The 274,291-nt window shown below is 39.9% G+C and overlaps 4 protein-coding genes across 15 annotated transcripts; 1 reads left to right on the plus strand and 3 right to left on the minus strand.

Moving 5' to 3' along the window:
- Positions 1-629: 629 nt before the first annotated feature.
- On the plus strand, positions 630-4,246 carry TMEM252 (transmembrane protein 252). The gene is made up of 2 exons (XM_069472119.1): positions 630-907; positions 3,958-4,246. The coding sequence occupies exons 1-2, from the start codon at positions 630-632 to the stop codon at positions 4,244-4,246; spliced, it is 567 nt and encodes a 188-aa protein (XP_069328220.1).
- Positions 4,247-9,768: 5,522 nt separating this feature from the next.
- PGM5 (phosphoglucomutase 5) lies at positions 9,769-169,717 on the minus strand. Its single transcript, XM_069474146.1, has 11 exons — positions 169,301-169,717; positions 150,598-150,760; positions 145,011-145,157; positions 141,900-142,025; positions 137,748-137,938; positions 136,990-137,144; positions 75,021-75,136; positions 59,532-59,667; positions 55,818-56,001; positions 40,561-40,695; positions 9,769-11,221 (listed from the first exon to the last, which is right to left on the minus strand). The coding sequence occupies exons 1-11, from the start codon at positions 169,559-169,561 to the stop codon at positions 11,132-11,134; spliced, it is 1,704 nt and encodes a 567-aa protein (XP_069330247.1). The 5' UTR covers positions 169,562-169,717; the 3' UTR covers positions 9,769-11,131.
- Positions 169,718-213,364: 43,647 nt separating this feature from the next.
- Positions 213,365-214,702, minus strand: FOXD4L3 (forkhead box D4 like 3). The gene has a single exon (XM_069474147.1). The coding sequence runs from the start codon at positions 214,700-214,702 to the stop codon at positions 213,365-213,367; it is 1,338 nt and encodes a 445-aa protein (XP_069330248.1).
- Positions 214,703-222,250: 7,548 nt separating this feature from the next.
- LOC138387229 (zinc-regulated GTPase metalloprotein activator 1B) lies at positions 222,251-266,839 on the minus strand. Of its 12 annotated transcripts, none has more exons than XM_069474148.1 (15): positions 266,630-266,839; positions 263,277-263,363; positions 261,486-261,582; positions 260,269-260,360; positions 252,062-252,121; positions 250,840-250,877; positions 244,585-244,631; positions 242,764-242,850; positions 240,075-240,119; positions 235,113-235,169; positions 231,222-231,273; positions 225,030-225,098; positions 224,861-224,926; positions 223,212-223,341; positions 222,251-222,821 (listed from the first exon to the last, which is right to left on the minus strand). In XM_069474148.1, the coding sequence occupies exons 1-15, from the start codon at positions 266,781-266,783 to the stop codon at positions 222,715-222,717; spliced, it is 1,188 nt and encodes a 395-aa protein (XP_069330249.1). In that variant the 5' UTR covers positions 266,784-266,839; the 3' UTR covers positions 222,251-222,714. The 12 variants fall into 12 exon arrangements, with proteins under 12 accessions (XP_069330249.1, XP_069330252.1, XP_069330251.1 ...); XM_069474149.1 differs by having other exon boundaries at positions 222,651-222,817; positions 223,208-223,341; XM_069474151.1 differs by lacking the exon at positions 252,062-252,121.
- Between the last annotated feature and the right edge of the window lie 7,452 nt (positions 266,840-274,291).

A 274,291-nucleotide genomic window follows, 5' to 3' on the forward strand; every position in this document is an offset into this window, starting at 1 on the left:
ATGATACCATCCTTCTCTCCAGCACTCTCCTTCCCCTCCTGCTAAAGCTCATCATCTTGTCAACAGAGCAGGAATCAGGGAGTTCCCCTTCTGAACTTTTGTCTTGGGATTTTTCCAATATCGTAGTGTGAGGGACACTAAGGAGAGATTCGTTGAGGGAGTCAAGACAAACATGTTAAGAACGTTGAAGAAATGCCTTTTTAGTACAAAGAAAGAAAGAAGGATTCAGGAAAGGATTCCTTGCCAAACCACAGAGAAGATAGTTCTTCAAGGAATGCTAATTCCTCTAGTTTTTAGTGTGGAATTACCCTCTGTGGGGATTAAGAGACCAGGGGGGGTAATCAAAGGATGAGGGACATACGCTCAAACAACTGCGAACAGCCAAGTGTCATACCCAGCTCCAAGGTGCCACTCCTTCCTGCAATACACAAGGCTATGTTTTTAGGTTAATCCGCCAAGGATATTACAGTTACTTTCAATGGTTAATGAATAGCTTCTAAGTGCCTGGTTCATTTAATTGTCCAAAGGCCAGTTGGTCCCAGAGCGTATAAAGCTGCAAGCTAGCTAATGAGCTCATTCTCCTGGAGCAGAGTGGCAGGGTCAGGGGGCTGGGTTCCTAAGGAGCAAGGATGCAGAACAGAACTGGCCTAATTCTCTGTGTTCTCGCCCTCCTGACGGGCTTCCTGATGGTCTGCCTGGGGGCCGCCTTCCTTTCCTCTGTCTCCATATCGAACTGTCGGGGCAGCCTCATCGTGGCCTATGTGCTTCTGTCTCTGGGGTTTGTGATCCTTGTGAGTGGAATTTTCTGGAGCACCTACTGCCAGGCGAGTGAAAGCAAAAGGGTGTTCAGCCATGCGCTCAGACAACACCTTGCTCAGGGGGCCATGTCCCTGGCCACGGTGGACAGGTATGTATGACAGCCAGGGGGACTGAGAAGAGCTGAGATGGGTTGAGTGGTGTAAAAGTGGAATAATTTCTAATCCTACTGTGCAGCAATTTACATGTCCCATGAGCTGTATGAAGCTTTATTGTTGGGGAATTTATCTGGGGTTAGTCATTAGGAAGAGTGGTGCCATCTTTGGGGAAAACCATGACGTAGGGAGAATTTAGCTTAGAGAAACACTACCACCAACGCCACCACTCCCCCTACCCCAGTGAAAACCCACTTAAGCCAATTTAAGAACTCTTAGGTTCTTTTGTTATAGCATGGGAGCTGCCATTAGTTAGAGGCAGGTGATGGTTATTTACTCCCCATAATCTGGCTACCCAGTTATAAGGAAAGCAAATCCCAGACCAAATTCTGCCATACAAGTGAGCAAGGAGGCATGAAATCAGATCTGTAAACTTTGTGAGCTCAGGGAACTCCTAGCTTACTGTCTTTTTAGGTGTTGTGATAAAAAGATTCATTCAAGGCAAGGTGACAACATTCTAAAGCTAAGATTCAGTTAACCTTACCACCTCACGCATTAGGATAGCTATTATCAAAAAACAAAACAAGACAGCAAGCTTTCTTGAGGATGTCAAGAAGTTGGAACCCTGTGCATTGCTGGTGGGAATGTAAAATGGTGCAACCTCTGTGGAAAACAGAATGGAGGTTCATCGAAATATTAAATACAGAATTACCATTTGATCCAGCAATTCTATAGTCTATATCTAATTCTGAGTATACACATGAAAGAATTGAATTCAGGGACTCAAACAGATGTTCATTCACCAATGTCCATAGCAATATTATTGATGATAGCTAAAAGGTAGAAACAACCCAAATATCCATTAGTGGATGCATGGATAAACAAAATGTGATGTATACATACAACGGAATATCAGTCAGCCTTAAAAAGGAAAGAAATCCTGACACATGCTACAACTTGGATGAACCTTGAAAACATTATGCTAAGTGAAATAAGTCAGTCATAAAGGGAAAATATTGTATAATTCCACTTATATGAGTATCTAGAGTATTCAAATTCATGGACACAGCACATAGGAACATGGGTACTGGGGTTAGGGGAGGAGAGATTGGGGAGTTACTGTGTAATGAGTAGAGAGTTTCAGTTTGGGATGATGGAAAGTTCTGACAATGGTTGAACAACAATATGAGTGTACTTAATGCCACTTAACTGTGTACTTAAAAACAGTAAATTTTATGTTATATACATTTTACCACAAGAAAAAAAAAAGATTCAGTTAAGCTTAGGGTCTGATTCAGGCAACCAGGAACCTCCTAATTCTTGGCCAAACACAGGACCATTTAGGGATAAAACCTCAGGTAATGTTTTTAAGACACAGGCTGCAGGAGTCTATAAATTCTTTTCCCCTCTTCATGCAAGGGTAAGGGAGTATCTAAAATATTTTAGCTACTCCATGTGTCTTGAATACAAGCAATCTTACCCATGATGGTTCATTTTTGACATCTTTTTATGCTAATCAATAAGATACTAATTACAACAACTAAAACTCATTTTCAATGTTTATTATACTAACCAGCAAGTTTTCTGAGTTTCATGAAAATTAAGATAAATGAAGTGATTGTAGAGGATGTTTCTAGAGAGATGCTTTTTGGGTTTTGCATAGTCGTTAGATGACTAGCTCTAGAGTGTGAATTCCTGATAAATATAACTGATTGCCTTTAGGAAGTAGTTTAAATTTACTAACACATGCATAATATTATATTGTCTGGGTTAAAATATTTGAAAGTAAATTACGGACATCATAACACCCCAATTTTACTGCCTCTAATTAATTGTTCAGCCCACTTGGAATGGCCAGTAAGTCAGACTGAGAAGTTCTATTTCTCAGGAGCCCTTGCATTCAAAAGGGGTCCCCAGGGTGAGGTATCAAAGCGAATGAGTCTGGAGTGGTGGAATTCAGGGCATTGGGAATGTACATGGCAGTGGGAGAGGTGTTGGGATTTGGGGACAGGCGGCAGTCATCACAGAGCCTCTCAAATCACTCCAGGGAACAGCTCACCTATCTGTGTAAAATGCCTTTACACACGTGCCCCGTGACTCAGCCTTGGCTGTTCTGGGTGAAGGCTGAGATTTATGCCGTACAGTAGATAGCTCCTGCAGCTATTTGGCTTTGGGCCTGGCAACATTTGGAGTGGAGCTGTGGCTACAAATGGCAGTCCCTGTTCTGTTGTGGTTACACACCATAAACACGCTGAAGGACTTGCTCTATAAATACACAACTCAACCAAGCTCACCCATCTCTCTTCCTCCCCTTCCATCCCAGCCCCCATCCCATTCATGATGGAGGAGCCAGGAGGGTTTAGCAATTAGCAACATTGGGCAAGATTACCAATGAGCGCATCAGCCCTGGCCTGAATGGCCCCTTTACCGTTGGCCCATTGGCACAGAAAGAGCTACAGCTGAAATCTGCATAAAGTTGTCTGTTGAAATAGTTTGAGAAGTGAGTACGTTCATATGTTTTCTTTAAAACTAGCTGCTGAAGCTTGAAGGAGTGTTAGGAAAAAGAGAAGCATCTGGTATAGTTCAGGGATCTGCACATAGCTGGTTTTCCTTCAGTATTTTATTGGCTGTGAGGATCCAAGCTAGTGAGTGCGATAGAGTAGAAGACACTGTGTGGGGCTGGGAACGAGGATGTGAGTGGACTAAAGACCGGGGAGGGAGAAGTCCGCTACCTCTGCTGGGAATCTCACACTGAATGGCCCTATTTCCATGAATGAATGAGCAAGGGAGAAGGAACAGCTTGGAATAACCTGCTGGAAAAAATGGAGCTAGAGGCACACATCGTATGGTTGATAAAAAGGTTCTTCTGGAAGATCAGCACATTTTTAAAAAAACTGATGATGCCAGGGGAGAAGTACATCTGTTTCAAAAATCACTGTTTCTTAACAGTTTAACTTCTCACAATGTGAGTTGAGAGAGGCAGCCATATGCCTCTTTGGCACTAACGCCCAAATGATGCATGTGTGTGTGATGTTTTGTCCCCCAGGCCAGACTTTTACCCTCCAGCTTATGAAGAGAGCCTCGGTGCGGAGAAACAGACCTGCCCTGCAGAGGAAGAGGCCTCTGACGTTCCTCCCCCTCCATATACCGAGCCGGGCTTGGAATTTCAGGATGAAAATGAAGCCCAGCCTGAGGCCCCGCCGTCCTACGCAGAGTCCACAGCTAACCTGGCAGCTGCAGTGACATCAGAGGATGCTGAGAGGCAAAGCCGAGAGTGCCGAAGGCAGGCGAGCTCTCCAGCACTCGTGGCGCACCCCGTGGGAACCGGCTGCTAATCACAAGGCGGGCAAGGGACTGTGGGAGGAAAAGCCACATCAGGGACCCTGCAGAAGAGCTCGTGGAGGGGCTGCTGTGTGTGACAGCCGCACAATTCCACAGACTTGCTCAGCCACGCAAGGCCAGGGTGGGGGCCCGGGAAGGGTGTGGCCACACCAAGCAGACATTTCAGGGGACTAATCCCAACTGGCTAAGCCCAACCTAGGCAAGCATCAGGACTGCAGTGAGAGCTCCGCTCACAGAGAGCCTTTCTGCTCTCGCTCAACTCCCCTCCCATCGCCCCAGACAGGGAGGAATAGATGCTGCTTGCCCGGACAGCCACGTGCCTTCGTGTACTGCGTTACCAATAGTCACAGAGACAGTTTGTTTCCTATGGAGGTTGCTCAGCATTGCTTTAGCTGGTTTTATAGTTGCCCCTACTGACCACACTGCCAGAGTGACACAGTACTTCACATCGTGGAAGATATGCCCTTGGAACTCATGAATGTTATTTTTTGTATTATTTTATTTTAATTATGTGTACTTTTTTCTATGTGAAAGCAAAGTGATTATAATATTCACTCTCAAAATGGTTCAAACACAAAATGTTAAATGAGCTATTTTTTAAGAGAGGTTCTCATAGGAACAGATATGATGTCTTACAGATGCACATTGAATAGACAGAACACATAATTCATAATACACAGAATTCAGAGGGGAAAAGAGTTTGTACTAGCCATAGATGGCATTAATATACAATTTGATATAAATCTTGTAAAGTTTTAAAAGTATTTTATATGTAATTCAAAAACTGTCCCTGTAAATCTCTAAAATTTGAAAGACAAAAGACACTAATGATGTACTTTCTTCATTAACCGGAAATTCTTTACGTCTCAAGATACAGATCTTGACTTTTAGACTTGGGACATTTATTTTAAAACCCCATGATTCCTCCTTAGCTTTGTTATATTTTGTTGCATTAATATTTTCAATACAAGAAGACAAGTCAGGTGGCAGGGTGGTGGAAAGAGATGCAGCCTGATGCTTCTGCACTTGGACAAGAATCCTCTCTCTGGGCCTCAGTTTCCTCCTGTCAAGTGAGGCATTTGTGCTGGGGTTAGTATCTTACAGTTACGGAATGCCTTTTGTTAATATATGGAGGCTCTGTGCCGTGAACTTTTCATGCGTGTTATTTAGCCCTCGTGCACATTCAATATTTAAGAAGAGAGGTGCTATGATTATTCCCATTTTACAGATGCATAAAACTGAGACTTTGAGAAGTTAAAAAAACTTGTCCAATAAAATAACATGCAGTGCCTCCCAGGAGGGTGAAGAAGGGTCCCTAGAGAGACCTGGGAGGACCTATTTACTTGATACTTTTGTGCTAAGCTAGCCTTGCCTCGCTTCCTTCCTTCCAGGAAGCAATGTGGATTTCTCTTTCTTTTCAGAAAATGAGCTCTAACAGAAAATGGAGCCCCAAAGTTGCTGTAATATCTTAAAACCCTTGGAGCAGCAGAGGTGGTTGCTTTAGGGTTAACTGTTTAAAGTGTAAATAAGCCCTCCATGTTTTCTGCTAGGAGCTGGGCCCTCGCTTCATGGTGTAGTTTCTCTTCAACTGATCATTATACAGGTGGTAAGTATGATTCCTAACGGATGACAGGCCCTTGATGAATGGACACAGGAAGGGCTTTGGACAGTCGCAGGGATGGATGTGGCTCTTTCAAGGGGGAAGGGGGTGAAAAAAATGGGATGGGGCCTCCTCCTTGGCCTCCTCTTCCCCATCACTGCTGAGTGTGCAGATTAAGTATATTCTGACAAATACACAGGGAGCCATGTAAAAGGAAATCCTGATCCACAAAGCATGAATTTGGGGGTCTGTGATTTGAATCCTTGACATCAAGGGTGTGAGTGGATATGAAGGTTACTCAGTTGTCCAGGTAGGAAGTGATCATTTAATTACTAATGCAGTATATCACCCCTTTCTTGTCATCTCTTTCCATCCCTCTCCTAAGACAGTTACCCTGAAAGTTTCCCCGGTGGTCTGAGCACATTCACTGATCTGAACAAGCGATATCATTAGGCTTTCTTCCAGAGTTTGTGTTAGTAATAGATAGTTTTTCCAACCACTATTAATGGTAGTCAGGTAAAACAAATGTTAATTTTGGTTTACATAAGAAATGGTTTTAATCTCTTTACTGTAATAAATTTTGTACTTAAACTTTCTCTTTTGCCATTTTTTTGTATCAGAAAAAAAATCAATAGAAAACCTTAAGTCAATGTATTCTTCATCATGTGAAACCAACAGAGTGTCAAGATAAGCTCATCTTTCTGCAAACCCAAACATTACTGAACACCAAATGTTGATTCAGATGATAATCTAAGTGTGTCTTTTTGAAAAAAAGATACTAAAAGGCACTTAAAGATTTTTTTTAACATATGTACTCTGAATCAAGCATCAAGAACATAGGTGTAACCCAAAACAAACCCTCCATTTGAGATGTTCAGCAGTGAAATTCACTGCGCAAGTCAAAGTGTCCTTTTGTGGTTGATAATAATAATACATTAGTCATGCCTGGAGGATTCACTCAGGGGAAATAGATATTACATATTCTCTTTCTTCTCTTTATGATAAAAGTAATGGTGATGGATTGGGAACCATAATTCCTAATTCCATAAATGGTGGGGAGGGCTCTTAGAATATGGGAAAGTGGAAAGAGGAAAATACCCACTACAGACAGCCTTTGCTCATTTCCTCCTCTCACATGTGAATAATAAGTTCATGTGTCAATGGGGATGGGAATTCCCAGGGTTGATGGCCCTCCAGTATTGTTATTTCATAATGTCCCTTTGAGCAGCAAATTTAAATAAGCACTACCACCATCCCAGAAGATGAGGATGACAAGGTCAATTATAGAATAAATAATGCTTCGTCTTCTGCATATGTGAGATGTACTGTGTTCATTTTCAACCCTTCCATAAAAAAAAACTCACCAGCGCTTTTACTGACACTCCTATCCATCCTTCAAGATTCTCCTTAAATGTATCGTCTTTGCTGAGGCATTGCTCCGGCTCACCTACATCACAGGGTACACACTAGGTGCTAACAGACGTGGAAAGATGATAATGACAAGGATTTATAATTCACATCTTCACTGTGTTCCATAAAGTTCCATGACAACCTAGGCTGACTCTCATACCAAGTGTGCTGGCAACTGCATGAGCTATTTCTACTGATAAGGACTGCGGCAGGTTGGAGTGGAACAGGCATTCTGCTAAGCTCTGCTGCCTCAGATAGTCTCTTGCTGTTTGGAACTGCTGGAGGGCCAAAGACTGATTTACGGGTGGTTACATCATTTCCAAAGGCACACAGTTTCTCAGGAATGGAAATCTCCTCAAGGCAGGTGTCTGAGATGTCAGTGTCCACATGTTTTGAGAACATCCAGTGCGTGATCCAGCAATGGAATGGAGTCACCCTGTTACGGCACGACCGGTTCCTGCAGGTGCTTTTTAAATTCCCCACACCTGCCGTGGCTGATGGATTGGCCATCAAAGTAAATTCCATGCCTTACACTGACCCACAGGTGGCCCATCAAAAGTCCCCAGATCATTAGCCCTGTCATGCTTAGAGCAGCCAACTCAGCCCGATGCGCCGCCATGGGACTGCACATCCGTCTGAGGCTCCCTGTTCAGAAAGCCTTGCTGTCACGTCAAGCCCTTCAGTCTATAATGTCATGCAACACTTTGTCCACAAACACTGTGGGCATGTGCTGCACTTGGATTAGTAAGATTTGATAAATGATCTCATTTTAATAATGGCTGCCTACCCATTTTCAGGACACTCAATCAATTCAAGGATCCTGGCTGAGGCAAAACAACTTTTTATTCTGGGAGTCTGGCTGACACCTGGCAGGATACGGATCATCCGTGGTCCCTCCCACTAAATGCCTCTCCCTGGCACATACACACACATATTTTCAAACACCCCTTGGGGAGGTGGCAGTACTGTCCTGGCAAGAACCACAACATTCTGTATAGTGCTGCTCGCCATTTTTCTGTAGGCTCACGGTGTCGTAAGTGAACCTGTCGGGAACAGCAGATCCCAGAGTGGCCCCGCCAGCTACCACACTCTAGCCATGGTTTCCTCTATGGTTTTCACAAAATTCTTGGACCTCTCATGTCATTTACTGTTAAAAACCAGTGACTGGAGCTCCATCCTTAAGAACATAAAGAACATCATGTGGGAAAGAGTGATTTCTTGCCTTTCACCTCTCCTGAGAATCAGGCAAGAGTCTATGCATATATAGTTCAGCAAGAGAAGCTTGGACTTCGTGTACGGCAGAAATAATACCTTGACAATGTGAGTGAGAGCAGGTTCCAGAGGGAGGCTGTGCACTAGAGCTACGGGAGGACGTTTCCCTTTGCGACGTAGCTGAGAAGCAGCTGTGTGACTATGGGTAGCTGTGCACCTGCTGCTTTCTGTGGCGGGGCCCACGCCTTTGCTCTGCCAGATAGTCACAGCCCTGTGTCTGCTTCAACCCCACCCATCCACATGAGACCCTAAACCAGCCTCCTCTCCAGCCGTGCTAGCTCTCAACTCCTAGTCTTCATGTTTCATTCACCCCTGGTGAAACTGTATAAATAGTTACAAATCCCAAGAAACTCTACTTTTGGGAAGATCCCTTTTGTACCTAGTGTCCCACCATCTCTGATTTAATTGTTCCATTGCATTGTTTGTGCCTCTACTGTACCATTTATGTCTACCTGAATATTTGTGTATGTTTGTCATAGTCTCCTGCTCCCAAATTATAAACTCATAAGAGCAGCAATATCATTTTATCCATTTCCCTGCCACATCTAATGCAGAACTCTGCCTAGATTAGTTGCTCAACCAATGTTTGCTGAATGAATGAATGAATGAATTGATGGATAAATGGGTAAATATTTGAGCTACTGAACACACATGACTCCATATTGAAATAAATAAAATTTTTAAGTGAGGACTAATTTACATTTGAACCTAAAAGTTAGACATGATTAAAAGTTCAGAAACTTCAGAAAAAAAAAAACATTTTCTTACCTACAACTGACATGCCTAAGAATGCATCTGATTATCCTAACCTATACATCCACGATTAATGAATGGCTGGCTGGTCGTCATGGCCCCTCACTTAAGAGATGGTGAGTACCAAAGCTATATGGCAAATTTTATTCCACTGGTGAAAAATTTCATAAGTGGTTCTTTAGAAACTCGGCTGAAAGCCACCTTGCTATTATTCTGAAATGAAGACAGTTACAATGGAAGACAAGGTGCCATTTTAGTTTCTGCTGACTCCCAAAGGCAGTTCTCAGCAACCCACCTGTTCTGTTCCATTTACTGAATAAATTTACTAGGTCATAATAGTGAAATATAGTCCTCGCAAGCGCTCTGCAAGGCAGATTTATCAGGATAGGTGACCACTACTGAGGTTTCTCAGATGGTGAGACAAGTGAATACGCAAAGACCCACAATCCTTGGATAAGGTTGAAATAAGGAATTTTTTTTTATTGGCTACTAAATGTCCTAGCAAGTTTGTGACAGAAGCATAGACAGAAAATGGAAACAAATACCTTACTGGGAATGTTTCCTTGCTTGCACTACCCTTGACTACAGCAATAATGCATTGCTTAACAGTCAAAGTGCACCAGGTCATCTCCACAAATGGCAGGGTAAGTGAGTGTGCCGTTCCCAAGGAAGCAAAACAGATGCAAACAGGTCCCACGCACCACGTGTCCTGGCTGAGTACAGATGAGGCTGCTACAGCTGCAATATCCTTTTCCCAAGCGAAGAAAGCCAGCTGTGACCCTCTGCTTTCCAGCAGGGGTCCCCACCCTCCCCTCTATCTCATCAGGCATATACCACCAGCAATATTTTCTTCCAGCACCCACTTCACTTCCTACTGTTACAGCAACTCATTTTCTCCTTTGAGAGCCATTACAAGTAAGATCAGAACTATGTCCAAACAAGTGCATTCAAATAGGTCCTTACTAAAAAAGTCAGAGAGATCTCAGACATGGTAGTATTTTTGTCCACTCAGGAGGAATTTGTATAACCCATGTCTCAACTTACAAGATAATCAAGGAAGGGCCCCCAAAATTTAAATCATTCATTTGCAGAGTCTTATCAAGAAACTTCTTCCCGCCTGCACAATGAATGGCTGGATTTGAAGGAAGCCAGTTTAATAGCTAAAATAATAGTATTTATAAAATAAGAGAGAAAAACATCCTTTGATATGTTTTGTTGGAAGCATGCCATAGTGATGTGTAGAAAGCTTTAGAAGATGTGAGAGAAGGTGATACAGGGATGTTGGGCAGGAGATGGGGGAAGGTGGGCAGTCAGGTGGTTGGTGGGAGTGAGGTGGGCTATCAGAGTTCTAAAACCTTCCCTCATTGGAGACCTGACCTAGGAGAAGAGCTAAATCCTCCTCCATGCTGAGGAGTGTCTTCTTCTGCCCGCCCAGGGGTACCTGTGGCTCAGGGTCAGTTTAATTCTGGCACTGCTCTCTCTTTCATTATCTCAGAAGCTTTTCTCACGTGGCACCAATGATGCACAGATGCTGTGATTAACAGTTTCCTAGCCCACTTATTCTTTCTCAAAAGGGGAGGGTCCTTTGTGTGATAAAATATAGTTATCAAATGATAAGTGCAGCTTTAACAGACCATTAAAGTCCCTGTTGCATTTGGAGGAACTGGGCAAAACCAAAACAAAACAGATTTTTTTTCCTACCCACCCCCCTGCCCCTCAAAAGCAAAATATCTTTTGTTTTTTTTTCCAAAGTCATAAGAGGCACAAACAGGTAGCAAGAAGGCATTGGTGAAGCATGTCCCGCTGAGCGCTCTTTGGCCCTGGTGAGTGATCTTTCCTCCATTCAGGTGATGACAGTAGGTCCCCTCCGGCCAGTTCTCTCATGAATCTGGGATATTTTCAGTGCGATGGCTATGAGAGGGCTCAGCACTGCCTGGAAGGAGAGAAAGAAAGTGTGTGAACAACTCAATGGAGTCACAGGATGGGGCCTTGTGATGGATGTCTATTATCTGCATCTGAATTCAAATTCCAGTTTGCTGCTTACAGACAGAGTCATCATGGGCAGGACATCTGTCGTCTCTCAACCTCTTTCCTCCGTTATCAAAGGAGATTGGAATAGGCAGTGCAGGGGAGGAGGGGGAGAGAAGATGATCTCCAAAGTCTTAACCAGCTGCAAAAGAAATTTATCTAAAATAGGAAAATGCACAATCCAACTACCAGAGCATTCAAGCATTTTACGAAAAGAGCACTGTAAATTAAGGAAGTTCAGAAAACCCCTAGTCTTCCTCTGCTGTACCCTTGTCCCCAGTTACACCCCCCAACACACACACATATGCAACTTGAGGATCAGACCTCATTCACCATCCTAAGACCATCGGTCTAAAGAACATATAAACACAGCTAGAGAGAAATAGTTCTAATGTTTGAGAGCAGACTAGCGGACTATATTTAGCTACATTATTATGTATATCTCAAAGCAACTAGAAGGGAGGCCTTGAAATGATGCCAACAGACAAAAATGATAAACACTCAAGATGATGGATACCCCAAATACCCTGACTCAATCATTTCACATTTTATGCATGTAACGAACAGTCACTTGTAGCCCATAAATACGTAAATTATTATGTATCCATAAAAGAGAAAAAGAGAACTCCAATCCTGATGCTCCCGAGATGACAGGCCGATCCATTGGCTAGTGCTGCAGCAATAACAGATTATTTCTCCCCACCACATAACACTGGGGCCCAGGAGGCACCTCAGTGGTCCCTAGAAGGAGGCGGGGGTACTTTAGAAGCCTAAGACATAGATTCTTGGAAACGTGATGGATGTGAAGAGAAGAAGAATCACTTCTTGCTTACTGTTTCATAGGAGCAAAACATTGTTTTCTAAAGTGTGGAGCACCCACCAGTCACTGTGATTTTCGATGGCGTGTGAACATGGTATTACTTATAAGACAGTGAGAAAGTCATTCTATTTCCCATATTCTTCAAGCCTTCTGATTTCATGAAGGAGAAATTCTGCTTGCTGCCAATCTTTAACACACTTTAGCCAAGACAGCACATGTCTCAGTCAAGTTATCTAGCTAGAAAGTAAGGTCACTGCATGTTTTTATTGGATTCATGTCTATGGTGCTTCAAGTTAAGCTCCCATTTATATGGATAATAAAGTAATGCAATTTTTCTTCCTTGAGTGTATAAATACAGTCATGCATCACCTGGCGATGGGGATACTTTCTGAGAAATGTGTCATTAGGCAATTTGATCATTGTGAGAACATCATAGAGTGTACTTACACAAACCTAGATGACATACATCTATTTTTTGGTGGGGGGGAGGGAGGACAGGGTCTTACTCTGTCATCCAGTCTCAAGTGTAGTGGTGAGATCATAGCTCACTGATCCTCTCACTTCAGCCTCCCAAGTAGCTAGGACTACAGGCATATGCCACCACATTTGGCCAATTTTTCTTATTTTCTTTTATAAAGATGGGCATCTCTCTTTGTTTTCTGGGCTGGTCTCAAACCCCTGGCCTCAAGTGATCCTCTTGCCTTGGCCTCCCAAAGTGCTGGGATTATAGGTGTAAGCCACCATGACCAGCCAATATATTTTTATTAATATATATTTTTTCATATGGAAAAGCAAATGATCTGGCAATATTACTGAATATCAATCATTTCCGGTACTTGATTTGTGATGCCAATATCAAGTGCCATATTTCAGGTTTCTATATATGCGCCATCATAATCTTATAGGACCACTATCGAATATGTGGTCCTATTGTTGATTGAAATATCATTATGTGGTTCATGCCTGGTCACACCATGAGGGCAGGAACTTTGTCCTATTCAGGGCTGAGAAAAGTGCTTCCTGCATAGGAAACATTCAAGAAATATTTCTGGAATAAATGAATATATCAGTTTGATGGAAAGATGAGACAGAGACTTCTATGGACATTCATGAAGGGCATCCTGGCCATGTGGAAGGGGCAGCAGTGCTGGATTTTTACTGTCATGTTTTTCTTGAACTTGAGCTGGAAGCACAGAGTTTGAAAAGCAGAGAGGAATGTGGGATGATCTAGTTTCACGCCACAGTCAAGGACACTGAAGCCCAGGGGAGACGTGATTGCCCCAGGGTCACACATCTGCTTAGTGGCTGAGCTGGGATAAGAACATAAGGTTGTCTCCTCTACTGCTCTTCCCATCATACGATTCTGAATATAAGACCCGTGAGTGACAAGGACAAATAGAGAAGACAAATGAGCCTTGGGGATAGGGGAGAAATCATGGGATGGTCATCCCACTAGACCAGACAAGTCCTGTATCAGATGAGGGGTTGGGGAGGACTGATCAGCCATCCTTATCGATCAAAAGCAGGTGGACGGTGGGGAGAAGAGGTGTTCCTAGCTATGTGGGTTGTGTGGCTGTACTGGAAGCTCCAAATGACTCCTTATGAACAAAGCAAGTAAATAATAGAGACTTCAATCATTTATGTTAGGAATATAGCATCTTTTTTCTAATTCCAGTGCTTCTTAGAGGGCTTGGCATAGTTTTTCCATAGTCAAGAGTAGGAAATAGTGAATGCTTATCTTGCTCCAAACCAAATGGACAGCATATCCATTCAATAGCACTCACCATGTGGCTCCAGTGTCTTCCTCCACCTTTCAGGGCTTGGTGGATGCTTGCTGTCCACCAATGTGAATGGGCTACAGAGGGAATCAAATCCTGTCTCTAGTTCAAATTTTGAAACTTTGTTTATCATGGATTTTTTGCATTGATTCTGATTTTTAAAAATATTGCATTAAAACATTTTTCTTGATTACTATTTTAGTACCCTCTTAAATTTTGAACCCAGCTAACCTCACCCTAATCCTGGTCCTCTATTAAGTTTTAACATGCTCATACACCCTGGAAAGACAAAGAAGGTTTCTCCTTTTACTCTCCTTCCCATCTTCTCTCTTGCTTTTTGTTGTTGTAATCCACGTTCATATAGATTAGGTCCATTAAGAAAAAAAAAAAAAAAAACCTAACAAACTGAACTTCTTACCCTGGCTGGTAATAGACAGGTGTAAATGACCTGAATGTCACAAGACTCAAAGTAAATAGTTAACTAATTTTTTGGAAGAAAACAAACCCTAACCGGAAATATAATCACTTATTAAGCAAGATTTGTCAAAATTTGCGGAGGGAACCCAGCGCTAGTCTGGTCTCTATAAGGAATGTGCATTCTCAGGGTCAGGGAAGGAGTAGGGTGGGAGATGGGGGTGGGGGTTGGAGAGTGAACAGCTACTTACCACAGCTCATCTTTTGGGGCAGCCAATACAACCCAGAGAAATCAGATCATCCAACAACAGAAAACACTGAAATTCTGCATCCATAAAATAGGGATTTATAACAAATGCCACCCTCTCCTCATCCCTAGGATCAACTAACATTCACATTCCCACTTTGTTTAAAACCTGCTGAACCTGGAGTGCCAGACTCTCTCTCATGATTTCATTCAAACATTTGTTTTTGGTCAATGTACAGTTTTCTTAGTCTAAGGCAGTGGTTCTCAAATTTAATATGCACCAGGATCACCAGGAGGGTGGTTAGAATGCAGATGGCTGGGCTCTTCCTCCTGTGTTTCTGATTCAAGAAGCCTGGGGAAGGGCCCAAGAACTGGCATCTCTAATAAGTTCCCAGGATGCTGTTGTTCCAAGGACCACACTTTGAGGACCACTGCTCTAAGGTACGCTGTGCTTCACTCCAGCTAAAGGCTAGGTGGCCTCCTTTGTGTCACATGATCCCACCCCTGGCTGTAGCTGACTGGACCAGGAGTGACTCTCATACCTACAGGCAGCCAATCCGCAGCCTGGCTAGCAACCTACCCTACAGCCGGGGACAAAACTTCGCCTACTGTTTGGATTTTTTCCCTCAGGGATTTGAACTGGTAAGTAAAGAAAAAACAGGTCATTAGCAGTGGGAACTAACCCATGAGGTATAATTAACTATGAAGGCATAATACTCATAGTAATCCAGGGTTATGAGAAAGCAGAGACTCTGAAAAAGATAAGAAAAGCAGAATGAAACCAGGAGAAGAATTAAGGAGAGCAGAAGGAAATACTAAAACAGTCGGTAGAGAGAAAAGAATGGCATGAATCCCAAGGACCTGAGTTGGTAACTTTGCTGCTCCTGGTCCATCTCTGAGGCTTGGCCCTAAGACAGACTCCACTCTTGGATTTCTTGGACTAACCTTGGTCTCTTTGGGTATTAAAGTAAATTAAAATTTTAAAACAAATTAAAGTTAAATCACATTAATAAGATAAACACCCAAAGTATGTTTTTCTTGGATCATTTCAAGGAACTATCATTGTCCAGCTTTCTACTACAAATGAAAAAAACTTTTTTTCCTTCTAAAACTAAGCCTGTTGCCAACCAAAATGAACTTTCTCACCATGCCAGTTCACGGTGCCAACGTCCCCTTCCTGCTAGAGCAGGTCCCACCAAGCTCGCCCTCAGCTGGGACAGAAGTACGCTTTGGTGAGTCTGTCTCCCTTTTCCGCACTTCCCCGCGGTTGCCAAACCCTCTGACTGCAGTCAGTCCCTCAGTGGCTCTGCACCCACTCTCTCCTTCTCATCCCCACTGTTCCTTAACACAGTCCCCCACTGCCCCTGGCTCACAGGACTCTGCTATCTGTCCTCAGCCTCACCAGAGTGGGCTTCTTTTTGAAAGAGACTTGTTTACGTGATCCCCGATACAAAAGTCTTGGGTGGCTTCTCCAAGGTTATGGTCAGCCACTCTTAGCCAGCCTGGCTGTCAGGCTGAGACATTTGGGTTCTACCCTCTATGGTAGGCAGAATAATGGTCTCCCAAAAGAGGTCAGGTCCTGATCCCTGGAACCTGTGAATGTTACCTTATTTGGAAAAAAAGGTGGTGGGGAGGGAGGTGTAGATGTGATTAAGGATCTTGCAAGGAGGAAATTATGCTGGATTATTCTGGCGGGCCCTAAATGCCATCACAATTATCCTAATAAGAGGGAGATCAGATCGTATACACACAGAGAGAGGAGAAGGTCATGTGAAGGTGGACGCAGAGTTGGGGGTGATGTGGCCACAAGCCAAGGAATGCCGGCAGCCACCAGAAAGAAGCTAGAAGAGGCAAGGAAGGGATCCTGTCCTAGGGCCACCAAAGGGAATGTAGCTCAGACAATACATTTCTGTTGTTTTAAGCCACCAGGTTGTGGTAACTTGTTACAGTCATAAGAAATGAATATACCCTTCCTTTCCACTCTTCCTCCCCACTCCCCTGCCTCTCCCTCCCTCACCCCCTGCACCCCTTAAGCTGTAATATCTCAGCCTAGGCAGCCCCACACTCTCTCCCTCCTGCACATTTATATACATCGTGTTTTCTGCTTAAAACGCTTTTAAAACCCCACCCTCCCTCAAGGCCTCCATCATGAAATCTCTCTGTTACCCCTGCACTACCTAAGTAGGATCTCTCCCTTCCCTGAACCCCTCACTTGTTTCTCCGTTAATTCCTATGTTTTGTCTTGAATTTCAGGAATTTGTGGGGGAGCTCTTCTCTCTCCCCACCACAGTTCAACTAAACTCTAAGCTACTGGAAGGCAAAAGTTTTCTTAAAAGTCTTTGTTTCCTTCATAATTTGTGTCTTGCCCATAGGAAATGCTCAAAGGAATCATTGGTGGGTCTGGAATATTATGTTACAGGCTGAATTATCAAGTGTTTAAGGCAGTGGGGTGATCTACTGAGGAACCACCTTGCGCTTTGCACCCCCTTCATCCAGAAGATTCATCTGGATTCATCAGGGGGAGGTGAAGCTATCCATCTATTCCGCCACTTGCCTCCCTCTCAACCTAAGTGAGAGTTCAGGCCTTTGTGTCTCTTAAGGCCAGGACCCTCTTTATCTGCCTGGGAAGGCTTAGTAGGCACTTGGTGGTTCTGGTTGAGCCACTAAGTGCTAACGTAGAGAAGGGGCTGGGTGATGCTTTCATAATTCCAGACTTGAAGGAAGAAGAAAGCTGTCCAATCCAGGAATGCAATAAAGGGGAAAGGACCGTGAGTTCCGGGAATGGTGGGAACCCAAGACCCCTTGGATACAGTGCCGCCAAGGATGGCCTGCGGGCAGTGGCGAGGACCACTGCGGAAAAGCCCCTGTGCTCCTGCCCAGAGCAGCACAGCAGACAGGTGGTCAGAGGCAGCATTGCAGAGCAGCAAGGACCAGCAGCACGATGGCAACCACAGAGACCTCCACTCTTCCCCGGCACAGCGTGAGCCCTCCCCTCGCCTCCTACCCGCTCGCTGGACTGTCTTAGATGATCTGCAAGAAGAGAGAAAGCCCCAAATGACCGCTACTGAGTCTCCTGCCAATTCAGATGGGGGTGGCTGAGCTAGAGGCTGCTTGATTCATACAATACAGAAATGTGACGTTTCTTACATCCCAAAAGTAATGGAGTAATTCAGACCTGTTATAATTATAAACCTGGAGTCATCCTCTGGCTTCATTTCTAATACATCTCAGTGTTGGAGACAGTTTCTGATTACACTGCCCTTCAGATCCTGAACACTCATGCAATGTAACAGAGAGAGCCAAGTACGAGGATCTGTAACCGACGGGGCCACTTTATAAGGCCCCCACCCAATGGGGTGAGGGAGTATGGGAACCCATCCCGAGCTCCTCTCGCCAAGCAGGAGGACTGGAAGGGGCTGCCTCTTCCCAGAGGAAGGGCGTGTGCCTTCGCTCTTGCAAAGACGCTGTCCACCAGCCTCCTTGTCCCTTGCTTTCCTGCTGAGGGTGCCTTTTCCTGATTTGTACGAAAGTACCCTATTGGCTAGACGCTGCCAGTTTACAGTAGTCCAGATTCTAGCTAGGTCCATATTGGCAATGGGTGCCTGGCTTAGCTGTTTTAAATCCATTTGGGAAACTTATAGAAGAGAAAGATCACTCAAAACAAAATCGAATATGTTTTTGCTAATAAAAATTAAATTAAAATGCTAAACACTGCAGACGTGTTGATTTTCATCACAGGACATACAACTGCAGTCCTAACTTTAATCCCCTTTTCATTTCATAGATCTACATATCTCTCTTGATCCCAAATGGACCCAAAATGAACCAAAAGAGACAACGTGAAAAATGACTATAGATAAATCTGGACTTAGAGCCCAACGCTGAGAGAATCCATCTGTCTTGTCAATATCAGAAAAATAAGCCTTCACGAAAGCTCTCTTCTGAGAAGGAAAAAAGCTATTCAAAGACAGAAATAGATGAAATACTCCCAAAGAGGTTCATCAAAGCAAAACTAAGCTAGCATTTGGGAGTGCAGTGACCTGCCTAACAGAAACCAGATCGGCCAGGCAGGCTCGGCCTCCTGCCCCACTGCCAGCCCCACTTTTGCAGTTGATTTGGGACTTTAGGAGTTGGAGGGTGGCATTTAGTTTGGGAATCCAAAATAAAATAGAACAGTCATGAAGCCAATCTTCCTATTTATTCAACTGGGAGCTCCAATTGGCTCCACACCGTGTGGGGATGGAAAGGGGAGAGCAGGCCCTCTGGCCGGTATCTGTGCAGCTGAAAGGCATTAGGCAGAATCTCTGAGCCCCTTCTCTGTCCTGTCCCAAGCTACAAACCAGCCTGCGAGAGCTGACAGTTTAAACTGCATGGAACTGCTTCCCTGGTCATGGTTTCCCTTTTCCTCTCTTCTCTCTTTCTCTCCCCTTCCCTCTCCCCACCTTCTACCACAAAAACACTGCAAAAGGTTGGGGAATTCCTAACTGGTTCAGATCCCCATCCCCCCGGAAACGTCCCTCTCCTGTCTTCATATTTGTCTTCACTGGGTATAGCCATAGCAGACTTCAAAGGTTTCTTTCACGTGGAATACACTTGCTACTTTAAAGGGAAACTGGTATCCTCTGCTCTTACAAAATTGCTAGCAGAAATGTAACTGCGAGATTGAAACCAGAGGTTAAAAAATCAAAAGCAGCACTGCCTCTCCAGTGTGTGTTATTCAAAGGACTCTCTCTCTCTCTCTCCATTTGCCTCCCTGTCCCCTGCTTTGTTCCCCAAAAGATTTTGGAAGCCAAGATCTAGGTGATCAGTCCTCATCGTCTCTTTTTAAAAACTGGGTTCCTTCGGTAAGAACAATGATGTGATTCAGCGTGGCTTTCTGTCTATGGATCCTGGGAAGCCCTGCTCCTTAGAGATGAATTTAAAGGAGCAACAGAAGTCTCCCAAAGATTGCTCAGCAGACCAGAGGCCAAGGAAGAACCACCAAACAGGGAATGTGCAGCTGACAAGCTCTCAAACGGATTCTGATGCAAACTCGGGTTTGGGAACCACTCTCATAAAGTGTTGTGTTCCTTACCCTGGCACAGGCAGGCAGGACAGGATAGTGGCTACATGTGTGGACTCTGACACTAAACTGTATGGGATCAAAGCCTGGCTCTGCCCCTTTTGAGTTGTGCAAGCTTGGGTAAGCTACCTAACCTCTCCAAGCATTAGTTTTCCTTATATGGACTAGGGAGACTTACCTCACAGAGCAGATGTGAAGATTAAATGAGCTATTGGATAGGAAACAGAACAGTGCCTGGCCCCAGGGGTGGGCGTATAAGCATTTTGCTATTATCATAGAAACCAGTGGTTGAATTCAGCTAACACTTGAACATCTTCAGTGCAACCCACAAGGTTCACTCAGGGCATGCAAACTGGCGGTACGAAGGCCACTGGATCCACTCTATGATCTTTTATTTTGGCTGGCACACAATTAATATATGTATTTTTAAATGTCAAGTTGAATGCCTTTCCATAGCACTCCAGTTCAAATCAACAGCCTTCTCTTGAAGTCCTGCCACCCTATTTACTTCAGCGAGTGACCAGCCTGTCGTTTCAATTTCTGACCCCCAGAGTTTGCCGGGGGGCACATGCCCCACAGTCACCCTGCCTCTTTGGAGGCTGGCCTCTGTTGTGCTGTGGTAGTGGAGGCGCTGTGTGTGGGGGTGGTGAACACCCACGGGCGCTCCTGAGAGGGTGTCACAGCGGGATATGTATCAGAAGGCTCCTGGCTGAGCTTCTAGGTATCCTCAAGCCAAATCTTACACCTCCTCGCCCTGGAAGAGCACCTGGGTTTTATGGCTACACAGCCCTAGACCCCATACAGAACCTATCCCAGGCCTATGGAGTATCCCTGAGGACCAGTGATTCTTAGACGTAGGTAGTCATAGCTTGCTCCTCAAGGCACATTCAAGGATCATAAAACCATAACTGGGGTGCCAGTCAGCCTCCCCCATATTTCCTCAAGTTGTTCTGTCTACTGGACTTTTGAATTTGGTTTGTGTAATAGAATCTGAACACCTTCACAGGCTAGTTCACATTCATCTCAACTAGCTCACCTTTGCACACTTCTGAAACATGAGTTACAAAGATTTAGGTGGGGCAAGAAATCAGGGGCTGAGTAACATGGGAGAGCATGTAGTATGTTGGTTGAATGCATGAATCAGTTAGGCCTGGGTTTAATTCCATCTCCAGCACTAACTAGTCAAGGTTCATTATCTCTCTGTACTTCATGTTTGAAACTGGGATGCTAATGTTAGTTTCTACCTCCCAGAGTTGTTGTAAACATGAAATGAGATAATACATGTGAGGCACTAAGCAAAGTGCCTGTCCCATAGCAAATGATCAATGTGTGGAATTAACAGTATTGTTATTAAATGTTCCCAGTCAGTTTTAAAACATGATCTTTCATTGCCTGATGGTTTACAGGCATCAAAGCAATTCTCAGACACAGATAATCTGTTTAGCTGGCTTTTTCCCCCTGTGCACCAGCAATTAGAATCCAGATCTGAAGGCCATACCCTGTCTACCCTTAAATTGCCACTAAGCCATATTTCAGGGCTGTTCTTACAAATTAGTGTTAATGAGCATAGAAGAAGAGATCTTTTTCATATCATCACATGGCAGGGGCTCCTCTTTCTCCACGCATTTCACAGCTGACAGAAGCTTTCGGAAACAGGCTCCCACAGTCGTTACGAGGCAGGCAGATGTCTGAATGGCACGGCCCTTAGCGTCACCCCGAGCCCTGCGTTCACCGGTCCGTCACTGAAGGCTGTCAGGAGGCCCCATCCTGGTGAATATGCAGCAAGTACATACGAACGTCAAATACATCCCACTCTTGCCTAAGCAGACTAGGGAGCCAAAAAATGCTATGTTTCCTGGCTGGGTTTAGGTCACAGGCAACACACTTGGCTCCACAGCAAGACAGAGAATGGATTTAAAGTGAGGAAACACTTTCTCTTGCCCTCATCTATAATTTGTGCCTTTGGTTCTGAAGTTTCGATTATTCTTTAGTGATTTTTAGTAGCTGACACTGAGTACCCACTATGTGTCAAGCACTATTCCAAATTCATGTATTGACTTAATCCTTATAGTAGTCTATAAAGTAGGTGGTATTATCCCCATTTGACAGAATCGGAAACTGAGGCTCAGAGGCATTACATAACTTCCTCCAAGTCACGTGGCAAATAAGTAGCAAGGCTGAGCTCTGAACCCAGTGGTCACTGATTTTAACTGCAAAGCTGGGCTGGATCACACCACCCTAGATTGCTCTTACACTGGGGGAAAAGTTTGCATTTTCTGTAAGTTTAAAAAAATTTTGTTTTAATGCCAAAGGTTTCTCTTTACTAAGTGCACTATTTGAAAACTAACTTTACTACCTTTTTAAAAATTGTCAAATATAACAATCACAGTGAACACTCAAGTTATACGTAAGACTGCTGCTTGTACTTCATTTGATTTCTAAATGAATCCATCAGTTGCCCCCCCCTTGTGAACAAAAAATAAAGTCATCCCATATAGCTTACGTACAAGATTTTCCTTTAACATGCTCTTTATAAGATTAAAGGGCGTTGCTTTGAGTCTTAAGTGCAGAGTTATTATCATGAATAAATATTGCATTTTATCAAATGCTTTTTTTGTGTCCATTTTGTTTTTACTCTCTAACTTAGTTGCCCTTGTGATAATACTCTGTTTTATTTCATTCCTCAGTATATAGTTAATTTTTATACATGTTCCCTGTAGCATGAAAAGAAGTTATGTATTGTTGTTTGGTGTAATATCTATACATGTCCCTTAAGTCAGTATGTTAACTATGTTGTTTAAATAGTCTATATTCTTACTAGTTGTTGTGTCTACTTATTCTAATAATTACTGAGAGGGGGTATTAAAATACTCCAGGATGATTGTGGATTTCTCTATTTTCCTCTTATATTTTTGTCATTTGTTTGCTTCATAAATTTAAACTTGTTATGTCTTCTGGGGGGAATTAACTCTTTTATCATTTTGAAGAGTTCCTCTTTATCTTTAGCAATATTTTCAACCTTAAAGTCTACTCTATATGAAAATAATAGAGCTATTTTTTTGGTTATTATTGTTAGATATCTTTTTAAATTTTTAACTTTCAAGCTTTCTGTATTTTTATGTTTAAGATATATCTTTATAGTGAGCTTATCGTTGTCTTTTATTGAAATCTAGACATCGTCTCTTTCCTGGAGCATTTAGTTCACTTATATTTAAAGTAATAACTAATAAATCTGAATTTAAATCTTCCATCTTATATGTTCTCTCCTTGTTCCACCTGTTTTTCTTTCTCTTCTTAGATTGATTTTTTTTAAAGTTTCTATGCCTTCCTTGAAGATAGGAAGTTATGTCATTTTTTTCTACTTTTTTTATGGTTACCTAGAAATTATAACAGGAATCCTTGACCTATCTAAGATTCATACCTTTACTTTCCTCCAATATTCAAAGATCTTAATTATAATTATTGTCATGGTACTTACACTTATTGTGGTTGTATATTTTAATTTTCCACAATATTAACTAGTATACATTATTTTCAGCACCACAAGACATTATTGTTGTCTTATACAGCCAATGTTCATTTATACCAACTCCTATTTTTAACATTTCTTTATTTTTATTCATTGCCACATTTTCTACCAGATATACACTGGAATAATTTTCCTCCTGCCTAAAGAATATCCTTGAGAATTTCTTTTTGTGTGGGTAGACTATTCTCTCAGCTTTTGTTTGTCTGAAGATGCCTTTATTTTGCTTGTGTTTTAGAAGGAAAGGTACACTAGATTGAGAATTCTAGGCTGTTATCCAGTTTCCTGATTTTTCAGTGTTGTTGAAAAATTAGTTGTCAATCAACTAATTATTTATTTGTCTTTGATTTTCTGCAATTTTAGTCTAATGTGTCTAGACATGAATTTATTTTTATATATCCTGCTTGGATTTCTAGAACCAGTGAATTGATCTCCTTCATCGGTTCTGGGAAATCCTCAGCCACTATCTCTTCAGTTTTTGCCTATACACAAGTCTGCCTCTCCTCTTCTTTTGAGACTCCCATTAAATTATGTTAGAGCTTTTCACTGTATCCTTTATGTCTCTTACCCTCTGTTATATATTTCTCACTTTTTATTTCTCCAGCTACATAGTTTCTTCTGACATATTTTAAGTTCACTAACACTCTTCAGCTGCTGTTAAACCCATTTATTATGTTATTAATTCTAGTTATCTTTTTAGTTCTTTAATTTCAACATCTTGATATCTTTTTATAGTTTCCAGTTATTTGATGATGTTATTATATTCAGTGTTTTATTTCCATGAACATAGTGAGAATAACTGTTTTACAGTTTGTATTGAATAAATTCCAGTATCTGTGGGTCTTTTTCTGGTATATATTGTTTCTCTTGATTCTGGTACATGTTGTTTTGTCTATCCAAATGGCTCAGAATCTTTGTTTGCCATTTTGTTTGAAAAATTGCTTATAGAAACAACCTGAGACCAAGGATGTTGTTAGTTTCCTTCATTTCATTGTATGAAACTTGTGAGGGAGCTAGTAGGTCAGAGCCATGGATTTATAACCCTCTGGATTACAGTCTGTATACTACTTTGAAGTGGTTCCCTTTGAGTTTAAAATCTAGAACCGGGGTTGTTATGCCATGATCTCTGCCTTTGGTAAGTACTTAACCTTCTTCCTTCAGGCATGTGAATCTGCCACACAGGTCTGCCTCTCAGCTGTCTCTTAGGTTAGTCCCCTGGGTAGCAGAGGCAGATTGTAATAGATCAGGTTCTCCACCTGGACCTGTGCAGTTCACCCAAAGCACTTGTTCTTTAGCTCCTCTCCTAGATAGGCAAATGCCCCAGGACAGAAAGAACTCTGGCTCACTTCCCTGAGCTCCAACCTTTTTTCTATTCGTGTTACTATCTTATTAGGTCATTGGTCATTGATGATTTTAATAAGATGCTTTTATATATTTCTTTCAGCCTTTTTCTGTTCAGAGAGAGGGTTAGTTTGAATCACCCGGTTCACCATTACTAGAAGCTAATTTAATGGGAGTCTCAAAAGAAGAGGAGAGGCAAACTTGGATGTAGGCAAAACTTGAAAAGATAGTGGCTAAGGATTTCCCAGAACCAAAACAAACAGGGTTTGTTTTGTTTTGTAATCATTTTCCTGCCAATATTTAAAAATCAAATTTCATATGAAAATCTAGATATCTTGCTTCTTTTAAAACCAAAAATCTGGCAACCTCCGGCTCACATATCACAAGAGCAGAGTGACATCAGAGTTCCCACCATGCTCTGTTGCCTTAAACTAGCCCCAATCTAGGATTCACTGCCTGTCTTGGTGGGCATCTGACTTTGCTACCACTGAACAAGCAATAATGGAGAAAGAGGTGCAATTATCTCAATATTAATGAATATGACTTTTACCTGGATAGTTACATATCCAGGAATCTAGGGCATTCTAATTTAAATTTTCTTTTTCTGAAATATGGATTCTCACTATGAGGGCTTGAAGACTGCTGGGGCATGCTGGCAGATTTGTATAAGGAGCCCAGAAATCTTTTGGGGAGTAAGGGGACTAAGATCCTCCCCAACCTCTATTCCCTGAGATGCAAACTCTCAGCATGGACTGAACTGGCCATGACCAAGGCAAAGAACTACATATAATCCAGGAACTGTTTCCACTCAATCCAGCCCTTGAGGGAGCACACCAGAGCAAAGAAGCTGTGCGAGAAAAGCTGCAAAGCACAGAGACTGAGACCCCATGCCCATTTTGGGAGGGGAACTGCTGGCAGAGTGGAGCCAAGAAAGTATAGGCTCTTTTCCCCTCCTACCTTAAGGAACTGCCAAGGCCTAGGCAGGGGCCTTCAGTGACCGGATGGTGGAGGCCCAGCCCTACAATCTCCTTTCAGGCCCACCCCAGGTGCTGATACTGCTTCTCTGGAAAAACAGTTAACAGTCTCTCTATACTTCTCACAACCACCACCCCACAGCCCACTTGATGTAACCAGTTACAAATAGCACGGTGGCATTCTCCAGCTTCCAGGGAGTATAGCCTTCTAAGAGAGAGCTGACCCTTTAGAAAGGATTTGAGGACATGAAAGGGAGTAGGAGATCTGAAAGACCAGACTTCCTACTGGTCTGGAATTGTGGGGCTTGAGGATTGCCTCTGAGACCACTCTTGGAAGATGGACTGGGGTCCACTAATTCTGTGCCAGATTGAAGATGGGCACCCTGGTTATTCCAATTTATTTTCCATAAGTGAGTGAGCATCCCTATATATTTTTTTATGGCACACAGAATAGTACCCTAGTTAAGACCATGGGCTCTGGAGTGAGAGTCTAGGTACAAATATCAGCTATACTACTTAGAAACAATAGGTTATTAAAATTCTCAGGACCAAAGTTTTCTCATTTGTAAAACATAGATGGATAGCACAAGTACCTATAGCATTAGATTGTGGAGAGAATGAGATATAGCACACACAAAACATGTAGCATTCCACCTAGCCCATATGCAGGCAAGCACCTGATACGTGCTAATGAACACTATCGTCATTATTGTTATTTGAAGCAGGAATCCTGGCTTGCTCACACAGTAGGGCAGAAGTGAGTGGACCAGCATTCCAGTCCCAACAGGCTGACCTTTGCTAGATAGACAACAACCCCTCTGGCTTCAGCTTCTTTGCCCATAAAACAAAGTTCACATTATTTTTTCTGAAGAAAGAGAACATAAAAAGAGATTAAGAATGTCAGACCCAGTGTTCTCTGCTCTTTAGAAGAAAGACACCCAAAGCCACTCACATTAGAGGCAACATCTCTGTGTGTCAATCAGACACTGTCAGCTCAGGAAAGCCAGCCTTCCTTTGTGTTTGTGTGCACTGCGGCCCCATATATCCAGCCAGAGGGGATACAATCAGATTGCAGTTGGATAAGACAATGCTAAAAACAGAAGGAATAGATGTCACTGCATTTGGAACACATTCCTTAAGGGTATATCAGTTTCTAAAGCAGTTAGCAAGGACTGCCACAGTGAGTACAGTTAGCAAGGATGGCTACATTGAGCAAGCTGAATAGCAGCCTTGAGTAGCAGAAGCAAATATAAGAGAACTTCTGCCGTGAAACCACCTGAGTCTTATGGAGGAAGCAGTACAGTAGGAGAGTCATTAACACCAGGTACTAAAAAGATGGAAATGAGCCCTCTACCCAAACACAGATTCATCCCCACACTATGAAGACTATTAGTGGAATTTATGGACAGTTAATACACATTTTATGAGTGCAGTTTTGAGAAAGGAACATGTTCTTTTATGGTCTTTGACTCAGCTGCCACATAACCTAACCCTTAAGTGCTTTAAATAATTGACCTTTTCCTAGTAATTGAGGTTTCACTAGACCGTCTACCCACAATTTTAACAAAGCTTCGTGTCTTGGCAAAATCAAATTAGAACTTTCTTTACTTCATCCATGGCTTATTTTGAATCTCTGAGCTCAACTATTATAACTGTGTGAAGAAAACAGTCTAACACGATTGAGTTGACATGGAGGGAGGATTTCTATAGAGACGCAAAATGAAACTGATTTGTTTGTTTCTTTTTTTGTTAATTGACCTGAGAAGCAGGGACAGGTCTTTAAGAATGGAACATTTTTTCTGGGTTATTTTCTGCATGTTTTGTAATTTTCAAAAAGGAAGGGGAATAGCAGAGGCCAGTTACCCTATAAATGCATCCTAGTTGGTTTGGCATTAAAGGGTGTTATCAGGTCTGGAGGAAAAATCAATCCTGTTAAGCAAAGGTGGACACGAGGATCCCAAAGGTCATCTGTGGTGATACTTCTCAAACTTTAACGTGCATGAAGATCGCCTGAGGAGCTTGTTAAAATGCAGAATCTAATTTAGTTGGTCTGGGTTGGGGCCTGAGAGTCTGCATTTCTAAGTAGCAACTGTGTGATGCAGATGCTGCTGGTCCAAGAACTGCCCTTTGGGTAGCAAAGGTATAAAGTGTTGTTAGCAACAATATAAAATATACCTGCTTTTAAACATTTTTTTTTTTTTTTTTTTTTGTAGAGATGGTGGAGAGGAGGATCTCGCTATGTTGCTCAGGCTGGTCTCGAACTCCTGGCCTCAAGCGATCCTCCTACTTCGGCCTCCCAAAGTGCTGGGATTATAGGCATGAGCCACTGTGCCTGGACTGCTTTTAAATTTTTTATTGAATCTTATCCATTAAGAGGAAAGTGAATTCATATGATTGCAATCTGAACAATGTTAGTATGAAACAGATAATGCTGAATCAGTGGCTTAATTCACCAATATAGAAATACATAGTCAAAGATGCTGTAAAATGTACAGCTAGGAAATCTTAATATATCATCAAGGAATCTTAGCTTTTTTGAATACCACACTGACCATCTTGTTCCCAAGGATGTAACTAAAGCAAACAAAGAACACAAAGCAACAGACTTGTTGCTTCCTAGAGGGTAGGGGGGTTCCTAGGAGAGTGGATTTGAGGATCACTGTGTTAAAGAGATAAAATGCAATAGTGCCTTGTTACCAGTTCCTGGAAGCCCTATTCACACCAGCATACAATGTCACAGCACTCCCCAGCTTGGGGCAACTGCCAAAATGGCACATGTTGGCTTCCCATGTGTTGTAAGTATTCACCAGAGCTCACTTTTATCATTTCTTTTTTCATCTCACTTATCCCTCACTTTTCCCCTTTTCTTCTGACATACTTATAGTGCTGCTCATCTGAAAATCATTTATAAGCAACTGCTTTAAATAAAAAAAAGGAGAAACCCTCCAACAAGAAACCAAAGACCTGGAAAAGGAGTTTAACTTCATGAATACAAACATATTGTAAAACATTTTCCTTTCATGTTTGGTTGCGATCAAAAGCAATGGAGTTCAATCTCAGAAGGCCAACGTTGGAGATTTCCGGAGCTATTTGGTGTTTTTTTCTAAAACTTTAAAATTCCTCCATATATACACACATGAATACAAATGTAATTTTGCCTTTTACAAAATGTATTGTTTAGCCAAACTCTTTTTGATGCAAGCTTCACTGAATGTAATCAGAAATTGTGCATAATGTATCATGTTCAAAAACCTGTAAGGCAGGGGTCAACCAATTACAGTCCTTGGGCCAAACCCAAGCTGCCACCTGGTTTTGGTACAGCCCATGAGCTAAGAATGGTTTTTATGTTTTTAAATGGTTGGAAAAAAATCAAAAGAACATTTTGTGACATGTTAAAATCATATAAAATTTAAATTTCAGTACCTATAAATATAGTTTTATTGAAATATAGTCTCACTAATTCATTTACGTATTATCTGTGGCTGCTTTTGTGCTACAATGGCAGTTGAGAAGTTGCAACACAGATCATACAACTTGTATTATGGATTGAATTGTGTCCCTTCAAATTCATATGTTGAAGTCCTAACTGCCAGTACCTCAGAATGTACCTTACGTAAACATAGGATCTTTACAGAGGTAATCAAGTCAAAATGAGGTCATTAGAGTGGGCTCTAATTCAGTAAGACAGGTGTTCTTATAAAAAGGAAAAATTTGGACACAGGGAAGATGTACACAGAGGGAGATGGGGTGAAAAGACATGGGGAGAAGATGGCCATGTACAAACCCAGGAGAGAGGCTTTGGAACACATCCTTCCCTCGCAGCCCCCAGAGGGAACAAACCCTGCTGGCACCTTGATCTCAGACTTTTAGCCTCCAGAACTGTGAGACAATAACTTTCTGTTATTTAACCAGCCCAGTCTGTGGCACTTTGTTACATCAGCCCCAGTAAAGTAACACAGCTAGCAAACCCTAGACAATTTACTATCTGGGCTTTTACAGAGAAAAGCTTACTGACCGATTTTTGTATTTAATACCTTGAAGCCAGCAAGCGTATGCCCCATGGTTAGCCATAGACACCAAGAATCCTTTCTTCCGTGAACCTGCCTTTCATCTCACACCCATTCTAGTGTTTTAAACCCTTTCTCCCTGGCAAGTGAGCTTGGAACAACCAACAGATTGCACATTATTTGGATACAACAGGATTGTTGAACAACCCCCAACTCAGTATCTCTTACTCCAAGCCAAGAGGGCAGCAAAAAAGTGACAGTGGTTTTATCTTTTCCTCTCTGGATTAAACATGTCTTTTGATTCCAAGGCTTTGTCATCTTGAGACCTTGCTGACACTGGAAGGGACTCCCCTCCTGGGGTTGGCTAATTCTTAGAGATAACAAACCGCCCACCCTGGAGCCTGCCTTGCATATGCAAACCAGCACTTCTTTTATCAGGCTCTAGCAGGACTCTCACACTTGGCCACCACTTCCCTGCCCTAACCACCCCCAAGGCCAGGTACCAGGCAATTGGGGAGAGTTCCTATGCCCCAGAGCCTGCTGAAATTATTCAAACTAGCCAATCCTAAACCTGCCTTGCCTTGCCCACAGAACCCCAATAAAGGCTTTTGCCCATGTTTTCCCCTTGCCCCTTCTGCCTCCTGACCCAGCCCAGTGCCTCCCCATATGACACTGTCCCTTCCTCTTGGGAACTGTGAGTAACAAACCATCTTTCAATGCCAGGCATCTCCTGGTCTGTGGGCCTCTTCCTAAATGAATAATAATGAAGCCTACATTTTAAGCCACTCTTCCTCATCTACCTTCCATCTCATCTCATGAAGTATGGAGTACACAGGCCCAGCCTAGCAAACAATGCCTCACGTGATGGTTTCTACCAATAAAAATGCTCAGAAATAAAACTCAGAAAAGGAACATACAATCAGAATTTTGCCAGTCTTTCATCGTTTTCCCTCCTGCCAAGACCTATGCATTCCAGTGCTGAAATGCTTCTCCCCTGGAGTTTTTCAGGCCTCCCAGCATCCTGGCAGGCAAGATCCAGGGACGGGGAGCTCCCTCACCTGCATCTTGAACAGGAGTTCTGATTCTGGGATTAGGACATCAAACCTAAAATCAGCCAAGAGTAGACAGGAGAGCTAAAACAGCTACATTCTCCCCTTGACAACCCAGATCTTGTCTTCCCCATGTAAATGAAGCACAACCGTGGTGGAAGGCCAGGCAATGTCTCCTCCAGATGCTGGCTGATTGCACATACTGGTCCAGAGCTTTCTTCTGAGGGCTACAACCAACCTCCAGGTTCATCGTCAGTATTCATTTGTTAAGATACACTCTCATTTATGAGTAAAGCAAATGATTTACTATGCACCACTTCAAAGAAAGCCTGAATTGCCACCGGTCCATGAGACTTGGGTGGCTTTCTGCTGAAAGGCACAGAAATGTGGCTGACGCTGGGAAAGTCAGATTGTGCTGGGCACAGCTTGTCAAACCCATTCATCTGGCAAGAGGAGTTATAGCCGGTGACCCTCTGTACTTGTGTGACCAGTGCAAATTCATTCATGCTGCCTTTTCAGGCTGAGTAAACAAGATCCAGCAAGACTCGGTGATTTGTGGACATAAACAGCACCGGGTTAACCAATAGCTGGTTAAGCATGTGCTTCAGACACAGCAAAGCAAAGGCAACAAAATGGGAAATAATTTGGTAACAAGTTGATATTTAATATTTCAGGGAACATTTGAATAGCATCTTAAGGAAAAAATTAAAATTTTGTTAGATTTTCTTCATTTATTTTTAAAGGTATAATAATTTTGTTTTTTTGTTTTTTTTTAATTACATAAGAGGAAGTGGGGAAGGGAAATATAATATTTTCAGGGTTTATGATTTCTAAACTATAACCCGAACTTGACCCAGAACCAGGATCAAGGCACAACTTTTAGCACAACAGTGTTCTGTTCTTTAGGCCACTAGTTTCTTGGGATAAGTTGGCAATGCCAAGATATTCTCACAAGATTTGTACTAAGTATCTCTTTTGTATCTATTACCAGAAAGGGAGATTTGAGATGGGCTGTCCGTGGGATGGACATGAATGGTCCGCAGTGACAGTCACATACTTTCCCACAAGTCCTAGACCAGGCATAGTGTGGGTGAACAGGGCCGTCACACACTCAGTATCTCGAAGGGAGATCGGATCACAATGGTCAGCTGAGAAAAAGGCTTGTCGTCAAAACTCTGAACAGCCCTGGTCTGCGATAGACACTAGCTCCCTGGGAGTCACGTGCCAAATTCCAAACCCACGGGAGTTTCTCGCATGCCATCAGATGACCCACCATCCCAGGAGTGCTCTCAGCTCCCAGGAAAACAGTGCATAGTAATAGCAGAGTGAGTCCATTTCAATATCTAAGGGAGAGAAATGAGGTCTGTTTGCCTCGGATTTTTTTTTTTCCTAGAAAACCTATACATCTTTGCTTCCTTCCAAGTGTCATTCCATTCCTAGTGACATCTAGGAAAACACAGCTGTACTAAATTCCTTTCTGCACCACTAGAGGGAAATCTAACCCACCTGACCAGAACTTGTTTCTTTCTTATTTCTTTTCTTTCTTTACAAAAAAAAAAAAAAATTATAATCACAGAAACACAATTTTAAGGCTGAAAAATACCTGGAGACATTACTTTGCTCAGTCCTTTCCACTCTTCCCCATATTTTAAAATTATCTGAATCTATGTGGTCAGAGAGACTTCTAGAAAAGCCCAAACCAGCCATCCTAATTGGGCCTTCACAATTGAGAAATTGTTCTAACAGTCAATCTGAATCCCTTCCAGTTCAGCTTGAGTTTATTTCCTCAAATTACATATTCATTAGTTATGGAGAACAGCTGGTCATCTTTCCTGCCTCTTATTATGCTTTAAATTCCTGAAGACCTCCAAGTCACGCCTCTCTTCTAAGCAAACCAAGCCAGCTCTTTAACTTGGTGCTAGAGTTTCTATCACAACCCTTTCACCACGTGTTTCTTTTCTAAACTCTCTCCACATCACTCCACCCTTCCCCCATGGTTCCAAATTGCAGCAATACAGACCCAATTCTGGGGGAAAAAAATAAAATGAAGTATTTCCTCATGTTTTTCCTTGCATATATGACTATTAATATATCCCTGTGAAGGTTTCTTTTAAAATAACAATATAATCTTTTTGATATATATTTATCTAGTATGATTCCAAAATCATGCTGCCACACATATACATAAATATACATATATATCAAAATTTTCATCTTGTCATGAAAATTGAGTGGCCAAGTGAATGCCCATTTATGTGTCACTTCAGGGCTCCATTCTGTTTCCAACTCTTTCACATCACATATATTATTTCAATTTCTAATTTCGTTCTCCAAGTTTCTGACCACTCACTCCAGATCCCCAACCAGTATGTATTTAGAACATTATTCTTTTAATAATGTTTTTAAAATCTCTTCATTGCTAATTCAAGTTAAGGGAGAGAAAACTGGTTATTTTTAAAGCACTAATTTATTCACTTTTATAAGTGTCACTAAAAGAAAAACTTTAGGCAAATTAAATTGAACAGAGCTTAACTGAGCAAAGAACGATTCTTGAATCAGGCAGCCAGCAGAGGTTCAGAAAGACTCTGGGCTGCCACACGGACAGATAACATTTATGGACAGAAAAATGAAAGTGACACACAGAAAACGGAAGTGAGGTACAGAAACAGCTGGATTGGTGACGGTTCAGCTTTGGCCTTATTTGAAGAACGGTTTGAACCGTTGGCCGCCGGGGACTGGCAGACACTTGGCTGCTGTGATTGGCTGAGACTCAGCTCCTTGTTACAGGACAAGGTTCCAGTCTGTTTCTGCATCCAGTTAGGTTACAGTTCACTACGTATGTTGAAACCTGTAGGCCGAACTTAAAATATGTAAGGAGGACGCTTTAGGCTAAACTTAACAGTGTGAAATACTAAAAAATGTATTTGGTCTTTGTCCCCAGTTTTCTGGCACAGAGCCTTAAAACCCTTGGCATTTCCTGAGTGATGGGAGTGTCTATTGTTATTCATATTTCAACCACATCAGACTTGATGCTAATGAGGTGACTCTTGTTGGGCCCCAAAGCAGTTTCAGGTTAGGGGCTGGCTGCCAGAGGAGCCAACCTGTGGTTAAAGGATTGGAACTTTCGCCCCACCCCCTGACCTCCAGGCCAATGGTTGAATCAATCATGCTTACATAACGAACCCTCCAAAGACCCCCTAAACAACAGGGCGTGGAGAGCTTCTGGGCAGGTGCACACACAGAGGTGCTAGAGGGTGGCTTGCCCAGAGAGGGTGTGGAAACTCTTGCCCTATGCACTTCCTCTATTTGACTGTTCCTGAGTTGTATCCTTTACAATAAACCAGTAATAGAAAATAAAGCGCTCTCCTGAGGTCTGTGACTCATTCTAGTGAATCACTGAACCCGAAGGAGGGTCATGGGAAAGCCTGAATTTGTAGTTGTCCAGGCTGAACGGTGGGTACCCTGGGCACCCCATGTGAGGCTGGCATCGGAAGCAGGGGCAGTCTTGAGGGACTGAGCCCTCAACCTGTGGGATCTGAGCCGACTCCAGAAAGTGTCAGAATTGAATTGAATTGAATTGTTGGGCACCTACTTGGTGTCTGAGAATCAAAGATTTGGTTGGTGTGTGGAAAAAATACTTCTCAATAATGCTGAACTGAGGCTCCAGTTGTAGCTTTGGACTTGAGCATAGGTAAGAAGAAATTCTGTCTCCTCTGGACCTCAAGTGTCAGCATGGACAACATGGGTTTTGTTACATGAAAAACCTAGTTTGAATCTTGAATCCAGAATTTACCTGCTCCATGGGTCTGAATTACTCCCCGACTCAGTTTCCTCACCTGCAAAAGCAGGATGATAATTCTGCCCTGGGCCCCATTGGAATGATGAATAAGATAATGGATATATCTAGAATGGAGCCTAGCACATTGTAGGGACCTTAAAAATGGGAACTTATTTTATTCAAACCTTCAATGATAAGATCCGATGGTAGTATCAAGGCTCACACTGAATACAGAATATTTCAGTTTCCTATGTGATATAATTGGTCTGAAATATTCCAAAGAAATTAATGCTCATTATTGCATTAATTTGGCCAAATTGTTTTGGACATTTACCATATACCAGGTGCTATTCTGTGCTTTGGGGATTCAAGGAACTAAACTGACACAGTTCTAGCCTCCTGGTGCTTTCATTTTACTGGGTGGAGAAAGACCATAAAATAAATTAATACATAAACAAGTAAATATGTACATGAGATAGGGATAAATGTCGTGGAGAAAAGTAGAGCAGTGTGGGGAGATAAGAAGTGCCTGCGTCTGAGGCTATTTTATAGCAGGTGGCCAGGGACACCCTCACTGAGAAGTGGGGAGGTAAGCCACGCAGTCAGAGGGAAAAGCATTCCAGACAGAGGGAACAGCCATTGTAAATGCCATGAGGCAGAGTGTTCTTGGCATGTTCACCGAACAGCAGCTGGAGTGGAGAAACAGGAAGAGAGGTAGGAGGCAAGGAGGAGCCAATTCCAGCAGGGCCTTCCAGGCCATGGTAAGGGTTTTGGCTCTTCTCTGAGTGAAGTAGCAGGGAGGCTTCTAGCAGAGCAATGAGACAGTCTAACATGTTTTAAAAGAATCACTCTGGTTGCTGTGCTAGAATAGGGTTGGGGGAGGAAATGGCCAAGTGTGGAGGGAAGGAGGCCAGTTAAGAGACTGAGTACTGCAATACTCTAGAGGAGAGAACCGGGGCTTGGCCCTGGGTGGAAATGGTGGAGGTGAGATGGGGTCAGAGTCTCCATGTGATTTGAAGGTCACATTGGTAGGATGTGCTCTTGAATAGGAAGTAGGATGTGACAGAGAGAGAAAAAGGAGTCAACGATGAATCCTAAGTTTCTCTTGCTGAACCATTTGGAACAATGGAACTGCCATTTATGAAATGAAGAAGACATTAAAAGAAGCAGGATGTTGGGGTTTGTTTGGGTGGGGAGGACAGAAGGCAGACAATTAAATTTCGCAGGTGTCAAGTTGGTGATGCCTAGAAAGACATTCAAGTAGAGACCAACAGGCAATGGAAATAGAAGTCTAGAAGACGGACCAATGTGTGTAAGGGCAGAAGGGCACTGAAAGCAGGTGTCATTCATTCTACAGGTGTAAAGAATTGAAGGTCTTGCTGTTAGGGCTTCCCAGTGCATCTAGCTTTGCTATTCAAAGTGTGGCTCAGGGACCAGCAGCACAGCACTGCCTGGTGGCTTGTTAGAAATGCAGACTCTCTGGCCTTCCTCACACCTGTGTCAGAATTAGCATTTCACCAAGATCTGCAGTTGATTAGCATGTAATCAAAGTTTGAGAAGCACTCATCTAATTAGCATCATCTGAGGAGCTTTTTTAAAAAGTACAAGTTCCTCCCTAGAACACTTAGAATCTCTAGGACGGGGGCCCAGGCATGGGTATTTTTACCCAGATCCCCAAGTGGTTTCCCTGTGCAGCTGGGCAGAGAACCACTGATCTGACTTTTCATCCTGGTATGTTTCCCCTTTGCTACCTGGTTTACATCGCCAGAGCTCCTGGAAAGGCATCTCTAAGGAGACGTGCAGTTCTAAGGTGGGATGAAGGCCTCTAACTAGAGCAATCATATCTCCTGGTTGATGAGGGTCAGTCTCAACATAATTATAATTATTATCTTTCACTCTCAAAGTACATATGGTCCCTGACTTATGACGGTTTGTCTTAATGATTTTTCAAGTTTACAATGGTGTGGAAAAGATATACATTCAGCAGAAACCACACTTCTGGTACCCATATAACCATTTTTTTCACTGTCAGTACAGTATTCAATACATTTCATGAGATATTCAACACTTTATTATAAAATAGGCTTTGTGTTAGATGATTTTGCCCAACTGCAGGCTAATGTAAGTGTTCTCAGCATGTTTAAGGTAGGCTTGGCTAAGCTATGATATTTGGCAGGTTAGGTGTATTATATGCATTTTTGACTTAATGATATTAATATTTCAAATTATGATGAGTTTATCCAGATACAACACTGCCATAAGTCTAGGAGCATCTGTATCCTGGTTTAGATGATAAATCATATGTTCTCCCTAGGTAAAACAAAATTGCTCTATATTTTATTTCTGGATTATAAAGCCATATTAAGAACAGGTAGAACAAAATGACAGATGTCCTTTGGGTTGACAGATGAATCAAATATAGAGGGCCTCCTGGTGCTTAGCTATTAGTCCTTAAAGTCTTCTAGGGACAGCTTATCTAAAACACATACATAAATTCCTCAATTTCCGGAAGGCTGGAGAAAATCAGGCTCCTCCCAAGAATTGGGGTGGGATGGCATGAGGAGGAGTGGCTATATTCTGCAATGAAAGTGCCAAAGCCAAGGGTTGATTAGCCACAAGCTGATTATCAGTCTGTGATTATCCTAGCCCTTAACAAAACTTCTCCTTCCTTTTCCTTTTGCTTTTCGTTTTGGATCTTCTATTGTTCATTAAGCTACCCCACCCATGGGCTAACAGGGTCAAGGGAAGAAGGTAAAAGAAAAAAAAAAAAAAGCTCATTTAGCAGCCCTGCTAATAAATTGAGTGGGAAAGAAGATAAAAACAATCGCACTGTTTCTGGTCACCTGTGAATTTAAATGCTTTTGGATCATTCCTTTTTCCAAATTATTACCAGCTGGTTTGAGGGCGCCTTGAAGGCCTACTGATTGCCGGTAAAATTAAAGTAATCTTGTATTTTTAAAACCATGTGATCTTCCAACAATAGGCCTTGGGAAGCCTGCCTTCCTGATTTACCAAGGACACAGAGTGGGGCAGGACAAGCGCCTTCTCCTCCCGTCAGGGCCCTTCCCATGTCCTTCCCCCTCTTAGCACCAAGTCACAGGCAAATATGGATAGAATTGTTTACAGGTATTTTTTTATGTTGGCAAGAAATTATTTGACATCAATTTAAAACCAATAGCATAATCGCTTTTATACGAAAGGATGCAAATGGAAAACCCTACATGCGGGAGTAGACATTCATTGCATATAGATTATATCGCAAGTTTTCCTAATTGCATCACTAGGGTAGTTATGAGTACTCCTGCGAGGCAACCAGTGTAAATGTTTAAAACATTCTCTATTCACATGTGTTTAAAATGTCTGGAAAAGAAACTACCCATGTGCAAAGTCAAATAGCCAGATGCTGCCAAGTTGAAGGGAACTCTCTGTCCTTTTGCAAAATAACTTGAATGTAGATGGCTATTGAGTTAGGGTGTAAAACGTTAAAAACTACCTGTTGAATTGGAATAAGATTACCAATGAAATCTCTGCAGATTAGAGAGGCACTTTAATGGGCGTCTGGGTGTGTGGGTGTAGGTGAGGTGAGGGTGGATATTTGTTTTCTGCTCTTTGGGCTGCAAATAAGAACAAGCTAAAAGGGTGGGAGAAGTTCTCTCTGCAGCTAAGAAGGCAATACAAGCTGGTCTTTCCCTGCCAGGCTCTGGATCAGTAATAACGCTGGCATTTTGAGGAGCCTGTCTTACCTTTGATCTTTGGTTAATGGTTAAACAAATGCTTTTCCTTCCAGAGCTCCTTGAAGGCAGAAGCCAGTGGTGCTGGAGAGCAACACTCTAAGGAGCCCCCAAAATGCTCCAACTTAAAGGCCTGGGTGAAGCTGAGCAGTAATTAAGGCAGGTAGGTCTGCTGAGAGAAGCTTCCTCCTTTCTTTAGGGTTTTTTTGTTTTTTGTTTTTTTTGAGACAGGGTATTATTCTGTTTCCCCAGCTAGAGTGCCATGGCCTCATCATAGCTCACTGCAACCTCAAACTCCTGGGCTCAAGTGATCCTCCCCTGCCTCAGCCTCCTGAGTAGCTCAGGCTACAGGCACGCACCACCAAGCCTGGCTAATTTTTCTATTTTTTGTAGAAACAGGGTCTCACTTTTGCTCAGGCTGGTCTCAAATTCCTGGCCTCAAGAGATCCTCCGACCTCGGCTGCCCAGAGTGCTAGGATTACAGGCATGAGCCACTGAGCGTGGTCCCTTTGTTTAGGTATTTAAATTTCTTTTAAAATCTTACTCTATATTATCTCTTGACTTAAATGTATGAGGGTTTAAGTTGATGAGTCAATGATGTAGGATATTTTAATAAGAAGTTCTATTTTAATATAAAATGTTTAGCTAGATCGTGTGCTAAATACTCTGAGGCCCACCTAGCCCGGTCCGGGAAGACCCTTGCTGATGGTCAGGAAGGGAGGGAGGATCTGCAATCAGAAGAGCAATGTCAGTGAAGGGATTCCCCAGCCTTTCACCCTGACAAACTCTTTAAACCAACAGGATGGAAAACGTGCAGTCCTGGGGACCAGAACAAATAGTATTTATTTTTTCTGTACCCACACAGTCTTCTAAGAGCAAGCCTATGGAGGTTTTCTGGCTTCCAAAGAAATGTTTAGAAAAAGCACCACTTGGCTTTTGTGGACCACCTAGGAGACAGGCTCATGTGTGTATAGGATTGTTTTCCTACTTGTCTAATGGTGTGGACTAAGTCCCATGTGGAAGGTAAATAAAAACAAGGAAAAACCATAACCACTTAGCCTGTGCAAATTAGGGAAAAGAATGTTGAGAAAAAATAGCCTAGAGTCAGAGTGAGTCAGAGTCGGTGAGGCCAGGAATATCATTCCTCACCCTGTACGTAGCTCTGGACTTTCAGGCCCCTGCTTTAATCTCCCTTCCTAACATGAGACGTAGAAGAGGGTTTTATTCGGAAAGAGAGGGTAAGCCTCCCATTCCTGCATGATTTGGTACTATCTTGGGTGAAATGTACTCACTAGCAAATTATTTTGGCAGCGCGTGGCCCATCCCCTGCATGGAAAGGCTGCGATCCTGAGAGGAAGAGCCAAGGGCTTTCTGCTGGCCACGTGCTCTGCCCACTCACCCTCCTGGTGACCCTGAGAACAGCTCTCAGCCTCCCCGGCCTCTACTTCCCCTTCTAGCATGATTTTACTCCAGACAGATCTTCTGATTACAGGGTCAGGAATAAGGATCTGTGGCACCATTGTCACCAAGTTCTTTGAGACTCTCCAAAGAAAGATCCCATGAAAACAATACTGAACTACTGACAAAAAAAGAAAACCCTTCTTGATTTCTTATTCCATCAGGGCAAATTATAGCTGGAAATTCTGAGCAACTCAAAAATGAATAGCAGTGAATATGTCTCTGTTTCTCTACTTTTCCACAAAAGTGTTGCAGGTAGAACCAATGTTTTCATCTCAAAAAATCATCTCATCAAGGACTCTGCTTCAGAGCCCAGGATGAAGTGAAGATCAAGAAGACAGGAGCAGCCAGCAGTGCAGCTCCGAGTACCCAACACTGGAGTGGGGCCTTTCTGGTATTAATTAGTGTTGCCCGGAGCGTTAATGAATGTGGGACTGGGGAGGCTTATGGCTGTCTATTTGTGATTTTCCCGAGTTCTTAATTAGCTCTATTGTTGAAAACATGAGCGGGCTTTGCCAAACACAGGCTGGCCTGGCCTCATGGATGTCTTCCCTTAACTTTAAAGGTCAGCCACAGCCCCTCCTCTCAGGGCAGACTACACAGCCATCTCAGAGACGACACCCAGGGTGACATCTGTATTGACACCTCAAGGTCATGGTCCAACCCAGAGTTATCCAAAAACTTGGAGATTCAAATTTTATATAAGCATAATCGAGGCTCTCAGTGGTTTAACCAGTTTGACTCTAACTCACAATTTCCTTACCTTATAGAGGTACCTTTGCTTAACTTCACCCCAATTAACAAACTGCCGGACAGTCAAGACAGATAAGTTGTTTGAGAAATGCTAGTCCAAACTTCTTAAAGATGCTAGAGAGCAATTTTTCTGTTTGAAACACTGTACTGCATGAGTTAAACTTGCTTGGAGTTGCACTAAGCTTGCCCTTCAGCTGAAGCAATCAACACGCCTTTCCAGAAAGTAAAACCACCCCCGCTAAAGGCACAGGGACACTCTTTAAATTTGCCAAAGCCATGAGGCACACAACAGTTCTGTTTTTGTACCTGTGGCTCCTGGTCGTGGCCGCTGGGATCCTTCTCATAGCTCTCTGCATACAGTCTGATGGTGGCCCGCACGCCACTGGAGGAGCTAAGCCGGAAGATGAGACGTGATGCGTCTGAGAAGATGATCCTCAGGCCCTGAGACCAAGAACATGCAGAATAGATCAGTGAACAAATGAACACACAGGTAAGAATAATTAATACCTACTACAGAAATCAGCATGTTTCTATGACCTAAACGCGGAGTCATGACAGTTGATAATTGGCGCTGGACAATCACCCAGGTAGGGCAGTGCATGAACCAACCATGGCTGGCCATTTGTCTCTTATTCTATTCCTGATGCTTTGTGGTTAATGCTGGGGGGAGAGTTAGGAACAAAACTGTGAACAGATGCTCAAGTTCTCTTGGTCTGGTGGTATGGAAATCAGAAAGAAGTGGGGTAACAAGGATGAAAGGATATTTAATAAATATCCCTGGGGCCAAAGTTGGTCCCTCGTAAATCTGCTGGATGCAATCAGAGTAGACGATTCATCAATTACAGTCAGACAAATTACCCATGTTAAAGTTAGCCACACCTTCACATGATGCTAGACTTCGCAGGGTCCTCTGTTCACAGTGGAACCCTATAACGAAGTGCTCGGGGCTGCAGCCTCAGCGGGGTCCTGAGGGTTGCTGGGCACATTGCCATCCTCTTGGCTCTCTCCATACCCACTAGTGCTGCCTCGTATTGATTGGGTTTTGGCTCAGAACATCCCCACTCTCTATGCATCTCTTCTCAGTAGAGGCAGAGATATTTTTAAATTACGACCGTAAGATCAGACTGTGACTTCTGTTGAAGGAAATTTGTTCTCCTAAGACAACTGATAAAGCAATTGTTGTAAATAAGCATATTGGCAGGGGCCAGGGGAAGGAAGAGGAGGGAATAAAATAATATGTTTGGTGAACTTGTTACTTCTGAAAAAGTTGATGATTCAGGCGACATCCATATCAGACATTTTCCCTAAGCAATTTATCCTTGAAGCTTCTCTGGCCTCAAACCTTGCTTGTTAAGAATAAGCCGTTATTATTAAACATATATATACCTGCTGCATACATCTGATTGCCAGTTCTTTACCCCTACCCCAATCTGGTGACATCTGCTGGAGGCACTGTGATTCCATCTGAGTGGCTTTCTGCTTTTTAAGTTTTGTAGGCATAACTTGTCCCCATTCCCAAACTAGAAGATTTAGTTTCTTTCTGGAGTAGTTCAAAGTCTGCCACAATTTGTGTAATGAAAGGGAGCCATCTTCCTTACCGGCAACCTCTCACTCACTCCACAACGCTGGCTGTGCAAACAGGATGATATCATTCAGGACTCATTCACTGGGCAAACATTTTAGAGTGGCCGTTGTGGCTTAGGTACTGGGCTGAATCCTGGGTATACGAAGATAAAATCACAGTACTTGCCTGGAGTAGTTTATTACAATGAACAGAAGCCATTTTCTTAACCACCTGATACCCCTGAAGAGGTCAATAGTTACAGAATTCCAAATGGAGCAAATGAACAAATCAGCTGCTATCCAGAAAGCACTGTATACCCAATTACATTCAAACTGACAATAAAGCCCCGAAGGTTTCACAGTTGTGTTCTCAGGCGTGCTTTTACAAACTCTTTCGAAGCTCTTACTTATGTTTAAGCCCACATTCCCATCGTCAATGTGCGTGGGTCACATGAGTAACTTTTTCTCAGGACTATGGCTTATCCACAAATTGGTTAAAGCAATATCCAAGGCTGAGGTCCTAACCCACCTGTCGTTGCAGATTCCAAGACACTTGGAGCCAACTCTTCTGACCATCTCCCAGACTGAACCCTTTAAAGTAACTCCCATTACACAATTAACCTCTCAGATTAGTTGATGGCCGGTGGGAGGTATCTACTAATCAGGTCATAACAAACCGTCGACATGTGTTATCTGCTCATAACTAAGCCTTTTTACAATGAAATTACGTTACTTTTTTCCCTGAGGGTAGCTAAAATAACTTTGGCTGTACTACATGCTGCACTCATAGAAAATTGTTAGACTCTACATCTGGTAGCCTGGAATAAATTTTGCACTTGAAAAGATGATAAAGATGTGAATAGCACGCATCAGCCTACTGACAGAGACCCAACATCTTCTCTCTTTCCTAGGAGGCCAACCATGAGATCCTCACTGAGAATCCGTGTTGCTTTTCCAGGTGAGGAACACCACCATTCTCCTTCTCCACATGGAATGAAAGGTCATTTTAGAGCCAGCCTAGTTCTGTGCTGAGACATTCCCAGGCCCGCGTCTGCTGAGTGCCACTTTGATGTGTGAATAGTTGTCCTGTCTGCTTTGGGATCTGCATCCCAAAATGAACTTAATGAATTTGCAACTCAAACATGAGCCGTGTTCTTTCCATCACGTGTTGTCACCTACTATCAATTAAACCATGAGGCCAAAGTTACCACTGACGAAGACTTGCCAAGTTTCTAATCATTCCTGAATTTCAACAAGAGAGTACCCGTAATATACTTTGTTTTCATTTTTTAGGATATACCAGGGATTGGCAACATACAGCCTGTAGGTGAAATCTGACCTGCTACCTGTGTTTATAAATCAAGCTTTTTGGGGACACAGCCATACCCATTCACTTATATATTGTCTATGGCTGCTTTTGTGCTACAGTGGCAGAGACGAATAGTTGTGACAGATGTCATCTATCCCACAGACCTAAAATATTTAATATCTAGCCCTTTACAGAAGATGTTTGCTGACCCCTGGTATAAACCATTACATTATCTACAGCCTAGAATGCTTATCCTTCAGCACTACACCAGAAAATAGAAAATATAACCATCTGCCTTATCAAAAGCTCAGTAGAGAGAAACTACGTTTATTATGACTGTTAAAAGGTTGTACGATTCCTCCATTCCCCAGCTGTCCCAGCAGCTTCTCGCCATAGATTCATCTGGACTATATTTGGCCCAAATCAACTTACTTCTGACCACCTACTCCTGACAGAAATGGATTTACTGAACTGCATTTTAGTTTTACAGTCTCGCTTTTATTGCAGGGTGCTACAAGTCACAGTCTTATAACATCCGCTTTTGCAGTCACTACAGGAATATTGTTAGAGACTGTACGATGCTCCACATGAGACATTCCCTCAAGAGCCAAGTATTAGGAAAGCCTTTCCTTCCCTGAGGAACTGGTATTCTTTTTCTTTCGGACAATACGAACTTTGCAACTAACCATATTTCCCTTTTCAATATGGCTGCCAGGATACTTGATGCCAAATTTGAGGTTCAGCCCAAGTGGATCCTTATGACTTGCATAACTATAAATTTTTCTTCTTCTGTTCTTGACTCTCTGCTCTTATTTATGTATTCCCTAGGCTTGATTTCTGTTTCTTATTTATACTCTAACAACTTCATTATGTGCCTCTGCTGCCACAAATCCTCTTGAGAAACAAGGCCCAGTGAAAATGAGTAAAACAAGTTCCCGTCACAATGTTAACCCTAAAATTTTGGAACTGCTGAGTTACGTCTGTGGGTCCTTCATTAGGTAAAAAGCTCTGGGAAAGCAGAGCCTTATACCTTGTTCACCATTTTATCCTCATAGCCCCTAGGACACGCCTGGCACACAGTAGACCCTCCATAAACATTTGTTGAATGAATGTCACTGCATGTTCAACAACTAAAGTGAGCACCACTGGAGTCCCCACTGAGGCAGTCTCCGAAGGCCTCCCTCCACAGTTGGTGAGGACTCACAGGCCAAACGAAAATACACTCACGTTCTTCATGCTGAACTAGGGCTAATGTGTCCACCTTGAAGAGTAGTTCCAAAAGATAAATTAATAAGTAGAAATCACCCGGCATATCATTATGGCAGTTCCTCTACTGTGTCTGAAAACAAAGGAGTTGAACCATGGTGGGTTCCTGCCCCAAGTTGTGTGATCTTAGACAAATCATGATTACCCCATTAATTGCAAACTGCAGCACATCGGAATCAGTGGGAAGTCTTTAAAAAATGGTGGTCTCAGGCTCTCACCCGAGACATTGTGATTTAATTGTTATGGGATATCACTTGGGCATTGAGATTGTAAAAGCTTTCCAGGTGATTCTAATGTGCAGTTAAATGTGGGAACCACTGCAGTAACCTCTTTTCTCTGGGTCATCTGCGTCATCTATCAAGTGACTTGGCTGTGCTACATATCAGTGGTAGGAAGGTCCCTTTAGGCTTTAAAGTTTCATGCAGATGCTACCATAGGACTGGGATCTTAGGAGGACCATCACATAGCAGGGCTTGTAAAACAACATCATGCCACTGAGTCCTGAAATCTTCCTCTTAGGGCCTTGTCAGTGGCAGAACCATTAGAAGTACCTCTTCTTGAGCCATCTGACACTAACTGTTTTTAGCACAATCTTCTAAGATATTCCTGGAGCAACTGTGAAGGAATCCACTTTATCTCCCCACCAGCAGCAGCTATAGTAGCTGGCGTATCCAGGATGACACAACAGCCACAAGCTCAAAAAATGGAAAAAGATGCCCTCCTCCATTAGAAGACAATGTTAATTATGAGGAAGGGTATGGAGTGTCAAAAGAGCACTTCAGTTCCAGCCTAGCAGTTTTCTGCCTTTGGCCTGTGGATGTATGCTTCAATGACGACAGTGGAGTTTTGCCCACCTTAGCTTTGTCCCAGTGAAGAACGATTGTTAAAAGATTTCATCTCCCTTGTCCACATGCAGCTATTTCCACACAAAAATCCTCAAGTCTGCTTCCAGTTATCACTGTAGCTTCTCTTATCCCCCCCAGATTTGCCCTATCTTTGATTTACTGTTTATGGAGAGTCAGTTTGGAAATGATACAGGAATAGCGACTGGATAAACTCAGGGTAGAATTCTGGCTTGGCCACTCTTTAGCTGGTGGTCTTGAGTAAGCCACTTAAGCTCTCTAAGCCTTAGTTTCCTAAAAAGCAGATGAAAAATAATACAGCCTGGCTTATTGGGTTGTTGAAAGCATCATATCATAAAATATATGTGAAAAGTGCTTTGAAAATTATCAATCACTATATATTATTCTTATGCTAAACTTTTAATGAAAATGGTGCTATGCTCCAAGTTTTCCAACCTTCCAGATTTTACAAATGATTACTAAATAAAGCCTCCATGCTGATGGTCTGTGATGTAAAAATGCATACTTATATATTTTTAAATTAGGCAGAATGAAGATTAATGTTAAGAACTTTGCTATGCCCTCTCAAATCACCGCCAAAATCATGGATCTCTTACCATTTATCTTCTCTGTGCCTATTATTGAACTGGCTTCTTTAGCAATAAAAAACTCTTTCATGATTGGTCTATTTAGATCCTTAAGGTCCTGAAAGAAGGCCCTTAGAGTCATCCAGGCCACTCGCTAGAAGTTAAAAACTTGCTCCAGGTAACATATTTAGTAAATAGAGGAGCTAGGACTTCAGTCTAGGTCTTCTGACTACTGCAGGCTTATATTTGAGGTTGAACCACAGGAATCTATTGATATTCATACACTGTTTCTCATGGGAGATGTTTGAACAATATCTTATATGTTTTATATGGTTCCCAAATATGGCACAGAGCCTTATGTAGGGTAGGTATCTGATAAATGTTCGATAAATGAATGTTGGGGATTCTGTTGATTTTTTTTTTAAACCCATGTGTAAATCAATACAGGGAAGTCTTCAGTTGCTAAATCCACGCAGAGTTGCCAGATGTTAGTTTGGAGACTATAGAGCATGTTGCAGCCAGGCGGAGAAGGATGAATTGTACATTACCAACAGTTATTTGGCAGCATCTAACCTAGTCAAATACCGATTTCGGATGATTTCCAGGGGAAAACAGCATATGGCTCTGAAATCTGGTACAATGTCACACATACAGTAAGTTGGCCACACTAGGCATGCGAACCTGGAGACAAGACAGTCTTGGAAGAGAGAGACTCTGTGAGCCTAACTCAGATATTATCTCCCACAGGAAATCCCAGTGATTTATCTGGAAACTTCAAGTTGAAAATGTAGATTTGCAGCATCTGACCCACATTTTGTAGAAGCAAGCATGCAGCCTATAAAGCAGACTTGGATTGAACAGATATATCTCTCTACAGAAATAAAATTACCTAGAATTATCCATTTTTCTTCAAGTCACAGAGTTAGCTGTGAGCATGAGTTCAAAAGTGGTTGAACAAGGCAGCAGCTAGTCCATGGGGTGCCTTTGTATGAGTTACAAAAAGCTTCCCCCTCCACGTGGACAAATCACGGAAAAGCATCCTTCCTTTGTCTGCCTTGGACTTCGGCTTCTCCTCCCCCATTAGGCCGGGTGCCTTTGTGCAGTGCACTGACTGCACAGTCATACCTAGCTCCCCTCCCCTACTCTTGGGAAAAATTCTCTTTTTTTTTTTTTTTAAACAACCAACCAGCCCTCTTGGAGGCCAACAATTACAAAGAACTGCCTGGGGACATCAAGGTCAAATGATTCCTTGAATGCACTTTGAAAGCACCCACTTTGGCCAAAACCACATTAGAGGATGAGAGAGTTGCTTGGAGAGTAAAGACTTGAAAGCTACTCCTCATCCAGGTTCCAACTATCAAAATTGGAACAATGGAACTAGGTCACACACGTTCTGTTTCCCCATTTCTCTGGCTAAAATGACTGCTGATCCCTGTTCACACAACACCCGCCCAAGTTCTAGGATATTTTGGATTCAGACATACTTTGCCCAGACAATAGCATAACTTCCTCCCTTAGTTCCAGTGATAGTCGGCAGCTTTTCCCTTTCATAATTATGCTTCCTGGTGATGGTCACCCTCCTAACTACACAGAAACATTAGTATTTCAGTAGCAAGTAATTGCGATGCTATTCTAGAATGCTTAGATTCTTACTATACATCTTAGGGCAATTTTACTACTGACATTTTAGAAGATAGTTCTAAAGCAATCAACTTATGCCAGGGGAAGGTAATTCATTCTAATAAAACTTCAATTAATCAGATGCAGGAGAATGAGAACTTCCCAACTAACCAGAAACAGTGTCTTTCTCACTCTATTTTCAAATCAGCTAACAGGTCATTATAAAGCACTCAATATGTGTTTGGTCCTTGGAGGACACATAGGAAAATCACAGGAAAAGTGGCTATTAGAAATAATTTTTTTAATCCATGGTTTTTAAGATGTCTTACCAAGAGGCATATTTAGTGCCACATATAGCCCAATTGTCTTTATTTACTACAACTATAGTGTTGTAGAATGAGCACTGAAGTTCAGGATCATAATCATAGCTATTGTAACATCCATTGAGAATGCCTATAGAGAATCTTAGCTCTTTATCTGGAAAGCTAGACAACCATGTAACCACATCTGATTGAAGAAAAGCATGTCATCTGGTAAGATAGCTCCGCCTGGGCCGGCTCCTACTCTTTCTTCAGGGCACAGAGTAAATATTACCTCTTCATGGAGAGCTTTCCAGAGCCTTAGTCTAGATTAGTTCCTCCCCACTATGTATGTCCAAATAAATTCTTTCTCTGTAATACTGTTCAATAATCTGTACAGTAATTAGAAGTTTAATGTCAATTTGCCTTCCCTGCTAGACTGTAAGCAGAGGGCAAGAATCTCAAATGTCCTGCATGCTATGGTGTTCTCAACACTGGCGAGCTGGCTGGCATATTGTGGTGTTTGGTAAATGCTCACTGAATAGATAAAAACATGAATGAATCAAATTTCAAATACCTTCACCATCTTGTACTAAGTTAGGAAAGGAATGTATATTTATTAGAGGGATTTTTTTGTTCAACATCACAATTTGCAATAGTAAAGGAATTTTTGTATTCACATTTAATCACAATATACTATATGTAATACACCCCACTCTCCAAACATTGCTTCTACTCAACATAGAAGGACTATATGCTAACTTTCAGATTTAACTAAATATTATAGGTGGGCTAATCAGTGCAACTGAAATGATTTCTAAAGTTCTATTTCTAGATGAGCAAACCACACTCTAGCAAAAGGTACAATGGTAAATTGTTATTATTATAGTCTCTTAATTGGTTCATTGATTAAAATGTGACCAAAGTTGAAGTTGAAGGTTGACCAGTTAGCTCTGAAGACAGAAGCCCTCAGTCTTCAAGCTCCAGACTCTTTAGCTGACACCATTCCATTGCCTTTATACAGGGCTGTCTGTGGTGATGCCTGGGTAAGCTTCTCTACATCTGCTGACCAAGGGTTGGTAGCAGGTCCATTGTAAAGCACTGCATGCTGGAACTAAAATGTGATTTCAAGATTGCTAACTTACTTTATTATTTCTAAATACAGAAATCAAAAATGCACACACCATCCTGCACATTCAAATAACAACTCTAAAAGCCAACTGACTTCAGAATCAGTCTTCAAAGTGTGCTTTTCCTCTGAACTAATTTCAAATGGTTCTTTTTTTGTTTCCAGGTTGAGGACAACATCAAAATGTTTCCACACCACTGCATCACTTGAAGAGGTATTAATAAGGTCAGAGCTAGCCTGACATAAATTGGATTTGGTTTTCCACATCAGCTGACTGGTATGCATTTATTTACATCGGGTTTTTTAATGTCAGCTGAACTGTTACTTGCAAACAACTTTAGCATTGGTAGAATTTCCCAAGTTTTGAGTTTGGTAGATAGAAATAGAAGAGGAGTTGAATGAGTCATAAAGAGACTCAGTTGCTTAAATTTTGCTCCTGAAGTGTCCAAGTTTTTCATTTCCAAACTAATTTTCAAAATATAGGTCATAGTTCTGGATAGATGCCCACCGTCATGGCAATATGCTGTCTCTCAGCGTGGGCCCATTTCTGTCATATTGTCCTTCACTCACAACACCAGCATTGGACTAGTCCTTCTATCAGAGCTGGGGCATAACTATGGGCACTGATGTGGAGACTCCAGGACTTAGATCACAAGGAAGAGATGGGGAAGAGATGACGGCCAGAGACAATCTTGGTATTGATAATGTTCCTTGGGATATTGGTGGAGGCAAGAGAGAGAATGCCTAGCACAACAGAAACCCTCGACGTTTGCACAATAAATTTACCCTTGCAGAAAGAGTAGGCCACCCTTCAGACCATGTGGAGTCTCCTAACCTTCCCTCATCTTCCCCACCTCTTTACAAGGCATGAACTGGGAACTTAAACTAGTCAGCAATTTGATCAAACTGCTCCCCTACTCTCCTAGTAGCTACTGGCTAATTTTTCCCACCTACATTTAAGGAAACCAGCATCAGTCATTCATGTGACTAGATTTTACTTGAAAATAAACAGTGCCATTTCCCCATGGGAAGACAGAAGGAAGAACTGCAGTTGTTGAACCATGCCTCATTAAATTGCTATTTCTAAGCCAAACAGAGTCTCTCTTGGGCCCTGTTTAAGGGAAGGCACACATCAACTTTGCTCTTGGCACCCAAGGTCACAGATATATCAGACACTTGGAGGCAGTCACAGTAAGTCCCATGAAACCCAACGAGCCACGGTGAGGCCAGAGAGGTCTCTGGGATTTCATGTCAGGGGTTGAGAGCTTTGGGGCTTTCCTTCTTGCTCCTTGAATGACCTCGTGGGGTCTCACAGGCAGGAAAGGCTTCACTGAACATTTCCACGGCAGTGGAATTCACAGGGGTCAGGGTGTGGTTATCACCAGAACAGGATTCTAATTTCATTTTGGATAGAGAAGCATTTCTACTTTATCTCTAGGGATGTACAAAACAGATTTTTTTTTTTTCCGTCCCCATAGTCTGTTTCCTGACTCTGACCTCAAGTCAAGGACAGAAAGGAGACTGCGCTGCCTTTAGAAACCTTTTCCTTTCTGAAGCAGAGTGTGTGTGTGTTTTTTTGGGGGGGGGGGTGACTTGGAGGAGGCAGAGAAATGTGAATTTGAATCAGCTTACAGATGACTCAGAAACTGAAGAGGTCTTTTCATATCTCCACGGGACACCCTGCAAAGTTGCATTTATTTTTCTGCTTTTCTTATCATATGTGGCTCATTAAATGCCACGATCTGTCTTGCCCAAGGGTGCTCTTTTAGCATAACTGATTTTAGTTAACCATTTACTAGCATTCATTATGTGCCTGGACTTAACGTGTATTATCTTACTTAATTCTCCCAACGACTATATGAGGTAGCCACAATTATTGTTCCTATTTTCACAGATAAGAAAAAGCAGGCACAGAAAGGTTGAATAATTTGCCTAAGATAACTCAGCAAGGAGGTGGCAGAGTCGAGATGCAAACTCAAGATTCTGACTTCAAGTCTGTGCAACTTAAACATTGCTCACTGGCTTTGCAGTAGCACCAGGAGGCCTGGGGTGCTCTGGAGCAGAACATTGTGCTTAAGGATAATTTCTGGATAAAATAGGAATAGCAAAAAAAAAATGGGTTAAAAATTTTGTTGTTGAAAATCATTTCTGTTATCTACTTTTTTCCCTTAGTAAGTAGAATTTAAAGCAAACAAGAGATAGCTGGGAATTCCCCACTATCTTGAGATCATTAATCTGAACCTCAAATTTTACTGCAAAGTATTTTTACAATAGAATAAATAGAAGAATATTTTCTAACCCTAAGGGTGTACTGAAGATTATTTGTAAAAATATATACTTGGATTACACATGAGAGAGAGGGAGAATAAGAGATTTATCCATTCCTCAAATTGATACTCAGTCAAATAAAGGATTCTGGTAAGGGCTGGGGAGGGAACTGGTATTTCTTGAGCATCAGTTAGGTACCAGCCACTGTACCCGGGCTTTGTAGGACTTTCTCCTCAAACCTTCTGCATTACCCTATTCATGGTAAATATCACCAGCCCACTTCCCAGTTGAGGTTCAGGGAAGTTAAGTAACAAATCTAGGCAGTGACAAAACCAGCCTTCAAACCCTTGTCTGTGACTCCAACGAAATAGAATGCTGAGGAGGACCATAGCGACCTGCCTCCCATAGCAAGCAGAGATTTTACAGTATCATGGTTTCCTTGGGTTTTGTTAACAGAGAGACATACTGTTTCTCCTTATGGAGATTAAATATCCTTCTATATTAATTTAAAAATAACCCATATCATAGTAGGTTGTTTTAAAATAATAGTATGTCAAAATAAAGACACAGCATATTAGTTTGTTTTGCATTCCTATAAAGGAATGCCAGAGGCTGGGTAACTTATTATATAAAGAAAAGAGGTATATTCAGCCCACAGTTCTGCAGACTGGACAAGAAACATGGCACCAGCATGTGCTTCTGGTGAGGGCTTCAGGGAGCTTCCAATTGTGGTGAAAGGAGAAGGGGGAGCAGGCGCGTCACACAGTGAGAGAAGGAGCAAGAGAGAGCCCACTCTTTTAAACGACCACTCTCACACGAAAACTAACAGAGCAAGAATTCACTCATTATCACAAGAAGGGCACTAAGCCACTCATGAGGGATCTGCCGCCCTGACCAAAACAAATCCCACCAGGCCTCACCTCCAACAATGGGGATGGAACATCAAGATGAGCTTTGGAGGGCCAAGGATGCAAAATATATCACATGATAACAAGGGTTAATGAAGATGTGGAAAAACTGGAACCCTCACACACTGTTGGCAGGAATGTAAAATGGTAGGCAATTATTTCTGAAGACTATACGGCAGTTCCTTTAAGGGTTAAAGAGAGTTACCACTTGACCCAGCAATGCTACTCCTAGGTATGTACCCAAGAGAATTGAAAACCTATGTCCACCCAAAATCTTGTGCATGAATGTCTACGGAAGTGTTATTCATAATAACCAAAAAGTGGAAACAACCCAAATGTTCATCAACCGATGAATGGATAAACAAAATGTGGTATATCCACGCAATGGAATGTTATTTGGCAATAAAAGGAAGGAAGTACTGATACATGGTATAACACAGATGAACCCTGAAAACATTACACTAAGTGAAAGAAGCTAGTCACAATGGACCACATATTATGTGATTCCATTTATAGGAAAAATGTCCAGAGTAGGCAAATCCATAGAGACAGAAAGTAGATAGGGGCTTGCCAGGGGCTGGGGGTTGGAGAGATCTTAGAAGAAAGATGACCACCAAAGAGCACAAGGTTTCTTTTGAGAGGTGATGGAAAACATTCTGAAATTGATTGTGGTGATGACTGCACAACTCTGTAAATATACTAGAAACCACTGAAGTGTACATTTTAAATGGGTGAAATGTATGGTATGTGAATTATATCTCAATAATGCTGTTATATATTTATATAAAAAAACAAATTATGCATTTGGTATGCTCTCCATAAATATCCATTGAATGAATGCACCAATGTACTTTGACTATTTTAAAAATAATACTAGTTCATTTAAATTCAAATCTGTCTTTTTGGTATCTACAGTTTGAAAATTTATGCTTATTTTGCAAAATGTGACCTGAAGTGTGCCCCAGACTCAGCTATCCTGGAGCTGAATGCTGATCTCTGTTGACACCCCAAGAGTGCTGCCACAGCACACCACACCATGCAGGGATTCCCTCTCTACCGAACAAGACCAGCTGTGGCAAAAGAACCATCTGTGACTTGCTGACAACGAGGATGTCACTGGGTGTTAACTGCTCTCTCATCACACTCACTGAGCCAAACCCCAGACCTGCAGAAAAACGTTGGTGTGACTCAGGGCCACTAGCCAATGAAGATGTCACTTGGGCCCTGGAATCTGGGAAAATGAACAACAATCTTCTTTTCTTCTTCCCTAGAAAAACTCTCAAGAGCAGGTCCTGGTAGCACTTACCTACTTATAGCCACATCTAAGCTCAGATGGGAGAACATGGAAGGTGGGGGGAATCAATTCCAGATAAAAATGGCAGCCAATATGCAGGGTTGTAGAGGGGAAAGGGAAATGGAATAAATAGATGTCAGAACTAGAGATCCAGTGGAGGAATTAGCCTGATGTGAATGGTTAAATTAAAAAAAAAAAAGTATCCAAATGCTGAGTACATTGAGGAACATATGAGGTAGAATAATATTGAATAAACAGCAAAACAAATTAGCTCCACAGACAAGCCTCACAGGGGTGGGGAACCTGTGGCCTTGGGGCCACACGTGGCCTTCTGGATCCTTGAGTGTGGCCTTTTGACTGCATCCAAATTTTACAGAACAGATCCTTTTAATAAGGGTTCCCCACCCCTGCACGGGCCTCCACCAAATGGTGCCCAAGCCGTCCTCATCAGTGAACAAAAACCTCCCAAAGATACTTTAGGAAGCACTTTATGTCGCTTGAATTCTATACTAACAAAAATAAAATAAGCCTCATAATTAGGAAAAGTCTGTCCTGAGGGCTCTACGTAAAGTGGCAGTGGGAATGTGGTACAAAACTGGAACAGTCTTATCTGGGGCACAGGGGCTCAAAGATGCCTCCTGAGCTCCTGACTTCGTATCTGCCAGGACTGATTCATTGTTATTTCAGAGTGAATTCAGTCCAGTCCACAAGAAATCTTCCTTGAGTGAAACAAAACACAGCCAGGGAAATGTATTGTACACTCTCTATATAAAGGATAGCTAGGAGCTTTTGTGTATTTTGTTTCATTCCATTTCTAAAACAATTTTGTGAGATAGGTATTTTACAGATGAGGAAGTAATTGTAGTTCAAAGAAATCAAGCAACTTTCCCAAAATCACACAACTATTAAGTGGCAGGGAGGGCTAGGATGTGATTCTGAGTCTTTTAACTTCTTATCCACTATTTTCTCTACTACCATTTTCCAAAGTGAGGCTGTAATCCATTTGTTGGGCCACTGAAGGGCTTCTAGAATGAAAGAATGACTTTTTTATATACATGAAAGATTATCATAAAACTAAGCAAACCAGAGAGAGATTATCAAGAGGGAAACAAGAGAGCATTGGGATTTGGAATATCTGTACCTCAGGAGACCCTAGGAAAAGGAGGATATAGTATATACTAGTCAAATTAAAATAGCAGTAACTACCATGATACAAGGGCTGTCCGGAAAGTATGCAGCCATTGTTAATGTAATGAGAATGGGTACATGGCTGGATACTTTCTGGACAGCCCTCATGTGTAGTCCCAAAAGACCTGAAGCTTCTGACTTATTTTATAGTCTGTACTTATGAAGAATGTATAAAAACATAAGAATCTGGAAATTTTAGAATGGAACTTCTCTTAATGTTACTCATAGTGTGTTATTTAGACTATAAATGCTAACATATGCTCCCAGAGGGGTCAATATTTGCCATTGCCAATAAATAAACAAAACTGAGAAATAAAACGGTTGTAGTAGCTATTAACCTCTCCATGATTCACGAAGACGAGACCATAATAGACTGTGTGGTTGACTTTGCCACTCATCTATGATAATCATTCTCATCCATATGTCTTCCTTTTGGGTTTTCTGGGCAAATTTTTCTTTTCTTTCTTTTTTTTTTTTTTTGAGACAGAGTCTCGCTTTGTTGCCTGGGCTAGAGTGAGTGCCATGGCATCAGCCTAGCTCACAGCAACCTCAAACTCCTGGGCTCAAGCAATCCTACCGCCTCAGCCTCCCGAGTAGCTGGGACTACAGGCATGCGCCACCATGCCCGGCTAATTTTTTGTATATATATTTTAGTTGGCCAGATAATTTCTTTCTATTTTTTTTAGTAGAGACGGGGTCTCGCTCTTGCTCAGGCTGTTCTCGAACTCCTGACCTTGAGCGATCCACCCGCCTCGGCCTCCCAGAGTGCTAGGATTACAGGCGTGAGCCACCGCGCCCGGCTGGGCAAATTTTTCAATTGATTCTTCCCTACCAGGGTACCAAACCCATCTGGCTAAGCTCCTATGATTCCTTAATGACATAAGGTAATAGAATGTGAAATATCCCTGTACCTGGCGGTCCCAAGGGCAGGGATCTTTTGCTCTTGGAAACTTTTCTGAATCCATCACCAATAATGGCCACCACACAAGAGCACTTGCAGGCTACAAGTATTTTAGAAGGAAATGATGGGTCTATATATATTTGAGATATTGGCCCATCTGTTACCAAGTAGAAAGAATACTGGACAGAGAGGACCCATGTTCTAATTCACTCTCTGCCACTAACTAGTTAGTGACCTTCATCAAGGGCTTTCCTCTTTCCTGGCTGCAGAGATCTCAACTGTAGAATGAGGGCTCAGAGTAGATCATCCCTAAAGATCTCTCCAATTCTAGTACACTTTGGTCACTGGTTCTGTCTAACAACCTGTTTTAGTGGCTCCATAGCGAGTACCTGTTTCTTGGTCACGGTGCCATCCACAGGGTCCACGTACTCAAAGCTATCTGTCTTCGCCACACTGTAGACGTGGCTTCCCACGGCAAACTGCTGGCCAACGAAGGACTTGCCTGTGACCAGGGCCTCCAGGTCCCTCATGATGTAATACGTCGTCTTGGGCTCCAGCCCCACATAGTCAAACCTGGTGAGGGAGGGCAGGACACAGGATGAACAAGAACCTAAAAACCTAATCAGAGAAGCAGCAATTGGGTGGGCCCCTTAAGGTCATCTAATCACTGTTTCTGTTTTCAGGGAAGGCAGCCCAGAAAAGCGCCCTCAGCCAGCCTCCCCTCTCCCACCTGGCCCTTATCATCCACCCTCCCTGCAGCCGCCCGAGTGATCTTGTGAAAATCAAATCATGCCACTCCTTTCCTTAAAACCCCTCCAAAAACACCCATCAGGTTGAAAACAAAACTCAAAGCCCTAACCACAGTCTATCAGGCACGTGGGATCCGGCCCATCCACCTTAGTGACTTTGTCCTGCTTTGACCTTGCTCACTTGTTCCAGCCACGCTGGCCTCCTCTCCTGTGCTCAACGACACTTCACCCTTTCCTGCCTCCCAGCCTCTGCCCGCGCCATGTGTTCCATCTACCTCATACGCTCTTCCTCCTGGCTGATTCTCTGCCTTCAATATTCAAACTTGCTGTCCCCTCCAGGAAGTGACCTCTGACCATCCATCTAAGATAGCTCCCCCCCTCCCTTTCTCTCATCCTCCTTTACATTTTCTTTTGGTAGTTATCCCAACCTGTATCTCGTTTGTATACCTGTTTACTTATTGTCTGTCTTTGCCAACCAGAATGTGAGCTCTGGGAGGACAGGGATCTTAGCTGCCTTGTTCTCTGCTACTTCTGGCTCATAAGAAGTACCATATAGTAGGTAGGAAATGACAGGTTGGAGGAAGGAAAAGAAAGAAGAAAGCAAAGAGAAAAATTAAGGAAGGCAAAGAGGGAGAGAGAAAGGGAACAGAACATGCTATACAACTCTCTTAGAAACTTGGGAGAAATGTCACAATTGTTCTATTTTGAAAGTTCTCCTAGCCAAGAGCATCCAATATAACAAAGAGGCCGGGAGGTGATTAGAAAAAAAAAAGAAAAACTAAAAATAACACTTACTGCATTTGCTGTTGTGGGTTTAAAATGATAATGCATACCAAGCAGCTGGCACAGTGCCAGACATGTCAGAGACCTAGTGGCAAACCCAGGAGGGTCCGTTTAGGAGGGAAGCCCTGGGAGGGGCAGCTGTGCCCCCGTGGCTGTGGTGGGATCTCACATTTGGGCTTCCTGCAGCACACAGAAAGGATGAGAGTTCTCAGAGCAAACTGAAAGAAGGAAGCTCTGAATAGCTGTAACTATTTTTTTTTCCACTCAAGATCTTTTAAGACATCCAGTAAACATCAGGGTATTCGGCAAGATAGAAAATATGGAATGATACCGTGTCCAGCAATGGGTTCCCTGCATCTGTATCCCTTTTTATAATTCTATTCTTCCTAGACAAGGTGCTTCTTCCCCAGCCTCAGGAAAAAAATCAAATCAAATCAAATAATAAAATAAAATAAAAATAAGGAACCCCCTCAGGACATTCGTTTTCAGCACTGCATGTGTTCTGAAACTAGCTTCTCCTTACAGATAGTCATTTGGATAAGGTGAAGACCTAACCAAGCAAAGGGGCAGGAAGACGGGACAGGGGCTGTGGTAGGAGATATGGAGGCACTGAAAGAGATTTAAAAGTTGAGAAAACACAAATGCAATAGATCAGTTCAGTCTATGGCCGAGGTCATCAGACAAGCCTGCCCAAATGTTCACCTTCACACACAAGCAGGATCTAGCGCCACCTTCCACAGCGATTCCCCTTCTGACCACCACCACCACTTCCAAGGAAAGAAACCTTTAAATGGAGAATTCCTTCTAGAGTCTACTCATACAAGGAAATTCATCCGGGAGATTTTCTCAGACACAACTTCAGGCTCAGTATTAGTTAAACTGAAATTGTTTTATCTTCTCCCTGCCAAGAGAATTGTCAAGCTAGAAATAATTTCACTTCACAAGCACCTTTCAACTTGCCATTTGCTGGGAGTGGAAGGAAATGTTGACCTTTCGTTCTACCGATTCCTGCCTCCCTTTTTATCTCTGTGATCTTTTTGGACAGAAATCTGAAACATAATCCACCGTCCTATAAGTAATTAAATCTCCATTGCATATTATTCTCTAATATGGCATTTGTTATGAGAAAGTAATTATCATGTAAGCTCTTGGCCACAAAAAATAAACTATATTATAAATACACTTATCATAATACCAATTCTTCCAAACACCAGCAGAAACCTAGATGATCATTCTACAAATTATGAGAAACACATCGTCTCTGACTCAAAGCAATCTCACTAAGCTAGAGGGTGGCAATCATAATATATTTGATCAAGTTAGACTTTTTGGATGAACCTTATGCAATAGAAGGATTTCATGTGCCAATTGACCCTTGGTATGCCTCCCCCCCCCAAAAAAAAACACAAAAATTGGGGGGTTTTGGCACTTGTTAGAAATAATGATAAATAAAACAAGTTCCCACCTGCCTGCATTGACAATCCTTTTTTTATGATACAATAAATAATTGGTGGTAGTCTGCAGGCTATCACATCCTCAGCCTTGACCAAACAGAAATTATGGTGTTGTCTACATTCCCCAGAAAGTTGCCATCTCTTTGATTTTAATGAGTACTATCATGGGCTTCTTTATTCTCTGATATTTATCTAAGTAAATGACTTCTTGAGAGAAAAAACAATCACCTTATAAGGGAATTCTAAAGCGCTCCTTCTGTCCCTTAAGCTTTTGAAATACAACCAAACATCCAAAGTAGTTAACTATTCAAAAGCAAAGCAAAATGAGATGCAATCTCTGTTTTTAAAAAACAGAGAGCCTCTGAGACTACCCGAGGATTCCCTTGCCCCTACCCTCAAGTTCTGGACAGTTAACAACCTTTCCTACTCCCTACCCCTAAACCATGACTTGGTACTAGGTATGTTCACACATCTAGTAGGCAACCATGCATCCAGAACACTCTTCTCTCTCACTTACTTCAGCAACAGGAAAGGGATAGAGACCCCCAACCCTAAGCTCCTACCCACTGACCTTTCCTCTTCCTCCTTCCCAAATGTTTCCCTTTTCTGTGCCTCCTTTCATCAGACCAAAACTTTAGCAAAATCTAGGGCTCATGAACCATGTGGTCCATTCAAAGGATGCCAGCTCATGCATTTTGGACAACAAAAGTAGGGAGCAGAATTATAAAAGCACCCCGACTGTCACAGCTTCTGTATCTGCCCCATTTCCTTGATAAATATGGGTGGAAAACCAACAAGAAATGCCTCTGGTTTGACTGCACGACTCTCACAGCTACCATGGTTACCAAAACACTTTTCAAAACTCTGTAGTTCAGATTTCCTCTTGGGATGGCCACTCACCATACAGGCATTGATGAAAAGATTATGGAGAAATGTCACCAAGGACATTTGTACCTTCCTGCCTGGTAGCCCTTGACGTCACCCCAACCACCTATCAAGGGTGACCTGTCTTCCTGAAAGATGCCTTCTTTTTAAGGTTCTAGCCCATCAGTCTCAGAAACCTGCTCTAAGAGTAGTTCCCCAGGGTCCATCCAGAGATCCTTCCCCTTCGCCTCACCTGCAATAGTAGTGGCGGCCAAATTTGGCCCAGTGATCTCGAACAATTTCCTCCACACTCTGCTTCCGGGCAGCGATAATGGAGAGCCAGACCAAGACAGCCCAGAGACCGTCTTTCTCTCGGAGGTGGTCAGAGCCTAAGGGAGAAAGAAACACCCTGCTGAGGATTCAGTTCTGGGCCCAAAGTAAATGCTAAATGAGCTAACAAGACTAGTTAGCGATTGAATGTTATATTGAAATGGTCGGATACATTTATTTGCCCATTATACCAAATATATGTCCCATAATATATTTGCATTTCTGCAACTGAAATCCACATAACACAAAATAACAAAAAATAAAATCCTGAAAATTGTTGAAGGGATCAAAGAGCCAAGCTGACACCACATTAGTCCAGTGATTTCATTCCTCTATTCGGTAAATATTCAGTAATCCCTACAATATACCAAGCAATGTTCTATATCCTGGGGACACAGCAGTGAAAAAGACAGCTCCTTACTCATAAAGCGGGAATTCAAGTAGGTGGAGACAAGCAAAAGAAAAATAGACAGATAGAACAAGATGCATCATACAAGGACAAGTGCTTTGAAGAAAATACAGTGGGTGGTGATGTCACAGAGCCTAACAGCAACAAAGGTGGCTTTACCTAAGGTTGAATGTTGGGTTTCCACCACCAAAAGATATGTCCACTCAGAACTTGTGAATGTGACCTTATTTGGGGAACAGTCTTTGCAGGTATAATTAAACTAGAGATCTTGAGATGAGATTATGCCAATCTCTTCTAGATTAACCAGGTGGGCCCTAAATCCAATGACAAGTGTTCTTATAGGAAGAGGAGCAAGCTGTGCAGACAAGGCAGAGATTGGAGTTACACTGCGACAACCTACGGGGCACGTGGAGCCACCAGAAACCAAATGAGACAAGGAAGGATCCTCCCCTAGCGCTGTTAGTAGAAGCATGGCCCTGCCTACACCTTGGTTTTAGACTTCTTTTAAGCCACCCAGTTTGTAGTGATTTGTCATGGCAGCCCCAGGAGACTGATGCAAGTAGTTAGGGTCAGCCCACTGAGGTGATGACATCTGAGCCGACACCTGAGAAGAAGGAGTTGGCTATGCCAAGAGCTGGGGATGAAGTGTTCCAAGCCAAGGGACAGCAAGTGCAAAGTCCCTGAGGCAGGAATGAGCCCACAGCTAAATCCTACAGCTGTTTATACAGAAAGAGTTGAGGCAGTTCTCATTGTGTCATTCATGCCATGAAGAGTGCTGTCTAAACGGCTAGCTTGCTGTGCAACGGGAATCCAGAAGAGTGTGGTGCAGGCCCATTTAAGCATCTATTGGCCAGTTGTAAGCTCTTTCTGAAATGAATACAAAGAAACATGTGTAGTGTGAGAACCCTGGAGAAGGCTTTAGAATTGGGGTCTAAACCAAACTCTGCTACTTCACAGGTGTGTGGAAAGTTACTACAAAGTTATTAACCTCTCTGAGTCCAGCTTCCCATTTGTAAAATGTGGACACCATCGCCAATTTTGCAATATTGTTATATCAATTTAATCAAATAAGGAGGGCAGGTTCTAGAGTCAGATTTATCATGTTCAAATCCTGGCTTAGCCACTTGCTTTTGTTTTCTATACCCATCAGTAACACAGGAACAATCATAGCCTCTACCTCCTTGGGTCACCGTCAGGATTAAATGACTAAATACGCCTACGTATTAGAACAGTGACTGGTACATCACAAGTTGTTGCTGTTGATTTTGTTGTTGGTAATTCACATAAAGTACCTACACAGTGCCAATTCCTCAATACATCCTTTGATAAATTGTTCTCAGTTATGCATATAATTTTATCCTCTAACTTTAGTAATAGTAATGTCTTAAGAAACAAGAGTGAGTCCAGGGCATGGACCAATCCTTCTTGCAATAGGGCAATAAGAATGGACAACAGTAACCTTGGGTTTTAGGACTATGAAACATATGTAGAAAATCAATAAGGCAGACCTGATGTCACAGAGCTATTAAAACATTAAAAATAGGATAAAGCAATACCGTAGTTAAGTTAAACATCTTTGTCAACTTCTACTGAAGCTATAGACCATTTACTGTTCTTGTTACATTTATAGTATTAAATGTTTCTAGAGGAGGAAAACATATAGCTCAGAGGGTACAATGAAGTTACTTAAATAAAAACAGAAAAGGTTCAAGTTTTTAGTTCTTTGTGCACCCTGATCAATGGTCTTCTGATGACCCTGTTAAATGTCCCATTGCGGTTGCCTCTGCATTCAGAGCACCTTGGGCATTAGTCGTTGTACCACCAAGTGACTCTAGTCTCATCCAGTTGAAATCCTCACGCTGCTACAAAAATGGAAGAAATTTGGAAGACTCTAAGCTAGCTCCATGGCCAACTGCCAAAAAAACAAGTCTAGGAAACCCTGCCCAGCGGGATCATTTCAAAACCTTTTGTCCTTTTATAGCTGGGAAAAAAAGCACTTTTATTTACTGGCTAGAGAAAAATACCCTTTTGTTCTAAAGCATGGGCTTTGCATACCTTGGATCCCCAGCTGGGTTGCATTACCTAGAGATAGAACCATTGGATACTGTTAAGTTTGTGAGATAACATGTCATAATTTAGTGGTAGAGAGAAAAAGTTCTAGCTAGGAAAAAAAAAAAAAAACCCTCCACCTCAATCATTTGGAACCAATTGCACAGTAACTTGTGAGCTGGCTTGGATATGCTTGCCTACAAGTTAAAATTTGCCAAGATTAATAAGGGGCCAATGATCAAGTAAAATTAAGTGTGCTCTTTATAGTTCTTTGAGTTTGGGACAGAGACATTGGGATGTTTCAATTGCACAGATGTTTCCACTGGACGATCACAGTGTGCTTTGGAGGGGGCTTTGGAAGAACTCCTTAAAGCAACTGAACTACAATGCTTTACCAGTGACAGGTATATTAAACAAGAAATGCCAGAAAACACTGGCATCAAATGGTTTTCTAAAACCCCACTATAAATAGAGTAAAACACAGAGGGGAGAAATGTTCACACACTATATATGGCGGGGCTAATAGACTTTATGTTTAAAAAACGTTTTTATACGTCAAAAAGAAAACGAGAAACCACAAGAGAAAACTGTGTGACAGGGGACAAGCAATTTTCAGAGAAAAATACTAATTTTCAATAAACATTTGAACAAATGCTCAATTTCACTGTGGCCAAAGAATAGTCCACAACATGGGATACCATTTGGGGCCTGTCAGTTAGCAAAAGTTGGGTGGGGAAGGAGAAGTCCCAGTATCAGCGAAGCGCCAGTGTAAATGAACACAGCTTGGTGGAGTTATTTGGCAATAATGATCAATAGTCTATAAAATATCAATCAGCTTTGGACACAGCTATTCTATTTCTTAACCTTTAGTCCAAAGGACATTCAGTGAAGTAGCTAAGGGAATAAAGAAGAATTGGAAAAAATAAATATTAATCGTTGAACAATAGGATAATCATGGAAAATCCACACAAAAGCTTGTTGTGTATACAAAGTATTGAATACAATCTTCAGTAACATAGAATGATATTCATTCAATTTTAATAAATGCAAAAATCACTTTACCAAAAAAGAATATTCAGTACATTTTTGTAGAAAAATATATGTACATATATGTGTGTGCACAGGTAAACAACAGAAGGATATACACCAAACCATTAACATGGTTATTTATCTCTGAGATGGTAGAATTGCAGATATTTTTCCCTCTCCTTTCTCTGCAGTATTTCCACAATAAATGTATTATTTTCATAAGAAAAAAATAAACTTTTTAAGTTGTCAATGGTTGGTAGAAATTTACATTTGAAGAAATGCCTTTCCCAGAATGTCATATAGTTGGACTCATACAGTGTGTAGCCTTTTCAGATTGGCTTCTTTCACTTAGTGATATGCATTTACGGTTCCTCCCCAGCTTTCCATGGCTTGAGTCAAACTCATGTCTTCCTAGTGCTAGATGACATTAGCACAATTTTTGAAGCTGGCTTCCTCGAGATTCCTGGCTGATGGTTCAGCCAGAGCTTGTCACCTGGTTCACGATGCTGCAGGAAGCATTTGCCTATATTCCCAAAGCCCAAGTACCGCTCACCTTGCCTTTCTCCACCCACCCCAGCCCAGGCCAGAGCCCACTCAGCCTTCCTCTGAGCAGCCTGAGGAGCAGCCTTCCCCACCCAGATACCAGAGCAGGGCTCAGCTCTTCCTTGACTCCAGCAAAAATTGGTACAAAAGAAGGGGGTCTATTTTTTTCCCATCAGAAATATCACTATTCCCTCTTTACCCAAATTAAGCTTTGAATTTTCTCACACTTTAAAACCATGTTGCTTGAGCTAGGCAGGACACCCATAAACATATTGCCCTCACAAAAGAAAAGGGAAAAACAAAGAGAACACTCAATCATCTCGAGTTTTCTTCAAATGGAAATCCCAGTGGGGACAAATCCACTCAATTAAAGCATCACACATGTTACTAACAGGTCAAGTCATCACAGCTGAAACTCCAATCAGGAAATTCTAAATTAGGAAAATATAAGTCAATTTTCACCTGTTGCTGATTCCAACTTGTAACATAGGTTAGCAATTTTCAACCCTGGACTGTGTGTTAGAATCACCTGAAGGACTTTTACAAAACACCAATGCAGAGGCACCAGCTGGGCCAACCAGTCACTGGTTTGCCTGGGACTTTTCCCGTTTCATGACTTACAGTCTCATTGCTTAGGAAACTTCTCAGCCCCAGGCAAACCAGGATGGTTGGTCATCCAATAAGAAAGGCCACTCGCTCAAAGAGGTTCCCGATAACTTTCAGGAGATGTGCACATTCAGTACAAGCCTTAGCACATACAAGGCCTAGAACCAGAACAGGTGGCATATACTGACATACTTTTGAAGCAGAATTACAAGCAGGATAAATTCCACCCTAAGAAGAATAAGAGCAAGGCAGCAGGCACTGTCCTCGGGTATTTTATATGTCTATTATCTTTCACAATTTGATATCCCCTATTTTACAGATGAGAGATTGAGATCAGGGCATCTGTGTGAGGTCCCCCAGCTGCTAAGCGGTAAAAAGAGGATTGGAACCTGGGCAGTTGGGTTCCAAAGCCCATGGCCCTAACTGCTACTGCCATTGCCCAGTAATGACAGTGGCACTCGGGAGCTGCAGTAAAGCAGGTCAAGTGTCCCACGGGGTGGGAGCTGAGGCAGACCTTCCAAAGATCCGAGTAGTGAATTTGCACTTGTCATTCTCAGTATGGACATCTCCGGAGAAGATGCAAAATTTCCCTTTGCTTCCCCTCTCCTATCAGTTTACCTTTTTTGTTCTCATTAAGTTGCAGTGGAATTCTTCCCATCTTCTTTTCAGCTACTCAAGACAAGGATTTGTCTTTTAAAAATAGTAGAGTTATGTGGTAAAATTCAGGTCATTCCTTTCAGGTGAATCTGAGATTTGAGAATACGTGTAGAATTGTGATGGATATATACATGAAGATATACATATATATATTTTTTCATTTCTCAAACCACTTATGTTCTGCTCTTTAACATCCAGCAAAAAAAAAAAAAAAAAAAAAGCAAGGCTAAATGACAAAATGTCACCTTCTATGCTTAAAAAATAATTGTTCTTCAATGCAGCAAATGTTGATCAATTGGAGAGCAAAGCTCTCCTGCATGTAAGTCGGTCAGAGTCAGGTGTGAGCTCAGAAAGGATAAACAGCAGCAACGGACACACGCAGCTCATCCTGTGCGGCAGGCAACATGGCTCCCGGTGAATGTGCTATGTAACAGCACATTTAATAAGGAAAATAATAATAATAAACAGTGTTTCACACATGGCTTCTATCCTGACCACAGAAACACCTCAGAAGCTCCATGAGGGAAGGGTCTATGTCTGAAATTACTTCTTACTCTATTCCAGGCCTGGCTCGTAGAAGGTATGCAGGAAACATTCATTGCATGAATAAGTCAGTGAGTGAATGAATCGCTAATATGTAGTCTGATCTAATTCAGGTTCACTCCTCACTAAAAGTAGCTAGCTAGAAGAAACCTGAAATATTGTGATGGAAAAAACCTACAGATCATCCCATCAGACACTCATCTCACCAGTGAGGAAACTGAGGCACAGAGAAGTTAACCTATTTGTCTAAGGTAGTTCAACTACACAGACAGAGTGTCAAGATTGGAGGTAAGTCTCTTGACTCCTGGTGCTGTGCAATTTACATGACACCATGCTCCCAAGTCCCCTGGCATTCACTCCACCTACATCCAAAAGAATAACCAGAAACGGGGCGGAGGGGATGACTAGCTTATAAACATCAATAGCAGATACCGTGAAGCCAGCAAGGTAGGGTTTGAATCCTAGCTCGGCCAATGAGACCTTGGCCAGTGATTTGACCTTCCTCCCTAAACCTCAATGATTTCACCCATTTCATTGTGGAGACAACTCAGTGAAATAAAGTATAGGAGGCACTAAGCATTGTGTTTGTCACGTACAAGGTGCTCAATAAATAATATGTATTAGCACCATTTTATCAGCACATGCCCTAGACAACCAAGCCATCCATCCCAGAGGAGGGAGTGTTAACAAAATCATGGCCAGCCAGCTGACACACTGCTCTTACCTGAGCATACCAGCGCAAAAAGTTAAGGAGAGTGGGACCTCATAACTCATATATCTCATCCCATTTCTTTGTTACCAAGGCAGATAGTAACAACAGAACTCTATGGATTGGTCCTTGAGAGGTCATATGCTAAACCAGAAATCTCTCCAGTGGGTTCAAGGTTGAAGACCTGTCACTCTATAGTTATTGTACTCTGTTCTTAATGGGGCCACCTAGCACACCTAGCAACTAGTAACCTCCCAGAGTTTGGGAAGCTGCCAAACACAATTTGGGGGATTACATCTAAATTCCAAGGGATAGGTCTTCTTGTTAAAAATCCCTTAATAGACACTGTGAAAAGAAACCCTTCTGTTTGGAAGTCTCCAATCTATGACCAAGGGCCATGACATCCCAGGACTCCCAGTTCCAGGATATACTGGTAAGTGTGGACACAGTCTCAGAAGCTCCATTGCTTTGTTTCTGCTCCACACTTAGGTGTCACTCGACACGCCCTCTTGCCACTTTTCATTGGCTTGGAGGATTAATTGAAAGGTCAATGGAACTGGGACCATGGAGACCCCAAGAAAAGGATCTTACATGATGGAAACATTCTTCCCACTCTAGGTGCTTTAGTATATACAAAAGATCAGCTAAAGCTGCAATCTCACCCACGGTCCAACATGGCTATTTCTAAGTTATTTCCCACAACCACAGACATACGAAACAAACAAGTTAAGCAAATTACACATACTTTAAAATCTGTTCATTAACAATGGTTTTGGGAAGGGAGATCTTCCTAGAAGCACTTCAACTGTTAATTTGTTGCTAATAACTATATGATAACTAAAAATATCACAACTTTATTTTTCAATTTTATATAATTCTGACTTCACTATAATTCAAAATATTCCTTCCCACCTCCTTCTAACTGGGCTGTATTTGTGTGGTTTTGTTTTTATGAATCTGCCACATCTTGGGATACCCAAATGCCTAGATCTTTAGAAGTATATCCACTTAAGAATGATAAAAATATGAGGTCTATAGGAAAATATCCAGCCATGTAATATGAAAAATAGAGACATTTATTGAAGGAGATACAAGATATAAGAAACATTGTCCACAGGACAATGATGCCTCAGTCCCCTTCAGAGTAGGCACCTTGAGGCCTTACACAGTTCTCCCAGCGTCTCTTAAGCCACACAGGTTCAACATTCCCAGGTGCTCTGCTTATTGCAGGCCTTCCAGAACGTGGATCAGTTTCAACAGATTCTCGACCATCTTTGAAGTGTTTGTGCCACACTTTTATTTGTGCCACCCTCATTGCATTGTCCCTGAAAGCTTTCTGAATCACCCAAATAGTTTCCGTGAAGGATCAAGCTTAACACAAAATTTGATGCAGATACGTTGCTCTACTCACTCAGTCATTTTGAATGCGATGGCCATACGGTACACATGCTCATTCAACGGCTTCTAGCGCCCCCCTGACTAGTATGGTGCGGTCATCATTGTTTACACATGCGCATCCCAGTCCACTCTCCTTGGCTGCCTGGTTACATCGATGCTGGGCGAATCATTCTCCTTATATTAACAATGGCTGGATACTTTCTGGACAGACCTTATGTAACTACTTACAAGGCAAGGAAGAAATACTAAAGTGAAAATTCTTTGTTCCTTCTTTCTTTCCTTCCTTCCCTCCATTAACTTAACTTCCATTCATCTTCCCAGCCTTCTTTCCTTTCTTCCATTCACCCTCCTACCCTTCCAACCATCTTACAAACAGTTACTCGGGGCCTACCATAGATCACAGAAATGGAGCCGAGGAGATAGACATGGCCCTTGTTCTCAGGGCATTTACAGCACCTGCATGGAATCCATGCATGGAAGCAGAGAAATCCAACAAACCTCAAAAGACTGGAAAGATACTCAAGACCTCCTGTGACTTGGAATTCGTACATACTCTGGGCCTCTTCTTGTGCTATAAACTGATAACACCCAACTTCAGGAGCACCAGGCTGTACGTCAGAGTTCACAGTAGAAAAACTTGGTGTGACAATTATGGACAAATCGTGTTAATGCTAGATAATCTGGATTCAGTATCAAATTTCCAAAAAGAGATGGATACATACAAAAGGCTTAGGAATGAAAGCCCTGGCACATACTAAGTCCTCATTAAAAAGAAACACTATTATTGTGAAAAACTCAATACAGAGTACTTTGTTGGAAACAATAAATGTTGTATTGCCTGATTTTAGTTGGCAAATTTGTATGGTTATTGACACTAGTTTTTTAAAAATACATAATAAAAGTCATAGTACTGCTGAAGATGGTAGTCAAGCTTGGAGATCTTCCAGGTATTCACAAAGAGAACAATTCTTCAGTGTTACCTGTAGAGGGACAAGCTCTGGACTGTGACAATTCGTATACTCTGAAAATGGTATGACTTCTTAGAAAGCTGATGACAATGATGGAAACCAGTAAAACATTTTCAACAAATGCCTCTCCCCAGATTTTAAACTTTTTGGCTTTTTATATCTTAGTTTTAATATTTTAGTACATCTTCTGTGTGTATGGGAACAAGCCCAGATTCCTTTAAATTTGGAACCTTAGAGAAGTAGCCAGAGTGCCACTTAGATGAAAAATCTTCTATTGAAAATCTGAGGATTTACAAAACATTCTCCTTTCTCCACGTAAAGCAGTTTTCCGATACCCTTCCCAGGAAGTGGGTGACTACCTGGTCCTAACACAAAAGATGACTTATCTGGCTTCTTAAATGACCACGGTCTTTTTAATAGAGCAATAAATACAGGCTTCCTATTGTCCAGGACCTGAAGCTTTCCATAGGAGAGAAGCCTGAACACTGATCCTGTCACTGGCTTGTCACTTTGGCAAGTTCTGGGAGCTCAAGATGCCAGCGGGGGGGAATTTTCACTCGGGATGTCTCTTGCTTCTTTTGGATCTAGCCCTGGGCAAAGGCTTGTCATTCTTGAGCCTGAGGCAGAACCCTATTTTCAAGCTCCAAGCTTTCTTGGCATTAGACTACGCATTCCTGGTTGGTACACAGCTTCATGCCCCGGGGATGCTGGAAAAGGCCTCTACTTGAGAAAGCTTGGATAAATTTTGGAAGCTTCGCCCCAGTCTCAGGGCTAGAACCTTTCCATCTCTCCATTTCTCCCCCTATAATTAGCTCATTCAATTCTGAAAATCATATCCTAAGATAGAGATCTCCTATGATCAGGTGACTTTAACAGGTTGGAAATGAGGGTCAGAGGGGCCACGTGGCTTGTCCATAAGTAGCAGGCAAGGGTCTTGAATGTGGGTCATCAACCTTTCATTCTTGTGCGTCTGCACTGCCTGGACAAAATGCAGTGTGGCATCTCAGGCACATTCTTGCTAGTAATGGTCATGAAAAGCAAAAATACTGGTTTTCACTTAAGCAATGTTTCTATTCCTGGCTACACATCAGAATTACTTGAGGATACTTACTTAAAATCCCTTACTAAGGATTCAAAGTGGGGATGGGATAGAAAATCTGCATTTTTAACAAGTTTCCCTCGTGATTCTGACACAGCCAGCTCAGCGCTTCCCCAGGAAGTGGCAGTCAGGAAGTCCAGTGCAAGAACAGAATGAAGCCACTTTCTCCTTCCAAGCCTGAGTAGTCCGGTTCCTTCAGGCTTTCTAGTGGTCATTTACTGCTGAGTGCTTGAGAGATTGAACTAGTCGTCGTTTTCATTGAAAAGACTGATCAGCCGAGTGGAAAGCAGCATACAATGTAGGGCAGGAGATTCGTCTTTTAGTTCCACTGTAATTTAATTCAAGTGGAGACCTCTTCCAGGCTCTGGGGACCTGGGCAAGTCACTTAACTACTTCTAGGGCTCAGAAGCTTCAGTTGTCAAACCAGACTAAAGTCACTTTAACCTGCAGAATGGTAGAGGAGGCGATACTTTTAAAGCCCTATAGACTGAAAAATCTCTTGTGCTTCTTGAAACGAATATGATGGAAACTATAAACATGAGAGACTTTTAAAATTCCCTTCCAGTCCAGCCTACATGTCGCTATCAGCTAGCTGTCTGAAAGCAAAGCTTGCTGACAAGTGTCTGCAAGCTGACCTCCCCTCTGTGCAGAATGTGACATCCTATTTCCGGTTGAGTCAAGTCCCAATGGCTAAGCTGCACAGAAAAGGGCTGCAAAAACGGGCCCCTCCTCACTGGTATTTCCGGTACTGCTTAGATACTCCCTCCTCTACCCTACCTTGTATATCAGAGGTTAGCAACTACAGCTCATGGGCCACATCTGGACTTATGCCTATCTTTTGTATTCAACGCTTTATTGGAACACAGCCACGCTCATTTGTTTACATATTGTGTGTAGCTGCTTTTGTGCTACAGTGGCATAGTTGAGTAATTGTGACAGAGACCGTATGTGGCCTCTTGGCCCCAAAAGCCTAAAATATTCACTATCTGGCCCTTTATGGAAAAAGTTCGCTGACCGCTGCTATAGACCAGTATTTTTAAGACCTTTTTGACGATGACCTACAATAAATACATTTAGTCTTGAGACCTACCATATACATACATGCATGTGTGCATTTATATGCAGACATCAAATTTTCAAAATAATATCTTGACTAAATGCAATGTACTCGGATAGTTTCTATTCTATTACTAATATATTTTTAAAGCTGCTTGTGATATTATATTAATCTCATGACCCCAAATGAGCCTTGATCCACATTTAGAAAAACACTGCTCTAGAAAATCTGAACTATTGGCTACTTACAACACATCCCCTGATCTCCCACCTCCATTCCTTGCTTGACATTGTTCTCTCCATCTGGCAAGTCCTTGCTCTTTCTTCTCTGTGTATTCAAATCCTCCACATTCTCTAAGCACTATCTTACCTTCCATCTCTTTCATGAAGTCGGCTTTAAACCCCCAGTCCAAAAGTACTTTCTCCTTTTCTCATCTCCCATGGCATATTTTCTACTCCTCCACTGTGGCACTTCAAGGCTTTGTAGAACAGTCCTATGTGCATCTTTCTTATTATATTCCCTAAAGAACCCAGAGGTTCTTAAAGGTGTGGTCTTAAGCATGTTGTATTCAATCTACCATCCAATACAGTGCCTTGTATTCTGTAAGCACTGAATAAATGTTTATTAATTTGAAGTAGGCAAATATTTATTACTGAGAGTGTAACAGAGTTTACACACATAATATTTATCCCTTTCTCTAAAGAGACTAGAAGGATACATTATGTTGTTAGCACTCAATAAATGCTTATGGAGACAGAGAGGAAGGGCCAACCTAGACTTATCAGTCTTCATTCCAGTTGCTAGATTTGCTTTATTTTACTAACCAGTGGGCAGAATTATTGTATGCAATATATAATTTCTAGGTTTTTGAATAATGCTCACTGGTTTAAGCACACAGAACACCAAAGAGGAAGGAAAATATTATTTGTTAAGGCCTCAGCAGAAAAAGGGTATGACAGTTTGGGCCGTCCCAAGCAGAGCTGCCATCTATACATGCTGAGTTCAGACAATAGTACTTGCGAGAGTTTGATATGGTCTTTTTTTGTCCAAGGAAACAACGATGCACGCCATTCTTCTGGAACTATTAATGGTAATGCTGCTAGGGTCTAACTGATTTGGGTAAGAAGAGAAAATATCCCAGGAAGAAATTCCTTCATGACCCAACATGACCTGAAACATGATGATTGTTTACAGTGATTTTGCTACAATCTGTTTAAGTATGACCAAATAGGTCTTATTCTCAGAAATCCAAGTATGATTTGATATCAAAAAATCAATCATGGTATTTTATTATATTCACATAAGAAAAATAAAGAACAAGTATATCACTAGATTCTGACAGGGTACCTGATAAATCCAGCAGTCTTTTCTAATCTGACTCTAAGTAAAATGGGAAGAGAAACAGTAATCTATACAAACACGATAAAGATTTTACCAATATTAAAAAGCAATGATCAAAATAGATGGTAAAACACTAAACCCATTTCCATTATAATTATGAGCTAGTTGATAGTTATTTACTAATATTTTTAAAGATAATAGCTAATACAATAATATTAAATAAAGACTGTAAATATTAGAAAACATACAAAAAAATGTTTTAGTCATATATTGTATGACTGTATAACCAAAAAAAAGCCCAAGAGAATGTCGAGTTTTTAAAAAAGTAAATACTATAATTAATAACAGAATGTGCTAAGGGGGTTGCAACCTAGAGAAAAGCATATTAATCAATAGTTTCTTTTCATATAACACTAAACAAATTAGAAAGGAAAATAAGGGAAGCGGCATCAAAATCAAAGCTATTCAAAGCTTTCTAGGACATATGACCCAGTTTCTTTAGTGAATGAATAAGGGGAAAACATAGAAGAAAGAAATGCAGATTAAAAGAGAGTTAAGAGACATATCAACCAATTACAATGTAAGATCTTCTAGATGCAATTAGAACAAACCATTAATGAGGAGAAGGGAATGAGGATAAGGGAAATTATTAAGAAATTACTTTGAAATTCCACTTGTATACTTCAGTTTAAGATATGAAAATCTGCAAGAGAAAATCATTCCTCTCCTAGCAATGAAAAAAGGCCAGGAAACCTACAAAATAATAACTTGTTTTGAACTCATAATTCTGAGATGCCAAAGCAATAAAGTAAATTCCAAAGAGTGACAAGCCACTAAGGAGAGACAGGACACAAAAACTATCTCACCTTTGGCAAAGTGCAGGAGAAAGAGGGGCTTGCTGTACAAATAGATAATAAGAAATAACTTGAGTTAAAAAAAAATTCTTCAAGGCCAACTGTAGTCTATCATGTTCATTTAAATCACTTGGAGTCCCAAATACAACGGACACACTCCCACGTTCTCTCGCACAGACTACCACTAGGTGCTCAGAAGAAATCGGGAACAGGCAGGGAGGCTTGGTGGTGCAGGCGTGGTGCTGGAGACGGTCAGCTGCTGCTGGGAGACAGGCACAAAGCCCTTCCACTTCCCCAGATCCTTCTCTCACATGACACAAAAGCTGTAGCTCGTAGGTATACAGGCTGAAAACCTTCTTGTCCCACAGGCCCAGGCAAAGATCTGCCACATAGGGAGGGGCAAAAGTAAAAAAACCCTCTGCCCTTGGGGAAAGGGTAGGAAATCTTCTCGGGCTCAGAATCCTACACCAATACTAAGCAGAGGTCACTGTCACTGCAGAGGTTCTAGAGCCTGGTGATAGAGCTCTAGTTTGCGTCACAGACATGCAGTAACTGCTAAAAGCTGAGGATGAAACAAGAACACTTAAAAAAAAAAAACCTCTCTAACACTCCATCCTCAGTTTCAGTCCATGGTAAAAGTATCCCAGTGCTGGAGGATTGTGAAGCCTGTGGTGCACTGAAGGTTATAACAGAAACAGTAAAACCCAAACCCAGCTAAACTCCTGACTAGATTCACTTAACTGTCTACACTAATTGCGCCAAAGAAGCGGTGTGCCCATTTCTGGGTGTAAATACTATTTATTTGAATATCTAGTTTTCTTATCCCTGTACTGTCCAACATTAAACAAAAAGATTATGAGATCCACAAAAAAGAAAAGAAAACAATTGTCAAGAGATGAAGCAGTCAGCAGAACCAGAGTCACAGGTGAACCAGATATTAGAACTCTCAGAGAGTTTAAAATAACCATGTTTAATATGTTAAATTATCTAATAGAAAAGATAAACCATACACATAAACAGATGGAGAATTTCATCAGAGAGATGGAAACTATAAAAAAGAGTTAAAGATAAATGCTAGAAATAAAAAACACACTGTCAGAGAAGAAGAATTCCTTCAATAAGCTCATGAGCAGATTGGACACATCTAAGGAAAGAATTTGGTGAACTTAAAGATATTTCAATAGCTACTATCTAAACTGAAACACAAATAAAAAAAAGAATGAAACAAATCAGAACAATGAACGTGAGAGCTCTGAGGCAACACTTACAGTCACAAATTATGTAACATGTGTAACTGAAAAAGAAGAGTCAGAGAATGGGGAAGGAAAAATATTCAAAAAGATAATGGCTGAATGTTTTCTAAAATTAATGAACAACAACAAATGACACAGGCAAGAATCCAAGAGAACCCCAAGCAGGGTTAAACACACACACACACGCACACACACACGCACACCCCTAGACGTACAATAAAACCAAAGATTAAAAAAAAAAAAAAAAGGAGCCAAAGGCAGGGGATTGAGGGGGGAGGAGTGTGGTACTTTATATACAGAGGAATAAAGATAAGAATTACATCAGATTTCTTGGAAACTATGCAAGCTGGAAGACAATGGAGTAACATATTTAAAGTATTGAAAAAGGAAGCTGTTTCCTAACATTTTAGGTGTGATCATGGTACTATTGTTATATGTCTTTTCTAAAGAGCCCTTATATTTAAAAATGCACATTGAAATATTTATGGCGAAATCAATAAGCTACAGGGCATTGCTTCATAATAAGTAAGGAGGGCTCCCCTTGTGCATGAGGGTAGAGGTAAAGAGAGATTGGCCACGAGTTCATGATGGTTGAAACTGGGTGATAGGCACATGGGGATTCAATACAATATTCTCCCTACTCTTATACATTTTTAAAAATTTCTGTAATAGAAAAATTTTTAAAGAAAAAAATTATTTAAAAGAAGAAACAAAATGGGCAAAAGAGGTAAGCATGTCATAGCACACATCCTACTAGGTTTCTCTAATTTTTTTTTTTTTTTGGCCTCTAATTAACTCTTCCTCTAGCCTTTCATTCACAGAATCACAGGTCTTCAAACTGAAGTCACAGAGAGCTGCAGCTACTATCCCCATGAACGGCAGCTCAACAAAGCCTACCGGTGCCAAAGCTCTCTTCTCCACACAGAGAGCACCGTCCTGAGTCCATCAGATTTGAGAAGAATCTCCATCCAGCTGGGGTCTCATATACAGGAATCTTCATTGACTTGGCCACTCTGAAAAATGAAATTTGAGGCAACAGTCAATTCATATACCTTATTTTCTTTCTTTGTTCAACAGAGTAAGAACTCTTTAGGATCTACTTATTCCATAGCTAGGTTTCAGAACAACTTGGACAATGTTGACAGTTTTTAGGACATCAAGTTGTAAGTTAGAAAATAATAGCCTATTCCAATGGTTCTCAATTTTGCTTTCTCCATGATATAGAAAATATTAAATTAATATTTTTACAGTTGTTTTTCTTTTATAAATTTTTCTTTATCTTTTTGGAAAGAGTTCACATGGGGATATCAGAATCTAAATGTAAATGGTATTTTGGTATGAACACTTTGAAATATTGTTTGACTGTATCTACTACAGAGGAACTTACCCACATCATATGAACCGGCAATTCAACTCCTAGAAATTACTAATGATAGGTTGTGAACACTGTGGTGCACTGCTCAAATTCACCCCCATCTCACACACACACACACACACACACACACGCATGCACGCACACACACACACACACACACACTTTAGATATTTTAGGAACAGAATATTCATTCTACCAGCTGCTAGTAATGTTGTTGTCTGACTCCTCACAGATGTGGCCCCCCACCTCTGCTAAAGAGAGATGTCTCACTCAAAATTATGCTCCCATCCCCAGGTCAATCCACATGCAATAACTGGCCAATGATTGAAGTATCAAGTTCTGCCCTCCCTGCACTAATTTAGCACAGCTCTGTGGGGCCATTTCAGCTCCAGATCTCCCCACAGGCTGGCTGAGGTCTTTGTTGTGACTACCTTTCAGTCCAACTTCTCTCTGTTCAGTCCTCCTTCCTCACTCCCCCATAGGTGTCAACCTTGAATGCAACTTTTGATCTTAAAGGCAGAAAGGGGCTGGGTGCAGTAGCTCACACCTGTAATCCTAGCACTTTGGGAGGATGAGATGGGAGGATGTCTTGAGGCCAGGAGTTCAAGATCAGTCTGAGCAACATAGCAAGACCCTGTCTCTACAAAAAAATTTTTTTAAAGATTAGCCAGGCATGGTGGTCCATACCTGTAGTCCCAGCTACTCAGGAAGCTGAGGCAAAAAGATCACATGAGCTCAGGGGCTCAGACAGGAAACACATTTTGTTTCAAGGTCTCACAGAGGTAAGAGGCAGTGCCAGAATTTGGACGCAGGTCTGCTTAATTTCTGCTCATGTTCCATTCCATCACACCATGCTGTCTTCCCAAATGTCTCAGTGCTTCAAGAGAGACATAGATCTCAAAGCATGCTAGAGAATGAGCTGCTTCCACAGACACTGGCCTGAAGAGTTTCATCTTCCACATATGCAAGCAACTGAAAGAGAAAAACACTAAGTGCCCACCATCATCAAGGGTGAGTTCTTTGAAGGCTGTGAGTACAGAGGATGGTCACAGAGAGGGATAAATAAGGATCTTGAGGAAGACAAGGAAGAAAGATGCACACAGGATAAGAGACACAATGTAGTAATGGCTCCTTTAGGTCGGTTTTGTGGCCAGCTAAAGGAAAAAAAAAATCTAGAAATCCTTGCCATGTGAAAATGAACATCTCCTTTTCCACACATTCAAAAAATAATGAATGTGCTCAGGATTGAAAAATTGTGTGCTATCTCTTTCAAGTTTGCTTAGAAAAGAAGCACCTTTTAGGAGGTTGGTTGTTACTTCAAAGATGCTATCTTCTTTCTTTTTCAATCGTTTAAGAAAGATATGCAATCATGCTTACATCTTGGTGGAGACAATGGAAGAAACCCTCACCAAACTCTAAAGCAAAGGTAAAATTTCAGAGCCATTAATTTCATGGTCAAAAGCTCAAGGGAGGAAGAATATAGCACACAGAAGCCTGCCAGGGGCAGCACGTATTATAGTGCAGCCTGGGTCAAAGTTAATTTAGCAAAGATGAATGCATATGAATAGCAAATAGAATGTGCAATGTGGGGCAGAGGTGAGGGTGAGAGCGAGGGTAGAGGGCGTGGGGATATATATTCTCTGACCAAAACATTCCTCTAGGTTCAAAGCCAAGTTGGCAGGTCTGAAGGGAGGAGAAAGGATTTCCCCAGCTCCCACCCTTCCCAATTAATCACTGTCAGGAGGTCATCAAGCTGAAGGCTGTGGGTGGATTTTAAAGGACCAGATACTTTTATAACTGTGAGCCACAGTTGCAGCTATGCAAGCCAAAATAACAAAATGGGTAATCAAATTCCAGGATCCTGACCACAAGTTGATTGTGTCCTAGGGTCCAAAAGGAATTCCCCCTCTCCTCCTCCCTCTCCTAAATTTGGGATTCATCCCAAACACAGTATTCAGCAGATACCATGCATTAGACTGGTTTTTGGCAGGAGGCCCCTGGAATCTCTGAAATCCTCTAGTACAAAGGCTCAAAATGAAACTGCCCATGCTGAGGGTCTGAACCCATCTCCCTAACTGGCTGATAGTGTGTGTTTGAGACAAACATGAGACCTTACTTCCTAGGAAAGGCCAGAGTATGAAGGGAAAAAAAGAAAACCAATCTGGGCTACAATTGTCCTGCAAGTGGGAATGAGCCCTGGTGGCCAAAAGAACATGCTGGATACAAGCTCCTCAGTCTGGATTTTAAAACCTCCAAAAATATGACTTCAGGTTGGAAATAGTCTCAACGTAGCTTTCCAACATGTTCTCCCGTACTACTCCCTATGTATTCTATGCTCCTAACAAACTGAACTATTCCCTATTGTCCAAAATGCCCCTGCATTTTGTTGCTGTTGTTGTATTAATATATTGCTCAGTCCTTCCTTATGCTATTCATTTTAACTGGATTCATCCTTCTTTCCAATCTCTGTCAAAATACCTCAAATTGCCTGAAAATCTATCGTAAATGCCCTGCTATCATAAAGCCTGTCTTAGTCCATTTTGTGCTGCTATAAGGAGATAGCTGAGACTGGTGAATTTATAAAGAAGAGAAATTTATTTCTCACAGTTCTAGGGGCTGGGAAATCCAAGATCAAGGCAGCAGCATCTGGTCTGGTGGGGGCCTTCTTGCTGCATCCTCACATGGCAAAGGCAGAAGGGCCAAATGCTGTGTAAAGCCTCTTTCATAAGGATCTTAATCATTAATGATAAAGGAGCTCTCAGGGCCTAATCACCTCTTAAGGGCCCCACCTTGTAATACTATCACATTGGCAATACCTGAATTTTGGAGGGAATTAAGTTTCAACATGAATTTTGGCGAGGACAAAAGCATTCAAAGCCTGTGGCAAGAACCAACAGGTGGTCCACAAACACATTTCATTTTCTTAGACACACAGCTAGACTACACTTCTCAAAGTCCCTTGCAATTAGCTGTGGCCATGGGACTGAGTTCTGGCCAATGGGACTCCTATTTCAGTTCTGGCTATAAAAACTTCCCATTTTCCATGTTCTTTCTCCTTCTGCCAGCTTGATGTGAATAAGCCCAGCAATCTTAAAAGCCATATGTTGAAGAATGGAAGGATCTGGCTCTCTGAATCACCATTTGAAGCAGAGTCAACTACCAATCAGGAACACCTGTTTTCAACTTTTGATGATTGAGACATAACCTTTTTCTGTGTTTGAGCCACAATACATCTTGGGGGTAGTTTTATAGTAGCAGCTACACTATCTTAATAAACACAATCCTTTCCTCTTCACTGCAATCAATTCAACATGATCCTTCCTGCAGCTGAGCTTCCTATCACTTAGTATGGGTCTTTATGCTCCTATTGTCACTTTATATGCTGTGTACCTCCTTAACACTTTCCCTCCACACACACATGCTATCGCCACCACCAACGCGCTAAAAGATGTTTGAGGGCAGGGACTGTATCTTACATGTCTTTATGGCTCCTTCAATGTCTAAGATAATATAGCAGCTTACAGACTTGCCCTCAATAAATGCTATATGATTTCAAATGACTAATAACTTTCATTTAAGGGGTTATTAAAAGGATTGCTAGATAGCAGGGGGCTAAGTATATCTATTTTATGGTCTTTTCTCCTTGTAGCTTCCTTAAAAATATAATTAAGTCATTTCTGCATGTTTTATGTTAATTAGTCATTTTGAGAAAAGAGAATTTCTCCAGGTATTAATTAGTGGGGCTATTAGGATGAGACAGAGGCATACCTTAGAACTACAGATCTTACAGAATTAGGGCAGTGACTAAACGGGAATCAAAGGTTGAGGAGCAGAAGCGCACATTATTTTTATTTTACCAGTCTGATGGTCACCCTACTCTCATGTGATAAAAATAAAATAGTAGATACAAAAGTACCCTAAATGTGCCCTGAAAGCTCACTAAATGTAGGGGTGTTGGCATACCTGTCTTTGCACCTCCAACATGCTGCACAGTGCAGGTCCATAGTAGGTATTCAAGTATTTACTAACACAAAGCACTGTATTATTACATGTGATGATAATCTGCCGGAATAGCATATTGATGACTCTCTTTTAGTTTGCAAGAGGGTAGCCAAATAAACACAGACTGATCATATCAAGTGCATGAGGCATACTCAGCTGCTCTCCTGCTTCAAAAAAGTTGTGATAAATTTAAAGGGACGATCCAGATCTCTCTTCTCTTCCTCTGTTTTCAAACGTCTACTTTCTTGAGAGCCAAGAAGGGCCCATGGTACATTTTCTACACATTGAACTCTCAGCCCCTTTTTAAAAAGCCTTCCACTGCAGACTAGGAGAAATACCTGCATTACATATATAAACAAAGGATTTATATGCAGTTTACATTTTTAAAACTCCTATAACTTTTTTTAAAGGCCCTAATGATATGAGCAAGAGTTTGAATAGGTACTTTATAAAAGAGGGTATGCAAATGACAAATTGGCATATGAAACGATGCTCAACATCATTAGCAATCAGGGAAACACAAATTAAAACCACAGTGAAATATCACTAAACATCCACAAGACTAGTTGAAAAGAGTGATGTTGCCAAGTGCTGGTGAAGATGTGGAACTCTCATGGACTGCTAAAAGGATGCAAATTAGTACCGACTGTGATGTATTTATTCAAGGTGGTACATTCACACAAAGGAATATCACAGAACAACAAAAATAAACAAACTACACTGTGACTGTATCTCATAAACATAACATTGAGTGAAAGAAGCCAGACACAGAGGAATATATGCAGTATTATTCCATTTATATATAATTCAAAAATAGACAAAAGTAGTCACTGATGGTAGAAGTCAGGATAGTGCTTATCTCTGGGGAGAAAATAGAAAGAAGTGATTAGAATGGGGAACAAAGAAGCTTCAAGAGTGATATTCTGCTTCTTTTATGTATTTATTTATTTGTTTATTTTAATAACAAGTAATGAGATTGAATCAGTAAATATTCTGTTTCTTGAACCAGATTACCATCTGGTTCCATGGGTGTGTTCGTTTTGTGAAAATTCCTCGAGCTTATGAGTTGTGCTTTTTCTGCATGTACATTATAACTTCAATTAAAAGTTTATTTAAAAGAAAAAGCCCTCTGCAGTGTTTATAACTAAGTGCATGTTTGAACTGGCCACGTTTACGTAATTCCAAGAAACAAACCGCTGAAGATGGAGTTTAACAGCATCTTGGAGATGCTGGTTAATGTCTAGCAGACATTTAACAAAACAACCCTCCTATCAGTTCTTCAATATTTTCACATCGATGAGTTCACTCCCGGATCCCTTCTTTGATGTGGCTGGGGCTGCTCTATGGTAAAAAGCTTATATGAGCTTTCACTTTAAAAGCCTTTTTAAGAAAGCCTGCTCGGTCCATAAATACAAAAGGGGCAGAGTTCAGCTAAGCCTGGTTTTCTAAAGGTAATCTTAAAGTCTACTCTTAAACCAGGTTTTTGGATGGAACAACTCACACTTTTCAGGTAAAATGAACATAAAACATGAGGCTATCATACTAAGATGACTACAAAATTTTTTTTAACCATACATACAAGTTTTAGCAGAGTGCTGCTTGGTTCTGGAGCATGTGTTGTCCCGGCCTGGCCCAAACCTCAAAACTCATGTATTATATAGCTCCTTCCTTGCCTGCCTTATCAAAGAGGTTGCGAGGATCAAATGGGATAGATAACGAAAATAAAGTGCTGTAACAACTGTGCAATGGCCTACAGAATTACACTATCTCTGTTCTTAGTATTGGATCTTGCATTGGATTTCCCCAAAGGGAAATAAATGTATCATTTAAAAAATATCTAAAAGAAAAAGTAAAAAGAACTGCATGTCTCATCCTCCCTCCAAACTTCTAGATTTTGACCAATTTTAAAACAAACAAAAGTGGACCCCAAACCCAGAGGCCTTTGCCACTTTACCTAGAAACTTCTGCACTTCCATTTTTAGGTAGGTGCCATGGGGGAAAGTAGAGGACCCTTCCTAGTTAGATTTTAAATTTTGTTAGGCAACATAAGGCAGGCAGATTTCTGAAGATCCTGACTTTATTTGAAAGAAAAAAGTTGACTTTAGGAAACTGAGTAAAGATTCAAGAGAAAAATATTTAAAATTAAAACAACCACAGGTTCTCTCTCTTAAACTATTAAACAATCTGGAACCCCACGCCTGGGGACTTAACAAGTGTCTATGTTTACAACCTTGATGCTTGAGCACTTCGATGTAAACTATTCCTGGTTCTGATTATTTTAAAAGAAAAAAGAAATGCTGAGGGTCTAGGGCTGGGGAATTTTAAGTCCCAAGCAGACCTCTGACTGAGGCTTAGAAAAAAACAAGCCTACATCATACCTTGGAAGATTTAGCATCAGTTCATTAACTCCTACAGACTAACAATGATAAGAAAGAGCTAACATGAAGGCTCCAACCCAGGAGATGAAAGATTTTAGCAAAACAAAGCTTGTTATGTTTCTTAAAATATTTTTGCTTGTTTTCTTTTATGAATTCAATCAGCATGTTTTCCTAAAGAGTATTACAGAAATATTATGGAATCTATGTCATGAGATAGAAGGGAAGGGACACCTAGGCATCGGGCATTAAATGAATATACAGCAACTACAAATAGATACTCTAAAAGAAGAACGAAGACCAGAGGAAACTAGTATTTGTATAATGCTGCCTCACCATTATAATGCTGTTCTGTGAGTAACAGTAATTCTGTGAGACAGAAGTATGCACTGAAATATTATGGCATTATCATTTTTCCCAAAACAAACTCCTGTTCCTTGCTCTGCTGTTTCGTATTGGATTCAGTTTCAGCAGGACCACACGGACCTCACTGTCTGTCCCCAGTGTTCTACAAGGGGGAGGGGGAAGAAGAATGGGCAGAATATTCTAGAAGTTGGGTCTAAACTTAAGGAAAACATTGACAAATATAATCACATTAAAAATTATTTAAAAATTTCTATTTGTCAAAGACACTTGAAAAGGAGGCAAGCCATAAACTGAGAGAAGATAGTTACAATGTCTACAATTGAAGGGTTAATAGTCAACCAAAATTAAAAGGCCTGTAAGCTAATAAGAAAACTCAAATAACCTAAGCAATTCACAGAGGAGAAAGACTAATTGGCCAATATTAAACTATATAGTAAATCAGGGATATGAAAATTAAAACAAGAGCCAGATATAATGTCATCCATCACATTAGCCAAAAAAGAAAAAAATCAAATAATACCAACTGTTGCTGGGAATGTCATGGGAAAACCCAAAGCCGAATATTTGGGAAACCCAAACCCAAACAGCAGGATTATAAATTGGTACACTCACTCTACAACATTATTTGAGAATTCCTAGTGGAGTGGATCATGCTCTATGACCCAGCAAGCCCACCTCTATCTGGTATCTGCAGTGTTCACAACTGTCCAAGCCCATCTAAAATCTGAAGGGAAGGGCAGCCTGTTGACAGTCCCTAGAGGTCAGCCTGTAAGACAGGGAGTGGGAGAAGGATGCAGTGTGGATCCTGGGGACAGATGGAAGATACCAGCACATTCTTCCTCCATACCCCACGGGACTCAGGCTCCTTCCTTACTTTCCAGTTAATCTTGCTAGTCTCTTCTTTGTGCCGCCACTGCAAACCCCATAGTTAGACACTCAGCACAGGGTACTGCATTCGACGTTGGGACATCTGCCTCCGCCTCTAATCTGTGGGCTCCTCGAGGGTGAGGGCTCTGTCTGACACAGAGTAAGTGCTTAAAGACATCTGCTCATTTTATGCAAACATCATAGAGTCCCTCAGAACACAGATTCCTCCCACATGGGTGTAAAACATGATTTAGATTCCAAGTCCTTAATAGTGGGAGCAAAAATATGGGACAATTAGACGTTTAGGATAAAATTAAGTGATGGTGGGTGAATTTCCAAATGGAATTACATCCAAAGGGTTGGCTGAAAAGGTTGATAACCTTACTGCTAATTATGTATATGTTAATTTACCAAGTCAAGTGCTGTAAGTTTATGTCGAAAAGGTAGGAGATTATTGTAAAAGTAGCCTCTCTTTACCTTTGGGAGATTTCTTAGAACCAAACGCTCATTTCATTGTAAAACTTCGCAAAGAGGGTAGAGTACACATTTTTCACATTTACATGGGCTGGGGTTGAGGGTTTCATTTAGCACACATTGGAAAACAATGGTTAAGATGAACCACGCAATATATTCTTTATATGACTATGGCAGGGGTGTGGCTCAAAGGAATTTACTCCCATTGAACACTTTTGAAGAGCAAGGGAGAAGGAGGAATGTCAAAAGTTCTTAAGTCACATCAAGGCTTCTCAGCAAGATGCCTTTTCCAAAGAGCCTTGAGAAAGAAGAAATTGGAAGGGAAGGGAAGGCCAGCCAAGCAGAAATACCCCTCCTCTAGGTTCTGAATTGCAAGAAGCTCTGAGCTCAGCAGAGATGGGCAGCCCAGCCTTAGGGCCAACCCTGGGACTGACCTAGTGGCGGGGGCGGGGGGGGCGGGGGACATAGCCAGTAAGTGTCTGAGTAGGCCAGGCTCTTTGGTGTCTGAGTGGCCTGTGCTGTGTTCCCCTGAACAGTCTGGCCCTGGGGTTCAGTCCCAAGGGAAGTGGTGGGGGAAGAGGAAGAAGGTGGGAACAGCAGCTGTTTGCATTCAGGGTTACCTGTGCAGTGCCACCTGCAGCTGAGACAGATTCTCTCTCAGTGGGCCTACTTGTCTCTGGGGGACAGTGACCAAAATAGGTTGATGAGAACAACAGTTCCTGAGACAAATTGGAAGAAGCAGAGACTTCCCAGGAAAATAACAAGGCCACTCAACTGCCCTGCCCGCTTCTCTGAAGACTGAGAATGTCGATCTGTGTGGTTCCATTTCATGCAGAAGCTGTTGGGTGCTTGGAAAGAACTTCATAACAGGGGAAGGGCAGGGGGCTTTTCCTTCAATAACTGACTGCTGGAAGACCAACAAGCCTGCTGACAGCAGAAGCACAAAGGGCAGGTAGAAAAGTGAATAGAAGGACACCACCTTCTTGGCTTTGAGAACCAGTGCCAGCGTTGTCATACAGTCTTGTACGGGGGTGAGTAGTCTCTTTAGGTCAAGATCCTACAGCCTACAGAGAAGAGATGATAAAGCTGAATGGAGCCAGAGAAGCACCACTCTCAATGTCAGCCCAGAGCTGAAGCCCAAGCCATGCCTTTGTGCCAAAGGTACCTCTTCTTCAAGACCTAATAATTTTTGACTATCAAAAGATATTATATCACGCTGAGTTCTTACAACAGAACACTTTAATGCCATCTGCTGAAATACTGTCATAATAAATATCCAAATGTAGGGTGTCCTCAACGTGAAAAATTCTACCTTAGTAGGTGTTGCCCTTACACAGTGCACATCCTGTGCAACTGGATGCAGCAGCTCTTCATTGGTCTCAACTGAATTCAGGCAGAGTAGAAGTCCCTTAAAGACATTACTGGCATAGCAGAGAGTGGACTCCACCCTTCTGAGATGGTCACATGGCTGAAGGTGGACCTTAAAGCCTTTCAGTTTTTGAACTGTTGAAGACGACTTTCAAGAGCACATTTCATTTTTCTCCAACTATGTGCCCTGCCCAATACCAGTCAGTGGTGAGGAACTCTGTGTATGTGTGTGAAGCCCCACCCCCTATCATACCAAACATATTAAAATACATCCATATCTCATATAAAAAAATCTCTTTTTTGTTCCAAAAGAATCTCAAAAGAATTTTTATAATTTTGCTTTTAAAATGATGAGGCTACAAGTCACTCATTTAATTAACTATTGGCAATGATTTCTCATGGCTCATACACACTCGGGAATCCTTTCAAAATGAGAAAATATATCCTGCAAATTATTTTCAAGTGTTATGGTGATTTCTTGAATATTGAATTTAATAATAAAGCGACAACATGTTGCACTTTATACATATTCAGTTAAGCAGTTAATCATGCTGTTGCTGCAGATTTCTCCATTTTGGAGCCCATAATTGTTTTTAGGTTTCTGATATTTTTATGGGTTCATGAATATTAAAGGCCCTAGGGCAAGAGGCTAGAAGAGCTAGTGAGGGATAAAATGGTCCCGGTGCACATGAGCACGTGTTTGTGTGTATGCGTGAGTGGGTGGGTGTGTAGTTTGGGGGCAAGGGAGGGTGGTATAACTCTTGTCTGCACCTTAGGTTATCTCCTGCACAACAAGGTTTCAGGGAGAAGGCTGCATCATGCCTTCCACTATCCCCACGACGTTCTGCATATCCTATACTTATTTTCAGAAGGTCCTACAAATTTATTTCTGAACCTTCCATCCCAGAATTCTCTCAGCCAACTCATATTTTCTCTGTCAATATCCAATGCAGTTAATTATGCCCATTTGGAATACTAGATACAGAAAAGTGCCATCCCAGCACCCTAACCAAGCATTAAGCTATTGATTGAGTTTCTCTGCAAATCTTGAAACAATGTTGCAAGGTTCAGAAAAAGAAATGATTGTTCACTTGTAACAGATTTTCTAGCTCGATGAAATATGACAATGTTTTTTCCCCTCATAAAACCAAATATGCATATCCAATCCAAATAAAAGTAGCAAATTGACTTCATATGATGTAAACTTTTATTAAACTTATAGTAAGATCACATGTATGGAATCTTCAGATAGTGATTGTAACAGCCCAACCCAGCAAACGAGCTTGCACGAGCTCTCCCCCTCCCTTTGCCAAGCTGGAAAACATTCTTAGATGGGGGACACAGTGGTGTCTAATTATTCAGCTTCTCAGAAGAGGGTGATGTTTCTTACCCTTTCTCGATAATAAGAATTATCTGGGGTGTGAATTAAAAATGTAAATTCCTAGGTCTCCGACAGAGGTCCCCAACATTTTTGGCACCAGCGACATGTTTCATGGAAGACAATTTTTCCATGGGGGGGTGAAGGGAGGAGGCCAAGCTCAGGTGGTGATGTGAGCCATGGGAAGCAGCTATAAATACACTCACTCGCCCACCACTCACCTCCTGCTGTGCGGCCCCCTGGTTCCTAAGTTTCATGAGGGACAATTTTTCCACAGACCGAGTGGGGCAGAGGGAGTGGAGCTCTGTGGCCTGGTCCCTAACAGCCCGTGGACCAGTATCAGTCCGTAGCCTGGGGGTTGGGGACTGCAGCGCTAGAATATGCTGAGTTAGTAGGTCTTGGTTAAAGCCCAGGTGTCTATACTTAGAACAAGTGGCGTTTCTTATTTCTGGAGATTCTTATTTCTAGGAGAGTTTATGAAACACTCACAACAAACTATATGCAAATAACAGTGGTCAGTAACCTATGCAACAGGATATATCTATTCACAATTTTAATAACTGAATCTTGATGCACATATTGCACAAGGTTTAAGAAGCCTGCAATCGACATTATCTGACTGGCAGTCCAGACTTGAACTGACACCAAACACCGGTGCTGGTGTGAGAGTCGATCGTGTGAGAATATGGACCACGCCAGTCACACCCCGACAGGTGAGGGCCAGCTCCTGCCTCGTTGTGGCATCTCTCTCAAACGTGGGCAGGAAAACTGCCCTTCCCCGCCCCAGCCCCCCATACCTGTAAGTAGCTCTCTGGCTTTGAAATCTGACATGCCTAGGCTTGAAGTTCAGCTCTTCTGCTGTTAATCCTGTGACCCTCACAAGCCAGTCATTTGTCCTCATTTAGCCTCAGTTCTGCACCTGAGAAGATTGGGAGTCCGTGCAGCACAGTGAAGCCAGCTTGGGCTTCCTGGGTGGATAAACCCAGGTTCAAATCCTCACTCCACGATTCAGTAGCTTTGAGGACCTGGGTGAGTCGCTGCTTTGCTGTGAGCCTCAGGGGCCTTGTAGGCACAGATGGTGGGGGTGACACACAGCAAACTTCCATAAATGCAGCTACAACTTATGGGCAGAAATCCTTACCTTGGGTAGGGAAGGTGCTGTGTGTGAGCTGAAAGGGCTCTGATCTCGGGGTCCCTGTCTGAGGGCACCCAGAGCCGAGATTGGCATTGAGGAAAAGAGTCTGTCCTCCCTTGAAGAAATACTCCCCAATTTTACCTTCCAGTGAATCCAAAGGCTTGCATTTCCCACGCTGATTGCCTCCATGACCCAGCGACGCCTGCTTCTTTCACTTCAGCTAGCTGACTCTTAATTTTCCTTTAAGTCTCAGCTCCTGGAAAAGCACCTCTAGAGCCCCAGTGGTATAGACTGAGGTCTGCATCCCCCCAAAATTCATATGTTAACTACTAACCCCCAAGATGATGGTATTAGGAGGTCATGAGGGTGGAGCCCTCATACACGGGATTAGTGCCCTTATTAAAGAGATGCCAGAGAGGTCCCTCAGCCCTTCTGCCACAAAGACACAGCAAAAAGATGGCATCTATGAACCAGAAAGCAGGCCTTCACCACACACTGAACCTGTTGGCACCTTGATCTTGGACTTCTCAGGCTCCAGAACTGTGAGAAATAAATTTCTGCTGTTTACAAGCAACCTAGACTATGGCACTTGGTTATAGCAGCCCGAGTGGACCAAGATTTCCAGAGTGAAAGGTTCCTCCTGAGGTTTCCCAGAGTGACATGATCACCCCACTACAGGTGCCCTCTTCTGCTCTCCCATAGCACCTGGAGCACCTCTGCCATGACGCCTTTCACACTGCACTGTCCTTGTAAATCCCTGGCAACTTCAGGAGGACAAGGGATGTGTCTTTCTCTGACTGTCAACTCCTAGCCCAGGAGCTGGCACTGAATATGGCTTGAGGAATGTCTACTGATTGATCAATGACCTTTGAGACACATTCCAATTAGGGCAGGAAGGACAATCAAAAACTCGGGGGCAAGGAGGTTCTAATATACAGAGCCACACCTGCTTTGAGCATCACTGCAGGTGGCAAGTGGTGCTCCTGATGGACGTGGGCTACGCCTGCAAACAGAACAAGAGTTTGAGGACCCCTGACCTAACTGATAAGAGAAGGGAAGTCCTGACCAGCACTGGTTCGTCCATGAAATTAGCACAGGGCTCTTGGCTGCTGGGTGGGGCCTCTGGGTGGGAACAGGCCTCTGCAGGAAGGTGCAGGGGTCTTGAGGGAGGCCACATGCAGCAGACCCCAAATGTCTCCCCAAACAATCCCTTAGCCTTAGGGCCCCGTAGGGCTACCTGGGTGCCCTGGGAGCAGCGTTGCTGCTGCCTGGCCTGTTGCAGAACAGAGGGGCAGGCACAGGAAGGACGTGCACTGTCACATTTTTGTCATTTTGGCCTGTCCTGCAGGACTTTTGTTTACTTGGAATTACAGCTCAAGAGGGTGGATTTCAAAGAAGGAAGTGAGTCTCGGATTAGAAGCAACTAGAGAAGACAATCTACGTGCCTACAAGAAGCGCCTCCTCCCCTCCAGCCCCTCTCTCTTCCCTCTTTCCCATCTTGTGAAATAAGCCATAGTTTATTTCAATAAAATCTCTATAGGTTTGCAACAAACCCTCTCTTTGTCCTTCCTCTAATTTAATTGTGCTGCCCCTGGCAACCAAAATGCCTGGATTTGAACAACCATTATCACCAGACTACAAACTAAAAAACTGAGGTACCAAGAAATTATACAGTCTATCTGATGCCATGTACTGATAAGTAGCCAGGTGGGGATTCAGGCCCTGTCCTGCCTGGTTCCAGAACCCATTCTCTGTACACGGAATCATGCCAAGACATTCTTCGGGGCCCCTTCAAATATTTCTGCATGTGTTTTGCCTATAAGGAAATTTGTTTGTAAAACATGTGCTGGATTGAAACAATGCATCCATAGGAATACTTGCTGCAAAGACCAAAACTATAGTCCTCTCCTGGCAGTAATAGTAATCATAATAACAGCTAAAATTTATTAAGCATTTACTATGTGCCAAGTACTGTGCTAAACACTGTAACATTTTTAGTTGAGGACCCTGAGCCTCAGAGAGGTTGTGTGCTTATCTAAGGCCTCAGAGCTTGTAAGAAAAAGCCCCATGGTTCAAAGCCAGCTCTCTCCAAACTTGACCCCTCACTGAACAGAAACAAATGCTCCAGTGCAGACAAGACCATCTGACACCTTAAGGAGGCAGTGGTCGCCTCTCTGGGGCCGTCATTACAATCCATAAGAGGGAGGGGGCATCTAAGGGAATGTCACGATATACAAGTTGTGAAGTTTTCACTAATAGTCTGAAGCCCAAGTAGTGAGATGGATTTTTGGTGCAAACTAAGACGCTGACTGTGTTCGGCCGTGAGCGTTGTCCTCTGAGGTTTTCCTCCCTGGAGCTTGGCACCAGCAACGCCCTGTGATTTATGCTTCAGAGTCACACAGAGCTTGCAGGCACCAACCCTGCAGTAGCAAAGAAAATGGATGGACTGCCCTGGGATGTTTGCCCTGCACGCTCCACCTTCCCTTAAAAGGCCTCCAGTGTCTATACAGTTCTGACAGGAGGGCAGAACTAAATCACGCTGAGCCTCTCTTCCCCCTTATATGGTCAAGTATTACAATGGCATCCTCCCTTCTAATTTATGAAGCAAAAGAGTGGAGGAATGTCGATCAGGAGAGGGGGGAATGCTTCGCCAGAGAGCAGATACAAAGCTCATCTGGCTGGCAAATGACTTACAAGACCAAGTGGAACAGAATGCATACTTGCTGAGTTGATTTTTTTTTAAATTCTGAAGAATAAACACTTTTGTTCCTCTCTCAAATATCAACATTTCATGAAGCCAAAGAATATGCAGAGCTCCCCAGCCCCTGTATTAGAGAAAGTGAAAAATAAAGCAAGAATGAAAGCCTGTAGACTTTATCCTTCATAAATTTACCCCCACCCTAGCCTTTGTTTCCCCATCTCTCTCTCTCTCTCACACACACACACACACACACACACACACACAGAGCTGATTAGGCAACTGAAAAGACTTCATTTTGAACAGAACACAGAAATAAGACAGAGGACCACTACTCAGAGTTCTTATCCCTACAGGGCCTTGGCCATGTTGCAAGAGGCTCTAAACCAAGGTTTCCCATCCAATCTCTACCCTAAGACTGGAACCACCAAATACAACAGGGTCTATCAAATGAGGCCATATGGGAAAGTGTTTTATACACTGTAAATCATATAATATCCAGTTATTTCAAACACTGTGGTAATGGCCTCCTAGAATTATTTTTTTAGTACTATTTATTATTTTATTTAATACACAAATGGGTTTCTTGGATGTAACCAAGTATAAGTTATGCCATTACTTAAACTATTTTCATCCTTGCTCTAATTCACTTTCGTTTAGTCAGGACTGTGAATTTATTTGGAGTACGTACTGGGCCAAATGACCAAACTCTTCTATCCTGCCTCAAAAAGCCAAGGAACATTTGGCATCCACTCTGCGTTTCAACGGCACATCACACAAGCTAGTGGACAGAGAAGAAAATCAGGTATTTTATGTACATCAGACATATTCTTTCACCATTTCAAACTACACATGTGCAAGCAGCATCTTTTTTTTTTTTAAGGAGAAAAATAAGAAAAATGATTTTACTTTATTTTATTTTATTTTTTTAATTTTATGAATTACATTAGGTTATTTTTTTTTTGTTTTTTTTTTTTTTTTATCTTATTGTTATGGGGGATACAGAATTGCAGGTTACATACGTTGCCCATGTACCGCCTTTCTCCCCAAGTCAGAGCTCCAGGCGTGTCTGTTCCCCAGATAGTGCGCGTTGCACCCATCATGTAGGTATATATCCCTCCCTTCACCACCCCCCCTTCCCGAGTCAGCACCTTCAAGCGTTACCATTCCCCAAACGGTGCGCAATCAAGCAGCATCTTGATGTGAAACTGAACACTTTAAAAAACACTCAGAAATCCCCAGATAGATGGCACGCCACAAACAGCAACGCTCAGGAAAACGAGGTGCAGCGCTGCCTTCGACGTAACTCCCCAAAGGAGATGTGTTTAGTGTGGAAGTTTAGCCTGGAAGGAAAACTTCTTAAAAGTAGAAATTTACTAAGTCAGACACTGCTGAGCCCAGATACATGTCTTCGTCTGAAAAGATTCTATTTAAGACTCTCATACAATTCATACAATAAGGAAAGCTCTCAAGGTACTCGTGGTGGACTCCCTACTCATCAGCTACATCTGAGTCAGAAAGAGGAGAGAATGTGGGATTCCTGGGTCATCGTGTCCCAGTACGCAGGCAATGCAGCCCCTGGCTACCCTGGTGTCCACCGTATTCCATTTCAGGCATCCTCACATTATGTAGGGGGCCCAGCAGGGAGCTTTGGAAGGTTATGCCCAGTTGTTCAACTTTAAACATTTTTAAGTGCCTGCAGCTCCAACTGAAGGGGGTTCCCTTCCAGGGATGGGTGTGCAGGTCTTTAGCCTTTATCACCTGTATTAAAATTATCTGATGATGTTGTTTAAAATGCAGATTATTGGGCTCCACTCAGAATGAGTGGATCAGAATCTCTGAGAATGGGGCCCCGGAATCTGCATTTTATAAGGACTTCACCTACCTAACCCCTCATAAGATTCTTATGCACTCTAACATTTGAGAACCACTGCTATAAGCACTAAAAAAAAATCCTGTTGAGTTTAATACAAGCCTATGGCCAGTGAAGGAATTCAGTCATGGCTCTGGCCCCAAAGTATATGTTTCTTAAGTTGTGTAACAAAAGGGGGTCTTAGAGAATAGCCAGTTCAACCTTTTCAATCTTTAGATGAGGAAAGTGGACTCCAGACAGAATAAGTGACTTTCCCTGGGGTCTTAGTGCCAGCTTATGGCAGAGCCCTGTGGGAGTTCTGGTCCAGGTCTAGTTTCTAGACATTGTTCTTTCTACCATAACATCCACCACCCTCCCTTCCCCCTCCTGCACCTCAGCTATACCTATCTGCACACCCTGTAAGGCTGTTTAATTTAAAATGTAGAGAAACCCACCATGGTGATGTGGAAGCATTGTTTCTACCTGTCCAATACCCAACCCCTGCCTAAGGAAGGAGAACCTCAGTTTATCTTTGTAGACCTTCTGTCTTCCCCACTGCATGTCACTCAAAGTAATCCCCTACTCCCTGGCCAGAGAGTGGGCACGTGATTCAACCTAAACTGAGAAAATGCTGAATCTCAGTGAAGAGAAAATGGGAAAATGTATGAAATCTCTTCCTTGCTCTGGAAGGCAATTCTCTAAAGAGATTGCTCATACATAGTTCCTGCCACCCAGGTTCCTATTATTTTTGAGACCAGCTTTTCCAGCCATTCTGAATTAGTCCTCATCCTTCCATTGCATTCCTTTTAAGTAACCTAAAATTGGTCTCATTACTTGCACCCCATGAACCTTACTTGACCCCTGCTTCCTTATACCTTAGCCATAAATGTGCAAGCATTTGATCCAATCCTATCAAAGGGAAGTTGGGGTTAAATCTCTCCCTTTTGGAAGCATAGAGGATGTGAGCCTTTGCAGTTGGTGGGTGGGGGTGAGGCGGTACTGGAAACCCCAATCTCCCTCAATAGCCACCACTCTTCCCATTCCAAATAGCTCAGTATTTCTGTCTTAGATTCCCAAACACCCCATCCCCAAACTAAAAAGCTTAAGATACTATCCGTGCCGCAGAAAATAAAAATAGTCGTGAACCCACAATGGCGAAGTGATCCAAATTACTCTCCTAAGTAGTGCACGTAATGTCAAGATCCGATGCCAAGAAGTGATTGGGCTCTACCACATCTGCACAAGTACAAAGATTGTCCTCCCTGTCAGTTTTGGTTTTATCTTTAACGTTCTCTCCCTGGGACAGCACCATGTCCCTGACATATGCTACATCTGCATGCAATTTCCACATAATAGGAGCAAGGCTCAGTTATTTTAAAGCCACAAGTGCCATTAAAATGTCTTTCTGCCAAAACCTATATTGCTCTTTTGTTACAAAGCTACGCAAATATTTGTGTTTTCTGTTTGACTTGGCAGCATGGCAAACTTTCGGACTCTCTATTGCTCTTGCTTCGAAATGACCCGCTGTTACTTGCAGCAAGTGACCTGCAGGTTACTTGCTATTTACTGTGATTCCCCAAAATAAGCTCTAACTTTTTGGAAGGGAGTTGTTAAAGAGGTCCCTCACTGGTCCTTGCTCCAGAGAAGTCGTGCACAATCTGCACAGCACATTAGCATTAAGAGGGAAGCTTTAAAATATATTTTAATTTTTTTAATTAATCTACAGTGAAGTTGACTTTTTCCTGTGTTCTGTTTTATGAATTTTGACATCTATGTAGATTCATGTAACAAGCACCTCAGGCTGGATACAGAACATTTCCATCACCACCAGAAACTCCCTCATGCAGTCACACCTGTCCCCCCGCCCCTATCCCCTGGCAACCACTGCTCTGTTTTCATCCCTATAATTTTGTCTTTTTGAGCACAATATAAATGGAATCATACCGTATGTGACATTTTGAATCAGGCTCCTTTCACTCAGCAAAATCCCTTGAGATTCATCCAAGTTGTATGTATCAGTAGTCTTGCTCTATTGCTGAGCAGTATTCCATTGTATTGTTATATCATAGCTTGGTCATTATTCACCTGTGGAAGGACTTTAGGTTGTTTCCGGTTTGGAAGCTATTATGAATAGAGCTGCTATAAATATTTACGTAAGGTTTTAATTCTCTAGGGAATAGACATAGCAATGGGGTTGCAGGGTCATACGATAAGTGTCTGTTTAACTTTATACGCAACTGACAAACTGTTTTCCACAGTGGCCTTATGTCCCATTTTGCATTCTTACCAGCTCCTGATGACAAGCAGCCTCATCAACACTTGGCATTAGAAGTAATTTCTATTTTAGCAATTCTAATTCTTATGTAGTAGTATCTCATCACTGTTTTAATTTGCATCTCCTAATGGTTAATGGTGTTGAACATCTTTTCATGTGCTTATTTGGCATTCATATATCCTCTTTGGTGATGTGTCTGTTCAAATCTTTTGCACAATTTTAATTGGCTTAACTGTATCAACTCTTCGAATATATTGAAAACAGTATACTTTTCCCTATGAATTACTTTAGCACCATTGTCAAAAATCAATTGGCCACATATATTTAGGTCTCCTTTTGCTCTGTTCATTGATCTATATGTCTATCCCTTTGCCAATCAATAACACATTGCTTTATATTAACCAGAAAGTGTGATTCCTCTTTCTTCTTCTTTTCAAAATTGTTTTGCCTCTTCTGGTTCCTTTGCCTTTGAATATAAATTTTAGAATCAGTTTGTCTATATCTACCAAAATCCTGTGAAAATTTTGATTGGAATTTCATGAAATATATAAATCAATTTAAAGATAAACAATGCATGTAATCCTAGCATTTTGGGACACCAAGGTGGCAGGATCACTTGAGCCCAGGAATTTGAGGTTGCTGTAAACTATGATGATGCCACTGCACTCTAGCCCAGGTGACAGAGCAAGACCCTGCCTCAAAAAAAAAAAGATAAATGACATCTTTACTATGTTAAGTCTTCCCATTCATGGACATTGTATTGGAAATATTCATATAAGTATTCTTTGCTTATTTTTATTAATGTTTTGTAGTTTTAAGCATACAGATCGTGTATGTGTTTTACTAAATTTACAGGTATTTCATTTTTTTGAGCAATTGTAAATAGTATTGCTTTTTCATTTCAGTTTCCAATTGAACATTAATAGTATATAGAAATACAATTGACTTTTGAGTATTGACTTCATATCCTCTGGCCTTCCTTTATTAGTTATAGGATTTTTTTTGTGGATTACTAGGAATTTTCTACACAGACAATCATGTCATTTGTGAATAGGAACCATTTTATTTCTTCTTTTCCACTCTGTATGCCTTTTAATTCCTTTTGTTGACTTGCTGCATTGGCTAGAACTTCCAGAACAATGTTAAATAGTAGTAGAGAGAGTGGACATCCTTGCCTTGCTCCTGATATTAAGGGGAAAGTGTGCAGTCTTTCACTATTAAATATGATTTTATTGTAGGTTTTCTGTAGATGCTCTTTATTTTGCTGAAGAAGTTATCTTCTATTCCTAGATTGAATGGATGTTGAATTTTTGTCAAATGATTTTGTGTCTCAATATGATTATGTGATTTTTCTTCTTACACTGCTAATAAGGTGGATTACATTGATTGATTTTTAAATATTAAATCAGGCTCATCTTTCCAGAATAAATCCCAGTGATTTTTCTTTTTTATGTATTGTTAGCTGCATTATGTTAATGTTTTGTTATGGATTTTTACATCTATGTTTATGAGGGATATTGGTCTGTATTTTCCTTTTTTAATTCCATGTATCTTTGGTTTTACTGTTAGGCAATGGTAGTTTCATCAAATGTGCTGGAAATTTTCCATCTTTTTCTTTTTTCTGGAAGAGATTATGTAGAAATTTTTTTAATGTTTGGAATAATTCATCAGTGCATCTATTTGCACTTGGATGTTTCTTTTTTTGGAAGGCTTTAAGGTATGGAGTCAATGTATTTAATAGTCATAGAAATATTCAAATTATTTCATCTTGGGTAAGTGTTGATAATTTGTGTTTTTCAAGGAACTGGCCCGTTTTATGTGAGCTAGTGAATTTATTCATGGAGAGTTGTTTGTGGTGCCCTTTATTATCCTTTTAATGTCTAAGGGGTCTGTAGTGATATTTTCCTTCCTGATATTCATAATTTGTATCTTCCCTCTTATTCTTTTTGTCAGTCTTGCTACAGGTTTATCATTTTTATTGATTTTTTTCCCCCAAAGAACCAGCTTTTGTTTTTATTAGGTTTTTTAAATTGTTTTCCATATCATTAATTTCTACTTTTATTTTTATTCATTTTTTCCTTGAGCTTATCTTGTTCTCTTTTTTCTAGTTTATTAAAATGGAAGCATAGCTATTAACTTGAAGCCTTTTTTCTCTCTCTCTGTTTTTAAACAACAGAAATTTATTTTGTCACAGTTCCAGAGGCCAGAAGTCTGAGATCAGGGTGTCAGCAAAAGTGGTTTCCTCTGAGGTCTCTCTCTTTGACCTGCAGATGGCTGTCTTCTCCCTGTGTCTTCATATGGTCTTCCCTCTGTGTCTCTTTTTAATATAAGTATTTAATGTTCATATTGGGTTATTAAGTATGAAATGTCCAATTTCCTTAGGTACTAAGTTTGATAGTTGATATCTCTGACCGCATGAATTAAACAAGCATCAGCAGAGAAATCATCTCGAAGCTTGCCTTTCTTTTTTTTAATTTCAAATGTTTTGGTTACATGAATTACTTTTGTACAGTTTGAGTCAAAGTTATAAGTGTGAGATGTTGAAGCTTGTCTTTCTTTGCTGTCACAACATAAAGGCAAACCATTTCTACACCGTATTGTTACATGTGATGAAAAGTGGATTCTTTTTGACAATCGAAAATATTAGCACAATGATTAAAGATGAAGTGCTGAAACACAGTCCAAAACCCAGTGTTCATCAAAAAAAGCTAATGGTGTCTGTTTAGTGGCTTAGTGCTGATAATATCACCTACAGCTTCATGAAACCTGGTCAATTGATCAATAGCTGAAGTGTGCTTATTCCATTTTACTCAAAATCAGTACTAAGAGGAAGTTTTTTTCAACATTGAGGTTCCCTGGCTCCACTCTGGACTTAATCTTAAAGTGAAGCTGGGAAGTGTGGGACAAAAGATCGATTTTTAGAAAGCTCCATAGGAAACGTTGATATACACCTATAGTTGAGAGCCACTCCTCAGAATATGGTCAAGCAGCTACAACTGCTAAGATTCTACCCCAGCTCATTCCAATAATAGCTAAAGTTTAAGAACTCTGGGCTCTTAATCACAGATTAAATGGCTCCATGGGCCAAGCACATGATGTGTGAGTAAAGCATCCAGTTGTATATAAGATGCTAGACAGTGATGGAGATGATGGTGAACTAGAAAGCCTGTGTCTGTTGGGAGCAGCCTCCACTCAGCTCCAGACAAATTATTGCCATAGGGAAATGTAGGCCTAGTAGTGCCAGAACTGCAATTTTTCAATAACATCACAACAATCTAAATGTTTATATGAAATCTCCTCATTTTCAATGGTTAGCAAAATAATTGAAAAATAAAACTGCAGGGCATCAGTTTGCTATTTTGGGTCCAGAGAGAAACTGATAGCATAAAGTGATTTGGGTTGTGCATATACAGTCTGTGTATGTGTGTGTAAAATATGTGTGTGTGTGTATCCCTTTGAAAAACCTTGAGCTACCTGGATATCCCCTATATGTAGAAAAACCATTGTTTAGAAACTTTGTGGTACAGTATCATGTATAAAATACAATACCATTCAGAAAGAGATATGCACCAACTAGTAGACCATTGCCCATGCACTGGGCTCTCTGAGGCATTCCAATGAACTCCTTCCTCTTTAAGGCACGTAATTTCATGGAAGTTGCCACGCTTCCTTTTCTCTACTAACAATATCCTTTATCATAGTCTCTCCCTTCAATAAGAACCCAGAAGAAATGAAACAAGGAGCAAATTAGTAAAAGAGAGAAAAACCTCAAAAATGATAATTAATCTATGTTGCCAAGAATTTTTAATTTGCAAGTCACTGACAGGTATGTCTCATTTGATTTTAATTTCAAAGTGATATGAACTGATGGGGATAATGAAGCCAAATGTATGCTACAAACACATTTTCATATACAACCAGTTCTTAATTACTGTCAATAATGGAAAATCAGGAGTTAGCTATGCATAAATACGAGGGCATTTTTAAATTTTAGTGAAGAAATTCACGAATACACTTTAGCTGATGAGAGCATATTGCTATCACAACTAAAGGTAAACACCTGATAGGGTTGGGAAATACATCTGAGTGCGTGGTATAGGGTAAAAAGCTTGGGCCTTTGAGTTGGGTAAGTTTGGATCCGAATTCCAGCATCTTCACTTACTAGAACATGACCTTGAGTTCTAGTTTCATCTTTTGTAAAATGTGGTTCACAATGAAAGTTTTCAAATCAGCTTTTCTGGTTGCAAGGAAAAAAGTCGCAACTCAAGTTACCTCTAATAATCGGGTAGGATTTTTCAGGCTGATGGGGCTTGTAAGAATACACCTGAGAACAAGGACACAGAAATTTCCATCATGAGGCCAAGGCCTTCAAAGACATCCAGAAAATGCTAAACAACAGGCCTCAGGAAGAGAAAAAAGCTTATGTGGTTCAGAATCTAAGGAGTGTACACAGCTCATCATTTAGCTTGTCACCACCGTACCCAGATACTCCTTGCTGTCATCTCCCATCCTGGAAGGATATTGTCTTTACCTTCTAGGCTCTGCTTTCTCATCATTCTGGTTGCCTGCAACTTCCATGACCATCATGACCCCATGCTTCCCTCTGCCTTGTGACATTTAAACCACTCCTGCTAATTCTCAACTACTTCTTATACATTCAGATTGCTAAGTTCAAGATTATTAAAAACAAGAATATGATAGGCTTGGTAATTCCCGTTTGGGGCAGAGCTTTTTGCTCTGTCTCAAAGGACGCTGACCAGTCTGCAAACAGGCTACATCTGAGCTGGTTGCTCACCCTTGGGTAATCTGTTGTGACTCGAAGGTGAAGTTTTGCTGTGTGGGGGTGGGGGCGTGTTGTACGGTATAAAATGGGCAGGGATTTGACAGGGCTAGTTCCCTTAGGAAGTGGGGGGATGTCAGCCCTGCGGTTGATATTTCTGGCACAGCACCTCTTTAAAGTTGTATCTAGTATAGACATCCAGCACCGTACCCGATGCCTGGCAAGCACAATGTGTGTTACCTGCGTCACAGATTCACCAAGCACTAACTAAGCACCTACTATATAGGAGGCACAATGCTAGGTATTGAGGCTGTAATAGTGACAAGTCAGATGTGGCCCCTGCTCTTACAGAGTTTCTAATCTAGTAGAGGAGATATCCAAAAATACATAAGCAACCCAGCAAGCCCAATTTTAGGTATATAATTGAGAGAAAGGAAAACATACACCCACACAGAAACTTACACATGAATTCTTACAGTAGCATTATTCATAATAGCCAAAAGGTGGAAATAACCCAAATGTCCATCAATGGACAAATGGATATGGTATAACCATATGGTGGAATATTATTCACCCACAAAAAGGGATGAAGTATTGATACGTGCTACAATATGGATGAACATTGAAAACATTAGGCTAACTTAAAAAAGCAAGACACAAAAGGCCTCATATTGTATGATTTCATTTACATGAAAGTCTAGAATAGGGAAATCTTCAGATACAGAAAATAGATTTGTGGTTGCTTAGGGCTGGGGAGGTGATAGGGGTTTAGGATGGTGATACATAAGCGGAACAGGGATTTTTTTTTTCAAGATGATGAAAATTCCGTATAATTATGGTGATGGTTTCATATAACTGTGAATATACTGAAATCATTAAATTGTACACTTTAAATGGGTAGATTACATGGTGTGTGAATTATATCTCAATAAAGCTGTTAAACATTCTAAAAACTAAATATCATATATGCAGAAAATTAATAAAATAAATGTACATGGGCTATAAAGGAAACATGAGACTGAGATAAAAACTAAAAGAGAGAGGCTCTCCTTTAGGCAAGGTGGTCAAGGAAGGTGTCTAAGGAGGTGACACGGAATCTGAGAATTTAAGGAGGAACAGGAGCCAGCTGTGAGAACAGTAGAGCAAGAGCATTTCCAGCAGATGACACAGTTTGTGCAAAGGCCTGGGGGCAGGAAAGGACTTAGCAATAGAGTGGCCACCCCTTTCTCTCCCACTTGGGATACACATGATTAAGACTGATGTTAAGATAAAGATAATTTTTAATTAATTCCAATTTATTATAAAAAATAAAATTAATACCACTCTATGGTACCTTAACTATAAGTAGTAATAATTTGTGATGTGCAGTCACCCTAGTTAGGACCCCACATCACAGAAAGACCAGATCAAAATTTTCATGCCTTTGGCTAACTAGGGAACAAAATGATTTACACATAATCTATTGCATGGTAGATCTAAAAATACCCTATCAACGCAAAACTTCTAAACCACATTGGTTTGAACAGATTTCAAATCTTCACAATGATGTTTCTGTGTTCAACCAGGATTGTTTCCTTGAGGGTCTCTTAGGAAGTGGTGAATAGTATATTTTATAGAGGATCGTTCCAGACATCTGCAGACGGGTTTGGTTAAGTACAGTAAAGAGTAAAATCCCTATCGTCCTACCTTCCCCTTGTTTTGGCCCTGAGCCCTCAATAAGCACAAGGTTGAAAGAAACCAAACCAACATTTTTCCCAACCTCTTCATTTTATTTATGTATTTGATTTTTACAAGGTTCAGTGAGCAAAATGTGGCCTTTAAACCAAAAATCACTATCACATGAGTGCTATATGACTTGGAACTTGATTAAAACCAAATCTGTTCACTGGCCAACAGGTCAAATGTCCCCTGTCCAAGTAGTGGGGAACATTTAAGAGCACGCATAAACACACAGCCATCAAACTGACTTGAATCGTACAAAATACTCAAAATCTGGCCCAAATGGGAGTTTGCTCAGTAGTGGCTCTCAGCTTTCAAAAAGATGTGAAAGAAAAATTCACAGTTTGAGTGTTTCAAAAAAAAATCTTCCAGGGGGTTAATGGATTTGTTTATTAATCAAAGCTAAATCATAAGGCATTTACATTAACTCTGCTCTTGATAATCTTTTCAAGACCAGATTTTCATAAAAGCCTTAAATAATTCTCTGAACTTGGGCAACATCAATTTGTAAATGTTAAGACTCATAGGACATTGGAGCTCAGAGGTCCTCTGTTCCACTTCTCTCATTTCACATGGAAGTGAAGAAGCAACTTGCCCAAAGTGCACAACTAAACAGCAACAGGATCCAGATTCGAGCCCACGTATTTTGGGGCAAAGCTTTTTTCTTTAAGGAGCAGGGGTGTAGCAGCAGCAATTAAAATTTTGAATGCATGCTCTCTTTGACTTGGAAATTATAATTTTAGAAATCAATAGTATAGAAATACTAAGACAAGTGTGTAAAAATAATATAGGCCAGGACATTCCCTGCACTATTATATGAAGAGTAAAAAATTGGAAGCAACCTATATGTCCAACAATAGGGGAATTATTGTGTACAAGATTCCATCATCATGTGATAGAATAAAACAGCTGTTAAAAAGAATACAGTATATTTAAATGCTCTGACATAGATATTCATAACATACTATATAGGGGAAAAATTGAATTTCAGATCAACGAGTAAATATGACCTCATTTTTTTTTGTTTGTTTAAAAAACAAAAACAAATTAAAGCTCTGTGTGTGTATGCACATAAGCACACACCATGTCTGGAAGGCTACACATCACCGGTTAATAGTGGTTACAGGAAGAGAAGGTCCCCAGTAGCTCACTGTGATCATATAGTGGTTAGTACTCTGTGTTGTGTATAGGAAGAGAGACTTTTAAAAACAAAAAGTAACACAATAAAAAGAGTCCTATAAGAATAATAAAATAACCCACGCTTCCTAAAACATACTGCATGCAAGAAAGTCTCATGGTCTGCAAACGACTGACATGAGGAGTGGGAGGTCCCATGGATAGATTGGGTAGAGGAGGCTTCGGCACTGCATTGATCTTCATGCTGTGAGCCTCACCCCCACTCTATTCTACGCTGTGGAATACGATGTTCTTTCCATCTTACATAAAGTTCTATTCAAACCCAAGTTCACTCTCTGCAGCAATCCCCTTCCAGCCCACTGCCTCCTGCAGGTGTTCCTAGAGGGAAATTCTGGAAAACCTCGACATAGAGTCCTGGCAAATCTACCATCCTTATGAGATGAAATAGACTCTGACTCTCAAAGGTGCGTTTTGTCCCTCTAGCTGTTATAATTCTAGAAGAAGACTGTAAATTTATTATCTGAGGTTTCTCTGAGCACACACTCCATTGCCGTGGGCCTGAAAACCGTGAATAGGTTGCCTCCTTTGGAAAGTGTAACGTAAGCTAAGTAAAGCAAGAACTTTAATAGCTGAATTAAATCCTTGTGTTTTTTGTAAAAATGCTTTCATGACAGAGACAGAATTTATTATAATAATACTTGAGTATTACCAGCTTCATTCTGAACCCCTCACGGCCTCCGCTTCCCAATAAAACAATGTTGTTGTCTCCCCTTTGCCTACCCTCTAAAGAGACTTCGTCTTGCTAACTTGATTCCTGGGTTCCTGTGATACAGAAGTAGGAGAATGGGAAGAAAGAGGTAGGACTAGAAAGACAGAATCCAAGAGGTCGGAAAAACTGAGAGTGCAGGGGAGTCGTGGGAAGGAGAAAGCGGAGAACAGGGGCTCCAGCAACGGGGACATGGGAGGGTAGAGGAAGGAGAATCTTAGGCAATGTGGCTAGGATCTGTAAATTGGATCTCCTTTAATGTGTTCTGAGGACTGCAAGCAAAAGTTAGAATCCTTTTCACTGGTTTTTGGTTGTGTCTTTGAAAGTCACATTGCCCTGAGACTTGGCCACACAAGGACCAGGATTTATTCAGGTTATAATATCACATAGGGAAAATGGCAGGTATGATACCCATAAAATTGTCTTTACAAGACACCAGGGTGTAAAACTGGTTGCTGAGGACTATTTATTAGGAAAATGTAAATAGTGCATGTTATGGTGATTACTCTAATTTCAAAAGACAACTTAGATTCAAAGAAAGAATTAAGAAAAAAACCTTCTAATTGGAAGAGAACAATCACCTGAAATTTTTAAACTCTCTGTCGGTCTTTGTTTCTAATCATAAAAATAACAAGGTCTGGAGAACTCAAGTACATATATATACTTAGAGGTATAGAAGAGGAAACCCTTAATCAAAGAAAGTTGAAGCCAATTTTACACCTGGAAAAAAGGGCTGTAAGACTCCAAATTCGAAAGAATATCCAGGGAAACCTGATTCTAGAAAAGTTGATGAATGAGTTTAATATCCTTGGGCCTGGAGAAAGTTAGGATTAAATTAGGAAATCAGAAAATGTGAAGGTCAGTGACAAAAGTACAAGGATTTACATAAATGTTCCTCTAATTTTGCTATAAATGATTTACCTTTTATGTTAATGACATAATTACAACCGCCGATTCATCTGTAAGTTGAGTTTATTTTAGTAGAATAAACATTCTGGAAAGCAAAAGCATGACATGCATTCATTCAGTTACCCAGGAGACACAGGCTGGTTAGGCCCCAAGGCCATAGCTCATATACATCTACTGCAAGCACAAGAATTGGGAAATAAAACAAAGCAAAAACAGCCACTCTGGGCTGGGCTGGAAAACTCAACCTGCAGAATGATGACAAATACCCCATGGTTAAATTCTAAAACCACAGAGAAGACAAAAGGAAACTATGTCTTTCCAAAGGTATTAATTTTGAGAGCTATTTCAATAATATATGTTTTTCAGGATGTTTCTATGTTTCAAATGATATATCTGAAGACAGCAATAAAATTTTTTAAACTAGGTTTTGCATTTCAAACAATGCCCCAAGGTGTTAAGAAAATAAAGCAAACGATAACCAACCTCACTCAGATACTCAAACACTGTTCTTTCTTCCAGCAACATAAAAACCGAGTCTTATTCAGGATTACTGGCATTCTTCCCTGTGCAACAGAGAACAGTGAGGTTCAAGTCCCTACATGGCTGTTGTTCAAAGTGTGAGCATGGAAGATAGGATAAAAAGAAACTGTCTTAAATTGCAACAATGGAAATAATCTCTAAGAAAGATTTCCATACAGTGATAATTGTTAAACTCCAGGAAGGAGGCCTGAGAAAATCTGTGGCCTGTTCTTCTCCAGATGTTGGGACAAAAAGAATGAGTGATTCTTAATCCAAAACAGTGCAATTGGTAGGAATAAATGAAAACTTGCAAAGCGGGAAACTTGTCACCACATATTATACTATTGATATTTCATTCCAAAATAAACTTGTTTCATTTAACTTGAGTTTTTGTCTTTTGAAGGATATAAGAGCAATAAATACTTCTTGAAGGGAGAGTATTAATTGGAAATTTGGATTGACTGTAAGTTTTTGTTTTATAAACTTTGTGTTAGTGATAAATACAATTAAGTAGTGTCATTCCACTGCTTTAGAATCTACATTGATTTTTTTGTTGGTTGGTTGGTTGGTTGATTATTTTTAACATCTGATTGTATTTACTGCTCTAGCAATGCAGGAAAAAAGTCAACTTCCCAAAGGAGGCATGCATCTAATTTAATTATTAATAGAACTCTTTCCCATATCAGAGGCAGAGAATTAATATTTTCCTGAGATTTTTATGACAATAATGGTGACTAATGCATACTAAAAGCATATTATGTGCTAGGACCTATTCTAAATGCTCTAGGATTTGACTTCATATAATACTTATAACAAGATTGGTATAATCCTTATAACTTGGTACTATGCCTAAAGTAGACACTAAAAGTATTTCATCTGTATACCGTGGACACTGGAAGAATCCAAACCAAGATCATTTTCATCTCCATTTTGCAGAGTAGGAAAGCAAAGGGCAGAAAGGTTAAAAGACTTGTCCAAGCTCACCCAACTGGTAAGCAACAGCATTGACGCTGGAACCCAGCACTGCACCATCAATACCACCTCCCCAGTTATGTAGCAATAATTTTGTGCATAAAATCTGAGTTATGGGGAGCTTTCTTCAACACACAAATACTCACAAAAATTCCCCAAGTTTCACTGGATGTATGTGCACATGAAATTGCAGAATGTGAAAGATAGAGCAACTTCCAGGGACAGCGGGTCTCCGGCAGCTGCTTTGAATTAACATTAAGAACCATCATTAAGACATGAGAAGCACAGAGCAGAGTTTTCTCCAACAGGCACTCCTGGAAACCCTGATTCCGTGCAGAATCACAAACCCCAGATATATATTTTCATACTCCTGACAGGCTATTAGCTTGCAGCTGAAACACAAGATGTGATCTTGACTCAGGGGAAACAGGCATTGGCATGCCTGCCTAAAAGCCAGTCACCAGAAGCAAAGAAAAGAAATACAGGCACTTTTGAAATAGAAGCTGAAATGAAAAAGTTTGAATTTGCTGATCAATATAAACCTGGGGTAATGAAATCATCTATAGGTAGCCAAAAAAAATCAAATACCTCCCAAACGTCTAATTGTATGTGCACATGTAAAATTGCACCAATAACCCATGCAACACATCTGTGCTAGATCCATCTCCCAGGTGACATTTAAAACTTACATGTCATGAATACTCTATCTAAAACACAGAAAATGTACTCGGTCACAGAAATGATCATTGATTAAGGGCAATCTTGGGCAGATAATATTTTTCTGGTCAAATTAAAACAAATAGTAAATATTATCAAATTGAGTTTCATCTGTAAGTTCAAATGCATTTATTTTCACTAAACTGGACAGATGATTGTACCATAATGCACACCTGAAAAGTGTGTAATTTTTTAGCCGAATTTGGAGAATTCCTTAACAGAGCATTGTAAAAGGAAAACCACAGCATTCTAACTCATAAAGAGAAGTCTGAGTCTTTGCTCAATAGTGCAATGCTCAACATAAAACAATCTGGGGTCTAAGAGATTTGTCAGAGTTCTCTGAGGGTTTCCCCAGAAAACAGTGATTAGAAGTATAGAGTAGAGCTGCCTTCTTTGACAATCTCTGTCCACAGCCAACACTACAAGAGGCTTCACGGTAAAGCTAAGATTAGTTTTTAGCCAGCTTTCAATAAATTACACAAACTTCCAAGGAACTGGTTGCAAAACAACCCAGAGTCTGAGGCCAAGGAAAACTTTCTACACCCCTTTGCAGAACTATTTACTCAATTTCTGCTCTGCTCCCTTTATCAAATTTTACAGCAACAGACAAGTGGGAAACATATCATGTTTAGACACATTTGTTCACATACAAGTCAAAAGCCCAGAACTCGATTTTTTCCTGAGTTGCCCAAAGACACCCCAGCCCCCCCAGCATCCAAACTCATAGCAAGTGGCCTTACGGTGCTGGATAGGATCAAACAGGGATTTTCTGCTCCAGAGGGGATTTGGAAACCCCTCCCAGCCCTGCTGTGTCAAGGAACTCTGCTCTCTCATCCTGCCTCTTGCAACAGAGCTTGAGGTTCTTTGACACAGGATATGGTTATCAAACAACATAGCAGAGGCCCCTTCTGTCATCTCCATCTCTGTAACAAGATCTGTGTTACAGAATGACAGATATTAGTGGGTGGATGATTAAAATATTTGAGCAGAGCAAGGGCCTTCCCTGAAATCACATTACATGGGACAAGGTCAACTCCATCCTTGAACCCCTTCTCAAGGAATTCAGGTTCAAGATTAAAGTCTCCCACTGCCAGTGGGGGCTCTGCGTGCTAGGCCGATGAGGCCACCTCTGCCTTCTGCCTCTCCGTCTCCAGTTTCTAGCACCAGTGCCTGGCATTTTTAATAACTCTTTGATGAATGAATGCTTTGGCAAGTCAGGTGAGTACAAGGAATCTATCATGTATTAGCCATCTGCTCAGTTTATTTCCATTGAACAATCCCTCATTGAGTTCTTGTGACAAGCCAGGCCATGCTAGGATGCAAAGATGATTAAGGCACAGCCTTGACCTAAAGGACCTTGCAGTCTAGAGGGAGGCCTCACAGTGGTTCGGATAGAGTCTGAAGATGGAAATATGGCCACCAAATGGAGATAATGAATCTTGCTGGCTGCCTTCAAAAAGGCATTTGAGCACTCTGTGACATTCTAGGAAAGTTACCAAAGGGAGAGGCATTTGGATGAAGTGAAAGGCTCAAAAGACAGTATAGATAAAAAATGTTCGTTCACTTTGACTGCATAATCTCTCTTCTGGAACTAGTCCTAGAGAAATCGATCAAAAAAGGAAAAAGAGAAAAAAGCCTAAATGTACAAAAATGTTTAACACTGCACTACTATAATAGGGAACAACTGTAAACCTTTGAATCTTTCTCTATTAATAGAGAAAAAAACTAATAAATTATAGCACAACCATAACACTAGGTATAAAATTAGAACACAAGTTTGTATAGGATACTGTGATTTGTTCTCTCCCCATCCCCTCTCTATACACACACACACATACACACACACACACACACACACACACACGAACATACACGAGGGCTGTCCAGACAGTATCCAGCCACGTAATTGTTCTCATCATATTAACAATGGCTGGATACTTTCTGGACAACCCTCATGTATATATGAGAAAAAAGATCAGAAAGGAGCTAGAAACAATTACATGTATGTGTAAAGAACCTGAAGGTTACAAGTTTCTTTAAAACATTTTTTACTGGATACTCACAAGAACCCTGGAAAATAGGCAGTATGATCATGATATCTTTGTTTTCATTTTAATGCATGAGGAATTGAGATTTAGGAGGAGAAATGATTTGTCCAAAGTCAGAGTCGAAAACTTAAACACAGGAAAAACGTCTGATCTCAAATTCCTTCTTTCCATTATTTCTCTGCCTCTGGGAGAATGAAAACAGTTGCTGGGCAACTTCTGCAAGTTTTTAATCATCCACATACATCTTTGATTAAAAGTGATTTTAATGGTAAATTTAATTTTAAAAATATATAGCTAGAGTATAACAAAGAAGTTTCACACACCAACTAACAAACATCACCACCACCACTACAACAATAAACTTAGCTATGAATCCAGGTGTCTCTTTTCTGTCTAAAACTGCAAGCAAATACCACATGTTCTCACTTGTAATTGAGAGCTAGATAGTGTGGACACATGGGAGCAGAGTGTGAAACAATGGACAATGGAGACTTGGGAGGGTTGGAAGGGGAGTAGATAATGGGAAATTTCTTGGTGGGCACCATGTGCATCGCTCCAGTGATGAAAACACTAAAAGCCCTGACTTCACCACAATGTAATATATCAATGTAGCAAAACTGCACTTGGACCTCAGTAATATATACAAATAAAAATTTAAAAAAATAAATGAAAGTCAGGAAAATGTGAAACCTAGTCTGCTTTCAATACATATTCATTTTGATTCCAATTATAGAAAACCACTTTGAGCATCCCTTGTTGCTTTTGTGTCCTGGTTTTACTTACAATGAAAGTCAAAACAGTGCATTAATTTGTTAATCAATAAAAATGAGTAAGGTGTTTTTATACTGTTTGGCCAATGAACACAGTTGTTTCAAGATGGTTTCCCTCCCACATAGAAAGCAAGAAACACACAAACAAAAACCATTTACCCAGAATATCCAGCATCTGACCTATTCTGGATTAAAGATAGTTCTGGAATTCAGGTATCTTAACTACTAAATAGGACAATGTTTAGAACAGGATTTGTTCCAAACCCAACATCCTCTGAGAGTACTCTCTTGGGTTTTATATATAAGGAACATAATATAAGATGCATATTTGTGGAATTTTAAGTCTACCTCCTGAAGGTTCATAAGCAGTAGAGAGCCTCCACATCCCTGCATTACCAGCAGTAGCACCTTGGGAATCTCCACCACCCTGCCTCCCCTCCCCCTTTCTTGGGACTGGTCAACATGGGACATCTTGCCATCTTTTGAAAACAATTCAGCTGCTCGGATGTTTCTACTTTGTCATCAAGGGAGCTCCCTCTCCTGCCTTCCTCTTGCTCTCTTTGATAAATCTGCCTTGTTTCTAAATTTGTGTTTTTCTTCCTTGCCAAGATACAGAAAACAATAAAGAAGTGACCTAGACTAGAAAAAGCATCCAGAAGAATCCTTAAAAAGATCTCCCATTATAATTCTCTAATTATTTCAAATAAGAAATTTCTCTTTTAAAGAATAGCAAATGACTAGCTAGAGGGTTACACCAAATTTGCCTTAGTAGAAATCTGTTTAATCATATAATTATATTAATTTCAGAGAAAGGAGAAAGAAGGTCAGTAAAAAGGTAAACATGCTGATGTGGTAATGAAAGGAAATAAATTAGCACACCAATAGGAAAATAAGTGAAAGGATAAAAGTAGTATGCAAAGGCAAAAATAAAAAAGGGCACTTAAGAATCTGAATCTGGTGGTGAAAACTCCTTTGAAGGGAGACTGCTCTGAGGAGCAGGACTGAAGAGCTTTGTATCAGAGATGACACGGGGAGGTGACATTAGATTGAGTCAGGTCATTTCTTTTCCCGTGCAATGGCAACCCTTGGGAAATGAACCAAAAAAGCTAAAGTCTCTTTCTCTCTCTCTTTCCCCCCCTTACCTTCCTCTTTTTCTCACTCTCCTTTAGGGGCTGAGGACCCTGAAGACCCTTTGCCATTCCATAAATAATAAGAGACACCCCTCAAATACTACACCATGTTATGCTGCGTGGGAAAAGCATGGCGTGCATATACATGGCCCCACTTCCTTCTTTTCTTTCTTCCCTCCTTGCAGTGGAAGGAGCTGGAAGTGGACAGGGAAACAGGACGGTATTTTATAGGCAGAATTTACCTAGATGAGGGAGAATTTGAGAGAGCTGAGCTTTACTTCCAAACCCACTCAGATGTCACTACTGCTGTCCCTTGACAAAATAAGTAGAGAGTCTGTGGCCATTTCTCATCTACCTTTATTTCGGAACTCCATTCCTCTCTCCTTCCTGCCCATGTCTGCCCTTCAGACATCTCAGACCTCATGGTGAACAAGGATAGTGAAGTGTCTGAAAATTTTTCCTATGAGAAACTGTTGACAAAACCTCAGATGTTTAGTGCAGAAAAGACAAGACTCACCTTTGCATTTCCCACCCGTGTTTCTTGAAGCACTACTTGTCTTAGTGTGCTATAACAAAATTCCATAGACTGGGTGGCTTATAAACAACAGAAATTTATTCCTCACAGTTCTAGAAGCTGGGAAGTCCAAGATCAAGGAACTGGCAGATTTGGTGTCTGATGAGGGGCTGTTTCCTGGTTCATAGACGGCTCCTTTTTGCTGTGTCCTCACATAGTGGAAAAGGGCAAGACAGCTGTCTGGGGCCTTATTTATAAGGGCACGAATCCCATTCATCAGGGCTCTTCTCTCATGATCTAATCACCTTCCAAAGGCTCCACCTCCTAAAATCATCTTATTGGTAATTAGTTTTCAACATGTGAATTTTGGGGCAACACAAACATTCAGACCATAGCACTACTGGTGAGAAATGAGTGGAGGAAAAAAGAGCACCCCACAAAGAGAAAATCTTGAGGGTCTGTTTTGCTACCAAGAGTTAGGGGCTGGGGTCTTTGCGACCCCCCCATAATTGCCTTCAGCCCCTCCCAGTAACATAACTCAACATGAATAAAAACTGAGTGCTTGCTATATAAGTGGATTTCCAGACAGTTCAGTCACGCCCCTTCCAAAAAGATTGATGCCTAAAACCCCCTTCATAAAAAGTAGAAAGCCAATCAAATGCTATTACATTTTTTTAGATCAACAAATCATTATTTTATTGTTGTTGGAAATTTTTCCTCTTGCTTGATCTGTTAAAGTTAAGAAAATTTCAGTATGATCTCTCACTATAGAATTTCTCAAAAAATTTTTTTTTACATTTAAGAATCCTTTCTTCATATATTTTGATACTGTTATTGGATACATAAATATTCATGAGTTATTTAAAATCAATAAAAGTGATCTTCATTGCTTTATGTAACATTTTATTACCTTGAGATTTTTGCTTTTCTTTTCCTTTTTTTTTTTTTTTTTTTTTTGGCTAATCACTTTTTATATATCTTTGCCTAACTTTTTACTTTTAACTATTTTGAATCACATTGTTTTAGATGTATCTCTTATAAAGAATATAAAGTTAAATTCTGTATTATCTTTCTTCTCTGCAAATTGTTCTACCCATGTCTTAATCTAATATCTATCTTTAAAGTAAGCATCTTGTATCAGTCAGGGTCCAGGGTCCAGTCAGAAAAGCAGAATCGACTCTAGGTATTTCTTTTTTTTTTTTTTTTTTTTTTGAGACAGAGTCTCACTCTGTTGCCCAGGCTAGAGTGAGTGCCGTGGCGTTAGCCTAGCTCACAGCAACCTCAAACTCCTGAGCTCAAGCGATCCTCCTGTCTCAGCCTCCCGAGTAGCTGGGACTACAGGCATGCACCACCATGCCCGGCTAATTTTTTTTTTCTGTATATATTTTTAGCTGTCCATATAATTTCTTTCTATTTTTAGTAGAGATGGGGTCTCGCTCTTGCTCAGGCTGGTCTCGAACTCCTGAGCTCAAACGATCCGCCCACCTCGGCCTCCCAGAGAGCTAGGATTACAGGCGTGAGCCACCGCGCCCGGCCGACTCTAGGTATTTCAAACAGAAAGAATTTAATATGGACAATCAGTTACCCCAGAGATGGAAGAGCTAAGAATCCAAATGGAAGAATATGAGATCACTCAGAGATAAATAACATCGAGAAAGTGCCACAACCTCCAGGGCTGGAGGGACAACAGGAGGAGCCCAGGTGCTGGAGTCACCCAGCGGGAACTAGCCCCCACCTCTGGGCTGAGCGAGGAAGTTGGCTGTAGGCAGAGGCCTAAGGCATGGAGCTCTGGGAGACACAGGAGAGAGTAGGGGAAGAGCAGTCAATGGATCAGAGTGCAAATGTGCAAATGACCAGCACACATCCAATTTCCTATGTGTTACACTATGGACATGGTGTCTCGGCACAGACACCTGGCACGGACACATGCACACACACACTCACCACATTGTTCACTAATCTATCTTTCATCAGCTTTGCCTTTTAGAGAAGAAACCATCCAGGAGCAAAGCATGAATTCTAAATTGGTGTTATTTCTACGATCATCATAATACCTTACCCTTGTAATGTAACATAATATAATATAATACTTCACTGTCCCAAAGCACATTCAACGCCATCAGTACATTTTTATGTTAACTTTCACAACCACCAAATGAGGCAATTCATGCACTGACATCCTCATTTTACAAACAAGGAAATTTGGAGGGATTAAGTGATCCAACTAACTCATCAAAGAGTCAGGTCTGAAGTCCTGAATTCTTCAAGCACCAAGGCCAGACTCTATGTTCTGCCTCCTGATAAACGCCTGAAGGTCACGTGTGCACAGTAAGATCTATCAGCTCTACGGCACTACTCCTGGCCATCCACTGATACACAAAGCTATACTAAATTACAGGCAATAGCTTCTTAATTACTTTATGCTTTAAGTTATCCACTTTAAGAAAAACTCATCACAGCAATAATTTGTATAGTATATGACAGCTTAATCTCCCTACTTCCCCATTTGATCTAATATTCCTGAAATATAACATGATAAATACAATATGCATTGTGAGTGAATAAACTCAAGGTCAATGGGGCCATTTTTGTATTTCTCATAGATAATACAAACCTTGAGTCCTATACCATGAATTCAAAGGGGTCAGTTTCCTTCATTTGTACTCAAGATCACAATTAGAGGATTTTTCTTCACCTATGACCTATTTCTGACTATTTCTCCAACCCACAAAATCTCAGACAACAAAGAAGCTCTGCTTCTGTACTTGAGACATCACACTTCAGAGGTTTGCTGCTGGGAGTGACATAACTCCAGGGTCTTTAGGGCCCCAGATCGAGGGCTGGGCTGAGACTGCCACCAGTACAGCAGGAATGGCTGATCCCATTAGAGAGCAGGGATTCCTCCTGGTGTACATTTTCAGAAAGTGCTTGATAGTAACTTGATTTGGTTTGCAAGCAGTGATAGCTCCAAACACTGGGGTCAAGGCATTTTCCATGCACTTGGAAAGCGTCCTTAAACAGGACTAAAGATCAAAGCCAGCAGCACCATTCAGAACAGAACATTTGCAGACTGACTGGAACCTGATTTTAAGAGACAGTCTTCCAGCAGCATTAGCACTCTGCAGAATGGAGAGGAGGAGGATTTCTCAACAATGTTAGGCCTTACCAGAATTCCCATAAGAGGGAAAAGGGCCATCCACTGCAAAAGAGACACAAATCCTACCCTAGATGTCACACCTAAAATTCTTTCATTTCTACCATGAAAGTATTCTTGTTTGGCTCTGGGAATACAGAGGGCCAGGTTCTGCGTGGATGACTGGCTTTGCCAGACTGGGAGCATTTGAAGGCTAAGGAAACAGCAATGGGTGCTGGTTCCCAGGGAATGCTTCTAAGCAGAGCTAAGTCTGCGAGAATCTGCAGGGCGGGTGTGGGAGCCCTCCCAGCACCCCTCGAGTATGGCTTCTTCCACCTCAGCTTCAAAATGCCCAGCTTGGCCTGATGTAGTACCTGCTCTGATCACAGCCACAGGCTCCCCACAACCTGCTCTTGCCCACCTGGACACCCTCCTTGTTCTAGATGCCTGGCAGGTGGTAGAAACAGAGGAAGAGGAACAAAGCCTTATAAGGGCTGGGAGCTAAGCATTAAATTTTAAAATTTAAATTTGTTTGTTTTGCTGCTTTGCCCATAAAATATCCAGTGATGGGGATTCTGTATATTCATTAGAAATTGCCAGCAATCTTGGAGCTTTAAAACATAATGTCTTCATTTTTTTAAATCTTCTATTCATCTTTCTCGGACAACTAAATGTACAGGTCATAGTGCCTGTATCTCACTCCTGATGAAAAATTAATAAACTATGAAATTGCGATCAACTGTGTGTTCTATTTAATCAAATGTATTTCATCAGATTTCTCGGATCTGATTTTTCCATCAAAATTCTAAAGCAGAGTTTATTTCTACATATATGTTGGGGTGGTGGCAGAGGCTTTAGGTGGGGTGTTAAGTAAAAGTTACAGCCATTGTAAAGCAGGCCACCGGATCCTCACCACATTCTCTTTTTTCAATCAGCTACAAAGCTCACATAAGCCTGCTTCCTCACACGGTGTCATTTTACCCTCTGAACTTCGTCTTCCAACACCTCCTTACTGCCGCTGACTCCGAGAGGCTGTGGGGCGATGGAAGGGGCTTAGGCTGCGACCTGGAAGGGGAATCACAAGGGAAGAGGGGGCTGACAAGGGTGCCGGTCCCCTCCCACTGTCACTGCAGCCAGCTGATAAGACCGACTCCTTGGGCTCAGATGGGAGTAAGCGAGGGGCCACCACAGGCACAGCCGCCAGGGCCTCGCCAGTCGGGCCAGTCGGGAGAGCCATCCTGTCACGCAGTGGGCAGCAGCTAGGTGAGGAAACGGGATGGCTGCCGTGGCAACTGCAGAGCCCGGTTTTCTTCTGTTCAGAACACAAAGCATCCTTTCTCCCATCACCTTTTCAGCCCAGGACAAGCTATCAGCGACAGGGTCTGATTTCCAAAGCGCCTCTCTCTCACACCCTCAACGCTGCAGGATGTTGACTAAAAGGTCTGCGAGCTAAAAATAACAGCACTTGTCTGTAGAGCTAAGCACAGGGGCAGAGTCCCGCTCCCAGTGCAGGATACCTCTGTCTAAGCCAAAGCTGAGCAGCAGGTGACAGAAACCCCACGGGGCAGATTCTCAGGGGACGCCTTCCTCTGCGTCCACAAAGGTAAATACAACAGCATTCTAGTTGATTTGCCAGTGAAATGGGGCACCGTGGTTGGCAGGTAGCTATGAACCCTGTAGTTCAAATAAGTTTGAGATGCCTTTGGTCAAATTCAGCAGACAACAATGGAATCATGCAAGCAGGTGATTATATGAAGTCTGTAACACCGGGATGTGGCAGACAGAAGGACAAAGTGGAGGGAAAGGCCCTCGTGGCCCCAAGAAGAACAGCTCTGCCTCTTGTCAGAACAGAGAGGAAAAAGGAGAGATCCAAGGCAGAATTAAGTCCTGTGCTCCGTGGTGGTATCAGAAAGGTAATTGTGTGTCTCAAGTGAAGCGTAAGCCAAGCAGGGAACAGCTACAGCGAGAGGTTTCCATAACAGAAAATGAAATTAAAGTAGCCCAAGAAACCAGTGGCAGGGGAGAGACACAGTCCAACTGAGGCAATGCTAGAAAGTTTTCCCTGGCCTCCTCCACAGTCTGGCATATGCCTGCCACCAAATCTTGAGAACCGTGAGTGCCAACATAGAAGGATGATCTTTCATGACAGCCAGGAAAAGGAGTAAGGCCTCAGTGGCTATGGCTGAAGTAAACAGATTTTGAAAATACTGTTGCCCCCACAATATAGCAGCATTTATATGCCTTCTTGCCTCTTCCTGCCTGATGAGCTGTGTAATGTACTATTTTCCAGCATTAATTTCACTTCTCAGTATATCTTTGTGGCTAAAAATGCCTACCCTACATTATATTAGATGTTGCCCAGAATGAAGGAAATGAGAGAATATGCAGTTCATTGTTCCATGATATGGATAATCCAAGTGATGGATCAAAATTTTCCACTAACGGAGCTACAACGCAAGCATTGCACACGCACCCAGGGCCCAGGAGCACACACTCCCTTGTTCTCTGATTCTCACTGTTTCTTCCCCTAGGTCTCCAGGGTTTGGCAGGGGTCTGAGGGTGGAGTGAAGGGCTTCACGGGGCTGATCACATGTGCTTCCCAGCAGGATTAGCCTGAAAGCTCAAAGCATCACCCCCTATCAATGAAGGCACCTCCAAATTCAGTTCCATCACTATGTCTCACCATATTTTGACAAGAAAACCCTGTTTCATGGGACCTCCTGCTAAACCTAACTTTAAAATTGTCCCTGCTTCCTCTGGCTCTGTCGTAGACAGTCCTAAAGATACCAGCGGGCCTGTATCTGATTCAGAGGGGGCTTATCTTATCAGCTTGGAGAACTTAGCAGCAGGATGGTGTACTCAGGGATCGGAGCACACCTCTCACTGGTATTTGACCTTGGCTTTCCTGCCAACTTGTGGAACCCCGTTAGGAAAGAAAGAAGCTGTCAACATTCAGAACTGAAGAGGAAATAGCATTTTGGAGATAAAATTTCCCTTGTAGCAGATGTATATTTTGTTAGCTTTATCAAGTCTCTTTCCACAGAGTCCCACAGCAGTAGACTCTATAAAATAACAAAATCACACATAATCCAGAAAGCTAGAAATACCCCTTTGAGAATGCCTGCTGAAAGGGGCCCAACACAAAGCCCTAGAGCTGGGCACATTTCTGAGTTATCCTGCTGTAATTGTCTGGGGGCCTTAATTTTCTCATTACCTACTTTTATAAGCCAGGTACAAATAATTAGAACTGCATAGGGAGGGAAAATTATTGGGGCTTTAAAATATCTCAACACTAGATGAGAAGAGAATAAATACATCTTAGTTTTAGCCTGGGCACCACAGGAGGAGACTTGAATCCTGAAACAAAAATCTAAGTGTACATCGTTTATTTTGGGGGACTAAAGGAAGCACAGGTAGGGGAGAAGAAAAGTAAGACAAGGAAGGGAAGAAAAGTAATAAAGGTTGGGTTCTCAAGCCAATGACCACGGTAGATGAGTGAAACTTAATCCTGCATGAGCACTCTGGGAGCCTGTGAAAAACAGATGCCTTAGGATCCCCCAAGGGGCAGGGGAGGGGAGGTATTTATACACCAGCTTTCATCATGTGCTGTTGCAGGAGTCCCGGCAGAGCCATCCAGAACTTATGTGGACTGCCTTTGACTCAAAGCACTTTACCTAATATTTACTTTTCACTTACGATTTTGGTTTTTTTGTGGATGGCAGGAAGTCATTGGCTAACCAATAATCAGATAAGCAGAGCATTTGTGGAAGGAATTCCTCCAGTCCTACATCTTAGTATAAGCATGGCTAATTTATTTCAGATCTGATAGCAATGCCACTGATTTGGAATGTGGACATCATTCAACACACTTCAAACAAGGTGCTGGAAGAGTAAACAGGGGACTGGGTACAGGAGGGCACTGTGTTATGTGCTGGGACCTCATCCTTCAAGTAATAAGGAGGAAGTACTGCCCTGGACCTTCCCCCATGCCCTGCAAAGTTTATCTGGCTTCCTGCGCACTTACTTGCTGGTCATGTGAGGTCTAGCACTGTCCAGTGTCCCGTAGCTCCTCACATGCAGATGGAAAACCTGGGATTGGCCAGTCATTCTAAAATCTCAACAATAATACTGAATTTTTCTACAATAGTTTCTAGATCTCAGAATACACAATTTCTATTTTGAAAGAAGATGGGATTAATTCAATTAAGTGCAATTCAACAAAAATGTATCTACGTATTTATGTATGTTATAGTTAAAATATCACTTAAATATTTATACATACAAGGGCTATCTGGAAAGTATCCAGCCATGTAATATGTTCTCGTTATATGAAAAAATGGCTGGATACTTTCTGGACAGCCCGTGTGTGTGTGTGTGTGTGTGTGTGTGTATATATATATATGTGTGTGTGTGTGTATATATATACACACACACACATACATACACACATTCTCTGCCTTAAAAAATTTATAATCAAGGGTTGGGGAATAAATGTACAAAAATACTATACAACAAGGCATGTTATAACCCTAAAAGCATAAACAGAGTGTGTTACACCATTAAGGAAGTAGCAATAAATTCCAACTTGGTGAAAATGATGGAAATTTTATGGAGAAATGAATTTGAGTTATATCTAAGTAAGGTTGCCTCTTGTCCTTAAGTGCAAGCTCTCTGCCTGTGGTCAGGATCATGGCTTCAATCTTAGCCAAAGCTGACTCCTCACTTCTTTGTGTCACCAATGTACCTTTACCATTATTTCTGTAATTGTTGGCTTACTTGTCTGTACCTCTTCCTGGGCTATGAGATTCTCCAAGGCAGAGCTGTGCCTTATCATTTCCTTGTGCACCTCCTCTCCATACTGAGCACAATATCTGGCCAGAGCAATGTGGACACCAGCCTGATCAAGACAGAGGGGGGTGGTAAAGAGAAAGGAAATGAGTTTGTCCACACTGGGGGAGGCCGACATCTGAAGCACATGTGCATTCAGGTCATTAGGTAGGAAGCGGGAGGACAAGAAGAGAAAGTAACCAGTAGCAGATCCTTTCATTGTCTTTCATTTGGACCCATTGCCGGGGTCAAGGACAAAGAACATAGAAGCTCTTGGATTTATCTCACCTGGTGATCTGAGTGGACTCCTGTGATATGGTATCTTAGTCCATTTTGTGTTGCTATAAAGGAATACCTGAGGCTGGATAATTTATAAAGAAAAGAGGTTTATTTAGCTCATGGTCCTGCAGGTTTTATAAGAAGCATGGTGTTAGGATCTGCTCAGCTTCTGCTGAGGGCCTTAGGTTGCTTCCACTCATAGTGGAAGGTGAAGGGGAGTGGGTGTGTGCAGAGGTCACACGGTGAGAGAGCAAGAGGTGGGAGGTGCCAGGCTCTTTTTAACAACCAGCTCTCCCAGGAACTAACTGAGTGAGAACTCACTCACTCCCAAGGGAGGGCATCAATCTATTCATGAAGGATACACCCCCATGACCCAAACACCTTCCCCTGGGTCCCACCTCCAACATTGGGGATCAAATTCCAACACAAGGTTTGGAACCATACGAAATAGCCTTTGCAATTTCTTTTGATTGATCAATCTACCTTATACTAGAATAGGTGAAAAAGGACCTTTATTTTTTTCTGAATATGGTTGTGTTTTTGTTAGGAGATGAGCTCCCAAATCTCTTTATTAGTGTTCACAGTGCCTAGGACACTAGCATTTCATAAATGATAGTGGAGGTAGTAACATGAGCTCAGTACTACGAATCGACACTTCACATTTTATCAGCGGCATAATAACTTTTTAAATGATTAGTATCACAGATGCACTGGTGCAAAATGCTTTGAATTCTTTGAGTTCTCTAAGGGCAAATTTTACGTGTCAGATACCAACTTTACTTTTTCACATAATAAAAACTGAGGCAGTTTTCCCTAAGGTAACAGCATCTTTAATTAATTCTAGGTAAGTGATTCTGAAGGTAATGAGAAGAGGCAGATACTCCTTAGGTGTGGTGGATAATCTCCGAGGTTTTGCGGGTGTGAGCGTGTGTGAGTCTGTGTGTTTGCACAGTTGTTTCCCAGATATTTTGATGCCCCTGGGGAGAATCCTCCTCCACTGAGAGTCACCACCACCGGGAGCCTTTCTTACCCATGGGAGAGGATGCAGTGGCAGAATTAAGGTTGAGACGTGCACACTTACAACTGAAGCCCAGAATGGAAATGGGCTGAGAGAGAAAAAAATAAAAGGAAAGAGGTGGAAAGAAATGGAGATAGCCAGACAGATTCAGAGGGAAAATGTTCCCTTTACATAGAGAAACAGCCAAAGGATACTCTCAAGTAATGCTGCTTGTTATGTCCATATTTTGATAAATGGGACCACATTGTGCTGCTTGTCCAAACAGCCCCAATCTCAGGCCAGGCTCTGGCTGGAGAAAGGGAACCCACACAATAACAGCAGGTTTCCTACCACATCGATCCTGTTGATGTTGGAGCAGATTAAAGCAGATGTTTCCTGTCAAACTGTGAATCTATTCCCAAAGAACACATCTGCATCCCCAGTCTCTGAGCCACACATAAGACCAGGGCTATCCACACAACTGGATTTCTCCTCAACCTCACTGTTCATTTGTTAGGTCAGTTATCCCTAAACAACATAACATAACAACAAACAACATAGTATGCTCTGGAATACTGTGTTCTTCTTATAAATTAAACACAGCACAAAGTTTCTATAAAAGGAGAACACTATTAAGAAAATGGTCCCTGCAACCAATTAGAGGATATATTGTCTGTGACACGTGCCTGCCATGACCAACTGGACTCCTATGCTTAAAGATACCTAAACCATTGGGGGAGAGAAGCGGGGACCCAGAGGGTTAACTCTAAGAGGATCTAGAAATCCCCATGGAAATGGGCCCATCAACAAAGGGTGATTTCATCAATTAAGGAAAATTCAGCTACTTGTGGAGAAAATTTGGCAACTCTTCAACAGTATACCTTTTTCTTTTTTAGGAAGTGGGGAGCACTGAGTAGAGAGCATGTAGGAAATATTGGCATGTAATATTTATCAGACACAGACTAGAAATGTCTGTGAAAACTCCAAGAACTCTCAACTCAGATACCAAGAAGCATAAAATGCTTTAAGTTTCACTTCCAGTTGTCAGAATCGTTATGATCAAGAGGCAGCATTTTCTTCAATAAACAACTCAATGAAATCGAAAATTTAGATGAAAGAGAAAACATAAGGCAGACTACATTATTAAGTAATAACAACGGCTGATATTCATTGAGTACTTATTCTATACTGATCACTTTACATTTATTAACTCATTCGAGTTGCGTGACAACCTGACAAGGTTAAGTACTCTAATTTTCATCCATCAGGTGATAAAACAGGCATAGAGAGGTTAGGTAACTTCCCTACATTACAGATACTAATGGTGGGTGTCAGATTTGAGCAGGTGTTTGTGAATCCAAAGCCCAGGCTCTCAATCACCACATCACAGCACTTTGTTACTCACAATGGATGGTTTAAAGAAAAGAGGTTTACTTAGCTCACGGTCCTGCAGGCTGTACAAGAAGCCTAATCTCATTCATTCCTTCTCACCACTACTATGATCAACTACTATGGCCAAAGCATAGTAAAAAAAAAAAAGAAGAAGAAGAAGAAGACATGATTCCAGTTCTCTAGAAGCTCATTCAAAGGCTTCCCGTGAGCAACATTCAAATCTAAGAGAAGAAAGCTTTATTACAGCCACAAGTTCTGATCCCTCAGGCCAACATAAGCTGTTTCCTCTCAGTATCCCCATTGCTCTATTATGGCATTCTGTACATTGGACTAAGTGTTGCTGAAGGTATCTGACTCTCTCACTAAATCACAACTTTTTTTGAAGGTAAACTGAATTTCATTCCTTCATAACACCGTCTGACCCAGAGAAGGTATTCAATAAATGTTGGCTGATGAGTAAGTGAATAAGCTGTAATAAGCAAGTGACATCAAGGGCAATGGCATTTTTAGGGAAACACCCATAATTCTAGACTACCCTTTAAGGACGGGCAAAGAACAAACACATACAGGAATTAGCAGGTACTGACAGTTGCCCACCCAAAGTCATGCCCACCACTGCCCTTATGAAGAGAATCATAACTTTATTCAGGTATCCACCCCTCAGGTGACGTGTCTATAGAACAGGGTAAATACTGTACAGGAGGACTTCTGGAAAAGTTTCCTTTACTTTAAAAAGACACATAAATAGAAGGCAGTCTCTTTTCTTCCATAAGGCTATGTCATATGTGGGGGTGACAGCTGGCACTGCTGGGGCCCTTCCATGAGGACATCTCACTGGGGATGACAGAACCTGGTTCCTTCATGACATCACTGTGGCAATAAAATAGCCACCTCTGGAGCTACGGCTGTGTAGACATTTTAAAATGTGAGATACAACTTTTATTGTTTACACCATCTGAAATTCAGGGTTTTTTGTTACTTGCAACTGAAAGCCACATTGTTTCCAAAAATCTTGTTCCCAGTCTTTGTTGCCCTATCACATGACTCCATAGGTAAGGACTGGTTTGACCTCAGTGGGTTTTTCAAACTCTGAGCATCCATTTACTTATTTGTAAAATGGGGGAAATAACGCTTTTCTCATTGAGCTATGAGTTGCTATATCCTATAGCATGGAATCTTTTCTCTAGTAGACATTCCTCCTCATCCTCCTCCTCTTCCTCCTTTTCCTCCTCCTCCTCCTCATCATCACCATCAAAAATATCATCCTCATAGTTTATGCCATCTTAAATTCTTTAATCTAGAGAAAAGAAAAAACTTTTTTAGCAGTCAAAGATTAGAGACATTTTACATCTACACAGACTACAATATACTACATAGCTTTTTTAGGACATCATCTAAACCTATGGCAGAGACTTCTAGTTGTCTCTCCATAACCATCATCCCCTTCTTTTGTAATAAGAACACCCCTGATTTTCAGCTGTGCCCATGGCCATTCAGAATGAAGACTCCATTTCCCAGCTTCCCTTGGAGCTAGGTGTGGCCACATTGTTAAGTTCTGGCCAATAGGATATAAACAAAAGTGTCAACTGTCCACTTCTGTGAACCTCCTTAAAATATGGTGGATGGTACATCCTCTGCTCTTCTTCTCTATCCTTTTCTCCAGCCAGTGCCTAAAATGCAGACACGGTGGTTGGAGCTCCCACTGTCTGGGATCCTGAGGACAAAGGCTACATCCAAGGGAGGCAGGGATAGGGGCTAGCAGGAACGTGGGTCCTTGGGGACTCTGTGGAGAAGAGCCGCCACTATCCCAGCCCTGACTATTTCCCTTCCAGCTGGGGAAGATGAGGCTCTGAGAAGTGATGAGAGTCAGATACCACCACACTCACATCCTTTTGTTTTTCCTGCTGCATCTCCATGAGATCTTCCTCTAGCCTGCCCCACCCCAGCTCAATGTCATGCCCACCCGGAGCCACAACCCAGCCTCTGGTCTCTAGTTTACTCAAGGAGTTGGCCCTTGATGGAAGTTTCCTCTTTAAATCCAAAAGCCTTGTCCAAATCAGCCCTCACTCTCCAATTTCTCATGCTCCTAGCATCCACCTGATTTGATAAGATTCATGGAAAAAAATCCCATTTGGGGAGGAATGCCCACCTTCCACCTTCCACATCTCTCCTTAGTGTGACAGAGAAGTTGGTGAATAGAGCTTTACGTATAAAGGGAGTCGAGAAGATCTCACGATTTTTTTCTAAAGTCATTATGAAAGCAAAAAAACAACCATTCTAACAATAAACTGGGGTTGAGATAGTAATTGTTGAAAAAAGTAGCCAGTGTTACATTAGTAACCAAGAAAGCCGCTTTTGCAAATCTCTCCTCTGTCCTCTCATTCCCCCACACACAGGTGTATCACAGAGCAATTCATTTAATCATGATGTTTTTCTTATTTCACTTTTGTAGCTTTTGGCCGAACTACTAAACAGATTGTGAAACGGACACATGCTTACAATATGCACACAAATCACATGGTATGTTTTAATGGGATGTGTATGCAATTCAAAGTCAAAACTCTATCATCAGAATTAGTGGCAGGGATAAATGTTTCAGGTCTGTATGGAGGTAATGGATTTTGGCCAGCATACAGACAGACACAGATGTGTTTTAAAAGTAGGTCTGCATTTTCCCAGAAAGACAATTTTTCAAAAGAGATGAGGCTTCTAAGATTCAATATGTGTTCTATGGAAGCACCTAATAGAAAAAGCCAAGTTGTCTCAATTGCAACAACTTTAGAGGGTGTTAATAAAAAGGCATGGATCAAAAGGCAATAGGGCCACTAACTGAAAGCTTTAATATATGTACAAAAAAGAGCTAAAGAAAATTAACAATCATGACTTACCAGGTCATCTGAAAAACTACAAAATTCAGATGCTGGAGGTTCACACAGCGGTCTTCTAAGAGCTTGCTGTGCTGTGAAATGGGGGGTATCCCACAGCAGGAGCATTGCACAGTCACCACTTATGTGCATGGGGGATAAGGGATCTGAGTGTAGCCACTGGCAAAGGTTTAGATCTTCACGTGGAAGAACGTGAGAAGAGTAAGAATCCACCGGCTGCGCTTCCGTTGTCATAAAGCTCCATGGTCATGACAATAACAGCTGACGCCCACCGAGCTTGCCCTGTGGACTGGCACTGCTCTAAGCACTATCCATATATTACCTCATTTAATCATCAGTAAGAGACCCTGTGCTGTGGTTTGAATATTTGTCCCCTCCAACACTCATGTTGAAACTTAATCCCCAATGTGGCAGTATGGAGAGGTGGGGCCTTTAAGAGGTGATTGGGTCATGAGGGCTCATTAATGGATTCATGAGCAAATGGGTTAATGAGTTGTCATGGGAGGGGAACCGGTGGCTTTATAAGAAGAGGAAGAGAGACCTGAGCTAGCACACTCAGCCCCCTCACCATGTGATACCCTGTGCCACCTTGGGACTCTGCAATTAGTCCCCACTAGTAAGAAGGCCCTCACCAGATGCAGCCCCTGGATCTTGGACTTCTCAGCCTCCAGAAATATAAGAAATAAATTCTTTTTTTTTTTTTAAATAAATTACCCAGTTTCAGATATTCTGTTAAAAGCAACAGAAAACAGACTAAGATACCCAGAGAAGCGGTTAGGGAATCAGCCCAAGGTCACAGAGCCAGAAAGCAGAGGAGTCAGAGTTCAAACCCAGGTAGTCCAAATGCAGAGGCCAATGAAGGTCAGAGAGTACCTTGTCCCATCTCGTGCATGAGCTCATGTGAGTACACTGGCAGGCATAAATGCTTGCTCTTCTTAAACTATATTATCTCTCTCTAGCATATTCTCTCTCTCCCTCCCACCCCTAAATTTAGGTAGTAGAATCTGTGTAAGACAATCTGAGGAATGCAATGGCATCATAATTTGAAAATACTCTCCAGGTCTCTACTTGAGAGTCAGATTGAAGCCATGGACTTCTCTGAATCTAGCAGAATGCCTTACACAGAGAATATTAATAAATTTTGTTGACAATGAAGTTTTCCATCGGAAAAACGGATGTCGTAGGGAAGATGAGCTCCAGCAGTGACATCCAGGACCAAGAAGTATGCCTGGCACACAGAAGGGGCTAAGAATGTTTTTTGGAAAGTGAAAATGTAGGAGGTAGGAGGTAAGGGTGGGAGGGAAAGAATGAAGGAAGGGAAGATAAGAAAGGAGAAGGTGAGGAAGGAAGGAGGGAGGGAGAAAGAAATGGAGGAAGAAAGGGAGGGAGGGAGAAAGGAGGAGAGAGGAGAGGAGGGGAAAGGACAGATGACCACTTAAGCATATGCACCACCATTCCAATTCCAATACCATTGTCAGCTATTGGTGAGCAGCAGAGGATTTGCAGGGGTGTGTGGAGGTAAGAAGAGGGTCTTGAATGCCCCCCAGAACTGCACCCCAATGCACGCACCTACTTCACACCCCTTTGCTTATCTATTGGGTCCCAAATTACTGCAGCTACTCCTTCTGGAAGGAAAAAAGAAAGATCTTGCTTTGGAGAACAAATGCATCCATTCTCAGTCATTTGGTTTGGGAAGGAATAACCTCCTCCTGGCTCTACCTAATGAGAGGAGGGAGGCGTAAGACTGTCAGCCTATCCCATCTCCCATGGCCCCAGCGAATCAACAGGCCAGAGATGGCACAAACCCCAACTAAAGGCAAGACTCAGGGTGATGTTTTCAGTTTCTTCTTGGACAGAAAAGCTTCATCTCTCATCCTCATAGACGGTGACATAAGGGTGTGAGGTCTAGACATCCTGCAGATGCTTGCTGCCTGGACTCTGGCCTAGACAGCCAGAAGCAGAGAGCCTGAGGATCAGAGAAGCACCTTTCTAAGGCAGAGCAGGCGAGAGGGAGTATCCAGGTGAAATGGTAGTATCATCTGGGCTGCTGGATCCCGGTTCACCTGAGGCCAACCTACTTCAGTTATGTGGGCCAACCAATTCCATGTACTATCTAGGCCCCATGTCAGCTACTCTTCTCTCATTTGCTGCACAAAGATCCTGACTGATACACTCTTTCTGTGAGTCCTGAATGGATCTTGCATTCTCAAATACAGGCGTCAAGTCACCAAAGAGTTTTCCTTCATGCTGTAATATAAGCCACCGATGCAATCGAGAACTCTAAAAGAGCTCGGAATTCCAAAAGACAATTTTAAACCTCAGGCAGAAACCTGATCAAAGATGAGATGACTAGATCCCGGGGCCTGGATTTCACCCCTTACCTTGACTGGGGCTAACAAGATCTGTTTTCATTTTTTTCTAGGCACAGACATCTTACACCCAACTGCTAATACATTATTTACTAAGGGAACCTGTTGTACTTAATCGGTATCTTTTATGTTTCTGGTCATCAGGTTGTCTTGTCTCAGATTTAAAACTCTTTGAGAGAAGGAATTATATCTGCTTAACCCACTTTACACAGAAACTAAGGGAGAAAAGCTGCTGAAACCTGATAAATGCTTGTGGGAACAGCCGCTACTGATGATCCTACAACTTCAAGCAGATCCTGAAGCAAGGGTATAAAACTTCCAACCTTACCTTGAACTCCAGTCAACATTTTCCTGGAAGTCTTAAGTTAAATCCAGGACTGCTTCTTCCAGAGTTTTACTAAACAGTAGTGATGATGTTCAAGGTCAAAATTACAAGACACCTTGGGTTGAAATTAATTCTACTTATCCTATGTCATCAACTACCCTTTGTGTAATATAGGTCCCTCTCTCCAACCCCACCCCACCCCACCCCTCAACCCACACAAAGGATTTTCACTCAAGGTACAATCAGAACTTTTCCTGCTCTCAACAATACAGAAGAGTAAAGAGATTATGAGGCTTGAATCAAACAATCTGACCAGGTTTGACTGCTTCTTTCTTGCTGTGTGAGCTTAGGCAAGTTACTTAACCTCTCAACATCCTATTTTTCTATAAATACAATGTCAGTATAGCATCTGCCTCAAATATATCTGAGGGTTTGCATGACAATCACATAAGACGCTGTATCAGAGTCATTGTAAATGTTGATACAAATGCATCCACACTCTCACTCTTACACTTAGCTGAGCAAGCAAAGCTTTCGGGCAGCTTCTTGATTCACCCTGCATGTCTCTCTTAGATACTATTCTTCTTTCAGCCTGATGAGTAGTGAAATCAACTATATTTAGCAAGCGTTTGAGCAGCATTCCAACAGGCCCAGCCTAACACTCCCCTGGAGGTTGGAGCTTAAAATCCATTTTAAAACTTTTTTTTTTTTTTTTTTTTTTTGGTGAGAGTTACAAACTACATTTCAAAATACAAAGCACACACAAAAAGTACAATGTTCTTTCACTCCAGAAGTATCTTCAGGGCCAAGATGACTTGTCATCATCCTCTTTCACGTAAAAGCATTGCCAAGCGCCAGACTTCTCTGGTGGCTCAACACAGCATATGGTTCAGAGTTGGGCAGGGCTAGTCTGTCTTCCTTATATCTTTTGTACCATCAATAAATTTGACTAATGACCTTGAAATCTTAGAACATCTGACTTTATAGGTAAGTTACGTCTCTGCCAAAGAAGATAAAATCACAGATAGTATATTTATGTTCTGGTTTATCACAAAAAGGGAAGCAGTGGACAGTGATTCCAGAGGTCACTCAACTCACCTGAACCTGCCCAGTGTTTATTGATGTTCTAGTAAACGCAAACCTCTGTGCCTGTAACTACAGCCATTCAAAGAGAGTGATGATTCCTGAACCCAGTCTAAAAGGAGACGCAAGAGAACTGCTTCATTTTATTTTTAAATAAATAGACTTTGATTATTTTATCACCTTTGTGATTATATTTTACCTATAGTTTACATAAAGTAAAATTCATTACTTTAAAGTGTACAGTTGCATGAGTCTTGACAGATATATAGATATATAGATATATATATATATATATGGTTGTGTAACTACCACCATAACCAAGATATGGAACATTTTTATCAGCCCAAAACATTACTTCATGCCTCTTTGCAGTAACCAATGGGATTGATTTTTAAATTGAATAAATATTTTAAGGCACAAGGAATAAAAGGGAGAGGTTATTGAATCAAATGAACCCTCCAAAAACCAAGTTGAGATTATAAATAAAGACAGGCCATGAAGTTAATGTTCCCACTGGAGAACAATGGCATGCCACTTACTTATATGTTCTAGACTGGGTGGCATGGAAACCTCTGCTTCAAATGGTCTTTAATCCCCAATCACACAAGGTGACGCTAAGGGGCTTCTTTCAGTACTGGCTCAATCCACCAAGTGTCAAAGTGACTTACCAAAGACCAGAAGAGCCAAGTCAGTGGAAGGGCTGAGAATAGGCTGCTGAACACCCTAAACAATGACAATGCCCTTCCAAAGACAGAATCAAAGAGTGACAGAGAGTCCTTGCAAATATAGCAGACAAAAGAGAGCTGACTTTCAGAAACGGTTCATCTTTCAATTCACACGGGAAGGTGATGACAACTAAATATTTTGGAATTCAGGACACTTAATGCTCATCCAACAGTGTTGTTCTGACCAACTCAGATAGCAGAACTCCAAGATCGCTCTGAAAAATTGAATAAAAGATGGTTTATCTAGCATCTCCAAATCTCCCGCAGTTTATAGTTTTAAATGTTAACAATCTATTCCTCTCACGCCACCCAGTTAATACATAAATGCTCTCTACTAACTGTAGGCATGAGATCACTTTCCCATTAGACACCAACTCTTAGAAACACCAAACAACAGACTGGAACCACTGCCAGCAGCCCTTCCAGTAGGTGAGCACAAAAGCCATAGAGGAAGGCAATGTTATGCATCCTTTAAATGTTCTAGTAATGAATCCAGTCCTCATGCAAATAGCATGAGGGAAAGAAATAAACAACCCTGAGCTCAGGTTCAGGCTGTGGAGAGTTTTTGATTGTCAACTAGGAAATAACTGCTCTGTGGTTGCTTTCTTTTCTCTCACTTTGATTGAGTTACATGTGCTAAGAGCTTCAATACCCACATATCATTACTAAAAATCCAACTCATTACAAACTCACCTAAGTGTAAATGAAAAACACAATTGGTCATTGTTTTATTACATTCAAAGAAGATTGGACAATTATGCACCATTAATTTTCTTCTTATTCAAGTATATTTTCCTTTGCAACCAAACCACCGAATTTATCTATGTACAAAGGTCAAAACGAGCATGTTGCTAGTTCACAGTAGTTAACGTTTAGGAATTTATATTGGGGTGGAGGGAAGACAACATCAAGGGAGGACTTACCAAGAAAATGATGTTTGACTTAAGCCATAAAAGTCAAGGAAGAACAAAGTAGAATGGGGTGGGGCAAAAGAAACACATTTCAAGGAGAGAAGCATGTGCAAAGGCATAGAAGTGTTAATGGCCATGAACTCTGGGGAACTGTAAGCAGTACATGTCCAGAGGGCAGAGTAAGAATGTAGGCAGGAGTGAGATGTTCATAATCAGGTTATGCACGTTATATAATCAGGAGGTGGGATCTCCTTCTGCAGACATTCAAAGCCCACCAACTGATTTTAAACAGTTTAAAGTGGAAATGCATGACTTTTTTCTTTAAAATAACTGCCCTTGGGATGGTCTGGAATATGGAATGAAGTAGAGGAGGTCCAGAGGCAGGGAGACCAGTTTATTGACCATTGCAATAGTCCAAGCAAAAGATAATGAGAACCTGAAGTAGGAAAGTAAAAGTAGGGCTGGAGAGGGGAAAAGAACAATTCAGAAACATTAAGGGATTCTTCTAACAAAACCCAGTGACTAGCGGTACATCAGGAATGAGGGAGAATTAGAAGTCTACAATTATTCCAAGATTTACTTTTGGGTGAGAGGTAATTCACCCAGAGAGTAAACACAAGAAGAATAATTTATAGGACAAATTAGAAACATTGCTATTTATACCTGTTAAATTTGAGTTATCTAAAAAGATCTATCTACTAATATCACTTTTGATACAGAACTCAGGGGCAAAATTCTGTCTAAAGGAAAAAGGTGAAAATTAGAAGTGCCTAAAACGGACAAGGGTCTAATATCTAGAATATATAAGGAACTTCTGCAAACCTGTACAATAAAAAAAAGAATCCTAGATAGAAAAATGGTCAAAGGACAGGAATGGGCAATTAATAGAAAAGGAACCCCCCCCCTCAAATTTCTCAACCACATGGAGAGATGATCTAACTCAATAATACGAGAAATGAAAAATTAAAATGGCAATGGTATGTTATTCTATATCTATTCTACCAGAGAAAAATTAGAAAGCTACATAACATAAAGTGTTGGCCTGTATTTGAAGACACAGAAACTCAGGAACTGGTGGAAGTATATGAGAGAAGGCAATCTGCAGTCCAATCTAACAGTATTTGGTCAAAATGGACTAAATTAAGTACAGACACCCCTCTGACCTGACAATTCTGCTCCTGGATACACATCTTACAGAAGTCCCACACACGTGCACAGGGGGCCTACGCGGCAGGGCGCAAGGCAGTCTGACTGTCACTGCTGAGGGACGTGAGAGGCAGAATGCCAGGATGCACACGGACTGTGATGCAGAGTCAGAAGCAACGCCCTGCATGCACGCAGAGCCACGGAGAGGATCTTAAAACATAGTTTTAGTGGAAAAAAGTAAGAAATCAAATATAATCTGTTACACAGTACTAGTCACAATACATAAAAACATATGCAAATAAAACAATATACACAAAAGACTACCTAAAAAATACATTCTTGTGGTTGTCTATGGTGGTCCAGCCAATCTCAGAAAAAAAGATACACATTAATTTTTTTTAAGTAATGAGAAATGGACCTTCCATCGGACCAATTATGAAAAGATTATTCAATGATGAGTATGATTAACTCAACTCTCTGTGCCTGAGGGCCAACACAGAGGGAAGAGGATGAGACTAGGAGATGAGCAAGGACAGATTAGCAGAAAGACTGGCCATTGTGCTGGCTGTGCTGGTTGTTCTTCGTTTGCCCCTTTCCACCCTGGAGTCCCCACTTCATTCAGTCTCCTGCTTCCTTCCCTGGCAGGCTGGACTCCACAGGCTGCCCTCTGTCTTCCAGCTGGGTTTGGCCCATAGGAGGCTCCAGCAGGAGACTGGAGGATGAGAAAAGAGAGAAGCCAGGGTGTTTCTTCCTCCCTCCCCAGTTCAGCTCCTGTCTGACAGCCCATCTTCCACAGCTCCAGACCTCACCAGGCTATGGCTACTCCAATCCTTCCCCCACCCCTTCTCAGTCCTGGGGTGTTAACAGCTTCCTACTATTTCTAGTCCTAGGTTCCCCTCCCCATTCCTTCTTGACCTATTTTGTTTCCTGAGCCTCAATCATACCTCTATAGACCAGGTTATTAAGTTACTATTATTAAGTTCTCCCTAGCAAATCCCTTTTCAGGTTGCCATCTCTTTCCTTCCTTGATCCTAACTGAATCAACTATAAAGAGTTTCAGGGCAATAACTACTATGATAAGGGCTTTTTTTTTAATAATACAGGAGATTCTTGAACATATTTATCTGCTGAGGGAAAATAATTCCCATCATTCTGTGGCAGAAGCAACGTATAGGAGACTGAGTAATTAGATATTAGCCCACTTGCTATCTCTCCCATTTCTGTCATCCATCATGACTGATCTGGGAGATGAACTAGCAGCGATCTAAAGGACATGGTAAGAATCAAGATCACTATAGATCAGTAGAAACCTGCATTCTTGCAGGATTAATACTGTCTGGATTCCAGAGACCAACTGAGTATGTTCAAGATAAAGCTATAGTACATGTTTTAGATTGGAGATTGGCAACAAATGGCTGTAGACTACATTCTGAGGAGAAAGTATTTTCATATGGACTATGGGTCATTTCTAATTTCAACATCACAGCCAGGTCCAGCTGCATGTTTCTTATCTTTGGTCCTGCCCATAACCTTCTCAGCAAGTCCTTCCCTGGGTACTCTGTATGAACCAATTAGTAATGCACCAAGTCCATTTCCCTTAACCTGTATTATAATTGTGTTTCCATATTTTTTCCTTACTTGTTATTTGCTGTCTTCCCCATTAGATTGTAAGTTCCACCATGGGGACAATGTCTAGGACATAGAAGGTCCTTAATAAATATTTCTGGAGTGAATAAATGGTGAACAGCAGGGGTGACACAAAGAGCAAATAGAGGACTAATTCCCCCAGCACCATGTTTATGGGTGGTGGACCCCAGATGGCCTTTCTTGTAGTCAAAACATACTTCTCAGATCTGGCTCCTCTGAGTGTAGATGGGTGTACCCTTGTTTGAGACTGTAAATATCTCTAGTGAGTAGGGCTCAAGTCTGCGTGTGTTTGCCTTATTTTGCACAGCATTTGGCACTGCCCCAAGCACAGATGGGTGCTCCATAAATATTATTGAAGGATGATGACACAAAGGATTATTTAATACCTCTGTGTGGGGTGGAGATGGACTTTCGGCCACAAATATACTTTGAATTGCTTTACTTCACAAATCATTTGGACCAAAATGTTTTCAGCAACACAGACTCATCTCCAGCCACAAATCAGATACATTCAGAATGACAAAGCCCCAAAAGAATGCCACTTTCAAGGCCGAGACAGTATCATTCTGGGGTAAATGGAATCCTTGTTTTAGTGACACTGTAAGAGTAGAAATTAAAGATAACCGAAAGTCTTCCCTCGGGGAACCACAATTGTCTGCGAACAATAAAAGTTTGTCTGAATAATTCATCAGTTTCAAGTGTACAGCCCCCGCCCTCTTATTCTGGAATCCCAGGGGTTTAGGCAAATGTGCCGTTTAATGTGTCTCAACAACATACTCAGTGGCCATTCTTCCAGGGCTGGCATTTATGGGCACATTCCTGTGAATTTATTAATTTTTTTAAAAAAATTAAGCTATATGGGAAACCACTATTGAGATCAAAATTTTGAAGCCACATTTATTTTACCTAGGAAGAAGAAAACTTATAAAGTGTACATCATGAGAATCCACCTGGGAGCCACACAACAGATCAAATACCCAAGACAAATTACCACGTCAGAGCACCACGGAATTCTGAATCCCAACCAGCAAGCATGAATAATCCTTTTAAATGGTCACTTACATATCAGAACAGGTCCATTGTGAAATTTCTAAGCAAGGCCTCTGGTTTCTGACTGAAACAGAGATTTATTGGGAAAGGGGGAATAAAGTGAAATCAAGAACCAGTGGGAAATTTCCACAAGAAAAGAGGACAAATGGTTTTTGTTGTCAGAATGAAACCAGCCTCTCCCGGCGATGATTTGGAAAGTTGCTGGCTACCCCACAGGAGAGTTGGGCAATATTCTCAACTGGTTTCTCAGGGATCCTCCTGATCTCACTGTAGTTACCAGGCAGATGCAGTAGTACACTACAGCAGAAAACCTAGTTTCAAATCTTAGGTCAATTTCTAATTAGCTGTGGGACCTTATACAAGTCACTTAACCTCTCTGATCATTGGTTCAACATCTTTAATATGAGGAGAGTAATGCCCATTCCAATTATCTCATTAAATCATTGCAAAGATAAAGTAAGATGATGTATAAAAATTCTTTCTAAATTATAAAATTCTGTATAAGTGGAAGGGTTAAATATACTTCCATATTGTCAAATAACCTATATAGCACTCAGGATCCTATATGACTCTGACTTCTCAATTTCTAGAGATGGTCCCATTTTTGCTTTTTTCTCTACAGTTTTACTGAGTTGGTTTTTTTTTTTTTGTAAGGAAATATATAAGCAAAGCTAAATGAAAAAAAAAATATGGACTCACACACCCTACTCTTTGGTGCTGCCAGGCAAGAATTTTAAACTGAATTTAGTTCACTATCATGGACTTGATGTCAATATCACCTCAGGGAGAGAAGTAAAGTGGGAGGCATCCAAAACCTATATGATTCTTCTCCCCTCTGGTGGAAGAATACAAGGCCAATTTACAAAAATCAACTGTATTTCTAATATTAATTAGAAATATTAGAATATTAATTAGAAATAATATCAAACAGCAATTAGAAAATTAAATTTATAAAATTATTCCATTTACAATAGCACCAAAATACATAAAAATACTCAGGAATAAATTTAAGAAAAATTGTGTCAGATGTCTACACTAAAAGCACCAAATATATGTAAAAGAAATTAAAGAAAACCAAAAAACAGAGACATATCACATTCATAAATTGGAAGACTCAATATTATTAAAATGCAACCCTCCCCAAATCACCCTATAGATTCAATATGATCCCAATCAAAATCACAATAGGCTTTTATAGAAATTGAGATGTTGATTCTAAAATGTAAATAAAATGCAGAGGACCTAGAATATAGAATTTTCTTTTAATTTGAGAAAGAAGAAAAAAGTAATGGAGGGTTCACCTGATTCCAGTGTAATATTTGCATAAGGATCAACAAATAGATCAATGGAACAAAATCCTAAAGCAGGTCCACATATATATTGTCAATTGTTTTGACCACATATAATAATAAAGTCACCAAGGCTGTTCAGGGAAAAGAAAATTCTTCTCAATAAATAGGATTAGAACAACTGCATATGGGGAAAACGTGAAACCATGACCCCTACTTCACACTACACAAAATTAATTCAAAATTATCATAGATATAAATATAAAAGTTAAAGCTACAATGAATTCTAGAAGAAAACAGAGGGAAAGTATCTTTCTGACTTTGGGGAAAGCAAATATTTCTTGTAGAAGACACAAATACATATAATAACCATATTATTAATTATAAGAAAAAATAAACTAGACTTCATCAAAATTTAAAATGTCATCTCATCAAAAGACATTATTAAGAAAATGAAAAGGCAAGCAACAGGTAGAGAGAAAATATTTTCAATACATATATATGACAAAAAATTTATTATCCAGAATATATAAAGAACTTCTACAAATCAATAGCAAAAAAGATAATCAGCCCACCTTTAAAAATGAGCAAATACACTTTGAACAGACATATAGCAAAAGAAGTTACAAAAATGGCCAAACCAGCATATGAAAAGGAGCTCGACATCACTAATTACTGGGATGATGCAAGTCTAAGACACAGAGAAATAATATTTTGCATGCTCTAAAATGGCTAAAATAAAAAAGACTGGCCACATCGTATGTTGATTAGGATAGGAAGTAACTGAAACTCTCATACATTGCAAATAAGAGTGTAAAATGGAAACCAGTTTGGCAGTTTCTTGTAAACTGAAACATACATCTACCCTACAACCAGCCTTCTATCCCTAAATATTTACGCAGGAGTAATGAAGATGCATCCACAAAAAGACCTGTGTAAGAATTCTCATAGCAACGTGAATCATAATAGCTAATAACAGGAAACAACCAAATGTCCATCAACAGGAGATTGCAAAAATAAATTGTGATATATTTAAACATTAGTATATGATGCATCAAAAAGGAATGAAATACTGACATATGTAATGGATGTAAATGAGTTGAAAATATATATTAAGTGAAAAGGGTCAGTTACAATGAGTACATAGTATACAATTCCATTTCTGTGAAGTTTAACAATTGGCAAACATACATATGGCAACAGAAGGTATAACAAGGTTGCCCACCGAGGATTGGGAGAAGACACAGGGAAACTTTCTGAGGTGATGGGAATGTTCCATATCTTAATCTCAGTTGGTCGTTACACAGATGTACATTTTTTAAAACTCATTGAATTGTACCCTTTAAGGCTATGCATTTCACTGTATCTCATGAATGTATCAAGTGTATCTCAAACACTTTATCTCATGAATGAATGAATAAATAACACTAGGAGAAAATAAACACGCAATCCCAAAAGGTGGGATTCTGCAGGACAACTGGTCAGATCTCTTCAAAAGTCATTGGCATTAAGTGAAAGAGAAAATAAAAGGATTGTGTGCTAGATGAACAAAGACTGAATGGACATAACCAGATGGGACACGTGGTCTTGGATGGGACACTACTTGGGAAAACCATCCATAAAAGGCATTCTGGGAACACTCAGGGGGAATTTAAATACAACCTTGACTTCAGATGACTTAGAAATTTGTTAATAGGAAGTTGGCAATTGCTGATGGATAAGAAAAAGCAGTTTATAAGCAGTATGTACTTTCTGATATCTTTTTGGTATTATAAAAGACAAATATATATGTATATGTATGTTACATTAAGTATTTTAATTATATGTGTATAATATATATGTATAGAAAGAGATCCAGTAAGGAATATACATTTACCTATTAACATAGGTAACTCAGGGAAGAGGGTATGAGGTTTACATTTTCTTATTTGCTTGTGCTTTCTAACTTTCCACCATGCACATGTACTGCTTCCATAATAATAGACACTGTTTGAAAATATTAGACTCTGAAATTCACTATTTTATAATATAAGATAAGAGATAGTAAGGATGGATAGGGCAAGAAGAAAGAAACCTAACACTGTGTAAGCCCCTACTAAGTGAATCTCCTGTTGGGCACTTTCCATGTACTATCTCATTTCATTCTTACAACAAACCTATGAAGTATCATCCCTATTTTTACAGAGCTAATAAGGGTACAAGCTAGCATTTGAACATAATATAATCTGACCTCAAAACCCATGCTCTTTCCACCTCACTTATATATACTTTCAGATTTAGTAAGTTTTGTTACTAAACACATTTATGTAGTATTTACTATGTACCAGTCACTCTGTTAAACGTTTTACATGATTCCCCTTACTTATACTGCAGAACAATCCATATGCTACTATTATTCCTATTTTACAGATAAGAAAACTGAGGCACAGCAATCAAATATGTGTTTCAAGTTCCCACAGCTAATAAGTGGCAGAACCAAGAATTCAGCTCAGGCCACCTGATTCTCCATTTCCTACCCAGTACACTATACCATGTCTCTAAGCTCCTGTGCTTTCAACAAGTTCCACATGGAGTAGGGGAGAATGAGTGCCAGCTACCAACGAAGGAGAAATTGACATCAGAAGTCTACCATAAAGTTTCTCATGGTGACATCCTTGCTTACCTGTCCAGGGCCATGCTGGTTGGCATACTCCTCCCAAACCCGCGGACCCCCATCTGACGGAAGTATGGAATGCAAGAGAGATTGGCAGCAATGATGGCCAGGGAGTCAGAAGGGCTCACAAAGAAACCATTTTGGCCTAGGATCATATAACGGTCCTGTGGGAAGGAATGTGTGAAAATGATCAGACAGAAGCATCTGGTACTAACAGCCCATTCCTATAATCATCACGAGCCACTTCACTGTCATCTTATATTTAATAATATAATAACTTGAACAAGTCCAAAGAGAGCATGGGAAAGCTTCTTTTAAAGCCCTGAATATCAAAGGCCAAGAATCTTGACACAACTGGGAACGTTTCACCTATTGAAATGTGGACTACTACCTCACGCTCCGGATGCTTAATTCCTTCTTTCCCCAAATGGAATGGAGAACGGGGTTCTTGCAGAAATAGCTGGTTGATTAACATGGTTCTTTCAAGCAAACCAGCTGTGCATAAAGGTTTGTTGTGTGAACAACTTTTTTTAAAAAAAAGAAACAACCTCTTTATAACATAATGCCAATCTATAACTAAGAAAAGTAAGGGCTATTTAATTGCAATACTTTTCCATGACACAGAAGAGCAGACGCAGAGCCAGTTAGAGCACACGTACCCCAAACGTGTTAGCTCCAGATGTGTGTATGTATTAATTCTCTGATTTCCAAGATTTGACTCATTATATGGTCAAAGGGTCAGCAGGCAGAAAAACTTTTCTACTTACCCCATCAGCATCAAATGCAGCTCCAAATCCATATTCCCCTCCTTTCATGGCTTCCAGAAGAGTCGTTGCATATGTCAGGTTTGGGTCAGGATGTTGCCCTCCAAAGTCTTCCAGGGGAACACAGTTTATTGCAGAGTTGGCTGGGGCCCCCAGCTCATCACACAGAACTTTTCTCACATAGGGTCCCATAACTAAAAATAAGATGCACAGAAATGTCAAATATTTTCAGAACCCTCCCCCAGGGTATTTTGTTATGGTTAGAATAAGAAAGGCCATTTAATAACTCATAAGGAAAAGATAAATTCTACAGGTTTTTTTCAAGACACAACACAGAATTTATTACACATCTACTGTGTGCCAGTTATTGTATTAGGCATTAGAAGATATATTCAATAATACAGTTACATGAAATTTTTCTCCCCACACTTTTCTAAAACATTGCCAGAAAGAAATCAGCTATGTAATAATGATTCATTGTCTGTTGTTTTTCATGTATTAAAAGCTTTAGCTGAATATATGCAAAAGCACTAAAGGGCTCTAGCAATGCTTTTTGTCTCTGCAATCATTTGGGTCTTGCCAAGTATATAATTAAACACTGTAAACCACTGAAGCATATAAAACTAAGCACATTTTACAAAATAAATGCTAAGTAGTAGTATTCTCCAGTTCAATGACCATTTATGGGGTGCCTAACGTGGAACTCTTATGTTATGACCTGAAGGGATCACATTGCAGGGATACAAAGACACAGTTCCTACATTACTGGGCTCTTACTCTAGCAGTGGGGTGAGGCAAGGCTGCAGATTAGTGACAGCAGTGTTAAAACTAAAAGAGATGTGCCCGTCAATGCACATTTACGAAATAATTAGATCCAGTGGCTCAAGAAAAGCAATGACCACAGGTAAGGCTTTAAGGAGAAAGCAGCATTTCTGAAGGAACTTGAAAGAAGAATATAAATTTGACAGGGGTTGGGAGTAGGAAGCCATCCAGATGGAAGGAACATTATGAGCAAAAGAATAGGTTAGAACATAAGGCCCATTTGGTGACCAGCATGTAATCTTGCTAGCTGACATGTATGTGAAGTACTGCTTCCTACTTACTTCCCACCAGTACAACACAATCCTCCAGTAGTGACCATCTCTTGATTTTGCCTGCCCAGCACCCATTCCCTTTCCTCTAGATGCAGCATTTGGGGTTTCTTTGGAAGAACCACTGCCTTCCCCATCTCAGCTCATGTGGTCTGGGTATGGCTAAATCCCACTTCCCCCAAAGCAGAGAAGGTAAAAAGTAACCTAGGTCTGCTCAACCAGGGTGCTCCAGCCCCAGCCAGAGTAATTGATTCAAAGATGCAGATACAGTACAAACTGGGCTTGTTCAGTTACAAACCCAGAAATACTGCTCAAACTATTTGGAAATAGAAGCTGTCTTCCCTTCAGGCCATATAATGCTAAGGCAAGAACCTGAAAGATCTTTTTCTGGTAAATCTGATCAGCCCAACAGGAAAAAACAGAATATCCCAGCCAAAAGCCCTTAGAGTAAAGCCCATGGGTATAATACCCACAATCAGCTCAGAGTGCCCAACAGATTTTTAGTGCCTCACTCTTAAACATGCCAGACAGCCAAAGATCACCAAAATTTTGAGGAATGTACTTAAGATGAGACCAAAAACAAACAAACAGAGTAAAGAGAAACATAGAGGAACCAGAACTGATATAGGGAGAAGAAAGCTTTTTCAAATATATCCACAATATCTTAATAGATATTTACAAGATAGAGTAGAATGGCTAAAATTAAAACGACTAACAATACCAAGTGTTGGTGAGGATACAGAGAACCAGGAGCCCTAATACACTGCTAGTGGCATAAATGGTACAACTATTTTGGAAAACAGTTTGGCAGTTTCTTATAAAGTTAAGCATACACTTACCATATGATTCAGCAATCCCACTCCTAGGTATTTACCCAAAACAAATGAAAACATATGTTCCCATAAAGACTTGTTCGTGAATGTTTATAGAAGTTTTGTTTACAATACCCAAAAACTAGGGGTTTTCATCAATCAGTGAATGGATAAAAAAAACTGTGGTACTTCAATACAATGAAATACTACTCAGCAGTAACAAGGAACAACCACTAATCCATGCAACACCATGAGAGCATTTCAAAAACACGATGCTGAAGGGAAGAAGCCTGAAGCAAAAGGCTACATGCTATGTCCTTCCTTTTATGTGGCTTTCTGGAAAAGGCAAAACTATGGAGACAGAAAACAGATGAGTGGTTGCTGGGGGGGTAGGAATAAGGGCTTGACTACAAAGGGCCACAAGGAAACTTTTTGGAGTGATGGAAATATTCTATATCTTGATTATGACAGTGGTTACATGACTATATGTTTGTCAAATCTTATCAAACTGTACATCTGCAAGGAGTGAGTTTTATGTGAGTTTTACCATATGTCACTTATACGTCAGTAAACCTGACTTTAAAAATATATGGCATCCATGGAACATGACTAGGATACTATTTTTAAATGAGAAAATAGTTGGAAAATAAACAAATAGGAGCACAACTAAAAAATGTTATAGTAGAACTGAAAAACCTAATGGAAGGACTGGAAGATAAAGTGGAGGAAATCTCCCAGAAAGTAGGACAAAATAAAAAGATGGAAAATCGAGGAGGGAAGGGAGGAAGAGAATAATTAAAGGATCAGTTCAGGAAGGTACTATCCAAACAGTAGCCATTCTGGAAAGAATGCAAAGAGAAAAAATAAGGGAGAAAATTGCCCAAGAAGTAATTCAAGAAATTTTCCAGAATCAAAAGACACAGTGTCCAGAACGAAAGGGCCCATCAAATGCCCAGCAAAATAGAAAGAAATAATCTGACACTAAGATTCACTATTGTAGAATGGAGGGACACTGGAGATAAGTCAAAGGCCCTAAAAGCTTTCAGAGAAGACAAAAGAAAGGCTTCATACAATGGATTAAAAATCAGAATGGTATTTGATATCTCAAGTTCAATACTAATACCTATAAGGCAGTGGAGCAATATCCTTAAACTTCTGAAGGAAAATAATATATCGAACTTAGATTTTTATACCAAGACATATCAATCAAGAGTGAGCATAGAAAAAAAAAGACATTTTTGGATATGCAATGACTCCAAACAATTACCTACACGAGCTTTCTCTCACAGAGTTCCTGGAAAACATGTTCCTTCAAAATGTAGGTGTAAATCAAGAAAGAGGAAGACGAAAGAACCAGAAAACAGGAAAGTCAACATAGGAGAAAAGTAAAGAAAATTACTACAGTGATGATAGGGGAGATTCCCGCAGGCTTGGAGAGCAGCCAGGGCAGAGTGGATCAGATAGAGGTCTCCAGCAAAGTGAAGTGAGAGAAGACTTAGACACTGGGAAGAGTCTGGGGGTTAATAATGGTAAATACATTTAATAAAAGGCAAGCAATGAGAAAATAAGGCAATTACTAATTCCAAGGAAATCAAACAGTTGTGCTATAAAGGAAATATAAAATGTGGCACAGCTCAGCAGTGCTGTGATAATGTAAATGATGGATACTGATCTTACCAAACTGATGCTATAATTAAATTAGGGAAGTTTGCTTGAATTTGGCGGGTGGAGAGGGTGAAAAATAACTACAAACTCACCCTCCACAGTGTGAAGTCTATAAAGCACAAAGCTGAAAAATCAACAAGGAGCTGTATAGTCACGGTATTGAGTCATAGGGATATAAATACTAAAAGAAACAGCTAAAGGAGTTGAAGAAGGTTGACTTTGGAAAGTAGGAAATTGGAGGGAAGAAAGCAGTTCAGGATAGATTTTTTTCATAATAAACCTTGAACTATTTGGCTGTTTAAACTATGGCATGTAGCATGATCAAATAAATAAAGAACTACAGTGTTACTCTATCCCCTCCACACTCAAACAGGAATAGCTTCAAACTCATTTGTTGAACATTTGTTTTCATTCGCATTATAAGAGAGAAATTAGAATCCTGAAGTTTTCCAGAACATTCTAAATATCTGAACATACACATGTGTGAATATCTATGAATCCAACCTTCCTCATAATCTCAAAAACCCAACATGTGTAGAGGTCTCGACATTTCTTGCCCATTGATTTATAGAAAACCAAGGGCTCACCTCCATGCATTGCATCAACGCGGATCTTCAGTTGGCTGGGCCCAGTCAGCAGACTCTTGATGGCATTAAAGTCAAAGATGGTTCGAAGGAGGTTGAGATAGATATCCACCGGGTCCACTATCTCCACTAAAGATAGGAAAACAAAAGGAAATGTCAATGCTGTATACCCAGGAAAGATACTTGGAAGCATAAAAACGAATCACTACCCTAATAGCATGAAATCCTGACAATTCCATCATTACCCCACACATCATGTGAGAAGTAAAACGTCCATTTGTAGACAAAACCACAAATAAAGGCACAATCAAGATACTACAAACTTTTCAGATGCTGAATGGGTGTAAATAATAGCAAGTTATAAATTCTTCTTTGCAAGTGAAAAATCAACCACAAGAATAAATTAATACAAAAATGAGCCCTGTTACCTCTGCCCCCATCTTCTTTCCACCGCCTCCTTCCCAAAAAATGTACACCTCTCAAAGCTAAGGGGCATCCTCGCATATCCAGTTGCCTTTCCTGCGGGAGTTAGCCAAAGAATGACTCAGCTGGTATGAAACAAATCAAAGAGTGACCTAAGAAGTGACCCCTATTTTCCAAATGCCATTGTGCGCACCAGATTCAGAATTAACAATGAAGAATATACTCCTGAGTTTGCCTGAAATCTTTCATGCCTAATCTAGTACCCAATTTCCAGATGAATGGCAAATATCTAGAAATCCCTATTAAACACAAATGCTCTCCAGCATCTGGCATCACCCAATGACCAGGAATCCAAAATAAGTCTTTTCCTTGACAACCCAGAATACATTACATTTTTCAAACTTAGCAATTAGTACCATAATCGATACTCAGAAAGCATTTTTCGTAGAAGTAGTAAATATTTGACACGTTAGGCACTAAGATTTGCCCAGGAGCTCTGATTTTTAAGTTTATAGTTAAATTTTCAAACTTAATGAACACTGTTCTGCAAATTTTTCAAATACATACTACTTTGGAACCTTGAAGTACTTAAACATCTACTGAAGATATTACCAATCCACCTTCAATAATTTTCTGTAAATCCAGATGCAACATTTAATGGATGAAATTTTAATAAGTGACATGAAATCATCCCTTCATCTGGTCAAGTACACATCTAACAATATTTTTCTTGCACTTAAATTAATGTTGCATTTGTGCCCATTCAAATATAATGTAATTACTTTTTAAGGAAATTGAGAGTTTAAAATTATCTTTTGATATGAGAGGTATATTAACTTATAAAATAATTAAAAATTAATCCATATGAACTGTATACCTAAAAATGGTTAAAATGGCAATTTTGTGCAATATAAATTTTATGTATATTTTACCACAATAAAATAAAAGGTTGTTCCTTAAATAGAAGTTTTACTCTATGTTAAGATATAATATTTCTGGCAATTTTATTCCGTTTCTTCAATTCTTGGACCATTTACCTAAATACATTGGTCTTTACAATAGATAACACGTAGTGCCAAACAGAAATGGGAAAAACAAGGAAGCAAGGAGAAGTCAGTGAAAATTGAAAGTTCATATCAAATAGTTCATGCTCCGGACACTTTAAGTTGAAATGCCAAGGACAGATTTGTTTCCAATCAACTCAAGATTGCTCAACATTTGAAACAGAAAGAATATAGCACATAAATTATCCCAAATGATTATCTCCAGATTGTTTCTTGGGAGCCAGGGAATCCCTCCACCCACTTCCTGGTATCGGTAGCAGTTTAGAAAATTCATTCAACTAGCAATGTGGCTGCAGCAATGGGCCTGAATCTGAGCTCACCAAAGACTGGGGTCTCTTGGGCAACTATAAAAATTGTGAAGATGAAAGCAAGGAAGCAAGCAAGTGAGAAAGAAAGAAAACTTCTTCCTGATGGCAATGCCTGATTTTTCTGTCATTTTAGAGTGTAGTCCTTCCAAACATATGTAATCAAGCATAGCCAAATCATTTTGTTTATACAACATGTCCCTTGCCTTCCGTTGTCTAGCCATTCCGTATGTGTGCATGCATATGCATGTGCATGCTTTCAGCTAGGTTAATAAAAGCAGTCACTGTTGCGTCCAGTGAGCATCACATGACTTTCAACAAATTTCTGCACACTAGCTAAGCAAACAATTGACTCAAAGCTTTTCAAGAAAGATTTGGTAGCATTGGTCTGACACTGTGACTCCTGAACAGTCCATTTTAAACTTTTCTCTGTTCCTAAAATACCATGTGTCCATGAACCAGCTATCTTTTTAGCTAAGTTAAATTTCTTGTAAAATGATGATACCATCTTAGCACAAAACTGTATTCAAGCTTATAGGGGCACTAACAGAGTAAAACATGTTAGTTCTGTTGCTACTTGCATGCCTTCTAGGAAAAAGCAACAGGATAAAATAGAGGGGGGAATGAAATGTACATACATGGTATTAATGTTGATACTATATGGTTTGAAATTAATCTATAACATAAAAAGTTATGTTCTGACTACTTTAGAAGTTGTGTTGTGTTCACTCTGCAATATAATATTTTTGGCAATCTCATTTTGGTTCTTTAATTTTTTAATCACCTGAGTAAAATACATTTGGTAGTTACTGAATTTCTTTGTAAAATCTCCTAACACAGTGCTGGTACAGAGCAAGTGATCAATAAATTGTGCATTAAATTAAGCTGATCTACATGGTTCTGGCTTAGAAAAGAAACTCCTACCTTCTGTGAGAAATTTAATAACCCCATTGACTTGTTAGGTCTCTTCTTAACTGTCTAAGGTATTCCAGCATCTTCACCTTCAAAGCTTAGAAAATCAAAGACAAGTTTTGGCAATTCACAGCCTATTCTTGGAATGCTATAATGGAGTCAACCATGAAATTTTTCCTATGTTGAAAATTATGTAGAGTTTGACAAGTGGTTTTTGAAAGTCTCTAGTTCTGAATATCTTGGCTACTCTCATTTCTCTCTGCACTACCTTCAGTGTCCACATGTTTATCAAGAGTCACCCCGAGACTGATAATTCAATAATTTTCATGAATACACTTCCCTGCAGAAACTACAGTCACCCCTGTCGATGGAGTTATTCTGACTTCTTCAAAATATAATTCCTCTATTACCTCTGAATGGTTTGAATTTGTTCTCCAGATCAAATTCTTGTCTTCCTAGTCGAGATAAATCGATTCGAAGATCAGGACATATGGCATATTCCTCAATTGTTTTGCTGATCTGATAGATTTTGTCTGAGACAACATCTGGTGCAGGACCTAAAATTTGAACACCAAAAAAATACATTTTTAAAAAAGTCTCAGGAGTTCAATCAGAGAAATGTTACCATCCCCTCCCACCACGCAGGAGAGATTCATTTATTCTCTAAACAATGAGCAACGGTTCACAGTTCAATTAGCCTTGCTATTTCTTATGCTGTCATCCAGTATGGAGGAAATTTGGTCGGCCTCACCTGTTCTATGCAGACTGGTAACCCACATGTTTGTTTGTTTTAATCCACTTCTAAGCAATGATACGTCTTCCCTAAAAATAGTTTCACACCTGCCAGGGAGACCCGGTTATGTAATCAGCTTTATTCAGGATATGAGACACAAACAGGATATGCATTTGACAGAAGTGAGGGATCCCAGATTTACACTGCAGCTTCCCAAGTGCACCTAGAGAAATAAAATATGATTTCTACTCCCAGCTCTGCTGCCTCATTGATGTGTGAGCTTAACAGGGTAAATTAATTATTTTCCCCAACTCACAGTCTCTCATTACCCCCAAGTTTTTAAAATGAGGCTCAACTAAAAATTGAACATGAATTGAACAGGAAAGCAATACTTATTCTCCTTTTTTTTTCTTTTTAATGTGTATATCTTAATGCAAGCCACTTTAGATATTTTTTTGCAACAAGGTTGAGAATCAAATAAATAAGGAGATTGAAAGATCTAAAATATAAAGGATAGATAGATAGCTTTGTGCATGAATCTTACTTGCCAACTACATTGTAACTTTCTACTGAACAAAAAATTGTTTCTTGATTTATTTTATATTCCAATCCTTAGAGCTGCACTGTTGAATTCAATAGTCACGAGTTACATTTGGCTGTTGAGTACCTGAAATGTAGCTAGTCAAATTGAGATGTGCTATAATTGTAAAATGCACACCAAATTTTGGAGAGTTAGAAGAAAAACATAATAAATTGCATTAATTATTTTTATGCTGATAACATTTAAAATGATAATATTTTGAATACAGTAGGTTCAATAAAAAATATTATTAATTTCACTTTTTTTACTTTTGTAATGTGCCTACTAAAAAATTTTAAATTATATATGTGACTCACAATATATTTCTATTGGACAATGCTGCCTTAGAATACAGCACCATCACTGTATCCCACTAAACGCTCATAAAAAGAAATAGCAATAGCCTCATTCCAGTAGGTGGGGGAGAAGACAGCCCAGTAGATCTTACCAACAATTCTCTTGTCATATAGGAAAAGTAAAGACCTCAAAGAAATAAACATAGTGCTTTCCTTCACTTCTTACTTTTTTTTTCCCTTCACAAAACTTAAAAATAAGTCATTTTGTTTAGTTTTTGTGTTTTTTATGCTTGCCAGATCGGAGAATGATGAAAATCCCCCTACATCCCCTACACCCCAGGCACCACACTATGTTGTTTGGCTGTGTCCATCATTTTCAAGAAGTTCAACACCAGTGCACACTGGTTTCCAAAAGTAAAGCCTGTTCTAGCACTCTAGATCACTGTCTATGGTGCCACTCAGCCATACATGCTGATAACCTTGGAGTTCATCAACAACGTCTGAATTACTTGACAACTTCCAAGCTCCTTGACATCTTCCACTTCAACGATGTTCCTCTTTATTTCACTTTAACTAGTACCTGGCACAGTCATACCTTAAATATTATTGTCCTTTAAAATCCAACTTTCAAAAGTATCAAATGTGAGCCTCCTCGGTCCACAAATTCCTTCCCTTCCATCAAGCTGACTCTGAACTTGCTTCTCACTCCTATCCTGATGTCTGCCTCACTTAATTCATACCAGGCCATCAGGCTATTTCAGTTTCATTTGTCTCTTATCCCAGACAGGACCCTGTGCCCCACCATTCGAGCTATGCCTTTGTTAGCATAATAATGCAAGCCAATATTTATTGAAACTTACATATACCACATTGCACACTTTATATGGAATTATTACCCTCATTTCCAAAATGGAGAAACTGAAACTGGAAGAGATGGAGTACCTTAACCAAGGTCACATCACAGAGGCTGGATGTGAATCCTAACAGTTTGATGTCAGCTTGAACACTCTTAACAATCACTATCCCTCTGGACGCCCTGCCATGCCCACACTGCCATTCGCCAATCTCAGGACACCACCATCATCTGCCCCTACTGCTGCCATTCCCAGACTGCCATTCATTGACGGGGGCAGTCATGAAATCACACAAACTGGCTCCCCCTAAGAATGAGGGTCCTCAACTTCACCTTGGTCCTCACAACTTCTCAAGAATCCTCAACAAATTTCCCAGAGTACCTTTTACAAACCATTTCCATTTATCCCAAGTCCCTTCTCTCGTCTTGTCCCATTATCTTCATATTTTAACAGATACAGGCAGCTATTTCCCAAAACTTCTATTCTACATTCCTCAAAGTTGCTTCTTTACACATCTTTGACTTTTTACTCAGAAGTTCTGCCCCCTTCCATCTAGAGTTTAAGTTAGCTCCACAACTTACTCATTGTGTGATACTGGTCAAGCTTTTTTAACCATTTTATTCCTCAGTTACATCATCGAGTTGTTATGAAGATTACGTGGGGTAATGTATGAAAAGTGCTGAGTAGGGCTCCTAGCACATTGCAAGTATTCAAAACATCAGTTTATTTATCTTTGTTTCCATTTCTCCTTGCCGCTAGCATCTTCCCTTCTGATTAAAAACATGCTCAGAATGGTCGTGTTCTGTAAATATATTTAAAAAGCAACATGGCTCCAAATGTGTCCCATTTTTCCCTGGATGTGCCACTTCCATGGACACTTAGTCCTTTAACTTATTCCATAAGATGTATCTGTGGACACACAATCAGGTGTATGATACACAATCAGAAGAGATGAATGCCTGCAATTTCAGAAGGATGTTATGGTAAAACGTATTCTACTTTTAGCAGGAAGAAACCAGTTGAATCTCTCTATGTGCCATTAGGAATGTTAATTTCATTAAAGGTGCCAAGATATTGCAAACATGAAGAATTAAATGTTAGAGGAAGGATTTTCCACATAGTCATAGGTTGAGTGATGAGTTCAACTCCCACCCCCCATTCAGGGTTATGACTGAGTAGGTCTCATAACCTCCTGTGATTTTGTCTACAAATTATACTTTTCTTCCATTATGTCTTACAGGCTATTATAGAGATAACTGAGATACTGTTGCAAGATATGAAACCAGATATTAATTTTAAATGCTTACTTGAAATCCATTTAGCTTGGTAATTTATATATACAGCTGTATTACATTTCTTTACAAATTACCATTTTCTAAGCCCAATTTCACATGTGATCAGCATATAGAATATCTGAAAATTGTGTATTTTTTTCCTGAAATCCTCAATAGCTGCTGCAAGATTAGATGTAGATCCCAGATATACTTTTTTAGTGAAGCAGCACATCTCTTATCGTACCTTCAAAGATAGTGCACTTATATGGTGTTTTTTAAAGTAAATTCTATTGTGAATATGTGCATATTTGAGGTTTACAACATGATGTTATGGGATACATGTAGATAGTAAAATGGTTACTATGGTGAAGCAGATTAACATATCTATCATCTCACATAGTTATTTTCTGTGATAAGCAGCTAAAATCTACTTATTTAACAAAACTCACTAATATAATACAATTATATTAACCATAGTCCTCATGTTATACATTGATCTGTAGACTTGTTCATCCTACACATCTGCTATTTTTTTTAACAGAATAGTTTATTTTTTTATTTCAAAGTGAGGTATAACAAATTTTAAAAAAATAAATTGATCTCATATGTTTATTTTTCCCTGGAGCTTACATAGGATTCAAAAAAGCTTTTCCTTCTAAGCATATGTCAGAATGTTTATTTAAATCAAAATAAAAATACTTCTCTATGTGTTTTACCTGCAGCTTAGAAATTTAGAGTCCTTTGACCTACATCTCGTTTCCTCTCCCACCCTGCTACCCTTGGTAACCACTGTTTTATTCTCTATCTCTGTATATTTGACTTTTTTTTTTAGATTCCACAGATAAGTGAGATCATACAATATTTTTATTTGTGCCTGGCTTATTTCACTTGGCATAATGTCCTCCAGGTCCATCCATGCTGCAAAGGGTAGGATGTTCTTCCTTTTCTAAGGCTGATATAATATTCCATTGTATATATGTGTGTGTGTGTGTATATGTATATATAAATAAAATATATATACACAGTTTCTTTATCCATTTGTCCATCAACAGACACCAAAGTTGTTTCCTGATCTTGACTATTGTGAATAATGCTGCAGTGAATATGGGTGTGCAGGTATCTTTACGAAGTGGTGATTTCATTCCTTTGCGTGTATACCCAGAAGAGGGATTGCTGGGTCGTATGGTAGTTCTATTTTTAATTTATTTCTTTTTTTAAAACACTCAACATAAATAAAGTTTATTTTTTGGATAATATATAAAGTGGCTTCAAGGAGGACAGATAATAAAATTTCCCTTCAGAATGCACTGTTTTGTCTGGAACCAGAGATAATTCATAATGGTAATTATTGGTTAAAATTCAGCTCCCACCCACATACAAAAACAGACTCAATGTTCTAGATTTTAAAAGATTTAAGAGACTTAACAACCAAATACACGGTTCTGAGATGGCTCCTGATTTGAATAAAACAGCTGTAAATAACATTTTGGGGATCACTGGGAAAATTTGACTATAGATTAGGTTTCACATCATATTAGAGAATTATTATTTTTGTTAGGTATGTTAATGTAATTAACTGTGAAACGTCCTCACGCTATAATTTGCCTTAAAATTCTTCAGAAAAAAATGATAAGCAAAATGGAAAAACCAGGGAATGGATACATTGTGTCTATCATTACCCTTCCTTTTATGTATGTTCAATTTTTTTTTTAAGAAATTCATTCCTATACATATGTCCCATCCCCCAACGAGGACCTCCAAATTGTAAACTGCTATAAATATAAGAAAAAGTGAAATAATTCTATGCATTTCAGTGACAGAAAGTTAACACTGTGAGAAAGCAAGAGCCCTGAACTTAAGCTAAAAATCATTTGTCTGACCCTGCATGACCATGTGGCCTTCAGCAGTAACTCGGCCTCTTAGAGCTTCAATTTGTTCATCTGTAAAATGAAGGGAATGGTTTAAGTGACCTTCAGGGTATGTTTCAACTTTAGAACCCAGAGTCCTGTCATATCAGATAAGTATCAACTATTCAACCATTTCACTGTGCTGAGGAGTGCAGGAGTACAAGAGACCAACCAAATGAGTTCAAGAGCCCGTTATGCCACTTTCTTATCAGATCACCAAAGGCACCTCATTGGATTTTTCTGAGCCATTTCCTCTGCACCTTGCTTGTCTATCACCAGAGGGTCATTGTAAGACTATGATAATATAAGAGAAAAGAGATCATGATTATTCAGGCATATTTTGAACCACATACCTCCATTGGCAACATTAAACTTCACTCCAAACTCTCCCCCTGGTCCTCCAGGGCAATGGCTGGCTGTTAGGATGATTCCACCAGCCGCCTTGATCTTCCTGATAATGCAGGAAACTGCAGGTGTTGACAAAATGCCATTCTGCCCAATAATCAGTCGTCCAATCTAGACCATCCAGGAAAAAAAAAAAAAAAAAGTAAATCCAGTTGCAAGGGATTGAAAGCATTTCAACAGGAAAGTGTCCCAGGCTCTGTTAACACACAATCCCTTGGCAAAATGAAATGAATGGGCTTTAGTTTAGGGGAGGAGGGGTAGGAAGAGCTCTTGCATTATCTCTCCTGCCCAATGTCTCTAGGACCATTTGGGGAACCCCACTCTAGTAGTCAATGATTAATCTATAAATAGGATATACCTCAATGATCTTCAGTAGTTTGAAACATCTGCTTTTGATGACCAAGGTGTTAGCTTGAACCACACAAAATGTTCTTAGTTGGGTACTGACTCAGAAACTATGCACGTGAACATGCTAGAAATTACAAGAATAAAGAAAGGAGTGCTTCTCTGCTTCCCCCACCCTCTTGACCTGAGAACAAGCTCACAGAGCAGGGGACCTGGTTTACTACAACTCATCGTCAGCAGGCACACTTTAACCGTACTTTTCAGGAACTACCACTCTCCTGAAGGCAGAAATTCTATTTCTGCTGCTAAGTGACAGCAAGTGCTTAGTACATTGGAGAAACTATCCAGTCATGCTAAGCCAAGATCTGGAGGTCATCCATGGGTGTGGACAGACTCCTGTAGCTACAAAACTGACTCTTTAGCAAGTTAGCAACACAGCCCTGAAGAACATTACTCACTACACTTTGTTTTAAAATAGCATTCAATATCATCCAATCCAGTAGTTTTCAAATGTTTCTACAAATTAGAATCACTTATGAAGCTTTTAAAAATCCCAGTACTCAGACTACATTCCAGACTAATTATATTACAATCTCTGGGGGCAAGATCCAGACATTAGTAGTTTTTAAAGCTTCATAGGTGATTCCAGTGTTCAGCCAACCTTGGCAACCAAGCTCCCTTGTTACTCAAAGGACCGGCAGCATGGGCATCATCTGAAAGCTTGATAGAAATGCAGAAATTCAAAGCCCACCCAAGACATACCAAATAAGAATCTTCATTTTAACAGGATCCCCTCCTATCTTCCAAGATAATTCATTTGACGAATATTGATGTAGCCCACAAGCCAAAGTAAGCTCTAGCATCCAGTCCAACAGTAAAGTTACCCTGGCACTAACATTGCTAGAGCTCAGCCACTGACCAGATATAACAATGAGGGAAGACACACAGAGGGGTAAAGATACAGGAGACACAAAAAGAGCAAACATGAAAACTCCAAAAGCAGGGCAGTCTTGGGATGATTTAGTATGGAAAGACCCACACACCACAACATCCACAGAGTATGTATTTCCAAGTAGAGGAAACAGATTATAAGCAAATAAACACCAAAGTCCTCATCAGAGTCTACAAGACCCCTCATGATCTTGCCCCCATCACCTACCACTCTCCACTTCCCACCCTCCCTCTGTCCAGCCATGGTAACAGCTTGCTGTTTCTTCCTCAAACACACCAAACATGATCCTGCCTCAGGGACTTTGCATTTTCTCTTCCCTCAGCTTAGCACACTCTTACCCAGGTATTCACATACTTGCTCCCCATGTTCTGTCCAAGAGGTTTCTGTTCCAGTGTTGCCTAAGCAACAATAGCACCCTTGATAGCCCTATATAATGCAGTACCCCTAAGTCCATAACTTCCCTATTGTTCTCTATCTCCCTTATCTGCTATAATTTCCTGTAACACACATATTGCCACCTAATATTTTCCATATTATTTATTTCCCCACTGTATACAAGCCTCAAGGACTGTTTCACTGAAATATCCCAAAAACCTACAACAAACCTGGCATGTGGTAAGTGTACAATAAATATTTGTTGGATAAGTTAATAGAAAAAAATAAATGAATGATGAATGACTGCTCTGTGAAAAATATATAGAAGAGTAGCAAGATGAGAAGGAGGAAGATCAGATGGGAGGCTATCCCAGTGGAGCGTTGATAGTATCTTGGACCAGGCTAGAGGCAGTAGAAACGAAGAGGAGTTACTCGATCTCACATAGATTTTTGGAAGGAGAATGAGCTGAACATGAGATGAACTGGACTATGAAAGAGAGGAGCTGTGGTGTCCAGCTTCCAACATGGCCCCAACCATGGCCTTCTGGCATTTATGCCTTTGTGCAGTCCCCTCCCACGCTGAATAGCACAGATCTGAGCAACCAGTATGATAGCACAGAAGTGATAGTGTGTGGCTTCCAAGGTGAGGTCACAAATGACATGGACACTTCTGCCTTGCTCTCTTAGACTGCTCATTCTGGGAGAGGCCAGCCACCATGTCATGAAGACATCCAAGGAACCCTGTGGAGACAAACCAAGACCTCCTGCCAACAGCCAGAACCATCTTGCCAGCCATGTGACTGAGCCATCTTGCAGTGACTCCTCCAGCCCCTGCAAGCCTTCATAAGACAAAAGTCCTATCAATATGTGACTATGACCTCATGAGAGTTCCCAAGCCAGAACAACCCGTCTCCTGTCTCACAGAATCTGTGAGGTAATACATATGAGTTGCTGCTTTAAGCCACTAAGTTCTGTGGTAATTTCCTACACAGCAATAAATAGCTAATATAGAAACAGTGAGGAAGGGTTGAAGATTAACTCTCAGCTTTATACCTGGAATAGCGTGATGGATAGTGGTGCCATTAATCAAGACAGGAAAGACAAAAGACAATAATTACACTCAAATTATTATCCAGAGCCATAACAAATTATTTTCCACATGCTCTTATTATCAAACGTATGTAGTCATTCAACTCATTTTATTGAGTACCTACCATACTCAATAGCAATATAGAAGACCCTACTGATAAAGAAATGAACACAATCTAGTCACTGCCCTCAAGTAATAAGCCTGGAGAGTCAAGAATCTGAAAAATATTTGTAACTTTTGTTAATAATTTTCTCTCTCTCCCATTTTTCAGAATTATTCTCAAAGACATAACCTTTTAAAAGGAGAAAAGTATATACATGTAGATGCTTCCTGCAGTGCCATTTATTAACAAATTAAAATTTAAAAACAATCTTTATAAATGTCTACTAATGAAGAACCTGTTAAATAAAATGTGATGTATCAACTTATGGAATATTGCTCAGACATTTAACAGGAAAATTATGAAAAGTGTATAGACTTGGGGAGCAGTCACAAAAATGTATGACCCCCCTCCCATAGCACAGAGCTGTTGCGGAGCAACAGCTGTCCAGCCAGAACTACAATTTCCAGCCCACCTTGGCATCTAAGTGTGGTCATGTGATGCACTTGGACAATGGGTGATAAACTAGTATGAGAATGAGAACAAATGTAATGTGTGTTTCTTCTGGGCTGAGGATCCTAGGAAGCAGATATGTTTTCTCTACACTGCCTATTTCCTCGTCTACAGGCCCAGTACAGGTGCCCCTGTGGCTCTAGGAGATGCCAGAGCCACAAGATGGAAGGAACCTGGGTCCTTGTCCCACTGGATAGATAAGAGTCTTTGCCCACCAGGAACATCCACATTAGAGTATTCCATGAGTGAGAAATAACTTCCTATTGTATTTAAGGCAATAAAAATTGCCTACATTTCATGTTTATTTTTTTTTTTACAACAACCTGCATTTTCTTAAGTGGCAGAAAAAGGAATATAGACAATGTTTTAATGCTAAATCGAAAATGTAGAATACAAAATTATTTTTACGCAATTACAACAATGTGAAATTATGTATACTTTGGGGGCAAGGACTTGTAAAAACTACAGAAATAAATGTGTGCAGTTTATTTGTTAAGTAGGAGAGATTTCAGATAAATTTTTTATCTTATACAATTTCAATTTTTTGAAAAGGTAATATCCATTCTGTCTAAGAAGGTTAAAGTGAGTAATTAAACGAGTAAAATTTCAACCTGAAATATTTTAGTTATAATTAGAGTATTAACAGAAGATTAAATTCTAGATGACCGGAAATTTTAACGACATGAGACTCACTCATTAACCCAGCAATACCAGGAAAAGGAGAAAGTGCTGGCCACTGTCTATAAGTCTAGCTGAGGGGCATCTGGGGATGATAGGTACTGAGGGGCATCTGGAGGTGATAGGTACTAAGGGGCATCTGGGGGTGATAGGTACTGAGGGGATGCAGGAGAGCAAGTGATGGAGCTTCTACGGTAAAACATGGAAAATCGTGAAGATATTTGTGTCCCATGTGAACACTAACCAAAGGGTGACCTCAGCAGAGGAGTATTTGGATAATCAAGCAGATAGGATGACCAGTTCTGTGGACACCAGTCAGCCTCTTTCTCCGGCCACTTCTGTCATTATCCAACGGGCTTATGAACAAGTGGCCATCATGACAGACAGGGAGGTTCTACATGGGCTCAACATCATGGACTTCCACTCACCAAGGCCAACCTGGCTATGGCCACTGCTGACTGCCCAATCTGCCAGCAGCAGAGACCACACTGAGTCCCCATATGGCACCATCCCCGAGGTGATCAGCCAGACACCTGATGGCAGGTTGATTCATTTGGACCACTTCCATTATGGAAGGGGCAGTACTTTGTACTCACTAGAATAGACACACAGAAGAGAACACACACACACACACAGGAGAAGGGGATGTGAAGACAGAGGCAGAGATTGGAGTGATGCAGCCACAAGCCCAGGAGTCCAAGGAATGCCAACTGCTACCAGAAGCTAGAAGAAGCAGGGAATAGATTCTCCCCTAGAGCATCTAGGGAGTGTGGCCCTGCCAACACCTTGATTTCAACTTTTGGCCTCCAGGACTGTGAAAAAATACATTTCAGTTGTTTTAAGCCATCAAATTTGTGGTAATTTGTTTGGGGAGCCCTGGGCAATCAATATAAAATCTGTAAACTAGTACAAAATTTTATCAGTTTTCTAAGGTCGCTGTAACAAATTGCCATAAACTTGGTGGCTAAAAAAAAAAAAAAAATAGAAATTTATTCTCTCATAGTCCTAGAGGCCAGAAGCCCAAAGGCAAGGCGTAGGCAGGGCCATGCTTCCTCTGAGGCTCTAGGGGAGGGTCTTTCCTTGCCTCTTCCACTCTCTGGAGGCTGCGCACATTCCTGGGCTTAAGTCTGCATCTCTCCAATCTCTGCCTCTGTCTTCATGTCACTTTCTCCTCAGTATGTCTATGCCTTTCCCTCTTCTATTTACTCTCCTTTTCCCAATTAGGCCAAGACAGATGTTATCAGAAAAGGTATGGCTTTCAAGATCTCGTAAGTGATAAAAGAAATATAATTTTTGGAGACCCTATTGTCTCTGAAAGAAAAAGCTCTCAAGTTGAACTTCAAAGACCTAGATATGAGTCTTGGCTCTACCCCTGTCACAGGGTGAATCATTTAACTTCTCTGAGGCCCAGTATCTTTATCTGCAAAGCCAAGAGGAAAAATCCATTAAAGATGAGATTCGACAAAGAAAAACACTTTGTAAAATTAAACATGACACAGATCATGCTATTGTCTTCCCCAAATCCCACATCCCCCTCCAACATTTAAAATTCATTTTTAAATAGGAGATTATCCATTAAACTATCATTTCACTCTCTGAAAAAGTCCTAGAAATACTACCCTCTGTCAATGTAGCAGACTGCTAGCTTGCAAGGAAAAGATGGTCGGCATGGTTGGCTTTGGTTTTGTTTACAGCGTTGATGCAGGCAACATCTGACTTTTATTCCTAGTGAAACCCAGGCTGCAGCCCAGAGAGGACCAAGCCATGGCATCCCACTGCCCCCTCACTAAAGCTCCTGTACTATGGGGTTTGGCTTTGGCTGGAGGAAAGGAAACCCATCCCCACCCTCCAGAAGGTGCACTCAACCTGAGGGACATTATTGCCACTAAGGAATACTTCCTTCAGCTCCCGTGTGGAAAGGGGCAAAGGTGGATCCTGGTTCCACTGTCACTTACACACACACATAGGAGGCACATAGACACAACTCCCAGGATCCATGAGTAGACATATGCACACTATCACACAGGACCCTGCAGACACATCTGTGAGGCACAGATTTTCTCAGACACACAGATAGATGCAGGACAGAGGCAGGATGCACTTGTTCCTACCCAGTCATGACTTCTAAATGCTTGGGGAAGGGGAGACACAATAGGCAGCGATGTGCAATTGTCCCATTTCCCACAGTGGAGTTACTTAGAATCTCTCTGAGTGTATTCTTCTAACTTGATGCCAATGCCTCCCATCAAACCTTAAACCTCACCTAGATTTTATCATGTTTTCTCCACCCACAAATGGGCATACAGGCACCAAGGGAATAAATATGCCCCTCCACATGCCTTAGACTATTATTCTGGGAAAGAGAAAAATGTATTACATAAAAGCTCTCTGCCAACACTTCTATTCCTTTACATCATGTGCCATATACAAATTTTTTTAATGATTTTCTTTCTGACAACTTTTTTTTCAGAATGTTAACAGCTACTCTTCCAAATTAGATTTAGTATGACTGCAGTTTCTAATTAGCTCAAATTAAAGTCCTAGAGAGCAGGGTTGTACAATTTAAACCTTCTGGCTAAAATATTAGAGTAGATGCAGAATTTTGATTCTAAATGCGTTATCCCCTGTAACATAACACTAATGAAAGCAGAATTGTTTTCCTGTGTGAACTCTGTTAAATTAGACTTTCCCATTATGGTTCCTTTCTTGCTTTAAATAAGTCACTTAAGGAAAAAAATGAAAAGAAAAAATGTTTATGACAGTCCTGAATATCCTCTGCTCACTGTGTCATATCCTTGAGATTCTCAAAGTGAACTAGAGAGAGAGAGGAGCACAAAAAACATAAACTTCCTTGATGCTTCACAGAGAAAGTGCTCTACAGGACCACACAACCACCACTAGTTTCATCTGCCACGTGCTGTGGAGAACCATATACACAAAGATGCCTGTTTCCTGTCTTCTCGGTTACAAAAAACAAAAAACCACATGAACAAAGCCCAAAGCCAAGCTGCCATGGATTGCAGAGTGCCAACCCTTGTGTAGTGCTGCGCATGGGTAAGCAGGAGATGGCTAAGTGGAATTTCAAGAAATAACAAAGGCACGGATGTTGTGGTTTTCCAAACAACAAGGGACTTCTTCATTTCCACATGGATAATTGTGCAGTTATAGGCTTTGTTACATGGAGACCAGATGGGAGCCAGAAAGCTCCTCCTCAGCTTCCTGTACCCTGGAAGTCTTCACACACACACTGGGGGGCTGGAGGGAAGGCTGAGAGTTCATTAGAACCAAACCAACATGGATTTCACCTTCAATTCCTAACATCTGAACAAGAAAAGTCATAGGCATCTAGAAGTGTAACCCAAGTTCTGTTTCTCAGTCAGCCCACCCAATTCTCAAGATTTTGTTGAAAACATCAGGAAACCTCATTTTCCTCAACTGAATAATGGGGTGGTGAAAATAGGAAGTATATTTCTCCCCATAATTAGGCAATTCAGTATGTGGCAAATACTACAAAATCTTTACCTTAAAGATAAAGGGTCTGACTCGCTAAAACAAGAAAGGGCTCTGCTTGCTGCTGTTTTATCAGGTGGTCGCCCCACCTGGACACCAGGTTAAGAACTGTAAGTGTCCACTGGGTTTACACAGATCAAGAAAGCCGACCTGAATGCCCTGAGAAAAGCTGAGATTTTGGTGCCCAACAAGAAAGGATGTAAAAACTGACTTTGCGCCCTACTGCCTATGTGACTTTGGGCAAGATCCTGAACCCCTCTGTATCTCAGTTTTGTTATCTAAAAGATCTAAAAGATCACATGACAGAGGGTGAAAGGAAGTGACATAACCAGGCTCCAGCTCACAGCATCTGGCACCCAATAGACTCCTGATACATTTCACTTGCCCTCCTTGCTACTGTCATTTCTTAATAGCAATTGAATAAATTTGCTGTTGGTGCTGTTGTTGTTATTTTACTAACCTGGAATATTTCTATTTTGAACATTTATGAAGTACACATAACAAGAAGAAAATAAAAATAAAAATCACCTGTAGTCTTACCACCTAAAAATGACCACCATTAACATTTTGCATGTAGACTTTGTCTATGTGTCTTGGCCTCTCTCTCTCTGTTTCACTTATGTGTTTTTACAAAAGGGATTGCTGTCATTCACTTACTATATCTAACCCTTCCCTTGAGTCTCTCTTTCCATGTCACTTATAAATAATAATCTTCCTTGATATGATTTTAATGGTTCTATAGTCTTCTATTATTTAAATGCACTATTGTTTATTGACCAATGTAAAAGTGTTCTCTTACCTCAAATTTTTATATATAAAAAAACATGTTTGAGGACTAAACCCACATTATGATATAAATTAAACTGGATGTAGTTTGCCAATAACTAAGCAACAAATGACTTGTAACATGCTAACACAACTGCCACGTCTTTCTTCTTTAAACATAAACCTGCTCATTAAGAAGCTGCTGATATCCACAGAAGGCAGTGGCAGGCCTGGGTCTGCGTCCTGGTCCTGACCTGGACCTTCTTTGATTTTCCCCATCTGTGCCTCTGATTGGCCCTGCCCACTTGTATGTACCAGGCTGGCCTACTAATTTATTGATGTCATGGAGCTCACTGCACAAAGCTGCCCTTGCAAGAGAGATTTCTTCCTAGAACAGTCAGATGAACACTGCTTATATTTCTTACTCTTGGTCCATCATGCACCAGCACAAGTTCTATTTATTGTCATAGAAACAAATGTAGGTCATTTGGGAACATTTAGGTAATTCCTTCATTTCTGTGCAGTCTTTAAACATTTCTGACATTTTAGACTCTGTTCTATCTTCTTCTTAAATATATCCAGGGAAGAAGACATAGCTTTATGGGCACAGGTCTGTGCACACATGCACAATCATATGCTATGTGATAAACTTTCAGAATTCTTAAGAACACTTCACAGCTGGCACCTTCATAGGTAGACAGAAATTAAATAAATATATATATATATATATATATATATCTCCCCTGAACAAAAAACTCAGTATCTCTGGCACATTTATATATAGGTAGAACATATATATACATATTTTTTATATATATACACCCACACTTTTATATATATATACACATTTTCTTTATAGATAGAACAAAACAAAACAAGAAAAGAACTCACTTCTCTTAAAGCCATGGGCTTTCTCTGAATAATTGTCACAATCAATTAAAATACATTTGTATGGATTTTTAAATAAATTCCCTCAGACCAGTTTCTGTCTGACTAGAAAATAATAACTGCCCATTTGCTAAGCGCCCCCACCCCTTATGCTCTATTCCAGTGAACTAAAGACCTCTGGCCATCACAGATTTACAACTCAACAAGATTAAACAATTTACTGTTATTTATGACAGCCAAGCTGGATCTTCTGTATTATATTCCACATTAGCTTCTATCACTTTACATTTGGGAGATCCTGTCCAAGAAAAGATTATGCCTCCTACCCAAACATTCAGCAGAGCTGCAGGAACAAGCCCCCTGACAAACATCCTGCCAAAATACTTTAAAGCATGGCAAGCTCCCGCAGCTGTGCATTTTCAGACTACTCAACAGATTAGCGTGGAGTCTCTTAGCCTCTGCTTGGTCTGTTCCTTTCAGTAATCTCTCACATGGCCCAGTCCATTAGGTTTGAAAATCTTCATGAAATGAGCAGATTAAGATCTGGCCTCAGTGGGGAGCAGCGGGGTGGGCAAGGGGGGTGGGAGTTTGCTCTTAACACAGCCTGAGCTTCAGAAAGGTTTAAGATGGAAAAGCATGGCATTGACTCAGCTCATTCTTAGCAAGGAGACAGAGATCACACCAAAAAAGTCCTTTATGTTGAGTGGAAGTCTGTGCCGGAGCAGCTGTTGCCACTCCATGTACTGTGGTAGTGTATCTGTGTGCATGTGTGCGTGTGTGTGTGTGTGCTCGCGCACGCGTGCATGCTGGGAGGAGAGAGGGGATCAGGCCTTCCCCAGTCACCACCCCAGCCTTAGTCAGTGACCTGGAGGAGTGCCAAAAATCAAGAGGAAGCTGTACCAGAGCAACTGTGACCACCACATCAGCAGGTGTCTTCTGATTAGTAAAGCTACTGGTGCTACAACACACACACACACACACACACACACACGTCCTTCTTTTATTTTAAACAGAGCAAAATATTTTGGTAATAATTGTTATATGAACAAATAAAATAATTCATAATACTGTAATCCAATACCACATTCAATGCTTCCAATGCCCAGGAAGACCTGTGGCAGGTATTATTATTTTCCCTAGTTTTATAAATGAGGAAACAAACCTCAGGATGCCAGGTGACTTCCCCAGGGTAATACAAGTTGCAAATGGTAGTACCTTGATTCAAATCCAGAGTGGCTCCTTTTTGCTTCATTATTCTTTTTTTTTTTTTTTTTTTTTTGAGACAGAGTCTCACTCTGTTGCCCAGGCTAGAGTGAGTGCCGTGGCATCAGCCTAGCTCACAGCAACCTCAAACGCCTGGGCTCAAGCAATCCTCCTGTCTCAGCCTCCCGAGTAGCTGGGACTACAGGCATGCACCACCATGCCCGGCTAATTTTTTCTATATATATATATATTTTTTTAGCTGTCCATATAATTTCTTTCTATTTTTAGTAGAGATGGGGTCTCGCTCTTGCTCAGGCTGGTCTCGAACTCCTGAGCTCAAACGATCCGCCCACCTCGGCCTCCCAGAGTGCTAGGATTACAGGCGTGAGCCACCGCGCCCGGCCTTGCTTCATTATTCTTTACAGATGCATTTTAATTATGAAAGCAATGCATATTAATATATGATATTTTTTAATCGTGACATATACAAAGCAAAAAGGGAAAGGATTCTCTTCCCCGCACCGTAAACACACACACCCTCCAGATGTCTCCACTATTGACTCTTTGAAGTATGTTCTTCCAACCCTATTTTTTATGCCTATGTTATATGCACAAAAGTGGGATCACGCTATACACAATACTCTGGTAATCGCTTTTTTCACCTAACAAGCTATCATTCATATCTATTTCATATTACATATAAATCCATATCCTTTGTTTATAGATTTTAATGGTGTCTATCAAGTGGTTGTGTCATGAATTATGTACCTGTTTTCTAGTATTGAATATATAGATTGTTTCCAATGTTTTCCTTAGCAAAATGCTGCAGTGAATATTCTTGTACATAGAAGTTTGCACATTTGCTCTAGAAAATCTACATGATAGATTCTCAGATTAAGGGATCCCTAGATTATTAGACAACTACTCTATTAATTTAGATATGTACTGTCAAATTGCCTGGCCAAAAGTTATATCAGTTTAACTTCCACCAATAATGTACAAACATGATAATTTTTTAACACCTACGCCAACTCTGAGTATTTTCAACTTTTTTTTTTTTTTTACAAATTGATGGACTGTTTTTATTTACATTTCTCTGGTTATGAATTAAGATTGATCACCTTTTCATGTGTTTGTTGTTGACAATGTTTGTATTGAATTGTTTGAATTTTCTTACTGATTTGGAAGAATTTTTATATATGGTAGTTTTAATCATTTGTTATAAAACTCTCCTCCCAGCATTTTGTAGGTCTCTTTTCAAATAGAATAAACTCTTGCCCTCTGATTTCAGATCCTTTCTCTTTCCATTAGAAATTCCTAAATACAAAACTAGATACCCCTAGCTAAAAACCAGGATTCTTATTAGGGCAAAAACAATAGAAAGGCAATAATTACATATTATATTTATATAAAATACCTATTAATATAGACTTGGAAAGGGAAAGGAAAAGTTAAAAACGTCCATGACTTCAGGCTCAGAAAAAGAACTTCTTTGAGAGTTGAATGTTCCTGAAATTTTCCTTTTCATGCAAATAAAGGCATTACTCCAAAAGTTGATGTCACTAAAAATATAAGAGATGAAAGATATTCAAAGACTCAGAGAATGTGGATTTTCATTTTTAACAAGCCTTGTATATATTCTAGATATACTCTTATTCATAACTAAGACAGTCAAATCAGATAAAAGAACCTAAATATTTCTCTTTGGCTATGCAAGTATAAGCATTAAAGGCATATTGGTGCTTTTGAGTGTTTGCAAATTAACTCTCAAGGCTATAGGCTGACACAGGACATTGAAGCCCTAGCTTTTTACCTTCAATTTAAACATCCTTGGACAATTCACGCCTATTTTTCCTGCCTATTACTCCCAAATAATCTTGTTCAAATTCTATTACAGTGCTTGTTTATGTTACTGCTGTCCAACAGAAGAGTATCCAGGGCCCAAAAACTGGGAGTTTAGATTGATTAATTCAATACCTATGCTTGGACTTTTCCAAAAGTGGCTTCCAACTTCTAGTCCTCAAGTCTGTATAGAAGATAGCAAACTTCCAGAGTTCACAAAGAGCTCAAAGAGAACAGATGTTTTATAGAAAATTCTTAGGGCAAGTTTCATACATAATGTTGCTGATGTGTGTCTGCCTTTTCAATAAACATCATTATGCTTTATCACAAGATTTAATAAAGCAGCTTAGTTAAAAATGCCATCTGGGTCTCTGGACACATTAAACAAAGCTTAAAATAACCACTCCAGCAACTGGGAGGGCCCAGCTGTTCTCACAACCTCTCCCACTCCTTTTACTTCCCCATAAAAAGAGTGAATGAAGACTAGAGACTAAAAGTGTCAAGAATGAACTGACCCAAACAGGGAGATCAATGAAACCAAGGGCTCCCTCAAGTTTGCTGTTGCTCACATAATAGATTTCCTAATTCCAGCACTTGGTGATGGTGATTCAGAAAGGGAAGCAAGAGAGAGGTATGAAAGGCTCGTTAGAGTTTTCTAATGCATCACAAACCTCCCTGCCCTCCCTAATGTCTGGATTATCGTTGCTCTTCCCGTTCACCTACTCTGTAGTGAATACTAGGAGAAAATACAAAGCCAATCTCCACCCAGTTCTTTTTCCCTTCTAGAGATGGGAGCTTGAGCCACCCAACCCCAGGCTTTCAGCTCCATTCCAGGAAAGAAGCCCTGGGTATTGAAGCACAGGTTTCCCTCTCTTGCTTCCTTTTTCTGCCCTCCTTACTCCCCCCTCCACCTACCCACCCCCAACATACACGCACACACACACACACACACACACACAAACACTGCCCCTACCACCCATCTCATCCCACTTTGCTTCACTTCCAAACTTATGTTCCTTGGTTTTGGGCCATACCAAGATTTTTTTCCCCAGACAGTTCTAGTAAATGCCAAACCAAGTGTATTCCCATCCTTTAGAGCAACCAGCTTTTCACGGCCAATTGGAATCAAATACAACCTGTGCAGGCATCTATCTGGAGAACGTTCCAAGTCCCCTGCTGACCTAGCCTTCCTCATACCACTGCACTTCAGCTTCCCCCTCTGAAAGATTTCACAAGGCACTGAGACAGTCTTGAATTCTGTAAGAGGCACTGCATGTTAATGTTATTGCTAATCATCATGTGACCAGTATAGTGCATGGCTAATCAATAAATGGATTTTCTCTTGGCTAAAACTTACAACAGAGCTGTAAGTTGTTAGCCAAAGGGCTTGATTCAATGCATACAGTCAAATCATAATTATCTGAGATATAGTCAGTTGATCATACTTCTTTACATTTCAGGAAATAATACTCCTTTACATTTCTCAGTACTATAGATGTTACACAAAGTGCTTTCATATGCAGTGCTTCATTAGATTCCCAGGATAATTTAGTGATGCTGTCATACCTGATTTTTAGGTGAGGAAACAAGTGGTTTCTAGGCATTTCAAGAGGCTAACACATCTGACCTCCAATTTGTATGGCAGAGGTAGGAAAAGAAGGCACACTTTCTGGCTGCTGATACAAGGTTTTTTCTACCATACTTCACTACCTCCAAGGCTAAAGTTAAAAGAGGACATGATTATCACATGAAAAAAATCTGGTTTGTATCTGCCAAATGTGTATTTATAGTACTTGGTGACTTATTTAATTTAACCTATGGTTGTTTTTTGGTTGTAACAGGCTGACTCCGTTTTTGAAAACAGATTTTAAACACTAAGTTTATGGATCTGTGGTATCTAGTATGGTAGCTACTAACCACTTGTAGCCATTAATATTTAAATTTCTATTTTAATTAAAATTAAGGAAAATGCAAAATCCAGTTCTTCAGTTTCTCTAGCTACATTTCAAGTATTCAGTATCCACATGTGGCTAGTGGCTGGAGCAGTGCAGATTATAGAACTTTTCCATCATCAGAGAAAGTTCCATTTGATAGTGCTAATGTAGAATACCATTTCCAAAGAAAGAAAATTTTAGAAAAAGTCACAAACATCTTGAGGCAGGTACAGTGCTGTCACTTGTCCAATATTGATGGTAGTTTAGGACTAAAAAATATTAGAACCAAGAGCAGAAATAGAGAGATGGCTCTTAGGTATACCCACCCAGAAAAGGGCAAAGGCATTCCTGTAGCCATTGTGTTGCATTTAGCTCTTAAACTCTTTAAGAGTTTAGAATAAGTTGATATATAGAAGATCTAAACCACTGAAGAGGCTTTGAAGCAGATGGAAATAGAAACAGGACCAAAAACCAATTGCTTACAAACTCAGCTTAATCACAATTCACTTAAATGATAATATTTATTCTTTGTACATAGTTATTTGTCTTTTGCTCTATATGTAGGACAGAGTTTGTATCTTTAAAGGGGAATTAAAATACTTCTGGGGATTTTTTTATATAAGCTCCCATATCCACATAAAAAAATACAAAAACAGGTAGAAAGTATCTTCTCATTTAATCACTAATCCATTCAAATTAAATATAAAAATGCAAGCATCCATAGTGATATCCAAAAAAGTGAAAGTGAAAAAAACAAAATTCATTTGTCCAGTGGAGCTGACTAATTCACCAAATCCTTACTCTGAAAAATGGTAATTAAAAAAAGAGAAAAATAAACATATATTCTGCAATGGAATTATGTTTCAAGGTAACCAATTAGCCCAGTTGTGAGGAAAATGCCCAGTTTATAGAAAAACAGCAGCTAAAACATGTGAATAGAATTAGAGAATTAGAAAAATCACCATTTTGAAACCCCTAATGAAGTAATCAACTCAAGTAAGGATTATTAATAATTGCTAAAACAACTGGGTAAAGTTGTTATGAAACCGAATATGCACATGGTACAAAGTTTACCTCACAGGCTGCTGGCTTGACCCGAGGAAGAAAATAATGGAGGATATAGGAAGGAAGGTACCATCATAGCCCTGCAATCATCTCAGCATCACTCATTATGGGATATGAATACACACCATCATATATGAAAGATTCTTGGGGAAAAAAGTTGAGCCTGAATCCAATTAAGCCTTGGAACGGGATGAATGCTTATGACCTCCCAAAATTCATATATTGAAATCCTAACTCCCAAAGTGATGGTATTAGGAGGTGGGGTTTTTAGGGAGTGATTAGGTCATGAGGGTGAAGGCTTCCTTATTGGAATTTGTGCCCTTATAAAAGAGACGTTGGAGAGAGAGCTAGTTTCTTCCACTATGTGAGGACACAGCAAGAAAGCCCAATTTTATGAACCAAGAAGCTGGCTTTCACCAGACATGGAAACTGCCAGTACCTTGATCTTGGAATTTCCAGCCTCTCAGAACTGTGAGAAATAAAAGTCTTGAGATAAATAACCAAGTGCAATGTGTGTTCCTTGATTGGAAGAAACTAGCTTCAACAAACCAACCATAAAAGACATTTCAGAACAATTAAGGAAATCTGAATGTGGACTGGGTAATACATGATATAAAGAAGACATTTTTTATTTTGTTTGAAATGATATTGTCACTATATAGAAAATGTTCTTATTTTTTTAGAGCTCTATACTGAAGAATTAAGGGGTAAAATATGATTTTCTTTAATAGACTTTAAAACACGTAAGCAAAAATTAACTGACACAAATATAGCAAAATTATTACAATCTAGTCTATCAATGGATGTTATTAATCTCATCTCTCCACTTTTCTTCATGTTTGAAAATTTCATAATTTTATAATAAAATTTTTAAAATCCCAAGTTATACAGGTATATATGTTTGAAATATTTATTTCAAACTTTGAGATATTAAAACATAAGTAATATAGTTTATCATTCTAGAAATTTCATATTTCTGTTCTCCTCCAGCAATTACATAAAGAGTAACTACAGTTTTTCACAGAAAATTGCTTTGTAAAATTAACTTTTTCAATCAAAACCAAGATTTTTCAGATAGAGAGAATGCAATCCATCAGGTTTGTCAGTCCAAAGAGAATAAACTCTAGTTTTCTACAATTTTTCTAGCCCATTTATGACTATGCAATAGGAAATCAAAAGGCCAAAGTATTTGGAATCAAAGTTCACCATTCCGGAGTCTAACTCAGCAAGACAAACTGGGAGACAGGTGCATTCCCATCAATTTTCAATCATTCAAGACCAATTATCCACTCCCTTTAGACCACTTTTCTCCTGAAGGCAGCCTTCTGACTATTCACTTTGCTTTAGCACAAGCCCCCAAGAAAGTGAACAAAATGAGGAAAAGATTGGTTAAAGTTGGCTGTTTGAAATTTTGAAAAATTTCCACCATTCCCTTTCCCCATAGCCACCCCTTTTAGAAGTAGTACTTTCAGATTATTTAAGGATTGATGCTTCTATGTGAATTTTAATTTGCCATTCTGTCCTTCATAACAGCTGCTAGGTTAAATTTGACTCTATCTTAAATACATATTAACATATGCTAATTATCTCCTAAAATAAACTTCACTCTTAGACTAACTAAAACGTGTTAGTCATAGAAGACCCATCGAAGTAAGAGGTTGAAGAGTATTTATTTATGGTAAAGTGGACCAAGAAATAATAATGCATAATAATCATTTGCCCATACAAGTAAACAACCGTAGCTTCAAAAATATCCTGACCCACGATAAATATTAGACAGGCTATGTTTCTCTCACTCCCTGAAAAAATTGGCCCAGGAAGGAGCATGAAAGCTGCCATAGCCCTCCCCAGGCTCGTTATTCTCCATCACTCCACGAGAACAGCTTTGTCAGACAACAGTGAAAGACCATTTGTCAACCTCTCTCCAACTCTCTGATTCTAGCCAACTTTCATCAATCTCAAGTGAGAAGCCGGACAGAAATACAAGTCCCATATCTCCAGCATCACTGTGCTAGAGTCGAAAATTGCAATTCCACCACCCACCCCAATATCACTGGCCCTATTTCTCCCAATTGCTTTTGGTTATTTTTTGTAAAATCCTCTTTCCTCATCCCTGAAACACTGAGAAGGAAGAATTATAGCAGGCAAAGGTGAAGCATAGAGAATCCTAAAGTTTTTTTTTAAATAAGAAAGGAGAAAATTAAAAGGAGAGTGTTGGGAAGGAGGAAGAGAATCCAAATTGTTAGTTTTTACTTTTAAAGATGTTCGCACTCATTTATACATCTGCAAAAGAGATTGCCCTTAATGAAAAGTTCTATGTGTGTGGGTCTGCTTGCATTGACAAGGTGGAAATTGCTTTTTTAGACAATGTTTCCCACAGATAATTCAGATACCTCTGCAATTAGGTATCCCTCTTGTAAATGTCCTTGAGATGCTGCCAGACTTGGGAAAGAGGAAATTGGAATATGGGGCTATGCCAAAAGGTGCTTCTTTTATAAGATAGGGAGGAAAAGGGCAGAAGGAGAAAAACCCAAGGTCTGAGAATTCAGATTGCAAAAGAAGATTACAGAGGTTGTGGGAGAAGGAAGAGAAAATCAAGATGAAAACTGAAAGGGGAAGACACATGAAATGTTGTCAAATGCCAAAAGGCATCTTGGAGAGAAGTTGGGAATTGCTTTAAGAAAACCACTGCAAATCTCATTTCAGGCCATTTAGAGATATGCCTCCTGGGAACAGAGTTCAAGCTGTTCAGCATCAAACAAATTGATTTACCCCATCCCTGCCCTAATCAAATAAATCATTCAGTAATTCCACTGAGGAACCAGTGATATTTAAAACCTTCAGGGTCCACTCTTGCCAAATATGTCAGGGATCAAAACTGGGGTGTGTGTGTGTGTGCGTGTGTGTGTGTGTTTTGAAACAACACTACGTTAAATTTGACAGAGCTAAGATTTAGGGGGCTTGAGGATTATTGCAAAAAGGACAGAGAAGGAGGGAAAAACTACGTTGGGAGCCTAAGAAAGAAGTCTGTGTGGGGAGGGTGGGCAGCGAACGCAGTTGGAACAATATTTAAAACCGGGAGCTGCTGAAAAGGGCTGGGGAAGAGAATGTCTAAAAGAAAAAGCAGGTGTGGGACGTGGGCAGAGTCAAGGAAGAGTTCAGGACCTCCGGAGGGGCTCAAAGAAGAGCGGGGACCCCTCAAGTCTTTCCGGGCGGTGGGTGCTGACAGAACCCGGGTGTTCAGGATACTCCGGGGAGGCTTCGAGCGCAGGGGGCGGCGGGGGGACGCTGGAGGGAGAGGATGTGGGACGCGGGAAGACTCTCAAATGGCGGGGGCCGGGGGTGACCAGGGCGAGGAGAGGGGATGGGGCGGCGGTGAGAGGCCACTCACCCCGTTGGCCGCGGCCATCTGCACCACAATTTCCGTGGCGGTCCTGCTGAAGTACCTGCCGTCGCTGCCCACCACCATGGTGCAGCCCTGGCGGTCGCGCAGGTCGATGGACGACAGCACGCTCTGGATGAAGTTGGGCAGGTAGTTGCGCTGGCCCTCGAACAGGCCGGTGGGGCGCCGCAGCCCGCCGCCGCCGGCCGGCCGCTGGTCCTCGTAGGGCGCCGTGGGCACCGTCAGCACCGGGATGGGGCTGCCCTCCATGGCGCCTGCTGGCCGGTCCTGCCGCGGCTCCGGGAGCCGGAGGGAATGTGCGGCCCGCCGGGGCCCCCCACCAGCCTGGCGGCGCGCCGGGGCTCCGCCTCGCGCCCGGGCCCCCTCCGCAGCCGCCGGCGCCCTGCGCCCTCCCGCGGCACCGCCCGCTCCTCCTCGCTGCGCGTCCCCTCGCTGCCTCAGCAGAGTCTGGCCTCCACCTTCCTATCAAGTGTCCGCCCGCCCAACTTCTCTGCTGTCGGGTCGCCCTCAGTTTCTCCCCCCAGTTGGGCTCACTTTCGGGGTGTCCCAAGAGCCCGGTACCAGGACCAGCTACCCGGACCCCGCGCCCGGCCCCAGCCTCCCCCGGCGATCGCCGCTCTCCCAGGCACACCCTCCGCCAGCAAGTAGCCCGGGAGTGCTGAGAATTGGAGCAAGTTCGGGGTCCTCTCCGGCACCCCGGCCCCTCTCCCCTCGCACCCTCAGCCCGCTCTCCCGGTCTCCCTGGGAGTGAGCGGCTTACGCGCACAAGTTTCTCTTTTGAACAAGGACAAGGAGGGAGTTGGGAGGGGGCTGAAAACTTTTGCCATCAGCGAACAGCCCCAGCCAAAAATAACCCTGGAAAGGCGAGCTGAGAATTGTTATCTTCTGCCAGCGCTGAAATTGGAGGCTGGGCGCTGCGTGTGTGTCTGTGTGTGTACGCACTCCCACCGCGACCATTTGTTGCGGGGAATCACACACTGTCAGGCCCTTCAGTCCAGAAGGACCCACCCCGGCCGTCCACACTTTCCCCACTCTCCCCAGCCTCTCCCAAGGCGGCACACTTTGCAATATGGAAACTTTTTTTTTTTTTTTTTTGCTTGTTTGTTTGTTGTGGTGATTGCGACAGCAGCAACACAGACGACACATATTCCCTTATTCTCACTCTTTTCACCCTCCCTACCCAGCTCTTGCTTAGAAACAGACTTGTTCCACACTGTATTTGTCCACACTGCCGAACTCTTCCCCAATTAATCGCTTTTGATAGGGAGGAGGCTAAAAGCTCCTGTTAATGTCCTACCAGAAATGAATGAACAAAACCAAATTAAACAAGAAGTGGGCACCAGGTCCCTTTGCATGCATCCTCTCATTCTGCAGGGGCTAGGGATTTTCTGCCTTCTCTCCATAAACCCCGCTTAAAATCCAAAACCAAGAAATTCTCCATAGAAACTAGAAATGAAGAGAGAGTGACTAACAGGATAAAACCCAATGGAGGAAGACATAATTCTTATGTTTGCTTCTATTTCCTTTCACCCCCAAGGCATTTTTCCCCCACTAAAGCTGCTGTCCTAAAATCTCCCACTGCTGCTTCTTCCCCAAATACTGTCCACTTCCTGGGAGTAAGGCTGACTTGTCACAGGGTTACAAAGTGTTTGATCATAGCAAGATAACTGTGAGCAAAGCTCACACCTACATATTGTTTTGCAATTGATAAAATGCTTTGCATCTGTTTTTTCTCCAGAGGCCAAAAAAAAAAAAATAGTATTCATATTTTCCCCATTTTACAGATGAGAAAAAGAGGTCTTTTTTGTGAGGTCAGAGAAGTGGCCAAGATGGCACTTGCAGCCTGTCCAAATTCTTGTATTGCCCTCTCTTTTTATTAATGTCATTGAAGTATGATGGGGAAAGCACAGAAGCCATCGACCAAGAGCTGTTGGGACTTTCGCTAGCTATTCTGTTCAACAGCAAAGAATGGGGCTCTTTTGAGGAGGTGGGAGGGACGGAGACACGTTAGACAAGGTATACACAATTTCAGTTAGATAGGAGGAACATGTTTTTTGAGATCCACTTCACAGCATGGCGCCTATAGTTAATAATAATGTATTGTAAATTTCAAAATTACTAAGAGAGTAAATTTAAAATGTTCACACAAAATACCTACCACAAAAAAGAGATATTTGAGCTGATGAATATGTTATCTTGATTTAATCACTTCACATTGTATACATGTATTGTGACATCACATTGTACCCATAAATATATGCAATTATAATTTGTCAGTTAACAATTTTTGTTTGTTTTACTGAGACAGAGTCTCACTCTGTCACCCTGGGTAAAGAGCAGTGGCATCATCATAGCTCACTGCAGCCTCAGACTCTTCGGCTCAAGCAATCCCAAGTAGCCTCCCGAGTAGCTGGGACAACAAGGTGTCCACCACGACGCCCAGCTAATTTTTCGGCCTCTATTAACAATTTTAAAACAGAATGGTTGAGCAAAGTGCAGTAACTCAGGCCTGTAATCCTAGCATTTTGGGAGGACAAAGGAGGGAGAACTGCTTGAGCCCACAAGTTCTAGCCCAGCTCCAGCAACATAGAGATCTCATCTCTATTTAAAAAATATATATGTATTAAATTAACCAGGCTAATTTAAAGAGAGACCGTGTCTCAAAAAGAACGGTTGGGGAATTTGGGGCTTTTTGTTTGTTTGTTTGTTTTCCTCTATTTAAGGATCTGTGCACATCTGTATGGTGTGAGGGTTTTTTTTAATCTCTTTCTAATGACATTTCATTTTGCAAAGCAGGACAGTGTCATTCCCAGAAGAGCAAGTGTGGTAAATCCTTTGCCCTGTAACAAAGACAAGGATGCAACCCCCAAGCCAAGATGACCAGAAGCCCTCCAAGACTCCATCACTCCACTTCCAGCACCCACCTTTCTCGTGACATCCCCAACATTCTCCCTCTCAGTTCACTCCTTCCACAACCCAGGAACAAGACATCAGCATCTCAGACAAGATATTGCAGTTTTACCATCCAAGAGGAGATTCTCTTCCCGTGGTTCTAATTCCAAAATTCCCAAAGGCTCTGATCAATCCAGTTTGAGGCAACTGCCAACCACATAGCCAGGACCTCACAGTAGAAGGGAAAACAATTCTTCCAAAGAAAGGGGGTGCTTACCTCTGAAGGGAGGAGAAATGGGTAACCAAACAGAATTGTCCAGCACATACATCACACTCGCTGATCAAGTCTTTTGAAAACTATTTTTCTTTTCTCTGAATTCATAGAGCACTTTGTATCACTCGTAACGTTTCACAGCTGATACACCTTTCTGTGCATGTTTATACGTGTCTTCTCTCCCCTAACTGTAGGTGACCTTGGAATAATTTCTTAACCTTTCCTAACCTCAGTGTCCTCTGTCCTCACAGTGAAATGGGGATTATTATAATCCATATCTCATAAATTGTCAGGAGGATTAAAATATTTAGTAAAGTACCTGACAAATAGGCATTCAATAAATGTTACCTGTTTATACATCATATTTACCATTATTATTACTCTCCTACATTGCAAGAATTATGGTTTATATCTTTGTAGACCACCATTATACCTGAAGTATCTTTGGATATAGGTGATATTCTGTAAAGGTATATTGAATTAATCTGTAGGTTTTTGGGGGGTTTTTTGGTTGGTTTTTTTTGGGGGGGAGTTGTTGGGTTTTTGGGGGGGTTTTTTTGTTTGTTTTTTTTTTGAGACAGAGTCTCACTCTGTTGCCCAGGCTAGAGTGCCATGGCATCAGCCTAGCTCACAGCAACCTCAAACTCCTGGGCTCAAGTGATCCTTCCGCCTCAGCCTCCCGAGTAGCTGGGACTACAGGCATGTGCCACCATGCCCGGCTAATTTTTCTATATATATTTTTAGTTGTCCGTATAATTTATTTCTATTTTTTTAATAGAGATGGGGTCTCGCTTTTGCTCAGGCTGGTCTCAAACTCCTGAGCTCAAAGGATCCACCAGCCTCGGCCTCCCAGAGTGCTAGGATTACAGGCGTGAGCCACTGTACCTGGCTGAAGAAATAAATTCTTCAAAGCTGCCCCCAAATTTGATCAAGTCAATTTCAATGAATTTGTCACAATGATGAAGAAGGGAAACCGAGAGGGCCCCACAGTTGCTTGCTGAGAAGGTTGAATTAGATTAGTGTTTCCCAGAGTGTTTTTCCCAGAACACTAGTGCCTCCCAAATCCTGCACAAAGAAAGAGTTTCATGGCCAAGTAATTTTTTTAAATCCTATACACCTTACCCCATTCTTGGAGCTGCAGAAAGAAAGCACATTTTCATATTAAAAGCTCTAAGAAGTCTTGGAGAGAACACATCAATTACATTTTTAAACCTGGTGCTTCCCAACCTAAATTCACAGGACCACTAGTTTTCTTAGCAAAAGAGAATCAGACTAGCTGTGTAATTCTAAGGGCTGGTCACTCCTTTGCACCAAGCTCAGAGCTTCTCTGCAGCATGGGTCACAATGAATGGTAGCCCTGTTGGCCTGAAGGTGGCTTTTAGCCTTCTCTGAGCCTCTAGAGAAAAGCATCATACTGAGAATTCTTGGCATAAAACAGGAGCAACTGATACATCCTTCCTTCCCCTGGGGACTCCCTTGCTCTCAAAAAGGCATCAGCCGCCATCTTCATGCAGAGAATGTACTAGCTGGCTCAGCTAGACTGGCATTTCCCAAAATGAGAATCTGGGGTAAAATAAGGGTTGAAACACTTTATTCCTCATCCACTTCTTGTAGATTCACAAAGTGCATTAGCATATTAAAGACTCTGTGAAGTTCTGCAGGAAAGAAACTTATTTAACTTTAACTCAGCATTTCCAAATTTTATTTGACCATGGAGTCCTTTTCCAAAATACCTATAAACAGATCAAGGTCATTAATATTCCATGAAATACTTTAGATCCCTGAGATTCCAGCTACATCGTTCTGTGTTCTCTTTTTTACTTATGAGCATTGAAAGATTAATCTCTACCACGCTTCTGTTTAGGAACTTACCAGAATGTGCAAAGGCAGCAGGTAAAATTGCCCAGTTTAAAAAAAAATACCCTTGAGTGATTTTGAGACTTGAAATATATATAACTTTACATATATATGTGTGTGTGTGTGTGTGTATATATATATATATATATATGTGATATTAGGCCCATTTTACAGATGCAGAAAGTGAGCTTTAGAGGGGGAGAGTAACTTGTCCAAGGCCACACAGGGAGTCATTGATGAAACAAAGCGGTGATGCCTGAGAGATAAGGACACAGAGACAAATGCACAAACATTTGTAAGATACACATATGACATGCACCTTTACATTTCTGGAACATTCATTTAGTGGCCTTGCAGTGAAGGGATTAGAGAGGCAGCAAGTTCTATTGGACTCAAAGAAGCATGTCCTTCCCCTGGTGGCAGTCAGTCAAGCACACATCTATTTGGCCCTGGTAGTTATATACTCCTATTGAGTCAGGGTCCACATCTGTGAACAGAGGTGGTGCTAAAAACATTCTTTTGACTCATTGACCTAAAAACAGAAGAAACGCCAAAAGTATAGGACAAGAGGCAGAAAAGTAGGTGGGAAAATGTCACAGGACAGTCCTCTAAGGAAGTGCTAGTTCCCTTTTTAATCTGCCCAAATACCTGCTGGTGGTGGGGAAAGTCAATTACCTATTTCAAGCAACCCTTAAAATACTACCTTCCACTAAGCATTCTGTTTCCCAACTAATGAAATAACATGTGGTGATTCCAACAGAATTTTCTGCTCCTCCAATTCCCTCACGGTAAGGCCTCTAAATGAATGTTCAAGTAATGTAAATGCGGAAGTCACATGTGTATCTTGTAAGTGTTTGTGCAGGTCTCTGTGTTCTTACATCTCGGGCTTCAACTCTTTGTTTCCCACCGTCATCAATAGCTACCTGTGTAGCCTTGCACAGGTTGCTTACCCTCTCTGAAATTCAGTTTCTGAATCTGTAAAATGGACATAATCCTACCTTACCTCATTGGGTCATATTTAAAGAGCAAATGTGGAAATTTCTTGTGCAGTGCCTTGCACATAATAAGGGCTTAATAAGTATTTGATGAGATTATGATGATGATGATGATTGCTACTACTAAAATAATAATTATTGTTACTATAATAATTATTGCCAAAGTATTACCAAAATAATAATTATTCATATAATTATTTTTATCATTATAACAATCTCTGTATCAGTATTGTCTTTGAGGGTAGGCATGGATTATGTTTGTTTAACCTTTTTGGCACAGTATCTAGCATGACTTCACATGCTAATTAATGAATTAGTGTTATCAAGGAAGAAAAAATATTTTTACTGACCCTTAAATGCTTTGTTAGTAATTGTACAAAAGAAGCCATCAGCCCAACACATGAAAAAAAAAATACCAGCTCCTCTGTGGCGTATTTTTGGAGGTAACCAGAGCCTACCTAGGATATTAAATGCTATTAATAAGTTTCCCACCTGTAGGTGTGGTTTCCTAACTTCTGCATGCACTGGGCCCAACTTTGAAAAGCATTTAATATTAATGACTAACTTGCAAAAAATTATGTTTTTAAAAAGCAGAAGATTTTACGTTAATTCAGTTTTACCTAAAACTAACAGGCCTCTGATCTTCCAAGGATGAAGATTCAATTTCCAGGTGTCTTCCTAGTACCTAGAAACGTCAATGATAAGAGGTAACAGCTTATTAAAAATTTTAGAAATATTCTCACCAAGGTTCTTGATTTTATAATGAGGCAAAAAAAAGTTTCTTTTCCAAAGGAGTTTCTATACTTTTTTAAATAGTTGAAATTTGTTTCTAAAGCCTTCAAAAAAGAACATAATTTAGGTCTTTATTAAAAAGGAAATGTATTTTCCATGTTTAACTTAAATTATACTCCATTAGTCATTTGCAATCTTAGCCCACATAGAATATTTCTTTGGTGGTTTTTATGTTTGTGTTTTAGGAGGGGACCCCCCAATATAGTTAATCTCTGTATAAATATTTTAACATTCCTCTGTAAAGTAGTTTTTTAAAAGCTATTTTACATCCATCTTTGTCATGGAGCTGAACAGCAGATATATACATACAAACCAGTATTGCCTTATGAATGGGTTTTGTTCAGCATGAAATCTTGGTGCATTTGCATGACTGAGAGTGAAATAATGTGTTATCAGGACCAGTCAGTTTTGAGGGTTGTGAGCAGATGCCATCCTCAAGTTCCTCCATCCCAGCCCAAGCCTAGCTCAGGTTTTACTCACCCATTTCTCGGGAACCTCCCTCTCCAAAGATTCTCTGTGCCCTGTAAAATCCATCAGATTTTACCAGTCTTTTTTTCATTCCCTCTGATCACAGCACAGGGAGAATACACCAATTTAAAGATTAAATCAAGCTAATAGAGGGACAATATACTGATCACATTGCATTTTAACATAGGATTTTCTGGACACATTCTTTTAACCCAAGAGTTGTGCCAATAGTTGGGGTTTCATCAGCTGAAATATGGCTGTCAACTTCAAAGGGAAGCTCACCAGCATCTTCATTGCTTGTTTTCACATTTCGCTTTACTCTGTTACTAAATTTCCTCTGAAGCCAGAAAGTAAAAGTCATTTCCCGGCAAAGTGATCGCTTTTCATTTATCGTGGGATTGATTTTTCCAACTTTCAGTAGAAGCTGAAATTGACCAGGAGGTTCTTACCCTACAGACAGCAGCAAAATTCTTTGTGTATGAATGTTCCTCCCAACACATGTTCCTCAGTGGCATCATTAGTGAGAATCACTCAGAGCTCAGCAATAGTGTTTCTTCATTAATCCCACCAGGTATCCAATAGGGGATGTTATTCCCTTTTGCTGTTTCCACACTTCTGACAGATACTAATCATTGGCATTTGGAAATGAGGAAGTGGAATTTCTGAGAATTCTTGGGAATTCCCAAATTCATATGTTATTCTGTAATTTTCATAACACTTCACTTACATGGCTTTGAAAAATAATATGTGGCCATAGTAGTAAGCAGAGAATCTTTTTTTCTGTTACAGGATTATATGAAAAGTTTCAGTGGTCTTGTGTTTAAAAAATGATATAATAACAAATATATGATTTTCTATTATTATGAACCAACATGTGACAAGATTATAAAATTCAATCACATGTAAAAAACCTGATCCAGACATAGGATAATATAAAACTTAACAAGAAATAAACATTATCACAAAATAAATGCTAAAGAAAAATCATTTTAAAATTGAAAAATTATACCACAAATACTGAATACTTAAAAGTAATCATTGTTTAAAATTTAAAAATCATGAAATTTTTAAACCCATAAAGCATCAATTGTCCCCTCTGATCGTTTCAAATAATGTAATATTCAGATCTAAGGTAAACAGCATTACACAGAAACAAATGCCAAAATTGCCAATTTAAGGGCATATTTTGTTTCCAAAACTTGGCATGTCGGCCGGGCGCAGTGGCTCACGCCTGTAATCCTAGCACTCTGGGAGGCCGAGGCGGGTGGATCGCTCAAGGTCAGGAGTTCGAGACCAGCCTGAGCAAGAGTGAGACCCTGTCTCTACTAAAAATAGAAAGAAATTATATGGACAACTAAAATATATATATGCAAAATATTAGCCGGGCATGGTGGCGCATGCCTGTAGTCCCAGCTACTCGGGAGGCTGAGGCAGAAGGATCTCTTAAGCCCAGGAGTTTGAGGTTGCTGTGAACTAGACTGATGCCACGGCACTCACTCTAACCCAGGCAACAGAGTGAGACTCTGTCCCAAAAAAAAAAAAAAAAAACTTGGCATGTCTTATAACACCTCTCATAGAATTTGTAAAAATTATACTTTGCCTGTAGACTTATTAATGTTTATTTGCAGGAATGACTCACTGTTAGCAGTGGACAGGGCCATGAACACACACTTATAACAGAGCAACAGATGCAGGAAAGTCTAACTGAGGCTTCTCTTCTACTGCTCCTGTCAAGGTTCCCAAGAATGTCGACCTTGACATTCAACTCTGCATGTCAGTGCTTCCTGATCTTGCTTTCAACTTGAAGTCAATGGGTTTCTTCAAACCAGTAAGGTCTATATATTGCCTACTAAGCTGTAATTCTCACAGGAGAATTAGAATGCTTCTCCCCATTTTCCTGCTTTCTCAACTGATTTTTCTCAGAATTCAGAATTCAGGAATCCATAACAATTGAAATGCCAGGAAAGAATTTCAAGTTGGAAATACTTTTTCTTTTCTCCTTTTTTGGAAGAAACTATAACATGGTGTTTTCCTTCTCAACTCCAGATTTTTTCTGCTCACTTATGGTTGTCCCCTCCCTAGGTGCCCAGCTCACAAATTCCCCTCCTCTGCAAATGGCTCCAGTGCTGTGAGGTGGGTCCTAGTAGCTGCATCCTTACTATATAGTCCTACATTCCTGACTGTATACAGGGAGGGTGACTCAGGGAAGGATGCCTGGCTCAACTGGACTCTCTCACTGTCTCTAGAACTTGGAGACTGGAACCAAGACATGCAGAAGCTGGGGGCCATTGTGGTTTGGCCATATTGATGATGGAGGCAAAGAACTGAATCTACAGCTACTTGTTGCTCATGTCCCAAGAGCTGCCTTGAACCTCCTCTTTCCCAATCATGAGATACTTAAGATACTCCAGTGTTCTTCATTAAACCCCTCCATTGTTTAAGCTAGCCAGAATTAGGTTCTGTTGCTTTCAATCAAAAGAAACTTAGCTTATATGTTATTATTTCCTGGCCCTAGTTCCTTTAATTTTCCAGGAAAAATGCCTTTCTGGTTTAAAAAAGTGACAACGTATGATAGCATTTATGTAAAATTTAGAAGAATACAAAGGAATACTCTGGGTAGTTTCTGATACCCATGTATGTACTATGGGCATAAGTCTTGAACTTATATGTAGCAAGGTCATGGTTGCCATGGTTGCCTTGATACAATGAATATCTGTATCAAGATCACAGTTGCCTTGGGGGAAGGGGACATGGAGGGAAGATGGGCCAGGAAGAGACTCAATGGAGGACCCAACAGTTATAGTAATGCTTGATTTCTAGGCAACCACACAACCCAGTTTGCCTGGAGCTGTTCAGTTTGTTTGTTATCCCCCCGTAATTATTATTAGCGCCCCCCCCCCCCTCTCAAAAGTATCCCAGTTTGGATGATAAATTCTATGACCACCCTTTAAGAACATTTTAAATAAGTGTGGAAAAAATACTTCTCTGTATTTTTGTATGTTTGAAATATTTTATAACAAAAATATCTTTAAAGTTATTGCACATACAGAACAATAGGTGCCAACAGCTCCTTACTTTGCTCTTCCAGCCATGGTCCGTCTGGAGCACCTTCCTCACACCGCACTTGTGAAGATTAAACAAGATGAGCTCTACAAGGACCTGCATGAAATAAAAAAGTCACCTGTCAGGTGCCATTTCTTTGTACTTACCAAACTTGTAATGATTCATTCAGGAATTTTTTCATTTTAATATTTTACATAGGTTATGCATTCACATGGTTCAAAATTCAAAAGGTACAAAAGGGCGTATAGTGAAAAGTCCCCCCCTGCCCCCATGCATCTCCCTAGAGGCAACTATTTCCAGATTTTTGAATATCCTTAAAGAATAGCCTTTGTATGTAAGAAAAAAAAGGATTGTATATTTGTGTGTGGGTCTGTGTGTATGCATTACCCCATTTGAAGCTCACAAATATCCTTTGAAGAGAGAGAACATTATTATAAATGCTCCTTACTTTACAATGGGGTTACATTCTGATAACCATCATAAGTTGAAAATTCATTTACTACACCTAACCTATCAAACATCACAGCTTAGCCTAGCCTACCTTAAACACGCTAAGAATACTCCCATTACCCTACAGTCAGGCAAAATCATCTCACACAAAGCCTATTTTATAATAAAGTGTTGAATATCTCGTGTAACATATTGCATACTGTACTAAAAGTGAGAAACAGAATGGTTGTATGAGTACTTGAAGTACAATTTCTATTGAATGTATATCACTTTTGAACCATCTTAAAGCCAAAAAATCATAAGTCAAATCATCTTAAATCAGGGACTGTTTGTATTTTCATTTTACATGATGAAATTGAGGCTGGACAAGACTAAGTGACTTGCCCAAGGTCACACAGCTAGTAAAGAGTGAAACTTCCAATCTTTCAATCACTACATGTATTGTCCTGAATTTTAAAAAAGAAGAAGAGGAATTAACCTACTAAATTTAAAGCATATTTTAGGCTTAGAAGAAGCTGGCACCTGCATGCCCAGGCTCATCTGGAAAGCCCACTTGCTAAACAAAATGTTCCTTAGCCTCATGAAATTCCACCATTCAGATGTTCATTTAGAGGTTTAGCATGATCTGCACTTTCCCCAGAGCATCCCTAATTAAAACAGAAATCAAAATCTTGGAAGGCTAAATATATGCTAACACTAGAGAATTTGTCAGCTCCCCTCGTTAAGGCAAGGCACTGAGAGAAAGGGTCATATGGGGTGGGCAGGGGTGTCCTTGGGGAGAGGGGAGAAGAAACTGAAAGGCAAGATAGGATGGGACAAAGCATACCTATGTCACAATTCTTCCTGGAACCTGCCCTAGCTCAGTTCTACTAGTTGCAGCCACTGACCTGCTTTCGGAAGACCACAGCCAATCCAACTTGTTTTCATTATAATGAATATTGGTTTGGTCCCTTCATCCAACATTCTCAACTGGTTCTTTTTCTGACCAAGGGCACACATTACCAAGCAGAGTGTGGGCAGTTATTCTCCCACAGAGGACTCCAAAGGTTCTGAGTTAACCAGGATCATCTACCTTAACACCACCTTCCAGTTTGTATCCTGAGCCCTGAGCAGCACCCCTCCCCCCATGCGTCAAGTTCTCAATATAGCATCAACCCAGCAATGAAAGAGGAAACATTACGATTATTAGGTAATCTAGAAAAAATGGATACATTTCTAGACACAGACAACCTACCAAGACTGAATCATGAAGAAAGTTAAAAAAAAAAAAACCTGAACAGAACAATACAAAGCCAGGCAATTGAATCAGTAATAAAATGTCTCCCATCAAAGAAAAGTCCAGAACCAGATTGCTTCACAGAATTCTCCCAAACATTTAAAGAACTAATACCAATCTTTTTCAAACTCTTCCAAAAGTTGAAGTGGAGGGAATACTTCCAAACTCATTTTACAAGGCCAGAATTATCCTCACACCAAAGCCAGATGAGAACACTACAAGAAAAGAAAATTACAGGCCAATAGCTCTGTGAACATAGATGCAAAAATCCTCAGTAAAATACTAGCAAACCAAAATCAACAGCACATTAAAAGAATCATTCACCATGATCAAGTGAGATTTATTTCTGGGAGGCAAGGATGGTTTAACATATGCAAATCAATACATATGACACACCACATTAACAGAATAAAGGATCATTTCAATCAATATAAAAAAAAGCACTTGACAAAATTCAACACCCTTTCATGATAAAAACTCTTAACAAATTACGTATCGTGGGAACATACTTCAATAATCTAAAGGCCACATGTGACAAAACCCACAGCTAACATCATAATCAATGGTGAAAAATTGAAAGCTTTTCCTCTAACATCAGTAACAACACAAGGATGCCTATTCTCACCACTTCTATTCAACATGTACTAGAAGTCCTGGCAAGTGTAATTAGGCAAGAGAAAGAAATAAAAGGCATCCTAATAGAAAAGGAATAAGGGAAATTGTCTTTGCTGATGACGTGATCTTATTATGTATAGAAACCATAAAAACCCCACAAAAAAACAAATAAATGAATTCAATAAAGTTACAGGATACAAAATCAGCATGTAAAAACTGGAATACAGCAACATCCAGGTTTCTGACATAAAAGTCTCAGTGGCAAGAAGTATCCAGAGGCAAGAAAACCTGTATGTGGACTGAAGAGCACCAAGCTAAGTTGGATTTGTGTCTGAAAGGATGTTAAGAGCTTCATTCGCATTACATCGGAGCCAATCTGGGGAACCAATACCCAACAAACAAAAATGACAAGACGAAGGGAGAGTAGAGGTCAGGCTTCACCTTGGAAATGGCTGGTGATTAGCTCAATATACTATAAAATTATTTGTTCCTGAGCCAAATATGTGTCTAATAATTTGGATATTACTTGTACAACCAGAAAAATCAGTCATTGGTTAGGAAAAGGTGTTTCTATGTGAGTCTTAGAGCTCAGCTATCTGTAATAACATGAGAAGACAATATTTTCATCCAGAGTATTTTTGTTTGTCTTGGCTTGTTATTCTAAAGTCAACGGCCTCTAAATAAAGTGTTGAAGTACATGATACAACCTCTTCTTTCTCCATCTTTCTCACTGCTCCTCCAGGGTTTCAGTTGTGCCAAGTTCACCATTAACAATGCTTTCTGCTGAAATCTAGCTTTCCAAAGAAAGAGGACCCAGAAACAGAAGACATGGATCTGGGAGGCTCTTCCTACTAGAACTGCTACTTTGGTTTAACTTGAAAAAGCCCATGCCCAGTTCCTAACGACAAACATCTGAACCACCAGGTCTTCCCACAAGCAAGACTGTTATGTATCCTGCTTGCTCCATTCTATATACAACCCACAGATTGCTCCCCGAGAAATGAGCCTACTGCGAGAGCAACATTCCACCAGAACCTGATTTGGCAAGACATTTCCATATCATCCCCCCAACCAGCTGGAAATCCTCCATTTCTCTTGTGTAAAAATCTAACTCATCTCAATGAATTTCCTGATTTAAAAGTCTAATTCATTTCACCAAAAGTGTAACAGAAGGAAACCAAGTACACCAGCCCTCTCTTGTCAGATTGTTCCATACCAAAGCCATTGCATTTGCATTCTGGAAAAAAATGGTCCCAATATGCTATGCAGGAGGTGCCAGCCCAGTGTCTTCCTCATACTCTTGCCACAGGACCTTGGCTGGTGGCACTGCAGGAAAAACAAGCTCATCAATTACATCAGCCATTAAGCTCACTTCTCCATGAAAAATAATAACAAGCCTAATGTCCCTTATTGAAATAAGCACTGCGAAATACAAAGAAGTCACAGTTTTAAAATGTGACACACTTTCTCCAAGCAGGGAGCTACGTTAGAGATGCAATGTTTATATTGCATAACCCTCCCGGAGCCACGGTTATGAAGCTCAGCTGTCCTTTGGTGCTCTGGGACAAAGGAGAAAGTATTAATAAAAAGGGCTGCCAGGGGCCAGTGGGAAGGAAACCATGAAAGAAAGGAAGTAATCTATTTGCTGATTACCCAAAAAATTAATAATCATACACAGATACACAGAGCTACACATACATACATGCATATAATTTTTTTAAACAACTTATGGCTTTCACACATGTGATCAGCTCATAATGGCCTCTCCTGGTAAAACCTCAAGGCAAATCTTCCTTTCTCCTTTTTCTTGCACCATTCTGGGATCCCTTTCTGGCTTCTTTTATATCTAAATGACCAGTTCACATTCTGTACTCTGTAGCCTCCCCCTCCCATCTCTCCTATACTGTCCATTTACACCAGCGGCTGTCACAGCTGCAGGGCATCCTCAAAGCCACCAGCTTCTTTTTCAGGTTCAAAAAGATAAACATGATGCAGTAGGCACCACTGCACCTCCCAAAATGCTTTATTTGATTTTCTATTGCATCTTACAGAAATCTCAGGATTGCAAACTAAAAGGAACCAGAGCTGCCCCCATGTGTCTCAGGGGAGAGAGAGAAAATCTTGTGAAGAAAAGTTGATTCTACTATTCAAAAGGAACAGAGCATCCTCTGAATGCACTTGTATTACTGATTGGAAGTTCACATGAAGAAAATGGTCAAACAGCACCACTTACAGCAAGAGCTGAAAAGTGCAACAGAGCTGGACCGTGTCAGCAAAGACAAAGCCAGCTGGGAACTGGCTCATAGGCTTCTTTCACACACACACACACACACACACACACACACACCATCTCCGCAGAAAGATTGTGACAGTGACAGGAGGCCAGTGCAATTAGTGTGTCATCATGTGCAAGGAACACACAGATTCCAGCAAATATTGGGAAAGAAATGTTAATATCAGGCTCTGCTAAACAATAGGGAATGATCCCAATTGAGACAAGTGATTTTCCTTGGAGGTTCTAGATACCTGAAAAAATAGCCCCGGGGAGCCTGTGCTACATCTGGTGTACGTAAACTACATGCTTCTTCCTTTGTAATCAAGCTCCCAGCCCCCAATCTCAAACAAATCCAAATTTCATAACTGCCTCTTCCAACTTCCAACTAGCTTGCTTTCAGGCTCCCCAGGTCAAAAAGAAATACAGCGCAAAGACACTTTCTCCTTGGGGATCATACACAGATTCACTCCGTCTGTTTCTTTTCCACAAAGCAACAAAGCCATCAGACCTCCCCATCCTCTCTTTGGCTCCTTCTTCTTGGTTAAAGGAAGATAAATCTTGGCCATCTGTCTCCAGAGGGCAGTCACAGGAGAGGGGTGCTTGCCTCGAGAAGTCCTCCCCACATGTTCAAGCAAGCCGGAGGGGAAGGATGCAAGCAAATCAGCCCGAGTTTCCGCTCCCCAAACCCCATAGTTAAGAATAGAAATTTTTTGTCTATTTGTATATGTGTGTTGGTGGAAAAGGAGCAGTTTAAATTACCTTTTTTTATCGGTTGCATTGTTTAAATTCATCAGACGTGGCCCTATATTCATCTTGCCCACGTAGATCCAATTCAAGACACATTTGCAACAGCTTTATCCTCCTCAAACCAAAAGGAGGAATCAGCATTATTGCTAAATTCAAATAAAATCCAAATGACATCTTGTTTCCTTTCATTTTTATTTTCGGTGCAGCCATTCCTCAAAGTGCTATCATTAGGTAAGATCATCAACCCTGATTGGGCAAAGATGTTATTATAAAATGCAATTCTTAAAGTTTGGTGTCTAAATACAATTTTAATAAGCCTCTCATCCTTCCCCATGTAGTCTCCATTAGATACCCTTTCCAAATTTAATTTTTTTCAGCTTAAGTAATAAAATTTTATGGAGAATTGCTGGGTTGGTAGTTACCTCCTCCCAACCTTGAGAAAAGGAACAACACTGTAGGAAATCACTGAGAAATCACACACTGTCCAACACCCCTGGCCAACATGGAGAAAGAAAGTCATCCCCCAGAAAAACAGCTGGTCTTCGCTCTTCCTTAATCCAAGATGGGTTGGGAGGCTGAGTGTGGGTGTGGCCATCACATGGTACAAGACAGCTAGACCCCCAGCTGGCTCCTCCAAAACTGGAGAAGCAGATCCACTTGCTCTCAGGGTGTGGAGTTCTTGGTTCCCAGGCTCATTTCTTACCCTTGATGAGGCTGTCGCTTCCCCAGGTGAAACCTTCATCCTGTAGGTTCACCACAATGTTGTCAGCAGTGAGATAATAATAGACACAATTCTGTGATGTGGCGATTGTCTTGGAGATGTTCCGGACAGCCCCAATCTTGTGAAGTGTGATGTCACCACTCCCTTCTCAAATTTAAAATCACAGAAACTAAAATATTATATGCCTAAGGAGAGCCTAGCAACTGCCCAACCCTGTAATTTGATGGTTGGAGTATTGAAGCCCAGAGGAGGTCAAGAAATGTGTTCCCAATGTCTTAAATAAATAGGAAAATAGCCAGCTGGAAAATCTCACCCATGTTCAAGGCAGAGGCAGAGGACCACAAACTATGGTTGAATTGTGCCACACTCCTACAACTTTATTTACAAATCTCAGAAAATCCTTATATTGAGTCGCAGTCAGTGACTGTTTTTTCAGGCGCATTGAGTTCTGTCCTCGTGGGCTATGGCAAGGCATTCTGGTATCATGCTACACAAAGACATTTATCTGGTTCAAGAGTGAGCATGGGCAGGAGAGATCGGCAACTTGCCCCCATGTCTGGTAAATTTAGCCCATCCATTCGAAGTTGTCAGAATTGAGCCTCTGGTTCCTCTTGACTTTTATTTTTGCATGAATCAACAATTGTGCTAGGACAGCTTTCCTAGCTGATAGTAAGCAAGTCTTTTTTTCCCCCACATTTTATAGTAGAATATTAAATTAGAAGTGCAGAGTTATTAATATTTCATAACTTCTTATCTTCCTGGAATTGTCTTGTGGGCATAAGTGACTTTTTTGGTCTCCCTCCATCCCCCCCAAGTTTAGTACTAAGTAGGTACTCAGTAAATATTTTTTGAAGAAATAAAGATTCTAGCTACCCAGTATGTGAGTGTTGCAGGATGCCTACCCCATAAATGATCTAACATAGCGTCTCATGCAGCCAAATGGAATCAAGGGCTACTTATTTCTGAAGCTCTCATAGCCCTTTTGTATCTGCTTTTGCAGCATTTCCCAAAGTGGAGTCATTCTCATCCTGCCTTCATCATTTTTCTGTCAAATACCTCTCCTATCATTTATTTAATACTTTTCTTTAAATAGCCTCCCTTTCTAAACTCACATGCATGTCTTTTGAAAGGAGGCTTTATCACCACTCTATGTTGAAAACCAATTTCACTTGTTCTAAGTATTCCTAACAATAAATTCACAGCTATAAAAATTTTAAAGTGCGTATCCACATACTCTCTGAATTCATACTTTGGGAAACAAAACTGCATTACTCACTCAATTCTCTCAACATCCCTATGAGGTTGGGCAAACCTGGGGCTCAAAGAATTGACGTGGCAGTCCAAGCAAGGTGTCAGCCCAGCAAACGTGAGCTTTGGCTGGAAGCCAGTACTACTGATCCCCTGGTAACACTCTTTCACTCTTTCTGCTGCTCTCCAGACCCTTGTATCTCCAAGTGTGGTTGGTAGCCCAGAAGCAGCATCTCCTAAAGGTGCTGTCCCCAACCCCTGGGCTGCACCTGCCACGGTCTGTGGCCTGTTAAGAACCCGGCAGCGCATCACGGCCTAAGCTCCGCCTCCCCCCACCCCCATGAGAAATTGTCTTCCATGAAACTTAGGAACCACGGCACACAGTAGGAGGTGGAGGTGAGCAGTGGGCTAACAAGCTAGCTAAGCTTCATCTGTATTTACAGCTGCTCCCCATCCCCCGCCTGCATCATTGCCTAAGCTCTGCCTCCCAACCCCATTCCTCACCCTTCCCCACTCTCCACCCCTTCAGTGGAAAATTCTCATTGTCTTCCCTGAAACAGGTCCCAGGTGCCAAAAGGGTTGGAGACCACTGCCCTAGAGGCTTGTTAAAAATGCAGAGAGGCTCAGGCCCTGCCCCATCTTTTAAAAGATCCAGTTAATTCATCTGCACTTCACAGTTTGAGAAGCCCTGGTCTAGATCAATGGTTCTCTAATTAGCAGCACATTAGAATCACCTGGAGAGACTTCAAAACTACTGATGCCTGGGCTCCATCCCTTAAAGAGCTGGATTTAAGTGTCTGGGGTTTGGTTTGGGCCTAGATATTTTTTAAAAACTCCTCAGCTTATAAAAAGCTGGCAGGTTACAAGCTAGGGACGGCTGTACAGCCAAGTTTAAGAAATAAGGATCTATATCAGTGGTTCTGGAAGATTAGCTGCATTAGAACCACCTGGATGGCTTGTTAAACCATTGAAGGCCTGGCCCACCCCCAGGGTTTCTGGTTCAGGAGGTCTGGGGTGGGGCCTGATGATTTGCATTTCTAACAGCTTCCAGGTGATGCTCCTGCTGCTGGCCCAGGTATCCCTCTTTGAGAACCCCTGCTAGATGGACCACAGAAGATCAAAGCTCAAATCCATCCAGGAACTTTTCTAGGCCCACCTGCAAACCGTAGTTGAAGTAAGCATCTTAAGAGTGTAAGAAGTTTAATTATGAAATATTTAAGATACTTTATCTGTGCTCTCATATATTTATATTTCTCTCATCAACCTAAATAACAGAAAGGGGCTTTCTAAAAGAAAAAGATATATTTGAGAATAGAGTATTGCAATGTGAATACACGTGCTACAGTAAACTATGTGCAGATTCAGGACGGTAAAGGAAGACAAAGGTTTTTAAACGAAAAAATGAGGAGGATTACATCATTGCTTTGAAATAATTACTTCTGGCTACAAAGATCAATAACAAGGGTGACACTAGTCAAAGGCTGGGCAGGCAGTTTTTTGGCAGATATCCTTGCAGAAGTATTTTTGTGTGGAAAGTTGCAATGTGTTAAGATTTTTGTGAGTAACGTTTGTACAAGTTTGTGGTTTTTGTAGCCTTTTGTGATGATTTTTGTTATTAAGCATACAAGCATGGTCTTCCCTGGCTTTATTTGTCAGGGTTTTGTTTGTTTTTCACTCTCAATGTACAAATGCCATAAGGTAGTCCCCCCACTTAATTGTTTGGGTCCTCATAAAATAGTTTTTCTACTAGAACAAAATCTAAACATAAATTGTAAAAATATACTGGGAGCAGCCCCTGGAAAATCCCCAAGGAGCCATCCTCTGGGCTCCAGCCCCAGTGGGCAGGTGTAACCTGGGGGTTGGCTGCAGGCAGTGGCCCTGCTTCTGATATCTGGCAGAAGCCACAGCTCCCCTGTTTCACCCCCAGGAAGCCACCCCAAACTGCTCTGAGGAGTCCCTTGAAACCGATGTCACCACTAGGACAGCATGTTTGCCTGAAAGTTCTTTGCCTTTGCATCAGATTATGCCAGAACAAAGAAAAGACCAACAACTAAAAGATTTCTCCTTTTAAAAATCATACCCCTCAACTGATAGCATATTATCATCTCCACCTATGCAAAGCCCTTCTCTTTATGATTTTCCCCCTCTTATCTGTGATCCCCACACTCTTCCTCCCTCCACCATACGCAACCTCTATACTTTGTTCAATATGTATCCTTAAATATGCATGCATCTCTGTAGAAGTAGGCAGGGTTGTCTTGTGTGCATATGTGGCTTTAAATTACATAATGGCATCATATTATTAACCCCTTTTTATTGTTGCACTCAGCACCATGGTTTTAAGACCTAGGCATGTTGCTGTATGTACACGTATGTAAGATGCACCCGCCACATTTTGCTTATTGAGAAGTCACCTTTGCACATCTGTTTCTCACGCTGAAATCTGCATGCTTTTGAGTCAGAGTGTTTAGGACCGAGCAAGGCTGTTCACTGGAGTTAATCTGACACCAGATGCATTTATCCCTCTTAGGACTGTAACGAATTCCTTTCCGCTCCATTTGCCCATGCTCACTAGCTGACATCACAGGTGTCTTCCTTAAAAAAGAAAAAGATCTCGTCCCTTGATTTCCTGACTCTCTCTCTCTCTCTCTCTCTCTCTCACTCTTTTACATGGAGTTCACACCAAACAGCACAGAGGTGGGCTCCTCCAAGACAAAATTCTCTCTATCATCTATGATTTATCCTTGCTTAAACCAAATCATTCCAGCCTATGGAAAAGTATTTTTTAAAAATAAGAAAAGTTACCTCAGTCTTGGATTACAGAAAGTTTCAGATCAAAATGAAAAAGTAGAATTGCTTATCAGAGAGTTTCCTGTTCTTACTTGTCCTCACTCCTTTTGCACATGTAAGTAATAAATCCAAAACCAAATTCTCTCTCCTGAGAGGTCAACTCCTGCCAACACCCTTGGGGAGGGAATTTGGCTTATATAATAACAATTAAAATGTATAACGTCCACATGGACATGAGAGATAAAAAGAATGCTCCTCTGGGCATGTTCCCAGCCCAAGCTTTCAAAATATGTGAAATGGTATTTTTTAATCAACTATACTCCAAAAACTGATAAGTATAAGATACCAAGATTTAAAATATAAATAATATGAGCACTACGCAATTCATAATAAGAAAATATTTAAAATAACTACCATCTATCCTGTGTTATAATGTGCCAGGCACCGCGGTAAGCATTATTATATTATCCATGTTTTCCCATTTAATCCTCATAAGCCCATAACATGGATTTTTTTATTCCTGGTTTAAAGATGAAAGACCAAAGACTCAGAGATGAAATGAAAGGAAAACTTTAATCCCTTTATGCAAGATTAGCTCATTTCCCCAAGCCAAAAAGAAAAAAAAAAAAAACCCACTCTCATATCTCCCTTTTAAAGAAACGCTTTCTAACTTGTTTTCCCCCCAAGAATCCATCCTCCCCTCCTTTCCATCCTCAGCCAACATCTAGAAGGCTCCGGCTGTGTTCACTCCCCATGTTATCTCCACCCTTCTCTGTTCACCTCCGCGCAGCCCAAGTGCCTGTCACAGCAGTGGAACACAAGGCCACTTCCGGGGTCCATAACCAACTCAAACTCTGAATCACTTTCAACCCTTGGCCGCCGTCTCCGCCTTTAAATTCCCTGCCTTGATTTGACTTCCCTGGAGCTCTGTGCTTTCCATCTCCTCTGTCTCTTTTCACGTCTCTGAGCTGCTCGCCAACTCCTCTTCCTTTGCCACATTCATTCATGGGGGCCAAGCACAGCTCCTGCCTCGGCCTCTTCCCTTAGTTCTAACTGGCATCCCCTGACCCCCTCCAGCCCCACACTGGGGCCTGTGTCCGGGGGTGAGTGCCTTCCCCACCCACGGAGCCTCAGCTCCTGCCCACCTGTGGGGTTTTCACGAGTGCCTGCCCCATCCCTTGAACTCTGCCTGTGACAGGATTTTCCTGTGTTGGCCATTTATTAGTTGTGGAAACCTGGACCTCAGTGTCCTCCTGTAGAAAACAAGTGGCAGGAACAAGAGTTATCTCTAGTGTCCCTTCTAGGTATATCATTCCTGCATAGGTCCTCTCAACAAAGAACAAACTCGGAACTCTTCCGTCTGGCACTCAAAGACCCCCCCTGTGCCCTTGGGCTTCTCTCTGCCTCCTCACCCGGTGGAACGCTCTTCGGGCCTCTCAGCCTTTCCCTGCAGCAGGCTCCGAGGAGCTTCTATGCCTTAGCAAAGCTGATCTCTCTGCCAGGAAGGTCCTTCTCCAATATCTGCCTACCGAGGCTCTGCTTCAGCTCAAAAATCCTTCGATCCTCCAAGTACTGTCCCAGTTAAAAACCGCTCCCACGCCATAGCTCTCAAGAGCTCCATGATAGCACTTGTGACGTCTGTGTAGTCGTGGGGCCCTGAATGTGCACGTCCTGGCCATTGCCCTGGAAGTACCAGAGGCAGATTAGTCTCCAGCTCTGGAGCCAGACGGCTGGATTCAACTTTGGACCCCTCTCTTACTAATTCAGTGACCTTACACTACTTAATGTGACCAAGTCTCACAGTCATCTGTAAAAAAGAGCTCATAATAGCACTGGCCTCAAACGGTTATTGTAAGGATTCAATAAAATAATATATACAAATACATACATATTTTAATAAAAATTATGCTTATATTTTAAGGCTTAGCATAGTATCTGACACATGTTAAATAAATAAAATATTAATCATTAATACTGTTATTATTATTAAATTTATTTTTCTAGCCCTGGAGCATGGAGACCTACACTGATATCAAGCGGTGCCATGACAGTCTGATAAGGAGTGGGTGCAGACCCGAGCGCCTTTTTTAAAGAATGTGAAGGCAGCTCCAGACTGTCTATTTGAAAATTAACTTCCAGGGCCACAGTGGATTAGAATATCAATGGGTAATCAAGACCTCATGTTCCTTTTGAAGGGCACTCTTTTGACTGGATTTGCTCTTTGATGAACGTGTTGGACTCCTCTTGACTTCACAGAAGACACTTTGATGGCCAAATGTGGCCTCTAGTTTTCAAAATCATAATGTATGTCACTTTTCCAAAACTCAACCAGAAATTTAAAAAGTACAAGAAACTGATGAGAAAATATTACTTCCACAAGCTTCTAGAGAAGAACCAGTCATTAAGAAAAGAACTGGATGGAGTAAAACCAGAGAGAGATGTGTATAGTTGGTAAAATTTGAGACGACTATGATGCCGTAACAGTGTTCATCCCGAGGAAATAATACACATTTCATCCTTCAACGTTTGAAAAAAGTTATAATGGTGGAAGGTGCAAACTTTCTTAATATGATTTATTGAGTTCTTTTTTTTTTCTTTTCTGTTTTCTTAGAGACAGGTTATCGCTCTACTGCCCAGACTGGAGTGCAGTGGCCTGTCACAGCTCACTGCAGCCTCAAACTCCTGGGCTCAAGCAGCCCTCCCTCCTCAGCATCCTGAGTAGCTAGAACTACAGGAGTACACCACCATTCTCAGCTAATTTTTTATTCTTTATTTTTTATAGAGATGAGGTCTCTATGTTGCCCAAGCTGGTCTCAAACTCCTGGCCTCAAGCAATCCTCCAACCTCAGCCTCTGTGCTGGGAATACAGGTGTGAGCCACCACCATGACCAGCCTTTATTGAGACTTAATATTTGAGTTTTCTTCCAATAAAGAGATGATTCTCACATGGGGGAAAACAATTTAATTATGTGTGTATGTATATTCAGAAAACCCTCCTTCCCACTTCTAATTAAGCTGTAAGTCGATGCAGCAGCTAGGGATGCAGAAGAGGCAGGTGAGAAGAGGAAATGTGCATGGCACTCTAGGGGACTTGGAAATAAACAAGGAGGACTGAAGTGACCTCAAAAGGTGGACATTCATGAGACTCCTTCTTTCTTTAGACCCAGCGGCAGCAGAATGTGCACTGGCTCCCAGCTTGCGGGGATGTCGGCAGCTCCACATCACCTGACTGAAGAAAGCCACAAGGTCCTCTTTGGACTTCCTGCTTGGACGGTGAGCCCCTTAGGGCCCAGATCTGTGGCTCTCTCCTTTCCCACCCTACCCCAACACTTTTCTTCATGGGTTTGCTTCCTCCTATCTTATTTTTTCTCATCTTTCATTCAAATATGTTTGACTAAGCACCTACTATGGGCCATTTTTCTAGAATCTGGAAACCCATTAATGAGCAGACAGGTTCTTGCTCTCATAGATATTACATTCTAGAGAGAACGATGAACAATAAACAAATAAATAGACTGGGTGTGGTGGCTCATGCCTATAATCCTAGCACTTTGGGAGGCCAAGGAAGGAGGATCACTTGAGGCCAGGATTTCAAGACCAGCCTGACCAAGAGCGAGATCTTATCTCTGAAAAAACAAACAAAAAAAAAAAACAGAAAAATTAACCAAGTGTGGTGTCACATACCTGTAGTCCCAGCTACTCAGGAGGCTGAGGCAGGAGGATTGCTTGAGCCCAGGAATTTGAGGTTGCAGTGAGCTACGATGATGCCACTGCACTCTAACCCAGAAGACAGAGCAAAAAACAAACAAACAAATAATACAACACGTGGTGACCGGTGCTATAGAAGTATGAAGTAGGGTAAGTGGGCGGGAAATATGCTACTCTGTACTACAGAGGCCAGGGAAGGCCTCTCTGTTAAGGTGATCTTTGACACAGATTTGAAGAAAGTGAGGGCAGGAGCCATTGGCTATCTGGGGAAAGAGCATTCCAGGCAGAGGGTCGGCAAGCACAGACACCCTGATGAAGAAGTGAGCTTGGCCTGCATGAGGGCAGCAAGGGTGGCTTAGAGTGGGTAAAAGTCTTGGGAGATGAGGTTCCCTGTGCCCTTTCACTGCTCCAGAGATCCCATGCCCTCCACCACACAGCCCCAGCCATCCTAAAATACATCTATGCAAGGGATTTGTCCCAAAATTTCCTTTTATTGTGATTTACCTTTCTGTATGCTACCCCTCAAAGCAGAAGTTTCCTGCTTCCTCCTAATAATTACTAATCCATCTCTTTCCTAAAATGTAAGGCCGTTGAGAACAGGGACTTGGTCTATTTACTCACTGCTCTAGGTTCAGCTCCTATTTCAGTGCTGGAAAATCAAGTAGGCTCTCGATGAATACTCATTGTATGGATGACCTGGGAAACCAAGCTGTGTTACATGGTAACGGATGCCTGTTGGAGGGAGGAGACCTAAGTTCTAGATGTGGTGACACAAAAGCAGTAAGAGAGTGACCTCTATCAACCACTCATGTCTCTGAGCCTCAGATATAAAAGCGCTGGATCAGAAGTAGGGCTGGTAAAACCCTGCTGCAGGCATGACTACTCACCCCTTCATGTCCCTTAAACTCTCTAATGGACCGTGGCTCTCTTTCTCTCTAGACAAGACTGCAGCTTCTTTCCCAGCCCAATGCTCTTACCAGCTGCTACCCATGGGTCAGAGATGATCGTCATGATGAACCTAATTTGCCATTCCTTGACTAGCAGATTTTTAAGATTCCTTTCAGCTTTAATGTCCTATAACTAAATCTAAGCAAGTCTTCTTGTTTGGCCACGTGGAGGTACATGTTACTGCAAAATCGACTCCAGGAAATCACACTGGTCACAGTCGGGTGACCCCTGCTGGCTGCCCACCAAGCTGCTTCTACAGCAGAGGCAGTCAACTGGCAACACTGGATTCAATTCCGACAAATATTTTTCACCAAAAAATGAATTCAGTGCTAGATTTTCAGGGTCTTTCAAAGGCTACTAGGGCTGATCCTTGGAGAAAGCTGGATGTTGTGGTTCTCCTGGAATCCCATTGCATGGAAGCTTGGGTCCCATTCATCATCAGTACAGGCCTGGCCTAGCCTGAAGCCTTTAGATCACGCTATATTTTCTGGCCCCTAAGAGTGTGTTTCTGAGGTCCCTGACTCGGTTCTGGTCTTCGGCCTCATCCCTCCTCAGGCATCCATTCCTGACCTGTCCCTGACCTGTTTCCATGTGTCCCTTGCACACTTCCTTGCTCTCGATGCCTGATCTGATTTGGACACTCTCTTCCTACAACATGCACTCACCCCTCAGAACACGTCCTCTTTCAGCCGCTCCAGGTAACAAGCCCAGTTAAATCCATCCTGAAGTCAGGAACACTCCCCACGGGCAGGCCCAGGAGATCGGCATTTCTGCTGAGAAAGAGAAATACACAAACATCCAGACACAGAGCAAGACCATGAAAGATGCCCCAATCCTACCAAGAAATGTGGGATTGTCTCAACTTCGTCCCCAAACCACTAAAGGGAGCTTTTTTAAATAAATGACATAAACACATAAATACAAAGAAAATTGGAGAAGAATTAGCAGAGAAGTCAACAAAATTTTCAACGCTGAAAATGATAAGCAGTACCTGTCCTAGTCAACCAGCAAACAGGAGCTAAAAGAGAACCTTATTACATGGGCCCTGTAACAGGAGACTTATAAACACCATATGTTTTCAAAGTTAGAGAAACTTTGTTCAGATACCTGTTATCCAAGCAAGTTCCCTTTCACCCATTCAACCAAAACATCTTGACGTCATCACCAATGACTCCACCTTCCTCTGAGTCTGTGTCTCACAACAGTGGTGCCTCGGAGTAACTGAAGTGCTTTAAACCCCTTAAATTCCAGCAGCCCACCACCAAAGTCACCCCAAATAAATACACAATGGAGGTGAAAATGGTGTGCTTGGTATGTAAGCACAGCTCCAAGACAACCCCAACCCTCCAACCCTTCACACCAAATCACCGTCCTCTAAGCCTCTCTCTCTTCTGTACAAATTCTGGAGTGACAACTGGGGTCTCAGCTACTAGTTCTTCTTGGTGTTCTGCCTCAGGTTAGCTCCCCTCCCCCTGTAAAAATCATCCCCACGCCTGCTCTGAGCAATCACTGCATCTGGGGAGGGGGTTGGCTCTCACTGTAAGTGGAGGGCTTAACAGTAATATTAAATTTTGCGGAGGCTTTTCTGGAGTTAAGTTATATAGCATGGCCAGAGATATGCCTGTGGGGCTGTAATTTAGCATAGACAGGGTTAGGGAAGCTAGAGGCCCAGGTGGTTAATGCGGCCATCAGACAGCCTTTCTTAAACACCTACAGCCTCAAGAGAGCCTTTGCTTAGGCTTGATTGCCTGTCAGAGGGCCCAAGGCCACTGCTGACTAAACAGGAAGCATGAACATGTTGCTCCAGATATCTAGAAATCAGAACTTATATTTGGGAGGCAAAGTCTTGACTCCAGCTTGTACTGAATTGCCCCGAGTTTATGGTGCATGGTAATAAAAAGGCCAAGAGTTTTGAATGTATGGATATGGGTTTGAAGCCCGAATCTATAAATTACCCGTGTGATCTTGCTTCATCTTTCTGGACCTCAATTTCCTGGGCTGCAAAATTGAGGCAATAATAATACTGACCTTTCATGGCTGTGTCCAGAATTTTAAATAAGATACATAAAAATTTTCAGTGCAATGCTAATGACACAGTAGCCCTCTGGAAGTGATGGATAGTCTTTTTATTTTCACCGAGGCAAACACTCATTTCACTTCCAGCTGGAAGTGGGTCTCAAGAGCACCCATGGTTGGGTCAAAATTTTCCTCAAAAAACACCTTAAAATCATCTTATATGTTTGAATAAAATTTTGATTTAATTGAGGAGGCCCCACAGTTGTGGGTTCTATACTGGAAAAGGAAAGAAAAAAGTCGTAAGAGCAGGAGTTACCAATCAGCTGCTTTCTCTACACATAGTCTCTGATCTCTAAGGAAATTAATATCTTCATGGGAGCAACCAGGATGAGTTCTCTGACTGAAGGGATAAACTGGTGATTCTCAACCCTGGTTGCACATAAAAAAAAAAAAAAAAAAAAAACCCAAACAATTAATTTAGAATCGCTTGAAGTAAGGAATAATTAAGGGCTCTCTGGTGACCCTAGTGTACAGCCAGAATGAAAAACCACCAGGATCTTTTTTTACAATGACTTATTGGATGGAATATAAGCATTTAGTCGTTTAGATAATTGGTTTCTTTCAAACAGAATCACCTGAGTCTCAGCATAGCTGCTGCTAAATCACTTTCTGACAAGTGGCCAACAGTTTAATGTCAGAGGCTTTAGCCAAAATCATGAAGTCATGTTGCCCAGGCATAGTGGCCTCAGATTACCTGAGCATATTGAGGCCAAAGGAAGGGGACAACATCAAGACCAAAAGAAGAGTTGGGTCGTCTTCTTCTCATAAGGAAGCAGGCAAACTAAGGCTCCAAAGAGGAGAAAAGGCAAAATCTGGAAGTAGGGCAGAGGCCGGTTTAACAGCAAGACATGAAGCTGCAGAGCGTGGTAGCCACGGAATGACTCCCGTTGGTAGGAATGAAGCCTGGGGAACTTGCTGGTAGGGACGCCGCCCGGGACACTGAAGCCTACTGGTTCCTCACACAGACTGTAAGGCTAAGGGGCCCAGACTTAAAATGCGTTGAAGCAAAAAAATGGGGAGAGCTGAGGGACCACCCAGCACAAACCTGCCGCAGTCCCTTGCTGGAGAAGAGGTAGGGTGTGCTGTGAGGGGTATTCTTCAAGCGCGAGGAATAAATTAAGACTTACACGGGGGCCCAGATGGTGATTGGCTCTGCCCTTGGTGAACTGAATTCCATGCCGGCCCTGAAGCAGCAGAGGGCTCCTTCCATCCCCCTGCACCTCCGCCACCACCCTGCCCGCATCATCTCAGAGAATCCTCTTCATATCTCAATCCTGGGCTACACGCTTTCCCCCAGGCCTTTTCCATAATGAGTCCTCCAGGCTACCATAGTCTGAGACCATTCCACAAAGGACAATATTACTGCTGTGTGAACACCTCATCTCAAAGTTTTATTGCAGGGCTTCTCTCTCTGGCCTTCTAGAACATTCTCCAGGTTGACAAAGAAACTGCTCCCCCAAAGCCCCGTAACAGGCATGAGCAGATTATCCTCCTCTTCTTGGTTCCCATGGCTAGAATCCTTAACTAATTCTGTACCCACAGAGTAGGGCTGATTTCACAAGCTGTTATTTCAGCTGCTGGTGTCAACATCTGCTCCCAATTTACTTGCCGAACACCTCTAGTATGCACGGAGCCACGCTGTCACGCTTCACCCCATTCTGGTTCTCGTTCCCCCCACCCTCAAACACATCTGCGTGTGCAGACCCCTCCCACTCCCAGTTCTGTCCACAGTTGATCCATCCGTCTCTGCTCCAGCCCCCAGCCCCTTGGGAGCTTGCACTATTGCCTTACTGCAGCCTCTCACCACCTCTGTAACTGGGAGACACCTTCACTACACCCTGCTTTAATTCTGCTCTCAGGGGCTTTCTTATACCACCTTGTTTTAAGTCACTCCCCTGCTTCCGAGGCTCCCGGTGGCCTGCAGGACAATGTCCTTAGCACTCTTCCACTTGGAATGATAAGGCCTCTTAGCATCTGACTCTCAGAAGTTTAGAGTGAAGGAACTCTGGATTCAACTCCAGTCTCTACCACATTCTTGTGTGGCCTTGGGCAAGGTACTTAACCTCTCTGTGCCTCAGATTCCTCACCTGTAAAATGGGGATAATAATAGTACCTCCCTCACAGGGTTGTTGTAGTATTTAAATGAGCTAGTATGTTTAGAGTATCCAGAAGAGTGTCCAGCATGTGGTAAGTGGGCACTAAATATTAACTGTTACTGTTTTAAGTACCACCTGTCCCCCTCCTTCCCTCCCAGCTTCACACGTATATTGATTTGCAGCCAATCGGAATGCTCTCTAATCACATTCTGTGTTCCCCTGGCTCTTGGCCTTGACATACACTGTGTGGAATACCTTTTCCCTCCTCTCTCTTCCCAAGCACCCAATGGACACACTTCAAGACTCATCTTCTCTGTGAGTGTACCCAAGCACTGCTCCAATGGAGTCAGACGTGCTCGTCACTGTGCCCTCGTAAGTTCCCTGTGCTCACCTCTATTAGAGCACAGATCACACAGGATTGTAATGAACTGTCTCCTGTCTCTCTGTCAATCCTTCCAGCAAGGGCTTTGCCTTATTGATCTTGGCAATGTCAGCACCTGGCACTCAGCTGGACAAGGAAAGCAGGCTCGATAAAGGCTGGTAGAATTAAGTAATCGATTGTATAAGGATATAGAATAGAGATGGGCTACAAATATGTCCCAGGCTGCCTGGGACAGCTCTGATTTAGGCCACAGTCCTGATATAATTATTAACAGCATCCTCTTTCACTGTCAAAAGTATATCCTTTGGATAATAAATTATAAGGCCACTCTAGGTATTAGAGCTGTGATTCTCACCCTATCAGGCCAATTTTCCCTTGTTTAACAACTATTTTAGAAAACCCTACTCGCTATCCTTAAATGGAATTGATAGATATAGAAACTGCCAATGATAGGATCTCCAAATAATCCTAATACTTCCATTCCAAATAATTCTATTCCTAAATGGAATGCTAAATGGAAAATAAAGAAGATTTGAAAGTAGCTTCAAATAGAATTACATCGACAGTATTTTGATGTATAAATATTTGGCTAAGTGACTTATACTTCTGGTCCAGATGGAGTAACAGAAACCAAAATTATCCTCTCGCCTGAAACAACTGGACAAACGCTGGAGAAAACATGTGAAACTGTGGTCTTGAAGACACTGGAATCAAGCAACAAAGGGCAGTGGGCCCAAGAGATGAGAAACCAAGGAGGCTCACCCCACAATTGACCTACCTCACCATCTTGTGAGAGTTTCCAGGCCACAGCACAGGAAGGAAGAATGTGGGTGGAGCCTACAGAGCTCCCTGAGTTGAGAAGTCAGAACAGGGCAGAGCACTGGGCAGGAGAGCACCGCACAGACACACAGCTCTGGAACTCTGGAAGGCATACTCCAGAGAGTAGTGATCAGAGTACATGAGTGAAAAAACCGCCTGAGACTGGAGAAAGAACCATCCACAAAGATTAAAGGGATTAAAGGGTACCCAGAGCTCACATGGGGCCAGGGACAGTCCATGTCACCATCAGCCAGGATGGAAAACCTTGTAATTTGTGAAGATAGACTACTCAGAAGGGTTTTGCCTCAGTAGTAATCAAAACAACCCTAGACCAAATACTGTTCTTAGCTCCCAACAAAGCTTATAAGCAAGATCTGAAAAGATCAAACTTTTTCCAAGTAACTTAACTGTGTGAGAGAACAAAGCTCAAGAATATTTATAGGAATATAAAAATACTCATGCAACCAATAAGGTAAAATTGACAATATCTGCCATCCAATCAAAAATTAGCAGGGATGTGAAGTGGCAAGAGAAAATATGGAACACAATGAGGATAAAAATCAGTGATAGAATTAGTAGATAAGTACATTTTTAGAGTTAATGTAACTGTATTTCATATGTTTCAGAAGCTAGAGTAAAGGTTGAGCATTTTAACTTTGGAAGATAAAGACCCAAATTGAACTCCTAGAGATGAACATTACAAGATATGAGATGAAAAATACATTGGATGGACTAAGAGCAGATTAGACACTGTAGAATAAAAGATAAGTGAATTTAAAACGTAGCAACAGAAATGATCCAAAAAACACAGAGAGAAAAATACTGAAAAAAATAAAATAAAGTATCATCAAGCTGTGGGACAACTTTAAGCCACCTAATAGAAGTGTATTTGGAGTCCCTGGGAGGAGAAAGGACAGAAAAAAAAAGAAAGAAGGGCTGAAAATTGTCCAAGTGCTCAGGCAAAAGGAACCTACAAGACAATGAAGTCATCCGATGCTTACATGTAAATCACCATGAAAGTAACACCTGCACATGCAGACCACTGCAGCAGGTGTTATTCTGCTGATTCAAATGTGAATATCATCTTTTCTTCCTGGGGTGGAGATGGGGTGCGGGGCACTGTCTGGCATTACTCCGGGATGTTCATTACCCCTAGACCTCATCCAATAAACATCAATAATGCCTCCCGACCATTGTGCCCCCAAGACAGAAATTACTCCCTAGAGCACAGTGCCACTGCTTTGAGAACCATTAGTCTAGTATAGACCAGGGGTCAGCAAGCTGTGGCCTGCTTTTATATGGCTTTACATTTTTAAACGGTTGTAAAGGAGGAGAAAGAAAGGGAAGAAAGACAGAAGGAGAAGAAGAAAATGGAAGAGGAGGAGACAAAGAAGGAGAGAAGAAGTAGAAGTGGTGGTATAGTAATGGAAGGAGGAGGGCGGAGGGGAGGGGGGAGGGGAGGGGAGCAGGAGAAGCAACAGAGACTATACGTGACCCACAAAGCCTAAAATGAGATCTTGCTGACCCCTGGTCTGGACTCCAGGGGAAAAAGGACATCGTACGGTTCATCTCTTCAAGGGGTTTATAACGCAATGGAGAATGTATCTTTTAGGATTCAGAGAAGCAGAACCATTATGAGTGATATTATACCCATTAGACTCTGCCATCGTGGGAGCCAATGACGAAGTCTATGGAAGACTGATGACTTTGTGTCTCAGGGCCACCATCAGTCAGGAAGAGAAGCTGCACATGAAGTGCAGGGACAAACTGGAGCCCACGAGAACCAGCTGGAGCCTACAAAGATGAAGTAGAACCCATGTCTGTCTCTCATCACCTCCAATTTGGTTGATGGGAATGACGGAGTAAGTAGGCTGCACCCTGGGTGGGTGGTGCTCCAGGAGCCACCGGCACCTGCTGACCCACACCCCCAGTGCAGAACACAGAACCACAGCAACGGAGCCAGACAGCAGCCTTCCAGCAACACAGCTGCTGCTTTGCCTCCGCCTTCCCATTCTTGTGCAGACGTCTCTGGGGCCCAACCTTAACCTGGAGCCGCACAGAAACCGGGATTCTGGGGACCTGGTTCTGGTTTAGCTAAATTGAGATAATGCAAAGCCACTACAGGGAGAAAAGGCTAACAATTGTAACAGGGAATAATACAAAATAAAACACAATTGAATGATATATGGGAGAATTCTGGATCTAAATGCTAAGGAAATGTACAGGATGGGGAGATCAGTGAGAAGGCAAGGACTGGGAAAGATGTCTTAGGGCCGGCAGGGCGTGAACCAGGCTAGGGAAAGGGCTAGGATCTGGGCAGAGATGGAGTAGGGTGGGTGTCTGAGGCTGACAAAACAATTAGGGGTCAGCATGGCTTGTGCTGGGACAGGGAGGAGACTGGCTTGAGGAGAGAGCAGGGCTGGAGGCAGAATTTCAAAGGCTATGCCACTGTCATTTCTTGCCACTGTTATTTCTGGGCAGCATCGTGAAAGGCATGTTTGGAGAGGACGAATGCAGCGCATGGCAGCTGGAAGGAGAGCAGCTCAGAGGCAGTTTTCTGGAGAGGGGAAAGCAGAAATGAATGTATGTATTGAATGTCCATGGTGAATCAGGCAGGCTGTGCTTGTGTTTTTGTTTTCTAAATCTCTTGAGGATATAGGAAATGAAAGAAGTTTCCCCTTTGAGTCCTGGGTCCCAACAGGCTCAGGGGACAGGATGAACATAGAGAACAAAGGCGAGGCATGTCCATGCTACAGCTGGGGAGGGCTGCAGAGGAGGCACAGAGCCACCTAAACAGCCAGGGATGCTGTGCACAGTGCCAGCCAGCCACACATGGAAGGTTTGCGTCTGCAGAAGGTTCACCTATTTCAGCACTGGGGAAGCGACCCTGGAAGGGGCATTCACAGCAGGCCAGGTTAGCAACAGGGAGTCGCAAAAACATGTAAACAGGAGCACTGAGGTAAAAACACCCAGGAAATAAGTCTCCCCTCGTTAAAGACATTGGGCAAGGAAATGAAGGAAAGAAACAGGGCAGCAACAAGTGACAAGGATGTCACCCTATTCTATTTTCTCTCTCATCTTTTTCACTCTTTCCCAAGTTACTTCTGACATGGTCCATTGAATTCGAGTTATACTGACCCCAAGTATTCTATTTCATGTTCTATCTTCTAGAACATTTTTTAAACATATTACAAACATACACTTTTGCAAAATAAGTACAGTTACATAAAATCCATTCATTCATGTAACAGATCACAGATCTCTGTTGAATACCTACTAGCAGGCTCCATGCTAGGCACCGCAGATAACAGTAACAAAGACAAAACCCGGCCCCAGTGGAGAAAACAGACTTGTAAACAAGTATAGCCATCAGATTGAATAGGCAAATCTACTGTCTCTCACTGTGTCCTTAAATCAACTCTCTGGGGCTCTTATTCTACCATCCCCAGAAACTCAAGCAGGACACACACCCCCACCACTCCCCACCTATGTCTTTCTGGTCACTGCTGGGAAATATAAAATGTTCTTTGGCTGTAGGTGGTTTCCAGGGACTGGGGGGCAGGGTGAAGGGTGGAGAACAGAGGGAGTTGTTATTTAACGGGTATAGAGTTTCAGTTTTGCAAGATGAAAAAGTTCTGGAGTGCTGTTGCAAAACAGTGTGAGTGTACTTACTACCGAACTGTGCACTTAAAAATGGTTAAGATGGTAAATTTTATGTTATGTGCTTTTTACTACACACAAAAAAAGTTCTTTGGCTACTTCATGTCATACAACATAGTCTCAATTTAATAAAATTAAGATGTCAATCCCAATATCCAAGACTTCAATTTTGCGTTAGAGTTTAGACTTTTCCCTTGGGGACTGGGGCCTGTTGCAGTTGAAAATCTGACTTTGGGGATGAAGAGTGTGAGGGCCTTTCTCTCTGCTCACCTAGGTCTCCTCCCCCATCTTACTAAGGAGGTTTCTCACCCCTTTAAAAGTCAGGATGGGGGAAAGAGATGGCTCCTAGGATGACCAACTGCCCCGTTTTCCTGGGACTGTCATAGTTTTAGTACTGAAAGTCCCATATCCCAGCACACCCCCCCAGTCCCAGGCATCCCAGGGCCACAGATAACCCCAGATGAGGCAAGGAGAACATAAAGTTCTTACTTTGCTGGTTTTATTGCATGCTCTAACTAGCATTGGAGTTTCCACATCTGGCGGGTTCCCTCTCTCATGGATACTGCTGTGGGTTCTTTATAAATACCCTCTAGCTTGTCGGGAAAGTCTTACCTGCAGTTCCCCTGAATGGGCAAATGAATTTCTATTCCAGCTGGTAGCTTGCCCCTCCTTCCACAGCCCTTGGGTATCTGGTGGGCCACCTCCAGCTTCTTTCTGCTAAGGTACCCTTTCTCCTCCAGGTGCTGTCTGGAGCAGGAAGTGAAAGTAACCACATGGCTGTCTTGCTGAGGTTTATTTGTGTTCCATAAGAAATACTCAGCTATTCTTACAAAAATCCAGTGTCACAGTAGACAAGCCAGCCCGCTAGCCATGCCCTAGGGCTGGTCGTGAGTCCCTTCCTCTCTTTTATCTGCTAATGCCTGCTAAGCCTTCAGGACTCTGCTTTGGTGCCTCTTCCCCCAGGATGTACCCCCATCCCTGCCCTGCTTACATGCTCTCATAATAACATGGGCCTACCCAGCATAGCATTTTTTTTATTTTTAATTTATTTTTAATTTATTTATTTATTTTTATTTTATTTTATTTCAGCTTCTTATAGGGGTACAAAAGTTCAGGTTATGTATATTGCCCATGCCCCCCCATCCCCCCGAGTCAGAGCTTCAAGGGTGTCCATTCCCCAGACAGTGTGTATCGCACTCATCATGTAGGTATATACCCATTCCCTCCCCGCCCCTCTGTCCGATACCCAACTGGTGTTATTCCCAAATATGCACTTAGGTGATGATCAGGGAAACCAATTTGCTGGTGAGTACGCGTGGTGCTTATAATGGATACTTCACTTAACAGAATGGGTTGCAACTCTCTCCAGGAGAACAAAAGAGATTCTATATCATCGTTATTTCTTACAGCTGAGTAATGCTCCATGGTATACATATATCACATTTTACTAATCCACTCATGTATTGATGGGCATTTGGGTTGTTTCCACATCTTTGCAATTGTGAATTGTGCTGCTATAAACATTCGGGTGCAGGTGTCTTTTTTATAGAATGACTTTTGTTCTCTCACAAAAATCAAATCACGGTGGATAACAGACTTAAACCGTAGGTGTGAAACTATTAGAATTCTAGAAGAAAATGTAGGAAAGACTCTTATAGACATTGGCCTAGGCAAAGAATTTATGAAGAAGACCCCTAAGGCAATCACAGCAACAACAAAAATAAATAAATGGGACCTGATTAAATTAAAAGCTTCTGCACAGCCAAAGAAACAGTCACGAGAGTAAACAGACAACCTACAGAATGGGAAAAAAATTTCGCATGCTACACATTCAATAAAGGACTGATAACAAGAATCTATTCAGAACTCAGGAAAATCAGTAAGAAAAAAATCAAACAACCCTATCAAAAAGTGGGCAAAGGACATGAATAGAAAGTTTTCAAAAGAAGATATAAGAATGGCTAACAAACATATGAAAAAATGCTCAACATCTCTAATCATCAGGGAAATGCAAATCAAAACCACAATGAGATATCACTTAACTCCAGTGAGAATGGCCTTTATCAAAAAGTCCCAAAACAATACATGTTGGCGTGGATGCGGAAAGACAGGAACACTCATACGCTGCTGGTGGGACTGCAAACTAGTGCAACCCCTGTGGAAAGCAATATGGAGATACCTTAAACAGATTCAAGTAGACCTACCATTCGATCCAGCAATCCCATTATTGGGCATCTACCCAGCATAGCATTTATCACTCAATCTCACCGCTGCCTGCTTCCTTGTCTGTGTCCGAGGCTGGACTCTGACCCCTAGAGGTGGAGGCTGCATCTATCTTGGTCATCACTGCATCCCTTGCTCCTAGCACAGTACGAACACGGAGTAACTGCTCAGTGAATGTTTTCCGAATGGATGAATGACAGGTAAATTTATACATCAAGTGAAAATTAAGCTGAGCAGAAATGATGCCGGTCATTTGTGTAAGAGAAGGACGTGCCTGTTATTCTACGCATGCAAATTCTAATTTAAAGACATTGTAGTTTTTTCATGTATTCTGCCAGGCTTCAGTGGCAGGCAAGGGCAATTCTCTGTGTTAGCAGGGAGAGCTCTCCTGAAAGTCCTGTTGGTCCTAGGAAGTGCTGATCACAGGGCTTGTTCCTCACACCAGAAGGCTGAACTAAACTACCAGGAGAGCTGCGCTGGGAATCAAAGCAGCAGCGTGCCCTGTCCTCCAGCCATGTGTGGCAGGAAATAAAGGATGCCACCATGTGAAGACTGACCCCAACACAGAGAGAAGGATGTCAAGCAAGATTCCACCAACACTTAGGGACACAACATGCCTATTATCATCATCAGGTGATAGCTGACATGTATAGAGCATTGAGCATGTGCCAGGCACTGTGCTAAGCAATTCACATGCATTATTTCAAGGTAATCCCCACGAGGACCCTCTACAGTGAAACCTGTAATTATCCTAATTATATAGATGGGGAAATTGAGGCTTGGAGAGGTTATTTAGTCAAGATCACAGAGCTAGTAAGAAGCAGAACTGGAATGCAAACCAACACTGATTTCATCCAGAGACCCAACTGCTCATCACCATCTATCCTTGGAACCTGGACTTGTTCCTGGGAAAACATACGAGTTTAAGTTTTATTTGAACAAACAAAAGCTGTTTCAAATAGGTAGGTATTCAAATAGTTTTAATAAAAATTTAAAATCTATTCCAGGGTTAAAGTTTCAAAGCTACTGAATGTCAAACATATTACATACATAAATATATTTGTATATATTATGTGCAGATATGATATATGTCATAACATTAAGTGCTGAATGCAGTCAATCAGAAAATACAAGCAAATAAAAAATACCCAGCATCATTTTATAAAACATCAACTGCCTACCAAATAGGTACTAAATGGTTAAGGAGTGTGATCTGTGTATTAAAGTATTACAAATCCAGTCTTAATCTAAAATCTCTGTTTGTTCTAGGCAAATAATACTTTTTAAACAATAATGTTATAATGAATAATGAATAATATTTAGATCACTCTAGTCTTAAATTAGAGCCCAATATATATATACTACCCCTTTACACACTTACCAATATTATAGATACAATAGATTTTAATTTGCCCAGGTATTTTTGATAATGTGCTGGGAATTGTTTGAGATATAAAGACAAGTAAAATCTAGCTTTTGCCTTCCAAGAGATTCCAGATAGTGGTGGACACAGAAATCTGTGCAAATAACTGCAGAATGAGACAAATGAAACCACAGAAGTACAATGGAAGAATGGAAACGAAAATGGAAATTTTATTTAGTATGTATACTCATTAAACTAATAGGAAGTCAAAGTAAGTTAGCTACCTTTGATTTTCATTACTTACTTCTTACATGCAAGTGAACTTTTTTCTGTCCAATCTAATATTGTTCATATTCTGAGTCCCTTTAATTCAGTTGTCCTAAAATGAATACCTTTTCATGAGCACAGAATTTGTGCTACCCCTACCTCTGACCCTTGCTGAATGTTACTACATTTTAGCTTTTATGCTCTAAAATACAAAACAATGTAAAACATAAAATTTTAACATAAAATGTCTTTGGATATTCACAGAAAATTTTAAAGGTATAAAGAGATTTATTCTCAACAAAATAAATTAGATTTAAATTTTTTGGTGAAATATTTGATTGATAATTTTATATTTCTATAAATATATGGAAAACAACAATCTATTTTTTAAAACTGTAAGAAAATGTTGCATTTACATTTAGGAAAATTTCACATAGGCTTTCCCAGATCCCTGCTTGCTCTGATAAAAATTTGTTTTCTCAATAGTTGAGTCTTCAAGGTATTTTGACTACTCCCTTCCCCTCTACAAACAATATTATCCTTTGTTAATATTCAAAAGTCTGCATAAATAATTTTATCCCTGGGAATGTCTTGCCATAAAAATATTGCCCGTAGCTACAAAGTCCAGAATGTCAAATTCTTCAGGACAAACAGGCCAGTTTCTTCAACAAAAACACAAGGAAAAAAAGAGGCTTGAGGAAACCCTAAAGAGACACAAGAGACCACATCAACCAAATGCAATGCCTGACCCTTATTTGCATCCTAATTCAAACCAACCAATTCAACAAAACGTTTTGAGACAATTGAGGATATATAAATATTACTTGCATAAATTGATGTGATTATTGGATTATTTAGGTGTGATAATTGTATTGTGGTTACATTGATGGAATTCTTGTCTTTTAGAGAAATATTGAAAAATATTTATGGATGAAATGATAGGCTATCAGGAAATGATACAAAATAATCGAATGGGGAGGACAAAGACGAAAAAAGGTTGGCCCACACTGAGGGGTATATAGAGGTTAATTATACTAATCTCTCTATCTCTGTATATGTTTGGAAGTTTCCCTTTTTTAAAACGTTTTAAAAATTAAAGAAAATATAAACAATGCTTGAAATATGGCATAATATATATTATACAATAGGTGTCTTGGATAGCACAATAATAGTTAATTTTAAGAACTATTAGTCATAAATATGGCTTTAAATATAGACATTCTATACATAGCAAAATCATAATATCTAAGGAAAAGGAAATCTCTTATGTTTCATTTAATCTCATCGTTCTCTTTGCCTGGATTTGGGAATAGAAACTGCTTCACTAAGTCATAACTGTTCCAAAATATTCTTTTTTTTTTTTTTTTGAGACAGAGTCTCGCTTTGTTGCCCGGGCTAGAGTGACTGCCGTGGCGTCAGCCTAGCTCACAGCAACCTCAGACTCCTGGGCTTAAGCGATCCTACCGCCTCAGCCTCCCGAGTAGCTGGGACTACAGGCATGCGCTACCATGCCCGGCTATTTTTTTTTATATATATATATTTTAGTTGTCCAGATAATTTCTTTCTATTTTTAGTAGAGACGGGGTCTCGCTCAGGCTGGTCTCGAACTCCTGACCTTGAGCGATCCACCCGCCTCGGCCTCCCAGAGTGCTAGGATTACAGGCGTGAGCCACCGCGCCCGGCCCCCCAAAATATTCTTAATTACTGATTTCAATAAACATATTTCAGCATCTTAGGAATAAATTAAAAAATGAAGTTTATATCCAGGTAAACCTATGTTAAGGTAGCTGAGTAACAGAGAACTAATGTTGAGCTGAATTTTATACTGGGATCCTCAAATCCTTTTTTTCCCTACTCTTAATTTTTCTTTTAGGGGAACAAATTTTGATACTGTTGGCTGTCACCTGTGTAGTTCTTTGCAGCTAGTGGTGTATATGGAATAAATGAATGCTTAAAATCCATGTAAATAATTTCAGTGATGATATGAAAAAAAAAAAACCAGCTATGAAGACCAAACTATTTTTGTAGAAATTTCAGGAAGGTGACATTAGCAATCAGACTAATGTTACTATTTAGGCTGTAATCAGATGTTAATGTGGAAAGAAATCTCTGAACATTTTTCCTGGGTGCTGGGGATGAGAGCTAAAAGTGCCCCGCACTTCCAATAAAATATAGTGGAGGACGAGTGCAAACTCTTGGAAGACACCCTTTGCTAAGTTTCACTGCCACGCCTTGTCAGTTCTTACCTCCGTTTTATTCTATTATTTTTCTCGTAGTTTCTGCCGTTTCTCTAGATTTTCTACCGTCGGTTACTGAAGCCAAGTCAAAATGAAAGGCGCAGGGACGCCGGATTCAAGCGGTCTGGAAATGAGAGGTTCCCGAACCATAAGCTCCATTCCAATGTATAAGCAGGTGTTAGACATTTCGAATACTCAGCTCACACGGTATCAGGGCGCATAGAATGTTACTGCCAGAAGCCGCCTGCGTGGGACGTGCCGGCCACCTACGGGCACCTGGGCTCTTCTCTGCAGGGGCCACCGCCTCCACCGCCACTGGTGTAGACCCGGGCCTTCTGACTCGAGGGTGAACTGAGGGCTGCGTCCCCCTATCCCTCTCAGAACTCCGCCCCCAGGCCTGGGCCACCCAGCTCCCCGGGCACGTTTCCCGCTGGCAGCATCCAGCGCGGGGGCGAACTGGAGAGTGAAATCAAGATTCAGGATAGGAATTCTAGCTAAGCGGGGTAGCGCAGGGCAAGGAGCTGTCCAGTTCCACCGCCTAGGGAGGGCGGCCGGGAGGAGGCGGCGGGGACCCGGGAGAGGACTTCGCAGTACCGTGGGCACCTGCGACAAGGGGTTCCTGGGTTCTTGGGGACCACGAGGGGACAGAGAATGAAAATCAGGCCGGGGAGGAAGAACGCGCAGGGCTCTCCTCTGACTCCTCACTGGCTATCTTCTGTTAAGTGGAGTGCTCTAGGTAGGCGTGGACCGGCACGTGGCCGGGTCGGGTCTGGCGGTGACCTTCCCACCGCTCCGCCGAGCGCCTCCTAAGGAAGCGCAGAGCCCCGGGTGCAGGGCTGGGGACCTGACAGCGCGCGCGTCCCTCGGAGCATCCGGCGCGTCTGGGGCTCTGGGAGAGAAATGCGCTTCCTGGCGGAGGGAGCCGTGGGACAGAGGACCAGAGGAAGAATCCAGGGCCCTGGTCCTTGTCGGGCCTCGGCCTCGGCGACACACGAGAGGCCCACGCAGGAAAAGGTCGCAGGAGGGCATGGGGTTAGTTGTTCAAAAACCAGACTGGGTCCGGTGATACTGCCTGAGGGTCCTCAGGCCAATTTCTTAATTTCTCCCAGTTGCAAATTTCTTGTCTGTAAAATGGGGACTGCTCTAGTGTGTTCTTCCGTGAGTGCTGGGAATGTATAAGGGGGATCCGGTCCCTGGCAGAGAAGGAGCTGCTATTGGTACTATTATTTGTGTTATTATTCGCTGGCAAGACCGAGGGGCGAGTCACCTACCGCCGGTTCCCTTCTGCCCTTGCCCCAGCCTCTCTGCGCCTCCCAGCGCCTCGCACTCCGCCCCAGCCTTTGGCTCGGCGCCCCCGGAAGCTCTGGGTTCATGCAGTCAGCCTATTCTAAAGACGACGAGCCCCTTGATCCTTCGAGCAACTCGGCAGCGACATGGTTTTTAACCCCAGCCGCAAGGTTGACGGAAGCCCCGGACCCGGGAGGCGCTCGGGACTCACCTGCGCAGAACCACGGGACCCGGCCCGGAATCCGGAGCTGTGGCCCCCTGCTCTGCGGGGTCCAGAGGGCGGCCGGGCCTGGGCACCGCACCGAGCGCGACGCGCTCCAGGGACGCGCCCTCTGAATATTTGTAGGGGGCTGCGGCGCCGCCACAACGCCTGGGCCGCGCCAGCCGGGCGAGCATGAGGCCCCGGCCAGTGCTCGGCGTCGGTGGCAGGTTTGGTGTTCGCAGCACCAGGAGACCGTCCTTTGGGCGAGCTGCGCCGAGGTCCCCCCAAGCGGGTCCCACCCAAAGGCCCGACCTCTCCGCGCGGTCGTTGTGCTTCAGGCCAAGTGGACTCGAAGAGCCATGTTCGATTGGAGAACAACGTCTAAGTTACTCCACCACTGAATAGATAATTTAAAAAAAAAAATTCACCATTCGACATGGTTTCATTAGATAAAATTTAGGAGCTTGGGGCCGGCCTGGATCGGGCTCTGACCCTCAATTGCCCATATTCGTGGCTATGCTGGTCTGGCCTCGGGCAAGGGAAGGAAGAAAATTCGCAGAGAGTCAGAAATCCGTTCTGTGCTCAGTGGCCGGCTATAGCCGGCCCTCTCCAAACGTTTGTTGACTGAGTAACTAAACGAAAGTAGGCCTGGAGATGTTTTCACGCTAGGGGCAAAGGGCGTTGGAACATGAACAGGCCGAGAACCTGGCATTAAATAGGACCCCTCTATTCTTAGTTTCCAAACTGTTCGACTGCACCCCAGACCTGCCAAATTTGCTAAAAGCGGTCTATTTAGGACCCCGCTGGTGCTATGCGGGCAAAGGCTGTAGTGCAAAGAGAAGAATTGGGAGCTTGAGACCCGCAGCTATCAAGGGTGGGGCTTGGGAACTTTCCAAAACATCCTTGGAACTGCACGAGCCCAAGGAGATCTCTGATAGGGGATCTCAGCTAGGGCGTGCCAAAGAAGTTCCAAGTGATGGCTTGGAGAAGAGAAGCTGGAGTAAAACACCGCCACATTAAAATACTGTAAAAACTGGTGTCTCCGTGTTTTCCCTACCTCCCGAAGTGAGACGGGCATAGCTAGGAGTGGGACTAAATCTGGGGAAACATTCCCACATTTACAGCGTGCCTCAAAGCTACACAGACTGTAATTCTTTTGAGACATGAACCCTGTTCAGAACTGGGAAAATGGCTGGGTCTCTACACATTTATTTTCCTTAGGGGGAATAGTTCGTGATGGCTGTTCTCGCCTTGTTTCCCCCCGCCCCGCCTCACTCGGTCACCTGAAGCCCTTCCTGGTTGCAAAGTGCTTTCAGACATTTTTTAAGAAAAAAAAAGTTTTGAAAATTCTAGTGCTTTACAAAAACATATATTGCCTTTTATTTTCCCTGAATATGTTGGCCACTTCATTCCAAATTGATCTCGAATGGTCCTCCATTTATTGGGGGAGGAGGAATCAACGTCTTTAGAAAGATGGAAAATAAATGGAGAATAGTTTTACATTTTCTCTGATTCTTTTTCTTCTACACATAAATACTAAATCTCCTATTTTAAAGAACTTTTTCAACCCCAAATATTCAGAATTTTTAAAAGCCATGTTAAAAATGGAATGTTTCTGATATCTATAACAAATACGAATTGTAAAAATAAATTGTTTAATTGGGAGAAAAGTTTTAAAAGAAGTTCCATTTATAAAGCATAACAGAAAATAAACGATGTAGTGCAATGACTTAGCATTTTATTTCGTCTAGATAGCTAGGCTTAACTTTAACACCTCTCCATTTAAAATGGCACGTTAGACACAGATAAGAAATATAAATGTTCTGAAATTAAAATTCTACTTATATTACATATCGCTATCAGGAAGACACAGAGGGCGTAAGCATTTTGCACTCGACTTTTGAGTAATACTTGCAGTTCCTAGGGAGTGGAAGAAGGGGGAACATGTTTTGCATTGGAGACTGTTTTCTTTATTTTTCTTTTTATACGAGAAAAAAATACTCCACTCACGTTCATAGTTCCTTGGGAAATGTGCAAATGGGAAAAGCCATGGAGGCCACAACTGAAGGCAAGCAAAGACAAGGCGACTAGACGCCCTCCGAAGTTTGCGTTGAGGCTGCCTTAAAGGAACGGGATGCAGCTGTTCCTTTGCAACTATTTTGCAGCGAACAAAAATTAGTGTTTGCTCCGCAGTGGGATTCTGATGCACAGGCCCAGTCCCGCTATGCAAGATGCAGTGAGCAAAGGCGGTCGCTCCACCCTCCCACCAGGCTCCAGGTGCACCCTGCGGAGTCGGCTCGGTAACTGCGTGTGGGTGCTACTCAAAACGCTGGCGAGGTTCCCTCTCCGCCCGAAGGGGCGGCCAGAGATGTCAGCCTAGAGTCCTCAGCCGCGGTCTGGTACTTCAGCAGCGCCGCAGCGGCGGACAAGTGCCGACCCAGTAGCCCTCCCTTGCTGGGAGCGCAGCTGCTGGCACAGTCCTGCTGCTGGTGCTGCTGCTGCTGCTGCTGCTGCTGCTGCTGCTGCTGCAAAAGCGTTCGAGCGGCGGCAGCGGACACGTGCAGCAAGGGGGCAGTGGCCTGGGGATGCAACAGGCATGACGGACGCTGCAGCAGGTGGCAGTAGCTCCATGGGGCCGGGGGCAGACTCTGTGCGGTCCCTGTACCCCCTCCCCTGACCCCTTGCATGATACTCTCGATGCTGAAGGAGGTGCACCCTCCTCCCGGTCGCGAAGCCAGACCCTTGCCCTCCTCCCAAGGCTGGGAGCCCAGCGAGGGCTGCAGCGACGGCAGGGCGCCAGGCGTCGCCAGGTCTGCCCCTTCCGATTTCCTCCGCCCCTCGGCGTAGGCCGGGGCCGAGAGCAGCAGGTAGCGAAGGGGATGCGGGTGCAGCAGCGAGGACGTGCGGCCACCCGGAGCGGCAGTAGGGTAAGCCCCCGGTACCCGCGGGGCCGGGGGTCCGAGCAGGAGGCCCGGCTGGGGGCCGTGCAGGACGGCGGGTGCAGCGGGCACAGGGAAGGGGTGGTGCAGGTGGGCTCCCGGGGGCGGGTGGTGCCGCTTGAAACGCTTCCTGCGCCGGAGAAAGCTGCCGTTGTCGAACATGTCCTGGGAGGCGGGGTCCAGGCTCCAGTAGTTGCCCTTGCCCGGGTGGCCCGGCTCGCGGGGGATCTTGACGAAGCAGTCGTTCAGCGAGAGGTTGTGGCGGATGCTGTTCTGCCAGGCGGGGAACTTGCGGCGGTAGTAGGGGAAGCGGCCGCTGATGAAGGCGCAGATGCCGCTGAGCGTGAGGCGCTTGTGCGGGCTCTGCAAGATGGCCATGGTGATGAGCGCGATGTACGAGTACGGGGGCTTCGCCAGCTGAGGGGCGTCCCCAGAGGACGCCACGGACATCGTCGGGGCCTTGAAATTGGTGCCAAACTCAGAGGGGTCGCTCGGGTCGTCGCCGCCCCCGGTGCGCTCTCCGGGAAGCGCGCCCGCGCCCTGCGGCCGGGGCTGGTGCGGCTGCTCTAGGAACTGCTGGCTCGCCTCTGCCTCCTCTTCCTCCTCCTCCTCCCCTTCATCTTCTTCCTCTCCCAGAAGATCGATCTTACCGTCTTCGTCGCAGCTCCAGAGGCTGCGCTGTCTTCTGGAACGAGGACGCTCAGCTCTTGGCAAGTTCATGGAGGAGCAGGTCCAGAAGACGCGAGGGAGGTGGCGGCCGCTCACCTGGCGTGGGGTGGGCTGGGACAGAAGCCCGGGATGAGACGCAGGAACGCTGGTGGTTACCCTTTTAGATGTTTTCTTCGCTTCTTCCTCCTCCTTTCCAACACCGTCCGGCAAAGGTGTACTTTGCCTTTTATTAAAGCTTCTTCGAGACCCTGTGTGGTGGACTGCCCCCTTTATACCTCTTCTTACCCTACCTCGGAGCGGTGCCACTTCCTCCAGGCGCATCCAATGATGAGGGTCAGCTGCGCAAACACCCCACCCGGGAAGAGCCCTCAGCGCCCCCTCCTCGCACCCACCCGCCACCAAGGAAGATGCTCCGCTGTTCGGGCTTAGCCAGCCAGTTGCCCCGTCTCTGAGTGGGCTCTGTTCATGCTCTTTTAAAACCACAGAAATTAAAATGAGGTAGGAAAATATGATACTCAATAATCTATGGCCACCTAGATATGCAGCCCTCTCTTCTAGAGAACAGAAACGGAGGGGGGCACTGAAATGTATACTGCGTTTATAAAAGAATGCGTAATATTACAAAAGTATGTTTTCGTGTTTCATAGCTGGTCAACTACCCACTTTGATTTGGTAAATTCTGCCTTCTTTGAGAATGGTGAGCTGAATTGTTTTTAATGTTGTGACTATATCCCCGAGCTCAAGGCAGGTGTCAGGGGGGTGTTGCATCGTCAGTACCACCCTCCTCTCCAAAATGGTCTCCCTGACTCAAATTTTAAGAAAAGCCTGAAATGTCCTAGCATTAAATTGTGGAAGTTCAGGGTGGAGGGAAGGCAGGAGGGCTAGAGGAATCTCTAGGTCCTTACAGCTGTGATTCTCCAACTTCTTTGAACATTTAACCACAATAAGAAATACATTTTATACCATGATCTTGCACATATGTACTCTAATGGATTCCACAAAACAATATACTTACACTACAGGGATCACTGGTATTTCTTTTCCTTTTTGTAAGTGGCCACAACCAACTAAGCCCATAATCAGTATGGGCCCAGTTTGAAAAATCCTGTTTTCACAAAGGGGCCCCACACAGGAGTGATACTCCCAGTCTATGAGGGGGCTCTCTCTCTCCCCCCCTTCCTTCCTTCTTTTCAGAAATGCCAACATTAAGCATTTTTACTGTAATAATAAGACTTGGAACTTCCTTGAGGCAATGGCTTTAAATCACTGGGTCATCATTCAGTATCCACACTGGAGAGCAGCAGTATGACAACAGCTGTTTAACTCACCTGAGTGGTGTTTGAAACACTTCCTGCGACAGAGAAAGCATTTTGAATGTAACAAGATTTTTATTTATTTTTATTTTTAGTAACAAGATTTTTAGATTGGCTTCATTTAAATTAGCTCAGAGACTAAACATTACAATGAAATATAATTTAATGTTATATAACTAAATACTAAGCCAAACCACACTATATATTCATAAATTAAAGCCCACCTACTTGGGAAAAATTTGAGATGGCATCTAATAAAAATGCAGCATAAAAGAATATTGTATTAAGCCATTGATTGCTAGTCACATAGAGTTTATAAAACGACAATGAATTTTCAGCGAGAAATCAGAAACCAGCCCCATGGGCAAAATAAAACAAAAAAGTAGTTTAAAGTAGCTAGAGGCTTCAGGATAAAATTTGGAGAACAGCTTTCTTGCAAATCTTTTTTTAAACCTTATCCTCTCTACTCCTGAGGTTTTTACTCTCTAAGTCTCCCTAGTTTATATGTAGCTTGGAGGACAAATACCAGGTTTTAAGCCTAACAGATTTGTGTTTGAATTCCAAATTTACCAATGACTACTTGTGTGATCTACTACAGGAAGCTCCAGGAGGGCCAGGACAGGTGTCTTATTCAGCTTTATAATCCCAGATGCCTCCCCCCAAACCCCCTGCAGGTGAGGCACATCTTCCATCAGTTTAGGAATCCAATTACCTGGGAAAGGGAGAATTGTTAGTTTTCCCAGAGTCAACTTCTATAGGGATTTGGGTTATTTAAAAATGAAAGGAGAGAAGTGCTCAAAAACAAAGCCAAAAAATCCTCATATTGATGGAGACACGTCAAGAGGGCCACAGGAGACAACTGAAAGAGTTCCCGGTGGCCAAAGCTGGGGCAATTTGAGCAAAACAAAGCAGTATTGGATTATACCCCAAGGTATAAAATATCTGTGTCCACACAGATAAACATAATTGATTGAGTCAATAAATGGAAGGAAATACACAAAATCCTTTGAAGAATTCCAAATAAATTATGTAGATACTCCACCCTCAAGGAGGTAGAGAATAACTCCCCAATCCCTTAGTGCAGGCTGTGCACAGTGATTTCCTTGCAAGAGTACAGTATGAAAAGGGGACAGACGAGTAACTTTACAGTGGAGAAACCTGCCAAACTCTACTTCAGACAGGTGAGCAGGTGATCAAGGTCAACATCAATAGTCATAAATCGTGTTGATATTATATACCCTTAGTATGATATGATGAGAATGACACTCTGTGACTGTCCTCCCCAAATCCCAGTCTAATCATGAGAAAAACCTCAGACAAATTCTAATAAAGGAACATCTCTGTACCGGACTAGTACTCTTCAAAACTGTCAAGGTCACCGAAACAAGGGAAGTCTAAGAAACTGTCACAGCCAAGAGGAATCTAAGGAAAATGAATACTAAATGTAATGTGGTACCCTGGATGGGATTCCGGAACAGAAAAAGAATATTAGTTAAAAACTAAGAATATCTGAATAAATAATATATCAATATTGTTTCACTAATTGTAACAATTATACTATACTATTGTAAGATGTTAGTGTGGGAGATAAAGGAACACTGTAAATCTAAAATGGTTCTAAAAAATACATTCTATTAATTAAAAAAAATAAACATAGGGGAAAAAAGGCCAATAGCCAAAAAGTGGAAACTCAAATGTCCAACACCTGGTAAGTAGGTAACCAAAATTGTATCCATACAATTTTATTATATCCATACAATGAAATACTCTTCAGCAATTAAAAGGAATGAAGTACTGATACATGGATGAACCTTGAAAATATTACACTATGTGAAAAGAGTCTAAACAGGCAAATCTATAGAGATAGAATGTAGATTAGAGGGCTGGGGTCAGGGGGAAGTGGGAAGTAACTGCTAATGGATATAGGCTTTTTTAAGGTGATGAAAATGTTCTGGAATTAAATACTGATAATAGTTGTCTAACTACTATGGATATACTAAAAACCATGAATTGTACACTTTTAAAAAGGGTAAATTTTATGGTATGTGAATTATATCTAAATAAAGTTTTTATACCAAATATATCAGTGTAAAGACAAAGAGCTGTGGCAGTGAAAACTAAGTTGAATGCTTTGCAAAGACTCCATAATGGCACATCACTCTAAATGAGAAAAAAGAAAAAGAATGGAACTCTTACTGTCCCATCCTATCTACTCCACAGTGTTGCCTTAAGAATCAAGTCTTACTTCGTAGCTCCTGCAACATTTAACATGGGGCCTCGTGCATAGTGGGCCCTCAACGATGTGTGGTGATTACTCCTTTCCTAAGGCTGAATAGTTTTTGTTTTTCTTTGTTTTAGTTTGTTTTTGTTTTTTTGTTTTTATTTTTTCCCCCAGAACGAAAGTATCAGGGGCTTATCAGCTGGCATCATAAGATGGTATACTGGTTTGAAAAACCTTTCTAAACTAATCTACAGGAAGGATGGTGATGTCTGGTTTTTCCTTATTTCAACCTAAAAATTAAAGGCAATTGACCATCAATAGAGTTAAAGGTAAGGTTGATTCTAATATTATGACTAATTCTGAGACAAGAACTCCAGCATACCATTCTTTCTCATCAAGGTAGAGTGAGTTGCCAGATATTCAACGGCAGAATTCAGTTCTTTCCACATCACCCCTACTAATTTTAGAGCTGGGAAAGTCATTTCAAAGTAATCTAAAAATAAAGTTTTCCCACCTATACCAGTAATCCAAGGGAAACAATTCATCAATTCATAAAAAGCAACCAAGCCCATAATGTTCTGAAGTATTGATCATCGTTTTAAAAGCCTTTAGCTTTATTTTATTGATTATTGCCTCACAAAATTCACAACCTAAGAATTATAGCCTCTAGGAAGATATTTTTTATTCTCAACCTCTACTTAAGTCTAGAAGAAGACTTTTTAAAAATCAAGATATTGTATATCTGTTTGAAGCAAACAATCAGAAGAACTCTGGGTAGCATGGAAGGAAGATAATTAAAGTCCCCTAAAGTGCAAATCTGCTTAGGAGCCTAACAAGAAGAAACAAGCTATTTGGAGTCTTTTCTAATTCATATATTATTGATAGCTGCCAAGAGAAAAACCAAAGGCATCAAGCTCTTTTACCAAGTTGACCCTTTCAGTTACCTGGTCTACCCTCACAACTTGTGCTAACACTTTCTACGGCTGTCTATAACTCACTACCAAATTTCTAGCCCTCACTCACAGCTGGAGAAAGTCTCAGAAACAATCATTTGTTTTAAGGTGTGCAGAAGCTTGAATTGTATATCAAGTCTTGCTGGAAAAGCGAAATTCACACATGTTGAGACTCTGTATTCAGGGTGCTTTAAATCTAATCCCTGGAACAATTCAGAGAGATTTGCATTGTTATCTCCATTTCATGAATAAGGAGGCAGAGGCTCAGAGAGATTGAGTAATTTATCCTGTGTTCCTCAGTAAACTATAGAAGTTTTAGATGAACCTTGATCATCATTATCATCATAATACCCTGTAAGTCTTCTACAGCAAGCAGAATAATGGCCCACATTATTATTATTACATTGTAAAAATAAAACCTTCTCTTCAGGATATCTATAGCAAGTTCCAAAGTCTCCTGAAGGCACAGTTTAAATAAACTATGGCACTGATCATTGAAAAATACTTCATTTTGGGAAAGTAAGAATAAAGACCAGTACAATGCACCCTTAAAATATGTATAAACAATATAAAAATACAGTTTAAAATCCAAAATAAAACAGTGAGATCTAGATTGGCACAAGTTAAAATGTGTTAGTTAGGTTTGGGAAGATGGGTACTTTCATACACTACTGTATGAAGGCAAATGGTACAGTCATTTGGAAGGGCAGTTTATCAGTATCTACTAAAAATTTTCAATATGCAAATCCTAGAAGCTAGTGATTCCACTCATGTATCTGTTGTAGAGAAACATTCTCACATAAGAACAAAGAGGTGTACACAACAATGTTCACTGCAGCACTGTTTGCAATGTCAGAAACTAGTTCATCTACTGCAGCCATTACACTCATATCCCTTCTCCAGCTTAAAATCCCCTTCAGGGGTCACTTTCCAGGGTATTAAGAATAATCCAAATATTTACTCTGTCCTGCAAGGAGCAACAAACCTGGCCTGGCTCGCAACTCCAATTTCATCTCATACCCTTGCTTTCTAACCGTCCACCACTGTTACGTTCTTCCTGGTCTCCCAACACACTATGCTGGTGCCTACCTAAGGGGCCTCTGCACTATTTGCTCCATCTATGTACAGACTTCTTCTCTACTTTGTATGAATGACTCCTTCTTTTAATTTGGTTCTCATCAGAAAGGCCTTCCAGGACCACTCAAGTCTAAAGTTGATCTTTCTTTTTATAAGCCTGCTTAGGGTTGCCTCCTATTTTCCATTTATTTGTGTCCCTTCACCAGAATGTAAGCAATATGAGAACCTGTTCTTCGTCTGTTGTGTGCCATGTCAGCCTCCGCACTACTATGTAGGCAGATTGGAAGCTCTCAATAAATATTTTTGTTAAAGCAATGTATTCTATGCTAAACTATGATTTTTTATGCAACAAAGAATAAAAGTGATTTATATATACTGTCATGGAAAGATCTAAGACTAATAATAGTTGAGTTTGTTTTCTTTTTTAAGCAAACTGCATTATAATACATAAAAAATGAAGTTTTAACACACACATGCACATTATAAAAATAAAACCTTCTCTTAAAGATATCTATGGCAGGCTTCTAAGTTTCCTGAAGAAGCAGCTTAAGCTATGGCTCTGATCACTGGAAAACAATTCACTTTGGGAAACAACGTGTAAGTGAAAAGAAATATCTAAAAAGACAGAGCATTGGCTTAGCCCTAAGAAGTGACAGGAATTGAATGAGAAGGGTCAGGGAAGACTGACTTCATCTGTACTGTTGCATTTTTATAACGAAAATGTATTCATGCAATATTTGAATAGTAAAAAATATTTAAAGACAAATACATTTTAGAGGGAAAAATTTGAGTTGTATAAATACAGATTTTATATTATAAAATGTTTGAAATAATATTAATCTATATTTGCAAATACAGATTTTATAAATAATGTAGATTAATATATATTAATATCATTTCAAACATTTCTCCCACAATAGGACAATTAATTATAAGCCCTTTTTCATGGTCTAGAACAGATAGATCTAGACACTTAATTTGCCAAAGAACATTATTAAGTATTATTGTGACCACATTAATTATAAAACAAATTTAAATTATTATGAAGAAGAAAACGTTTACTCAGGCTCTGCTATGTGCTAGGAGCCGAGTTGGGTGTATTAAAAACCCAATTAATCCTGGTTGATATTACCACTGTCCACTTTATAAATAAGGAAACCAATCTCAGTAAATATAAATACTTTGCCCAAGATCACACAGCCAAGAAGCAGAAAAGCTGGAATTAAAGCCCACATATGACTTGAAAATCAGCTGACTTTCTACTGAGCAATTTGCTGCCACAAAATAACTGTATTCTCTCAACCATGAACTAAAAGAATAGATTCCAGAGGCAACTGGATGAATACAGAGAAGTTATATTAAAAAGGTATAGAATAGAGGGGAAAGAAGATCAGAATTATCAAACTCATTGGTAGACCCAAAAGAATACAACAGCAATAACCAACTTGAGATAATTTAACCAAGATAATTTCACGAATTAGACTCCAACCACTGAAACCATTCAAAATACACAGATGTAATTCTTTTATTCCATATTCTAAGGAAAAAATTCCAAAAGCCATTTTGATAATCTTCTCTGACATTTAACAACCATTAGTTTGGAAAAGCTCTTTTTAAAATTCCATTTATGCTTTTCTCTTATAATTTGAGTGTAGTTATGCTGACCTGCCCTTTAGTTGGAATAGGGAAAAAAGTGAGTCATTATATACTTACACACCAGTCATTTATGTAAAGATTGTTAAACTATCAAAAGTTATCTCTAGTTATAGCTGAAGTCTTATACCTCATCGCTTTTTAGCTTATATTTGAAAACTAAAAACTTCAGGAAAAAACAAGATGAATTTAATACCACTAGTAAAATATACTTAAAACTAAAAGCTCTACAATTGGAATCTTTTAAATATATTACAAAATAAATGGCTAAAGTTTCATTACACTGACTTCCAATAAGGCTTAGCATTGATTAAGAATAGAGAGAGAGAGTTTAATTTCTTTGACTCAGATTTCTTCCACTTTTATGTCTCTAGCCACAACAAACCTTTTATTTCATTTAATAAAAATGGTGATATTTACTTATTTTAAAAAATTTTTGTTAACAATATAATCATATCTCTGCAGTCGGCTTAAGTTATAAGAGAAAATGACAACGTTGAAGAAAGTTTTACCATCATTATTATTATAAATAACTTTCATGGGTGAGAAATTCAGCATATATACACTCCAAAGCCAATTTTGAAAGATATTTTTGTGAAACATCTGTCTCCAAAAAAAAACTTCAGAGGCTATTATATTAACGTTTTATTGCATGAATGTAAAATCTTTTACAGTACTAATTTACTAAATTTTATGTATTCTGTAAAATAAATACTGTTTTTAAAGCATACTTCTGTTGGAATTCACAACAGAAGTAATGAAAAGAATAGATGCTTGAAATACTCCCAGTAGGAAACTTATCCTCATTTTTATCATTCATCCTTTTGGTAAGAAATGTTTCTAGTATTATGGACAAACTTGATCTTCTTTGAAATGTGTTGTCCACTGCTTTTCTGTTTCTGTCACAGTAGCTATAAATAGCTGTTTAAGGATATCCTTATCTAAATTTCTGCCTGCAAACAAAACAAAATATGGTGTGATTATATAATGCTTATTAAAATGTAACAGTTCACCCATCAATTCCAGATCGTTAAATGCTTCATCTTCAGAAATTTACAAAAACAACAGTAATTGAGTAATTCCTTCTTTAATTTTCTAGTTAATTTCCTCAAAACCAAATTGGTGCATGGATGAATCATTTTTCTGAAATTGTTTGAAAAAGAATAAAAAGCCTAACAAGTTCTTATGAATGTCATCACATGATAATGACAAATACATTAACCACAAGTTTATTTAGTTACAAAATGGGAGATGATTGGTTAATACTGTTAAGAAGCACATTATATCACTTTCAAATCTATTTTTTACTTTTTTTTTTAGAAATTTAGTCCTTTGTCACTTACCAATAAAGACCAATCGATTTGTTCTCTCAGTGTCATCTTTCCAGCTCACTGGAGCCTCCTCCAAATCATAGAGCTCATGGACACCTTGAACAATCACTTGCTGTGGTTTGTCTTTGATTGACACCAGCCCCTGCTCAAAGGAGAAGTGATTGATCATTAATCAGCCTCAACTCGAATTTAAGAGCAGAAATAGAGCATCACTGTTAACTGATTATTGCTATTCATTTTCAAAATAAAACTCAAAGATGCTGGAAATTGCTTAATTCCAATTATTAATATTTGTGCATAAAAAATAGTTTAAAACCTCCAATTTTAAAAATAAAGTTTCTGTGCATTGATTTTTTTAAACAATCCCTTTTTGTAATAATTAAATTAATACATATATTAGGATGTTTTTTCAGTGTTTTATCACAACCAAAACCTGAAACAAAATGATAAAACATTATGTATCATATCCCACTGATTATTTTACTTTTAGGGACTTTATACTTGTTTCACAGTTTTAGTGGGAAAATTCAAGAAGGTAAAATATTTTAGTGATATTGAAATAATTTGTTTTAAACATCTATTGTAACCAATGGAGTAGATGATGATCCAAATGGCAATGGTACAAGGCAAGCCACTGAACTCTATGAGAGGTGTTGTGGCCGCATTTGTGTAAATGCCCAGAGTGCTCCTTTTCTACATAATCAGCTTCCATTCAGTACTAGGGGATAAAAACAGTTACAGAATATGCTCTGCCACTGTGAGTCATGGAATGAAGATGGTGTTACAGTCTTAAGGAAGCAGCAGGATCTGGCTTAGTTCCTCTGAGTGGGAGGGATTTGGGAGTAGACTTAGATTCACCTGTTTTGCTCTGCAGAGCTGATTCCAGGTATAGCCAGGACACGGAGTGAAGAAACTTAAATCTGAATATTAATAGTTTCTTGACAGTCTCAACCTCTGTCATTCTAGTGACCCTAGGAAGTCAGTTGCTAATTGGAGAGAGAATCTACTAACGGTAATGATAAACAGTAATAACAAGAACTTTATGTGCACTTTGGACACACAAGAGTAGACACTCAAATGACTGCTGATTGGTTAAGCACATACCCAGAAACACTGCCTCCTGGAGAAAACACCTTTCACTACACAGGTCAAATAATATGAATGGGTTTCCAAATACAGATCAAGAACTCTTCTAGTCCTTTGTAACTTTATTTAGTGTATAACAAATGTTTAGTGTCTATTAAATGCATCAGGAAGCATAATGTTCAGCAGCAGGATTTTCAACATTATTTTTCTGTTAATGAAGCGCTCTTGGAAAAATAATTCTCCCTAAGTGACCAATCTGTGTGCCAAGAGGAGAAGAGTTTCAGTGGAGTCAAGCTCATCAGCCAGAGGAGTAGAGAGCAGGGGGAACCATTTCAGAGCGCACAGGTTGTTTTAGCTGCAACACTAAATGAAGCTGCGTACATAAATCATACTTTATGCATTTCCAAACTTCCTTTTCAGCAATGGAAATGATAAAGAAAAATGGACGTTGATAAAGGTTATGTGTGTTAAAACTTGTGTTCCTGTTTAAAGCCAAATACAGTTTTTATATTCAATATAATAGCCAAGACAAGGATTTTGTCCAAAAGTCTACAAAAGTAAACTGCATACTGCACCTTTAGCCGTATGACCTCCATGCAGTGATCGTCCTTGTTTCTCACATTCTTTTCCCACAGGAGATTCTGCGTCAAGTGACATATTTTAATAAGACCAACCATTGCTAATAGCAACAAGTATGTAACAAAACAGTTGATAAATCATTAATCAGTTAAAAATTGCTTTCACCTGAATAAATACATTTAGACTTTCTTCCTTTGCATTTCCTGGTACTTCAAATGTGATTGTAACAATACTCTGTAAATGAAGAGAAATAATCAATAATAACATTTTTATAGTAATGTCAATATATTTTTTAAAATCACAAGTTTTAACATGAAAAGGAAAATATTCATAGAATTTTATGTTGCCTAACAATAAATACTATTACATTTTTCTCACTGTATGTGCTGATTTTTGGAGTTAGCAACTCCATTTTTATATTCTGCAGAGTTGATCAATGGTTTAGTATTTACACAAAAAACTATTTTTGTAAAAAAAAAAAAATTACACAAAAACTCTCATAAAAGGTTTCCTCACTATTTACTTCATTCTTCCCCAGAGTCTCCGCAATAAGGAGGAATGTAGCATATAGTGTCCTGAATACAGACTGAGCCAGGCACTTTTGCCCGAGTCACCTCATTTCATCTTTTCATTTACTCTTCCCAACAGTCCTTCGGAGTAGGGATAACTATTTCCATTTTGTAAATTGGGGAAAATGAGGCTCAAAAAAATAAACTACCCAAAGCCAGGAGTAAAACTCAAAAGCAAAAGTATCAATCTGTTCTCTTGGAAAAATAAATAAAAATAAAAAAATAAAAAAAAAAAAGAAAGGCTTGGTTTATCTCTAACTGAACAAGCATGTGCCAAGAAGAGTTCTTAGGGATGAGAATGATATTAATAATATAGTGCCATATTTGGCTTTAGTACAGTTGACACCATTTATAGAATATTAACTTTGGAATTTATTTTTCTTCCTGATCTTGATAAATCTCTGCCCATTCGAAAGAACCAGAAAGTTAAGATTTCATCTAACAGGTCACATAATTAAAATCCAAACCTCCCTTTGCCAATATAACCCAAAATTACAAACTTAGTAATAAAAATACACAAAGACTAAGCATAACATGATAAAAACAGAAAACGTACCTTGGATAATAAGATGATCAAAAGCCAAGTTCAAAATGGCTTCAAGCAGATAGAAAGAACATACTAAAGCACAGCTTTGCATAACTTCCTAGAACTGCTTATTTGGCCTAGAAATTTTATTCACCATTAGAAAATCATATAGGCTTATAGTAGAAAATATGAAAAGACCAAAACTGTTTTATAATCCAAACTTAGAGAATAGCTAAAACTAAGTATTAAAAACCAATTTAAGCACAAATATATTCTTAGTCTCTGTTATTGCTAGTAATAGGAAAAGCAGAAAGTGCTTTCTTGCTTGATAAGAGAAACAAGTCAACTAAAGTTTCAAGTTGGACTTTAAAACGTGAGACAGTTAAAAGCAATTACTTTGTCACAATAGTCAAAGGTGGAAACAACCATCAACAGATTAAGTAGATGTGGTATATACATATAACAGAATATTATTTAGCTTTTAAAAAATCCTGTCATATGCTACAATGCAGATGAATCTTGAGGACATTACGCTAAGTGAAATGAGACAGTCACAGAAGGACAAATGCTTCACTTATATCGAGTACTAAAACAGTCAAACTCATAGAATCAGAAAGTAGAATGGTGGTTACCAGGGGCTAGAAGGAGGCAGAAATGGGGAGTTGCTGGTCAGTGGATATAGTTTTAGTCACACAAGATGAAAAAGTTGTAGAAATCTGCTGTACTACAGTCTATATACAGTTAATAATACTGTATTATACACTTAAAAATTTGCTAAGAAGGTAGATCTCATGTTAAGTGTTTTTTACCACAAGAAAAAAAGTATAATCATGTGTTGCTGTACAGGGATAAGTACTGAAAAAATGTGTCATTAGTTGTATGAACATCATAGAGTATACATACACAAACCTAGATGGTATAACCTACTACACACCTGGGCTACATGGTGTATGGACTATTGCTCCTAGGCTACAAACTTATACAGCATGCTACTATACTGAATAGTGTAAGGAAATAATAACACAATGGTTAAGTATCCATGTGACAGAAATTTTTCAACTCCGTTAAAATCTTATGGGACCATCCATATGTGGTTCATTGTTGACCAAAATGTCATTATGCAACACGTGACTGTACTTATTTTGAAATCTTAATAAACATACTCTGCTTTTAAACTATTTTTTTTTATAGTTTAAGGTAATAATAGCATGCATTTTTAAAAAAATAATTATTTTCTTTCCTCATTAAGAAACCATTACAAATACCTAAAAATCCATATCAAAATATACAGCAAAAGGTTGCCAAATGAAACACAATTTGTCAGTTTCAAAGGGTGGTAATTCAGCCTTCAAAAATGCTTAAAATATATTTTATTCAAGTTGGATAACTTGGCTTTCAATACTGAGAATGTCTCAATATAGGATTCAATATAGTCCTATTACTTTACTCTTAAAGATTTTTATAATGATTTTTGCTTTCGGCAGGTTAGAGATATAATTTAATATTGTTAAAGAGTACAATTAACTCCAGCATGAGACAGAAAAGGCTTTAAAAATTAAAATAATGCATCATGGCGCTCAAGGACAGAATCTATATTTTGAAATCAAATTTATTTCTAAACCAATGAACTCTTTCTCATATTAGAAAAACCCTGAAAAAGAGGAAATTTGTAAATTCCCAGAGCAGAAGATGAGTGTCATAACTCCTAATTCATAATGGGCTCTAATAATAAACTAAATGTAGACTGCCACTTGGGTTTTCTCTTCTTCCTTCCCACTCTCCAGCTCCAGGTCTTCCTTATGGGGAGTGAACAAGGAATCCATGAAAAGTAGAGAACTGCATTAAATATTCAGGGATACAACTTCAATGACACATACATATCATGCCCTAAGTATTACCCATTTCAGACTTTCTCCAGTTTATTTTTGCTTTGAATCTAAAATTAATTCTCTTGTTCCCACGTGTGCAGACAGAGAAAGAAAAAACAAAGTGAGGCAGTAATTCAGAAAACTAAAGCAAAATAAGGAAATGTCTCTAAAATAAAATTCAATAAAACTCAAGTTTGTTTATTTGGGCTGTTTTTTTTTTTGTTTGTTTGTTTTTTAAACCCACCAGGTTATTTCTCAGTTTTCTATTCTTTTGCAAAAAATACCTAACATGCAATAACCTCTACATGTTTTCTGCATCTGAAACACAAAGCCAACTAATATGTTTAAAGTCTGTTTCTCCACACTCTAGCTCTCTGTTCCTTTTTGCCTGTGTAAAATCTCTACTATGATATCCTGTCACCAGGAACAAAGCTGAATATATGGAATTTTCATTCAAAGCACTTCACCTTCCAAATTTCTCTAATTCTTGTTTCCTCTAGTCAGTCTAGGCTTGTTTCCCATCAATCCTCCCTCTTCTTACTGACCCATACTCAAGACAGGAGATTCAGGTAAGTTTACCTGTGAAACAGCTCTTTCTTTATTCCATTTCTAGCTTCACTGTAACTAACACAGTTTAGGCCCTCATCACCTGGTAGCTTCTTGCTTGGTCTCCTGACTCCGATGTCCAATCCAGCTTATGAAACACTGCCAGATAGCATAGCATGAGTTCTCTTTGAGCAGCAAATTAAAATCCAATACCTTAGACCAGGATTCCAATACCAACAATCCACTAACACTTCTGCATTAAAGACCTGCTCTTCTGGAAGATTCTCAATTCTACACACCTGAATTGTTCTTTCCCTTACTTCTTCCTATCAGGAAAACCCTACCAGTTCAAGGCTACATTTTGGTATATAAGTTAGAATAGCAGTTACCCCTTCTTTGACTGGGAAGGGGCACAAGGGAACTGTCTACAATTTGAAAGTCTTTTTTACCTTTATCTGAGTGGGAATTATAAGGATATGTGTTTGTATGTGCACACGGATAGATATATAGGTACAAGTATATGTAAAGATACATTGCATTGTATACTAAAAACTTGCATGCTTTACTGTGTGTAAAAAAAAAAAAAAAAATACTATCTTTCATGAAGCCTCTGACGGGGATCAGGACATGATATCCCAAAATATGGCACCTCAGTATTTGAGAAAATGGCAGAAGCAGAAAGGTCACTCTCCCCTCCCCTGAAACAAGTCATAAAACCTAGGAAGGATTTTCTGACCTTCCCCTGATGCAAGTCATAAGACCTTCATTCAAAAGGTGCCTTCCCTACACCCAGAAGAAAGGAAAATCCTTATCTCTGAAGACAAAGGGTCACAGAGAAGAATCTGAACAAACAGGTCTTGCTAAGTTCCTCCCAGTTCATTATCATTAGATCATACTTTTTTATCCAATTATACTTCTCCACAACTCTCCACTTCTATATCATAGCTAGCGTAAAAATACACAGGTTTACCCATTTCGTCAGGTCTTCACTTCCTTATGAAGGTTGTTGTGTCATGTAAAAACTTATTAAGTTTGTATGCTTTTCTCTTGTTAATCTGCCATTATAGGGACCTTAGCCATGAAACTACTGATGGGTAAGAAAAAGATATATTTCCTCCTCTACACCTCAGATCCACTAAACCAAATGAGACAGTTCATGTCTCTGAATCCCACAGCCCTTTGTCTATGATATATTTTGCCCTAAGTTTATAAACTAAAGCAGGAAAGTGCATCAGAGTCTCCCAGAGCTTAAAAAAATATAAACATACCCTATTTACTGGTGAAATGGCATAATGTCTGGGATTTGCTTTAATATACTTCAGCAAGAGTGACAGTCACATAGAGGCTTGTTTTACTCTTCTAGTTTTATGTACATCTGAAATTTTCTATTAAAAGATTTTTTAATACTCCAGCAAAAGAAATATTGGGAGGATTGATGAAACAAAATTGGCAAAATGTCACTATCATTTAAACCAGATGATGCATACGAGGAGCTCATTTTACTATTCTCTTCACTTTTGTATATCTTTGAAAATTTCCATAATAAAATGGTAAAAATACATACACATCAATATGCACATACCCAAGTCCCAATCCTGGAGACTGAAGAGTAGGAACTATTGAGTATCCAATTTTTTTACAAAAAGCTCCACAAGTGATTCTGATTTACATTCCCCTTTGAGAATCACAGCTTTTCATTCTTTTAACAAATATTCACTGAGCACCTACCATATACCCAGCCCTGTGCTAAGCAATAAAGAATTTATACTTAAGGAATTTATAAACTAATGCAAGGGATAAGCATTTCAACCCAAACTATAAGGCATTATGAATGCCATGATAGGGGTACATTCAAGATATTAGGGGTATAGATAAATGTTCTTGTGAGTACTACATTTTCTTCATCTTTTAACCCCTATGATTTCTACTATGATGTCCTTCACTCAGAAGATTAAGAATGTGTTTCAAGTTCATCTTTATGACTGATATTATCATAAACAGATGGTTTTCCCAAAAAATTCTACCTCCGAGGGCTTGTATTTCTCTCATTCACTCATTTTAAAGATAAGTGAAGGTGAATATCCTATTAATATAAGTTTCTCAGAGAAAGGTGCCAAAAACATGGTAGGATAGCTCCCCATAAATATGAGCCCAAATGAAGACAAATGAACAAGTGGCTGTTATCTTGGACCTAACACGACTAATATTGATTCAAGAACTAAGTGAGTGCTTCCAGAGGAGGGAAGACTATGCACACTGCTCACTCACACATCCCCTAGCCCTAGGTTTTAAAGAGAACAAAGAAGTTCCTAAAGCTCTATCATCTATGACCTACTTAACAGAAACATGGGCACAATGAAAATATTTCTAGTTTGTTCTTAGCATCTTAAATATTTACCTCAAAGATTAGAATTTTAGAACCTGAAAGACACCTTAAGGAGTTCAAATTTACAGTGCTACCCAAAGGTGAAACTCAAAGTCAATCTTTATTTAAATAAGCCATGCTTATATCAGACTTTTCCTTAATCAGTTAGTTAAACATAGTTAAAAACAGACTGCCAGGCTGCTTTCAAGTAGTAATTCCCATCAGAAGAACTGATCAAAATATGGTGAGTGACCTACAGAATGAAGAAGCTGGAAATCATGATCTCCTAAGAGTCTAAACAACTCTGGTTTGATGAATTTCTATTATATGTTAAGAAGCTGGATCAGATGATCTCAAAAGCATTCAAAATTCTGAAAACTATCAACACAGTTCAAAAATGCCATTTTAGAAATAGCTCCAATAAAACAATCCTAAACATAGCCAAGTTATACTTTAGAAACATTTTAAAATATTTTTTTTTACCTGATCAAGGTGAGGTTGTGTTGCTGGCACATGCTGAAGTTTTTTCTGCAAACTAAGAACAACTGATTATCAATTCACAGACCCATACACTTCTGATTTAACTTTATACATTACTTAGCAACACAAAGCTAAATAAGAAAGATTTTTTCCATAATTGAATCTATTCCACAATTCCAATTTTACATTTTGTTCACATATTCTAATGGAGAAAACCTAGAAGACTAAGTTTAAAAATTTCTTGCAAATGCACACACATTCATATACATACATATGCATACAATAAAGAGAAAAACTAATCTTTTAGCAACACTATTTTGTGTGGTTCAATATGTCAACAGATTTCTTTATAATTCCAATAGGTCTTACACAGGAGTAGAAAAATATATATAACCATTCCAGCATTGTTCAGTTTCTTAACTCTCCCCATACTTCCTAATATAAAAACATTGGCACCTAACGAAAGTGAGAAGAGTAAATTTTCCTTTATCAATGTTTTCTCTTGAACATATGTACTTATTAAAAAAAAATAGTATCCATAAATATTAATCTTTTATGTAGTCAGTTACTGGCTGAGAAAAAACAAAAAGTCAGAATCTTAAAAATGCATTGTTCTGATACAGAAAGAGCAAGATCAATATGGCATAACAAATTACAACCATAACAACTGTAGCATACATTTAGACACTGATGGAGAGAAGATGGGAGGGGGAAAGGGACTTAAAACCTTGCAGATGTTTTGCCTTGAAGAACAGTGAGGGGTAAATTAGTAACAGCGAGTTTGGGAAAGAGAAAGGGCTTGTAGGAACTGCTGGAGGGAATGAGTCTCATTGGGGGGTCATAGTAGGGAGAGTGTCAAATTAAATCCTTCCCAGCTGGTTGCTGAGGAACAGGAGTCTCCCCTTTAGCAGCTAAGCACCAAAAAAAGTTATGCAAAGGCCTTATCTATAGTGTTGGGATCACATTAAATAGCAACATTTTTAAGTGTCACTAAAGCATTATAACTGCTCTTAATCAAGTGTAGAATGAGAATACTTAAGTAAATCTTTGAAAAATCATATGCTTTTTCCATATGTTCAATATTTAATGTTGTTGGACAATGACTGCCCAAAATTTCATATGCAAGCAAAAGTCAAAAATCTAAGAATGAACATTTAAGTTTAGTTCCTACTAAGTCTCAGGATTTTATGCCCTTAAATTTGCTATCATACAAATAAAAAAGGTGTAATCTAGTTTAGTGGACAAGCATAAGCATAAGCTACCAAAACCTGAAATTCATGAATCGGAATCCCTATTTTACACATTAACTTGTAATCTTGAAACAATTTTTTTCTCTACACTAATAAAGTGTATAAATCTAAAATAGTGTATAAATCTAAAAACATTTCTATTTCTCTCAAGAAAAAATACAGAATGATATAAAGAACTGGAAGCTTTGATGACAGTGCCTTTATTACAGCAAATTATAGCAAAAGACTTAAGTAGAAAAGAAAAACAAAAATTGAGACACTAAATATCAAAGCGGGAAATTTTTTCATACTATAATTCTTATTTCACGAATAAAATACTAAAGGATACAATACATGAAGGAAAAAAACAAAGATTTCAACTAAGAAATATTTTAGTGTTTCACACATTAAGTGGCAACCAACTTGCAAGCTCTTAGAGCTAACCAAGATAAATTAAAGCAAATTTCACAAAGCATTGTTTCATTGCTTCCCCCTTATAAACATATTTAAACGTATCACAGGATCTATAACCATCAAAACCGTCCACAGCCTCAAATACATTAATATAGTTTCAAGCCAGATGTGGAGGATGAGAGAAAGGGAGCATGGCTAACTGCTGAAACAGCATTAAATACTCAGATGAAATGTACTGGAGCCTTGGAGTAAAAAGAAGAAAAGGATCAGCAAGATAAAGGTTAGGATGGGCTAGACTTCTCATCATTTCAGAAATGGGTAGCAAAAGACAAAGGCTCTTACACGCCTAGACTTAAGTGACAGCCTCAGTCAATCTATCTCCCTAGTAAAGCCAGCACTAAAAAGGGAAAAAAGAACATTTTAAAATAACCAAACCAAGTGTATGCTTACGGCCATATTCCTTTAATGGGGTGAAAGCCTTTCATTTCAGAATTAGAAGCACAAAGGCTTTGTATGAAAAAACCTAGTATAATTCTGAATGATTTTCATACTGCACAATCAATCACTATCAAGCCTAAGTGATACTGGGTACCTGAAGTTGACATGAGGGAAAATGGTTCAGGGTGCTGAAAGGAGATTTCACAACTGTGTACAAGAGTGGCCTGAAAAGATATAACTATTTCTACCACAAAGGGACAAGTAGTCACTTTGACCTCATATAAGGATTTTTTAAAAAACAAAGCGTTCACATGTAATTCAGGTATACTAAACTTTGCTGCCTTCCCACTAACTGGGACTAGAAAGGCAAATGTTAACTTTTTTCCAGGTACCCTGGAAATATCTTTGTAATTTCAACTTGTTATTCATTTACTCTAAAAAGGTACTGCTCCAGCCCCAGAGGCTACAGGTGAAATAAATAGTTGTCACCTCAAGACTTGGCTTCTATTATAGAATGACTCTGTCACTTACAAAATCACTCTAAGTTTCCAAACTGTGAAGGAGGAGATAACTGCCCTGCCTATCTCATACCTCTAGGTGCTGAAATAATCTCAAACGATTTTTTTTATAAACTAAATGCGAATTTAAACTCTCCAATTTACAACGTAAAAGAGGTCAAATAAAACACTATCATGCCCTATTCTCGCAAGTTACTTTAGATGCTATTTTTCAAATGTGAATACTAAAGACTGAGGAGGAAAAAACCAGTTGAAAATAGAATTAGTTTTTAAAGGCATGGCCAAGGCAAAATTAGAATTATATATATGAATGGGAATTAGAAGTCTCAAGTATAGAACCACTCAGCATGACAACTCTTAAGCAAAACTGCTTCGCCAGTTCAAAATACCCAGAGAGGTGTACATTTTCATGAGTTTGTATGGACATACAGCAAACTTGAAAAGATACTCATTGCAGCATTATTTATAACAGCCAAGATGTGGAAACAAACTAAATGTCCACCGACAGATAAATAGATAAAGTAAACGTGGTATATACACGACATGGAATATTATCCAGCCTTAAAAAAGAAGGAAACCTTGTTAAATGTGACAATGTGGAGGAACCTTGAGGACATGCTAAGTGAAATAAGCCAGTCACAAAAGGATGAATAATGCATAATTCCACTTACATCAGGTAATTAAATAGTCAAACTCATAGAAGCAGAGAGTAGAACAGTGGTTGCCAGGGGGTGGGGGAAGGGAGAAATGGGGAGTTGCTATTCAACAAGTATAAAGTTTCAGTTACGTAAGATTAGTAAGTTCTAGAGATCTGCTGTCTGTACACATAATGCCTATAGTCAAAAACACTGTATTGTACACTTAAAAATTTAAGAGAGTAGATCTCATGTTCAATATTCTTATCACAATTAAAAGATCCCCCCAGAGAGAGAAAATTGATCTATCATTAATGGGAAGAGAGTTACTTGTGTGAACACCCTAAGCTAAAATTTTCTACATATTTCATGCATTTTTCCACAGAAAGAATATTATACATAGTGGTTGGTACAGAAATCTTAGTAATTAGTCTCTAAAGTTAACTATCATTTATACTATAATTTCTATAGGAAAATGCATTATGATTTCCAAACAACCAATTAACAAACTTTCAAGAACATAACTCACTAAGAATGCTCTTGTATGCCAAAGGAATGAATAGTAAGCTTAAATCAAAGGTGCAATTGTGAAACTCATTCCTATAACTGTGGAATAAAAGGTACATTACAGTAAAAGTGACAAAAATATAAAAGACATACCTTATTCCAGAGAGACTGTCAAAAGCATGAAGATCTAATACATTAGACAGATCAACTCTAAAAGAAAACCAATGTGAACAGTTGGAAATTCTATAAAATACATCCAATTAATCAAGAAAATTCTTGACTCAAAACTTTTTATACATAAAATTCATAAGATCAAGGCAGAAAATTACTTGGTTATTGCTTCAACAAGCTCTAGTGGTTTTTGTTTGTTTGCTTTTAACTTTTAATTATCTTTTCAATCCTGAAATTTATGAGCTTTTCAAAAACATTTTTATAGCAAAAAAAAAAAAAAAAAATCAGCTAAAGAACTGAACTTTTCCAGGCAGCTCATCACTTACAAGATGAAACAAAAGAAATGACAAATGAAAATAAGATAGTAGTATATGTGGATTGAAATATCTCTGGAATTTTTGTATTTCTTTTACTTTCCTTCTCATGATATTACATGTAATATAAAAATATGAGGAGTCAAACAACCAATGTATAAATATGAAGTCACTCTAGGACCCTTATCGACATGTAGTTTGATTTCATTCATTCAGCATGGGGTTGCATATAGAAAGAAACTTCCCAGTTAGTGCTCTCTTTGAACAGACATTATTTCTCTCAGAATGACTTAGTGATAATTAAACCTTACTGGGAATGCAACAATTCAAATCAAATGAGAATAGCTTATCACAACCAGCATTGGGTTTGGTTTAAATACATATAAGTAAATTTATAGACTGGTGATTGAGTTCTAATTTTAACATAAGCCCACAAAACAGCACAGGACAGTGATTTCTCCATATTCAAAGCTAAAATTAAGGAATGTTTAAAGAAAATGACAAAAGCATAATTAAATTTCAAAATTAGACTCCAGGAGCTTGCCAAACATTTATTAAATTTTCTCACAAGGGAAACAAAACTTCATTTTTCAGATTCAATGTTTTTAATGCACAAACATGTAAGATAAATATCTCCTTTAACTTGGGACTGACCAGCTGTGCCTGCTTTGTTCATTCTCAGCAGTCTACCACATACTCATACTGTGGCAACCACACTCTGTTGGATTATGAACGCTTATCTTGGCACAAGACAGATAAATTCCCATCTTATTAAAAGAAGAATATTCCAAAGTTCTGTGTTATTAGACTGTAACAACACTTCAAATTCTGGACATTCTGGATGTGCAGAATTGGGAAAATGATCAAGCAAAGAAGTAAATGTCCCACGAAGAAATTCCTGAATATCAATTTACACTAAGAGGCCAAAGTTTTAACATTAAACATATTTCCTTTTTCATCCTCACAGTTGAGCAAATATTTATATTGACAGGTCACAAATAAATGAAGTTTCCCCCCAAGTTTATCATCTTCACCTTAGTAAATAGCTTATTAGAGTTTAATAAAGTTTACTCATGCCAATTTGGGGAATATCAAATTCAGTTTTGAAACACAAGCTTCTAAATGAACTACTGTTTCACTGTAACAGTGTCCTTGAGAATACACGTCATTTAGAGATAATTCTGCCTTATACCCATATTCTCTTGATATTTCCAAAACAGAGAGGATCAATAATAGATCCATATGACAAATTACACTCTATAGAGAATAAAATATCAATGTCTCTCACCAAATTCTCAATGGAGAGTAAAGAAGTCTAAGCTACCAGATCAAGGTTTCTATGAACTTTCCCCAAATCTAGTCCACCATGAAATGTAAATTCTTCATTCATTCAAGGCATATTGCTAGAAAACTAATTTCCATGGCATCAAATGTATTTAACTTCCTCCTTTGGAGATAAAAACATCAAATCTTTTCCAAAACATAGAAATAGAAAAAAAATAATAAAGAGACCATTACCATAATTTTTAAACTGAATATGTGAGTGAAGTAAATGAAGAGGAGGAAGAAAAAACTTCAAAATTTCATTTTTCTCCTACTTTGCTGAACTATCTCTGCCATGAGTATCTAATCTTTTCCCTGTGAAGAGCTACTTTCAATTTTATTTCTAAAGATTGTTTTAAGTAGCCAAAGACCAGGAACAGAGGAATGAAAAGGATGAGGGTTTGAGCTCTCCAAGGTGGGGATGGGACCACAGCTGCTACTCTAGGGATATTGCCTAACAGTCCCCTTTTCAAACTCCAGTGAGTCTCACAAACAGGGTACACCAGCCAATCCCAGATCTACAAATTGTAGATACTGTCCAATAGCTCAGTCCTGAGGTCTAGAACTAAATTTCCTAATGCTTTCCCCAGTGGCACCTCAAACTCAAAAATGTTTACAAAACTGAACTAATTACATTTTCCAAACCTACTTCCACCACCACTCCACCCAAGTTGCTCTTCCTTCCTGTATTTCCCATATCTCAGGGAATAGCTCCACATTGAATCCCTCTCCCAAGAGTCATACTGCTTGTAAAATCTTCCTTCACTAAGTCCTTGCTATCTACAGGAGAAAACCCAAACTACATATCACAGCATTTAAAACCCTTCGTGGTGAATTCTCTATCTCTTCAGTCATACCACATTTTGTCTCTGCTACATAATAATATGTGTTCTGGCCATTCTAAAATATTCGCAGGTCCCTGGAGCACAAAGTCTTCCTTATACTTGGAAACAGAAATAGTCATCCTATTCTAGTCCATCTGGAAAACTCTTTTCACTCTTTAAAACTCAGGTCAATGAGCACCTTCTCAGAAAAAATTTTCCTGACTCTTCAACAAGAAGAGTTAAGCAGTCATTCCTCTATCTTCCCATTCTTAAAGGACCCTGTGCATTTAATACTCCTGCTATATTAATAATATCTAATATGTTGCTTTTTGTTTATTCACTTCCTTGTTTCCCCCCAAATGCTGACCTCCTTGGAGTTTTTGCCTTATCCATTGCTTAAATTCTCAACATGCCATGAAATACCTAGGAACCAGTAGAATATTCAATAAATAGTTTGTTGAATTGATTAACTTATTATTGACTAACTGGATTTGGTTTTCCTTTGTTCAGTTCACTTAAATTTCTAAATTAAGAAAAAGTCTAGAGAAAACAAAAATCCTCTTCTACTCTTTCACGGCTACTTCTGAAGTCTATGTGGTCCACTAGAACTTTCATTTGCCTCTAAATCAACTTAAGTGTTACCAATAAGACAATGCCATACGCTATTTTTATTCCCTAATCTTAAATACTCAAGATGAGCCTTTTTCTAGACATGCTTATATTAGTTTTACTGCTGTCAGCACTTAACCACAAGATACTAAAAGGATTAAAATTAAAAATAATAATAAGACAAAACTTCTATCACAGTGATTTCAACTATTTTGCTAAGAACTGAATAGTTTCTAAACAGAGAAGCTCAAGTTGCTATGCCTCAAGGAATTTGGGGAAATATTTAATATAAGATTCATGACTCAGAATTCTAGTATGGATATCTGATCATCACTGAAAAGGATTCTAATGCAACTTCAGGCTTCACAGCAAGGAAGTATTATTTCAGAGAGACCCTAGATTCTCAGATGCACTAGCAAACACCATATACTGAAGAAATGGAAGAAAGAAGATTTTATTCACGTGTTCATTCATCCATCTGAAATAACAAAAATTAATCACTGCATGTTTACTGTTCTATAATGTAATAGAGCAAACATTAAAAATGTCAGAAATGTCAAACCAAATCCTTGCATGAAAAACTAATCAATAAAGTCTTTATTCAGGATATGAGTATTTCCAAAATGAAAAAAAAAGAAAATTGATTTACGATGTTTGTAATTATGAACTGAATAAATGCTATTATGACAGAACCACAGCTATTTATGGATATGATTTTTAAGAGCTTGTTTAAATATCATACAGTTGTCTGCATGTCATTTTGTAAAGAGAAAAATTAAGGAGAAAGGAAATGCAGACATAAGAAGAAGATACTGAGGAATGGCTCATGGTATGAGTTAGATTATCAGAGATTTTCTACAATGGAATTTGAAATGTAGGGAACACATTTGGTGTATGCTTGTAGAGGACTTACACTGAGGGCATTCTTCTGCTACCTCTGCCAGCAGATGAGTGGCTCCTGAGAATGCATACCAAATTAATTCCCCAGCTGTTCACATGCATATGAGCAGCTGCTGCTCTTACTGCCTAACACTTATGGTAGTCTGTCAGCACCTCTAATCTCTGCCATAGCAGACAAGCCACTCAGCTAAGGCCTCTGCTCTACTTCCACAGAAAAGATCTCTCAACTAGGGACTGGGTGGCACTAGACTGCCAGCTGCAGGCCTCAGAGCTGCTGGCTGCATGTTGTTGGGTCTATCAGCTGCTGAGCATTTCTTGCCAAAAATGAGCTTAATAAAATACCCCCATAGAGAAATTTTCTGAAATCATGATAGCATCCAATGGAAAACAGAGTTCAATCTACAGAAATACATTTCACAGATGTTTTGGAAGCACATCTATTTTATAAAGTAATGCACATCTATATAAACAGAACAAAACAGAGATGAACCTAAAGGAAATGAAAATCAAAATTTAATTAAAAAATGTATCAGGAACCTAAAGGTAAAGATTCCATGTATTTTTACATGACATATTTTTTGGCAACTATGAAACACTAAGAACGCTTTAATTAAAAAGCCATTTATATACCTCAAATTAAGATAAGATTCTTCAGTATACTTTTTTAGATTTCTAGACAGAGTTACCTTTTTGAATGGTTTAAAGTCTTATATGTTCTTCCTTATTAAGCAAAAGCACAGTTACCTAGTGTTATCATGGCTCTGTAGTCTTAGTTGTTAAGAGCAGTAAATGTATTAACTAAATATGCCAAACTAATTTCTAAAGAGTATCAAAACAACATTTTTGGGTCCCACTTTTTAAAATATAACTCTCTCTCTCTTATATTAGAATCAAATATATTTATCATTTATTTAATCGTTATTATTAACTAAAATTACTTATTGCTAGTATTAGTAATAGCTTTTTAAAAGTACCTTGATCTCTGTGTTTCCAAAATTTTTCCTAGTCCATTTATTGATCTGAAATTAAAAAATGAGCAAGAGAAGGTAAAAAACTACAAATATTAAGTTTTTTTAAAAGCACACAAACTATTTCTAAAACAGGAAGCATACACAAATATATCTGGAACTAGAAAAAAATTAAACATAGAAAAACAAAACTTACTTTTTTATAGTTTAAGTTTTCTTTTCCTTCAAACCATAAATCAGGTATATTCCACTCATGCATTAAGAAACCATCATATGCAAAAATCTACTGCAGAACTGACAGATTAGGGGCTACTTTGTGATTTATAAAAAGACACTCCACTTTAGAAAAAAATGATTCATAAATAGCCAGTAATTCTAGTGTTCTTAAAATGAGTAGATACTCAAAATTTTAATTGGAAGCCAATTTTTCCCCAGGCACACATTGTGGAAATGACTATACACACAATAGAAGTAAAAACCTGGTTGTAAGTGGCTTTGACCCAGCTTGTCCCCAGTATTCACAGTAACTCTAAGTCACATATCCCAGGTTCCTTTATAAAATGACCCCTTCAATTCCCTAACTAGGATCTCTATTCATTACGCCTGTCCTCCCTCTTCTGATACTAAAATAATGGAGTATGGCTCCCTTTAAATGGCACCAAAAAGTACTTGTTAAATGCTTTTCAACATACTGTATATTGCATCTATTTATCATCAATTCCATTGTCTTTAGGGTTACTTGCCCAAGACGCTGCTGCTACTTGTTCCAGCTTGTTCTCATGGGTAAGGCTTCCCACATGCAAGGATTCTGAGGCAAGTCTCTGCACTATTTCTTTCAACCATTTTACAAAATTCTTTATCTTCTCTTTGGAATATACTATGCAATCTGATGGCTACTTCCTCGCAAACATGTTTACCTTCTTTCAACTCCCCAGATCCGATTCTAAGTCACTCACAAGTCTGATGGAGGATAAAAGTCAAAAGGGTCTGTAATTTATCAAACTGCTTCTTCCAAGTTCTTTTCTGATACTGTTAATACGCTGGCTAATAATCAATGTTGCCAGTGTCAGTAATTCAGCTTAGTCAATATGGGGATATAAAAGCCAAGTACTAACAATCGCTCCTTTTATACCAAAACTGTTTGCTAAATAGAGTGTGTTCTTCCTAGCAACCACAATGGTGCACGAGATTTTGAAAAAAAGAAACAAAATTAGAAGACCAATGTCAAAAGGAATAAAAGACATAATCTCCATTCACCACTTTCATCTTTCTAGACTTTTCAAAAATATCAGCTTTCTCTTTCATTTTTTATTCTCTATAACATGAATTTACTAAGAAAAATCTACATTATAATAGTGATAGTAACAGCTAACAGAGCACTACTATGTGTCAGACACTGTGCAAAGTTTACCAACATTGTCTCATGTAATACTCAAAGCAAACTTATGAGATAAGTACCATTCCTGTTTTACAGTTAAGGCTTTAAAAGGTTAAGTTTCCTAAGAACACAGTGAGAAACAGACCAAGGATTAGAACCCAAGCAGATTCCAAGGTCCATGGAACTATGGACACTATGCATGCACTATGGACACCATCCATGGAACTACGGACACTGCCCTCCACATGCAGGTATTAACATAATTTTTATAGTAAAGTTAACATTAGTATTAAGATCAAATATGTAGAAAAAGTATGAATTTCTTTCTTCCAAAATCATTACTCAGTGCAAACAATCTCTTTAGTAAGCCTTGCCTTTTATTGATTCAATTCATAACATATACTAACTGGCATGACAGATTCAAAATCTGATGTCAGCAAAAGTTATAAATGCTAAGAATGGTAAGTTTTGAGCCACCATGCACAAAGCATTGTACACATCAGAGATGACCAATAATAAAAGCTACTGAATGTCTCTCTGTACATGTCATTTATTAGTTCAGGTCTTACAAAATAATTCAAAACAAAGTCCCTGAACTCTAACCTTGTTTGAAAAGTAAATCTTTCTTTTCAAAAGGAATGGGAGTCTCTAGAACAGTCAGCAAAATGACCGCTGAATCATTCAACACATATTTGAGTATCAGTCATATTGTCATAATCAGCCTTGGCCATGGACACTGAAGACATCGAAGCAAATTGGAAGACAAGGCATAATTGACAGTTAAGGAAGACAAAGTCAATGAGGATTCAGGAAAAAGTGAGACCACCTGTGAAGTCAGACAGACTTCACAGAGGAAGCGGGGGAGTACAGGCTCTACAGAATGGATAAAATTGTTTGTTTTTTTTTAAAAAAAAAAAAAAAAGATGAAGAAGGAATTCAGGGATTAGCAGAGTGAGAACACATTATGAGTAAAGAAGAGATCTGGTAAGATACATTCATGGGAAAGTGACCATCCTGGATAAAGTTATGCAGGCTTGACATTAGGAAAGAGTCAAAGACAGGAACAGAAGGCTGGAGTCAGAGGACCCTGAATATCAGTCTACATTTTGAATTATATTCTGCAAGCAAAGGGGATTAATTTTCCATATTACTATTTACATAGCAGTCAATTAGCCAACAACACAAGTGATTCCCTAATGGTCCATGAAGCAGGTCAACCTTGAACATTAAGTTTCTACAGGGCAAACAGTCATGGTAAAAATATTTTGTATATACACTTTGGATTTGCAGGTACTTAATAAACTTGTCATTTTGTACCTAATGGTTGTTCTTAATTTGTTTAAATCCTCTTCTGGAACCAAGTCTGTTTTATTGATGAGAATGATATCTGCCAAAGCAATTTGCCTAAAACAGCAGACAAAGAACAGATGTTAAGAAATTAAAAGTTAGATGTTAAGAAAGAAAAATGTTAAGAAATTAAAAGTAAATAGAAACATCCCATTCTGAACAATATATTGGTTAAGAACCATATAGTACACTATAATAGCGATACAGTGTACTCCAAATCTACTTATTCTTCAGACAGTATAGATGAATTACATTCATCACTATATAAATTTAAATTTCCTATAATTTATTCAAAAAGTATTTACTAAGTTCTCTTACTTGCTATTCTGAAACTACAAAGATAAGCCTCAAAAAGTCTACCATCAAAAGGATGATTTTTAACTTATAATTTTCTTTGTAAAGGAAAGAATAAAATTCAGGTATGTAATATGGTAGGAATAAGGAAAGTCTATTTACTAAAATATTTCTTGTAATATTTACCATAATTTTCAAAGAAACACAGAGAACATTCAACACTACATTAAACAGTTTAAAAACTACAATTCAGAAGGTATATCAGGATCTTGCACAGATATCTTCTTCACAATGACTATATTGTATACTATCTCCATAAAATGGATATGCAGAAATTCAAGTTAAAGAATCCAGTTGACAGAATTTAGCAACAAAATAGATTATTAAAATTACTCTATTTTCTACTAACAGGAATAGTAAAGCTGGGTATTCTTTCAATTTTCCTCAATTTTTCAGAAAATTTTAATCACTGGACTGTTTATAATCCTAGTCTTATGCTATATCTCAAAGAATATAACTAAATTTTCAAAACCAAATTAACTGTAATTCACTGAAAAAGTAGATTTCAATAATATGTACACCACAAACCAATTTTTAAGTAAATTTTATATGAATAAAGACAATGTACAATATCTCAAAATATAAACAGTTGCAATCTTTAAACTGGAGGAATTCTATGTTGAATCGTCTTCTGGCTTTTACATTTTGCTATTTTCTATTTGGCTTATTTATATTTCTTATATTCCCATATTTTCATGACAAAAAAGTTACCAAAATATTTAAGTTCATGCTAATTTTAATTATAATTATATATCAAATGCAGTGTATAGGCAAGATGACAAAAAAACAAAGTACCATACTCCAAAATAATAGGGAATCAGTTGCTTGCTTTATTATTTACGTCTGGATGATCCATAGCAAATCCCAGGGGGCCTCCCTCTTAAACCCACGAAGCATATTTAGTGACTGCTATCTATCCCAAAACCATTATCTCATTGGCAAGAATATGCTCAGGGTAGACAAATTAAATATTTATAAGTATAAAGACAAGTTAATTAGGAATATAAAGGTATTTAAATTAAGAAATGTTTAAATACCAAGTTAAAACTATTTCTACATTTGTTCCTCTATTATTCTGAGTAATAGTGAACACTGAAATCAAATGAACTGCTGTTAAAGAAGCCAACTATTTTTTATAATCTTCAATCCCAAATAAATTGTATGAGAAGAAAATATTTTTAAATGTTAGTACTTTCTGAGTTCCTCACAAAGAATTCAACTCATGTGTTCAGTACTCACTTTATGCTACAATAAAAATGGCTGTAAGTAAAATTTTACTTATTAGACTATTATAAATCAATTGCGATAATACAACTGTGGGGAAAAATAAATAAATGTCCTTGACTATGTTTTTATATTTCTTAGCTTGTTTATGGTTTTACATTAATGATTTTCTCTAATTAGCCAGCAATCAATATATACTTTAAATAAGAATACCTAGTAGCTTCATTGATAAGGCCATCAGGTTTTTCTTCCATTAAATGCTAAACAAAAACAAAGTTTGAAAAAAATTACTGTGGTATAATATCAAATCTAATGCCAACACATAGGATTTTACATTAGAGACATTTTTCTTGCCTCCAATAAAGACTTTAACAAGTTCAATTACTGAATACACAAATTCAGAACTAACTTTTCTATCTGAAAACATTTTCCTTCCCATTTGCAATTTTTTTCTACAATGAACCAGTGGAATTTTTTGGAGGAGGAAGGGGCTTATGATTTTATACTCCTGCCTTTCTTTTTCTGTTTCTTAAAAGGAAACCCCTCTTTACATCATAAAAACACAAAATTATAGATCAGATTTTAGGTATTTTCCTCTTTACAAAACTATTCTTGTTCTAAATATTATTACTTACAAGGGATGATCATTGAAATTGTACTTTCTTAACATCTAATATACTTCCCTCCATTCCCACCCACCGCCTCATATTCTATGTTTTTATGCTATAAAAAGGGGTTTTCCTTTTAAGAAACAGAAAAAGAAGGGCAGGAGTATAAAATCCTAAGTCCCTTCCTCCCTCCTTACCCCAAAATCATATACAATACGAACTCGGTACAAGGCCCTCAAATTCCCTAGAAATATATAAGCTGTGTGTGAGAAGGCCACAGCCCTGATTCTAGCCTAAAAGCAGTTTACTATTTAGAAACCCATACTTGAGTGATCTGGTCTCTCAGGGCAACTATTTATTTTGCTGCTCTCAGGCTAGATCCAAAAAAATGTTTTGACATTGACTCAGAGGCCCATGAGGTAGTTTTCATCTCTCTGGAAGCAGAGATTTTTGTTTTTGTTTTTTTTCCATAATCTTATTTATATCCCTAAAGTCATCAATGCCACAAGGTTCTCTGGAAAAATCACATTTTCATTCTCATCACCTCAATAGAAGTTCCCTGTCACAATAAAAAGCTTGCTACTAAGGATTAGAGACAACTAGATTATAGTAAAACTCTTTATATTTGAATTGGACTTCACAAATTTTTAAACTCTTTGACATATATTATCTCTTTTAGCCTTTATAACAATCATGGGAAGTGGCTACTTCCTTTTAGAAAGAAAGAAACTAAATCCAACACCCTTACCATCACAGGATACCATATATTTATATACCATCTCAGGGCTATACTTTTTTAACAAAAACATGTTCATAGAAGTAAAATAAACATAATTTTAAAGTCTTTGTGAAAGCCTTGTATGTACATAAAATCAGTCTTCTGTACGGTGCTATACATGTTAATAATCACAGAAGAACATATACATAAAGATTACCTAAAAATTACATTTAAGATTATTTTGTCAAACCAGTTTCACAATTCACAGGGAGGTAATCATTAAAGATATTTGGATAATTTGAAACCTAAGAGCAAGTTGGTAATAATTTTATTTAATACTCTCAGTTAAGTCTATAGAGGAAAACTTTTTTTCCTGCTAAAAGTTTACCATATTCTATTTTAGGGAAAACAAAACTAAACTAGAAATCATGGCAATGATATACCAACTTCCGCTTTGGGCACAATCTTATAAATTCAACTGCAGATCAACTCTTCAATTACGGAAGTCACAGAACTTGGATAATATTGCATCAAAAATTATTCCATGGCTGGGCGCAGTGGCTCACATCTGTAATCCTAGCACTCTGGGAGGCCAAGGCGGGCGGATCGTTTGAGCTCAGGAGTTCGAGACCAGCCTGAGCAAGAGCGAGACCTCATCTCTACTAAAAAAAAATATATAGAAAGAAATTAGCTGGACAACTAAAATATATATATAGAAAAAATTAGCCGGGCATGGTGGCATATGCCTGTAGTTCCAGCTACTCGAGAGGCTGAGGCAGGAGGATCGCTTGAGCCCAGGAGTTTGAGGTTGATGTGAGCTAGGCTGACACCACAGCACTCTAGCCTGGGCAACAGAGTGAGACTCTGTCTCAAAAAAAAAAAAAAAAAAGAAAGAAAGAAAAAATTATTCCATGCCAAAAGACCAAATTTAATATTTTTTCATAATTAATCTTGGCCCAAGGCTGTAACAAATCCTCTTATCACATACTCTGCCTCTAGAAAATAAGGCTGTTACCAGACCCTGGAATAGTGCCTGGCAAGCAGGTTCAACAAGTATTTGTTGAGTGAATTGTAGTTAACACCTCCTATTTGTTGACATAGATACATAAATGTTGTTATTTGAAAAATGCTATGTAACATGCAGCAACAAATCCCTTCCCATTGAGCAGTAATCTACTTAACAATGATACAGTTTTGGCAAGACATCTGCTTCTGAATGATCCTATCATACTGAAAATTCTTTTAAAACTCTTAAATATTTTTCAAGATATTGTATTCTTGACCTCCTGGAAGCTTTATTTACACATGAATGTGGAGCTATTTAGCTGTGAGTTGGTAAGGCATTAAAAAGATATGACAGAAGATTAGAGATGCTTTTGAATTTCTGTACCTAAATGGAACTAATAAAATGGTAGTTTCACAAAAGTAACTCACAGTGTTTTGAATGTTTACTTCTCCAAGAGATTAGAAATCTTCACCTCAAAGCTAACTGGGGTAGATTAACATTTTACTACCTCCAAGCAGTTAGAAAGTATCAAATATAAAAATAAGTGAAAATCCTCCCAAATAAAAGCCAACTCCGTTAAGAATATGATATAATCATATATAATTATAGCAGAAGAGATAAATGCCCTATTCTATGCACATATGAAAGCTGTACAAACATAAAAAAATAAATTTATACTAACATTTATTTTCTCTAGATATCAGCACAACATTTCCCTTACTAGACTTTCTACTTCCCCAGGTCAAACTCTACAAAAAATCTCAAACCAATGTCTCCTATTTGAAAGAAGAGTCTCCAATAATACATTCCACCATTTGGTCATTAAGTCAAATGACATTCATTTATAAAATAAAAACAAAACGGAAATTTTGGCATTTTATGCTACTTGTATAGACAAATGAAAGGAAAAATTTACAAAAACATATTTTTCAAAATATTTTATATTATATATATTATACACATACACACACACACACCCCTCCAAAGGATTCCTCATCTGTGCTTAGAGACTGTGGCTTTTGCTTATGTATCAAAGACAAAAATAATTTTGGGGCCGGGCACGGTGGCTCACGCCTGTAATCCTAGCACTCTGGGAGGCCGAGGCGGGCGGATCGCTCAAGGTCAGGAGTTCGAGACCAGCCTGAGCAAGAGCGAGACCCCTATCTCTACTAAAAATAGAAAGAAATTATATGGACAACTAAAAATATATATATAGAAAAATTAGCCGGGCATCGTGGCGCATGCCTGTAGTCCCAGCTACTCGGGAGGCTGAGGCAGGAGGATCGCTTGAGCCCAGGAGTTTGAGGTTGCTGTGAGCTAGGCTGACGCCACGGCACTCACTCTAGCCTGGGCAACAAAGTGAGACTCTGTCTCAAAAAAAAAATAATAATAATAATTTTGGTACTAATTAATTCAATATATTCAAAAGGTTAAGGTTCAAACCCCGAACTTAGCCTACCACAAAAAACAACAGTGGGGCGGGGGAGTGTAAGAAGTTGGTCAAAGAGTACAAAGTTTCACTTAGGCAGGATAAATAAGTTACTGAGAGCTGATTATAGCATGGTGACTATAGTTACTACCATATCAAATACTTGCAAAGAGCATCAATCTTAAATGTTCTCACCACAGCTCTCTCAAAAATGGTAACTATGTGAGGTGATGTATTTGTGTCACAATGTATACTTATATCAAGACATCACATCGTATACCTTAAATATATGTAATTTTTATTTGTCAATTATACCTCAATAAACTGGGGAGGGTGAGAAACAAAGGAACCCATTGAAATAACACTGTAGACAGGAATTCTAAAGGGCTATAGGGTGTCTTGTTCTGCAGAAATAAACAAGCCGGACCAAAAAAAAAAAAAAGAAAGAAAGAAAGAAAATAAAAAACTGTCTTAAAACTGTCCAAAAAAGAAGACTGTTGCTGACCACAGTGGAAATAAATCTAGGGTCAAAGATGTCAGTTGTCATTTTTAAAAAGCAGTAGCAGCAGTAACCAGCAACTATTTCTTTTAAATGGTTTGGTTATGGTCTTAACACTATTTTAGTTTTAAAACAATTATTGCATAATGTCAGTCTATTTATTTTTCTGGCCTTTTCCTAGTCAAACTGTTTTCTGGCTGAATTGTTTCAACAGCCAGTGCAATATAACAGAAGAACCAAAAGAAACCTCTCACTTGACCTTTTCTGGGTAACTTCATTCATTGATTCTATTGCATTAAATGCTGTCACATTTGTAGAACTGAAAAGAACAATGTCAGTAGCCTAGGTGTCAAGTCCTGAGAATAGAGAGCTGTCATTTTAAGTTGTCCAATTCTTTGCCCATGATTAAAAAATGAATATTTCAGATCAATGGGTGACAATCCCATTAGAGTGATAGCCCATGATATCAATTACCACTTCAGTTTCAATTTGGCTGGCTGGCCACAGGGTACCATTTCTCAGCTTTACTTGTGATGGGCTGGCTCTGTGAAGCATGACACCCTTAAATTGCTGCCCATTATCCAAGTGTCATTACTTGTACTGCCTCAGAATTCTCTGAATCACAAGCAGCTACTGAGGTCAAGCTTTGCAACCAGAGGAATTGGACAAGTTGGCAAATTCTTTATATAAAGGCAAAGTTATTTATCTGGCATCCGACTTAGAAAATCTAAAGTTTCCATTATCCTGACAGTATGTCAGTTTTGTGTAGGTATATTGATTTAATAATTTAAGAGGTTTTATCAAGGTGGCAGGAGGTTAAACGTTTACTGTGTTTGCATTATTCAGAATGTTGCTTTGTTTTTTTGGCCCTTATAATGCTGATAATAGATCCTATTTAACTTCTCTCCATACCCAACTATATATATGAGATTATTCCTATAATCATAAAATACATAAAGAGTTTGATTTTTGGTATGGCACTCTAAGTCTATCAAGAAAACAAATAAAATTTCTTAGTAGCTATCTCTTCCATAGGTTTATCAAATTTGGTAATAAATTTATAGAGATAGATTCAAACATACCCATAATAAACATTAAAAATGAATAATTTGGGGTTTTTTTGCTACTTCCATAAACATTTTGCTAGAAATATGATTTCAGAACAACCTGAATTTTTCTGAGTAAAATTGAACTACTGTATGTGAGATCTCTGATTGTTAATACTATTCATAAATTTAGATTTTAAACTTTAAATAAGCAATTATTTTCCAAACTTTTCAATAGGGTACTCTATCCCTGAGGGAACTGAAGGGCCAGTAAAAGGGTACTGGCAGCCATTTGACAAGCCTGACATGTCTCCCAAGTACATAATTTCATTGAGGATTTGGAAGAAAAACTTTTAAAAATTAACAAGTTTGGATATATTATGGGGTAGAATATAAAACTGACACAAATTTTTAAACACTGAATTTAAACTTCTAAGAAATTATTACTTTGGGCACTATCCATATCCCCAGATTGGGATGGGGGTGGAAGGTGAGACAGAGGATAATTTCATTCTCTGTTGCCTTTAGAGATAACTTGGGAAGTTGAGAAGCAATATTTTACTTTATGCAACAGCATATTTTTAAAGATCTTACTAAATGCATTTTATAACTTGAACCCCATTTAAATGCATTTGAGGACCTTAGAAGTTAACAAAAACATTCACAGCAGGATGCCTTTTAATGGAGGGTTTGTCCTCACTAATCCTATGTACAAATCTCGATTTCTTCAAAATAGAGTGGTATTTACTAAAAACCTATTTTCAACATGTGTTTAATATATAGTTAACAAGAAAATAAGACCTCATATACTTTATTAAGCTCAATTTCCTCTATCAAACAGAAAAACTTACCAATATTGGGGCTGATTCCTAGAGAGGAGTTACACATACCCAAACTTTATCCTGACCCTATATCCTTATTACAAAATATAATTCCAAATTTTATCACTACATTAAACCTGAGTAACTTATAAAAGAAATATTTAATTTAAAAACACAAAATAATAATTAAAACATACAAATTTCATCTATTGTTCAGGATAATAGATGAAAAAGGCTTTTGTTAAGGAAAATTTCAAACACACTCAAATATAGAAAATACAATGAACCCCCATATTCCCAGCTCTTAACAATCAGCAACTCATAGCAATTTTTTAACTTACTTTTAGTCCATATTTTGAATCTACAACAGTTATGATACCTACAAAGGAATAAACACTTTAATCACCTGTTTTAAAAAGGGTGTTTGTTAATATTGTTGAACCATATTTGAGAATAAAAATTAAAATTAATCTATTTCAGTTTACAAAGACTACTCAATAAAACAAAGTATTGTTTTTTTCTCTTGCCAATGCTGCAGTTAAATTCAACTCCAGTAGTAAGGCAGTGTGTTTCAAATATGTGCTGAGTACCTAGTACTGTTTAAGGTACTAAAGATAAAAAAATAAATTTCAAAAATAAACAAATAAGAAAATGAGATTTCCCTGGCATTTAAAAAGCTTACAATCCAAAACATAAGACAAATTTCATAATATAAAGTCAAATGTGATAAATTACACAAGACAGGTTATTTCTAGTTCATTTTCACATAATCAAAATCAAGTCTTAACATTTAAATTATTGCTTAACGAATGAGACATCTTAGGATATCTTCTAATGTCTCTCACCAAACCTAACTCACAAAAATGTTTTGCATAATATATACCTAAGCTTCCAATCAGTTTACCAATCTCTGAATATATGCTAATTTTTCAAAGGATAACAGCAAAATGAGTTTAATGATACCTAAGCAATTCAACCAGCTACATGCCACATATATTAGAGCCCAAGGAGGGGGCCCAGCTTCAATGATTCTTTCACCCCTTAGTCTATGAAAGACTGGTTTTAAAAAAGGGGAAAGAGGGAGGAGGGAGGAAAAGAGAGAGGAAACATCGTTGCTCAACTAAGAAAGTTTCCAATATTAATATGTCTTAAATGAAGACATATAGTTTGTAAGTTTATAAATAAGATTGCCCAAAAGTGTTAAGGTAAATAAAGGGAGGATGTGCTTAATTCTTATCTTCAAGGGAAAATGAAAGCAGAAATAGGAACCTCACATTGCCTGGCTAACATTATTCTCAGCACATAAATCAAACAACAGAGGACACAGGAAACCTACATAGCATTTTCAAAGGAAAACTTCATTGGAAGCATTAATTTGGGAGTTGAGATTAAGACCTGACATCCAGTTCTACCACTGTCTGAGGGTTTTGAATCTATATGAACAAAGACTTACTTCATCATCAAACTAAATAAGTTTGAAAAGAAAACAATGCAAAGAATTAAAATACAGTAGGAATGAAGTAAAAATAAAAATTTACTGAAAAAAAAAATTGTTTAACTTACCATCAAGATAAATATCACTCCCTAATTCAGCATCAACCCAAAAGATAGAGGCCACAGCACCTGAAAATATATAATATTCATCATATAACAATATTTCTTCAAACTGAGAAACACGATTCTATCCACAGTTTAATTTGTCCCAATGAAATTAGCAGGTAAGCACATACACAAATCAAATCTGGGTTTCCAATCTTCTTAAGGGAATTATAGTGATAGAACCATTTACTGTTTATACCCATTTCTACCCCTCTCCCTACTTCCTCAAGAAAAGACCAACTCTTACCATGTATGAACAAAACATCATGTTTCTACCAATGCCATAATAATATACCAATAGATATTATCAAACAATTTGGAGAGTATGACTGTATGCACAAACTTATTTTTATTTTCTCATCTCCTGAACATGATAATCACTCAGGTCACAAATGATGAATTCTCCCTTTAGAGGAAAAGCAAAACATAGGTAATTCCAAAAGAAAAAAAAATTTAGTTGTAACTTTTGTAGAAGAAAAAGTAGTAAAATTATACACTCTATGGCATTACTAATTAATTTTCACACTATTTAGTAGTGGTATAAAATTTGGGTCTGAGGAAAAATTATTTCTAAAGAAATTAAAACTTGTTTTTGACAGAAACTGGTTTAGTACCAAACCGCACACCCTGATTAGTATGCTACAACACAAGAAAAAGAAAACTGACAGCAAGGAAATTATTTGATTTTTCAAAGCATCACAGGCCCCGTTAGTGACAGGGCTGTCTAAAAGAATGAGCATGGGGGAAAAACAAGGATAACTGAACCCATTCCAATGTCGAAAGCTGTCCACCTACCCTGACAAGATGTGGTCCCCCAAGCATCATTCTGTGTCAACAATGAAATACCTGTCAGCTGTTTACAGTGATTACTCATGCAAGATATAGCAAGGGCCACAAGATCTAATGGTTTCCTGATACCTATTGATTTTTTCCCAAAAACTTAATAGTTTTCCAATTTGACTGAAATAGGATTTGTGAGTAACTGGAGCTGAATCAATGTCCATCCTTTTCAAGGAAATTACTTTACCATGACAATTATTTAGCTTAGAACTGGAGAGTGTCAGTCTCCTAAACGGGAAACAACGGAATTGCCAATAAGAATTTTGTTCATTTTCTTGGCTAAAAACATGATTTTAATTAATAAGGGGGAGGGAAGTAAATCTACTTTATCATTACTCCAAACAGTAAGTCATGAAAAAACTATTAATTTATTCATTCAGTAAAATACCTAATATCATACATAAATCATTTTATAATTTTTAAAAATTCATTGATTTCTAGTCAGATAAATAGCTTGTCAGTCCTACCATTAACATTTAACCATTAAGTTGAACTGTAAGAGTGTATTAAAGCTTTTACTCTAAATCTGAAGTTTACCTTTGATATAATAATTGCCAGACTACACAAGAAAGAACTATTTCAAATTTAGATATAGGTGCTTAGCAAGTGGAGTGAAGATGAGTGAATGAAGTTAAGCAGTGGCTCTCAAACCAGTGTACTTTTTTCTCCCCAGGGAACACATGGCAATGTTAGAAGATATTTTTCATTGTCTCAACTAAGAGAATGTTACTGGCATCTAGTGGGTAGAAGCCAGGGATGCTGCTAAACATCCTACAGTGCACAGGACAATCCCCGCCCCCCCCACCCCGACAACAAATAATTACTCAACCCAAAATGTCATTTATGCCAAGGTTGACAAACCCTGAGCTAGATTATAGACTCTCCTTTCTTTAAAACCTAATAAAATAAAAAATAGAAAAAAATTAAAAATAAAAAAAAGCCAAAATTTTATCAGCAGCAACCATATAACCACTTGCCATAAACTTTGAAGAGTGATAGTCAAAATAAGAAACAAAGTTCTATGTGACTACCAGAGGGTCACATAGTCTAACTCTACCGCAGGGTAGAGTTAGGAAATACGGGTTTGTAGGGAAATAGTTTGCAAAATCCTGATACTTATTAGAAACACCTCAACAAATGTCAAGAAGTAGAGCTGAGGGAAGAACAAACAATGCAGACAAAAGACAACAAAAAAAAGTCAAGACTAAAAGTATCTATTTCCATGTTTGGGGGCACAGGGTCACTTTCTAGGCTTCAGACCAAAGTGAAGCGAGAAGTCTAAAGTGCAGTAATAACCCCACATGAGGTATAGGATGTATACTCCTAAGCAGTTGGAGCAAACTCAAGAGAATACTTGGTGATTCAAGAGAGCAGAGCCTAAAAGGCACATTGCCCCATCTGGCTCTCTCACCCCTTTTTCCTATAGCTTGCCCTTCCCATCCAACAGCAATACCCAGCTCTCAAACTGGGGTTCAGGAGAAAAACAAGTTTGGGTAAGATAAGTAGGGTATTAAAAAGAATTCTTCATCAACATCACATCTTGCCATTCTATATAAATAGAAGTTCTCTGTGCCCGCCAGATCAAGAACAACATACACGCACATGTACAACAGCAGAGAAAAACAAAAAAGAAGACAAAAGGCAGGAAGAAAAAAAACTGAAGAAATGAATAGGGCATACAAGTGGCAAAGAACCCATTCTGGAAGGGACATAATCCAAGAAACCAAAAAAAAATTCTCAAGAGATCAGAGCATTCACAAAGTCTTCCTGATACAATAAAAGGAGAAAACACTGGACAAGGAAAAACAACCAACCAAAAAAATACTAGATTATGGAGCAACATATGCAAAATTCTGAGGGGAAGAAATTGTGATTCAGAAATTTTATACTAGCTAAGTACTCCTTCAAGTATAGAAACAAAAGACAACTATTCTCAAGCAATGAAGAATGAAGTACGCAAGAATTCATAGAATGCAGCACCTATAATTTGAAAAGATTACCTGGTGATAAAATTCAGTCAGTCAGAAGATGGATTAACTCAGGAATGGAGAAGCCCTAGTACTAGTAATGAGCACTAAAAACATTTAAATATAGAACTAAAGAAATTGTGACAAAATGTAAATTCTAGAAACTTTGATGAGATAACAAAGAATACAATCAACCAAAACCAGGAGATGGTAAGAGCATTAATTTTATGCTAGGAAGTCGACAGATACTCCTCTAAAAACTGAAACATATAGTTTAAAAAATAACTTGTCTAATCATAATTAGGGTGATGATAAAATAAGGGAAAAAAACAAGAATTAAAAATAACTTGTCCATTTTATGTTCTTTGTAATCTGTTTTTTTTTCTTAATTCATATCTCTTGCAGTAAAGAAGCATTTATCTGATAGTCAGCAATTCCTTCATTTGCCATTTTCTCTTTCTTCTGATAGATTCAAGTAAACTAAATTAATAATTATTAAAAATAGGACAAAGAATGTGAATCCATCTTTATAAAATTACTTCTGTATATTTATACAGCTTTCAAAAGTGCATAGAAGAGGGTTTCCCGACGTATACAAGTACAGGCATACTTCATTTTATTGCACTTCACTTTACTGCACTTTGCAGAGAATGCGTTTGTCACAAATTAAAGGTTTGTGACAACTCTGTGTTAAACAAGTCTATCAGCACCAGTTTCCCAACACCATATGCTCACTTTGCATCTCTGTGTCACATTTTGGTAATTCTCACATTATTTCAAACTTGTTCATTAATTATTTTATCTGCTAGAGTGATCTGTGATCTTTGATGTTACTATTATAATTGTTTTAGGATGCCATGAACTGCGCCCATATAAGACAGCAAACTTAATCAATCAATGTGTGCATTCTGACTGCTCCACCAAACTGGCTGTTGCCGTTTCTCACCCTATCTTCTGGCCTCCCTAGTCCCTGAAACACAACAATATTAAATTAAGCCAATTAATAATCCTACAATGGCCTCTAAGTGTCCAAGTGAAAGGAAGAATTGCATGTCTCTCACTTTAAATAAAAAACTAGAAATGATTAAGCTTAATGAGGAAGGCATGTTGAAAGCTAAGATAGGCAGAAATCTAGGTCTCTTGCACGGAAAAGTTAGCCAAGTTGTGAATGCAAAGGAAAAGTTCTTGAAGGAAATTAAAAGTGCTACTCCAATGAATACATGAAAGATAAGAAAGCAAATGGCCTTATTGCTGATATGGAGAAAGTTATTGCTGTGGTTTGGATATTGGACCCCTCCAAGCCTCATGTGGAAATTTGATCCCCAGTGTTAGAGGTCCTATCTAATGGGAGATGTTTAGGTCATGGATGGGAGGCAGGAGTTGAGTGAATTACTCTGTTTGTTCCCTCCAGAGAGCTAGTTGTTAAAAAAAGCCTGGCACTTCCCTCCTTCTCTCTCTTGCATCCTACCTCACCATAGGATCTCTGCACATGGCAGGTCCCCTTCACATTTTGCCACAAGTGGAAACAGTCTAAGGCCCTTACCAGAAGCAGATGCTGATACCATGCTTCTTGTACAGTATGTAGAACCATAAGCCAGGTAAAACTCTCTCCTTCATAAATTACCTAGCCTCAGGCATTCCTTTATAGCAACACAAAACAGACTAAGACAGCTTTAGTGGTCTGGATAGATGATCAAACAAGCCACAACATTCCCTTAAGCCAAAGCCTAATCCAGAGCAAGGCCCTAATTCTCTTCAATTCTAAGAAGGCTAAAAGAGGTGAGGAAGCTGCAGAAGAAAAGTTGGAAGCTAGCAGAGCCTGGTTTATGAGGTTTAAGGAAAGAAGCTGTCTCTAAAACATGGAAGTATAATGTGAAACAGCAAGTGCAAATGTAGAAGCTACAGCAAGTTACCAGAAGATCTAGCTAAGATAATTGATGAAGGCGGCTACACTAAACAACAGGTTTTCAATGGAGACAAAACAACCTTATACTGGAAGATGCCATCTAGGACTTTCATAGCTAGAGAGCAGCGTCAATGCCTAGCTTCAAAAACAGGCTGACTCTCTTGTTAGGGACAAATGCAGCTGATGACTTCAAGTTGAAGCCAAAGCTCATTTACCATTCCAAAAATCTTAAGCACTTAAGAATTATGCTAAATCTTCTCTGTCTGTGCTGCATAAAAGGAACAACAAACCCTGAATGACAGCATATCTACTGACAAAATGGTTTACTGAATATTTTAAGCCCACTATTGAGACCTACTGTTTGGAAAAAAAGATTCCTTTCAAAATATTACTGTTTGCTGACAATGCACGTGGTGACCCAAGAGCTCTGATGGAGATGCACAAGGGGGATTAGTGTTGTTTTCATGCCTGCTAATACAACTCCATTCTGAAGCCCAGAGTAATTGCAACTTTTCAAGTCTTATTTAAGAAATATATTTTGTGAGGCTATAGCTGCCATAAACAGTGATTCCTCTACTGGGATTCACCATTCTAGATGCCATTAAGAACATTGGTGATTCATGGGAGGAGGTCAAAATATCAACATGAACAGGAGTTTGGAAGAAGTTGATTTCAACCCTCATGGATGACTTTGAGGGATTCAAGACTTCAGAGAAGGAAGTAACTGTAGATGTGGTAGAAATAGCAAGAGAGCCACTAGAATTAGAATCAGAGCCTGAAGATGTGAACCAACTGCTGTAATCTCATGATAAAACTTTAACAGATGAGGAGCTGCTTCTTATAGATGGGCAAAGAAAGTGTTTTCTTCAGGGGGAATCTATTCCTTGGAAGATGCTGTGAACACTGTTGAATGACAACAAAGGATTTAGAATATGACAAACTTAGTTGATAGCAGTGGCAGAGTTTGAGAAGATTGACTTCAATTTTGAAAAAAGTTCCACTGTGGGTAAAATGCTATCAAACAGCATCAAATGCTAGAGAAATCTTTCATGAAAGGAAGAGTCCATCAATGCAGTAAACTTCATTTTTTTCCTAAGAAATTGCCACAGCCACCCCAAACTCCAGCAACCACCACCCTGATCAGTCAGCAGCCATCAATATGGAGGCAAGACTCTCTACCAGCAAAAAGATTATAACTCACTGAAGGCTCAAATGAGTGTTTGCATTTTTAGCAATACGGTATTTTTAAATTAAGGTATTTACTTTGTTTTTCTAGACATAATGCTATTGCATACTTAATAGACCACAGTATAGTGTAAACATAACTTTTATGTGCACTGGGAAACCAAAAACTCGTGACTTGCTCTATTGCAACATTCACTTTATTGCAGTGGTTTGCAACTGAACCCACAATCTCTCTGAGGTAGGACTATACTGTATAAGAATCACCCGGAGGGCTTATTAAAACATCTTGCTGGGCCCCCACCCTTAGATATTCTGATTAAGTATATCTGGGTTCTGGCTCAAGAATTTGCATTTCTAACAAGCTCCCAGCTCGGGCTGATATCACTATTCAATTAGCACTGGCACAGAGAGATCCCTAGAATGAAACTTACCTACTTATATTTTATGGTAGCAAAATTAATTTTTTTTAACTTTCTTTTTTTGTACTTTTCTCAGTATGGCTTAATTTTTTAAAATGAATATTCCACCTTTACCCAAACAATAAAATCATTATCCCAAAGAAAGTTAGCAGCAAGAAACATTAACCATTTTTATAACTACAATTTGTATAAAAGCTTTCTGAGATCATTAACTTTCATTTCTTCCTCTGAATGCTGAATCGTGTTTTATTAAACACATGTACTCGCAAAAGCAACAAGTTTTTCTCTGTAAAGTGGCAAAATTGACTATGATGAAAGAAATTGATATTTGCTATTTTAAATAAAGGCATACAATATATTTTTCTCTCTTACCAGAGTCAAATAATTTAATATTTAACACCAACATATTAGTCCAAGTCCTATCACCAGTCAGATTTACAGGAAACGTATTAAAATTTATGAAAAACCCATGCCTACTATTAAGGACCAAAATAGCCCTAATTCAGTACTACTTTGAAAACATGGGGACAATATTATTATGTAACACTTTCAAGTACAATAACCACTGATTACATTTGAACCCTCCATATACTACCAATATTTCTTTTTTTTTTTTTTTTTTTTTACTACCAATATTTCTTTTGGACCATTATGACCCTTTTGGTAAATTACTCCCAAATACTTTAACATAGTTTTACAAATCAGCCCAATGCCATAGGCCCACATCAAAAAAAATAAATAAATAACACTATAGGTCAGACTCATGAAACAAGTACTAAGTGTTATGCAAACTGAGAAGAAAGAGTTTACCTTAAAATTATTTAGGAGAAAATAAACAGAACTTATTAGAGTTTGGTAAGACAGTAACAGAAACCCATTGTTAGAAATGGGTGGACTCCATGTAGCTTTCCATAGGGAAGTTTAGATGTAATTCTATTCAGATATAAAAAAATTGTATTGATAATCATTAATTCTGCACTAGGACAAAGGCCCAGTAGGCTTGATTTAACTATGTATTCTTAGATACCTTATGACAACATTTACAAATAAAATTATTTCAATTTTCGTAATAGAAAAGCAAAATACTAACAATTAAAGAGAAAAATTGTTGCTGGGATCAGAGTCTAACAGCCTTTATATATCTCTTAATGACCTTCTCAGAAAGCTGGATTATAAAGTATACAGAAATAAAATCTATATGTAGTATAACCAATCACATATATAGTCCTCACTCCGTATCTATGGGTTCCACATCCATGGATTCAACCAACTGTGAATCAAAAATATTCAGGAACAAAAAAGGATGGCTGCATCTGTATTGAATATGCACAGACTTTTTTTCTTATTATTTCCCAAACTATATAGTCTAAAAACTATTGTATTAGGTATTATAAGTAATCTAGAGATGACTTAAAGTATATGAGAGCATGTGAGTAGGTTATATGCAAATATTAATATTATACCATTTTATATAAGGGACTTGAGCATCCATGGATTACAATATCTGTGGGGATCCTGGAACTAATCTCTCATGGATACCAAGGGATGATTGTACTTAGAAATAGAAAGTCTCCATTTTTCCTAAATTTCCATATTTTTAACAACTTTGATTCCTATCAATAACCCTAAATCAATCAATAAAAATTTCAAATTCTATTAACAGCTTAAAAGTACCAAGAAGTATTCTGTTCATTGTACATCTGCCAAAGAAAATGACAACCCAGTATTTTCCCTCTTTAGAACCAAAAAAATTTATAACTCTAAAGCTTTAATACTCATTTTAGATATTCCTTAATACATCTATTTAAAATGTCAAAGAATTATATTCTAGTTATTAATAATGTCATTTCTTACCAGGATCTGCTAATCCAGTGGTCTCTAACAGTATGTAATCAAATTTCCCCTTCTTCTGCATCAAATTCTCAATAGCTCTAAGGCCATTGTCCCTAGAGAATACCAAAGCATAATATACAGCTGATTACCTAAGTATTTTTAAGCATTCATTATAAACGTTTTAAAACATATTCAACAACCTAGGACAAAAATATCTTTAGGCATGTGAAAATTTAACACACTCCTAAGTTTCTAACATAATGTCTATCCTATATTTATCAATGAGAAAATAAGAGGGTGATGCATATACCCTGATAGGTAAAAAGAAATTATATATGTACTAATACTTTAATTTATTAAAACTAAAAGCAGAGGGAACTTTATCTGACTGAAGTCAGTCAGTATCTGTTATCTTTTAGCTTTATGAAAGAAAAAAAACCAACATCCAAAATAATAAAACTTATTACCTACAGTAGTTTAATATAATAGCCAAAGGGACACTGCCATTAAATACCATTTCGTTCTATTCTGAATAGGGTATAAGGTTTGAATTTCCCCTTTTTCCTATATTATCAAAAGTGTAGGAAAATATTTAATAGATTACATTTTGGTTGTTCAAGAAAGTCTGTTATGATTTTATCCTTGCCAATACATTGGACTCAAACACCTAAGTTAGTAAATGATGTAGAGGAAATTTAATTCCTTAGAATCCACAAAATCAATACAAGTATTAATTTTCATAATTCATTCAACAAACATTTTTGTTGCTACTATGTCAGGTATTTTTTTAGGCTCTTTGGTAGATTAATAAACAAAATAGACGTCCTTGGAAATTTAACTGTATCTAGTAGAACAAAGTGTAAGGTTTTTCTCTTTTTTGATAGTCATTTATTTTTGTTTTTAGAAAGCTGAATACTTAGAAATAAGACCAATGACTTATTAAATTCAGAATAATCATTTTTTACATATAAGATTTTCATGCACTACAGAGAATACTAATTAAACCATGACATCAAAGACAATAAAAACCTCAATAAAAGTACCAAAACATTAAAGTAGATAGAAAAAAATAAGAAACACTTTAAGAAAATGCATCCTAATAAATTTATTTTCTATTTGAAAATACAATGAAGCAAACTGCATAAATTCAGTTAAATTACACAAGAAAATCAAAGCTGGAAATATAATTGATAAACATTTCTAGTAAACCAAAAGCATATAGTAAACACATTCCTCACTTCACTGAACAACAGAGGCAACCATTTCCAAGTTCCAGCCACTCTTCATAGAGCTCTCCACCTTGGCTGACAGCTAAGGATTTCTCCACCGCACTTCCTGGAATAATTAACAAGTAGCACGCTTTAGATTATGTTCATCAGCCAACCAAAAACAAAGATGAGGATACTCAATAACAGAGCAGAAACTACGTTTTATAATTTCATTCTATTCATGCAACCTCAAAACTTAAATTACAGTACTCTAGATAATTTTAGCTTTTATTCAAGAGGATTTAAGCCCCTAAAAAGGTAAATAAACAAACCTACTTCTTTAGGCCTCTTACTTGCCCACTCCCATTTCTTAATAAAGTAGCTTTCTTGAAGGCATTTTTTTTTTTTTTTTGTCCATGGTAAACTTTCTAGATAAACTAGAATGTTTTATATACTGGTTTTTGTATGCCTTTCAACTTAAGATACTGCCGTTATCTGGGTTTTGTTCCCGTCATTCTTCCCCTAAATTATTTGTTTCTATGAGACAGACTGCTCAGTATTCCCAGTATGAGTAAAAACCCCAATTTCTTTTGAAAAAGTTTTTTGGTCAGGGTACTAAGTACTCATTTAAAAATAGAGGTTTTAGTCAAATACATATAAGTTTCCTAGCAATGCTTACTTAAGAAAGAATAAAGTACATTTGAGATGCTTGTTATAAGAATGATTTTTAAATTTTTTACTTTTCCTCCAATTAAGAAATATACCAAAGCCAGGGAAGAGTTCTAAGTGTCCAGTAAAGCAAATGGCACACAAAAAAAATTTCATTTATGTATTTTTTTGTTCATAGTTCAGTTAGGTGATGATAAAGAGCTTTTAAAGGGGTTGCTACAGAATTCAGGCTATATACATTAATCAAACATTAAGGAAAATATTAAAAATGCTATGAAGGACAAAATTGTGAAAATGATCCAAAAAAATGAAGAAAACTAGTAAATAATACATGTAATTCGTGTGCAATAGATTAGGTAATAAGAAGCTAGGGGAAAAAAGACTATTATTAGAAATCTTAGGATTTTTCCTTAAAAGCACTTTTCTTTTTAATTAATTGAAACCAGAAATGAAGTTTAATAGGCTTCCCATCCTGTTCATACAACCTAGAAATTATGTTTTTGGCTAAAAGTGAGCTTTTATTATAATTCATACTTGTGAAGAAAACTACTATAAAAATAATCAAAGTATGTGTCTAATACTGCTGCATATTTTTTTTACCAGTTTAATATTTGAGACAAAAAGTTAAGCACATATATTTTCACAGATAATTTAAGCTACTTGAGAATGGAGACAATATGTCTAACTTATACTTAAAATCTTCAATTTTAACTGCAGATAATAAACATTCAACAAGGTGAACTTATAACAACTGAACCATTTTCAAACATTTTTCATGAGTTGCAATAAACAATATAGTCAGTACAAAAGTAGCTTTCTAGTTCCTGAAAAAAAAAACTTTCTTTCATGTGTTTAGATTTTTACTTCTGGAGTCATTTATTTCATATAAAAATCTAATTTAATTTTCAGTATGAATTCTAAAGTTATGTAAAATAAAATTTTAAAGAAACTATTTAATTTCAGTATCCCAATCCATATAAAATAAAGCTTCATAGAAATTAATCTAATTTTTCCAAAGCTATCCACACCAATGTGTTCACATTATAATACCTTACATTTTCATTTTTAAATAACGAATTTAAAAATGAATAAACTGTGGAATTAAGTCTCCTATAAATTTTTGCAACATGCAGTTTATTGAACTTTACTTACCTTCCCCAAATTCATTTAAAATGACTGCTATTCTTTTGCTATGTTGTTCTGTCAAAATATAGTTTAGAAGTGTTGTCTTCCCAGCACCTACAAAATACATTTATTTTACATAACATAATTCAAAGACTAATTTTAAAGGCACAAAAAAATATAAAGAGTCCTAATATTTTTAAGACTTTGGATGCTACTTTTCATATATTAACAATGGTATAAAAGGTTCTAAAGAAAAAAAAAGCACCCTTTGAAAACTATTACAAAATGCTTTATGTAGACATAAAACTTGATAAATATTTACAAATACAAGTCAAATCATAGTTTTTCAATATACACAAAATAACACACCTTCTTCATACAATACAATAAGGGCATCTAAACCTTCTATTAAATAAGAAATTATTGAATTAATGGCATCCAAAGAATTAAGTATTCATGTTGTTTATAAAATATAAAATATTTACATCCTACTTTACATGATGACAATGTTTCTAGACGAAGAATATATGGTTTACTTTCCTAAAATTTACACATAAAGACCTTCTATTTCAACACACAATATTAACCAGACACAAATTCAGACTGAATATATGGCTACTTTTAGTATGCTTAAAACAATCTATATAAAAGTGATTTTAAGAAATGGGGAATTGGAGGAAGGACACATTAGCAAGCACAGAATATTCAGCAGATATTCATAAAGCTATACTAACTTTATCCAGTAGGTGGCATATTAAACCTAGTATGTTCCTCTCAAGCAGAAGCAAACATTTGGGAACCATACACACTAAAGTTCAGAGGGGGAAAAAAAGAGAAAAACCTAACTGTATAGAAGTGTAATTCAACTGTATGAATATATCACTTATTTATCTTTTTCTGTTGGTGGACATTTGTGTTGTTTCCAGTGTTTTGCTATTACAAACAGTGCTGCTAAAACCTTTTCCACATAGCTTATACATGTCTTCTGAAATACATTAAGTTCTCTACAGTATAGCTAACTAGGAGGGATTTGTTGAGTATGACGGTATTACTGTCATCAACATTTTTAGGTCATATTTCCTTAAAAGCTTTTGAAGAGATGAAACTTTGGAATGATGGTTTAGATGTCTATAGTGCTTTAGGAAGCTCAATTTAAATGTGAAGTACAGAATGGAAAGGACAGATTTTAAGGAGAGAGGGCAATGAGGAAAGTCTTAAAACCAGTCCAAGCATGAGATAGTGGTCCTGAACATGAGTGTTTCATAGGGCAGTCACAGTGAAAATTGAAAGGAAGGGGTGGATATAAGAAACCTTCCAACAGAGGACTTACTAGGGCTTGATAATTAACCATATTATGAAGAAAAAGACTTTAAGACATAGTTCATTCATTCAAAAGTTTCTACTTATGGACAAGATTTACGTTGGCCCTTGGTAAAAAGCAAACAAGACAAACAGTCTCTGCCCTCGTGGAGCTTAAAAATATTAAGGCAGAGGGGATGGAGGGGAATTCAGATGAATAAGGAGGCAATTACGTCACAGGATGATACATTCAATAGGAGATGTACAAAATGCTATGGAGAACCTAAGAGGACATCTAGCCAGAGGAGTAACAGTAAGAAGAAAAGCATATATTCCAAAGACTAAAGTACTTGGCATGCTTAAGAAGTAAAATTAGTTCAATGTGCTGGGCCACAGTTCAGCAAGCTGGAGAGGTTGGCAAGAGCTAGCTCCTATAGGTCCTTGTAATTCATGTTAAGGAATTTGAACTCTAACCCAAATGGAAGCCACTGAAGGATGTAACACAATCAAAATGACATTTATAAAGATGATTAGCGACTGAAGGGCAGCAAGACTCAAGACTAGTTAGGAGGCTTTTAAGAGTATTCCAGGTGGTTGGGATCACAGGAACAGAATGATTTCAGGGGATTGTAACATATGAAGTTTTTTGATGTTAAGTTTGAGATATCTGTAGGAGATACAAATAGAAACTACATGGGTATGAAGTTAAAGATGGATGGTAGGGGGGAACCTTAAAAAGCCACCAGACAAGTAGGTGGTGGAAAAATCAGAATAAAATGTAATAGAAGCCAATGTAAAAGTATTTCAACAAGAGAAAATATTCAAGGATAAGGAATAAAACTATCCCCCAGATTTGGCAACAAGAAGGTTGTTGGCATTAGTACTCACTCCTGAGCTCCAGGCCATTATCTCCAGGGCTTTACTGACCGACCAGTGAGCAAAATGGAGATAGCCAGAGGGGCAAGTCTGAAGTATACTGTTTTGGACAAGGAATCTGCTCAACTTCTCAGTAGAGCAGCCTCTGAACAACAGTGGGGAAACATCAAAAATCGATTGCTTTATAAAATTAGTCCTAAGTAAAAGGTAGGAGTAAACTTTACAGTCTACAAGCCAAAAATTAAAAAAAAAAAAACAACACATCAGTGTTATAATTATTTTTATATAAAAAGGCCCTCAGGTGTCCCAAGTTTCTATTTGTCTCCAGTAGCACCTAGGAATAACATTTTTTCCCTGAAGTAGTATCATTTTATTTACATTTCTTAATTTTTTCCACACTTTTATTATAGTCATGTATTTATTCTAACCCTTCTATTTAACTGTAAGGCTTAAAAGTATTTCTCAAACTTTTCCAATGAAGAACGTCTAGTGTTTAACAGCATAAACTGTCCTTCAGGAAATTGTACCGTGTTCACACACCCGTGGTTTTAAGTATCCCCGGACACCCCTAAACGTCCTTAGTTGGAGAAACAGTCTTGAAGGACAGAGACTGTATTCTTACTCTTTCTCCCACAGTGGTTTGCAAAAAGGCCTCAAAAAAAAAAAAATGTTTAGGGCGGGGAATACTTGCCACTAATAGCTGGAACTGTCTGACTTGTGGGGAAAGGGAATCTACCAAGGAATGGCCCACGTGCCGGGTATTTTACAGACAAGACATCCTTCAATGGCAATAGACTTAATAAGGTGTTTCCTGCCCCATTTCGCAGATGACAAAAAAAGCTCAGACAGGTGAACGGCATTTTTCCATTTTCAGGTGAGGTACATAGGCTTCAGAGAGGTGAGATAACTTTTTAGAGATCACCTGGACAACTAGGGGGCGAGCCCGGGCTTCAAAGCCTCCTTTCAAAGGCTAACTTTCAATATCACTTGAGAAATGTGAATCTAAAGCAGAAGGGTCTGGGCATCATTAAACCCCCGAGATGAGAAGCAAGCCATACAAGGAGCAACTGACCCAAGCCCCTACCTCAAAGACACTTGCTCTCGGCCAGGAGGCCCCGGTGCCTAAGGAGAAAGAGGCACTGACAGCCCCCAAAATCCCAGGACACCAGAGTTCACGGCATTTTCTGACCGGGATGGTTAGTTACCTAAATACCCGGTGATTATTGTAACTGGGATCTTGGCGCCGAACTCAGACTTTTCCTCCTCCTCTCTTTGCTTCGTCTCAATGGGAACCAATTCAGGACAGTCCTCCTCCGCATGCTCCTCTTCCTCATCCCCAGCTCCAACAGCCTGTAACATCCCAGCCTACAGCACGACTCTGCTGCAAGAGCTTGGGACCCAAACACCAAACCACAGCGGCGCACACATAGCACGCCACGCCTGCCCTGGGATTGACGTCATTATAACGCGACGGTAGCTCCTCCCGATCCAGCCCCGTTACCTGGGCTCCAGCTGAGGACCGCCTCGCCCTTGGCCACGCCCCCAGGGGGCTGGACACGCCTCCGGGGCGTGTTCTCCAGCCCCACCCTGAAGGTGCCCGTCATGCTTAGGGCTTGCTGTCTTAATAGCTGCTGGCTGTGGGCAGGGCTGAGACCAAGCTGATTGGAACCTGCAGTAGGTAGCCTGACCTAAGCAGTCCCCACAGGGCATAGACTTCGTCAACGTGACATTTTTTAGTCTCATTAAAAAACTATTTTTAATTCATAGGGGAAAGAATGGAACGTTATTACGCTACCATATTCATTGTAATTTTTCTATCTGAAAGATAACTGGTGAAATTTTTTTCTTTTTTTATAATTATATGTTATATATGTATATCCAAATTATTACAGTATTCATGCGTTACCTTTTTTACTTTTCTTTCTCATTGTTTATTTGGACCTCAGGTAACCTGAGTTCATTAATCATATTCGTTGTTTCATGACACTCTCTCATCCATAACCCATGGATAGCCCTCCTTCGTATTTATATAAATGTATAGTGAACTCTTTTGACCTCATCCCTAAAACAAGAAGAATACTAATAAGTTACACCTACCTATGAGCTCCTCCCCTATTCCAGCCCACAGCCTGTCCCACAGCATAACTGCAATCATGAATTGTTTCTGGATTGCTGATGATTCCCTCTTTTCTTTTTAGTTTTATCACACATACTACATATGTACTTACACAATGTGTTGTTTAATTTTGCTTGTTTTTGAACTTCATCAAAAGAGTACCATACACTATACAATCTCCTGGGGCTTTCTGTATTTTTCAGCTCCACTACTTTATTACAATATATTGTGTGGCTATACAGCAATTTATTTATCTATTTCCTGGCATTGGTTTTCAGGTTTTGTTCTTATGAACAAGGCTGCTACAAACGTTTTTCCTGGTGTATGTGTGCTCAACTTTCCTTGGGTGTCTACGTAAGAGTAGAATTGCTGGGTCTTATGTTACGCTTTACAAGAAAATGCACAATTATTTTTTCAAAATGTTTGTACAAATTCATACATTTTCCCAACAATGTATGAGAGATCTCATTGATGTATATGTCAATATTATCAGACATTTTTTAATTTTTGCTAACCGATTGAGTACAAATTAAGACTTATTGTAGTCTTAATTTGCATTTCCTTGATTATTCACAAGGTTGAGCATCTCTTCATGTGTTTGGGCCATATTTAATTCTCAGAACAACCCCATGAAGTGCTGTTATCTCCTTTTTAAACATGAGGCACAGACAGGTTAAATTTTTGGCCAAGTTAAGTCATAAAATCTATCTGATACAAAAGCCATATTTTTTACTACTATCCTAATGTCAAATAAATGGTTGATTTCTTCCTTCCTTCCCTGAAATTCCCTATAAAATATACTGTGTGTATTTCACCACTTCTGCTGACGTCCATATATATCTTGAAACTATTCTTTGGTGTAACTATCATATTTAAGAGAGAGGGTTTTGGGAGTACAAATGAACTTATCATTATACTCACACATATGCTCAGCCTGAGAAATCAGGAGTTGAATGCTTTGACAGCTCTGACAATGTAGTCATGAACTAGCTAAGAGAGAAATAAGGCAACTAAATACCTGAAGCCTGGTGGTTGAGTTCACTTTATACTACCAGGGGAGAGAAGTTGTAATGGACAGCCCAAAACAGATAGCATTAAGCCCTTAACACAATGGTTCACAACTTTTTGGTTTCAGAAATGCTATGTAATATTGGGTTGGGTTTTTTTTTTGGCAACTTAAAGGAAGTAATATTATATCCACAGTCATCTCACTATTCATCAGGTGACGCTTCAGCACTACCTGACTGCCTGAACAGAAGCTTTAACAGCCCTGACCACCTTCTTTTACGTATCTTTCAAGTCAATTCTTGCACATTCCCTTACATGGCTCTGGCGGAAATTTATACTAAAATCTCTCATCTCTCACAAAGAGCAAACTGTGCCCTATGAGGCCGGCTCAGTCAAGGTAGCCAACAAGGATTGCTGTAACAGTATGGAGCCTCAGTCAGAGCAAAAGGAGTTTTAACATTGGTCAAAAGTTGAATGCTCCTAAATGTCCATCAGCTGACAGACAAATAAAATGTGAGGAATAGATAAACAAGGTGTAATATATCCATACAATGGAAAATTATTTAGCAATAAACAAGAATGAAGTACTGATGCCTGCTACAAAATGAATGAATCTCAAAAACATTATGCTAAGTGAAAAAAGCAGTTCACAAAAGACCACATATTATATGATTTAATTTACATAAAATATACAGAATTGGCAAATCTATAGAGATATAAAGTAGATTAGCAGTTGCCAGGAGCTATAGGTTGACGAAAGACTGCTAATGGGTACAATGTTTCTTTTGGGGGTGATGAAAATGTTCCAAAATTGGTTACGGTGATAATAGCACAACTCTGAATATATGAAAAGCCATTGAATTGTATGCTTTATATTAGTGAATTTTATCATATGTGAACTTTATCTAAAAGCTGCTGTTGTTTAAAAAAAAAGGTTGATCTGGGCATCAAAATGTGGGAGTGCCAGTGTGCCCTGTCTTCAGTAGTTTCAGGTCCTGACCTTAGGCATGGGTATAAAGATTACAGCTTGATAAAATTTTCCCTTTAGTCTGTTCCCATATTCCTCTTCAGCAAAATACCTTATCCATGGATTCTGTGGCATTCTGGCATTTTCTTTTCTGACTCTAGTAACTGGAAAGAATTTAGCAAGCATAATCTGAGGAGAGGGTTTTGATTTACTCAGATATATGATCTATGATCTCAGCTCTCCCAGAATAGCTGGGTCTGACATTTTTAAGACTTCTGTCATAACATAGGGTTTAACAATTTTATCTATCCTGAATGAGCTTTTGTCATTGTTGTTAAATTCAAAATGCCTTTTTATTTTTTTTTTTCTTTTTTTTTTTTTATTTTTTATTTTATTTAATTTTACAGAATCAAAGAGTCTAACAGTATATCTTGTTAGATACAGTATGTCCTCATAATGTATACATTATTTCTTGTACAATGATATGAAATAATATGGGAAATATTCATGATAAATTATTAAGTGAACAGTGCAAGTTAAAAACAATAGTTTCATATTTTTTTCCCCACCCCCCCTTCCCGAGTCAGCACCTTCAAGTGTTACCACTCCCCAAACGGTGCACAATGCACTCATTGTGTAGGCATACCCCCATCCCCTCCCCCACCCCCCACCTCAGTCTGATGTCCAATTGGTGTTGTTTCCAGATTTGTATTTAGGTGATGATCAAGGAAACCAATTTTCTGGTGAGTACATGTCATGCTTGTTTTTCCATTCTTGGGATACTTCACTTAATATAATGGGTTCCAACTCTCTCCAGGAGAACCATAGAGATGTTGTATCTTCATCATTCCTTATAGCTGAGTAGTATTCCATGGTATACATATACCACAGTTTACTAATCCAATCATGTATTGATGGGCATTTGGGTTGTTTCCACATCTTTGCTATTGTGAATTGTGCTGCTATAAACAATTGGGTACACGTGCCTTTGTTACAGAATGACCTTTTTTCCTTTGGGTATATGCCCAGTAATGGGATTGCCGGGTCAAATGGCAGGTCTACTTGAATCTGTTTAAGATACCTCCATAATGCTTTCCACAGAGGTTGCACTAGTTTGCAGTCCCACCAGCAGTGTATTAGTGTTCCTGTCTCTCCACACCCACGCCAACATGTGTTGTTTTGGGTTTTTTTGATAAAGGCCATTCTCACTGGGGTTAAGTGATATCTCATTGTGGTTTTGATTTGCATTTCCCTGATGATTAGAGATGTTGAACACTTTTTCATATGTTTGTTAGCCACAAAATGCCTTTTTAAATAAGTAAAAAATTTCCTAAGTATAATATGGTAGAATCTATTATAGTTTCTAATGTAACTTAAAATTTCATCCTCACTTAGCAATTTTATTTAATCTCATTCACTTTATGGCAAAATAACAAAAATAGTAGTATGTTGAGTTATGTTGATTGCATTAAGCAAATTGTGTTAAGCAAATTAAATGCATTATCTTATTTAATGCATCAAGGTAAATATTATTTGTATGCCCATTTTATAGATGAGGAAACTGAGGCTTAGAAAAGATAAATATCTTGCTCAAAGTCATACAATCAGTAAATGGCAGCCCTGAAGCTCAATCCAGATCTGCCTGACACTAACTTCCATGTTCTTCTAAACCAGAGATCAGCAAACTTTTTCTGTGAAACCAGATAGTAAATATTTTAGGCTTTACAAAGCAAAAAGGCAAATTTGAGGACATTGTGTAGGTACTTATACAAGAAGAGAGAAAAATTTCTACAAAGTTTGAGATTTGAATGCATATGTTAAACAAAACTCTAGGAGGCCATTGTTTTGGACTGAGTTCTTGCACTAGGCCCCAACAGACCAAATCAAAATGGAGTCACTCATGCTAAATGCCACATAATCAAACTAAAACTTCAAGGAAACAGAGTAGATCCCAAAACAGACCAGTTTTTTGTTTTTTTTTTATCTTCTCTTGAAAACAGGAGATTCCAGCATAACAAGGAAGTTCTCTCTGCTCTCATCCTTACAAAAGAGTAACCTGAAGTAACCTGATGCTAACTGATAGATTTTTTTCCTATTGTTCTGTTTCCTTGTTCCCACCTTACAAAATTCACTGTTCTGCTATTTCCCAATGAGATTAGAGACCAGATAAGTCCATTGACAATGGTGACAGAGTGATGTCAATGCCTAAAGTTTTGGTCAACCTCTCAAAACTTAAGAGGTTGACCAAAAGGGAAAAATGTTAAATTAAGTTAGGCCTAAAGCTGCCTCTTTACGTATTTAAATTCACCCTAAAGGTTTCTCCATACATAATGAACTGTAACCCAATTTGATGTGTAATCAGACAGTAACCTACTCTTGTCACAGGTAGCAACTCTCAGCCAATCACAGAAGCCAAACTTCAGTCAACCACAGGCAGCCAACTGTTCAAACCAGGTTCAAATAAAGCAAACAGCCAGCTGTAACCAACCCAGCTTTTTCTGTACCTCACTTTCCTTTTTCTGTCATAAATATTTTATCGGACCACGGGGCAACCCTGCAGTGACTCTGAAACTAGTCTGGTTCAGGGGCTGCCCAATTCACGAGTTGTTCTTTGCTCAATTAGACTCTATCAAATTTAATTTGTCTGAAGTTTTTCTTTTAACATATAATTTTCACATCATGAAGTAATAGTCAAAAAAATTTTTTACTTATTAAAAATTTAAAAACCAAATGTAATGTACTGCTTTCTTAAGAATTAAGTGAAATTTTGCAAAAACAGATCATCCTTGCTATTTTAAACTTGGTTTGTAAATCATTCACTATTACAAGAATCCTGGACCCTCAAGGAGTTAGGTACCACAGTTTCCATGGTACTAATATTCAGAGGAAGGTTTAAGGCTAACTTCAGTTACTTCTCCAAGCACACTGATACCTGGCCTGGGAAAGGCCTAATTTAGGCAACACCTTGAGTCTTTGCGTTGTAGTGGGAGCCCTCCTAGGTGGGAGCAGAGCACAGCAGATAAGCTCTCAAGCTGTCTAGGTTCCAGCAGCTCAGCTTTTTGACAACAACCTTGCCATGTGTACCTTGGCACAATTCTGGACTACTCTTTGCTTCATTTTCCCCCCTTGAATAGTTACATTAGTCGCCATGAGAAAAAAGTAAGAACTGTAGCTATATCCAAATCAGAGGAAAGCTAAAAATAATGACAACTTGGTTTTGTTTTTTTTTTCTCTCATGTTTGCAACTTCCTGCAAAGGAAAGAACATACTAGTGGCTGACAATAGCCACTGGTTTAGAAAAGGAAACTGAGGGTTTCAAAATTAACCCAGTTCCTCTTATGTAGCTGTGGCAAATAATCACAGATTTTTAAATGCTTAAAATTTATCAGTTTATTTGATATTTTCATTACATACACACGAACTTGTTGAGAACATATCTAAAAGGCCAGAGGCCAATAGCTTTTATTCTTGTAACTGCTTTAGTTAAAGTAGAATATCAATATTCAAGTACTGTAGAATCCTCTGTTAAGATACAAAACCACTGTAAGGACATGAAATAATATTCCCTCTCCAGAATATTGAAGGTGGCTGGCAGGTGAAAAAAATGTACATTTCAATGTTTTAAGAGAGTGTGATGTTAATTTTAAAGGCTATAGTAGGTAATATTGTTTAAATTCATTATCTTTGGCGGTTAAACCACACTATCAGTAAGGCTTAGCTTACAGGTGAGTCACTTGTAAATCAGCTTCCCACAAAATAAAAAAAAAAGAAAACACTATTCAAAGCCCACAACCTGAGGACTTGAGTGGTGCACTATTCTCTCTAAAAGGCAGTATCAGGCAAGGAGTGGGGGTTGAGCAAAACCAAAAAATACATAAATAAATAAAACGTTTTGCAATGATTTATGATGTAATAGTTTAAGAAACAGTCTAAATAATATCCTCTTCTATTGTTGGTAGAAATTAAAACTGACATTTGTGGCTTTGTTTAAGTTTCATTTTCTAATTTTTATAGTTTTAGAGAAGTGTATTCCAAAATCCACAGCACCTGCTCATGATTCCTTAAACGTAAATAAAAGACACAGAAAGAAGTGAAATATCTGCATTCTTCCTTCCTCTTACTATTCCCCCGAATTCCCTTGAGGAATGTGTAATTGCACTTAACTGAAATGCTGTGGTACTGGCAAATCCAGGTGTTTTTGGCTTCAAGACCAGTGTCTTTTGAGTCCCATAGCTCTGTCTCTCATTCAGTCATTGTCTTAGACCCTTTGTGCTGCTATAACAAAATACCTGAGACTGGGTAAATTTATAAATAATGGAAATTTATTTCTCACAGTTCTGGAGGTTGAGAAGTTCAAGACCAAGGTGCTAGCAAGTTCATTGTCTAGCGAGGGCCCGGTCTCTGCTTCCAAGATGGTTCCTTGAACTCTGCACCCTCCAGAAGGGAGGAATACTGTGTCTTCACTGGTGGAAGGGGCAGAAGGACCAGAAAGGCCAAAGGCCCAAAAAGCTTCCTTGAAACTCATTTATAAGATCATTAATCCCATTCATGAGGGCTGTACCTTCATGACTTAATCGCCTCCTAAAGACTCCATCTCTTCATACTATCACATTGCCCACTAAGTTTCAACATATGAATTTTGAGAGGATACATTCAGATCATAGCAGTCACCACAATTTCACTTAAGGAGAAAGATTCATGAATTCTTTCCCTAGATTGGTTTACTTCCTTTCCTCTTATTTAACGTTTCCTTCTTGCCCTTGAGTCTCAGTGGAG

This window comes from Eulemur rufifrons, chromosome 7 (genome assembly GCF_041146395.1).
Source record: "Eulemur rufifrons isolate Redbay chromosome 7, OSU_ERuf_1, whole genome shotgun sequence".
NCBI lineage: Eukaryota > Metazoa > Chordata > Mammalia > Primates > Lemuridae > Eulemur > Eulemur rufifrons.

Bases quoted from the DNA above. Each gene is read 5' to 3' on its own strand.
- PGM5 (XM_069474146.1), bottom strand. From the start codon at position 169,561: ATGGAGGGCAGCCCCATCCCGGTGCTGACGGTGCCCACGGCGCCCTAC. The intron at 145,158-150,597 runs GTATGTGGTTCA...TTCAAATTTTAG, and splicing joins GTTTAATGTTGCCAATGGAG to GTCCTGCACCAGATGTTGTC. The intron at 75,137-136,989 runs GTAAGCAAGGAT...TTCATTTTTCAG, and splicing joins ACCAGCATGGCCCTGGACAG to AGTGGCCAAGTCAATGAAGA.
- TMEM252 (XM_069472119.1), top strand. From the start codon at position 630: ATGCAGAACAGAACTGGCCTAATTCTCTGTGTTCTCGCCCTCCTGACG. The intron at 908-3,957 runs GTATGTATGACA...TTTGTCCCCCAG, and splicing joins TCCCTGGCCACGGTGGACAG to GCCAGACTTTTACCCTCCAG.
- FOXD4L3 (XM_069474147.1), bottom strand. From the start codon at position 214,702: ATGAACTTGCCAAGAGCTGAGCGTCCTCGTTCCAGAAGACAGCGCAGC.
- LOC138387229 (XM_069474148.1), bottom strand. From the start codon at position 266,783: ATGTTACAGGCTGTTGGAGCTGGGGATGAGGAAGAGGAGCATGCGGAG. The intron at 260,361-261,485 runs GTGAGGAATGTG...GGTATTCTCTAG, and splicing joins TGCCTCTGTTGTTCAGTGAA to GGACAATGGCCTTAGAGCTA. The intron at 224,927-225,029 runs GTGAAAGCAATT...CACTTGACGCAG, and splicing joins GTCTAAATGTATTTATTCAG to AATCTCCTGTGGGAAAAGAA.